Source organism: Diabrotica undecimpunctata, chromosome 5, assembly GCF_040954645.1.
Source record: "Diabrotica undecimpunctata isolate CICGRU chromosome 5, icDiaUnde3, whole genome shotgun sequence".
NCBI lineage: Eukaryota > Metazoa > Arthropoda > Insecta > Coleoptera > Chrysomelidae > Diabrotica > Diabrotica undecimpunctata.
In genome coordinates, this window is record NC_092807.1 from 143,916,848 (window position 1) to 144,205,205 (window position 288,358).

The 288,358-nt window shown below is 33.1% G+C and overlaps 2 protein-coding genes across 2 annotated transcripts; both read left to right on the top strand.

Moving 5' to 3' along the window:
- Positions 1-24,348: 24,348 nt before the first annotated feature.
- Positions 24,349-214,648, top strand: Ptx1 (pituitary homeobox homolog Ptx1). The gene is made up of 5 exons (XM_072532923.1): positions 24,349-24,698; positions 54,799-55,135; positions 122,768-122,884; positions 150,626-150,861; positions 202,850-214,648. Exons 2-5 carry the CDS (start codon positions 54,871-54,873, stop codon positions 203,447-203,449), a joined length of 1,218 nt encoding a protein of 405 aa, XP_072389024.1. The 5' UTR covers positions 24,349-24,698; positions 54,799-54,870; the 3' UTR covers positions 203,450-214,648.
- Positions 206,654-207,173, top strand: LOC140442502 (uncharacterized). The gene is made up of 2 exons (XM_072533569.1): positions 206,654-206,717; positions 206,788-207,173. The coding sequence occupies exons 1-2, from the start codon at positions 206,654-206,656 to the stop codon at positions 207,171-207,173; spliced, it is 450 nt and encodes a 149-aa protein (XP_072389670.1).
- Positions 214,649-288,358: the final 73,710 nt, after the last annotated feature.

Sequence of the window (288,358 nt, forward strand, 5' to 3'; positions counted from 1 at the left end):
GAGGTGTAGTGACGAAGTAGCGTGATTTTACCAACAGGCTCTCCTTAACAAATAGACGTCTTTAGTGGTTAGAAATCCCAAAATATCATCCGGCCAGGTCGGATGGTCTCTTTTGAAGTTTTTTCTCCTCCGCAATAAAAAACTTGTAAAAACGATTTTTAGTTCTCCTTAGATGTTCTCCAGCTAATTTTGCTTTCTTTATTTATCTAATAATGTATCTGCAGAGGTTAATGAGTTAAAAGAATTAATTTCAATTTTATTTCAACGGATGTTTGGTTTTTCATATTGTACTTTTTAGATGAACTGATGATGCTTTCTGATTAGAAATCGAAACGTCTTCAATAAATAGATGAAGTAGCCACCTTCTTTGTCTTTTTTCTCCACCTTTTGACCGAAAAACCCACCACTCTTCGAGTGATCCTTAATTTATATTGGATTGACGGTCGTACTTCTTTTCTCGATATATATATATATATATATATATATATATATATATATATATATATATATATATAAATATTAAATTATGTATAAATGTCCAGTTTCGTAAGCTTTTTCATATTTTTAACATCATTGACTGCTACATGTCTTTGTAAGGTAACACACTTTTATTGTAACTTCTCTATGGATGTTTGGTTTCATATTGTTCTTTTTAGATGAACTGATGATGCTTTCTGAGCAGAAAGCGAAACGTCTTCAATAAATAGATGAAGTAGCCACCTTCTTTGTCTTTTATTTCTCCACTTTGACCGAAAAACCCACCACTCTTCGAGTGTACCTTAGTTTATATATATATATATATATATATATATATATATATATATATATATATATATATATAATATATATATATATACACTCAGGTGCAAAAAAATTGATCCATTCTTTATTTCTTATTTATTTGAAGTTGTATAATTTTAGAGACATTAAATTACGTATGTAAATTTAGGTGTACCCTCGTATACGAGAAATAAAATAATATTTTTAATATTGCTTTTTATATTTCTTAAAACAAATTGGTATTTCAGGTTTTTGTCAAAAAGGGTCTGAAGCAAGTAGATATTTATTGAATGTTGTTTTTAATTCAACAACCATACTAGTGTAGTGATTTTATTTTCAAAACGTGTTATATTTTTATTTAATTATCTTTCCTAAATGTCTCTAACTCCGACAGATGCTGCAAGGGCGGTGACTTTAGTTCAAGATGGTCGTAGCCAATATTATGCAGCTGAAATGTTGGGTGTTAGTCGATCTTCGGTTCAAAGAGCAGTTCGGCATTTTAGCGACACCGGTAACTTCACAAGAAGACCAGGATTAGATCGTAGAAGGGTAACATTATAAAGAGATGATCGATTTCTGGTCTCATCATGTTTGAGAAATCGGCATCTAACTTCAGTTGAACTGGCAAATCGTCTGAGCGAAGTGAGAAATGTGGATGTAAGCAGATGGACAGTTCGTCGACGACTTGTAGAAGGTAATTTATTATCCAGAAGGCCAGCCCAATCTCCAATACTATCCATAGAACATCGCAGAGCTCGCCTTACTTTTGCAAGAGAACATGAAAACTGGAGTGATGCAGATTGGAGCAATGTATTGTTCTCAGATGAGTCCAGATTTTATCTAAGGTCACCAGACGGCCGAGAAAGGGTTTGGAGAAGACGTGGAGAGCGATATTTTCAATGTAATATTGCGGAAAGAATAAGTTATCGGGGGGGCTCCATTATGGTTTGGGCTGGTATCAGTTCAGAAGCCCATACTGATTTAGTTATTGTAGATAGAGGTTCTATGACTGCTGCAAGATACATAACAAGTATTTTAGATCAGCATGTGGTACCTTTTGCTCCTTTCATTGGACCTAATTTTATTTTTATGGACGACGACGCGCGTCCTTACCGTGTTATTGGTAAGGATATCTGTATATCAAATTGGATCAATTTGATATCCAGAGGTTAATTACCTCAATGCCTAGACGTGTACAGGCTGTTATAAGGGCCCGAGGGGGAAACACTAGATATTGATTTATTATCAATGTTTTTCTTAATTTCAGAAAGTTTTGAATATTCTTGTATTTTTGAGTTTTGGCGTATGTCTCTATAAATAAATGATTTTTTTGGATAATCTGTAAAAATTATTTTAATCTAACATATACTTTTACATATATACCTGATTTAAAACTAATACCTTCAAACGTTTTCTTTTTTCAGCAAATAATACCCATGGATCGTTTTTTTTTGCACCTGAGTGTATATTGCACATGGTTGTCTTTGAAAGTTTTTTTAATTTCTAAGATACAACCTCTTCATATTCTTAGCCCTTCTATTAGGTTTTTTTACATTCCATTGTGGGTGGTTAAGTGTAAATACCGAAGATGCATTTAAGGAAGCAATGACTAATAATGTAAAGAATTTTTACAATGACCTCTTACGTGTAGATCTCTTGGAACTGTATTTTCTCGCTATTTGGTTCATTTTGTCAACTCCACCCTTGGTTGCATTATATAATAGATTTATATCAGACTTATTCTTGGCATCGTAGCTTACTACGTCATGTGTAGATAACAAAATTAGTATTTTTGTGGGCTTTATCCTAGGGACATAGGAGAGTGGAGTTCTGTACTGGGAATCCGTAAAGACGAACCCATTTTTGAGTATAGTTTCCTATCTTGAGGTATTTTTACAACGTCAGTTATATTTTCGCGGTTTTGTTGCATTATACCAACCATACTGAGTCCGAAATATTCATATATGTAGTTCTTCTGCTAACTCTATGGAAGTGTAATAGCGATCTGTAGTAACGTTGCGACCGGTATTCTTTATTGGTTTAACTAGACGCTTTACAATTCCTTTTAGTCCTCTAGATTCTGGTGTCGTAGTTTCCACCTTTCCAGGTTAAACCTCCATTTTAGAACGTACCGTGATTTACAATCTGCTAACATACGAATGAGAATCCCATACTTTCCTGGTTTATTTTTCATGAAACTTTAAAAGGACACCTTCCTCTAAACAGGGACAACAGGGACATTTACTCTTGTATCTTAGGAATGTGTTGTTCAATAATTCAAAGATATTTCTAAGTGGTGCAAATTTATCTTGCGTTAGGCGTTCTTCCTTGTCTCTCTATCATCAAATCGCAGCAAAACTTTTAACAAATCTACAAATCTGTTTCTGCTCTTGTTACCAACATAAATAGCCCTGCCAAATACTTTTGACCACAAATGGCACTTAAGTTTATTTTGCGCATGTATACCCATCAAAATTAAAATACCAGTAACAGCCAGTAATTCAGATCTGTTCATTTTCTCCACATTCTTTCTTTGGCCTCCTTATTCGTGTGGCATATAATTACATAGATTATGTCATTCTAAAGGAACTTTAAAAGTGACTTTCTAATAGACGTAGCAATATCTTCGTTACAAGGACCTTTTCGTTCTCGAAAGATGTTCTGCTTCTATCGTCTAATCATTCTTGGAGGTTATGTATGGAGGGTTCAAGTATGCTCATGTTTTACTCACATACGGATGCACAGGAGTTCAATCGAGTTGTCATTCTGAGAATCCTTAATTATTTCAAAATCTTCGTTGTGGGGATCTGGTAAAATACAATCTTCTGTTTCGCTTACATCGGAATCATCGTCATACTCAATAATGTCTGAATTACTAGCACTATTCTGTATATTCTCTGTTTCTAATTTCAACCCACGTTCTGACAAATGCTCATTTTGAATCAATTGCGTTCACTACTTACTAGCACAACATATAAATAAGCACTAACAGCACCTACGCATTCCAATTCCTTTTGAAAAGGGACGCAACTTTAAACAAATTCCTGTAAACGAGAAATTATATAGTAACAAGGTTTACCAAGGGTGGACGTTTAGTACCCGCCCACGTTTAACTCAAGATATTACCTTTCATTTCAAAAATTTCGGTTGAACCAAATTAACTTTCGATAAAGGGCAGTCTTTTTAAAATTAAATAATTTTTTAAACAGTTTAAAACACGTAATAAATACATCTTTTATTTGTGGATCTCACAAAAGCATATGACACGATTCCTGTGAGAAAGCTGTGGCAGTCTCTTGAACGATCTTCATTAAATAGCACGATCATCGCCGCAGTCAAACAATTATACAATAAAGCATCATCAAAAATCAAACTAAACAACACATTATCAGAAGAATTTCCAGTAACAAAAGGCTTACGACAAGGATGCTGCCTCTCTCCAATACTATTTAAGATCTATTTAAATGAAGCACTAAAACACTGGAGAAGATCATGTTCAGGAATGGGGATCCAACTTGACGACGATACAACATTATACACTCTACATTTTGCGGACAACCAAGTAGAAGTGGCAGCAGACAAGGAAGATTTAGAATTCATGACGAGACGGTTGTTTAAAACATATGAAGAATGGCGCCTCTCTGTAAATAGAAACAAAACGCAATACGTATGCATCGGGAATGAAGTAGAAGATCTAATGGTCAACGAACATGAAACAATCAAGAACTATGAGGCATATATATATATATATATATATATATATATATATATATATATATATATTTGGGAACAACAATCAACAAGAGTGGGCGCACCGAAAAAGAGATAGAGCAAAGAATCGTGAAAGGAAAAAGGGTGATAGGATGCCTAAACCCGATGCTATGGTCAAAAGAACTATCAAATCAAAGAAAGCATCTCCTCTTTAACTCCATCTTTAAAAGTATAGTGCTCTATGGATGCGAAACATGGCAACTTACTAAATCCCTTGAGCAACGCCACTTGCATTGGAAATGGACTTCTGGAGAAGATCAGCTAGAAAATCAAGGCTTGATAGAATACAAAATGACCATATCAGAAATATAATGGGGGTCAAGTCAACCATCATTGACGAAATTCAAAGGAGACAACTGATCTGGTATGGTCATGTGAAAAGAATGGACGACGACAGGCTGCCAAACCAAATTTTAAAATGGACGCCAAGGGAAAGAAGAAAGAGAGGAAGGCCAAAACAATCCTGGCTGGGCGGCATTCAGAAGGCAATGTCGGAAAGAAACCTTCACCCTGGCGAATGGAATGACCGACGTAGTTGGAAACTGGGAACCGGAAGGCGGAGAACGCTATAAAAAACCGGGATAATAATAAAATAAATATGTTACAAGGGAATACGCATTAGGTGGACATTTTTTACCCACTCGTAGACGTTTAAGGGTTAATAATTCTTTTTAGACTTACTATTTTATTTATAGACCTTTTTTTGAAGCATCTTATTGAAATGTAAAAGAAAATAACCTTTTTTTACAAATTATATGTAAATATGTCGATCTTTAAAAATTTTCTTTGACAATTCTGTGATGTTTTCTGACGATTTTGTGTCCTTTATGACTCTCTGGTTAAGAGTTATTGGCTCCCTCTTTATTTTGCAGTTGAGCTGTATTCAGTGTTCCTTGTTTTTCTTTTGTCAAACTGTTATCTAATTATTATCTATCTATCGTTTATATATCTGTTATTTATATCTCTTTTACTTTTCTATTAATCAGATCCTTACCCACGCCCTAATTGAAACTCCGAATTGAGCAACGTGGTTCTAGTAAAGCTTTTGTGAACGAACAGCTTTTAATCATCTACTCTAGATACATTTTTCGTTACAATATTAATAGAGACAAAAATATAGAAATTAGACAATGGTGGTAATTAGAGATATCATGAATTAATGACATTAAAAGATTTATTTTAGTTTTTTTGTAAATCGCTGAGTATTAAAAATTATCATGCTATGACCATTGTCACCTCAATGGCTCAGCGGACACTTACTTCGATATGACTTCATGGTTGACTAGTTTAGTGGGTACATGGCTCAAACAGCACTAGCTAGAAAAGTAAAACTTTTAAAGCTTTCACTACAAAATCCAAAATGGAACTTCGACTTTGAATTGTAATTAGCAAGTGAATCAAGACAACCGATAGATGAATAGTTCGATAAGAGATAAGTACCTACTTTAGACTCAGTAAGGTTTATTCATTGATCTCAACTCGAAAACGATAACACTACTGCATTCAAACCATTCTCTTAAGTTCTTAAACCAGGATATTCTTCGTCTTCCTACATTTCGCTTTCCTCGAATTATGGTTTGCATAATAAACTGCAATAATGATTATATTTGCCCTCTCATAACATGGCCTAAGTGGGTACTTAAGTTTTCTTCTTTTATATATATAATAACGGATTTATTACGGCTGTCGCCGCTTCTCCGCCCCCAATTTCCATCTTTTTCTGTCATATGCAGTTGCCTCTTCTAAGTCTCTTGCCGCCATTGCTTCATCAATATCGTTGCGCCAACTTCTCCGTGGTCGTCCTCTCTTTCTTCTTTCAGGAGGGATCCATTCCAGTACTCTCCTAGGCCATCTGTACTCTGGCATTCTTTTAACATGTCCGAACCAGATTAATTGTTTTCTTTCTATGTCATCATTGATATTTCTCTCCATTTTCATTTCGTTTCTTATTTGTTCGTTTCTAACTCTCTCCAGTTTCGATCTACCGCAGCTTCGTCTCAGATAATCCATTTCTGTCGTCAAAAGTTTGTTTCTATTAGCTTTGGTGACGTCCCATACTTCCGAACCGTAAAGTGTAATACTTTGGACTATACTACCGTAAATGTGTTTTTTGGTTTCTCGTCGAATTGTTTTTTGCCAGAGAAGAGAGTTTAAGGCACGGGTCGCTGCTCTGCCCTTGTTTATTCTTTCCCTGATTTCATCTGCGCTATTTCCCTTCTTGTTGAAAATGACCCCCAAATATTTGCAGGATTGCACGCCTTTGATTTTGTCGTCTTCCAAGACTAGGTCACATATTTCATCTGTTCCCACTGAGAGATATTCACATTTTGTCATATTCATGTTTAGACCTGCCACCTCATATTCTTGCAGTTTTCTTACCATATAGCTAAGATCGTAGCTGTCTTCGGCAAGTTTTCTTCTTTTCATAGTCAATATTATTTCAGCTTCATTTCCTATTCTTCTAGTAACTTCTGCGTTTGACATAGCCATTTCCAAGCCATAAAGAAGAGTACGTAACATCAAAGCATTCTTAGGTGTAGTCCTAATCGTATATCCCGACGACAAAGAAACTTTTCAAGTTTAACGAATGATGCATGTGCTATTTCAATACATATATTAATGGTTTGGTCTACATTTAATGTTATGAATGTTCCTAACTATTTGTAGGTATCCATACTCTCAATTAGAGTATCCTTAACAATCAGTTGGATGTTTGGATCTGCTGATTTAGTCATGATCATACACTTAGTTTGTTTCAAATCCATTCTTAATCCGTATTCATGGCAGCATTCATTAAGTTGTTGGATTACGTTCTGTTAATCATTATTGTTATCCGCCATCTCTACTGTATCGTATTCAAAACTTCTCAACTGATAGATACATCTTGTATTGAATCTGAGAGCGTTTCTTTAAATACTGCTTTAGAACATTGTAGACATTGAAGAGTAGTGGTAACAGCACTCAACCCTGGCGCAACTCCTCTCTGCATTTTGATATCTCGGTTGTTCTGATTGTCAACATTTACCTGGGGAGTTTAATTCCAATATATATTAGATATAATTTTGATATCACGACTGTCAATATTTGTTGATCCCTATTAAATGCCTTTTCAAAATTTACAAAACTTTAGTAAATGTCCTGATTCATTTCCATGCATTTCTGGACATTCAAGCCTAACAAAGCATCTCTTGTGCCCATACCATTTCTAAAGCCAAATTGTGTGTCATTCATTTCATATTCAAGAGTTTTAACAATTTTGCTGTATATTATTTTCAAAAATATTATTATAAGTTTGTAACTTATTAAAGCTATTGTTCTGTGATCTGAGCAGTATATTGCACTTGACTTTTTGGGTATTGCCACAATGTTATTGTCTGATATATCAGATTAAAGAGTTCAACCATTACATCAATAATACCTACATAAATGAGTTTTAATAATTCGATGAGCACATCATCTGGTCCGGTAGCTTTGCCCTCTTTTATGTTTTTGAAGGCATAGATGAGTTCTTCCCGTAATATTGATGGTCCGGTATCCTCTGCGGTTTCTAATGATAGTTCTTCTCTTTCATCATTAAATAGATTTGTAATTGATCCAGTGAAACAATTTTTTCTTCTTATCAGTAATAATATCTCCTTTATCATTTTTAAAGATATTTGTTCTTATGCTTTTTCTAGAACCTGTCATTTCTATTGATTTTTTTGTGTAAATTAAAGCTGTTATACTTTTTATCCAGATCTTCTATGTCCTTGCATCTGTCGGAGAGCCACCTTTTTTAAGTCGTTAAAACAGAATGTTCTTGCTATTGTTATTTTTTATCGAAATTTGTTTATAGAAGAAAAGGTTTATAAAATCAATATTCTTTTAAGGTGTGTAAGATTATCTACAGTACATAATACAACATGTATACAATGCATGTGAAAGGTACGGACTGCAAATGAATCTCAAGGAAACGAAATGAATGATATTCTCAAAAAAACCACAAAATGTAGATAACCTGATCATCAATAATACAACGATCGAAAGAGTAACAACATATAAATATTTAGGAACGTGGCTAACCGGAGATGGAGATCAAACAAAAGAAATCAGATCTAGAATAGAAATGGCAAGAAACGCGTTCATAAAATTGAAGAACTTACTTTGCAACCGTAACCTTAATCTAGAGATCCACACAAGAATGCTACGTGGTTACGTTTTTTCTACTTTACTATACGGCATGGAAGCGTGGACAATAAAACAGTCTGAAATCAAAAAATTAAACTCCTTTGAGATGTGGTGCTACAGGAGAGTCCACAGAATATCGTGGACTGAAAAAGTAACTAATATAGAGGTGTTACAAAGAATGAGGAAAGAATGTGAAGTCATAAAAACTGTTAAAATTAGAAAGATTTAATATCTGGGTCATATAATGAGGGGCGAGAAGTACGTATTACTTAGATTAATTATGCAAGGAAAGATACAAGAGAAGAGAAACCCAGGACGACGCAAAATATCCTGGCTAAGAAATTTGAGAGAGTGGTTCGGTTGCAGCTCATTAGAATTATTCAGAAGCGCGGCCAATAAAATTAAGATAGCGATGATGATTTCCAACCTCCGATAGGAGAAGGAACCTGAAGAAGAAATCATGTTGAAATTCTGGATTGAACTTGGTTAATCCTTAACTTACTCATCGTGTTTCTCCTTAAAAGAATAAATTTATTAAGTAATTTTTTTATACAATAAAGTAATATAGTCTATAAGTAATATATGACAAGACATCACGTCAAAATTAAGTATCAAATTATAAAATTGAATAGAAAGGGTAGCCAATTTAGGATGTAGAGTCGAATTATTTTAGAAACTTTAATAAAATAAAAATGATTATAAATCCACAAAAAAAAACTAAAACAAACTGAAAATCTTAAATATAATCTGTTTAATTAATTTTTAAATGATAAAAACACAATTACTAATAATATTAGAAATTATAATACCCCAAATCTTCGCCCATGCTCTACATTTTCTCTTTTATTTCTCTACGTTTTGCTTCGAATATCTGTATCGAAATGCAAGTCTTCTGGAAATTGAAAAATTAAATTAAGTTTTCCTCGAGATGTGGATAATAAAATCCTAAAAGAGAAATAGAAAGATTGTTTGTGTCAACTTCATTGATGGGAGGAGACAATAGGTACCTACAATGAATGGTTGTTCTATAGCTCGGGGGCAAACTAAAAGATAGGAAAAATATAATAGTATTGGATATGGACAAAAAACTGATACTATATTAGTTTTATGAATAAAAAAATTATTTTTTGTTTTGTAGATAGCTGAATACTACAACAATTAACTATACTTTTTGCGACAAGTATCTACATTATTTTTCTTTTTCTATATTGGACTTGTAGAAACTTTGTTCATGTAGGTGATTATTATTCATAGGTATACTTAAGTTGTAGAGTCTATTCTTCGATCCCATTAATTTAACACTAGTTTATTACTCCTCCCCTTACCTAGGAAATTGGCCTACCTTCCACTACAATATTGTAATTATTTTGACTATAAACTTTTCATTACGAAATTGTTCAAAATTATGTCACCAAACTTTAGACGATAGGATGTATAAAATAGATACAGCCCATCTCTTCGTCGACTTCAAAGCAGTCTATGACAGTGTGAAAAGAACTGCATTATATAATGCAATGATAGACTTTGGGATCCCACCTAAGTTAGTTAAGATGACCCAACTAACAATGCAAAACGTAAGCTCATGCGTTAGAATTGAAGAAGAAAACTCTACGTTCTTTTACATTAATAATGGTCTAAGACTGGGGGACGCGCTAGCGTGTCTCCTCTTTAATATTGCCTCGGAAAAGGCAATCAGACAATTAAATATTAGAATGAATGGAACTATTTTTAATATATCGACGCAAATTCTCGCATTCGCTGACGATATAGTTATAGTGGGCAGAAATATGAGAGACACGGTGCAGTGTTTTACAAGGCTTGCGGACGCGGCAAGTGAATTAGGACTTGTGGTAAACGAGGAAAAAACCAATTATATGTTGGTTTCTAAAAACCCCGAAATATCTAACAGAGAATTTAAATTAACAACCATACCTTTGAGTAAGTCAAAGAATTCACATCTCTTGGATCGTTAGTAAACGCAACAAACACGACAAGCGACGAAATAAAAAGACGCATAGCAATAGCAAACAGAACTGTTCACGGTCTCCAGAAACATTTAAAAAATAAAAATATAAAACGTGCGGTAAAGCTCAACATATAAAAGACCTTAATAAGACCGGTTTTGATATATGGGGCTGAAACGTGGACCTTATCTCAAAATGATGAAATACTTCTTGGTATTTTTAGGAGAAAAATTCTTAGAAAGATTTTTGGGGCCGTAAATGAAAACGCTATAGCGGTGAAGATACAACTTTGAACTATATCAGTTATACCCCGATCCAGATATTGTGAAATTGGTTAAAGTGCAGAGACTTAGATGGGCTGGACACATTGCTAGGATATCAGATCACAAATACACGAGGAGATTAACATTTTTAAAACCAGAGGGCACAAGAAGTAGAGAACGACCACGAAGGAGATGGATGGATGATGTGGAAGAAGACCCACATATTCTAAGGGCCAGAAGATGGAGGGAGTTGCCAGGAATCGATAGGAGTGTCTTCTTTATGAGCAGCCAAGATCCATAGTGGATTGTCGAGCTACTTATAATGATAATGTATAAAATAGCAAACCAAGAACAATGCAAGCAAAATATTTTAATCAAAGTGTTTATTTTTCCTTCTTTTTCTTCCTCAGCTTTTCTCTTTAAAGGGTTTGCTGTTCCTTACTTTCCTTCGCCACTAATTTCTGTCCATCGTGTTTTCTTCATTTAAACTTTTCTCTCTTAAGTTATCTGTCACACAATTCTTTTATCTTCTCCTTGGTTTTCCTTTACTTTTCCTTCCCTTAACTTCTAACAGCTCTATCCTTCGTCCCACATAGTCATAATTTCTACGTCTGACCAAATCATTGCAGTCTTTATTTTTGAATCTTTTTGAGACTGTAGTCACCCCGGCCCTTTTCCTAATCGTGTCGTTCTTGACCTTGTCCCTTTTAGTCTTACCCAACATCTGTCGTAACAATTACCTTTCAGCTACCTTCATCTTCTTTTCTGAACCCTCTTTACAGGCCACAGTTCACCGCCTTACATTAACGCGGATTTCAATACACTCTTGTATATCTTTTCGGTAAGCCCTTCCCCGATTTTTCGATCACAGTGTACTTCGCTCATTTGTTTCCAGTTGAACCGACCAGAATGTATCCAGTGGGCACTTTCTTGATCTAGTGTCCCATTTTTCGTTGTGTAGGAGCCTTGGTATTTAAATTCTCCTACTCGTTCTAGTTTTTCCCAAAGCAATTCGATGTCCCAAATCATTCCTGTTCCTCCCAATAACATATACTCCGTTTTCGACCTACTAACCTTAAGTCCTTACTCTTCAATAGCCCTTTTCCAACACCTCAACTTTTCCTTCAACATTTTTTTGCTTTCATCCACTACATCACCACTTTGCTTCTCAGTCAGTACATCTATAACAAGATTAAACAGTTAGAGGTTCATAGAAAAACCTTGATGTAAACCAACCGTCACTGGAAAACTTTCGGTCAATCCAACACATGTTCTTACTTTGGCGCACTCTCCCTCATGCATATCCTTCACGAGCCTTACGTACTGCTCAGAAGCCCATTTCCCTGTCATACATCTTCATAACTCTTGGCTAGGAACTATGTCGTATTCCTTCTTAAGATCTATTAATCTATTAATACCGAATTTAGCTGTCTTTTCTTATCGCATAACGTATGATCAGATTGCATAAATATCTAATATTTACGCTGGAAATATACTTTGAAAGTTATTTAAACGAGACATTTGATAGAAAACTAGTTGAACTAATAGAAACATTAACAGTAATGGTGATCAAACTAACACACGACAAGGTTCCTCAAGCACTAAAACAATTAAGTCAAATAAAACATTTAAAAAAAATGATATTCTTGGCGAAGTGTGGACTTGATCAGTAGAAACAAATATCTTCTTCTTCATGTGCCATAGTAGATTTAGCCGACGTTGACGATCACCATTGAGAAGGCTTCTCGATCTTCTTTCACTCCTTTTTAAAGTTCCTTCTCATAACGGAGGTTGGAAATGATTATTGCGATTCTAACTTTATTCAGAGCTGTCCTAAATAATTTAGTGAAACTCCTATTAAACCACTCTTTTAAGTTTCTGAGCCAAGAAATTTTCCTTTTTCCAATACCGTTTGTCTCCAGAACGGAAAATTGGATACACATTTAATATAATTAAGATTAAGTTTTTGGTCAGTGTGGTTTTTATTTATAAACTTAGTTACTCTGTTTTCTTCGGCAATTATTGCCGAACCAGAAGATGATCTTCAGAGAAAGCTCTTTCAGTTCTTTCAAATAGATATGCTCACAGATAGTAAAATTAGAATCTACAAGACTTGCATACGACCGATCATGACATATGGCATAGAAGTGCGCGAAGATACTAACAAAACGAAACAGATGCTAAGGGTTGCCGAAATGAAAACCCTAAGAACAATAGTGGGCAAAACAAGAAGAGATAGGGTGAGAAATACAAATATAATACTATACAATAATATAATAATACAAATACAAATACAAGACCACCTCAAAGTTGGAGGGATAGTTGGCAATCTACCTCCCAGGAAATTAACCAGAGGCAGCTTCAGAATTAAACAGATCGAAAGATCTCCAAGAAGTAGAAGAAGAAGAAGAAGAGAAGTTACTTTGTTTACTGATAATAGTTCTTTTGAAATAAACATCCAAATGTAATGGAGCATATTCATGAAAATAAAACAAGCATTTTGTAGTCGGCATCTCAGTTTTGAACTGAAACTCAGTGTCAGAGGCAGTGTTGTACTATGGCATGGAATCATGGACAATAACAAACAAACAAATAAAGAATAAAAAAACGTAAAAGGAACAAATAAAGCAAAGGAAGTTGCCCTGATTATTCAAGAGTGGAAACTGCTCTACTTATCACGAATAAGTGAATAAGTGAACGAATATCTACAGGAAAAAGAAATTTACGAAACCACATACCTAGGAGTAAAGGAGAGAATGCATAACCAGATTGGAGTCCAGGAGTGTACTCCCAAGGTCTGATGCTGCAGAATCAGTCGTCCCCAACTCCCAAGCACACCAGCACCTCACACGCCATGCTTTTATTTAGACGTACCTATGGCAAGTCGTTGTCATCGTTTTGACTTCTGGAAAAATGGCAAATCTCTTTATTTAAGTATTCAAAACAATTAAAACAGACATATTTCAAAAATCTGTAATTTTATATATGGAATATATAAATGAAGATAATAGATAGTTAATTTTCTTTACAGACGGTGAATTATCTATGGTATAGAATAAATGAATGATCTCGGAAGTAACATCAGCTAAAATGAAAAAATATTCAGTGAGCAAAAATAGTAAAGTTTGTGTAATATTCTGGCTTAGGTTTAGTGTTGTTAGATTTTCATATCGCGCAAGCTCCCCTAATAGGTATGACTTAAGGGCCACTTACGTAGCCAGTCAAATTAGAAATTAAAAAATTTCTTGGTTTCAGTGCCAGGAAACGAACCATGAGCTTGGGCCGCCACTTCAGCGAGCAATATCTAAGAGGATTATTAAGAAAGAAAACTAATTAATTAATTAATGTTTAAATTTTGTCGTAAATTAGCAGGTATGGGGTATGTTGTATATTTGTAAAGGAGCATACCTGCTACCTGCTAATTTATTATATATTCTATAATTCTATAATATATACATTATATATTCTATATATATATATATATATATATATATATATATATATATATATATATATATATATATATACATAAAGCAGTACCTAGTTTCATGTTTAAATGCAATTAATTCCTAATTTTTAATGTCTTTAAAATTTGTCTTCTAGAAATGAGGAGAGAAAAAATAATTCAAAATCCTGGATAATCTATTACGACTAGTTAAAACCGAAGAATCCAAAAATCCTAAATTAAGAATCAAGGCATTACTATAAATAACCATAATCCTGTATCAATATACAAGAGATGAACTGTCCTGTATCGTGATTCTCTTGACTTAGCGCCTTTTAGTATCCGCCCCCTATCAATAAAACCGCCTGCGACGCCAAATTATTTGTCCTGTCTGCGGGAGTGAGACAAAACGCACAGAAACATGACATACTCACGCATGCTCCTTAATTTACTAGTAGGGGCGTGACTTCGTCTCGCACCAGATAGAAAATCAAGCAGCGTTGCCGAGTATATTTCATGCCACCCGACGTTGATAAACATCTGATTTTAAATCCGATAACGCCGATAAAGTCGCCAGTGTTCTTAGCAGTAGTAAAGGAAATCTTGTTAAGAATAAATAAGCTCTTCTAACTATTGTTAAAATTATCTGCATCTAACGATGGTTGAAATAAATGGAATAAAAACTTTCACATTTAGATATCAAAATGTTATTAAAAAATAAGCACGATTTTTACTAAGTAAATAAATAGTAAAGTAAATATTAGTTTAAAAAAAACAAAAAAGGTAAAGTTAAGATAAAGTAAATTAAAATAAAAGATGCATAGGTGCAATGTAATTAAAAATGGAAAAGCTCTTTAAGATTCCTCTTAGATTATAATCATGTTTGATATTAATCCACCCACATTAACAAATATTAATAAACAATAACTAATACTTGTAGCGAAAGTTACAAAACCTATTGATGTTCTTAATAAATAAAGGATCTTTATAAATAATAAATTATCATCGATTTATAGGTTTAAATGGGCAGGGGACCATTTCTCCAATGGTACCTGCTATACTCCGTTCTCGATACAGGGTCCTTAGCTATGGGCATGATTGTGACAACAGTTGTGTAAAACACATGCAGCTGTTATTGCTTTTACTGCTGTGTGAGGAGCAAGTGATATTGGAGATCAGAATACACGAAAACGGGCTGACGTGATTCCAAACGCATTTTCTACTACACGTCTCGCCCTAAAATGTTTATAATTGAATACTTTTTGGCCAACATTTAATCGGTTTCGTCGGAGGTATGGCTTCATTAAATATGGCTTGAGTGGAAATTATTCATCTCCTAATATAATAGTTCCGTCAGGTTGGTTCTATATATTTCCGTTAATGGCTTTTCGAAGAGTTGACTCGGCAAATATTCCACCATATGAACTGCTGCCTTAACTCCCTTTATCAAAATTAAAGTTATGATCCACTAGGTCAGCAGTACAATGCTAAACGTTCCTTTCTAGTTAAAGTATCGAGAACCGAAATTAGGAGGGCACCGAATCAAATCCATGCTTTCCATCAAGTTCTCCAATACACTTCTTTGCTTGAAAATTTTAGCGAGTTTCAAATCCATTTATCACTTCATTCAACTCATTTTCCCTTAAAGGGTACCTGAAAAATACAAACACGTTTGTTGAAAAAATTCTAACTACATATTTAAAAATATTATTTTATATATATTTTTATTACAGATCCTGCAAGATCAATTTTCTGCAGAATGTACATTGTACAGCCCACATCTACTGAAGAATTGGCGCAAGAGTCTAGGAAGAATGAAGAAACCTCTTCCGTCTATTCAGTTAAAATAATTCACAAATCGCAAAAGGTCTGCAAGTAAAGGAACAAAGAAGAGGGATGATTCTTTAGATAAGGCTGTAAAAGCTTTGAAACAAGTGGCATCTAAAAAATTGTCTATTTCCCCAATGAATTTGACATATTTAGTAAACATGTTCCTGCTCCACTCAAGCTTCTTTCATTAAAAGAAGCAATAATTCTACAGGCCGGTATCCAGAGATTAATAACCACTGTTCGGCTACGTCATTTGCAAGATCATGATTTAAAAAATACTGTATTTGACAATGAAGCAGATTAACAACACAATAGTGAACCGTCAACTTCTTCAGAGAGACGGATATATTATAGCTTGCAGACCATTCAGAAATCAAAGCCACACCTCGTAAATTATTTTTCAAATTAGACGGGAGATGATAATGCTGGTTTTGACTCTTAATAATAATAATATAGAACCATATTTAACATATTTTAAAATAGTCTGTTGCTTTTATTAAGCATCTCTTATTTTTTTTATGTTTTTATAATTTCTCTAACTAAAGACATTAAAATTATTGTGTGTTATTCATCATTACATACCACAATATAGTATTTCAGTACTTCGTCCTTGGTGTCAAAGACATCTGGTAGAAACTGGCATATCTTACACTTCGGCACTGCAAAAGATCATCTAATGCAAAATCGGGTAATAATACTGGAAGTAGAAAAACAACAGCTGAAACAGAAAAAGCGACTGACAGTAGTCTGAAAGGCTTCAAATTCACTAAAATAATAAACCACAAAAAGTACTACCATGGAGAAAAATATTCACTTTATAGTTTTATATCCATCTATGCTATAGCTCTAGAGCTCAATTCGAGCCCTGACCTCTCTCAACCAACCTCTCCATTCGTTACAGTTTGCAGCCATTCTTCTCCACAATCGCCTGCCAAGGAGATTGTCTGCATAGCTCACTAGCGGTCGAATTATGGTCTTGTAGATTCGTATCTTAGTTCCTTCGTGATTTAAATATCTAATATCTTCTGTTGAGCTCTGCATCGTCAATATTATTCTTTGTGATGTTGATTCCTAAACAGATAACGCTTTCTACAAGTTCTCAGTAAAATCAATCTGTCATCTCATGTTGTCTCTGTATCTGAGCCATTGTGTTCGTCATCGTCATTCGGATGAACCTATGGTGGCTTGCTATTTTTTTGCAGTTTGGTTGCTCTTTCAACCTCTTCTATCGTTGGCGGTCTTGTTATCTCATTATTTTAATTTTCTGCCTCTTCCAATAGCTCAAGTTCTGTGTGTTCTACATAATCATCGTGAAAGTGTTCGGTTAGCAGCTTTTCAAAATTTTCTGTTTCCTGTTTCTTTATGTTCTTTAGTGTTGCTGGTCATTTCGCCGCATATAGTTTTATACAGGTTTAATTTCCTTTATTCTCTATGACTTCTCATTCCTTCATTCATTTAATAATTTTTAATATTAATTTCCGTATTTACAATATTGGGTTTTCCTGTTTCGAAAACTGTGGAAAGAGTTTTAAACAATATTTTTTCAGGGTTTTTTAAGCAGATGTCCTCGATGCTTCATTTAATATACAAGTTTGGTTAGATAGACTAGAGCTGTCCAAACTTAATTTTAATTGATTAGGTATCATAATATATTGATAACATATTATTAATATACGATTAACAGTAAACTGTATTAGCAGGAATATAATAAAAGGAGCAATATAAATGAAGAAACACATACGGAGATTAAAGCAGATGAAAGTAGTGAATACTTCAACATTTTTACATTTAAAAACTATATTTCCTTCTACTAATACTATTAACTAACCTGCTTGACATTCCTTAATTTTTCTCGGCTTTCAGAGATTATTCTTGTATATTTTGAGGTTAGACTACATATTAGGCTATTGATTATGTGATTAGAAAGGAACTAAAACGTTTACGGGGTTTTCTTGTTTCATATTGTAAATGGACAACGAAAAATGAAAAAAATCGCCAAGTGCAACCATTTAAAGGGTGGGTAGGTAGGTAAAGCGTGTTTTTGACAAAGGGGTGAGTTAGTCCATATACACTAAGGTAAATTTAACTGAATTCTATGCACTTTTTGTACACATACATTTAGAGAAAAGTTGTTCAAAATTAAATTTTCCATCTAAATATTATCTTTCAGTCAACCTTTTTTTTGACAAAAATATATTTAAAAAACGAAGCAAAATAAAACACGAAAACACGCGTTATGTTTTACAACATTACTTTTTTCTACGAAGGTATAAGTATAGGCTTTGCTTTATAGAAAAAAACTTATATCCTTACTAATTCAAAATGATGTTTAGTAGAAGTCTTGTAGAAGTACGCAAAATTCATTAATTACTTACGAAATCTACACTCTCCCCTTTAAAACGCATTTTAATTTTTGTCTATAGGACTCTCTGATTAAAAGCTACCAAATTTTTACCGTCAAGTTGGTATAAATTTTTGATACAGAAAAAGTGCTAATAAACATTTTTGATCAATATTATCTCAGCTTCAAGCCTTGTTTGAAAAATTTGTTTTCTACTACGTACAGATTCTTGGTAAATCGATTTTTTCTGTTGCTCACTTTATACAAGAGGGGATTTAGGGGGAAGCCGGGAGTAGGACTATCAAATTTTTTTGTTTGTTTTTTTGGGTCTCAAAATTGACATTCTCAGTAAATTCAGCTATTTTAACCATTTTACTGGTAATTGATTTTTCTTTCTATTAAATATACCGCTGTATATACCTCAAATTGCGCAGAAAAAACTTATGGAACAATGTTTGTGAAAAAATATTGAAAATGGCCAAAAAATTGTGTGAGTGGGGACCTTTGAAAAATCCTATCTGGAAGGCTGTAAATCCTAAAGACTTCAACCAAATTTCATTGTGAATAATTTTTTTTTTCAATTAAGCAATGCCTATAACTATACCCTCGTGGAAAAAAGTAATGTGGCAAAAAAACATTCACGTGTGTTTTGCTTCGTTTTTTGAATATGTATATTTTTGTCAAAACAAAAATATTTTTGTCTTTAAAACATGAGATTTCGATAGGAAATTTAATTTTGAACAAATTTTCTGTAGATATATATGTACGAAAAGTACCTAAAATTCATCAAAATGCATAGGGTACGTAGGGACCATAAATGAATTTGACAAGTTCACCCCTTTCTCAAAAACGCACCGTTTTAAAAAGTAGCACTTCGCGGTTGTTTCATATTTGGAGGTCCATTGACCATATGAAAAATTAAAACCCGTTTACTTATATTAATATTATTAGATAATATATAATAATGTTTAATTAGATAATAATAATTCAATATAGATAATAATAATCAATAGTATATATGGTTACATGGTAATCAATATGTCTGTAGGAAAGATTTCATTGTACACATCGTACAAGAAATTCGTAATATTCAACTTGAAGTCGTATATATTCCGTTCACAAATTGTTGAGAGCACGAAATGTGCCTCAAAGTCATAAAACGGTAGTAAAATTTGTATCATCATAGGCGTTCCTGAGGTGTTTATTCATTAAATAACAATATAATGTTTTAATAGTGTTATATATAATATTAATAATGTTTTAATACTAATATATTTAGCAAAAAACAATTAAAACTTTCACGGCTAATGTTGGTTATTATATTATATTAATAAAAATAAGAATTTAACCATTAACAATTTTGTAAAGACGAATACCTTATCTATTTGGATATTTCAATACTAATCTTCTCGTTTAATCACTTTACTAGAAAATCTGGAATTCATATCCGAAGTTACTATTCGTTGCAAGATAATTAGGATGGAATTCCCCAGATTTTTAATAATATAATGTATATAAAGATACCGGCTTTGGCCACGTGCCTCGTCTGTTCAGTTTATATTCGAAACTTAACTTGAAAGGGTGAAGTTATTACGAACGAAAACAATTTTTTTGTTTAGTACGTTTTTGATCGCATGTAATTTACGGCTCGTCGGCGTTTCCGCGTATACGGCAGTAATTAGCGTCTCGAATATTTCTTTTGCGAATTATATGCAGTGCATGAGTGATTTTTTATTCCATATACCTACGAACATATACGTACCTTTCGCACGTGCTCGTTTTGTTGGATTGTTTGTGATGGCTTCATCATCAACATCATCAAGTTTTACACCGCTACTGTTGCGTACAGTCAGTAAGTCTGTCTATTCACCAAGATAGAAGACTATTGTCCTGAATCTTCACGATGCTCTGGTTTCTCAGAATCCCACAAACACTGTTCGCAACATAGTCGAAAGTTGTGCCAACATGACTGGCGTAGGGGAGTCAACTATATATAGGTTCCTATCAGAAAGAAAAAAATATATTAAGCTCCAGGCAAGCCTTTATGGAAGGTTGGTCTACTGGTATCTCCCCACCTTCTGGTAAAGGCAGTAGATTAATAATTTCTCACATTGGCAGCGAAAAAGGATTTGTCAAGCATAGTTTGTTGGAATTTCAGTCCAAAAGCACAAAAGACTATCACGAGGAGATGACAGCTAATGGTTTCGAAGAGTATTTTGAGCAGATGATTGAACACATACCACCAAATTTAATTATAGTATTAGATAATGCACCTTATCATTCACGACTAGTAGAAAGACTTCCAACTACTGCGTGGAAGAAACAGAATATTCTTGACTGGCTGCGGAATAAGTATCTGCCTTACGAAGATCGAATGGTAAAAGCAGAATTTTTAAAAATTGCCCGACAACACAAATCTAAGTTCAAGAAATACGTAGTTGACAAAATGGCGGAAAGGCGAAACATCACAGTCCTTAGACTTCCACCCTACCACTGCGAAATAAATCCAATTTAACTCATTTGGGCACAAATGAAAAGTTATGTGGCTAGAAAAATTACGTCATATAAAATACAAGCTGTACGTGAATTGTTAGACGAGTCTTTACAACATATTACAGAACAAAACTGGAAAGATGCAGTAAGACATGTAATAGAAGAAGAACAAAAAATGTGGGATCTTGATAGGTTATAGGTTTTATCGTAATTTTTGTTAAGAGTTTAACATTTCAATGTGTAGAGATCGGTTAAGCATTTAGTTATACAATTTTCTTATACAGTTTTTCGTAACTTCCCAAAATTTTAGTCAGCTTAGCGGTACAAAAAATTGAGAATACAACAAAAACAGTATAGATATGTCGTTTTGGTTACGGTTTTGAGAAATATAATTTTGACCTTCACACTAATACTTTTGTATTCTTTTTCGTTCCTTTCTGCTTCTCTTTTAGTTCGCGAAAATTGTTGTACCCTCTGAATATCTTGGATTGTAGAATTATTTTACAATTGGTCAACAAAAATGGTATTGTCTATTGTCTATAAGTCACCGTGCTTTCAATAAATATTCTAAAAATGCGTCTTTTTTGTTTTTGGATATACTGTTGGGCCACAGTACTGGATAAACTTCCCAAAATTTTAGTCAGCTTAGCGGTACAAAAAATTGAGAATACAACAAAAACAGTATAGATATGTCGTTTTGGTTACCGTTTTTGAGAAATATAATTTTGACCTTCACACTAATACTTTTGTATTCTTTTTCGTTCCTTTCTGCTTCTCTTTTAGTTCGCGAAAATTGTTGTACCCTCTGAATATCTTGGATTGTAGAATTATTTTACAATTGGTCAACAAAAATGGTATTGTCTATTGTCTATAAGTCACCGTGCTTTCAATAAATATTCCAAAAATGCGTCTTTTTTGTTTTTGGATATACTGTTGGGCCACAGTACTGGATAAACTGTCTAATCACTGTTTCTCTCTGGTTGTGTTCTTTTGAATGTCATTTTTATATCTTTCATCCGATGTAATTGTGACACTTAATTACCTTTTGAATTGTGTTTATTAATTTTGCTCCTTATCTAATTGTCCTGCTCTCGTCCTTTTATTGCCATACATTTCATTTTTTCCACGTTTATTTCTAGTCATTACTTTGTGTATCTAGTCTTCTGGGTACTAGTTTTCGAAACATGTAACTTATATCATCATAGTCTTTTGCTACCATTACTTGATCATTAACACAATACACTACTTGAACAGTCAAAGTGCTTGATACACTCTCGAACGAATTTCATCCAGAACAAGATGTCAGACAATGATGTATACTGTTTTTACAATTATTTAATATATATGGGGAGCATTCTATGAGAAGAGCGCTAGACGGGTTAAAAAAAAGGCATCTCAATAAATGGCCGAAAAATAAACAACCTACGTTTTGCAGACGACACAGGTCTTCTTGCAAATAGTCATGAAGAGTCAATTGGACTTATACGACTGATTGAAAACGAAAGTCAAATATTTGGTCTGCAGTTAAACATATCAAAGACAACGATCATGATAGTGGATAGACTACATAGCAATCATACACAACAATGAAACAAATGACTCGTTAACTACATTATTAAAGAACTTGGCAACAGAAATAGCAATAATTGATAAAATTGAAAAATGCATATAGATAATATATATACATAGTTAATATAAAAAACTTATGTAAATCAAAACTTAATAAAGAAAAATTAAATCACAATAGAAACACTTAAGAATTGCGTCTCAGAATCTTCGAAAAATAATTTAGTGTCTAGTAAAAGTAAATAATTCAATTGTTTATTTACATTGCCAGATGCATATACCGAGACAACTATTGTCTTCCTCTTAATTCGTTGTCTCTATTTTGTCCATAATAATTTTGATATGGAAAAATATAGCGCGCTACAGGATCACTACAGAAAAAAATAAAACGTAGATGTGATCTACCAAAAGTCACCGTAGGAAAGATGGCCAAGATATGGAAGGACTCTCAAATTCCACGAACTCTAAAAATGAGGTTGATCAACTTCTTAATATTCCCAATATTGACATACGGATATGAATCTTGGACTCTACGACAAGTGGAAAGAAGAGAGATAGACGCCACTGAAATGTTCTGTTGATGAAGAATGTTACGAATTTCGTGGACCGACCACAGGACAAATAATTCAATTTTAAATGAGCTAAAAGTCAGCAAACGGCTTTCCAGCCAAAAGTCCATCTCCAACAATTAATATACTTTCGACCAGTCATGAGAGCAGACACAGAAACCATAGAAAAAATTATTATCCAAGGGAAGGTAGAAGGCCGGAGATTACGAGGAAGATCCCTAACAAGATGGATCGATCAAATAGAGGAATAGGCAAAAGACCAATGCATGAGTTAAAGAAAAATGACCGGAGATAGAGATCTTTGGAGACGCACAATAAACGACATCACGATGATCGATGATCACTATACTCCCTCTGGAGGCCAGGATTGAAGAGAGACGTGATCATCCGCAATGTTACCCTAATATTTCTATTAAAAAATTAACAAGTTTGTAATTTATGGCAATGTGAGCCTATATGTACGGTAAACAACTTATTCTGATATCTATTATTTATGGATCTTGGTTATAATTTTGGTCCAGATAATCCAGGGGTCTTTCCTTGCATTATTACGGTATCTATAATCAGTAGATATCACCATTTTATAAAAAATTCACTCTGATATATAAATTACCGTGAATTGACAGTAAAACAGTTGTTGGTTAAAAACATTTAATTCAATAACTCTTATAACAAACAAACGAATGAAACACAAATGATCTTTAATATTTAATGCAATCAAATGTAATATATCAATTAAAATATTATGCAATATTAGAAGGCAACATAGAAGACACATTTTTATTATTATAATTAGTATATTAATTAATATACTATGACAAAAGGAAAGAAAAAAATGACTAGCTATGGATAAAGTTTCACAAATTCAACACGTAAATTCGTACATGCCAATTGCCAATAATCGAATCACTGACTAAACAATTCACTGATAAATTAATAAATTTTATATGCTATTTTTTACTCTTATATGTGTGATGCGCGTTTTTGTCCGAACTAAATACTAAAAATATTTGAACTCTTGCACTAGAAAACTAACTTGTATGAAACAATGAGATACTTAAACATTCAGTATAACCGGCAACGTCGCTGGCAATCGCGAGAGGAAGATGGATAGAAGCGAATGAAGCCGATCGCGCGCCTCACTCGGCTCTGCCTCTAAGGCTCCTATGATGATATATAGAGTAGACGACTTATAGTTAAACCGCGCTGGGAAGTGGCCCAGATTACTGAGACTTTACAGTATCAACTTCTAAACCGATATCCTGTACGGACGCTAAGCGCTTAAGACTTTTTAATACTTCCTGGGATTTTCGTGAAAACCGCGCAGTTTTGCGATTGACACTGATTTGTAAGATCATAGCTCTAGCTCTCTGCCGACGATTCAAGATTTTTTAAGAAATTAGGACTGTTTTGTTAGTTTAGCAGTGAGTGTAGTGCTAAGACTGTGATAAAGACTTGTGATTTTTGTTTATAGACCCATAGTGACAAGATCCACGAGGGAGGAGAAAGGTTTGTTCAATTATTTTGTATAAAGTGCAATATTAGCTTTTATGATTAGGTAAAATGTTCAACTATTTGACTTTGCACAAAAAGAAATTACTTACTGAATACTGCCTAAGATAAGACTTTTTCCTTAAATCTAAAAGCTAAATAGTTTTGATACATGAAGCTATAACTGAAATAAGTTTATCGACGGCAACTGATTGTGACATCTACAAACCAATTCTAAACTGGGAAAATTATTTCCCAATTAGAAAATTACATGAAGTCCTATAAGGACAAAAGAAGCAAAAAATATATATTTAAAAAAAAAATACCTAATTTACGTAGATACTTTGTGGTATTGTATTTATTGATTATACATACTAATTTCTTTAAGACAATGCCAACACAACTAAATGCTACAAAATAAATATTAAAAAACTAAACCATTGTTGTATAAAAAGAAAATAATCAAATTGCATAAAACGGAAATTTTTGTTTGGTTATTCAAAGCTGAATAATTGTCCGCAGTGGATATATCTGGACTCTTTTTCTATGTATTTTACTCTTGCATAAAGTTATGATTATACAAGAATATTAAATGACTATGGATTTTTAAAATATTTTTCAAACACTTTCGAGGAAGTTCAATAAATTTAGAATCTTCTACTGAAGATCTAGATTTGTTTTTCTGAAGAGCAAGGAATTAAATTTGTTTTTACAGCAAAAGTATTTAAAGTTTCAGCTAGATATTTTATGAACTCTCTTGCAAACATACATTAAATTTTAAATTTAGGATAAAATGGATAATAGTCTAAATACTTTGACTACACCAAAGGTAGACACCTAACTCTACTTAAACGTACTCTACATGGCATATCATATTGGATAGTAATAAGTATATTATACATATATGTGCGTTTCTGAGATGACTTTATTGAAAGCTAGTTCAATAGATTACATGAAATCAATTTTAACTTAAGAATACCCATCAGAAAAATCATAGCATGAGATTTGTTTTTAAAAAGACATCCACATGCGATGATGATAGCAAAATTCTCCTCTTAGTGATACCATAGTAAATCCTAACGTACTCTACATGGCATATCATATTTGATAGTAATAGGTATATTATACATATATTGTCAATACTTTTAAAGTGCGTTTCTGTAACGACTTTATTGGAGACTAGTTCAATAATTGATTATATGAAATCAACTTTAACTTGAGAATATCCGTCAGAAAAATCATAGCATGAGATTTGTATTTAAAAAGACAACCACATGCGATGATAACAGTAAAAGTCTCCTGTTAGTGATTCCATAGTAAATCATGAGGAAAACCAGGAAAAAAACTTATGATACTATCCCGGCATGTATTTGGTCCTATATTTAGTTTACTCTCGGTATTAATATCAAACTTTAATTTTACATGTTTAAGTAATTTTAAAATTGATTTGAAACTAAAATTTTGGTTAATTACCAGTAAAAATGTTAAATTTTATTAAGATGACAGGAGAAAATAGATTCAGAAGAATAAAAAGAATTCATAGATATATAATATGTATTAAATAAAATGCAAATGAACTTGTCGTAAAAACTCTCCTATCAATAATTTTAAATCGCCGTATATGAAGTTAATTCTGCTCTGTTCTATTTTCTTACACCTACTTGATTTATACTTGATTTTTTGTGGAAATAAATCTAATATTTCCATTGGCGAAAAAAATGAGCTTATTTTATTAAATTTATTAAATGCAAAAGGAGTCTCACACCCGACGGATAACAACTCATTTTTAACGTAGGTATAGGTAATCTGGTTATCTAATCTTTATCGTTTTGCTGCACCTAATAAGTTTCTTTTTGACGCAATATTAGGTTTGTTCAGTTTTTTCATTTAGGGGCTTGGTACAGACCCTGTTAAATGACATTTTCCGACGTAGCTCTTTGATTTCAAATTTAATTATTCCATCAAAGACATGTTAAAGTTACATTGATCAAAGTAAATAAATTCTTAAATCCCAGCAAATCACATATTATTTTGTAACTTTTGTAGAATAGTGTAGATACAATACAACATTAGAAGCAGGGTCGGCGAAAACAAGCCTGCAAGGGAAGGGTTTCAATTCCAGTCATACGCTAATATGTTTTTGTTATTTTTACAATCCTTCTTCTTCTTCTTTTTCTTTTTATATAGACATAGTCTTCCTATTGGGGAACCCTCTCTTGCCGTCTTTAATACTCTATTTGTTGTCATTCGGCTTATATGATTGTTCCGTCCTATTTTTCTATTTCTTACCCAGTTCTTGATGTTCTCCACCTTGCATTTACGTCGTATATTTGTACTTCTAGCTCTGTCCCATAGTGTCTTACCATCAATTTTTCCAACCCATACACGTAAAATATACAAAAATATACAACGCATAGAATTTCTACCCTATAATAATAGAATTTTTTAAATAAATGTAAATGTTAATGGTAGAAAACTGAGTCATTTGAGATACGCTGATGACATTGTAATATTCGCTACAAGTTTGGAAGAACTACAGACCATGATGACGCAGCTATTTCCTGCTTCGGAAAATGTAAGTTTTAAGATGGACTTGGAAAAAACAAAAATAATGACAAATACACTGAACATTAGAGGTGGGACAGATAATAAAAGCTAACAAAGAAAATTAAACTGTGGAAATTACTAGAAGAATAAGGTTAGCGTGGGCAAGATTTGGAAAACTTAGTTGGATCTTGAAATGCACTAAAATGGAACAATATTTGAAAACCAGAATTTACGATCAGTGTATCCTCCATATACTCACGTATGGTTCACAGACGTGGACACTCACCAACTCTAATTTGGATAAAATAGTAAAGGCATAAAGAGCGATGGAAAGATCAATGCTCGGGGTGAGACTTATAGACAAAAAAACAAACAAATGGATTAGAAACAAAACCAAAGTAAAAGACGCAGGAAAACATGCTGCCAAATTAAAATGGAGCTTCGCAGCCCACAATGCCCAACTGAAGGATAAAAGATGGAACCACGAAGTACAACAATGCAGACCAAGGTTAGGAAAGAGAAGCAGAGGAAGACCACAAATGAGATAGGCTGATGACATTAAGTAGAACGGAGGACACAAATGGAAACAAATGGCGCAAAATGGAAAACACTGGATTGATTTGGGAGAGGCGTATGTCCAAAGTTGGATTACTTAAGGATGAAGAAGAAGAAGAAGTAATAGAATTTATTGGTAAATATATTCTGTTTCAAAAAGCAAACAACTTTGCAGTTATTCTAAATGCTTTGTGTATTTTCTTCAGTTTATTTGCTTGTCAGTAGTTAGGAGCGTAGATGAATGATTTATAGTAAAATAAACATTTTACATGAAATTTAGTTTATCAGGAACTTTCTCAATTTAATATTCTATGTGTTTAGTAATACAGAATACTTTGTCAGCTTACTGTGCAGTTAAAAGAAACTATATAGGGTTGCCTAATTAAAAAAAAAAAACGAAGAGCGCCTACTCTAGTTTTGCAAGCGGGCACCTGATACCCTAGCACTGGGACTGATTAGATGATATTAACAAAACAGACTAAGCACATTTAAAATTACTTTTTAATGAACAGGTTTTTTATAATACTAAATATAATATTGCACTTATTGGACTTGTATAAAACAAGTATGAACGAATTAAAAAATATCCGTCATTGTTTATTATTATAACTACGCAACAAATGAGTATTTTGTTTATGTTTGTAGTTTTTATGGTAAAAAAGGCGATAAATGCAAACCTTTTGCTCTTTGCCTTTTTAGGTCTTAATTTGGAACCATATTAAAAATGACTATAATATAGTGCTATTTTGCCACTTGTAAATAGTGTTTAATTTATGAAGTACACTGCAAATGTAGTCGTCTATCCCCGTTGCATTCCAATGATCTTGGTAAAGTTTTTCCATGATTTTCACATCTTCGTAAAATCTTTCCCCATGCTACTCACTCACGTCTCCCAAATTTTCCTCAACAAATAAGTCTAAAAAATGTAATATGCGTAGCTAAAGACTTACTCATGTAAAATCGGTAAGATAGTTTCGAAACAAATTCAGATTTCTGCTTTAATCTGGAGCCTTCTAAAAATTGCATGGCATGGCCAGACGTTGATAAAGATGTTAATAGAGACATGGGGAATCTAAAATTTGCATTCCACGACATGTCTATTCATCTAAGCAGAAATCCTTAACGAATTTGTTTCTCGTACTCATACAGAGTAGATCCGAATAAAATGAAAAAGACAGAAAAAATTTTATTTCACGTTCAAAGCGTCTATGTATCTATTGATACGTATTTTGACTTAATAAGTCTCATCAGAATAGTTATTCATAGCCTCTGTCTTATTAGGAAGCAGCAATAACATGGCTTCGTTATGGACGCAATAGCGACATCATTGTTTCGAAACTATCTTACCGATTTTTCTATCAGATGTCGCTATTGCGTCCATAATGAAGCCATGTTATTGTTGCTTCCTAATAAGACAGAGGCTATGAATAACTATTCTGATGAGACTTATTAAGTCGAAATACGTATCAACAGATACATAGACGCTTTGAACGTGAAATCAAATCTTTTCTGTGTTTTTCAACTTACTCATGTATTAAAATATTTTAAATATATTATTTACTACTATTAAGTGCTATATTTGGTCTGTACTTTTGTATGGAGCAGAAGTATGGACACTAAAAGTATCAAGTATGTACAGAATTGAAATTGGAAATGTGGATTCATAGACGGATGCTAAAGATACGTTGGACAGCAAGAATCGATATCTTCTTTTTTGTGTGCCGTGCTTGTATTCAAGCGTTGGCTATCGTCATATTGACAAGCTGATGAAATGATTCTCGGTCAGCAGCTAGATGAAACAGTTCCTTGACCGTTCGATCTGTCCATTGTCTAATGTTACGCAGCCAGGACAGTTGTTTTCTTCCGACCCAATGTTTTCCTTCGATTTTGCCCTGAATGATTAACCGGAGTAAGCGATATTTAGGTCCTCTCATTATATGACCGAAGTATTGGACCTTTCTCATTTTGATGATGTTGATCAATTCTCGCTCTTTGTGCACGGTCTCTAGCACGCGTTCGTTAGATATGTGTGCTGTCCACGGGATTCTGAGCATGCGACGGTAACACCATAACTCAAACGCTTCTAATTTGTTGAGATTTTTAATTTTTGTTGTCCAGGTTTCACATCCATAGAACAAAGTGGACCAGACGTAGCATTTCAATACTCTTAGACGTGTGGTCAACGACAGACTTCTACTGCATAATAAATAACGCCAGTTAATAAAGTTTTTCCGTGCGAGTTCTATTCTGGTCGAAAATTCCTCGTCACTTTCAACCCTGCAGTCAATCCAGCTACCCAGATATCTAAAGTGTTCCACCCTTTCCAGGATTTTGTTATCTAATCTTAGTACTGAGTCTTCGATATTAATCTTTCCGACCACCATCCATTTTGTTTTTTTTGCGTTGATTGTTAAGCCTTTTTCAGTGCATTCGTTGTTTACAGCATTCAACAGGGTTTGAAGATCTTCTAGATTCTCCTCCATTATTGCGGTGTCATCGGCGTGTCTGATGTTGTTAATAATTTCACCACCGATCTTAACACCTTCGCGGCGATTATTTAACGCTATTTCAAAAAAAGGTTCAGTGTAGGCATTAAACAACATCGGTGACATAACACATCCCTGTCTGACACCACGCTTAATAGAAACTTTAGCTGAAACCTCTTGGTCCACCTTAACACAAGCGGTCTGATTGTATTAAAGATTTTTAAGCAATCTAATGTCATACGTGTCCAGACCAACTGAGTCTAAGCATTGAAATAATAATGTATGTGGTACTCTATCAAAGGCTTTTTCGAAATCTATAAAACATACGTAAATATTTTTCCTAAACTCAATGCTCTTTTGTAAGAGTATTCGCATGCAAAAAAGAGCTTCTCGAGTACCCATAACCGTTTCGGAAACCAAACTGCTCATCACCAGTTATCCCCTCACAAAGTTTATATATGCGACAATGCAATATTTTCATAAAAATTTTGAGCATGTGACTCATTAAACTGATAAGTCAATAGTCGCTACACTGTCTGGCATTCTTTTTCTTGGGAATAGTTATAAATATCGATTCTATATCGAAATCGATATAGGATATTCCAAATGATTCTTAAAGTCAAAATAGAAGGCCGTAGAGGTGTAGGAAGAAAACAGGTTTCTTGGTTAAAAAACATTCGTGAATGGACTGAGATATCAACTGCAGGACAATTATTCCATGTGGCAGAAGCTCGAGAAGTCTTCGCAATGGTGATCTCCAACGTCGGATAACTCTGATATAGTACGTGAAGAAGAAGAAGAAGATTTACTGCAATTAGCCCAATTATTAGAAGATTTACTGCTATTCTGTAATTAGCCCAACTTTTCTTTTGTCTCGAGTCGAACTTTTCGCCATATTCAGATAAGCTAGCATTTTTTCAATGAGAGAGCAAGTCTGCATCTTTGCGGTAGGTAGTTATTAAAACCGACTGAAATGTGGTGTTACCGCCGGATTCTAGGAATATCGTAGATCTCACGGATTTCCAATGAGAAGTGATGAGTTCTGAAATAAGGGACACCGAACATAGTAGAGAAGAAAAACGAAGTATTTTGAAGACATAATTAGAGGACCAAAATATAATTTACTTCCCCTTATATAGTGAAAAGTGGAAGGCAAAAGATGAATAGGGTCTAAAAAACTATCTCGGTTATGCAATATTAGACAATGGTGCGATCTGACAGCTAAAGAATTATTTCACGTAGCAGCTGATAGAGAAACATTCCAAGAACTTAAATATGGTGATAGCCAACATTTGATCACAGAAATTGCACTTAAAAGAAAAATAAAATAGATAAACAGGGACAAACATTTTTTTTCTGTTCAATCTGATGTGAAACTTCAGATTGTATATGGGAGGTTTTGTTCATAAACTTTTTGGCTATACCTAGGTATTTTGTATAGCAGTTGAATATATTGATAAAAATAACGGTAAATATATTAAAAACAATATCAGGTATGTAGACGATACCGTTCTAATAGCAGAAAAAAAGAGAAGAAAAGACTTACAAAATATACTAGACAGATTAGCAAAACCGATGAAAATTGTTGCATTGACCTAAATAAACCCCAATTAGAACAAGTTCACAAATTCAGATACTTAAGGTTAGTACTAAATGATAAGTTGGATCCAGATATAGAAATAAAAACCCAAATGGAACAGGCTAGGAACATGTACAATAAATGGAAGCAAATTATCTATAACTAAAAAGTAAGCTTAGATATGCGAATTGGAGTTATTAAATCCTAAGTTTGTTCAGTCCTTTTGTATGGAGTTGAAGCCTGGACATTGAAATTAAATACTATGCGACAGCTAGAAGCCTCTGAAATAAGGCTTTATCGTAGAATGCTTAGAATATCATGGAGACAATACATTACAAATCAAACAACAATAAATACCATAAATAGAGAGGTAGAACTTATAACAACGCTTAAGAAAAGACAGACCTCGTACCTAGGCCATATAATAAAAAATAAAAATATAACCTACTATGAATAACAATTGAAGGGAAGATAGAGGGTCGAGGAGAAATAGGCAGAAGAGCCACGTCATGGATTCACAATATCAGAACTTGGTTGGGTATGAATGTTCAACAATTACTAAGAGTGGCGCAGAATAGAGATTTTGATGTAGTGATCACAAACCTGCAGTAATGGAGTACACCAGAAGAAGAAGATGAAATAATACGATCTTAGTGGTTTCTGCAGAACTATCTAGAAACAATTTCCATTGCTTTGAACCATTTGTTTCCCGTTATTTTCTCACAAAAACTACTAATTATGTTGCGGAAGTATATCTTTCATATGATAATATTTGGAAAGGGCTGTATAACTAGCCGAGACGTTATCTTAGTAATTGAGTCTGCTCTTTGGACCGATTTGTACCCCTTATAATATCTTAAGAACATTTGATATATATCTATTTGTAGTAGAGATAAAATCCTAATATGTTTCATCACTATCTGCCATAACACTGCTGGTTTCGTTTGGCTTATAGATCATCTCCCCGTCAGCAGCTGTTGATAAAATTGAATTTTACTTCTTTAGGTAATACCTTTTTTGGCTTCTGTATCTTCAATCGCTTTGTAATTTTCACCCGAGATATTTAGATGCAATATTACTTATTGTCGTTCTTACGTTTATCTTTACTTCTTACTCATCTCTATTCTCTTATCTCGTGTTTTAGGATACCATTGATTCTAGTATTCTAAGCTAACAGAAATATTCAAACTTTCAAAGCATTATTTGCTTTTAATATCTTAATACAGAAATGTCTTAATACATGGAAGACATATAATATGTTCATTACAATAAGGTGTTTGGTCCAGTAAAATATAAACCATTGATGCAATTACTCAAAAGTAAAAGCATTCGCCTAAAAGATATCCAAATAACAAACAATCTTTACTACCACTTTAGAAAAGGGAGTACGAGTACGCCAAGGATGCATTTTATCTCCCTTATTATTTAATTAAACAGAGTTCATAATACGCAGAGTTTTGGATGGTTTGAAAGGAGGATTAAACCTGAGCGGTGTCAAGATAAACCTTTTACTCAAAATTGTCAATTAATTTGGATTTCCTATGGAGATTGGTACGAGGGAGGCATTATTTGGCCTCCAGATATTACTACAAAAATGTTGAGATCAACGAAAAGACGTGTTTCTCTTTTTTATCGACTACGAAAAAGGATTTGATCAACTAAAACACACAGAATTCATAGAAACCCTAACACAACATGGTATAGATCATAACACGGTGGCCCTTATTAAAAACCTATATTGGGATCAAATGGCGTCGATTAAAATGGGGACTGAGAGAGAACTCCTAAATATTGTAAAAACCAGCAAAATGAGTTATCTAGGACATATTTACAGAGGAGAAAAATACAACTTCCTACGACTGATAATGGAAGGGAAAGTGGAAGGAAGAAGAGGTCTAGGAAAAAGAAAATGCTCCTGGCTGAAAAATGTAAGAGACTGGACAGGTATGGACATACATTCGATACTAAGAACAGCTCAAGATAGAGAGCAATTTGCTGTAGTTATAACCAATCTTCAGTAATGGAGAGGGCACCTTAAGAAAGTGTCAAGATGTCTAACTTGCGTTTTGCAGATACCACTACACTTCTAGCCTTTAATCCAAAAGACATTATTAACTTATTAAAAAACTCAAAGTAGAAAGTGCTAAGTTTGGACTCATGGTTAACTACAACAAAACCAAAATCATGATTATTGATCGAAAACAACAGTTTCCTAAATCCCGAACTATTACGGAATGGGAGGTAGTCTTCTCTATATTATACCTTGGAGCTCTAGTTAACAACACAGGCAGTTGTGAACCTGAAATTCGAAGACGCATACAACTAGCAACAGCAAACATGACTGAACCAAACGAAGTATGACGTGATTGTCACATTTCTATGACCAAAAAGATGCGACTCGTTTGTTTCAACTCTGGTCTTTTCCATATTTAACTATGCATTTGGGACATAAACAGTCAAAGAATCAGATAGACGATGCGAAGATACTTTCTAATACTGTTTACTCTATAATTTTAAAGTTATTTGGTCATATTAATCGAAGCGATCACAAAATGGAGCGTTTGGTGTTCCAAGGAGGGCCTTCAGAGGAGCAGATCTCCACAGCGATGGGCAGACACTACGAAAACAGCTTTTCAACAAACAGTATACTGAGGCAGTGCATGTAGTTGCAGGCAATTAAACTATTTGAGTTGCTGAAGCTCAAGGATGAACCACAACGATGACTATGATGATGAATACTGTCAAGAAGCTTGAATCAGCATAAATAATTTCATATTAAATAAAATAAATGGAAAAAGGCGTGCCAGGCAGGACGATGTGTTGTAGCCAGTATTATTCAATCTCTATTTAGAAAATTATTATGACAGATTTTGACAATGAAACAAATTTTAAAAGTTTTATTGATCTCATTTGTAGTATCAGATACGCAGATGACCACGATATCAGATATGTAGAAAATGGGGTATCTAAAAGACCGCAACTCTAACGTAAAATCAAGTAAACATATTCTTCTTCTTATTACACAATCTCCTTTCAAAGGTTGGTGATATAAATGATAATTGTAGGTTTGGAAACTGCTGAACGAGAGATTTCTGTGGATGAGCAGTCAAACTATCTCCTCAGTCTTTCAGCCACGAGTTCTGGAGTCTTCCTACTGATCTTTTGCCCTATACTGTATATTCTAATATGATTCTGAGTAATTCATAAACACATTTGAGCGACAAAATTGAAGAAAACAGATACAAAATAACAGCAAACAATAGCGACAAAACTGAATGAGATTATAAATTGTAGATAAACTTTCATAACCTGGCCGTGGCTTAATAAACTTTCTTAATTTTGGACCGCTGACCTATTTTTTGTTAACGACATAGTACCTATAACTTCTTCAACTTCAAGAAAAGGAGTATTATAGAAATGTTGAAGATGCTTGATTATCGGGAGAGATCAAAAAACAATTAACAATTCAGTTTCATTTAACATGCAATAGACTGAAATATGAATCAGAAGCAGATACACGCCTATTAAACCTTATCTACCTGTCGTATTTAGCAACCGTTTAGCATTAGCGTTAATGAACTATCCAAGGATCGTCACAGCTAATGGATGTATATAAATTATGAAAGTAAACTATAAATCATTTCTTATCTAGGAGCCACATGTGTTATAAAATTTGGCCTACAAGTATTTTTTATAGTGTTTATTGACAAGTTATCTCATCTCTGATAATATTTACCGAACGATATTTCTCCTAAATGATACTATTTTTGCCTTATTGTGGTAATAATGAGTATAGTGAATAATGTAATAAACTTATTAAATAATACGAAGTTGAATTTAAAACGATGTAGATAATCCGGCATTTTTATACAAAAACATCTCTTTAAATATCTTTTTTACATTTGTGCTAAATACTCAAAACATACAGGTCTGCAGTCTAATTTTTGCTAAAAAAACTGAATTATAAATACCTACACTGCCTTATCCTTATTACCGTTGTATGAGTTAGCTGTTGCTATAATTATTAAACTAAGTCTCTCCCGAGAGCTGTAAGATCTTGTCCTGGTGGAGGTCCTTCGTACTCAACGTGCTCGCTGATTCTGTAAAGTGAGCACGATTGAGAAGAAGGATAACTAAATGTTTAATAAGCGAGTTTTATTAGCCTATTATCGACATTCTGGGTCCTCTCGGAGATGACCATCTGTTCCATAGATTTTTAAGGGACAAGGAATAAATCCGGCAATGAAGCTCAACCTCAACAACGGCCGAAAAAGTGAGAAACGTGAGAAAACGGCTTAAGTATTAGTTGAAGCTAGGTCTCAACCCAAAAGATGCCGATCAGCAGGCGCTATCGGCGCTATAGAGAAAGTCTTCAATTCCAAAGTAATCCTTTACAACTACAATATCCTTCAATTTTCTCCATCCTGTCTCGATCTTTCAGAATTTCCAAACTCATTTTTCACATTATCCTTAGCTACTGAAGAAGATCCTGGGAAAAGAAAAGTAAATAATACCGGAAAACGACATAATACACTATGGTTCAAGTATGAAGTCAAAAATTTCACAACAAAGAAAAGAAAATCATACCTGGAGTACAGAAGCAATAATGTAACATACGAGGACTACAAGGCAGTAAGAAATGAAGTAAATGTAAAAATTAAATCCATAAAAAGAAGCTACTGGGCAAAATTTTTGTAGAAACATGGAACAAGATCTCTACGAAGGACAAAAAAAGTATTGCTAGAAAAAATTATAAAGCTCGAAGTAGAAAAAATCGAAATATGTGCAGAACAACAGGGTTTTCGAACGAATCTGGCCAACGATCTATGCGATATTCATCGTCCGCCAGATAGTGGAAAAGACAATTTTAATTAACAAAACTATCACCGAAAAGGATTTTTTTTTCGTTCAGACCCCAATAAGTTCTCTTTGACTGCTACACTTACAAATTCCTGACGACAAAATTTTTCATGACTTCAACAATGCAATCGACTGCTTTCACAGCTGGTTCATCTAGTAGTGATATCATCCTCAAAAATCGTTCTCTTCTCCACATCAGCGGAAAAATTGTTGTTTATTTCCAGCGTTAATATCTAGGCGGAATCAATATCAAAAGAAAAAGCAACTTGTGTTATTATAAACAGACTAAAAATGTTTATATTATCAATCTCAGAGACGCAAAAAGATTAATTTATTATATTCGGGGTGAAACGAAAATACTACACTATGCGTAAATATTTCTAAATTCATGGCAGGTACTATGATTTTTCCTGTGATTGTGGTAATTGTGGCTAATTTACATTTAAATCTTTACAAAAAAGTGTGAGTATTTAATTCGATTGTATCTATAAATTAATATTTGACAGTCATTCATAATGAAAATATCAAATTCGATTTTATTTATTTATGCATTTAAATTATATATATATATATATATATATATATATATATATATATATATATATATATATATATATATATATATATATATATATATATATATATATATATATATATATATATATATATATATATATATATATATATATATATATATATAGGGCCTGCGTAGCGCAAGCGGTAGGATGGTTGCCTCGCAAGCCGGTGGTCCGGAGTTCGAACCCCACCGCCGGCAAGAACATCTAGACATTTTAAAAATGTCTATAGGCCCCAGGTCGACTCAGCCTGAATAAAAATGAGTACCTTGGGTAAAACCAGGGGTAATAATAGACGGTTGAAGCGTAGCACTGGCCATGTTACCTTCCTTGTATACCGTAGGTCCTAGATATAGCAGACTACCCTGCTATACTCCCAAAGCCGCGACAGCAGTATAAAACGGGAGACTATTATATATATATATATATATATATATATATATATATATATATATATATATATATATATATATATACCTGTAAACGCAACGCTTGAACGTTAATATTTTAATATTTGCACTATTGATGGTATCATTTGTTTTTACGTTATCTATAAAATTTAAAACGTTCAGCAGCAGTTATTGTCAGTGCATCTAAGATCTTTTTACGGTTCCTGTACAAAAAAGTATAAATAAAACATTTCAAAAAATAACAAATTATGGGCACTCCCTCGTTAGGTACATAAATGGAATTTTCCACTGTGGCTGTATAAAAACGAAAATTTTTAAAATATTTTACTTATAACTCTTTTTATCACACTTTAATACAATAGTCGAACTAATAATTGTAAAAATCCATCATTGTGTTTATATGAAATTATATTTATATGAAATTATAAAAATACAAATAAATATCATTTAATAGTAAATCTAATTATTATAACTAAATAAGATGTTTAAAAATAATAAGTTATATTAAATTAATTTAATTTAATTAATTATTATGTTTGCTCCTAACGCCACCTGGTAACGTATTAACAAAGCATACGTTGTTTACTTCTGGCTCACTTGTCAAATTCAAAGGAAATATTAAGTTAATAATAAAATAAGATGATTAAAAATAATAATTGTATTTATATAAAATTATTTTAAAATGAGAAATGTCATAAAAATTTAAATAGATAATTCAATATTATTATTAACTGGAAGACATTTATGACTTTTAAATTTTAATATTCGTTGCGAATCGAATCTTCTATTGACAGCTATTCTTTTAATTGTTCACTTCTCATTTAATACCTGTATTTTCTAAGTTATTTTCATGCAGTTTTTAATTTAATCCTGCTTAGAATAAATATATGATGAGATGATGAGTAGAAACGAATTAATCAAGAGTAGTGAATCGATCTGAAAGAACCGCTATTTTGTGACGCTACTCGTGACGACGCCATTTTGTGGCGCTAGTTTCGTGACGATTTCCTTAGTATTTTACTAAAGAGAAAAAAGTAATACAACGCCAGTATAGAAGCTTCGGTTTAGAATGGAAGAAGTGGGTAACTGGACACCCTAGAAGCATATGAAAAGAAGAAGTAACGTTAAGAGAACGAAGTAATAAAGAACATAATAATCAATCCATGCGTGTGAGAAGATTGTTTTATCATAGAATCAAGTCTGTTTTATAATTAAAATCATCAATTTTTATTATTGATATATTTATTATTTTTTTCCAACGCATTTTTTTTTCCAAACAATCAACGACCCCAATAGATAGGGTTGAAATAGAGCTTACACTTTATTTAACTGGTTCGGCAATTACAGTAACAGCCTCACTAAAAACTTTCACATTTAAAACAATGACGCTTGAAAATGGTAGTCGTTCACTTACAATCAACGATCGCCGCTTGGGCATCCAAAAACCTTGCTAATTTTTACAGTGGCGAATCAAGGAGTAATTTCAAAAAATATTCGTAGCTGTACGTTTACTTTACGAGTAAGGTTAAAAGATGAGAATAAAAATAAGAAAGCGAATATACGAAATATTATTAAAAAAAGCAATAATAAAAAAATTAAGAAAGCGAATAATGAAATTATATTAAAAAAAAGTAATAAAAAAATCAGTTTTTCGTCGTCATCACTATACTGTCGTTTTCTATCATCTGCGACTTTCGTCCAGTTTTTCCTGATTATTTTTAAAATAAAATCCACCCATCTGTGGGTGGTTATCCGATATCTCTATTTGCCAAACGTGATTTCTATTTTATTACATTGATTATCCATGCATCATACGTTCTGCCTGGCTACCTGTACCATCAATTTTCTTTGTAGTACATTAGTGGTCTTTGTCCTGTTTCTAATATCTATCTGAGTTTCTTATTTACTTTCAGATCGAAAGATCTCTAATTTACTTTCAGTTTCTCTGTTGACTCATACAGAGCCATAACTTTTAGTTCATATGTGTTTCTTACTAGTTACTTAGTTAGGCACTAGTTGTTTGTTCAAACCTCCTCGCAACTTCGGCATTTTGGTTCTTCTTCTCAAATTGAATGATGTGGTTATATGTAAATACCTACAGTGTTCGACATTTTCTATAGTTGTGTTTTCAATAATGAAGTTATTCGGAACTCTGTTTAATATTTGGTTCCATTTCATTCTTTTTCAGTTTAATCCCTTTTGATTATGTAAAATTCTTCTGGGTCAAAGCACACGCAGGAATAACAAACAATGAAATTGCAGATCAAATTGACAAAGAAAGCATAGTAATGGGGGAACAAATAAATTACGAATTAACCACAGATGAACAAATAATCATAGCAAAACAGAGAATGATGAAGAAATGGTCCTATTTATGGCAAGAATACAGCTTTACAAATCCAACACGTTACACCAGGCTTGAAACCAAATTAAGGAGAAAACCTTGGTACAATGAGTACGATTACAGTCGAAAAAGTATAACTACTATCAGCAGAATGAAGTTTGGTCACGCGTGTTATCCAGCACATTTATTTAAAATAAAAATACTTAAGAGTGATCTTTGTGAAGTCTGTGATAAAATCGGTGACCTGGACCATATTTTTTTTGATTGTTTAAAATATAGAGCTCAATCCAATGAGCTTTTCAGAAAACTTTTAAAATTAAACATTGAAAGCCCATATAATATACTGCATCTCCTTGCTTTAGACAGAAAAGAAATTTACGATTGTTTGCTGTCTTTCGTCAGAACAACGAATATACAAATATAACAACCACCTATGTTGATACCTGATGTCTTTCCTTAATGTATTAATACCTATCTGCCCGAGGCCTATCTTTTATCGTTTATAAAATGCCCTGATCGGCCCTTGGGCGAGAAGAGTGTAATCCTTGTGTAATTCTTGAATTGTTACCCTAAAGCCAACAAAAAAAATCCCTTTTGATATTTTACTTTGATGACACAAACAGTGTCATATGTAAACCATAAATAGTTTAAGTAGTAAAGTAAACTTTTTTTCCCTTCTTGTGGTTTAAAGATTTTCTAGAGCTAAAGTAAATTGAAGTCATTTGGTCACCATGTTTCACTAATCTTCCATATTCACCAAGTGACCTCTATCTGTTTTAAGGTATTTATTCTTTTTAGCAGAAAGGTAGTCAATATTAACAATACGAGTTAAATATATTGTATTTATCTTGATATCTTCACTGGCTGTGAGAAATCTCCCAGAATTTGTATTTATCAAAAGGTTTTTGATAATTCATGAAAGTCATATATATAGTTGATACTGGTATGTTTCACAGGAACTAACAGGTAACTCGACCAATTTTTATCGTATATTAATTCACTTTATAGTCATATTGAATTTACAATAGAAGCAGAACAAAATCAATCCATAAATGTTTTTTTAGATTTAAAAATTGTCAGACTTAAAAACAAACATGACTTCTCCACATTTCATAAACCTACCCATACTGACACGACTATACACAATTCATCATCATATCCCACACAACATAAACTGGCAGCCTATCATAGTACGTTACATAGATTAACAGAAATTCCGATGTCAAAATACAACTTTAAGACAGAATTAAATATCATTAAGCAATTAGCAGTAAACAATGGATACAACAAACAAACAATTAATAAAATTTTAAATAAAAAAATCTTTCAGAACAAATAACAACTTAGGCAAGTATATTAAAAACAACAAGTGCCAAAATAAAACGCACTTACACAGTGGTGTATACAAACTTAAATGTGGGGACTGCCCAAAAACTTACATCGGTCAAACTGGTAGACATTTTAATAAACGAATAGCAGAATATAAAAGGGCTTTCAATAATAGAAAAACAGATTCTACATACGCACTTCACCTCCTAGATCATAATTATTCTTTTAATGACAAATTTCAAATTCTTCACATTCAAAATAAAGGCCTTAAGCTATCCTTGTTAGAATCTATGGAAATCAACAAATTAAATAACATATATATATAATTCTGAATGACCAACTTGAGATAAACAGTTCTCCCCTCCTCAATCTATTTCATTAAAGACTATAAAGTGTAAACGCATGACAAAAATATATCACTTGAGAAAGGCAATCAGCCGAAACAGCTGTAGTGTTAAGATTTTATAATAAATCTTGTGGAAGTTCTGAAAACAAAATTTTCACTGTTTTATTGTTACATAATATATAGTTATTACCTGAAGATATCTTATACCGACCACATTATATTCAGGACGTTTCATAAAGAATACAAAAGGAAAAAGAGCTGTTAACCACAATAAAAATAGTCAAAATCGAATACCTCGGTCATATCATGAGGAACAGTGAAAGATTGCAATCAGATGCAATTAATTTTACAGGGAAAAGAGAAAAGAAAACGTCGACCAGAAAGGCGAAGGATTTTCTGGCGAAAAATCTACGTACGTGGTTCAATACAACAACCACAAATCTTTTCATAGCAGCAGTGTGCAAAATACAGATTGCCATAATGGTCGCCAACATTCGAAACGGATAGGCACAGAAGAAGATATATAGTGGGATGATTGATTATTATTTATGGTACCAATTTATACATATGCTTCAATCTATTTATGAGTACATAGTTCTTTATATTCCTCTAATACATATAGTGGTGAAGTTCATAGCTCAGTGACTATGTACTGGTTTACCACTGGTATTACCAAGCCGGGTTCTAGTTCCAGACCCGGGTTGTCTCCTGGAAAAGACCAGAAAATTTTCAATTTCTAATTTATTGAGCCGCCATTTAACACTAAAACCTGAGCCAGAAGGTTACATGAACAAAAGATGTATGAATAGTCCGATCGGTTATAACAACAAACGGATTTTGAGAAAAAATGAAAAAAACATACAGAGAAGATGTAAGTAAAGATGAATCATCATCATCAACAGCTCCTCTGGCCCCTTCCGTGACCAGCAATTTACCTCATTTATACATCTGGTTTGAGATCTGCCTTTAACTTTATTATGTACTCTTGGCAGATATTTAATAATTTACTTTGTCAATCAGTTGTCTTCTATTATTTCTATATTTTCAGTTGTTTAGTAAAGTTTTATTTTAACATATCATTTTTTTAAATCATTCATCTGTTATTTTTTCATATTTATTGGGTATAGAATCTTGTAGCTTGTTGTTGATCATTCTAGGTTAGATTGCATGTTAAGTTGCCTAAAATTTGTGGATTATGCTTTTATTGAAACCATGCAAACCTATGAAAGGTAAACCTATATAAGCGTTACCTATGATTCAATGTTTATAAGCATATCGTTAATTAGCTCTTCTTAGGCAAATATTTAAGGTTCAACTGGATGGCTCAGTTGGCTAGCAGATATACTTATGTCAGTGGTAGAGTCTATCACTACCTGATTAGTGGCATGATTTTGCCATAGCCGATGAGGTTCTGCTAGATCGAAATATGTAAACAAACTAAATTTCCTTTTTATAATATTAATAATACTCAATCTAATATTCTAGATAATATATTTTTGTTCTACTAAGTTTTATTTAAACCTTTTTCTTTAAGGACCTCGCTACTTGTTTTCGTAATACAATCTCATTCTTGCATGAAATTTGTCTCTCCAAGACCGGTGATTACATGGAATACCAGGTAGTGTTATTTTATCTTATATATTTATCTCAGTATTCCCAGACCAGAAAGTTTCTTTTGTGAATTAGCTAATTCCCTCCAGTTCAAATGGATCACGATAACTCGAGTAAAATATGTATAAACTAAACGGAACTAAAGATATATTGATACATGATCTTTATTCAAAACAGTAAGGAGTGATTACAGCAATAAGTAGAGTACAATTTTTATATGCAATATAAACTATTCGACAATAAATATTTATATCTACATTTTATTGCTTTTTGACATATATTCTAAACAAAAAAAAAATATAAACATAAAAAAATGAAAATAGGTAAATAGTTTGTAAAGATTTAATTTTTTAATTTTCCTTTCCTTATTTGATTCAAAATAATCTTGCCAAATATCCTAAAATCCATAAGTCCGTCGCTGATCTGTGTAAAATCTGAAAATCTGTGGCTATATGTAGAAAAGCTCGACTGTGAGTACAAAATCCAGGTCGATGTGTCGGACTAGAAGCAAAGCTGCAGACTTAGCTTAAACACTCCCGGACTTAGTTCGGTCTTTTGACGGTTTATAATAATAAAGTAATGAACTCGGTAGCTATTATACCGGATTAAAGTAAATTGATGATTTTGTATAGCTTGCGGAAAAAATCTAAATGAAAATTTAGTATAAAATTATTTTATTATATGTACAGGCCCGCTTGCTTGACAGTTCAGTGTACAGAGTAATTAATTCTCCAGCCCAAGATCGCTAATTACTAAGAAGACCTGGAGAGTATTGTAGTTCACAATCATCAAAATCTTTGAAAGTGATTGAGATTGTCGATGTTAATATTAGTTAAGTCTATATTTTTAACCAATATTTTTGCAAAATGAAAATACTAACGATGGCTTAAAAACTTACAACTAGGAAAACATTTAACATAAAACAGAATAACAAGGAGAAACACTTAAATCCCTTCTCCAATCCCAAATCCTATCTCCAATTTAATTAAGATTTAAACGTATGTAATATTTTTGTATGGCACTTTATACAAAGTGTCATTTGTTCCTCAGCCATATACAACGTGGAAAAACTCTAAAAAAAAAAGAAAATTATACAAAAAGTTGTTATTTTGTTTGTTTTAGACAAAATACAGTTACACTTTAATGAACGAAATTTTGAACAATATTTCTATATAATAATAAAATTTATAAGGTTTTTTGGCGTATCATTTTTGGGTTAAACATTTTTATAGTCCAACAATCAGTTAAAAATTGTGACTCATTAGCAAGAACGTATCTTGAAACTGCCAACTGTTGGGAAATTCCATAATTTGTTTGTATGTACCTTTGGCGATCTACAAATTTCTTACTTACTCAAGTCTTGTCTTACATCATCATAATTCTGGTATTACAACCTAGCGGGGGTCCCAGCCTTCTCAAGAATTTCTCTCCAGTCGTCCTTATCCATCGCCTTCCTCCGCCAAACACGTATTCCTATATTTCTCATGTCTATATCAATGTTAACAAGAAACTTTATTCTGGGTCTTCCTCTTCTTCTCTGGCCAATAGGTCTATCAAGGAGCGTTTTTCTAGCTGGTTAATTTTGTTCCATCCGCATTACGTGCGTATCCACCTCAGACGTCCTATCTTAATATGTTTTATGATATCTGGTTCCTGGTATATTCTATAAAGTTCGAAGTTGTATCGTCTTTTCCACGCTCCATTATCATTCACTTCTCCATAGATTCGCCTTAGTACTTTTCTTTCGAAACATCCTAACATGTCATTACTTTTTGTTAGAGTCCAGGTCTCTGAACCATATGTTAAAACTGGGCGTAATATGTATTGTTTTGCAGAATTTTATTTTGTATTTCTCGATATAATTGTGGATTTAAGGAGGAGATTGAGCCAAAAATAGCATCTGTTAGCCGTGCAAAATCGGCGGTTTATCTCTGTGGTAGTATTATTTTCAGTGTTACGGAGTCACTGCTTCGATGACGTAAAATTTGTTTCAGGGTTTTTTTTTTGTTTCAATGGCATAGGCAAGAAGTGCCATACAGCCAGTCACAACATGAAAATTTTCTACCCAGAAAGAATAAAAAGATAAGTTAAGATAAGAGTTTCAGGGTTACAATCTAATAAATTGTCGATTTACCACCTCTGAAACCAGTCTGGTATTTTCCTACTATCCGTTCTGCATATGGTGCCATAAGGTGACATAGTATTGTGGAAAATATTTTATACGCTGCATTTAAAAGTGTAATTCCTCTGTGGTTAGAGCATTTAAAGATATCTCCTTTTTTGTGTACGGTGCAAAGTTTTCTAATATTCCAATCATTGGGGAGGAATTTCTGTATCTTGTATCTCTATGTAAGTCTTGCCTTACTATTATAGTATTATAGGTAGAGGCAAAGATGAAAATATGGGCTATAAGTGGCAATATGGGTTATGGGTTACCCTATTATCTGGTAATCAAGCCAACGAATTCTAGCGGAGAACGCAGGAACTATAAGTAGTAATTTGTGTGAGAGTCACTAAGAAGCTATAACGCATTTATTTAAGCAGTAGTTGAGTGACTGACGTTTTTGTGTTTTTGCGAAATTGAAAACTTTGAAAGGTGAGGATGTATAGCTTATTACAAGTATTAATTGTGTGTATATTGTCGTAAACTTCCTATCTACGAACTTTACAATATATAGAAATTGTTTTAGTATTATTACATCGTAGTTAATGATAATTAGTTTTCAACTAATGGGGCCGAGTTTCTTTTCAAGATGGCGAAGGTGGTAATATGGGTAATCGCTGGTGGTTATATGGGCTACCGAATCTGTCTTGCTCCTACCAGATTTGTTTTTTTTTCTGTTACAGATGACTAGAAAAGTTGTAAATCCACGTAATGAGAAACACTATCACCAATGTTGGGACCAAGATAAAAGAAAAGTGGCAATTGAAGCTGTGTCAGAGAACAAGATGGACTTTTTAAAAGCTTCCCAAGAATTAAAGAAGAAGAAGTAAACCATCCATTTTCTGGTATTGTAATAGCTGGCAGAGCGTGGTTTGACCACTTTTTACACCGCCATAAGGATGTGTTGTCTATTCTAAAACTAACAGCTACATCATTTTCCAGAGCCAATAACTTCAATAAAAATGCTGTCAATGGGTTTTTCGATATCCTGGAGGCAGAGTTAAAAAGTGTAATTATTCTTCTGAGCGCATATTTAATGTGGATGAGACTAGTTTATCCATCGTACAGAGTAAGGTACCTAAAGTTGTGTGCCTTAAAGCTCAATGGCAAGTTGGTGTCTTAAGTGCTGCCAAAGGAGAGTCTCTTGTGACTGTTGTGTGTTGTATGAGCACTAGTGGCACATTTATTCCACCACTGATGATTTTTCATAGAAAAAATATGACAGCTTAAGAAAATATAAATTTAATTAGCTTACGACCTCATGCCTCTGTCAAAATGCAGCCACTAGACAAATCATTCATGTCTCCCTCAAACATCATTATAGTGAAATTGGATGGCAATGGATGCTTCATAATCATAAACCAATTGGACCGTAGCTGAGCTGTTTGGAAAGCATATCTAAGATGCCAAAGTAGTCAAATAGCAGTTTATGCTTTCAAAGTTTGTGGAATATATCCATGCAACCGAAACATTTTGTAGATGTGGACTTTAGTCCTTCTAATATGGAATAGTTGGACATAGATACTCTTCGGGCTCATAAGGGCAGAAAGAAATCCAAAAACACTTCAAGTCTTGCGCCTCAAGAGCACACAACAGCTTCAAAAAACTAGTGCAGTTCAGAGCAACACACTCTGTACTAAAAATCTAGCAGAAGCTGGTCCTTTGGGCATGTTACTCATGTCAATGAAAAGGGCAATCGTTTCACCAAGACACATTTCACCTGTTCCAAAAAAAAAACAAGAAAATATTGACAAATAAAGAACCCAAACCAGCAAAAGCAGCAGTGACGAGAAGACTTAAAGTAGTTGGTTTAAATCCAAAACAGCCTACCAGAGTTCCACGGCTTTTCCACGACACAAAACCCGTAATTTGCAAGAGCTCTTGTTAACTGGAACGGACATCAATGGGAAAGAGTTCTTTTCACAGATGAAGCAAGGATACAGTTATGGAAACCAGATGGACGTAGTCAAGTATCCAGAAGGTCTGGGGAACGTTTCGCAGAATGCAATCTTGTACAGAATGTTAGTATTGGTGGCGGTTCTATTATGCTATCGGGTGGAATTAGTTGTGAAAGTACACATGTCACAAGAACCGTCATACAATATCCTGAGGATGAGGTCTTAGACTGGAAACCAATGAGACCTGGTGCAAATCACATAAAACATGTATGAGAAATCCTAAAACGACGCATACGAGTAAGAAATCCAGCTCCAAACTCAATTGTAGAAGTAAGAATTGCTGCACAGGAGGAACGGAATCGACTTTCTTAAGGATTCACAACTATCCAAGCATGCAAAGCATGCCTAGAAGTATGCAGGCTATCACTAGAGCTAGAGGAGAAAATACTAAGTACTAAATTTTTACAATGTTGCCGTAAAAAAGTGTTCTATTGACATTATTGTTTCTCTTTCTAATTAAATGTATAAGCAAAATCAGACTATTTCATTAATTTCTCAATAAATTTGTTGTAGCTCTTCAATATACAAATTACTTGACAATAAATATACGTAGAATGGCCCAGCAAAACTTATTTAGCAATAAAAAGTACAAAACTTTTCAAAAATAAAAATAATTCAAAAATAGACTCAAGTTAAAATATGTAATATTTTTGTCTGTGTCTGTATTTTTTGTTACGTAGCCGATAGTCTCTTGTAACATACACTTACGTATGACAATATATATTTTAACAATATGTATTTGCCATTTACACCCCAAATATATGACTTACCTCCTTGATTAATTAATTAATTATTAAATAAATTATTTCACTATACCTATTTTTAATAAGTTGTTCAGAGGTATTATTTTCATCTCAAAAAATTATTAAGGAATACACCGTAATCCAAGAATCTTGTTAGTCGTTAGAAGTGTTGTTAAAATTAGCGAAAACAGGCGCATCAGTATCGTCGGGGGTACAGGAAAATTCGGGAGGGAAAACGCGGCGAGCTTAGTATCCGCAAAGCTCTCAGACCGACGTCGGCGTCGTTGGCGCCTTTCACCGCCGCGACGCGTTGCTGCTTGATCCGATCTAAACCTGGCCAAAGCTGTTTTTAAGCTCCGCAGCTTTTTTCGTGGACTTAAGCGATTTTTGGTCTTTGTTTCACGTCGCACCTGGATTTACTTACCGCCTTTTTAAGTGATCTCCAGATTTTTAGCTCTTGAGTGATTTTAGTTGTGTGATTTGTGAGATTCCACATTATTAGCCGAAGCGGATTTTTTACGGATCTTAAACGGATTGCAGCAATTGAAAAGGTAAAGATGACAGTATTTTTTTGCTGTTAGTTAAAATTAAGTTAGGTTTTAAATATACAAACCATTTTCTTTATAATACGGGGGTATACACCTATTTATTTTATTTATGTTTATTATTAATATTATTAATACTGTAAATAATTTAATAATTTTAGTAATATTTGAACAAGTCACTGAATTATTTTGTGCTGATTTTTTCCTTTAGGTTTAGTTAAAATATTATACGAATAAAAACAGTAAAAAACAATAAAGAAAAAAATTATATAAATAACTTTCATTTTACTAATTTCTTTATCCTTTCCTGAGTAGAATGGACCTTGGGTTACCATATTTTAGTGTTGCCCAAATGCAAGAACAAGACGAGACTTAGACAGTCTTGGTCTTGGTCTTGCGCCAATACACCTGGTCTTGGTCTTGGTCTTGGAGCAAGAGTCTTGCAAGTCTTGCAGTTACCCATTAATTAGCCTATTGCTATTTATTAAACGTTACTTTAGATCTTAGAACAACGTAACAGAGTAAGTACATTTTAAACTTGAATTAACATAGCCATAATAAAGACTAACCAAATTAATAAATGTCTAAACAACTGACACCGGGTGGGGTTTGAAGCGACGATCTAAGCGATCCGTGCCTATGCTCTAACTAACTCAGCTATCTACCAGGCCCCACGGAAGTCAATCTGTTTCTTAATAAATATTTGCATTTACTAAGCTTACATGTGCTAAAACATGGTTAAAACAAAAAAAAAACAAATTAATGACATAAGCATGCCTGTATTTTAAAGAACATTATCTGCCTAGAAAGGGATTGATGGACCTGATGGGCAAAAAATCCACATACATGTATCAAGGGTACAGATTTTTTAGGTGATAAGATAACAAACTATAATCCACTTATTAAAGCAAAATAAATGTTTTTACCAATCTTATCTCTACTTTTATATAAAAAACTAACTTGAAAAAATAAAGAATAGTTAAAAAACAAGGGTGATCAAAAGAAGTTATTTTAAATTAAGGAGATCCTACTTTTAAATACATTAATTTACCAAAATAAAGTCGTAGGTACATAATACATGTAATTGGTAATAAGGTAGTAACTATATTTTTTTACATGTCCACCTTTTCTAGAGGTTATTAAAAAGCTTGTGATATCTCCACCGAATTTTGCTTTTTCGGGACGAAATATTTGTAATTCCTTTTTGTGAAAAGATATTAGATGCTTCCTTAAATCTGACGTGTTTCTGTTGATCATTCTCAGTTGTTGATCTTCAACCTTTTTATGTAGGCACAATTTACACAAAGCAATTTGGGATGCATGAATTATTTCGAAAAACTCATCAAATTTGCTTTTAGGTCTTTTAGATCTATAACTCTAACGCTCACTACTCGGACTAGAACTATTTGAATGTTTGTCCCTCATGTCAAATTGTAAACTTGTCATTCCGGGAACAACAAAGATTAGATGAAAAACAATTACTACATTAGACTCAATGTCGAAAAAGTAACTACTATACTACTAGTTACTTTGTGTTCGTTACTATCCAATACCCTAAGTATCTAATAACAAACTGAGAATTATATATCGTTACTTCGTTATTCTAAATACTTCATTACTAACATTATCTGTTATTAATTTGTCTCGGTACTTTTGAATATTAGCCACGCTCTTTCAGCAAATTTTGTTTAACCGAATGATCGCACACTCAGCAGAAACAATTTATAGTCTTAGGCCGATAAGATTTGTTTATTTATATTCCTCCTGACCAAATTATAATGGGAAAAAAATTGAATTATTAAGTGGGTGTCCGTAACAATTATATTTTTTATTAGCTAGGGTGACATATTTAAAAAAATATCGATACGATATTACTGTCGGTGTCGCAATGCAAGAATATTATTTTTATGATTAGAGGGCGGCTATTCTCAAAATATGGACAATTAATTTCAGAGTGAAGAAGTCGTCTGGAAAAGAATGTACAAAATATTTTATTTTTACATTGTAATTATGACCTCTGAGCACGTGTCAAATGTGTTTTTTTAATGAATATTTTGATTGGGTATGTATGTTTATGGTATTGTTTGTAATGCGCATAAGTCCAGTTTTTTGAAATTTTTATTACATATTTTTTTGCGTCTCATAGTCTTTAAGCATATACCCGAACTACTATACTCGTTAAAACCACACTCAGTCCTAACTGCAAGACGCAAGAGTCTCGCAGGCTTAGTCTTGTTCTTGCTTAAATCTTGCACTGTCAGTCTTGGTCTTGGTCTTGCTAAAATTAGGCGGTCTTGGTCTTGCAAAAACGCAAGAACAAGAACAAGACCAAGACTGCAAGACCAAGACCGATTTTGGGCAACACTATCATATTTAAAAAAAGATGAAGTTTATAAAAAAATAGAAGCTTTAACAATATTAATATTATTGTCTTCATCAGACCTTCTGAGGTTTTCCTTCGGGGTTTTAGCCTCCTAAACCGTCAGATCTCTTCAGTACCCTTTTCACTACTCACTGCAGTAGTAAGTAGTCTGGTAAATACTAGACTATAAATACTTATTGTAGTAGTTTACCATGTGTGTAGAACTATGAATTAACTCATAGTCCAGGCAGTATCTGTTCTAAAAGCCCCTTATTTCGGTAAACCGTATATCATCCTATTTTTTTGTTCTAATTTTTTTGTTGCTAATTTTTTTCTTCTTTTCGTTGGTTATATCTCGGCAGCTATGCATGTTATAAAAATTTAATTGCAAAAAAGATAAATTGATTGCAAATTGAACAAATAATAAGTAAACCTCTTTAAAAAAAGGTGAAAATCAAGGATTTTTAATAATCTTGTTCAGGTATTTAAAAGTCGTATAGAACCTTCAAAATTTACCCAAAAAATGTTTTTAATATAAAAAACAACTACACATTCAGCACAGTCGATCCAGTAATTTTCACAAAATAATTTTGAAATTAATTTTCAAAATTACGCAAAGTCAACAAAAAAGATTTAAATACTTAAAAATTTTTTTACATGTAAAAGTGCATTCAAACTTTCAAATAAAATTTAAATCATTAAGATCCGTTGGATAGGAGAACCTAGTGAATTTTTTAAACAACTGGACAATTTTTATTATTTTTTACATTTAACCATAATAAAATTATATGAATATTTAATTTTTATTTATTCTACCACCAGCGAGACTGAAGTCGAGAATTCACTGCAAAAATGTTGAAAATCCCATTTTAGAATAAATACTTTAAAATGTATAATGACGTCTTTTTTCCTATAGATTAAGTATTTAATTGATTAAACATATTTTGAAAGCATTATCCGATCTAGAAGTAAAAAGTCAAATAAAAGGTTTAAAGCAAAATTCTGTTTTATTTCTAGCAACAACTTTAATAAAAATTTTACAAATACATTGAATCTAATGATCAAATACAATAAACCAGTGGCGGATCCAGAAATTTTTGTTAGGGGGGTCATGGGTCTTGAGGGTGATTTTGATACAGGATTTAAATTTTTGCACCTTTCAATGGCTGATCCCCAAATATTTAAGATTAAGATTGTTGTACCTTTACGATTGATATAATTTGTGCCTCATGTAAGGGAACCATTCTCTCAATAAATATTTTAAGCGATATATTAAACAAATGAAAAGTTATTAAAACCCAAATACCATACGAGTGCAAAGAAGGGTACAACATTAAGGGATCTTAAACTTAAACAAAAAATAATAATTTAAACCCACATACTCTATGACAGTAAAATCAAGTGTACAAGACTATTAAACCAAAGGAAAGTTATTAAAATATAAATACTGAAAAATCAAGGACTGTCAATTTAAACTAGTTATTTTAAAGACAATTTAAACCCACCTATCCTATGGATACAAAATCAAGAACGAACCAAGGATAAATAAGTATAAACCAAAGTTAAGTATTTTAAATGCAATAACTCAATGTAAGTGTAAACATTAATTAATATATTTAACATTTCTAATAAACTCTATCTTATCGTTGAATATCCGATATCAATTTGTAACAACATTCATTTATTCCTTATTGCTACACGAAGTGGAAACATGGACTCTCGGAATTACAAGTATGAGGCGCATAGAAGCCTTTGAAATGTATGTTTTTCGAAGAATGCTGAAGATTTCATGGACAGAGCACGTGACCAGTAACGAGGTGCTGAGAAGAATGAGGACCGAGAGAGAACTCCTAAATATTGTAAACAACAGAAAAACGAGTTATCTAGGACATATTCACAGAGAAGAAAAATGTAACCTTCTACGACTCATAATGGAAGGGAAAGTAGAAGGAAAAAAAAGTCCAGGAAGAAAAAAATGCTCCTGGCTGAAGAATGTAAGAGACTGGACAGGCATGGACACACATTCGATGCTAAGACCAGCACAAGATAGAGAGCAATTTGCTGTAGTTATAGCCACCCTTCCGTAATGAAGAAGAAACCTAAGAATAAGTGTAAACAGCATTTTATTAAAATTAATTTATTCAACAAAAAACATAATATAATTAAGGAATAGTTATTTCTATTATTTACGTATATAAGGCTATAAGTGCACAAATCGTCAGCAACAGCCGGCAACGAGTGGTAAATAAAAGTTTGGTGATTAAAAATACTATAAGAAAATTAAATATTATATAATTTTATAAAAATGTATTCTTTTCGCCTATCCGATTTAGCAAATCGCTCTATGATTGCATCAATATCTAGAGAAATTTCAGAATGCACATTAATGAGTGCTAAATCAGTTAACTTTCCACAGAAGTTCTATTTCTAAGCCAAGTCTTTGGAGGCTTAAGCGTAGAACGCTCTGTTGTTGCTGCACTGACTGGCAGTGTAATTAATATATGCAGAAATATTCTGATATTTGGATATATAGGTATACTGCTATGAATATCGCAGTTTTCTAATACTTCTAAAATACAATCAGGAAGTTTTACATTATTTTGCACGACTCTTTTCCGCTTTTGAATCCACAGTGAAAACTCTTGTTCTACTGTGGGATATGCAGTAAGTAGTTGGTCCAATAATAATATATGGAATGTGGAAGTTAAGATATTATCCAAAAGGGGTAAATAAATAGATCTTCGGAAATATTCTTTGCAAGAGTTGGCAGATTGGTTTTGACGACAGGTTTGAGGAGAAACTATACGAGGAATCTTCAATTCAATGTCTAGTTGTTCAGTTATTTGTTTACTTGCTTTACTTACTAATGCATTTAGTGTCCTCTATGGTCTCAGTAGCCTACTTAAAATCTAATTTTAGTGACTGAAGAAGACGACTAAGTGATACAGTTGTACTTAAAACATCACTAACACAAACTACTGTTTCACAGTTTCACAAATACCTTGGACAGCAGCCCCCAGTTCCTTTATTTGTATTCACTAACGTATCAGACAGAGCTAATGCAACAACAATATTCACTTTTATATTTATTATAGATAAATTATAAAATGTAGCACACAGTCTCAACAATTATAATACATATTCAAATTATAAACAACCAATTCGTAGACAAAACTGAAGATAAGAAATACCTAATAAAAATAAAACTGTGCTGATTTCGTGCGAAAAGTCATATCATGTACATTGAATGAGCAATAATGTGTGGGCGGTAATTCTATCTCATCGATAATTGAACGATTCTCTGGCACTTAAATGACGAATTGTCAAAATTTGAAAATCGCGTAAATCTGAATTCGCGGAAGTCAGGTTGTTAATCGAGGTGTTACTGTATTCTGAATACTGAATTGTTGATTTTTTTAAAGGGCAATTTAAAAAGGCTTCCGTATAATTCTACACTTACCCCTACAATAAATGAGTTTGAATCATTTCAACTCTTGACTTTCTGGTTATAGGGTTGATGGGTTTTAAATTATTTTTTTTTAGGATTATTTGATTGATATTTAATTTTGTTTTGGGGGTGGTCATGACCCCCGTGACCCCCAGCTTAGATCCGCCACTATTTTTAATGAAAGTCGTTATTTTTTATTTTTTTTCCATTCATATTATTTTATTTGGTTTATTTAATTTCTCTTTTTTACTTCCAGCAAAAGAGTATGGTAACACAACCAAACAACTAAGAAGCATTTCAAGTTACTTAAAACCTGTATAACCTTACCATGGAACGATTAGAAAATCTACAAGATCCCATGTGTCTACAAGATTTAGTAACAGGCGTAACAACGTCTTCCGCAAATTCAGATATTCATGGACACCATCTTCACGACACGACCGTTTCCGTAAGCTCGGCTATTTCCGGTATCATGAGCTGTACTTCTTCGTCGGTTCTAGGCCATCACGTGACTTCTCATGATTCACCTCATCATCCTGGAGTGGTCCCTCATACACCCTCTCTACACCATGAGCCGCTGGAGAAACTAAAACGTGGTGAGTTCGTTTCATGTTGGTAATTAACAAAAAGCCTTTTTCTATATTTGACTAAATACCTTTACGTAACCGAAAATTTACACAATTGTTAAGGTAATAATGTTTCTAATAATTATTATGTAAAATAATTTTAATTCCTACAAAAAGTTACAAAATAAGCTGCACTCTTTGTAAACCTATAGTATCGTATCTATCCACAATCTACATCTAATAAAATTACTTTTAATAACTTGTAATGCATTCAACTAACAATCAACTCTTTATTTACAATTTAATATTTTATTATCTATAAGTGTACTTGCTTGCACTACTCCATTAGAGTTTTTTAGCGTCCTAACGGCCTCATTATTTTCTGCATTAAGTGACATTTACATTAAGTAGGTTGGTAACAATCATACCCACTCTAACTTTCAGCAACTGCTCCAAAGAATTATTTTTACCTGCAACTATACCATTCTCTTAAGATTATCCAGCCAAGATATTCGTCTACTTCCGATACTTCTTTTATCTCCTGTTTTGCATTTTATTCTGAACCGTCAGATGCCGTATCTTTCTCTACGCATTGAATGTTTTCAAGAGCTCTCTTAAATATTAGCAATTAAAATATAAATATAACAAGAAACAGACCTTACCCAGACAACGACAAAGAATGCATCCAAAACCTGTAGAAAATCCAAAACAAGAAGAAAACAAAACAAGAACTTATAGCATGGTAGCAGCTGGTAAAAGTAACGAAGAAAACTGTAGTAGTCAACAAGATCTGAAAATAGAACAAACACTACAGAAAATATTAGAGAGATTAACTAACCTGGACGAGCGTATAACCAGAATAGAATATAGCACCAAAGGAGCTATACCTAAAAGACTTGGTAATGGCGAGTAGTTTATGAATAGTAGAATGGAATGCAAATGGCATCTTGAAACATCAGCAAGAACTACAAGCGATACTAGATATATAAAAAATAGACATATGCCTAATTTCTGAAACCCATTTTACGAATCAGTCATATATTAGATTTAGGGGTTATAAAACTTATCATACTGCTCATCCTGATGATGCAGCCAAAGGAGGTGGTGCAGTAATAATCAAAGAAAATGTTACGCACTATCAGGAAAATGGGATACAGAATTAAAGAATTTCAGGCCACATTAGTAAAAATTAAATGTAAAAACTATGGTAATCGTCACATCGGTTTACAATCCGCCAAGACATGCCATCAAGAAAAATCAATATGTAGATTTCCTGACCAGTCAAGGACATAGATTTATCCTTGGAGGAGACTTCAATGCAAAACATACGCATTGGGGGTCACGACTGACTACCACCAAAGGAAAAGAATTTTTAGAAGCAATGAAATATATAAAATGCGACGGAATATCAACGGGAAAACCAACATACTGGCCTACTGACACAAATAAAATCCCAGACCTTATCGACTTCTTTGTAGTCAGAAATATTTCAACAAATTACTTAGAGATAGAAGAGGCATTGGATATGAACTCGGACCATTCTCCAATTATTCTCACACTCAGTGACACTGTTATCAAAAAAGAAAGCCTTCCTAGACTTGTTAACAAAAATACTGACTTGAAAAGTTTCCAGATAGACCTTGAAGAGAAGATTAACCTTTCAGTTCCATTAAGAACTGTTGATCAACTAGTGGCATAAGTAGAATTACTCAATAAAAATGTACAATAAGCTGCTTGGAACAACAGCACGAACAGTGTCGAAAGAATAAAAGGAAATAACTACACGAAAGAAATCAGAGAAATGATAACCGAAAAAAGAAAACTGAGACGCAATTGGCATCAGTCTAGAGCACCAGTTGATAAAACTAGATTAAATAATGCCACACAAAAATTAAAAAGAGAAATTCAAAAAATTAAATACGAATCGGTTAGCATCTACCTAAGTGAACTATCAAATGATAGCGCCACTGATTACTCATTGTGGAAGGCTACCAATTGATTAAAAAGGCCAATCTTACAGAATCCACTAATTAGAAATAATAATGGTAGCTGGGCAAGAAGCAATATACAAAAGGACAACAGGTTTGCTGACCACTTAGAAAATACTTTTCAACCAAATGAAGAAAAAGAAATAATTAACTGGGAGCTCCCCGATCAAGATGCAATGGAGATTAGCCCTGTAACTCCAAAAAAGTATATTTGGAAATAAAAAAAAATATAAATCCAAAGAAAGCTCCTGGATTTGATCTAATTACTGGGGAAGTGTTGAAGTAACTTCCAATGAAAGCTATAATAAAATTAACACATCTTATAAATGCGTCCTTTAGACTGAGGTACGTACCAAAGTTATGGAAGGTGTCAGAAATTATAATGACACTAAAACCAGGAAAACCTCCACAAGAAGCTTCTTCACATAGGCCTATTTGACTGTTACCTGTCATGTCTAAATTATACGAAAAATTACTCTTGAAGAGACCAAAAATGATTATAGAGGAAAAAAATCTAATTCCTAATCATCAGTTTGGGTTTAGAGAAAGCCACTCAATGAAAGATCAGGTGCATAGAATAACAGATATAGTAGAAAAAGCTCTAGAAGAAGGAAAAGTCTGTTCCGCAATTTTCCTCGATGTAGCGCAGGCTTTTGACAAAGTGTGGCATGACGGATTGTATCATAAAATGAGATGCTACTTACCAAATTAATATTCTGAACTACTAGAATCATATATATATCCGACAGATACTTTCGAGTTAGAGCATATTCAGAATTAAGAGAAGTTAAAGCTGGAGTTCCACAAGGAAGTGTCCTGGGGCCAGTGCTATACCTGCTCTATACCAACGATATTCCATCATTAGAACCTAACACAATTGCGAAATTTGCAGACGACACATGCCTTTTAGCAGTCGAACATAACCACGAAGATATAACGACAACAATACCAATATACATATCACAAAGCAAGAGATCTTTTTAACTGAGTTAAAGTTATTTTTTAATATCACAATCACGATCATTTAATAGCCTCAAGTATCTATCCAATGGGTTGTGAATACCACAGGTTATTCTGTGGAAAGGAATATTGAAAACATTGTGGTACCGTAGAGCTCGATGGGGAACATTAAAGTTAATCTGGCTTAACAGGTTTGGACAATCAATAAATCCATGTATGATCTTATATATAAATATAGCTCCTGGCATGTCACGACGGTTCTTGAGTGAGGGTAAAGATAACTGTTGTTCGATACGGAAATAATCATGATTTTCAATAGTAGTGTGGACGTGGTAAGCACAATATCTCAAAAATTTATGCTGGACTCTTTCTATGGTATCAATATTGTTCTGAAAATAGGGTGACCAAATAACTGAACAGTATTCCAAAATCGGTTGTTTGTTTGTTTGTAAGTGACAAACAACCGTACACATTTCACAGTTATATGTGTAGACTTTAACGCCAAAATAGAAACAAAACTGGATCCAGCAGAAACTGCTCTTGGAAATTTTGGAAGTCAGAGACGGAACGACCGTGGCGACACTCTTTTAAACTTCTTACTAGAGAAAAACCTATTCCTAATGAACAGTTACTACTAGAAGAAACCTCACCGCAGATGGACGTGGAAAAGCCCAGATGGGAAGACGACAAACCAGATCGATTACTTTATCACTGATAAAAGATACATACTTACAGATGTGACAGTGCTAAATAAATTTGCGAAATCAAGCGACCATCGTATGGTGAGAGCCACCATTGTGTTAAATACCAACTATGAACGACACAATATGATAAAAAAGAAGCAAATAAACGTATGGACACATCCAAACAACGAACAAAATTTTGAAGATCATATCGGTAAATTCCTTCAAGAAAAATCTACAACAAATGATATTAACATCCTAAATGACACAATAGTAGAAGCAATAACAGAAGCTCAAAAGAAATGCTGCCCAAAAAGCGTGAAGGAAGAAAAAAATGGAACAAAGAAGAATACTGAGAAGCGACGAAAACTCTAGTAACGACGATATAAATAAAATGAACAAGGAAGTATCAAGAGAAATCAGAAAAGACCTAAGAAAATACAAATATGAGAAAATCATCAAAACCATTGAGGAAAATAAGAGTATGAAAATAATGAGACGCAAAATCACAAATGGAAATAAACAAATAGTCAAACTCAAGGATAGAAATGGCAACATCACATCAAACAGAGAACATTTGTTACAAATTGTGGAATCAGTATATGAGACATTATATAGCAACCAATCGACTCTAGATATAGTTGAATATCAACAGAGGAAGGTTCAAAATCAGGGTTCCGAAGATATCCCAGAAATCTCCTTGGACGAAATTTATAAGGCTCTAAAAAAGATGAAGAATAACAAAGCTCCGGGGGAGGACGGTGTCGTCACGGAAGCGATAAAGATAGGAGGCTCAGTACTGATAGCCAAAATTCAAAAGCTCTTTAATCTATGCCTATGGAATCAAAATATCCCAACAAAGTGGAATAATTCAATAACTGTACTCTTACACAAGAAGGGAGATATAGCAGACCTGGAAAGATACAGACCAATCAGTCTCCTTAACCATCTTTATAAATTATACACCCGAATAATAACGAACAGATTAGAGACAAAGCTGGATTTTTACCAACCTCGGGCACAAGCCGGTTTCCGCCCTAATTGCGGCACAAACGATCACCTGCAGTGCCTAAAAACCCTGATAGAAAAAACTCACGAATATAACCGCCCCTCGGCATTGATATTTGTAGACTTTAAAAAGGCGTTTGCATACAGTGGAACTACCGTCCATCTTAAGAGCACTACAAGATTGCAGGGTCGACCACAGATATTGTAATATAGTTAAAAATATATATATATGAAAATGCCACAACAACCATAAGTCTACATTCAGCAACTAATAAAATAAAGATAAAAAGGGGAGTCAGGCAAGGTGATACCATGTCAACAAAGCTGTTCATTACCGTTCTTGAGTCTGCATTTAAAAGACTAACATGGCAACAGAAAGAAATATCCATCGATGGAGAAAGATTAAACCATCTACGTTTTGCGGACGATATCGTGCTTCTGTCAGATAATCTGGGAGAGATCAAAGACATGCTCCAAGAACTGAATGACATACTACAAGAAACTGGGCTGAAGATAAATTTCAAGAAACCCAAAATGATGACCAATATGGTTCCCAGCGAAGAGATACAGATCAACCACAACAAGGTAAAATTAAACGATAAATATACATACTTGGGTCATGAAATTAGAATAACCAGAGACAACCAAATCTGCGAGCTAAATAGACGAATCACGTTGGGATGGGCGGCAAATACCCCAATTCACCTGAAAAGGAAGGCATTTAACCAATGCATCTTACCAGTCTTGACCTACGGAGCAGAGACCCAAACTTTAACGAAAGCTACTGCCGAAAAACTGAGGGTAACACAAAGGCGAATGGAGAGATCAATGCTGGGCCTGACCTTAAAAGATCGCGTGAGAAATGAGGAGATACGCCGACAAACTGGCGTAGACGATATTATACTGCGAATCAATAAACAAAAGTGGAGGTGGGCTGGACATGTTGCTAGAATGAAAGACGGAAGATGGACGAAGAGATTATTGGAGTGGAGACCAAGAGCCGACAAGCGAAGTCGAGGCAGACTACCGACCCGATGGACCGACGACCTAAGGAGAATAGAAACAAACTGGATTGCAGCAGCTAGAGATAGAGAGAACTGGAGACGTTTGGAGGAGGCCTATATCCAACAATGGATGTGAAAATGGGGGTGGATAATGATTCCAAAACAGTTCTAATTAAGCACCAATACACCAATCTTGTTGAATTAACTATAATCAATCATGGGAAAAAAAATGTAAGTGTCAATATGACATAATAATAACAGTCACCAAAGCCACCTCGTCGTATTACAAAATAACTCCAAAATAATCATTATTAAAAAAGTCCTAAATTGTGGGTAGCAAATTCATTTGGCTCTAAAAAATGAACCAAAACATTTTGACATGAAACAATACTTAGGAGATATGGTTGCAACCGAAAAATAAGGTTTTACGTAAATTCACAAACGGAATTATTCCACAGGGTGTTTAAGTTAGGATAATAAAACCACGTTTTAGTTAACCCCCCTCAAGTCAAATGTAAAATTTTATTAAAAAACTGACTATACCAAATTAAAATTTATAAAGCACGTGGTGTTCGTGTGTATTAAGGTATAAAAAAAAAAATTGCTTATTACAAGCTTAAATTTTTATTTTAAGAAGATCTTTTCGGAATTAAATCATTCCATCATCAGTTAAATAAAAAGTTGTTAAAAAACATTGTATGGCCACTTAAAAAAACTTTCGAAGGACATCCGTATTAAAATATAATCCTCATGGTTTTATCAAGGTAAATGCAATAGACTTAACTTATTGATTATTAAAACTGAAGATGGGGGCATCTTACATGACCCCCTGTAGCTGGTGAAGTTTTTTCGACTTACATTACCTCTGATCTGTTCTGGAGTCTTGGGCTAACTCTATGGAATCTTGGAGTTAGCCCAAGACTCCAGAACAGATCAGAGGTAATGTAAGTCGAAAAAACTTCACCAGCTACAGGGGGTCATGTAAGATGCCCCCATCTTCAGTTTTAATAATCAATAAGTTAAGTCTATTGCATTTACCTTGATAAAACCATGAGGATTATATTTTAATACGGATGTCCTTCGAAAGTTTTTTTTTTTTTAAGTGGCCATACAATGTTTTTTAACAACTTTTTATTTAACTGATGATGGAATGATTTAATTCCGAAAAGATCTTCTTAAAATAAAAATTTAAGCTTGTAATAAGCAATTTTTTTTTTATACCTTAATACACACGAACACCACGTGCTTTGTATTCAACAGGTATACTAGCCACTCCTGGATATTTCCACTTCATGGTTTGTTCCAGTTTCACTTTTAATTTTAAAATTTATAAATTTATACATAGTGTGCTAAAAAATCATCAGAATAAATAGGGCTAAAAATAAAAAAAAATGATATACTGTGAATTTGATCAAAATTTTCTCCGTTACGTTTTTTTTGCGTCTGAGTGTAGTTCGTTTGTTAATCAAATTCCTATATCACCATCTCACCATATCACCATCTTAGCAATGATGGACTTAAACAGACTTAAAAAGAAAGGAATTTTATTTCTTTTGGTGGCATCTTTATACACGACAACTAAAGAGAAGATTACGGATAAAGAAAACGAGAAATTCTGAAATGTACTCTATCAATTTCATAATTATATTTTTTAAACTTACTTTTATGATATTTTTATTTATTAGACACGTGTATTTAATTTCTCCTTTAATAGTGTAGATAAAGTCGATTATTGTGTCCGCTTTGTAACGTCGAAAATGTGTAAACTTTTAGTGTTCGTGACAATTTGTTAAAAAGTAAACAGCTGTAGAGATAAGCCTAATCAATACTATGATAATAGCAGACGTAGGTATGTGAAAAGATGTTTGTAGCCGATATCTATATTGTGGATATATGGGAAGATCTGTTTTCAATAAAATATATTTTATTTATATGTACACTTGAAGATAATCAATGCAGGAAATTGCAATTTATCATATTCCTATAGTGCATATTTTGATTATTGACTTTTTTATTACAAGAGCAACTAGGTACTTTTTTAATTTCGACACCATATTGCACCTTAAGACACCAAACGATACAAACACTTGCTTTCTAAGCTTTCTAAATATTCATAAAAGTTACTATTAAAGAAAACTATTTTGCAAATGAGGAGTTTTTTTGGTTGCTGTCTAAGAAGAGCTTGTCCTTAAGGAATGTAATGTCCAGATCATTGTGAAGTGTTTGGTTATAGTTTATTTTTATGAACGAGAGAGTAATTAGCATAATTTTAACTGGTAGCTCCGACCACTCCATGGGCGTGCTCAAGATTAATTGAAAAATTACTTTGAATAATTGTAAAAAATAAATGAATTATTTCAGTGTTATAAAGTGTTATGTGTATGTAAACAAAAGTGACCTCTTTTATCACACACTATATTAGAACTGACTGGCCTACATTAAAAAGGGTTTTAAAAAATTCACATTTTTTTTAATTTTTAAAAATTACAAAAGAGAAAAAGAGTTTTTAAAACCGTCTAAGGTATGTTAAATAGATGAATAAAAATATTAATATAAAACTTACAGCTACTTGTTACAAATCCAAATCAGATTCAGAAGATGAACTTTCAGAACCAAGATTTATAATAACTGGCTCGATTATTTTATCAGTAATATTGTCCAGCTTCCACATTTTTTCCTCTTCTTTAATAGTGTGATTTACTGCCTTTTCCCAGTTTTCAGGTTTTACATTATTTACGGCCTCCAAAAACAACTGTTTAACATCATGAATTTTAAAAGTGGTATTTTTTCTTGAAACTTCACTCTTTATCTGTGCCCATACCAGTTCAATCGGGTTTAATTCACAATGATATGGTGGGGATCTAAGTACTGTCATTCCACGATTTTTGGCAATTTCATCAATTTCGTATATTTTAAATTTTTCTTTATGAAGGGCACACAACGAATAAAGTTCCTTTCTTATAGATCCGGGATGGTACGTAATATTTTTTGAACTCAGCCAATTCTGCAAGTCTTTTTTTAACCACTTGGTTGTGGGCAGTCCTTCTATAAGTCTGGAGTGACAACTTGCATTATCCATTACTATTACACAGTTCTTAGGAAGAAGATCTATCATTTGTTCGAACCATTTTTGAAAGACATCAGCGTTCATGTCTTCATGGTAGTCACCGGTACGAGTTGATTCAAAAGTTAATAAACCACCTTCAACAAAACCGTCTGAACTGCCAATGTGTACTATTATCAGCCTGCGTCCCTTTCCTGATGGTGGGTTTAAACCAGCAGATAAGTTACTTACAAAAGCGTGCCTTTGACTTGTAACAGTTTCATCCTGCCAAAATTTATTTGGTGTATGACCCTCGTTGATCCATGTTTCATCAAGATAAAATATTTTTCTTTTTTGGTTTCTCATTTCCTTTATGGTTCTTAGAAAATGTCTTCTCCATATGACAATATTGCTTCTTTCTAATAAAATAGACTTTCTGGGATTCTTTTTCCAGCGGAAGCCTATTTCTTTTAAAAGTTTCTATAACGTACTTCGACTCATTTCTGGGTAATCCTTATCATCTCGAACTGAGACAAGAACTTTATCCAATGTTGGAAATTCTTGTCTAAAGAAGAATTCATGCACTTTCCGTCGAAGTCCTTCTTTAAAATGATATTCTATTTGAAATTTTGGTTTCCCTGGAGCATTACGTGGCATTTGAAATCTACTACATTTCTCTTCTTTAATAACTCTGTAAATCGTAGATTTCCCAACACCAAGTGTACTGCTAACTAACTCAACGGTCTCATCAACACTTTCACATAAACGTTTGTCTGTAAATGATTTAAAACAATTAAATATTAATGTTTTTTCATTAACTGTTAGAGGACCAATTTTTCGGCGTTTATACGGCACTTCCAAATTTTCCATAACACTAGTATACACAATAAACTGCACCTTGCAACTGAAGTACCTACTTTTAGTGAACTGTAGAATTTTGAATACGCCACTTGGACCTTCCTACAAAATGGAAAAACCCACTATCACATTTTCTGTGGAATAAGTTTAGAAGGTAATTATCTAGTCAATTACTGTCGTAGATTCCTGGAATTAAAGAATTAACTGTTTGATTGTTGAAACCCTTACTTCGTGGAATGCACTCATTTCAGATAAAATAAAACGTTTTATTTTATCTAAAGAATTAAACTTTATTTTGCAAATAGGTAGGTACTTATTAAACTTTTATTGGTTATATATAACCAATAAAAAAAACATCTTACATTTCTTGCAAATTCATTAGTACCTGTTAACCTCCATCACTCCGACACTGGCAACCTTATTTAGGGATTAGTAACCCTCACAACTATTGTATTCTATTCTGCTCCAACCTTTATACCTGGTGGTCATACTCAATTTAAAATTGTTTTCCTATATACTTCTGTAAACTTGTTGACAAATATCTGTTTTTCATTGAGTCACCCGTATCAACAGTTTAGGGATTTGCATACATAATTTATTGTTTTATTACTCTCTCATACATAAAAATACACTATAGATACATACCATGGAGCTTTACTTATCATACGGAGTATTTTGGATTGGAATGTTTGAAGTATGTTCGTATTTGAAGGTTTACTGTAGCCTTATAGTTCTATTTCATATACCCAAACTGGTGTGAGCGAATATTTTGAGACAAAAAAACGTACATGTCAGCATTGCCAAAAGGGCATTACATCGGGAGCGTATGATGGGTTAAATGAAAGTGGTGGATATAATGAATATTTTAAGAAGGGAAAGACAAACAAAGCGACTACCAAAAAGGCACTACACAGCATCTTCTTTATTAATGAACGTACAGCGACATACGAGATATTACATGACACTGTGTATAATAATAGACACGCTATAGGGTAAATTTGCGTTATTGATCTGAAGAAGACTATATATATATATATATATATATATATATATATATATATATATATATATATATACATTTCTCCAAGAAACAATTTGTCTAATCATAAGAATATGTTGAATTACAGGTGAAAAAAAAAATAAATAAAACGGAAAATTCTTAAAAAATTATGATAGGAAAAGTAAACTAAAATATGAAAAAAGTCATAATAACGAGTGTTAACCTCTACTACGTATAACAGCCTCACTCTCTCACACTTCCAGTAAGTTGTTTGGTTGGATCGGTGTCGCCTTTAATCGCCAACCAACAATATTCCAGAGATTTTCAATCGGATTTAAATCCGGACTATATGCTGGCCATTCCATAGTGTTAATTTCTACCTCTTCTAGATAATTTCTGACGATCTATGCAGCGTGAGGTCTGGTATTATCTTGCATTAGTAAGACATTTTCACCGATATAAGGAGCGAATGGTACTACATGTTGCTCCAGGATCTCCAATATGTACCTTTCAGCTGTAACAGTTCCATTTTGTATGACCAGTAGGTCCGTACGTGCGGTCAAAGAAATACCTCCCGACGCCGTAACGGATCCTCCACCAAAAAATGTGGTGTGTGAGAAGTTACACTGAGCATATCGTTCGTTGGGTCGTCGCAACACACGAACACGTCTGTCGTTATTGTACAAACAAAATCGGGATTCATCAGTAAATAGCACTCGTTCCCAGTCAGCCTCTAATCAATTAACGTGTTCTCTGGCAAAATGTAGTCTCCCCCTTCGATGCTTTGCAGTTAATTGAGGACCTCGGGCGGCAATCCTAGGTGTTAAGTTGTATTCCATAAGTCGCTGGCGAACAGTTTCAGTACTAATTTGTATAGCATGCACGTCTCGAAGCTGAATTTGTAGACTTCGATGTGTTACTAAGCGTTGTCGAAGAGCAGAAATTCTTAAAAATCGATCTTGAATAGGGGTAGGTACCCGGTTTCGTCCTTGCCCTGGTCTGCGAGTATGATCCCCTGTTTCGAGGAATCTTTCTAATACCCGTGACACGGATGTGTAGGACACATTAAACCGACGACCAATTCTTCGGCAACTCCAACCTTCTTCCGACAGTATCACTGTTTGGGCACATTCATCTCGTGATTGATGCTCCATAATAAACACAATTAACAATAATCAACAATTAAACAGTCGCCGAATAAAATTCGTGAACACTTGGAAATTAGTATATGTATAGAATTAGTACATTTTTTGCTTCTTTTTATTTTGTTGCAAAAAAAAACTATAGCGATAAAACACAGTCAATAAAAATATAGAGTGTACGAATACCATATACAAGGGGCTTGCAAAATATAACATTACAATGGAAATTTTTATTAACGCTAATAAAATATTTTAATATTTTAAAGTGGTGCGTTAATTTCTTGGAGAAGTATATATATATATATATATATATATATATATATATATATATACACATTATGTCAGATCAGAAAAACACCAGATTATTTTTTATATCAACTTGGCTTATATACAAGAATTTATATGTTAAAAAATTAATGAGTGAATGTAAATGGGAATTAATTGGATCCCCATCGCATTCAACGGGCAATACCACTAGTAATATATAGTAACAATACAATAACGCAAGAATCGATAACTAGTGAACTAATCCCGCTATTAAAAAATGGCGATAAAAAACAGCCAGTAAACTACAGAGATATTAATTTGTTAAGTAGAATGTTGTTATAGATTACAAATTATCAAAACGAATAAACTAAATGCAATATCCAAGAAAATAATCCACAATTAACTGAAAAAGAAATCTATTAAACTGCTCGAATTTCAATTTTTAAATTCCAATTAGCGTTCTTCTTCGGTTGGACCCTGTTTTATGTAACCTTTATGCGCAATTGGCGCAGTTAGGAATAAATTAGGACCGAATCGGACATCAACTGCGATAAAAGATGAACCTTTTAGTAAAATAAGAATAAATTACCATTTAATAGAATTTAATATCTATTAATCGTTAGATGTAGTTATCAATTTCGCGGTAAGACACCTTTTCGTGTAAAAGGGAGCCATAAAAATAAAAATCCATGTCGTTACTTTCCATCGTAAAATTTATCATCTGATAAAATATAATCCCGTAATTGATAACTTTTTATCGGCAATTAGAAACCATAAATTTCCAAGTTAACGATTGACGGCACTATTTAAAGTCTTTTTCCGCAAAAGGAACATTAAGACAGTATTGGTTTGGTTTATGTCATATCATGTGATAGATACTTTATACTTTATAGATTATTTTGTTATTTACCTTACATAAAATGTAAATTGTCGATTCCAAGTTTAAGTGGGTCTCTAAAAATCAATCTATGCCATTTGTTGCATTTTGCCCTAAAATGATTTTTATGTCTTCCTAGCACCTATTATATTTGACCTTTGATTAATTCAATTAGTATCGATGCTCTTTACATATTGAATCACCACGAAGTTATGTATATTATCTCCTAGTTACCTTTTTTTATATTTAGTGTCGCAGGTATGTCGTGACATATCGGAAAACGAATGAGTTTATAAGTTTATTAAATTGATCGACTTAACTTTCATCAAATTGCAAATGAAATTAGTAAAGAAGGCCCACAAAATCTCTTATTTTCTATTTAAATAAAGAATAAAAGTAATACAGTAATCTATAATGCGAAAAAAGTAATTAAAAATTATTTCGATGTCCACAACAGCATGAAAGTGAACAATATTATTAAATTTAATTTCAGTTAGGTATTGAATTGTCGAATTCAATGTGATACTGATTGATGGAACACAGTGATATAGTAAAAAATATGTAAAAAGTATAAAGAGAAATATGTTTAACATTTAATCCATTGACCGAAGTTAAAAGTACGTATTGGTGGCCTAGATAGTGTCTTCGGTTGCTAAATAATAACATTTAACCTGACATTGAAAAGACACAAGTATGTAGATATTTTTCTACTCTTACACTCTTACTAGTAAATTGTATATTACCTACTATTTGGATGTTAAGTAAATACATCAAAACAGATACTGACACGTAATGACTAGCACGTAATAAAAAAAATTACGCTTCAGTTCTATAAAAATGTGTAATATCACATAAGCCTTGTAAGTCACTTGGTCGAGTTACCATGGAAACGAATTAACAGACGTTATTTTGACAGATTAAAAATTATTATTCTGTCAGTGTAAATATAGTGGTAATTTAAATACAGATAAATAAAATGAGTTCATCGAATAGTGAGGATGAATTTAGTAGCACACCACACAATATTATGCAGTTAGCTGCGAACACTACCGAGAACCTATTACCAGAAAAATCTAGAGGAAGATATGAAAAGGTATATCAGCAATTTATGGATTGGCGTACAACAAATAATGTAAATTCATTTTCTGAAAACGTACTCTTGGCTTATTTTGGAGAAATCGGTAAGAAATTTAAACCGTTCTCATTATGAGCAATATATTCTATACTAAGAAGTGTTATAACTTATATAATGTTAAACATTATGTAAGACATACATGTTAAAAATAATGTTAATATTGAAAATTACCCGAAATGGCGAGCTTATCTAAAAAGACAATCAGAAGGTTTTAAAAACAAAAAATCTAAAATTTTACATCCTGATGAAATAAAACTTTTTTTTAAATGGAGCTACTGATGAACAGTACTTGTTAATAAAGGTATGTTACTTAAAAGTATAACATAAATGTGCTTACTTATAATACTTTTATTTTAAGGATATTGCAATTATTAGAATATGTGGAGCTTGTAGCAAAACAAGAGTTAAAAAATCTTAAAATTTGTGACATTGATGATTTAAGTACCATGTAATTGGTTAAAATTCCTGATACGAAAACCAAAATATGTAGATCTTTCGTTATTTCCTGAAATTTCTATAAAATCTGCAAACAATATATAGATTCGACTACAAATTAGCGATCCGTAAATAAATCAATTTTTTCTTAATTATCAAAGAGGTAAATGTACGAAACAGGTGGTAGCATTAAACAAAATAGGCGATGTTTCTAAACAAATAGCCGAATATTTAAAGTTACCAGATCCCAAAATGTACACAGATCACTGTTGAAGACGAACTTCTGCCACTATTTTGGTAGATGCCGGTGGTGATTTAATGGCTCTTAAACGACATGGCGGGTGGAAATCCTCAACAATCACCGAAGGATATATCGATGAGTCAATAAGTAATAAGACATCATTAACCAATAGAATTATAAATTCAATTAAAAGTAATTTACAGGCGTTTACATACACTAAAAATAATAATGTTCAAAAAGAACACACCGTACAGTTTACGTCATCTCACCATTCACCACGTATTATTGAACAACCGCCAAACTCGGGTATAGTTATAAATAATTGCCAAAATTTTACAATTAATTATTATAAATACATGTTTAATTTAAATTGTTCCTGTTCACATCCATATGTCAAGACGGGTAGTATGCATTGATCAAATACTCTCTTCTTGAGGTATAGTGGCATTTTGGACTTGAAGACTATGGAATTTCGTCCGAGTGCTGACCACGCTTGTTTTATTCGTCTGTTGATTTCCGGAAGTAGTAATCTCGATTTATGTATGAGCTGTCCCAGGTATATGTATTCGTCTACTACTTCTAGCGAGGTTTCATTAATTTTTATTTCCACGTTGGCGATCAGATCATTGCACATTATTTTAGTCTTTGCTAGGTTCATTTTTAGGCCTACCTCATTGCTGGCTGTATTAAGGTCATTCATTTGTAGTTGTAATTCTTCAGGACTTCTAGCAATTAGAATGATGTCATCAGCGAATCTAAGATGGTTTAGGTATTCTCCATCTATACATAGACCTTGGTTGTTCCAGTCTAATTTTCGGAAGATATTTTCCTAAGGTTGCAGTGAAGAGCTTAGGAGATATGGTGTCTCCTTGTCGGACTCCTTTCTGAGTGGGAAATTCTGGTAATATATATATATATATATATATATATATATATATATATATATATATATTTTTCAAATGATTTTTTCGACCGTACTGTTTTAAATATTGATTTAGAGTATCAGCAATCGGTCAGGAAATAAAACTCTATTTGTTCAGTCTCAATATTTCGTCACGATTTTGTGACTTCTTCAGGAGAAAACTGTAAATTTATTAGAATAATTAATGATTATATGTAAACAAAATGAATATTTTAATACTTACAACTATAAGAATGAAAATTTAAATTTTTCTGGCATATCTAAATAAATGACATATTTTTGTTTGATTTTATTAAGGAGTTATGGTAACCGCAATATGTTATAGAGTGAATTCCCGTTGTACAATTTTCAGCGAGTAGGTTAAAATAAACAATTACTATGACAGTATTATTCATTTTATAAAGTGGAAAGATGGAATTAATAAAACTGATTCTTTCTCAATTTTATTAATTCCATCTTTCCACTTTATAAAATGAATAATACTGTCATAGTAATTGTTTATTTTAACCTACTCGCTGAAAATTGTACAACGGGAATTCACTCTATAACATATTGCGGTTACCATAACTCCTTAATAAAATCAAACAAAAATATGTCATTTATTTAGATATGCCAGAAAAATTTAAATTTTCATTCTTATAGTTGTAAGTATTAAAATATTCATTTTGTTTACATATAATCAATAATTATTCTAATAAATTTACAGTTTTCTCCTGAAGAAGTCACAAAATCGTGACGAAATATTGAGACTGAACAAATAGAGTTTTATTTCCTGACCGATTGCTGATACTCTAAATCAATATATATATATATATATATATATATATATATATATATATATATATATATATATATATATATATATATATATATATATATATATGACAAACATTTCGCATTTGAATTGTTATCAATAGAGTGATGTAAATGTTATTGCAGTGTCCCCATATCTTCAGTCAACTCCGGCTGATACAAATTCAAACTCGGAAGTTTCAACTATGTCTCCAAAATAATTCTCACTTAAGTGAGTAGCGCACAGAAGTGCCTTCTACTTTGATGGCCAAAAAAAAAACGATTTATTAATACTGTTTTTTCTCCGTCTGCGCTATCGAAATGGGCAAAAGCAATACCTGAAAAAGGTTGAAAAAGCATTAAAAAGAAAATAATCCCTATTCATAAATTACAATGTTTAACACAGAATGTTCTTAATCGACACCAGTCATCAACAGTCATATGTTTCAATGAGGCGAAGTTCTTTTCCACTTCGGAAATCGAAACGTCAACATAGACGTATTAGTAATTGATACTGTGGTTCATCAACATTAAAGATAGTAAATAATAAATTAAATGTAATAAATTAAAACCTTTCTAACATTTCGGAAATTCAAAATCGTTTTATTTATTTAAGTTTATCTATTTAGTATGGTCCCTTTTCTGAACCGCCAAACTAAAGACTAAATCTCATCTACACGTATTATAAATGACTCTTGTAACCCTCTATTTGTACTGAAAGTCATTAATTTTGCTTTCTATACTCAAATAGATACTATTATAGTGTGGTCAACCCCTTTGCTGGATCCTTCCCTAAAAATAAGTCACATCTGTCGATACTATTTGGGTTTATCTCTTTGAAATTGGTTTGAAGTAAATATCATTTACCCTTGACACTTCATTCACAGAATAAAATATAGAAACACACTTGGTACCAAGACGCCACAGACAACATAAATATTGTAGGTCAGTGTGTATGTATATTTTGAATATTAAGATTAGGAGTTTACCATTAACCATTGCCATTACATTTTACCATCAAGTGTCTGTTAGTGCAAAACCTGGTAGCCACTTTTCGAAGAAATCGATTTTAGTTCTAAGTTAAGTTGAATAGGTCTAAAAATCTTTTTTCTGTTAATTAATGTAACAAAAATTCTTCCTGACAAAATCTACGTGGATTCTGGTAGTTGTCTGAGACATCTACGGGGCCATATACACAATACTTTTTTTTTTAAATATATAGTTTATTTATAGTCATTGAAAATATTATAATAAAGATAAGCCATGAAATATGCCTCTTTTGGTGAAATCCAAATGTATACAATGGTACGATTTCTTTAAAATACAACTGTAAAAAAATAAAGTATTCTAAAACACATTTAAGTTCTTTTTGTTACTTTTATAACATATACAGGGGATATATTTGTTAGGAATATAGTAAAACTCACAATCAAGGTCATTTAAAGTTATCTTTTTGTTACGGTGTTGCTCCTTTTAAAGTATTTAAAACTTCTTAGGCATATGAAAGTCAAGCAAAATGCGTTAACACAAGAAACTAAATTCTTTCGAATCAAAATTCCAATCATTCCAGAATCATAAGGTATGAACTAAATATAGTTTTTTTTTATCAATAGTAGTGAGTTACTGGTAAGGTATGGATAAAAACTAGTTTTTTGATACGAAATAATCTAATATTTACTATTTAATTTCTCATGAACAAATTTATATATGGTTCTTACAAAAATAATAATTAAATGGTTAAATTTGACATTTTAAAGGCTGTTTAGCCAATTTTTCAATATTTACAAATCTTCTAGATACAGATCCTGTTCATGTTTACTTTTGTAAATATACACTAGAAACGAACATAGACAAAAAATATAACACTAGAGTGTTACTTCCCTTTTACTTTATCTTAAGCAAACCATTTAAAATACCTATGCAGTTTATGTACAAATATCAATTTCCAATAATTGTTTACAGCGATTACATAAAATAAATTATGACATACTGATAATAATACTAAAATTATTGCAAGACTGTAATAACTTTAATGTTATTATAAAGAATTCTACCACTGTATAAAACATGTTGTTTAAAATTAACAGAAAAACATTTGATAACCAGAAGTTTCCAGAACCTGAGAAACTTCAAAACAACAAACTATTACAATATGGTGGATCCATACTCACTGCAATGGCCATGGCCTCACCCTAGAAACAAAAATAAGACTTTTTAAATGTTACGTCTACTCAGTGCTTCTGTACGGAGTAGAAACGTGAACATTGCAGGCGGAAACTCTATCAAAACTTCAGGCTTTTCATCTATGGTTATACAGAAGGAGTCTGAAGATACCATGGACAGAAAAAGTCACCAATGACGAAGTACTACGGAGGATGAACACAACCGAGGATTTGGTCAACATCGTGAACGGTCGTAAGCTGCAGTATTTGGGATATATAATGAGAAATCAAAGCAGATATGAGCTACTTCAATGCATTTTGCAAGGTTAAATTGAAGGAAAAAGGGCACCAGTACGAAGAAGAATATCCTGGCTTGCTAACCTGAGAGCATGGTATAGAAAGACCTCAACACAGCTCTTCCGTATAGCAACCAACAAAGTCATCGTAGCCAGAATGATCGCCAACGTTCGGAACGGACAGGCACCCTAAGAAGAAGAAGAAAAACCACAACCCACAACAACATGACAAAAAAAGGATCTCTGTATAAATAAATATAAAAAAGGATACAATACGTTGGGCATTAATAGGTTAAAAAGCAACAGACATAAAATGGAAATTTGCACATATATTTTTCAATAATTTTAATCAGTGGCCAAATAGGATGTGGCAGTATGTTCCGCTCATACAGCAAAGTGAGATATCTTTAAGTTATATGAGGTTCTATACATAAAGTAACAGTAGACTAGGACGTTATATTCCAATTATTTTTCCATAAATTTATGAATTCAAAAACGGCATCATTGTAGGATCTTGTAACGATTGCATCACCAGTTCTCTATACGTATGCACTCCTCCCGTCACCTACCATTACCATTCGATGCGTGCTGAAGATAAAACACCGGCAAAAGTATAAAACAGCGTAGATATTGACAAATAACCGAGTTTGGTGCAGAGTACTGACTATGGCCAAATTGTCCTACCAATCGACGACCAAGTATTGATTGGTCGCTTTCCGTTCCTCGTCCGTATCATGTAGTAATCAATTCGGCCACATCTAACCTGAACCAAGTATTGGTTACTCTTTTCCTGATGTTTTTAAGTTTATCTCTTCTGGTTCTACAACAATACATTAAAATTCTCTATATTGTTTAGAACCACGTTCTGAATGTAATGATCTGGGCTACCTTTAACTTTAATTTGATAGAAAATAGTTAAAACTATCACAGAAATATATCTTCTAAATATACAGTAACAAAATGTGACACCTGACCAAATTTCGTGGAAATTTTTCAACGTAATACAAAAAAGCAAACTGCACATATTTACCAAGACAATTGTTGGTATTGTTTAATCTTATCATTTTAATGGTATTAACAAATTTATTTGAGCAGTAAATTATACGACTTATAATAAACACATTCTATTGTACTACATTTTTGACAGCTTAAGGAAATCTGAGAACAAATAAAACATTTAAACAATACGAACTCAAAAAATATATAGCTACGTGAATTTTGCAATTCATAATTAAATTTCAAAAGCAAATTTTTGACAAATAAGCATACTTTTGTCTTTGAATATGTTGTGTTAAATTATACACATGGCAAACCTTGAGAAAAATAATTTTATTATTACGTGTATATTGCGCAAGAAATATTTTAAAAATCTCATTAAAATGACTTTGCATATAATTGAGAACCCGTACACCGAGAATATCTGACTTATTTGAGATACTCAGGCGACGGATTTATTTTTTTGCTCATTTAGGTACCTTGTTGACTTGCAATTTTTATCCAAACAGCGGACCATCACTAAACGGACATTCTTGTTATATACGTATAAGATTTTCTACTGGATTGGCCTTGGTTTTCAAGATTTATCCCGCAGTGCAGGTTTAATCTCAACCAAACGTATTAAGAACGTTATCTTCCTGTTCCTGCTATTAATTTGAAGCAAATCATTAATTGAAAATGTTTCTTCTCATTATTCATGCAAGAATAAGAAGTCACTGCGGAAGAGACCTAAATAAAACCAAGTTTGTATTTAGGAATGCGCTGGATACCCTTCAGGCACTTTTTGGCTTAAATGTACTCCAAAAATGCTGCGACCAATGTAAAGGTATCTATGTGGCTTAAATTGATTATAGAAAGGCTTTCGGTAGGATACAGCATGGAACGCTTTTGAATATGGTAAAAACCCAAGGCATTGGTGGTAGAGACCTACGTATCATAGAAATCCTGCATTAAAAGCTGTCGTAAAAGTAGATGGAGATTAATCGACAAATTTTATATTTAAAGAGGTGTTAGACAAGGATACATCCCCGCTGTTAGTTTTTAAAATTTACGCGGATATAATTTTGGAGCAGGCTTTGCACAATAAAGACTTTAGAGTGAAAAACAATGGTGGACTGATTAATAATCTTAGATACGCTGACAACACTGTTATCTTATGCGACAGTCTCCAGGGCCTTCAAGAGTTTTTGGATAGCATAAATACTACAGGAACCAAGTTTTAACCGGAAAGTATGAACTTGGAGAAAGGAACCAAACATACTAATACAGTTCTGCCAAAAAGAGAAATGTGTTACAGCAAATACTTTGTTTCAGCAACCTAAAACACTATATACACCTGGAGATCTCCAGCTGATCAAGAGGGAAAGATAATCAGAAATCTAATTGACTAAAACTGAAAAGCATAAAAGCTCCTCCGACAACACAGAAGAAACCTAATAATCGACTCCTAAGAAATGCCGTAATAGCAGATTGATATAAGTTTTGAAACCAGAAAAAGACCCAATAAAATAAGGATTGGATGACCGATAAAATACTAGATTTTATTCAACAAAGAAGACAGTGAAAAAATAAAGATGACTCAATGTAGAGAAATATATCGACAAATAAGATACAAAGTTAAGCGAACAAAAGAGACCTGGATCGAACAAAGATGCCATGAAATTAAAGAACTGCAAAGAAACATGTCAAGTTTAACATACACAAAAATCTTAAAGAAATTACCTTCACTCAGAGAAAAAGAACTCATTACTTTATGAAAAACTCCAAAGGTAAAATAATTCTCAACTTAAATGAAAAAAAGGAAGAATGAACTAATTAGATAAAGGAGTTTTTTATGGATACGAGGCCACCACTTAACACCGGAAAGTATACGAATGCTGGTCCGTATTTTAAAAACGGAAGTAAAGAAAGCCATCAAACAAAGTAAAAATGAGAAATATTCAGGCCCTGACCAAATACCATTAGACTGGCTCAAATTTCTAGATGACCACAATGTCCCAGAACTAAGAAACATTTATAACTACATATAAGAAACTGGAATAATGTCACAAATATAGTTATAGTCTACATTTATCTCGCTCCCAAAAAAATAATACATCATTATGTAAAGACTTTAGACTAATTAGTCTTATGAGCCACTCTCTGAAACTGCTTCTTAAGATAATTCTTAATAGAATTAAGCAGAAATGTGACGAAAACAATAGGAAATAAAAAATTTGGTTTTAGAGAAGGATTGGGAAAAATGAAAGCTTTGTTCTCAATGCTGACATTACTCCGATGATCATGGAAAGTATAGAAACCAATTTACGTCTGCTTTATAGATTTTGACAAGGTGCTTGATAGGGTCCAACATGATGGGCTGTTTGAGTATCTAAAAATAATTGGAATAGATGATAGAGATCTTAAAAATTGACAACATCTATATTGAAATCAATCAATTGGAATCTGGTAGACGGCAAAGAAAGAGACACAATTTCCATTCAAAGAAGTGTCAGACCAGGTTGTGTGTTATCCCCAACTTTGTTAAACGTGTACTCCGAAATAATATTTAACGAAGCCTTTGATGGGCAATATGTACTTCGAATTGGGGAAGAAACTATTAACAACATTAGATATCCAGGTGGCACGGCAAGGTTTGATCACTCATCCACAAAAATCTTTCATTTAATTAGCAATTTACAAAGCTACAATTGACATTTGGATCTCAAACTTTCGAAAGGAGACGGTGCAATAAGAAAAAAATATGCCTCCCTTAATGAGGAGAGCAAAAAATTCAATTCAATTTAAATGTAACTATTATGGACAAGGAAACGTAGATCTGAAGGCTAAAATGCGATAGCAGTACCTATTATGATTGATAGCTAATCATAGATGCAACAGAAACATGAAAATAAGTTTATAGTAATACCTAGTCATAAATATTAAAGTTAGAAACGATCAGAAATAGGCAAAAAAATAAAGGTGTTTGAAAAATATGCAAGATGATATTATAGCTTGGGATGGATACTGTTACCTAGATAGTTAAAGGTTCGAATGGATTGAACTATATTGCCCCTGTATACAGTAACCCCTAACAATCTAGAAGATAGATTCCCGAAAAAAAAAAAACAGTTTTTGCTAAAGTAAAAAATTCTTAATGTGTAATTCTTAATTTACCTACGTGTCAAAAAATAAAAGCCCAAGAAAGACTTTTATGGTAGTTATTCCTGTATTGGCTGCTAATAACTAATAAAGTCAATATCTCAAGATAATAACATTAATATTCCTTCAGTAAAACAGTCCACGAATGCACAGTGAACAGCTTCAGAAATAATCACTAAACATTTGGAACTCGGATTGCCCATTATTATCGAACTTTAAAATAACTCTAAAGCACCTGTCCGTTTGAACTCATTACTGCGTTACGACTGCAACAATAATTATCCTAAAATATATATTTTAATTGTGTATGAAAGCCAAAAATCTGAAAAAAGCCGACATAATGCCACCGTTAAGAAAATAATTCCTTTAAACTATGAGTTTATATCTCATAATCTGCATTTATGCCGCGATTACTAAGTCAAATCTTGAAAGCAGGAAAAATCTTCAAGTAAATAAAAGAGCGTAAAAATAAATTAGAAGTACTTTCTCAAAACATGCTGATCCAGGATAATCTTCGACGCGCTATCAAGTTTTATACCATAATTCCCAAGCATAATTTTAATGATCCCTCTAATCCATCGTATTACACTTGTAAGCTCAATCTAAGAGGAATTAGCGTCTGGCAAATTTCTTGTCATGTCTCAAAAGCAGGCTGCGTTTACACAAAAAGAATGGAGTCGCTGTTTGATCACTTTTTGAGGCATATTATATGTTTAAGTGAATATTAAATTTTTATTTCATTGTCAATTAAGTAGATTTCAGCTAAATTCTTATTTACATATCTTTATATATGGATAATAATTACACCATTAACTTTTTTCGTCTAGATTTTTCTTTTGTGTAGGTACATATAATTTATTTCTCAGACCAGATTCAAAATTTAACCACTTACATGATATTTTTATTTTAAGAACTGAAACCACTGTTCTTACTCTCATGTCAGGTTACTCTAAAAGATTTTTCGAATTTACTTATTGTTATTGTAGAAAAAGTTGGGAGATATACCAATCAAATTAGTAAAAAATAATAATTTTTTCGTCACAACTGTAAACACGGGTGTGACAGTTGAAATATGTAGTAAGAGATAATACAAAAATACTCTCATCTAGGGATTCATAGATTTTTTAATGAAAATATACAGGGTGTTTTAAAAAGGTATGTCATATATTAAATCACGCATTCCGGGGATAAAAATAAATTGATTGGATCCAACTTACCTTAGTACAAAAGTGTACACAAAAAAAGTCACAGCCCTTGGAACTTGGAACAAAATAAAAATTGTTTTTTTGCATTATCTCCTAAACTACTAGATATTTTGCAATAAAAATGGACACGTTACTTTCTTGTTCTGAAAGCAGTTTTCATACAAAAGAAAAACAAAATCTAAGCGCACAGGTAAATTTTAAGGGGGGTGTGCAGCCCTAAATCTCCCCAAACTTTTGAGTACGTTCAAATCAAATGAATTTTGTGGCATCATTAGTTTAACACATTATTTTTAAAACTTTTTTGCCTCATCACTTTTTTGAAAAACTAGTATTTCCTAGTTGGCCATAAAATTACAATTAGTTTCTACGAATACAATAACTACAAACAGTTCCATCAATAATAGTCAATAATTTGAAGCTATCATTTATTGTGTGAATTAAATAACGGCCTACACATTTCAGATAATGGCAAATATGCATTTACCTTTGGCTAAGTTGAATCAGATTAAATTAGGATTTCAATAAACTATCGGGAATATCGTAGGTGAATGTCAAGGAAATAGTGCAGCAGCCGCAAGGCGTTATGCAGTAAAATTCCCCAATCGAAATACACCCGATAGACGATTACTTCTGACCATTGATCGTCGTTTACGGGAAACGGGTACATTCCAATCGCAAGTTGCTGGCAATAGTGGTCGTCCAATAATGGATGCAACTGATGAAGACATTTTAGAAATCATTGTAGAAGTCCCTGGAACAAGTACAAGGGTAATAGCTGCTCAACTAAATGTTCCTCACGTCAGGGTTTGGAGGCATTTGAAGGATCAGCTGCTTAAACCCTATCACTTAACAACGGTTCAAGAGTTATTGGTTGAAGATTATCCTAAAAGGATTAGATTTTACGATTGGTTGTTAATAGAAAATAATCGAAATGTTAATTTTATTAGAAATATTTTGTTTACCGAAGAGGCTACCTTCAGTAGAAATGGAATAACAAACCATCATAACGAGCACATTTGGTCTGACGAAAATCCTCACGCCAAAAAAACGACTCATCACCAAAGGACTTTCAAAGTTAATTTTTGAGCAGGAATTGTGGATAACAATCTAATAGGCTCAGTATTTCTTCCCAATAATTTAAATGGTGATAATTATTTGCAATTCTTGGCAAACGATTTACAAGAGTATTTGGAAGAAGTGAATATTGCAATAAGGTAAAATATGTGGTTTCTACAAGATGGCGCTCCATCGCATTACAGTAATGAAGTCCGGGAATACCTTTGCAGACAGTATCCTCGTCGGAATGTAACGTGTGAATTCTGAACGAGTAATCACTATTTTTGTTGTAAGCCGTCGCTCATATGAGATATTTGTAAAACGGCGTCTACAACAACTTTGATGAATAACCGCATGTTGCCACTATGTCCAATTGTACCCATTCCTGTTTCAATTTCAACCTCAATCTGCTTTGCCTAAGAAGTCGTTTCAGAATACTTTTTTACAGTATGGAGATGAATTTGTTCGTGTGGCAGAGAGTGTAAGTCCAGTTAATAACCCCAGAAATTTTAGTGCAATCCAGGTAACTTTTGTGTTTGAGTTTTAAAGGAAAAATAAACATTTTTAATAATAGTTGCTTTCATGACAATTTAAATTGTAATAATTAAAATTATTTGTCTTAGGGCATGGCTTAGCTGTCATTTTAATTGTTCTCAGTTTTAAGCTTTGTGGTATCTTCAACTTGTAAACGAATGTTGTAAATGGATAGGACATAATAAATGTTTCTGTTTGTTATTTTTGTATTTACCTTTGTAACTATTAATATAATATTTTTGTTATTGTCTATATTTGTAACTGTTTGTGGTGAGCGAGTAATAAATATTTAATTTTTTCCCTAAACCATTTTGCATGAGAACTGCTTTCCTGGGTAAATGTTTTAGGATTCTTCCATCGATTAAATCGTATCCTGGGGCTTTGTGAGAGCTGGTACTCATTATTATTCTGCGAACCTCGAATGGGGAGAATGCTTTTATTGGAGGTGATAGTTGGCAGGGTGCATCTAGATATTCGCTAACTAATCATCATTTATGTTTTGACCTAAATTTGGAGTAAATGTATTTTCTAAATATTCTGCAAATACATTCGCTTTTTCATTGTCAGTCTACGCCCAACTTCTATCAGGTTTTCTTATTATTATTATTATATAGAGGAATTGGTAGTGTCGGTTTCTTGAAATTTTTAGTTGCTCTCCATATAGAGTGGTCATCTGGAGAGAGATTGTTAATATAAAAATTGAAGGTGTCATTACGGGCTTTATTTAGCGCTAACTCTAGCTGGTGTGTTAGCCTATTTAGCTGTGTCTTATCGAGTGGATTTCTAGACCTTTGGCAGTTTGCACGCGCTCTTCATTTTTCGGTTAGAATTTGTTTAATATGTAATGGCACATTGTTGTCTTCAGGATTACTTTGTTTACTTATAGAAGTAGATTAGAAAACAGCGTTTTGTATTACATCCGTTAGCTTTTAGACTGCAAAATCCATAGTCTTAATGACTGTTGATTGTATAATATAGTTGTGCTTATTGTTATTATTATGGTACTGTGGTCCAAACTTAGGTCAAAACTAGGCTCTATTTTTGAATGTGTGTTAGGTGAACCTTTAAATATTGCAAAATCTAGAAGATCTGGAATTTTGTTGTCATCTGCTGGGCAGTTGGTTGTCCTGTGGATAAGAAGAATGAATTGTTTTTCTGTAATTATCGATGTAGATTTCTACCTTTCGTTGTAGTTAATCGTGATCCCATAGAGTATTTTTGGAATTCCAATCGCCTGCTACAAGGAAGTGTGAGGCATGGGTTTTAAAAAAGCTGTCGTATTCTTCAACTAGGATATTATGTCTGGGAGGTAAATAAATAGCTGCGACCATCAATGGCCACGAAAACGTTTCTATTCTGATTGAAGTGCTCTGAATTTTAGATGCGATTTAGATATTTGACGTCAACATACAACTTTTTTAGAACAAAAAAGATACACAAAATGAAATATGCTAAATTAAAATCGGATAATAAACAAAAAAGTTATTGTTAAAAATGAACAATAAAATCGCTGTTTTTGAATATTGTTAATATATCTTTTATTATTTAATAAAATTTATTTAAATATACCTGAACTTGAGGATCTTATCATGTTTGAATTTTGTGCAAAAGATGTTCCAGATCTGTTGAATAGTTTTTGCGAAAGATTTTTTGAAAAATGAGCTATTTTCTAAGGTTGGTCCGGATAATTTAACTATATATATATATATATATATATATATATATATATATATATATATCTCAATAATCCGGGGCTTATTTTCTATATTAAAAGGTGTATTAACGAAATTATGGAAAACAATTTTTAAAAATTGGGAAGCCCTGTCGTTACTGTTGTTTCTTTCCCTGCCGAATCTTGGCATCCGAGAACCATGATTAGTAGGTTGTTGATTGTCATTTCTATAAGCCATGACGATTTCTACGGATACTCCATGAGTCTTTAATGCAGTGGTTTCCCGTTGTCTTCTGCATTCTTCTGCCGTTGACCAATTTATTGGTTCTTCCGCCTTTGGAGTCGATTTCTCAGCTCCAGAAAAAAAGAGTGTCCTACTACTTACCGACTTATCCGCCCGAAGCCGTTGGTCGGTAAGCAGGATATTACATATACCGGCAATCATTCGGTGAATTACCTATTGGTCCACGGAGGTTTTTTATTTCCCTCCTACCCACCGGTAAACCGGGTCGGGCATTCCCCTATCCGCCACCTGGGGACGCGCTCTCTTGGAGTTACAGGTTCTCCCGATAGAACCCGAGATTCATTTTTTGGAAACACACAAAACGTCAATCAAAAGGATTTTATAGTATTTCGCTGTACGTGGACATAATTTTATACCCGCCGACCGTATTTTTGAAAGAACAAAAAAGCAGTTTCGAAAAACCTATATTTTAATTTAATAGGAATACCATGACCTCTGCAGTGGTATAGGCAAGGTAAGAGCACTAGGAGAAGATTGGCCACATCTTAATAATAAGAAGCTAAGTGAATACTATAAGGACATCCAACCAATTAATGGACTGAAGAGAATTGAAATATGCTACTGGACACAAGAATAAATTGAACACCTCCTAAAAAAGGGAAAAGGAAAGTCTTACAAAAATATTGTGTGGTAAGAAGCTTCAAAAAGTACAATTAGGAAAGAAAAGAGTCTTTTATATCTTTGAGAAAGGAAGGGAAAAACAATCTTGGAGAAATGAGACTGGAAGAACTCCCACTTCCTCATGTGTTAACCAAAGAAGAGACAAAGATGTTCACAAACGTTTGAAAAAAATGTTTTTCTGATCCACGCCTTGGTTGGTACTAGAGTTTGATTTTTGACGAACCCACTACAGCAGCTGCTGCTGAGTCTCGAACTGTTTCGACGATTAGCGCTATGACTTCCATATTAAAAAAAATCTGTTTGTTACAATAACTACATACATATTATGACAATGTGTGTCACTTAGGTAAGGCCTATATTATTATTTTACAAAAATGGAAATTAATTCAGAAAACCATTGTTCCTTTACTTTATTGCTTTTTTACTTTATTTACATGCAAATCATCTTAAGTCCACAACATTTTACATACAAAACGACTTATTTCCACTTAGTTCGTGCATTGTGAAAAAGGTCTTATTGCCAAAACAAAATAAATTTTTTAAACTATTTTTTAGCTACCCTAACTGAAATAAGTGTTTTAATCTCATGTTTGGAACCAGGGGCGGATGGGCCCACCGGGATACCGGGAATTTTCCCGGTGGGCCGTCGTTTGTGGGCTGCCACGCGCGGACCTAAACCCTTAATTTTTCAACTGCATGAATTCTGGCATAGTCTTTACAGAAGATATGGTTAGAGCCGAATTATTAGCATTAGTAAAGGCCAATAAACCATTATTCTTTATTTTATTTTCTTCATTATTATGTACATAACATATTTTTATAAATTAATCGTTTATTTCAATTTTTGTCTGTAGAAAAACTTTTTATTTTATTTTTCTGGTACGCCAATGGTTTAAATCACAAAGTATGTAGGTGGTATTTATTATAGGGTTTGTTCCAGCCGACGAACCGTCAGAAACTCTCAGCGAAAGTCGATCAGCACGAGTAAAGAGGATAATACTGATGACTGTATTATTGTTCTCTCACTGACCAACTGTTTGCCACGAATTCTGACTGTTTCACTGAAGTTATTCCGGTTCCAAAAGACACGAATTATTATGTGACGTGCGCTTTTACTTCGGGATTAGTTGAATAGTGGCGTAGAAGGATAATAATAAACATTTACCTACTTCTAAATTAACCAATAACGTTATATATTACTTAAGCCGATTTATTAGAGTGGAAGTTTAAGGTAGGAAATAATTATTTAAAATAATTTTTACTATACAGGGTGTTTCAACACTATACACCGTGTCCAGAAAGTCGCGGATAAACAGTACAAGGTGTTATTCTGTACTAAAAGTTCGTATTTTTTTTAAATAAACACATTAATAAATTAGGCAGGTGCAAGCTTTCTGTTTAAATCATTCGATTAAAATAAATTCTCGTACATCCTGTTTCATCTTCTTTCTCAAACAAAAAATTTACTTACTTTTAGTGTTTTGTAGTATTGTTAAGTTCTGTAAAAAACTATAAAATTTTGTAAAAATCTATTGCTTTCAAGTGTTTTTTTACGTCTAATTCGCAAACAAATCGTTTTTGGGCGTTTGTTTATAAAGCAAGAATGTTGGTTGTGATGTCTCCTACCACGTTTAAAGGTTTGTAGGTATAGTTATGAAATACTCTGTATAAACATGCTCAAAAAGCGCCTATTCTAGCTGTTCAATAATTATGAAATTTGTTACGTTAGGACGAAAACTGCTTGTATGATAGCCGTCAGAACCAATATACTAAGTGAATAAAAAATCAAATACCAATGCCACCAAAACGAAAAGGAGGACAAGAAAAAAAACTAGAAAGGGAGAAGAAAAAAAGATGTGAAATAGCAAAAAAATGTCACTCTTTGGATAATTTGCTCAACAGTTATTCTGTTCCTTCAACTTCAGGGGTAGAAAGTGATATTAACACGGAAAAACAAGAGCAAGAGCAAAAATCCGAAGAAAATTTACCGGTTTCAGAAACTAAATTTGAAACTGAGTTAAAGCTGTCAGAGGACTCGGACGACGACATAGAGACAAGTGATGAAAGCGATAGTGAAGCTAATGTAAAAAAGGCACTTAAAGACGAAGAGGCGCTACTAAAGCTGGGACAGCCGGAAGAGACAGAATCTGGCAATTTCTTCGACCGTCCGGATCCCAATAAATTACAGCTATTTTTTGAATTCCATCCAAAGGTACCTGTCGCCCAAAAAGATATACCTTTCAATGTGGAAAAAGCGTTTACACGTAATAATAAAACAAAAAGGAAATGGTTGAGCTATAGTGAAGAAAGAAAGGCACTTTTCTGCACAATTTGTCTTGCTTATTCAGTTGAGAGTAATAAAGATCAAAGTTCTGCTTTTGCAAGGGGTATGTCTGATTGGAAACATGTATATCAGCGAATAAATGAGCATGAAAGTTCAATCAGTCATGGAAAAAACTGCGAAACATATTTCATGTATATTAAAAATCAAACAATTGAAAAAATACTTTTTGGAAACGTTGTTGAAATGAGAAATAAAAAAGTTGCAAGCAATCGGCACGTTTTGGATGTTATTATTGATGTTATAAAACTAATTGGCAAACGAGGACTTTCTTATCGGGGCACAGCAAATGAAGCTGCATACAATCTAGAAAATGAAAACCTAGATCATGGTAATTTTTTGGAAATAATCTTACTTTTATCGAAATTTGATGTTATTTTGAAGAAACATTTGGACGCCATTGTTAAAAAAAGCAAAAGTTATCACAATAGAAAAATCAAACGTCGAGCTGGAAATTTCTACACATTTTTGTCAAAAACTACTGTAAATTCAATCATTGTCATAATCACAGAAATTATTCAAAAGAAGATTTCTTCAGAGATACAGACTGCCACTATGTTCTCTATAGAAATAGACAGCACTCAAGATATTTCAGTAACAGACCAATGTTCAGTTGTAACAAGGTATGTTAAATTGTAAGTATAATAAAATCTTCACCTTTGCTTATTTTATTTTATTTCAGGTATGTTTACAACGGAACAATTCACGAACGCCTTCTTGCAGTTGTTCCTTGTCACAATTCAACAGGGAAGGGATTCCATACCATGATTCATGACATACTGGTAAAAAATGGTTTGGATGAAAAAAATTGTATTGCTGACTCTACTGATGGGGCGGCTAATATGCAAGGGAGATATTCGGGATTCTCCAGTTTCATGGTCCAGGAAAATTCAAATCATGTTCATGTTTGGTGTTATGCGCATATTTTAAATCTTGTTCTGACAGACATTTTTAAATCCCACATTAAGGCCGCATCATTTTTTTCATTACTGAATTGTATAGCAGCATTTTTTAAAGAATCTCATCAACGCATGGGTTACTGGTTGGACATTGGCAACAATGCTAGATCACAGAAACTTCAGTTGATAGGAGAAACTCGTTGGTGGTCAAAGGAAGCAGCGCTCAGTAAAATTTTTGGTAATTTTAATGAACCTAATAAAGCACTGTACGTTGATTTAATTGACATTCTTAATACAATTGAAAATTCACAAAAAATTAAGCCAGATGCAAGAGCGACTGCTGCAAATTACAAAGCACAATTACTGAAATACGAAAATATTTTAATTGGGCACATATTCTTAAAACTGTTCTCTATAACAGGCCCTTTATCAAGATATATTCAGACAACAGGGTTAGATTTATTAAAATGTAACTTTATGGTTAATGATTCTATACTGAGTTTAAAAAAAATGCAACGAAATTTTCCAGACATTGAAGCATCTGCAGATAAATTTGTAGGGTGGGCTAAACTCTCTTTTGAAAGGAGAGACTTCGAATTTTTTATTGAAGAACAATTGCCCGAGTTTCGATCAAAAAAGAAAAAGAAATTCTTTGATGAGAAAACTTCTGATGAAATCCCAGTAAGCCCAAAAGAAAATTTTAGAATTGTTTTTTTTAACGTTATTGCGGATACTGCAGTAGAATCAATCAGTAGAAGATTTGCAAACAACGCTGAATTATGTAGGGATCTGAGCATTTTAGATCCAAATAATTTTGAAGAAATCGCCAAAGGTGAGCTACCTGAGAATTCTCTAAAAATATTGTCAGAAAAATTAATACAGTTTGATTCTTCTGCAACTCCTGCAAAGTTGAAAGAAGAGTTAGCAAGCTTTGCAAGCAACTGGAAACATATTAAATTAACAATTGAAGATTCATATGAAGTAAATTATGCTAGACTTGATGTGGGGTTAGACGACTCTTCTTCTGCACAGTCAGATGTAGACGAAGATGACTGTATAACAAAACAGAGTACAAAATCAAGGGTGTGCATCGAATCTAACAAATGTCAGAACTGTGTCATTTGTTGCTACGGTTCAATTTTAAAATATAATTTGTTTAAGGGGGCTTATTCCACGCTGGTATTGGCTTATCAATATATACTTTCATTGCCCATCTCGCAAGTGGCATGTGAACGATCGTTTTCAACTTTAAAATTTATCAAAAATAGATTAAGAAACTCCTTGTCTGATAATAGACTCGAGTCGTTCATGCTGATGAATATTGAAAATGATATACTGAGCGATATCAACAATGATGAAATTATTAATCGTTTGGGTCAAACAACCAAATTAATGAAGGACGCTTTAATGTATTAATATAATAAATAATAGGTTACCATTTAGTGATAGCTATATATGTAAAACGATATTTCATTCACCTATAGCTTATAACACATTAATTTGTTATTTATATATCTTAAATATCTTAATATAGAATTTTCTAGAGCAAACTTTGTATTTTATATTCCAAGTTTCAAGTTTCTATAGTTTAAAAAAATCAAAAAAACTCCCATGTGTATATATTATATATATATATATATATATATATATATATATATATATATATATATATATATATATATATATATATATATATATATATATATATATATATATATATTTAAATTTTGGGCCGCCGTCGTTTATTCTCCCGGTAGAATTTTACTTGCCCATCCGCCCCTGTTTGGAACCGATATTGCATAGCAATGATTAGAACTCATTAAACTTTTTCAGAGCAAAGCTACAAATTTTTCGCCCTCCCTGAAAAATTTATTATTTGTGACTTAAACTTGTTGCATTTTACTTCCTTATTTTCAGTTTTTCATATTATAAACTTTAGTTCTGCTTTTGTTAAAATAAAGTGGGAATCAACTATTGCACAATATTTATTTATACTTCACTTGTTTTATTCTTCAGTCCAGTGGCGCACCCAGAATTTGTCTTAGGGGGGGGGGTTTGAAATTTTTTTATGCTACCTCCTCCATGTTGAGTCCTTACAATTTGGGTTTTAGTTTAATTTAAAGTACTAAAGATAGCAGTTCCAAAGATTCAGGTATTATTATCCTACCTACCAACTAAAACCACCCTCTCTTACTTATGCGCAGTTGACTGTCGCACGTACCGTACTCCGAAAGTGGGATGGCCACTGTAAGGCTGACGACATTTTTGGAACACTCCCTTCTCTTATCTAGATCTTATCTATTGTTCTGAAGCTATTTTCTTGTGGCATTTTAAAGTAATTACTATTTTGATGGGAATAAGCCAAAATTAAAGGTTAAAATAAGGTTATTGACGTTTGACATTAATCGAACTTGTAAATACAATACATTTTGAAGACGGCTATCGCCGTATTCCCGTTCTTCTCCGGGAATCCTCCCGGTGCAAGGCATGCTCCTCCTCCAAACCTGTCGATTCCATCGCTCTTCTAATTCCTTCATTTCAAGAGCGTCGAAGTCTACTCTTTTTTTTCTTCCAGGGGGCTTCGATTTGTGAAGTTTTTGGGGCCAAGACATTCTCAATTGATGTCCAAACCATTTTGAACCTCTTCTTTCTATTCTGTCAATGACCGTTTCTGTAGCATTCATGTTATTTCTTATAGATTCGTTAGTCTTCCTTTCCTGCCTTGATATTCTAGCACTTCTTCTCAAATAATCCATTTCAACTGTCAACAATCTTCTCTTCAGGTCTGCATTAATTGTCCATACTTCAGAGCCATAGAACAAAGAACTGATTCAACCATGGTTTGCCCTATTCTTCTTTTGTTCCTTTTGGAAATGTGGTGATCCCACCATAAGGAGTTCAGACATCCTACAATTTTACGTCCCTGATTACTTCGTGTTTAATTTCGGTTTCTCCCAAGCCGTTCTTAGCAATGAGTGGATCTAAATATTTAAATTTTTTCACTTGTTTGATTTCCACGTCCTCGTCTATCAACACTTCAAACCTTGCATCTGAACTGATAATTAAGTAAATATTCTGTTTTCTTCATGCTGACTTGTAACCCCCATTTTAAATATTCTCTCTATAGACACTTTATCATAAATTCTAGATCATAAGAATTTTGAGCTAGGATGACTTGGTCATCCGCAAAGTTTAGGGAGAACAGTACGTCATTTCCTATGGGGATTCCCATTCCCTGGCAGTGGTTTTTCCAATTTTGGAGGGCTGCCTCAATATATAAATTAAACAGTAAGGGTGACATACTGCATCCTTGATTTAGTCCTTTAGTTTCTTTTATTGGCTCTGATAGTCTATATCTGATTTTTAGGTAAGTAGTGTTATCCCTGTATACTTCTGTGATTATTCCTAAAAGGTATGGACTAATGTCGAGTTGTTGTTAAGCTTGCCACAATTTAAGTCTTGGAACTGTATTATACGCCTTTTCTAGGTCGATGAAGGCTAGATGTACTTCTATACCAACCGCTATTCTTTTTTATATTAATTGTTGGAGTATAAACAAGTTATCAGTGCAAGATCAAAGATCAAAAATTCAAACGTCAATAAACTTATTTTAACCTTCAATTGCGACTTATTCCCATTAAAATAGTAATTAGATCTTATCTCTGTCATTAGCCCGGTTGGTATTTCTCTTCTTCTTCTTTCTTTTTAATGACTGCTTGGATGTATTTGTGAACACTATTTCATCCCTCCGTATTTCCCGTCATCTTTACGATCATCTCTTACAGTCACAGGGTTCATACCTATTTCTTTATACATTCTGTTTCTCTCCACTGTACATCTATTACACTTCAGCATTGTGTGAGTAACAGTGTCGGAATATTCGCAGTAGAGGCATTTATCTGCATCTGTCTTTCTGAACCTATGAAGATACGCCCTAAAACAGACAATCTACCCAGTCCCTTAGGCTCGGGATCAGCATCTTTGTCCACTGAGCAACATCTTCCTTGTTGTTCCACTCTTCTTGCCATTTTTCCATTGATCTCTCCCTTTCTTTTTTTTATAGCTGTTGTCAAATGCTTTCTTCTCCCATAGAGATGTCTCTTTTCTTTTCTACTGCTCTAACACATGCAGAGGAACACAACCCGTGATAGTCCACAAGGCCGCCGCAGATACAGTCCTGTAGCCGCATGCTACTCGCAACAGACTCGTTCTGTCTAATTTTTTATAAGCCTAATATTAGGTATCTATATCTAAATATAATGAAAAATATTATTAATTATTGCGTATTTATACAATAATTATTGTGTTCTACATATTTAAAGTGGTAATTTAATTATTCAATCAGCGTTTTGGATTTTTTGTATTGTGTGTGAAAGACAAGTTACATTTTTCTACTATTCTTTATATATTGTTTACTTTATATGCCCTGGGGGGGGGGGGTTTAACCCCCAAACCCCCCCCCCCTGGGTGCGCCACAGCTTCAGTCCCTGCAAATAATAGCTGGGCTGCTGTCAGTTAATATAGTTTAATAACCTATGAAATTTTAAATGAAATCTGAATCTCTGACGCCGACACATTACAAAAATGTTTTTATTGCAAATTTCGTTTTTGTAATTAACTTTAATATAACAGACGTGAGTATTTTCTCAGTTGTTTGAGCATAATATAACTCTATTTTTAAATATCACAAATTAAAAAGTGGTATTTGCTAGAATTTTATAAAACTTTCATAATTTTAGCACATTTAAATGTTAGAGCTGAATTTATTGCCCCACTTCAAAAATGTCATGTTGACATATTGTTTCCACGCCTCCTCCAAATTCACACTGATCTGTACAAATTGAAACACGATATTTTTGATCGATTTAGTACCACCCGGTGCCAAATTTATTGATCGGCTAATATGTTTCGGAAAAGAAACAACAGCTATCATCTGAAAAATTAGAGAGATAGTATCGGGTTTCTTCTAGTGATGCGGAAAACATTCTTTTTCGGTTGGTTTGTGGTTTATTGTAAACAGTTGTATCTTTTAATCCCGTAGATATATTATATTGAGTTCCATTTGGTATATTATTCACAGCTGGTTTTATGTTGTACACTAGAACCGTTGAATAACTTAATTAAAGTATAAATATAATAAAAATACAATTTCTCTGTGAAACGAAAGTTTAATTTTTTGTTTTTATTTATTACATCGTTTACATTTATTTAGTTTCAAACTGTACTATTGTTTTATAGGTGTTTTACAAGCCTATATTGTAATTAGTATTTTCAGTTAAATTAACCTAATTTTTGAAGATTTTTTTAATTTATGGGTGGATACTATTTTTCTCAGTAAATCTATGAGCCTCTTGTTATAACTAAAATCTAATTACTTACAACGACGAATTTACATAGACACCTGATATGAATAACATTGTAACTCTACTTACAATGTTTTTCAACTATGGATTAAATAAAATCTATAAAGGATAACCTTTATTTTGGTCTAATTACTTTTATCCTATCTTACTAACTAAACGACGCACGTCCTGGTTGAAAAATTTAAAGCAGTAAAGTGGAAAAACATCAATAGAACTCTTCAAAATTGCTGCAGATAGAGTAAATATCGCCAATGTCCGTAAAGGACGAGGCACACATTGAAGAAAAAAATCGTTTTTCGATATCTATCTTTGTATAAGTTCAAACTTTGGGTTGATTAACTATTGACTTACCTTTATCCCATAGCACAAATAATTTAAATATAACACAAACATCAATGTTCTAAACACAATGTAAAATCTAGGTAAGAAGAGCTCTGCTCAAATTGAAATTAATAAAATATAAATCAATGATACCATTTGACCCAAACAAGATACCATAATGATAGATCCGCTCTGGCTCGGGCAGTCATAGATGATAAGCCCCTCTGGGGTAGCGATGAGCACCTCAATATTAACACGGTGAAACTAGTATTTTCTCCGCAAGTTCGCCAGATGACAATAAACCAATTTCTGATTCAAATGAGATGCTAGTGATCAGTGACGCGGTCACTGATCTTAGTCTTAAGCAGCAGCAGTAGTAAGCAGTAGCTAAGTCTTAAGCAGCATGTACTGATAGTATTAAGAGCTGCGCAAAGCGTGGAGATCTATTAGAAGTTGCTAGCTGACGCCCAATAGCTACGTATTGGGAGATAGTATAGGATAGTATACGATAGTAAGGTTGCTTAATCGTATACTAGGGAAGAGGCTTGCGGTACTGAACTTAAGCAGATCTATAACGTCCGATGAAATTAAATGAGGCATTCGTTCTTACAACATCATATTAATAGATCTTCGAAAAGTTTTCGACACGGACTTTCAATGATCCATTGAACGAGCTATCAATCGCTTCGGAGTTGATGCTTCTTCGTCTTGTAGTTCCTTCTCCTATCGGAGGTTGGCTATCATCACAGCTATCCGTACTTTATTGGCGGCTGCTCTAAAAATATCTACTGAGCTGCAACTATACCATTCTCTTGGGTTTCTCAGCCAGGAAATGCTTCGTCTTCCTATGGATCTTTTACCCTTGATTTTACCTTGCATTATGAGCCTTAATATCTCATATTTCGCACCTCTGGTAATGTGGCCTAAATATTCCAGCTTTCTTGTTTTGATGTGCTTTATGACCTCGCAATCCTTTTGTAGCCTTCTTAACACTTCTGCATTTGTAACTCGTAAGGTCCATGGCATTTTCTGAGTTGATGAGAAAACCAAAAACATCGAAATGAGTAGAGCCCTTCAACAAAGAGATCCCTGTTGCCCTAACTTTTCTATATGGTGGTCGATGCGCGATGTGCAAGCTTGAGGGAGACGGACCTGGCCTACCTTCCTACAGATGGCAGGAAGATTTCAGTGTTAGATTACATTGACAATTTAATCTCACTATTCGAATCTGCTAACGATGATACCAAACAACTCCGGAGAACTGTGGATTTTTTTGAGAACAGAGAAATGTTAATAACCGCTGGTAAAAGAGCAGCTAGTACGGTTAACGTTAACCGTGGTAGCAAGCTCTCTTACAACGTTACGCTTTCCCTTTTCTCCATCGGCAACAGCAACAGAATTCAGCAACTGATGCCGAGTAAGTTTGTTGGATGGCTAGATAAAAAAAAATGAACTCGGTTAGACCAGAGTAGACTTTAACGATCTATATAAATCTGGCTTAAACCATTGCAAAAATTGCTTGTACTGACTGCCTACTGCGGAGATATATTGACAAGTTACAGAGTACCATGTGCATAGCTTTGCGAAAAATTCTGTCACTCAAACGCTTGGGCTCCGATGCTTACATTCATACTTCAACAAAAGATGGTAGACTGGTGTGATGGCTATTGCCTTATAAGTCCCAGCCATAGACTGAAAAACTTTCAAGTCTCTAGGAGAAAATACTAAAATAGATATATACAACAGTTGGCAGTTCAACATCGATATCACGGAAGTTGAGCCAGAAGTTGGAAGCCAGCTATACCGGTAACGGTCTTACTCAGGGCATTTCACACAGCAAGAGATCAGTCTGAATCGACAATCCACCGTCCTACTGGTCAGAGAGAGATTACACCAGAGCAACTCATCTTAGAGGGAATTTAATCCCAACGAAAGGCATTCCTTCAAATTCACTACATGAGAAAAAGTGCTGAATGGGATGCGAGCGTATCGAGACCTAGGTTCTAGAGAAATGACCAGCGGCGCATTGACACAAAATAAAACGAAATGCGTGACAAATGTCACGCATTTGTGAAAAACAGCTGAGCACGGAGGATAGATAGTTGAGGTAGAGCTGGGAAGACGGTGCTCTAATACGCCGACTTTGCTGTCAGCTGGGAGTGTCCTGAACCCTTGACCATAGAATCAAAGATGTACAATATGCAAATTGGCTGCAGTACGACCTGTCGTAAGAACAAACGGCTTAAAAAAAAGACTAGAGATAAAAAGAAAATAGACTAGAGGACCTGTTATTTTAAATGCGCAATATTTTAATTATTAAAAAAATATAAGTACAACTAAAGTTTTCTAGGTTAGGTTATAATTATTATTACGCAGTGAATCCTATCCTGGACGGCTTCACGGGCGGATAGTTGTCGAATTTTCGCACGATTAGATTTGTTAGGGACTAATTACCAACCAAATAAAATATTTGTAGGTACATAAGTATGAAATTATAGAAATTATGTTTTTGGAAGACATAGGTATTTTTTAATTTTTATGCGGACATTGCGTCGTTCAATGTGCATCGTGCATCATACTAGATTTTATGTGCATCGTGCATCAATAAAAAGTCTGACATAGATAAACTGAGCAACATTTATTGTTACTTACTGAAAAAACATCCAAAATAAAATAAATATTTACCTGTAGATAAATTACACTTGCATGCATAACATGTTGCATACCATTAAGACAGGTTTAAAAATTAAAAAGTAAATCACCCAAAATGGGCCTCTAGTATTTCTTAAAAAGAAATATAATATAAGTACACCTAATTACTTTTTAATCATAGGGTTTTTACTTTCTGTTCTCTATGTGTCAGAGTTAAAACACACCAGTAAAAGATGCCATAAACTAAGTTTTACTATCTGTACCTAAATTTAAAAAATTTTAGAATGTATTTTGTCCATTATTTTATATTTTATATGTCTTATTAATGTTGAGTGTCAATGCTTTTACAAATAATCTCAACGACTAGTAAGTTGCTCTGAAGAATTGTGATATTTTATAAATATTTACATATTTTTCTTATTACAGTGTCTTGAAAAAGGAATAAAACCATTCCGAAAGCTAGACAAAAAGTCAAAAGAGTGTTTCATTAACATCCCGGCCAATTTTCTGATTGCAACCCTAATAAACTGTGTTGTTTGTTTATATCGACAGTCACTAATATCCAGTATTTCTTATATATATATATATATATATATATATATATATATATATATATATATATATATATATATATATATGTAGATATAAAATAGAGTATCGACCGAATCCATAATTCATCAATCTTTAAATGAATTACATAATTTTTTTGCCGATGTAGATATATATTATTCCCTGTTTTTGTTTTACAAAGATCACAACTGTAAATAATGTGGCGTTTATTAATAATATTAAGAAAATAATTAATTGCCAGGTGTCAACTTATTTCTAATGACCTAAAAACATCAAATATAAGTGTATATGTATCAAATTAATCTATAGATAATGAGCATGAAAGTTGGCACAATTGCAGTTGATTACCCAACTCCGACATCCAACATCGAACATAATAATTCACCCCTCCATGAATCTAAACAAAGCGTATTAATTTCTAATACGAACGTATTGATGATATCCGCAGCCCCTTTTGGCAGCTAATTCATGCGTACCACACACAAAACATTCAATACCCTGACGGCTCTTTTATGCGGCTTGACGATCAATCAAATATTCCACCTCGTTGCGATCTAAAAAGTGATGACGAATGATGCGATCTACTGTGGATCGGGGAGGACCTTTTGTAATAGCTTCAGCCAGTTGAAATAATTCGCTAATCTATCGCGAGGGGCGCTGCTATCATAACTGAAATACCGACACTTGTTCCAATTCTCAGGCGTTTTTTCGGTAATCTCAGTTATTTTTCATTCGACATGATTTTTAATGGAACGTTTTGTGTTTCGCTTTAATAGCTCGCTCAAAACTGTCAATACGTAACATTTTGTGATCTGGCACATATCTGTAGTAATAATGTATCTTTTGTTAATACATTCATTGTAAACGCTTTGAATAAGAATGAAGTATTATCGATGCGCTGAAAACACTGCATATTATTAATTTATCATTTTCAGGATTATTATTTTATTATTTATTTAATCGTACTTTGTAAATATAATTACTGGCGGAGTTGGAATTCATTCCCAAAATCTTAAATTAAAAGGGTAATATATCGTTTTAAATGATCGTTGTTTATCTTATCCATGACACTTCGTATTTTTATTTTGTGATGACCAATTCTAAAGAAATTAATTATTAAAATGTGAAATCCAAAAAATTTTAACATTTTAACTAATATAAATAATGATAGTTTTAGAGCTGCTCTAAATGCATTTATTGAACTATATTGTGATAGCTACGTGTCCCATACTTATGTATGTGAACCAGCGAGAAACTGGATCTATGGCAAAAAAAAATCGAACATCTAATAAGGAATGAAACCGTTGAGGTAGTTGTTCTGGGCCACATTACAATGGAACCTACTTTGATTGTAAGCAAATTGTAAGATATTATAATAGACAACCTTTCGAAGAAAATATTCTTCTTCTTCTTAAAGGTCCATCTCCTATCGGAGGTTGGATATCATAACGGCTATGGTCACTTTGTTGGCTGCTGTTCTGAAAAGTTGTAGTGAACTACAGTTAAACCATTCTCTAAGGTTCCTCAGCCAGGAGATGCGTCTTCTTCCTATGCTTCTTCTGCCTTGGATCCTTCCTTGCATAATAATTTTCAGCAGCTCATATTTTTCTCCTCTGGTTATGTGACCCAAATACTCTAGTTTTCTTCTTTTTATCATGTTCATAATTTCTAACTTCTTATTTAGACGTCGTAGTACCTCAGCATTGGTAATCCTTTGAACCCACTGAATTTTTAATATTCTTCTGTAACACCAAATTTCGAACGCTTCTATTTTTCTTATGTGTTGTTTCTTCAATGTCCAAGCTTCCATTCCGTATAGTAAGATAGAAAATATGTGACATCTTAGAGCCCTAAATCTGAGATGCAACTGAAGGTCTCTGTTGGTAAGCATTGTCTTCATTTTCACAAATGCTTGCTTTGCAGTTTCAATTCGGACTTTGATTTCTCTGCTTTGGTCATTTTTGTCATCAACCCAGGTTCCCAGATATTTGTATGTCTCTACTTTTTCTATTTGGGTTTGCTCTATCATTAATCTTTCATTTCCATGTTGCGTTTTTGAGACAATAATAAATTTAGTTTTTCTCTTATTTATTTTTAGTCCGTATCTGATGCAATAATCGTTAATTCTATTTACCAATTCTTGTAGCGATTCCAGGGTGTCTGCCATTATAACGGTGTTATCAGCGAATCTTATGTTATTTACTATTCTTCCGTTTACAGAGATTGCATCACCCAGATCCGCTATCGCTTCCTGGAATATGGCTTCACTGTACACGTTAAACAGTAATGGTGACAGAACACACCCCCAAGAAAATATTAAAACAACACAAACTTGATTCATATAAAATTAGTTTACTTCGCGGACGAAAAGATGACTCATTAGAGTTTAGGATTTTGCGAGATCATACCTGAACTAATTATTGGCAATCCTAATTATGTTTTTATCGTTTGTTTCTATTTGTCTGATAAGCTCTTTTATCTAAACGGTGAAGTAAACGTTTATTGGTCTTTATTGATCCTACAAAAATTTGAAAATATCATGAGGTACACACCCAATAGCCACAGAAACTCAACGTTTGAGCAAAGATTTGCGGGGATAATGTCATTAGGCATTACATGTTATTATATATTATAAAAATAAACACCAACAAAACGAAGTATATTAAAATAAGCACGCCACCACAAATGCCACGATCACTTGTTATAGAAAACGACGTCATCGAAGCAGTGGACGAATTTGTATACCTTGGAGAGCTTAACACTGCTTATATCCAAAAATACAAAAATAAAACTTTACAGAACAATAATACACCCAGTCCTAACATATGGTTCCAAGATCTGGACTCTAACAAAAATTAATGAAGTCTTGTTAGGATGTTTCGAAAGAAAAGTACTAAGGCGAATATATGGATCTATAGGAGGTATGAGGTGGATAGGGCATGTAATGGCGATGGAACAAAATGACCAAGCTAGGAAAATGCTCCTTGATAGACCCATTGGTCCTAGAAGAAGAGGAAAACCTAGAACAAGGTTCAATGGTAACATCGATTAAGACATGAGAAATACTGAGGCTTGAGGAGGCTAGAACCCACGCAGGGTTATAAAGCCAGAATAATGATGATAATGATGTTATTATGCCATTATTTTTACTTGGAACTTGGAAATGTTGAACTATATCCGGATTTGTTAAAAAATTCAATAAATCTGTTTTAATAATTGCCATAACTGAGCAAGACAACCGTCAGTACAAATACCTATAATGCGTCGTACTTGTGTGTAACAATATTACTCCCGAAATGCTCTACAATTATAGAGACTACTTTGAGCAATGTCTCTGTTACTGCATATATGTTGGTAGGAGGCATTTCAAATTTATAATTAAATAATTTAGCCAATAGGGTTGCAGTCAGAGGGAAAAATTCAAGTTTTTTCTTTTAAAAGAAGCGTCTTACCGAGTCTTTTCTAACGGCGTTTTCTGAATTTAATTTAAACAAATAGTTACCGAGATATCCTCTTTGTTTATAAGAAAAAAATTGTTTCTAATTTTAAAACATTCCTGTGGCCGACCGAGTAATCCGATTTAAATTCTGTATTCTGTAAGATTAGATACTAACCCTTACGAGATAAACGAACAATGGGAAACACTAAAAAACTGCCTCCTCGTTCCATGCAAAGAGATATTAAAAGAACCGACACGAAAGAAAGACAATTGGATGACCGACGAGATACTCGGCATGATGGAACAACGAAGACAAGCCAAGAACAAAGACAGTCACAATTACAAAATCATTAACAACGAAATCAGAAAAAAGATAAGAGAGACAAAACAAACTTACTATGAGGAAAAATGTAAAGAGATAGAGGATCTTCAGAACAAATACGACCTATTCAACTTACATAAAAAGGTTAAAGAAATGGCAGGACTGCAAAAAAGAAACCACAATACAACTCTTTTAGATAAAAATGGAAATACTATGATAACGACTGACGAAATACTAAAACGATGGGAAGAGTATATGGAAGAGCTCTTCGACGACGAAAGAGGAAACCCACAAGACTTGTCTTCCGAGGACAGAGAAACAAGTGCAGAAATTACAAAGGAAGAAATAATGTATGCACTAAAGAACACCAGAAACGGAAAAAGCCCGGGGCCAGATCAACTGCCTATTGATATTCTTAAAATAATAGAAAATGAGTACATTGATGTCCTCTTAAAGCTTTTTAATAAAATTTATCAATCGGGTGACATACCCAACGAATGGTTGACCTCAACATTCATTTGTCTCCCAAAAAAGAAAAATGCTAGAGAATGCACTGACCACCGTACCATAAGCCTGATGTCTCACACACTTAAATTGTTTTTAAGGATCATTCATAAACGCATCTACAAAACACTTGATATGGATATTGAAGAAACTCAATTTGGATTCCGTAATGGCGTATGTACCCGTGAAGCTCTATTTGCATTCAACGTACTAATCCAGAGATGCTTGGATGTAAACCAAGATATGTACGTCTGTTTCATAGACTACAACAAAGCTTTCGAGAAAGTCCGCCACAAAGAGCTAATGGACATCCTCAAAGCAAAACAAATACAACACAATGACCTTCGAATTATAACAAATCTATATTATAAACAGCAGGCACACGTACGCATTAATGAACACACATCAGAAGAGTTCGAAGTTAAAAGAGGAGTGCGACAGGGGTGTATTGTCACCACTACTATTCAATGCATACTCTGAAGAAATTATGAAAAGATCTCTTGAGGGAGAAACAGCAGGAATCAAGGTCAATGGAACACCAATTAACAACATTAGATATGCGGACGATACTATCATAATAACAGACAACCTCGGAGACCTCCAAAAGCTAATGAACAAGATAGTTGAGTATGGAGAGGAATATGGATTATCAATAAACACCAAGAAAACCAAATTTATGAGGATATCAAAAACCCAAAATAATGGTGAAAGCCTGACAATTAACGGTAGTGCTTTAGAACAAGTTGAAAACTACCACTATCTTGGCACAATAATTAATCACACAAACGATTACTCCAAAGAAATCAAAGTTCGAATAGAGAAAGCACGTACAAACTTCAATAAAATGAGAAAGGTACTTTGTGCAAGAGAACTAAAATTGGACTTGAGAGTTAGGCTGGCAAGGTGCTATATTTTCTCGACTCTGCTTTATGGGATAGAAGCATGGACACTTAACGCGTCGACTGCTAAAAAGTTGGAAGCATTTGAAATGTGGGTGTATAGAAGAATCCTGAAGATATCATGGACCGAGCATGTAACAAACAACGAAGTCATGAGAAGAATCAACAAAAGAATGGAAGTATTGGAAACCATCAAGACACGAAAGCTGCAATACCTGGGGCATGTTATGCGTAATGAGAGATACAACCTACTTCAATTGATTATACAAGGGAAAATCCAGGGCAAGAGAAGTGTAGGAAGAAGAAGAATCTCATGGTTGCGTAACTTGAGGGAATGGTACGGATGCACATCAATTGAACTATTCAGAGCAGCAGCATCTAAGATCAGAATAGCCATGATGATTGCCAACCTCCGTCGCGGAGATGGCACGTGAAGAAGAAGAAAGTACGTTGGATAGGGGGTGTGCCAACAAACTTTTTCTGCAAAAATCAGAATGTAGTCTCTCACATCCAAATTCACAGATCCGCCTTAGTCTACGCTGAAAATATGTAATAATCTTTTTCAGCTAAATAATTAAAAAAATGTCTAATATTCAAAATAAATATTATTTAAATCCATAAATAATATTTCTTATCTTTTAATTGAAATAAAACAAATGTTTTAAGTATATGTAAAAGGTTATGTTTTCAACAAAAGAAATAAATTTCAAGAAAAATCTTAAAAAACTAAATAACTGAATGTGCGATTCGCTCGTTGACGTATAATTTCTAATAGAGTTTTCTGTTTTTTTTTTCGACGATTTTCCGCAGAAAACTACAGTACGAAAGGGCAGAGGGAGGAATTGTCACAAGGAGGGTTGATTCTTGCCGTCAGGACCACGACACGTCCACTAAGCCCTTAATCTCGCCTTCCTTTAGGATTTTAGGAAGTCATTTATCAGTCACATATTAGATCGCCAGGTGGCGGGCCCATAAACTAACACTTTGAAACGGATTTCAAGGATTAACAAGGCAGATTATAAAGTGTTATCTACTTTGCGTTTGTCGGGTACGTGTACGAATACTTCAGAATGGATCATATTATTTCTAATTTTAAAAGGTAAAGGTTAGGGATAGGAAGTGAATGAGAAAGTTATACTATAAATAAATACGAAAAGGTTTATGACTCTTAAAGTATTAATAGGTTGTTTACAATTTCAATATTTAGTGTTTATACGATAAATTAGTAATTTATACATAGATACAAATCTCAATTAGATGCCCTGCCAATCCCTATTTTAATTTTACCAGTGTTTGTACTGTCGGTCGGTCGGTCGGATTCTTTAACTTGTTTTTCTTTTTCTCATGGTTATCCCCAAAGCTGTTCCTTCCATTATTCGCTGAGTTATTTGGAGTTTATGAACAATCGTGTGTATCGAACTTTGTAGTCTATGTAATTGAACTATTATGTTTTGTTCTACGAACATATTATAACATGTCTTTTATGTTTCGCAAATAACACTCGTCTGCAACCAAATTATTTCACAAATTTGCTCTAAATCTATCTCCGTTGATCGATTTTTTTATCTCGTCTAGATTTTCTGTCATTAATTTTTTTCCAAAATATTTAAAACTTATGGATTTTTGAATTAGATTTTTTCATAAACAATATACGTGGTATACTTTATTTCAGTTACGATGTGCCTAATAATTTTAATTTATTGTAAATAAATTATAATTATAATAATAATTTATAAAAGAAATGACAGGTAGACACAAAAAGAAACAAGCAACAATATTAAAAAATGATAATAACGAAATAATTATGGGTACAGAAGACAAACTAGAGGGATGGAAAGAATACATACAAACTATTTTTGACGACGATAGACCTTGTTCTCCACCATCCACAGACAATCGAATAAATGAAAAAGGCCCAGAAATAACCAAAGAAGAAGTGATTCATGCAATAAAATCTCAGAAAGATGGAAAAGCCACCGGTCCAGATAATATCAATGTCGAAATACTTAAACTAATTGCAGATAACGAAAGTAAAAGCCTATATTTAATAACAGCACTATTCAATAAGATATATGACACAGGTAAAATACCAACAGACTGGCTAAAATCAACATTCGTAGCATTACCAAAAAAATCGAATTCCTCACAATGCGATGATTATCGAATATTAAGCTTGATGTCTCATGTCCTTAAAACTTTTCTCAGAATTATCCATACACGAATTTACAAGAAGTGCGAGTTCCAGATGAGTGACACTCAATTCGGATTTCGAAACGGATTGGGAACACGAGAGGCTCTTTTTGTTTTAAATGTGTTAACGCAACGATGCAGAGACATGAATGTAGATGTATATGCATGTTTTATTGACTATCGAAAAGCATTTGACTGCGTTAACCATCAAAAGATGATCGAAATTCTGAGAACAACTGGAGTTGACGAACAAGACTTGCGAATTATCTCAGAACTATACTGGCACCAAACGGCAACAATTGAAATAGAGCACACAACATCCGAAGACATACAAATCCGACGAGGAGTGAGACAGGGTTGCGTCTTATCACCGCTACTCTTTAATTTGTATTCGGAGTCTATATTCAGAGAAGCATTAGACGAGGTCCAAGGCGTAATTAAGATTAACGAAATCAGCATAGACAACATCAGATATGCTGATGATACCGTCTTAATAGCAAGCAACGCACAAGAACTACAAAATATAATAAATGCGGTAGTTCACCACAGCGAAATGTTCGGTTTATATCTAAACGTTTTCGAAACTAAAACTTTAGTATTTTCAAAGACACCAATAAACGTACAGGTGTATGCCAAGGGTCAAATAATAGAACAGGTAAATTCCATAAAATATTTGGGAACAAATATCAATAGTCAGTGTAATCCAAAAAAAGAAATCCTATCAAGAATCGAACAAGCAAGGAAAACATTAATGAGCATTAAAACATTTTTTACAAGATCAGACCTTAGTCTACAGCTTAGAATCCGAATGATCAGATGTTACGTTTTTTCTATCTTACTGTATAGCTGTGAAAGTTGGACAATGGACTCTGAAATAGAAAAAATAATAGATGCCTTTGAGATGTATATATACAGACGAATGTTGAGGATTCCATGGGTACAAAGAGTTACTAATGTTGAGGTACTTCGTCGCATGTGTAAACAAAAAGAATTACTAAGAATAATCAAAGAGAGGAAAATGCAATACTTGGGTCATGTGATGAGAGGCGAAAGATATGAATTACTTCAAGTTATACTGGAAGGAAAAGTACAGGGCAAAAGATCAGTAGGAAGACGCCAGAACTCGTGGCTGAAAGACCTGAGGAGATGGTTCGACCGCTCATCCGCAGAGATCTTTCGCGCAGCAGTTTCCAAAACTACAATTGCCATTTGGATCGCCAACCTTCGAAAGAAGACGGCGCAATGAGAAGAAGAAGATTGTAAATATGTAATGAGGATTTTGTTTCACACACATTTTTTTATAGTCTGTCAAGTATCTATCTGTCTCTGAGAAAATTTAAAAAGAAAAATGAACATTGGAGATCATATACTGTAACTTTGGTTACTTTGATACAAATTTCGCTGCCTCCAAATCACTTTCGCTTTGGAATCTTTGAATATCTTTCCTTGACACATCTCTATCTTTGTAGCAAACTTCCACTTAGCATGAAAGAATTCCACTTAGCATGTTTGAGAAGGTGGAGGAATATTTTTTTGTAATATCTCTCTTTTCACGCTTCCTGGTAATCAGCAAAATGGGTAAAGGGTAATCAGCAAGATGTTGGTCGACTCTGTTAAACGACACCTATGTATTGTTGTAGTCTTGAACAATCCTAGGTTTTTTTATCTCCTTTCCTCGCCTCACTTCAATAAACATTTCGGCATTACACAGCGTTAACAGCACACAAACCTCTCGTTTATCCTTTCACTTCGCTACTATTACCTTTCCTTTTTGAAATTCGATACCTTGATTTTTCCTAAGTTTGTTCTTTATTTCTGGTGGTAAACCCTTTGTTTATATTCTAGTAGTACCGTACCTATCTGTGCAAACTGCTAAAAAAATGTCAGTTAGTTCAGGCGATTTATAAAAGTTTTCTGTAGTCAAACAGTGACCTTTCGACAGTAGAGGTTTCATTAGCGTCATAACAAACGTGTTGACACTGGAAGATCTTTATATTGTTCGTCAAACTTTGTATCCTTTCTCATATAAATTATATTATGCCAAATATATCCGGAGGAGGATTCACAAAGCATGTAGTTTTTTATACTAAATCTTGCCCTTTTGTTTGGAATGTATTGAATCCATCCGAGTCTGCCTTTGTAGAGAAGTAAGCTCTCGTCAATTGTTCCATTTCTTTCCAAATCATACAAAGAATTATATTTAGCATTTCGCTATTCATAAACTTCCCAGATCTTATACAGTTTCGGGTGAGTATCTTTGTCGAAGATTCATTATTAGAAAAATGCAGGTATTGCTCTATTTTGAGCTTTTTTTATATCACAATCTTATGGAAAAATTGCGTTTTAATTATAAGTTTTTTGGACAGATAAAGCCAGTGCATTGGTTTCTTTACCAAGCTCTGCAGTTAAATAAATGCAAAAAATACTCACATTTTATCCCTATCCCTTGGTGTTCATTTATTCTCTTTTATAACGCTGCGAGAGCCTGCTCGTCTTTTGTGATTAGCAAAACGATTTATTTCTTGAACAGTTTTGTCCATTAGTCCATCATAAAAGAACATATTGAAAAACTCAACCTTATTTTCAATATCCTGTATATCGAAATAACACTCCGATTTTTCAGTAAAAGGAAACCTTGGTGGAGCCGGGCCTGGTCGATCTATATCTACTCTAACCCATTGCCAGATTGCTTGAAGTAAAACGGTTGTACTGTCATCATCTTCATTGGAATTTGAGTCACTTGATAACATTTTACTTTCACTGTTACTTTCTGATGTCCCGGATACTTCTAGTTCAAGATTGTCATCTGAATCTTTACTATCCTCGCTAGAATTTCAAACTCGACCGTTTGACCTGTCCATTATCTAATATTAAGCAGTAAGGACTTGTAACAACTAGTCCGTCTAAATTCGTTCAAATTCTGAAAGCCTAACTCAAAAGAACGAAATAAATCGCTTAAATTCCCACTAAATAGTTCAAAATCAGGTATCTCGGGTTGATTATTTTACATACAACAAGTGTAAGACGAATTATCACGGAATAGTTTCTTAAGGGGTTAATGAAGCTGTCAGCCTCGGTCTTCCAGTCAAAAAAGTTAAAATCTTGGTCAGCTAACAAAACAGTAATCTTTCATTGCATTATAACATTTTCAATCAGCCCAAATATCCTATCGGGAGGGATAAATGAGTCCCCTAACAGGGAATAATAGCTCCATTGTCTTTATATTCACTAAAGCTCGCTTGCATAATCATGTCAAGCACATAGTAAGCACAATCCTATTCTTATTTTGACCGCCACATCCATCAAACAAGTCTCACAGTAGTTGAGACTTACAGGGGCTACATGATTGGAAGATTTCACGTATTGGTCCTCGGTTCGGCAATGGCTGAATGAGTTCTGAGGCCCAAGTGCAGCCTTTGAGTATTTCTGAACGACAATGAGATTATGTAAATAAAGCTGCCTGCTGTAATATGCCTGCTGGCCTGGTACTTTTGGTAAGGACAGGTTTTTCTGAAAGTCGAAGGAGAAATTGATTAGGTTGGTATTTTGTTCCTTCAGTGAATTATAGAATGCCCTGGCTCGTAGCTTATGGATTCTTTTTATTCTTTTTTGACATATTACATTAGCTTTCTTACCTCCTTCAGATCGTAAAATTTTTTCCTTTAGTGATAACCATGTGAAACAAATCTGTACGTGGTGTACAAAAGCTTAAATTGAGCTTCATTTGATGGATCACTTGAGTAAAAACGGTAGAGCTTAGTAATGCTTAAGTTTTCAGACATATATCCCGGTTTCGATTTGCCACGGCAATAATGTGACTTAATACATTTTAGCTTCATTATAAAAGCCATAACACTTTTTGGTTAAAAATTTTGGTGTCTTTCTGTCTCCACCCCTTCTTTTAGTAGGTACATTATTATCCTTTTTATAATTTTAAATGATTGTTATGACTCTTTGTCGTGTAATACGAAATATATTCAGAAATACCTTTAGGTAGACATTTAGAACTGTATTATCACTTCAATTAATAAGATATTTGCACGTCGTTGATTTCGCTGATCTCCTGGATCTCCCTTCTTGCAATTCTTGCTGCTTACGTCGTCTTTTTACATCCTGTATTTCAATATTATTTAATATAAATGCATCTTGTGCAATCTTTGTTGAATTGGAGTGGAATCGTTTGTTGCCTTCTGAAGTTCACTTAGTTTCAATTTTCTGCACTTAAAAGCTATTGATTTGTGCTGGCACTGCGGTTGTTTTGGTACTTTTCGTATGTATGTGAAATAGAAAGAAAACTATTTTCAGGTCTCTAAAAAATTGGTAAGTCAAAAACAAGAGACTTTAAATTCAAATAGAGGTTTAAGCCGTACTGTTACAAATGGTATACTTACCTGAACTTACCTGAGACGTTTCTTAACATTACATTTCCATTTTTCAGGTTGTCTAATTATTTTTCGGCATTTAGTTGGTGTTACTGGCACGGGTGAAATATCCATTTTTTTGTATTAACTTAAAAGTTCTTAAATTTTGATTAATGTGCTATTAAATGCTAAAAAATTATAAATAACCAAGCACTGATTAAAGTAAATCGGCCATGTTTCTTGTTTACGAGAAAGGAAGTCTTCTGATTGGCTCTCTTAAACATTGTTTGTTCTGATACGGAAATCTCCCAAAACATGTTACTTTGAAAAGGAAGGGAAACTTTGTAATGTTTTTTAGGCAAAATTTTGGGATAGGTGTTTGGTGATAGGTGATGAGACGGCGTTTTGGCGATTTTGATACTAGGCGACTCAGATATTCTCGAGTCGTGAGTTTTATAGTCATTAACATGTGTATGCGCTGTTTTGACTTGACAGCAGCTAAATAAAAACTTCCGTAGTAATTGTTTAGGTTTTGTATAGAATATCTTGGTAAGTTTTGCGCACAGTCCACACGTTTTGTAAGAATTAAAGTATTTTATTTGTACTTTATATATTTACCCAAGAACTGAGACAATCAATATATAATAGAAATATCAAAATTATTCTAAAATAAATTTTATTTATTTAAAAAAAAATTAAAAACATTTTCGGTGTCGTTCAAGTATTACGTAACGCAATTAGGGGGCTGGGGGGTCTTGTAAAACGTTACGGTGCGTTACAGGTGAAGAAGGGGGGTTTATAACAACGCGTTACGTAACATTGTTTTTTACTTAAATATTTATCTCCCAAATCTCCCGAGTTGGCAATCCTTTACGTTTATGTTTTATGGGGAATCCCTCAATTGTATTCTTATCTTGTTCCTTTTGTTTATGTTTTACGGGCAATCCTTTGACTGTATTGTACGTCCTCTCTATTTAATTTTCATGTCAATAATACACAGAAATACATTGCTGTAGTCAGCGTTTTTATAGTGAATTAAACTATATTGTCATGAAAAGTTGAAAAAAAAAACGTGAAAATTGACAAATACGATGTTTCGGCGGAATATAGAAATCTTGAAGATAGTTTGCAGGATCTAGCAAAACCTAACCTGGCATGGTATAGCACTAACATCCTTAAATCGCAATATTTCTTGCAAGTAATTCGTGATGCGCGGACGCATGCTACCGTTGTAGCTGGAAAAGTGCATTGAAATCTGTCTTTCCCGATTTCCTACATCAATCCTACTAAGTTCTTCAAATCACTAGTTATCTCGTGGTGCTAAGTCAGTAAGATAAAGGATCATGCAAGTTTTCACCACTTCTTGTGAGGTTGTCCGTTGATCTGTCGCCTCCACTGAAAGCATTTAAGCTGGTGCATTACGATTTCTTTTGTCCATAATACATATTTTTGAATATGTGCAACCAGTAGGATGTATTTCACATCACACAGCGACTTGCTGCCAAAAGGTCAAATGAGCTCCTATGCACTGCGCGTTACAATTAAACATCGTCTGGAGATACCGATTGGCATAACGAAGAGGAAGTTGATGCAAGTGGTTTAATACCAGTATTGAAAGAATCTGAGTGGCTGTCAAACCTATCGACAGAGGAATAGTAACTCCAATTGAATTGGAGTAAACATCAATCTTATATTAAAAATAGAGAATTTGATAGATCTCAAATATGTAAACATGCATGGAAAACTAAACATGAGTTCAATGGAACGATATTAAACAGAAACAAATCAAAGAAGCGGCTATAATTACCCATATTAAAATAAGAAGTCAATAAACGGAGTACCAATATTAGTAAGACAGTAACATATCGAGGTGTAAAATCAGAATTTGGTGTTTATTAATAGTAAACTAAATGTAAGACCAAATCCTTACCATGTCGGGATAGTATTATGAGGTTTTTTTTTGTTTTTTCCTCATGATTTGCTATGGAATCACTAACAGGAGAATTTTACTGGCATCATTGCATGTAGTTTTCTTTTTAAAGACGAATCACATACTATGATTTTTCTGACGGATATTCTCAAGTTAAAGTTGGTTGCATGTAATTGAAAAAACTATCTTACAATAAAGTTGACCTAGGAACACAATTCGGCAATATTGGCAATATACTTTTAAATTCGTCTACTTTAAAATGTATAATACATATCTGAATTGTCAATATAAATGAGTCAGATAAAATTAATTATTAGAAAAATATAAATATTTAGAATTTAAATTTAAAGTTAAATATTACATTTAAGATGAAACGCAAATACTAACGGAAAACAGATCTTTCTTTGCAATGCATCATCTAGTGAGGTCAAAACTTTCCTCAACAGGTGCAAAATTCCGGATATACAAAACCATAATACGACTAGCAGTCGCGTATGGACGCGAATAAAAAACGAAGTTAACAAATTGCTGGTGTGGGAACGTAAAATCCTTCGAGTAATATATGACCTTGCAGAGATAGCTCATCAAACGAATGGAGGCCCTAAAACAACAACGAGCTAGAGTCTCTCTTCGGAAAGGAAAATCTAATGAAAATCTCTTTACCCTAGAAGAAGGTAGAAAGAAGCAGTTAGAGAGGATCTAAAAAAAATTGGAGTGAGCCAATGCGAAATAGTGACACAGGACAGATAACAGTGGAAGTCAATAGTAAACGAGGCAAAGAGCTGTAACGTTATTGCTGATGATGATGATAAACATTAATATTTCTAAACTTCAAGTTTTTATACTACAAAGATTTAAAATGCGAATTACACGCGGATTTATCTAATCCAATCACGAGTCAGTAATCATATTTTTAATGATCTATTGATTTCAAATTGAACTTTCAATTAAACCGTTTGATAAAAAAATGACCAGACGTAGCATTTTGATAAACGTAGTCGAATTTCGAGTTTTATTCGAGAATCACAAAGCAGTTTTTTTTATTTTTTCGAAAGATTTTCTGGCCTGTTCTATTCTCGATCTTATTTCTAGATCATGATTTAGGCTGTTATCGATCCAACATCCCAGGTACTTAAATCTATTGACCTGTTCTAAAATGTGCCCATTTATTGTGCAAGGTTGAGGTACGTTTTGGTTTTTTCGGATTGACATCACTTTGGTTTTTTTAATGTTTATTTTCATACCAAATTGCTCACAGGTCGAGTTGGTCTTGTCGATGAGTCGTTGTAGACCTACGTCGGAATCCGCAATTAACACTGTATCATCGGCGTATCTGATACTGTTGATATTTACGCCATTCACCTTGACTCCATCCTTGGAATCCTCCAATGCTTCTTTAAATAGAAACTCGGAGTAAAGATTAAACAGCACAGGTGACAGAACACATCTTTGTCTAACTCCCCTCCTAATTTCTACTTCTGCGGATGTGGAACCTTCGATCCTAACTCTGGCGTTTTGGTTCCAGTACAAGTTTTTTAAGAATTTGATGTCCTTTCCATCTAAACCGACTTCTTGCAAACGTTCTAATAGTAGGTCGTGTCTTACTCTATCAACAAAAGCTACGAGACATAAAAACAACAGTTACAGGATGAAAGAATAAGTGTAACAACAGGAAAGACCAAACTATAATAAACAGTGCTCATCCAATGTGCGATAATTTAAGTGTTTCAACAGTGTCTAACATTGCTTAATCGAATGCCCTGCATATTCAAATGAGAGGAAAAAGTGTAACCTACCGACAACGCTACGCGAGTGTCTAGATGAAAACTGTGTCTATTCGTCAGTTTTAAGTTTTCTAAAATCAATAGGAATATACAACCAAATATAAATATCAGTTCGTGTACAAATAAATGTGTAATAAATGCTTTTATTAACCAATGTACTTAGTTCAACTCAGATTTATGTAGGTATGTAAAAATCTATGTATGTCAAAATCAGTATGTATTAAGTATCCAACAATGTAAAAAAATTATAATACCGAGCGGCGCTAATAAACCACATAGGTTGATGCGCCGTAATTGTAAATAAAAAAAAATATTTTTTCTCATCTACTATAATTTTTTCAAATTTACTTTAATTTTAAGGCCCAGTAAATCTCACTGTCCAGGGTTGGGAACAGCTCAACCTTAGTTGGGCGGCTGCCTGATCTGTTTCTTTCTATAAGTCTATACATGTATTTTGTATCTCTTGTTAAAAGTTTCTGCTATTCTTTATTATTTGTTTATTATATAATATATTTGTATAATATTAAATATGTAATATATTGATTAATTGAGAATATATTTCTTCTTTTGCCAAACCTATCAAGAAATAAATTTACTGTATTCGCAATCAGCGTAATTCTTATGGGTTTTTCCGTATTTAGCAGTTGGTAATATTTCGAAATATAATGATGCTTTAAAAGTAAAGTATATCTCTAGATAGGGACCTTGTTTTACAACAGTGTGCAATAAAACTATTATTTAAGTAACAATATTTGTGTAAGTAGACGTTAGTCGTTTACAATGTTTATTAAAAAGAACAAATAGTGTGTTTGAGGAAAACCTTGTTTCTCCCAAAATTTTTGTTTATTCAGATTTATTTTTTGAAGTAAACACAAAGCAACAATGCATCCTCGTGCCCTTAGTATACATAAACGAAGATAGCGATAAATAGTTTTTTGTCAACACATGTTTGTTTCTTACTTTTAAATATGTAATCAAGACTTATATATTCTTGTATTATACACTACACTAGTTATTTAAATAACTAGTGTAGTGCAATATGATTAAAACATGAAAAAATTTTTAATGTCTTTTTAATGAAAATAAAGTTTTGCGCAATATGTCCTTTGTGTCAAAAATATGTAAAACATATGAACGCAACATCGTAAGTTGTAAATATTGCTTAGGTTAAGAACTTATACAGGGTTGGCCATTCAAGAATGTAGCCTGATATTTAGCAATATCATTGGATTTTCGGAAAATGCTAAAACAGGTCGATATTTATCATGGATATCTGTCATTTGTCAAACCCCTTCCTTTCAGTACCACAAACCTTTATTTTTAAATAGTATATGTGGCACATTACTACACAGGTATTTCGCTAGAGAATTCAGACATCTATGGCAAGGAGCATTATCATTCTGAAAAATAAATTTTTCTTCGCCAAACAGGTCTTTTCCACTACGGAGCATCTTATTCTGTAGTACCTGAATGTATTTGGTAGTATTCATCATCCCAGAGACAACTTGTACGTCCAACTACTCGAGCGGTCATGCAACTCCATATCATAACGGAGGTTGGATGTTTAATTGTAAGAAGAACACATTTTGGAGAAAATTCTTTACCAGGAAATCTTTTGACGTAGGCATTTCCACCATGATTATAAATAGACTTCGGCAAATATGCAAATAAAAATGTAGAAAATATGCGCATAAATATGCACGTGTTTACCCGAAAATATGCAAATATTTTACAAAATATGCATACAAATAAATAAAAAAATCGTAAAATAGTAACAATTTTATTTAAAAAAAAAGTGTACATAACTAAATATTTCCTACTATTCATTAAGATTTACATTTATTTTAAGTAACTACATCATTTTTAAGTATGAATAAACTTATTTAGAATTATGGTAACAATAAATGACCAAGTGATGTTCAAAATTTTCTAACAAATACTTGTGGCTTCTGTCTGAGTACATATATTTATATATAGAAAAACTTCGTTCAACATCAACTGATGTAAGGGGAGCATTTTTCAAACTAACCAAAACATTTGGTTCTAAATTAATTGTTTCCGAAATATTTCCAGCTAGAACACTGACTACTTCAGAAAGAATATGGTAACCTTTATTTTTTTCCATAGTAGCTTCAAATTTTTTTAAAATATCTTTTCCAATATTACCTCTAACGTTCCGACAACATGACGCAAATTCTTTTATTAATGCTGTACTTTCGAACAATGACAGTTTTGGTGATTCTAACTGAGTAATTGTTTTTTGAACAAAACTAAAATTTGATTTTATAAATGAAAGTTCTTGTTGAAGCAAGTTACTCTGAAAAGTTTGTTTAGAATCCAAAAGAGATTGGGAACTTTCATCTGTTAACGTATCAATTATGTTCTTTAATGTTTTGCTAATGTTTCTTGTATAAAACGCGAAATTGTTAAAGCATTTGTTTTCTCAAGTTGCTGGCATGAAATAAGATGAGATTTTGGTAAGGTATCTTCTTTAAGAACACCAATCAATAAATGAGCAATATACTTTCCTGAGGAATCAGTGGTTTCGTCTACAGATATGTAAAAATAATTATCTGCAATTTCTTCCTTAATATTAATTAACACCGACGAGTATAGGCCGTTCACATTATTTCTTCTTAGAGACCGATCACTTGGAACATTAAGTTTGCAATATTTTTTTAGAAACGAACTAAAATTTACATTTGCTAATTTTGAAAGCGATATGTTTGCAGACACTAATGCGCGACACAAGTCTTCATTAAAAGTTTCTTGCTCATCTAATTTTTTTGAAGTAGATTGGAAACATTTAGCCATTGAAGTTTGATGTTTTCCTCCTATTTTTCCTTTTTTTTGCAATGTGTGAAGCAGTTCTCACATGTTGGTCTATCTGAAATTTCTTCTCACATGCTATCTATAAATAAAAATAAAAACCTTTATTTTAACCCAACCTTTAAAATATAAAAATATACAAGGTGTTTTTGGTTAATCAAATAACTGGTTTGGAAAAAAAAACACTCGCTAAGTGTTTTAAATGCAGTATTAATCCACAAATTAGTTTTTGTTACTAACCATTAGTACATCATATAACTTATTTTAAAATTCAACAAAAGTTTTTTTTTTTGTTAATTCAATTACAATAAAAATAATTGTGTTTTAGAATAGCTGACTTCATAAAAAAAAGTAAAGGTGAAAAATTTTTCTAAATACACACCATTGTATTGTACCATGGACAATTTTTTCTCACTAAAGGAAGCTATTTTTCATTTAAAAACAACCTAGGAGTACTAAATTTCAAGTAAATACGTTTATTGGTTTTAAAGTTATTGTTGTTATTAACTAAAAGAATTCAATTTTTTTTAATTTTAACACCCTGTATCTCGAAAAGTAAATAAGTTTGACCCCTCATTAACTATATCGTTTTGTTCAATTTTTCGAGAAGTATCTACAGTCAAACGTTGTAAGTGTCATTTGGAAACACCCTGTATGTATGAAATATTAGATATTTAATAAAAAATATTAGATACTTACAATTTTGCCACAGAATGAACAGTAGATTTTTCCCATATCCATAGACAGCTCTTTATAAGGTTTAATCCAAGTTGAAGCACTGGTTGTTTTAGGCATTATAAAATCACAATCTTCCTTTTTGTTACGCACAACGAGTGTTTACGCTTTTAATATCAAAACAAAAATGATTTACAAATCTGAGCATCAAATTAGAAATGTTTAGGTACCTAATTCAATAAACTGGGAGATTTTGGAAAATCCCTAAATTAGGAACAAAACTATTAGCCGTTTACCTGCTGTTAAGATACAATAAATTGTAGATAGATTTGAGGATTAGATCATAAAATGCAAATGAGCGAACCCTTAGCGATTATCCAATAACTGAATGCCTCAGTGACCGAGACTTTCTAAGAATGTTGAGGGCTACTTAAATTGATCTTCTTTGAAATTGTAAATGTTTTGTACCTGTAGAGATTACGTACTTAGATCATTTCTTGATTAAAATGACTACAAAATTTTATACAAGAATTGAAATAAATTGGTATGTTTAAAAATTTTCAAATACAGTATAAAAATCTGAACTTTTATGCACTTTATGCAAACTTTTATACAAATATGCCAAAATATGAAATATTTGCATAAAATATGCACAATATGCAAAATATGCAATAAGCATATTTGCCGAAGTCTACTTATAAATATTGAAATTGGATTCATCACTAAACAGTACACTCTGCCATTGCTCTGCGGTCCAGATTCGATGTTTCTTGGCCCATTTCAAACGGTGCAATCTTTGCTTTTCTGAAAGCAGTGGTTTCTTTTGTGCCTTAGATCCTCTAAGTCCAAAACTAAGCAGTATTTTTCTCACAGTAGAAGTGCATGCGCTTACACCTGTAGATTCAGACCACAGCTTCGTCAATTGGGTGGAATTAAGGCTTCTGTCTGCCAGACTTGTTCTTCTTCACGCAGCGTCATCCCGAACAGAAGTTATCTTTGGTCGGCCACTACGCGGTCTGTCGTCGATTTTTCCTTGTTCAGCATACTTCTTAATGACTCTTATTACAGTAGTTTGATTACAGTTTACTGCGGATGCTATTTTGCGACTAGATTTGTCGTTTTTATGGTGAAAAATAATTTCAAAACGCTTATCGTCCGATAATTTAGTTTGGTTGGCCTGGGATGACATTTTGACCTTTTTATCAAAAATCAAAGAGCGAATAAATGTGTTAGGGTAACTACAGTGTTTATGTAGTCTATATATATATATATATATATATATATATATATATATATATATATATATATATATATGGCAAATTTGTCATTAAAATTCAATTTAATAGTACTTTAACGACTTCACGATAATCACCTCATAATTTTCTCGGAATATGGGAAATCCCTTCAATCAGATTATTTTAATCTTTTCTGTAGAATTTTGAGCTAGTAATTAAAAAAACATTAGTAAGTATACCGATAATGCTAATTACAAGCACAAACTTAAAATGAATTAGCGAAAATATACAAAAAACTTGTGTTAAACCTCAAAAACTATAAGGCGCTTAGGTGATGCAGGACTTTTTAACACCACTGTATAGGTATGGTTTGTTTGTATTTTATTAAAATATTTATTATAAATTCATAAATATATAAGTCCATAGCCTCATAAATTAGTCATAAATTTAATCATCATGACACTTCCAACATGAGGTAGTTGTAGACCTCTCACTCTCCTTTTTCTTTGAGCACATGTTAACTTTAAAACCGTTTAGAAGAAATGACAAGGCAGTTAGCACCAATTAATGTGGGAGGAGGACAGTGAGTTATGAGCCTCACTAATTTCTGAACTTGTACAAACATTCCGTGGCTTTCGGGATAATAGTTGGAAGTCAGTGGCAATAAAGTAGGTGACTAAAAATATCTAGTCACGTCGAACGCAAAAAACGCTGCACTGGGTAAACAGTTTAAAAAGAAATGAGTATTTTTAAGTATACTATTAACATTTTATTGTTTTTGTTGGGAGACTTCGAACCTTTCTACGAAATTCCTAAAAATGTATTTAAAAATATTTAGAAATGCCGAAATATCTTGACGTCGAATGTTTTTTAGGAATGCCATTTCAAATTAGCAGAAATACAAAAAATCGGTTGCCTGTAAAGTCGGTTTTACGGGCGAAGATTTTACGTGACAACGTCTTTTTCTCGGTAGAATGTTTATTGATATGAATATTATTAAATTGCACAATAGGAACAAGGAATTGAATGAAAATAAGAATTGCACAAATTTTAACTATAGAAATATATTTTGTTTACTAAAACATTGTACATGTAAACTTAAACTTAACTAATTTCTATTTGAGTGATTTTGTTGAGGATAGGACGATGATAGGAGAAATATGAAATGAAAGGAAGTGTTTCTGCTGTAATGTGTAATCCAACGCCAAGAACGCTCGAGAAAGACAGAGACACAAGCACGGACCGATTCAACGCGCCTAATTCTCTAGTGCTGCGCGCGCAGCGGACCGATCATGTTTGAGTGGGAGAGAGACGCAAGGCATTCGCCGGTCCGGCGGGCCTCTCTCTCGTTCGGTGACTCATCGTAACAGACGTGAGCGGGCGTTACACTTTTTCATGAGTGACTCCGAGCCACAACCTAATTTAAGACGTTGTCACGTCAAAAAATATGAAGTTAAAATCTATCTATCTGTAAAGACAATTTAATCATAGGCGAAGAAACGAAGCACTAAACGTACCAATTTTGTGTATTGAATGAAATTAACATACTCCAAAAGACGAGGTCCTCCCTGGGCACCATATCATATTAGTATTCAGCGACCCCCCAAATAACAAAATTAGACTCATTCCTGTTGATATTTTCGAGTTACAATTTTTTAATTTTCTATAAACTTTAAAAATGTATTTTAGCCCAGTCTGGTTATGCAAAAATCATCGATTTCGCGGCAAAATTTTTTATCAGTTATTTGAAGCTTTTAATACATAGGTGGGGATTACTTAATGACGAATAGATGAAAAAGTACTCGTATTTTTACTTTGCGTTTTTTTAAACAATAATTTATGGTCAAAATCTGATTTTTTGTCTATAAGTTTTTTCCCTTATATTTTACATAAACAATATTTATATCATTTTTTTTTTATATCAAGAATATATTTTTTTCCCGTTTTTTAAATTAAAATTGATCAATAATTTCCGGAGATATTTGCAAAAAAGCAGTTTTTTGCACTAATTTATAAAAATTTTAAATTTTTTTATTAACAAAATAAAATGTTATTAATACATTTGAACATCGAGAAATTAACGTCTTTTAAATTTGTACGAAATTTCCCCCCGAACGGTCAAATACTTTAAAAGTTATTTAATTTATTTATCCCTGAGGCTAAATATTTAAACTATTGAACTTGCTCTGTTAATGATGCCAGACGCATTTAGCAAATTTTGTAGGATTTTTTAAGACTTAATCTATCTCAGAAGTTAAATGCACATTACGTTATCTTCGAAATTATTTACAAAATAAACGTTTGAAAAAGGGGTATGGTTTTTACTTATAAACAATTGTAATAACTTCTATATTTTTCAAGCTACAGACTTGTACGTACAACCATTGGATAGCTGGTAAAAAAACTCACATTAAAAAAAACCTTCTATGACCAATAGGAACGAAGTTATGGACTATTTAAAAAAAATCATATCTCCATTGTTTATAAACATTAAGAAGTAATATTTGCTCAAATTTTGAATAAAAATCAAAACTTTATATTAAAACTTATAGCTATAAAATTCATCCAATTTTTCGAAACTTACAGCTCTTCGAATCGACGGTACTTTCGAAAGATCGACATAGGAAAGTGGAGGGGATAACTGTTTCAGCTCCGCTTTTTTTCGAGATCGGAACTTTAAATTGAAACACGTAGGAAAAATTTACATTATGGCTTGCATTGCAATTAGAAGCCTCTTTTTTTACTCTAAGGTAGCTCGTCGAAATATGAACAACTACATGGCCGGGAAATATGGGAAACCTCGGAAAAATTGAGTCCATTTGAAATTCACCGTAAAAACTTATTTTTTTTTAAATTTGACTGGAATAGTCTGTCGCAGTATTAATAATGATGACATAATTTTCACCCCCAACTCCCCCCCAGAAATCTCGAAAAATCCCGGAAAATCAACATATATTTTTTTTCATCTTATATAAATGATGTAATAATACTTACATATTTTATAAATTCAATTTCAGGTAATTTTTACACATTATATTATTATATTCCTTATATTAATTATCATTATGTTGATTTTCCGGGATTTTCCCAGATTTCCGAGGGGGTGAAAATTATGTCATCATTATTAATACTGCGACAGACTATTCCAGCCAAATTAAAAAAAAGTAAGTTTTTACGGTGAATTTCAAATGGACTAAATTTTTCCGAGGTTTCCCATATTTTCCGGCCAGTGAAAACTATGTAGTTGTTTATATTTCGACGAGCTAGCCAGATTAAAAAAAAAGGATTCTAGCTGCAATGGAAGCCGAGATAATGTAAATTTTTTCTGCGTGTTTCAATTTGAAGTTCCGATCTCGAAAAAAAAAGGGAGCTGAAACATTTATTCTCCACTTTCCTATATCGACCTTTCGAAAGTACCTTCGTTTCGAAGGGCCTTCGTTCCTATTGATCATAGAAAGTTTTTTTATGTGAGTTTTTTTACCAGCTATCCAATGGTTGTAGGTAAAAGTCAGTAGCTTGAAAAATATAGAAGTTATTACAATTTTTTATAAGTAAAAAACGTACCCCTTTTTCAAACGTTTATTTTGTAAATAATTTCGATGAAAACGCAATATGCATTTAACGTTTAATAGTTTAAATATTTAGCCTCAGGGATAAATAAATTAAATAACTTTTAAACTATTTGACCTATCGGGCGGAAATTTCACACAAATTTAAAAGACGGTAATTCCTCGATGTTTAAATGTAATAATAACATTTTATTTTGTTAATAAGAAAAATTAATAATATTTTTAAATTAGTACAAAAAAACTGCTTTTTTGCAAATATCTTCGTAAATTATTTATCAATTTTAATTTAAAAAACAGGAAAATAAATATTCTTAATATAACAAATGACATAAATATTGTTTATATAAAATATAAGGGAAAAAACTTATAGATAAAAAATCAAATTGTGACCATAATATATTGTTTTAAAAAAACGCAAGGTAAAAATACGAGTATTTTTTCATCTATTCGTCATCTAGTAACCCCCACCTATGTCTTAAAAGTTTTAAATATCTGCAAAAAATTTTGCCGTGAAATCGATGATTTTTGCATAACCAAATTGGCTAAGTGCATAGAAAATTAAAAAATTGTAACTCAAAAATATCAACAGGAATAAGTCTAATTTTGTTACTTGGGGGGTCCCTGAATACTAATATGATAACGACGATTGTCCTAGAGCTACCTGGTGCCCAGGGTGAACCTCGTCTCCTGAAGTTTTAGGGTATTTTCATTCATAATCAGTCGAAAGTCATTACTCGGTGGACGGTTATCGACGTTGGACCTCTTTTCCTAGAGTTTTATGTTATTGTCATTCGAAATCAGTCGACAGTAATTATTCTAAGGTTTTCAAGGTTGTGATGAACATGAATATTATAACGATCGTATCAAGCTACGCGGTGCTCATATGGACCTCGTCTTCTGGAGTATGTTTCATTCTAAATTAGTCGACGGCCATTACTCGGGGAGTTTTCATGGTCGTTGAACATGAATATGATAATGACGATCTTCCTCGAGCTACCTGGTGCCCAGGGTGGATCTCGTCTCCTTCGAAATCAGTCAAAAGTAATTACTCTGAATCATTCATGATCTATTCGTTTATATTCAACTTTAATTAGATGTTAGAATATATGGATAGAACCGGTAAGATCAGCATTTAACAATTAGAATTATAGCTTTACAATACAATAAGAACAACAATCAATGAATTCAAGACAGCTCAGGTATAGTTCCTTTCGAAGAAAAGAACACTATTGAAAACTACACCAATCCATTTATCTAACCTACAGCTATCCGTAAAAAATTAACAGTTTTAAGTATGTCTATAAAAGTATCCAATTTGAGTTTATGCCATCGAAATTTGAAACTGTACCCTCTATTAACCAGGGATGTTAATTTAAGTATGCTGGAGGATGTTCTTTGCGGAACTTTAACATGTCTTATGTCAAGATTAGAGCCGCCGAGAGAAATAAGCGGGCCACGGTAACAACTAAAGAGCGGGCCCCGGTAAAAAGTGACAAGCGATCCTAGGTAAAACGTGAAGGGTAATCCCCGGAAAAAAGTAAAGAGTAAAAAAAAAGTAAAATATTTATAATAGTAAAAATATTTACAACAGAGGTGCTTTTCGAGTTTTCTGATTGGCAGAGATGGCTATAAAGAAAAATTTTCTTCATCAATTCTTCGCTGATGTTTTCTTTATAAAACTCGTGCAATATATCAACTTATTTCTTAATATTGTCGTCATCTTCATCTAGAAAAAGAAACGGGAAACATTAAGTCTTTGGTCGACATTGGGCCCCTTACATCGCCGGGCCCTGGTAAAATCTACCGGCTCTACCGTCCTCTTTACGGGTCTGGTCAAGATCATAGTACAATAAACACAAAGTATGATACATAATGTTCCAACATCGGTTCGCTTCGCGCATCACGTAGTAAAGATCTCTTATTCACGCAACGTTTGAATGTAGTTGTATAGGAAATACATTTAATTTAATTTGGCTAATACAATTAAAGTAATTATAATTCTTCTCATGTACAGGTGGTTGCATGAGACAGATAATAGAATAGAAACTGGTGCATCAAGAAGTATTATAAACTACATTTAAAGATAACTATTTATATCGCATGGGTATGGGTATTATATCATATGGGTAATAATATGGTCTTTCAGATAGATAGGCTTTTGTCATTTTACGGAACTTGGGAAAAGATGTTGCAGATTTAAGCTGTAAAGGAAAAGTTAGTTTTTTTGCCGAATATAAAATAGATTTCTTTACTAACTTAGTGGAAGGGATCGGTAAATAAACATTAAATGTTAAATTTCTGGTGGAATAGTCGTGGTTAGGTCTTGCTATAAAAACATGTAAGTGTTTACAAATTAAGCAGTTTCTAAAATATATAAAAAGAATAGCGTTAAGGTCCCGTGATTTTTTAAGTAGTTTTTGCAATGTGTTGTTCTTCTGAGGCCAAACATATCGTATTGCTCTTTTTTGTAATTTAAAAATAACATCAGATTGGGCAGCTGTAGTAGAACCCCAAAAATATCATATCGAAATTAAGACCCGAACAAAGAAAAATATGTTATTCTGGACGATGCCAAATTGATTTTTTGGATCTTCGAAACAGATCTTATTGCACTGCCGGCCGAGGCTAGTTTCTTACTTAACAAATCAATATGAAGGGACTATTTAAGGTAGCTGTCTTAAAAAATACGAAGAAATTTTACAGTAACATATTATATATTCATATGAGTTCTAAATCTTCGTTAATCTACAAAATGGAAGATATATATTGAAGTTATTTCTAGTTGAATAACTACGCATATCACCCAGTTTATCCAAAGGTTTTTTAAACCATCTATTTTGAACATATAACAAACATTCGAAAATGTAACAACACGGCAGGGTAAGATATACAACTAAACAACAAATGGTACTTTTCAAGACACTATTATGCTTTAACTGAAGGAAAAACGAGGTAAATTGCTTCAATGTCAAAAAAGTCGTTTAACTATCATTACAAATAATGGGTGCGAGGGATCTTGGCTACCTGGAAGCCTGGCTCAGCTGTCAAATGTCATGCGCAATATCATACCTTGTGTTCATTATACCATGGGCCAAGATCGTCAAAACGGAGATAAGTATCAAAGATCATGACAATGAGAAGATCACAATAATACTCTGCTATCTCTACTTCCAGAATTAGAAGTCAATAAAAGACTTAGAAATAATTGACAATCTGCTTGCTAGTCAGTTAATCATTAAAAAGATTGTAATCTATCTCGATAAACCTTAATATCTAGAGAAAAATGCTCATTTCAAACATATACAATAAAATAAAAAAATAATAATACCTGTATGACAACATTTTCTGTCCATAATTTTATCATAATACATTATGTAATTCAATTTAGGGTTTACGTTATTACAAACATTCTACAACGTAAACTTTTGTTACAGTTTGGGCAGAAACGGGGGATTTCCGAGACGCCCACAATGGAATGTCCGGGTCGACGATGGATCATCCCCAGTTGCCTTTTCCTGCTACCGTTAGGACTCGAACACGGGAAAGAAAAGGTCAGTTTAGTAAAATATGGTTTTTATTTATTTGCATTATGTGAAGTAACAAATAAATTGGGTATAATTGTGTTTTACCTAATGAGGGTAGTGAAAACCCTGTTAGTAGACCCTATAAATAAATTTACACTGAGATATTAATGTGTAGTAATATAGCGATACAAAAAATAAGGTTTTAGAGTTTTACTGGAATCGAATTTACCAACTTTGATTTTCGAGAAACATGCATTTTCAGAATTTGTACACATTGCTTAAAGTCAAAGAAGTGAATACAGAATAATTAGCATGCTATTAAAATGGGGACGGATTATTTATACCGTCGATTGTGACGAGGTTTGGGTGGAGGTTGGCGTGGGGGTTAGCGTGGTAATTGGCGCGGGGCTTGGCGCGAACATTTCTGACAGTAGGTTTTGATTGACGGGGGAAGCGAACGATATTTTCTTTATGAAAAGTCTCCATGTCGAAGGTAATCGTATGCCGTCATCTCTTTTATAAAGACAATTTGGCCTTTTTTCAATATCTGTGGATTCTTCATGAATTCTTAGTTTATAGAAGCGGATTTTTTTAAGCTTTCTCTCTATTCGGATTGCCGAATATAGACCTCTCCTAATTCTCGTCATTCATCTCTGTTGTTTGTAAGTCGTTTCCACAGTGGTCCTGCGGTTCTTTTAATATCGTTACTCAGTGCATTTGCGGTATTCCTCGTAGTCTTTTGGCTTCATATGGCCACCAATTTCCGATTTCTTTATTCCATCGGCAATCCTTAAGACGTTCGTTATGTCTAGCTCATTTCCATTTCACTTTAGCTGCCTGTTCGACAGCATCTTTTACTTTTGTTCTATTACGAATGTCTTCATTGGTTTTATGTTCTTTGAGTGAGATACTCAGCATCTGTCGTTGTTGTATTAGTGAATGTCCAGGTTTGAGCTTCATATGTAAGTAAAGGTAGAATGCAGGAATTAAACACTTTGGTTCGTAGTCTTTGAGGTACATTTTTATTACGTACGTACGAAAGTCTTCTAAATGCTGTCCATCCCATTTTTACACGTCTGCTTATTTCGGTAGTCTGATTTTCTTTGCTTACCTTGACATTTTGACCCAGACATGTATATTCATCTACGTGTTCTATCTCTGTCCCCTGAATGTTTATCATAGGTTTGTCATCTTTGTTTGACATTAGTTTGGTTTTGCTGAAATTAATTTTCAGTCCTTTTTTTAGGAATTCTGTGTGCAGCTCCCCAATCATCGTATTCAGTGCATTCCATGTGTCGGCTATTAGTACTACATTATCTGCATATCTAAGATGGTTCAAGTATCTTCCGTTAATAGCGATTCTCCTATTTTCCCAGTCTATTGGCTTAAAGATATCTTCTGGGGCAGTTTGGAGATATTGTGTCTCCTTGTCTTACGCCTCGGTTAATTTTTACTGGTCTTGTTTCGATTCCATTACCCAACGTCACTATCATTTCAGCTTGTTCGTAAATATTATGGATTAATATTTTGTACCTTGGAGTCAATTTAGTTGTTGACTAATGCTTTTTCTATTGCCCACAGTTCTACGCTATCAAAAGCTTTTTCATAATCTATAAAAGCCAGACATAATGGGAGACTGTAGCCTTTTTTAAATCCGGCTTGTTCTACTCGTTGATATCCGTCAAATTTAATTGGTAATCTGTTTGTAATAATCTTTGTAAAGGTTTTGTAAAGTTGTCAAAGAAGTAAAAATGGTCGATAATTTTTCAGGTCTGTGGTGTCTCCCTTTTTGTATATTAGTATTGTTTTAGCAGTATTCCATTGTTCGGGTATGTTGCCTTCGAATAGACATTTATTAACTAGTATTTTTAGATATGTGATGGCTTCTTCTCTGCCTTCCTTCAGCATTTTTGCTAGGATTCCATTGCTTCCAGGAGATTTAATCATAGAAGCGGATGGGGGCAGTTAATTGATATACCTTCTAATGTCTTTCTAAACATCTCTTTTTAACACATAATAAAAAGTAGGGAGGATAGTACACATCCTTGTCGTAGTCCTCGTCTTATAGGTATCTTCTTAGAATTTTGTTGGTCTACTCGTATTATGGCTTTCTGATATCAGTATAATTTTTTAATGATTCTCATATCTTGATCATCTATTTCTGTGCTCAATAATAAGTATGCAAGCCTTGTGCGTTGTATTTTGTTCAAGGCTTTCTCGAAATGTACTAGACATTTGAATACGTCACAGATATAACGATACAAAACAATAAGATATGATTCGACAACTCCTAGGTTATACAAATTTTAAAGATACCTGTGAATTTTCGGTAAACTATGGAAAAAACTTACTGACGAGAAAAATATAAAGATATAAATGGGAAGGGATATTTATTAAATAATAATATTAATAAGAATAATTACAATTCCTAATTAAATTACCTTATACTGAAGTTGCCTTTTGTTGTAAATCTCATAGTAAAAAATTATCAAAAAAGAAGTATTAAGTTTAGTCGGTATTCGTCGTATGCAACATATTGGTTCAAGCATACGAGCGTTAACTCCGCATACATGTGTTTCAATGATCTGGTTATTAATTTTCAAAAACACATCCTTATTTCCATATATTCGTTTTCTCTTCAATACGTCATACCGTCGATTAACCGTATAAACAGAGTATACCGCACAAATCCAAGCCGAAACAGGGCCGACCTAGTGGTTCAGTGCATTAACATTTCTCTCAATGTAGAATTTAGTATCTAATACTGATAGCTTTCAATATATACCTTCTGTAATATTAATATTTTATCAAACAACATTAAAAAAATGATAATATTTATAAGCATTTTTAATTATCGGAATATGTATTTTGAAGCTAGCTTGGCTTATAGTAATTACTTATTTATTGTTACATTCTATTGTGTACTTTTTATGGTAGTAAGGGAATAACAGGAATATATATCTTTAAATGACAGTAGTTTTTTATATTTGTAAATATCGACCTGGTCTGTGTAACGATTCCTCTTATTTCAACCTAGCTATTAAGGTCATTATTCAGCAAATGTGGAACATCTTTCTATCGATTAGCCTTGAGACATTCAATGATGTACATAGGCCTCCTCTTTGCTTCTACTGTTAATGTTGCTTCTACTGGTAATGGTTTCCTTTTTTCGCTTTATGTCCATGATCTTCAAAATATAATAATCCTTTTCCATCCTTACTTTTTCTTGAGTAGTATGGTCAGAGTATGATATTCAAAAGACACAAAAAAGTTAACACAGGCAGGAGCTAGGGGAAACAGACACAGTTGAATTAGAGGACCATATCGAAACGGTAGAAAGTTTCACATATTTAGGAGTTGCATTAAACACGGATGGAACAGAAGAATCAGAAATCCAAAGAAGAATAGTAAAGGGAAACAAAGCTTATTTTTCACTCGATCATGTGTTTCGCTCCAAAAACACACACTGGAGATCGAAAATCAAAGGGTCTACAAAACTATTATCAGACCAATAGTATGTTATGCATGCGAGACATGGGTGATGACAGAAGAGACAAAAAGAAAACTGGAAGTCTTCGAAAAAAAAGTCCTAAGAAAGATATTTGGACCTATTAACGAAAACGGAATATGGAGATCCAAGTGTAACCATGAACTCTACCAACTGTTCAAAGAGACACCGATCTCAGAATTCGTTAAACTTCAGAAACTTCGCTGGGCTGGTCATGCAGTAAGAATGGAGACAGAAAAATTGCCGAAAAGAGCCTTAGATAGTAAAATGCGGGGCGCAAAACCTAAAGGAAGGCCACGTAAAAGATGGGAGGATGAAGTGGTAGCGGACACGCAAAATTTGCTAGACGTGAGAACCTGGAGAAGATCGGCGGGGGACCCGACAAGGTTGGAGGCATAGTTTGGAGGAGGCCAATGCCAGATTTGGGGTGTAGCGCGAGAGAGAGAGAGAGTATGGTCAGAGAAACACTTCAGTTTTGCTATTTGGCTGATATCGTATCCAGATCTAATGGTATCTTAACCAGATATTCTTATTGGAAAGTACATGATCTGGGCAAGAAAGCCTTCTGTTTTACTTGTACTCCAATTATATTGCATAGTTCTTTGAAAAATATCTCCCTATATATTATTGTCAACTCTATGTATGTATCGTAATTTTGTATTTAGAAACTATTTTCATTTTTTTACTGTAGATGTGTTTATAAATAATACCATTATACAAATTTCTAAAATGCTAAAACTTGATCTAAAATAACATCTTTATTATATATCCCTTCCATTTCTTTAAACGTAACTATGATTTTCTAACAATGTTCAAAAACAAATATGTCAAATAAATATTAAGTCAAAATGTATTTCCACTATCACTCCAGTCGTCAGAGATGAAAATGTCACTGAACCTGTAAAAATTATACGAACAAGCTGAATTTTGCTGAGAATGTCATTTTTAGACCCCAAAAAAGATGCAAAAATGCTTACCACTTTAACCCCCCGGCTTCCCCCTAAAACGCCATTGGGTAGGGGGAAACTCGGAAAAAATCAATTTACCAAAAATGTGTATGCCGTAGAAAAAATGTTTTAAATAAAAAATGTAGCTGAGATAATATTGAACAAAAATCTCTATTAGCACTTTTTGTGTACAATAAACCGTTCTCTCAGAAACAACGTTTGAAGCGACCGGCGATTTTGAGTATCAGGTGTGCGAAAACTCAAAATGTGTTTTAAAGGTGAAGAGTCCAACTTTCGTATACAATTTTTGAATTTTGTCGCAAATGAAGTCAGTTTTTATAAAGGGATTAAATAAATAAAGGATGCGCGAAACAGTTTATTGTACACAAAAAGTGCTTATAAACATTTTTGTTTAGAATCTCAGCTACATATTTTATTTGAAATATTTTTTCTATAACTTACAAATTCTATCGATTTTTTCCGTTTTCCATCCCACGATGGGGCGTTTTAAGGGGAAGAAGGGGAATAACTACCGGATTTCGACCAAATTCTCAACTCATGGAAAATGACTCAAAATTTTATTGCATGTAAATAAAATAAGTAAAGTTTTGGAAAAAGTTTGTTTTTGTATGGCACGAAAATATGTATTTTCAAAGTATGTTATTTTAAAGTATTGTGAGATAGTATACTTTACTTAACCAGTTCATTCGGCGTAACGGCATAGGGTTAACAAAACTTATCTATATCGGCAAAGAAAAGGTAAAGAGATATCAAAACTCATATAATAAAAAATATTGTAATCAGTAATCGATCATAATGTTCTCACACTGATATTTACAGATAGAAGATGAACAATGCAGTTATCAGTTCACCATGCGTTTATTACTTTAAAATTTACAAATCAATAATGAAATATAAGACGGAAGAAAACTAATAAATAAAACAATAAATGATATATTTTTATTCGAAAAGAAACAAGAAAGGGCACCAGACCTGGACAAATAACTAATGAAATCTGCACATTATTTAAAGCAACGGGTTCACGAGAGAAGTTGTAAAATCGAAAAAAGTAATGTACCAGCAAAAGCCTTTTTGCAAGTTAATACTGATAGTGGTGGAACGTTTTGATATGAAGTAGTTTTTGTTTGAGAAGTCCAGTGAGTACTTGCTCCTTGCAGCTCGTGTTAAAGCTCTTCGTGATTCTTAGCACGTATCTTTTGGTTAGAAACAGGATGTTGGCAAATTGATGGGTGTATGCTAACTGGGAAATGTGAACGTTTGTTATACTCAGGTTTTTTCTTTCGGTAGCCATTAAGATGTTCATTTGGCGTTTATTGATTACCTCATAGACGTCTCATATTAGGCTCTTGGTTTTATGTATGTTTTATAGCTATGCAGGAGAGTGCGTGGGCGTGTTTCCCAGGTTACCACGTAAGGCGGTTAAAAAATTGGCTCTTTTCTTACCTTGTTTAGGGTGTTTTTAATGTCAATGTTTCAATTGAGTGTTTTTGTTAATTCTACGACAATTGTAACTTGTAATTCATCGACGATTTGAAGTTCTCATCCCCTAAGTGGCGGGTTGAGCTAGGGCATCTAAATAGTATTAACTGTGTTTTAGCAAAATTAAGTGTAACTCTCCATTTGTTACACTATTTGACAGTTTTCTTCAATTAGATTTATGCCTTATTGAATACAGACCGACCTCCCTCGGTACGATTGGCGGTACCTGCTTAAAAAAGTGCAGAGTCGTCAGCATATAGGAGGATGAAGTCGTTTCTAGTCGGAGAGAAACCAAGGCTAAGCCTTAGTGATAGTCTAGGTAATCATTTCACTCTCTTCTAAGTAGATATTTATGCTAGATAGATGTGCCCGCCAAAACTAATAAAGAGGAACTGCAGGGACATATCAATGAAAACTATTTCGGGTAGAAAGCCGGCATTAACCGTTCTGGAATCGAATCGAATTGACTCCAAAGTTTGGAACTGTATTCAGAATCTGACTCGGATCGGAGAAAGTAACAAAGTAAGTTTAGTTTGGGTGCCTAGACATATTGGTATTGAAGGAAACGAAAAATCGCACCTACTTGCCAGTGGAGGGACAAAAGAAACATTCATATGCTTTCCAAAGCTTTTATACCTTAAGGGTGAATTCATTAAAAAAATGGCATCTATAAACCATTTAAGGGCTTTAAAATTTAGCACAGTATCTTTTGTATATGAGGTGTCTAATCATAAAAGCACAAACTCGCAAAAATAATTCTATACATTGTTCTGTTTTTCGTTGATTTCAAGAATTTTAATTACTATTTCTATGCTTACCATCCGGTCCTGTAGTGTACCAGAAAATAAAGGCTAAAAAGGAAACAAAAAACAACCAGTGTGCAGTTTTCCATCTATATGTTGAATGAAAAGAAAGAAAAATAATTGCAAAATCTTCCAATCGGTTTTTGCGGCACTTTCCGAGGCTTAGCGCTAGAATTTTTAATCAGTTTCTCAAACACGGAGCGTTTTCAGACATTGTATGCTGGTAAAGCCACGTGCACGTGAAATTTCAAATTTTGAAGGGAATTACGAGAGACAACAGAATATTCAATGTGTTATGTATGTTGCTTTTTTATTTCGGAACGTTTATCATTTATGTTAATGGTTTCGAATATAACGAAATTTAAAAATAGTAAGTTTTGATGTGATCTTAACTATGTAACAAAATACTTGAAAAACCTTAGCACTCTAAATGTTTATAACATAACCAAACAGTAAAAGTAAAAAAATAGAGATCTTGCATTTAGTTTTTTACACTTATTAGATCTTCTAAGGTTCAGCCGCAATTAATTTCTATAGTTTTCTTGCCAACTGAGAAGTTCTTTCATCAACTGAGGAGATCGATAAATGATTATATAGATTGTATTTTGTGTGTGTGTCGAAGTATTACAAACGTACAATTTTATGTTTTTGTTAATGTTTTAGTCGATCCCATGTTAATTGGTATCTACGTTTATTTTGCTACAGCCCATGTGCAGTGTGTTGGAGGCATTCTTTACCATTGGGTTCTTTAAGCTTTTTTGTGTCTGCTGTAAGGATACTTTGATGTCTGGCGATAAGTGGGTTCTAATCTGAGGCTGCTTCGAGGCTATTCTATATCTGATTTATATCTACTTTCTCGAGTGTATCTGCGGGCGATCGCCATGTATATAGTCGCCTGTCTGGTAGCTTAAAAAAGTCTTTGTAATAATCCAGTTCTGCTATTGGAAAAATGGTAATAGACGGTGCCTTTTACCATTGCGATTTCCAGACTATAGTCTTCTATACACGTTCCAATATTTGCATTTAGATCTCCTAGAACTATCGTGATTTCCCTAGTATTCACTATTTTTAGTGCCTCTTCGATATTCCAGTAAAATACTTCGACTTACTTATTGTATTCATCGTAGGAGCATACAATTGGATCAAATTCGATTTGGCGTGAATAAATGATGAAGACCCTTTAAATAACTGTAAACTACGACAATAAAGAATTTAATAAAGTTAATAATATTAAACTTTTAAAAAGTTTAATATAAATCACATCTTTAACTACTACAAATTCTTATACAGAAAATAATAACTAAAATCCTTTTACCCTATGACGGCCGATATGCAATTAAGATATGATCAGTGGGCCTCAAACAGTGGGGTGTTAATATTTAATTCCGATCGCTTGAAAAGTAAAACTATTTAATTTCCTGTATTTTATGTTCAGTAATAATCTTTACGTAATTAATGTAATATATTTAATTGTAATTATTAATAATTTACAAGGCGTGTTAAAAGAAGTGGAACGGAATATTTCGAATACTCGAAAGTTTCTATTTTGCGTAGAGTGAAAATTATACGAATGGTTTTGCATGCAGTAAAATTAGAAAATACTTACCAAGTTGCTGGTATGTCCAAATTTGAATTAAAATACATCCAAGACTTTACTTTCTGCAGACACTGTATTAAATATAATTTTGAAACAAATTGGCACTAAATTACTTCCGAGTTTTCAGTAAAACAAAAGGTTTAAACACGTGTAATCCAGTAATTAATACCAAATCTGTTGAAAGTATGCAGTCCAGTAATTAGACCGATGGTACTTTATCGTTTAACTAAAACACACCGCACAGTCCGAATTGAATTCCCGAAACACTTTTTTGTTACTTCTTTTTAGCAAACGATATGTCCTATTCACTGTCTGATATTTTTTCACTATCAGAGTCGTCACTATCTGAATTATCTATCCGAATAATTAGAGGCCGGACCTTATCTACAACTCGTTAGGTTTGAAAAGACATAACGAATATGTCTTCCGTATGTCTAATACAATTTTGCCATTGTTCTGCCTTTATTTGTTCTAGCGATTCTTTCCATAAACTCTGTTACGTCATCTGTTATTTTGGATGCATGTTTATCATAAAAATTTTTGGCTATACTCCAAACTAACTCAATTGCATTATAGTGGCAATGGTAGGGCGGAAGTCGAAGAACTTCATGGCCATATTTAAGAGCCATTTGGTCAGTAACAAATTTCTTTTGAATTTTGTGCTCACCACACCTTTGAAGTAAATCGACTTTTAAAAATATGTCACTGTGATACATTTTCTTTTCTGTCAACCACAACTTTATTTCTTCTTTTGTCCAGCTGCTTGAAGGAAATCCCTCTTCTACTCTTGAGTGGTAGGATGCATTATCCAACACTATTATGGACGGTCGCTCCAATTTTTTTAACAAATTTTCTTCAAACCATTCTTCAAAAATATTTGCATCCATATTTCCATGGTAATCACCTGTATTCTTTGTGGATGAAAAAATTAAACAAGCGTCAGGAATAAAACCCTCATCATTTCCAGCATGAAGTATAATGTAGCGTTTACCATTACCGGAACGACTAGAAGAATAACATTTCGTGATGCTATCTTGCCAGGATGATTTTGACATATTTTCTTTAGCGAAAATCCAAGTTTCATCTAAAAATACAACTTGCCTCGGACTATCAGACGTTTTATTGTTCATGTATTTTATTAAAAAATTTCACCGTTTTGAAACAACATTAGAGAGTTCACACAATACTTGTCTATTATTTGTCTTTTTATATCGAAAACCTAAATGTCTCAACACTCCCCACAAACTTGTTAAACTAATATCACACAGTTCCTTGTCTTTTATTTTTTGTTTGTATTTTGAGAACGATTTCCGAAATGGAAATTGAAACGTCAATAAACGTATTTTAACCTTTAATTGTGGCTTATTCCCATTTAAATAGTAATTAATTTAAAATGCCACAAGAAAATAGCTTCAGAACAATATTAAATTTTATTAGTTTTTTTAATTGACTTTTATTAACGAATTTTTATGGAACAGTGAGACAACACAGCAGATGGAACAGTGAGACGCGTCTCACTGTTTCTTTACTGTCTCACTGGTGCGTTATAGTTATATAAGCCAGATCATTTGCAAAATAATTTCTCTTACAGAAAGAAAATGCCAAGAAAAAATAAAACAAATCCGAAAATAGAAAGATTCTCTGAAGATCTGATGAGACAGGCTATTGAATTAGTACAAGGTGGCACCTCTATACGGCAAGCAACACGAATGAAAGGACTATCTTTCCAAACAGTCCACAGATATGGAAAAAAACATCAACAAGACGAGAACGTCCGTTTATGTCCTAATTACAAAGTAAAACAAATTTTTACTATCGAACAGGAGAACGACTTGTGCGAATAAATAATTAAATGTTCTAAAATGTTTTATAAGATATCTGAAAACTGTCATATGAAGCCGCAGCCTAAAATAATATAGTGGTTCCAGCAAACTGGTATATATCTAAAATTGCTTCACTTGTCTGGATAAAAGGATTTCAGAAACGTCATTCCAATAATTTATCCCTCCGGACCCCAGAAGGTTGTAGTCTTTGCAAGGCCTTTGCAAGGTTTCAATAAATTTAACGTTGAAATGTTTTTCAAAACTTGAAACTATCTTAAAGCGCTTCCCGGTGTTTGAAAATGGTAGTCGCATCTATAATTTAGATGAGACAGGAACCGTTACCGTTCAAAAGTCCCTAAAAGTGTTTGCAGAAAGAGGTATACGACAGGTTAGTAAGACTACAATTGGCGAACGTGGTACGCTCGTAACAACATGCTGTATTGTTGGAGCGTCTGGAGCAGCTATTCCTCTTGCTCTGCTATTCCAGAGAGTAGACTTTAAAGATTTTATGATAAACGGGTCGTTCCCTAAAACTTTAGGACTAGCTTCAAAAACAGGTTGAATGAATGCAGAGTGCTTTGTGCAAGTTGTTAAGAATTTTATTAAGCACACTGGTAGTACCAGAAAAAACTTTTCTTTATTGCTAATGGATAATCATCAAAGTCATTTATCGATTGAGGCAATCGATTTATCTAAAAAAAAATAATGGCGTTAGAATCCTAACTATACTGCCACACTGTACGAACAGATTACAGCTGTTGGATGTAGGCTTATTAAAACCATTTCAAAGTTGCTATAATACCGCAGTAGATGCATGGATGATGTACCATCCCAGTCAGACATTTACAATTTACAACGTAGCAGCCTGTGTGGGCACAGCATATCCACATGCAATGACGCCAGTTAACATCACAAGCGCTTTTCGAAAAACCGGAATATTTCCATTTGATCGGCATATCTTCACTGAAGAAGACTTTTTGTCAAGTTTTGTGACAGACAGACCACTTGTTGCAGTTGATGCTGCTGCTGAAAATATAAATGAATCTTTAGATGTAGAAAATCCAGGCCCAAGTGTAATACTGATCTAAAACCTTTGTTAGCCCAACAGTTTTTAAAGGTTATCTTAAAGCTCCGACATGAAAATCTGTGGAAGGCAAAAAAAAACGCAAAGGAAAGACGATGATAGCTATGGATACCCCGGAAAAAATGGTGCTGATTAAATCTAAAGAGAAAACACCAAAACAGAAAAAAGTAACTAGGCGCGTATTTGAAGATAAGATGAAATTACAAGATTCCAGCGGAGGAGAGGATTTTATTGGTGAAGATCCCGAACCAATTAGTTTCGAAGATCTTGATCGCTGTCCCAATAATGGGAATTATGTGCTTGTTGAATTTAACTCTAAGCAAAAGACTTACTATGTAGGTAAAGTCTTTTCTCAAATAAAAGAAAATGATTTTGAAATATCGTTTTTAAGAAAAAGCGCTAAATGTGAAAACAGGTTCTTTTTTCCAGTTGTCCCAGATGTCTCAAATGTATTAAAAAGAGACATTAAAATGATTTTGCCGCCCCCTGTAATGTAAGGGTTAACTAAGCGCCAAAGTTCGCTTTTAAAATTTGAATTAAACCTTGACAGTCTTAACGTAAAATAATGTTAATTGTTGCGGCTCAGTGTTCCCACATTGAAAGGAACAGTGAGACATTTAGTAATTGTTAGTTTTAATGTTTTTGAGTTGTTAATACAATATAAGGTCAATACAATATGTTAGATGTACGATATAAGTATAAAGTAGCATTTAATAAAAAAGTAAGTAAACTAAGCCGCCGCATAGGACTCACTTGGGTGGCATTCGGCAAGCTAAGCTATGTTCTTAAATCAGAACTGCCTATGTGTCTTAAAAGAAAAGTCTTTAATCAGTGCGTGTTGCCAGTACTTACATATGGTGCAGAGACATTAACACAAACCAAGAAAGTAAGAAATAAAATTTGTGTTACCCAAAGAGCCATGGAACGATCGATGTTAGGCATTTCTCGTAGGGATCGGATCACGAACAAGGAAATAAGACGGAGAACAGGAGTGACAGATGCCATAGAAAGAATTATGACCCTTAAGTGGAACTGGGTGGGGCACATAGCTAGAATGTCGGATAACAGATGGACACAGCGAATAATACAGTGGAGATCGAGACAAGAAGCACATCGAAGTAGAGGTCGTCCATCAACAAGATGGTCTGATGACATAAAACGGATCGACAAAAATTGGATGCAAACAGCACAAAACAGAAATACATGGAAAATACTGAGGGAGACCTATATCCAGCAGTGGATAGATCCAGGTTAAATGATGAATAAAAAAGTTATTGTCATTGAAAGTTTTGCGTCTCAGTGTTCTTACCACTCTCTATTAGATAACTATTGGTAAGCTAGTGGCTTGTTTCTTTTACTTTTAAAAATAATATTTTTATTTTATATACTTATACTTATAAATAAAGTATATAACCTACACTCATTTTTAAAAGATGTTTTCTAAATTATAAGTTAACTTGATTTATTTATTCTTCATCTGTAAGAAAGTGTTTCTTTTAATTATCTATTACTAACATATCCAAACGTGTTCAAAAATAATCTTGGATAACTGAGTTGAATGAATTAAGTGACAAATAATTAACCATTAGCGTGCTCCAACCTGCAAGAAATCATTTCTATTGGTGTTGAAACAGCGTGTTCATTCCCCATAAAATTACAACTTAATACCCTAACTTGAAGGGTGATTAAGTTTTTATTTTTCAGCGAGAGCATCAAAAGCGCAAGAAAACATGTTTTTAAAGTCCTGGGTATATTTTTGTCCCATCAAAGTTAACACTTTTATTTACAGATACCAAAAAGACGTTTCATATCGAATTTATTTCAACGCCATCTGTCCCATCTATAAATTATATCGCGAGCAGCGTGCTTTTTGAGTATCAAAAATAATCTTTGTTTATCTTATGTTTATAAAACGGATTTAAGGATTTGTGGTCGGATAAAATTGGTTTACTTTAGTTCATTTTTAATTATTAAACATAAAACGAGCCAATTTAAAATGTATGACATTTCACAGCATGTTTATTTTTAAATTTTTGTTCCTAAATACACAGATAGACAGAAATATTCACAACAAAAATGTAAGTGGGAATTGATCTACAAAAACTCGGAAAAACCAATAAACGGTCCGGCCAATGTCTGTATAATGACTCAAAAAGATTATATATATATATATATATATATATATATATATATATATATATATATATATATATATATATATATACTCAAATAAAAATATAACAAGTATAAAAAGAATAAAAAAAAAACAATTATTAAAATAAGACAATTTTACAATTAATCAAAATCATATATCCTATGCTAATCCGTATAATGAAAATTATACATTCATTAAAATTTTTTTTCTTTCTTTCTTTCAAGACAAAGAATTTTCTTTCAAGAAATATTACTTCTTTTAATTTTTTTATATCTGAATTAAAAGATTATATTTGTTGTGAAATGAAATCACTGAATAAAATATTTAAAAAAAAATAAATTAATTATGATCTAATTATGATCATGGTTGGAAGTCTTTGTTGATTATATGGCAAATTAACCTTTTATTTTCAAAAATTCCCTACTGGCTCCTTTTCTTCTTACGACTGTATGCCCACCTTTTGCTCATACTCTCAGTTGCTCTACATACGTCTGCTATCTCCTCCGTTTGTCAACGTCTCTCGCACACACTATCGCCGCAACAGTCGCTCGAAAAGCTCCTGGACCAAACTCCTATCTCACAGGAACCCAATTTCTTTCTAGTCGAAAGAATTTTCACTTAATCGACTGGTACCAAATATACTATACACCTGTTTGTTGATTATAGGATGTACTTTCGTTGTCCACTGCCACCAATCCTCGGGGCTCATTCCACAGACACAACACATCTTTCACAATTATTATTTGACAAGAACTCTGCTAACTTGCACTGCAGAATATGAAACAAAAACAACTAGCTTCTTCCGGCGTTCAAATCATAGTAATCTGTCTTTTCCCGAGCAAATCATGACTTCCTTCACTTCAATCTCTCCTTCACCTTTTTACCAATCAGACACACACATGCGACGTACCACGCCATTCCTTTCGATCAATTAAATTCTGTGACTTGTCAAACACAAGCTCAATGCTATTATGATATCACATAAGCCTGATATTTCCAAATTTTACATAAATAAGGTCTTTTTAAGATCCTCAAGAAATAAGGTGTAACGCTCGAGCAGCACAACGTAGATACCCTGAAAAATTTCCCAATCCTGATCCCACGCACTCAATATTTACAGCTTTTTATCAACGATTATGAGAAATAGGTTCAGTGGTCCCAAAAAGTAATGAAAGAGGACGACATGATTATGTAACAGCAGCATAAGGAAAATCCAGAAATTATCGTTCAAAGACTATCTGCCATGTATGCTGTAACATTTTTTTAATTAATATATTAAATTCATTTTAATTCCTTTTACCTATGTCGATGATACGCTGATGGTCGTGTTTACGATCAGAAATTTTTATTGGAAAACTACCGGAATATGACTGAAGAATCTACCTAAGTATTTATTTAAAGACGCCGGTCTGGCGAATCCTTAGCTAATCCTCTTTTTCATAAAAGCGGTAATTGTCGTCGAACGCCCGTTATAATGTTTTTCGGGAAAAACCTAATCTAGGAGATTTGATATTCCATCACGTTTGTAGGTAGAAGTATACCGTTATGTTCAATGTTAATTAGAACCTTATTTTCTTAGAAATAGATACTAGCTGGCCTATCATTTTTGGGGGGAAGATACCCTCACCTTTTCTTGGGTAGCTTGGTAAAATTTTAGAGGAACCAAGTTTCTTATCGGTGGGCATTCGTCGAGTTAAGACGCTTAACTCACATTATCGTATCTGCTACCTTACCGTCTCTGTGCATTTTCTTTATAAGTGTGTATACACTTGTTTATTAGAGTTTTTTTCATCTTACACTATATTAGTTTAAGTATAGTTGTAAAGCACCTTTAAGGGTAATTAAATTCAGTGTTTAATACCAGTACAGTATTAACTTCAGTGACTTAATGCAGCAGTCGCCAGGAATTACTGTAAGTTAACATAACCTTAATATCTCCACCTATCTGGGCAAGTAACATGGTATGGAATCATATCATCTTCCATTATCTGGACGTATCTCAAATTCTTACATGTCTTCAAATGTAGTTGAGAGTAGCTACTGAATTTTGCAGTAAATTAAAGAACATTCTATATATTTTTTTGTTACGAACCAAATAATCGACTTAACCAAGTGCGGTTTGGTTAAATTTTTATGTTTTCATTTCTGTAATCTTTCTGTATTTTTGTAAATTTAGATTTTATTAATTTTTGTTATCTTTCGTTTTTGTTATAATTTTTTATTCAATTTTTTGCTGTAGGTAATATCTCGAGATACGCCAAAACTTTATTTGTGCATGATTGTGTTATACTTATATCTTTGTAAAGATATTTTCTAATTATATTTCTGCCTATTTTTATATGTATACCACCATTTTATAGTTGTTGGTGTATTTTTATTACTTGTGTTGCATTCAGCAGCGTCATAATTTTGTTGTTGTTTAATATATTGTTATTGTTTCATGTATGTATTTTATTTGTCGACTCCTAACAAAGTTCCCTGATATATTTGCTTTTTACCTTTAAATATAACTATACCTTTGACCAGTAGAAAGATCAGGCTGATTCAAGTTTCGTAGGTGAGTAAGTGTAATACCTTATATATTTATTTTTTGTTTATGTAGAGTGTTGACCAAATTTATTCAATAATTAACTGTGTTATCTTTTCTTGGGTTTGATCTCTGAACCTAAATATCTTTTCTTATCTCTTTTCTTTTCTAAGGTTTCTTAATTTTCTCCTTAAACCCCAAAAAAATTAAGTGGCGCCCTGTTCCCTATCTTATCTTATCTTTGGTAATTTTACCCATCTGTCTTTTTGTTTATTTCTGTATCTTTTTCTAATATCTCTTATCGTATCTTTTCTTATTTCGTCCGTTGGACCCATTCCTGGTTCCAAAAGCTAGTTTCGAACCCACGACTCGCTCTCCACCAACCATCTGGCTGCCGTCCGCAGTGTCTCCATTGGTGACCTTTCTAGCACCATCCAAAAAAGGTTTCCGAGGTTACAATGCCACAATTTTAAAAACTTAATATATTATATAACGAAAATTTATATTCTTTTCATTTTACAAAGCTACAAGTACTGCTACACGGAGATTTTCCTGCTAGAATTCGCTAGATGGTTAAAAAATCAGAAAAATCAAAATGATAATTTTTTTCAGGTATATTTTGTCTCCAGTCTTCGTTTGTCAGGAGAGTTTCTGGACACCCTGTATATCAGCATATCAATATATATATATATATATATATATATATATATATATATATATATATATATATATATATATATATATATATATATATATATAATTGTATAATTATATTTATTATATAATATATTTCTCAGAACTGATGCTTTTTCCTTGTTTGTACGATCTAAGGTATTTATATCTTTTTTTTTTCGTCTACTGTGATTTATTTTACTGTTGTATGTCCTGTTGTAAACTGTTGGTGTCTCCATGCCAATTTTCGTCTATTTTTTTGTCAATAAACTATCATAATACGCTTTCCAATCTTAAAGGTTTATTATTATTATTTGTAAATTGATTTTCTTCTGCTTCTGCCTCTTCTTAAATTACTGATAAGTTTCCAGGACTTAGCCATTTTGGTACCGCCCATTTGTGTGTCTACCCGTTCACATTTTATCTTCCACAACCGATTTTTCTTTTTTGTTACTTCTCTTTTGACTTCTATATTTAACCCAGCCTATTGGTTTCGACCTTCATCGTCTTACCTTCTGAGACAAATTTCAAACGCTCTTTTTCTAACTTCTTTTACTAACGCATTGAAATCATCGCCAAACCATTCTGAACGCATTATGTGAATGTGCGTAGAGAACCTATCCAAAACATTTAAATTTAAGAGCATACTCCAATAACGATTTTTCTCGATGGTTATAATGTAAATACCACATTTTTAAATGCATTTTACTTGATATATGTATACCATACAATTTCTTCTTATCAAAATATAAAATGTTTTTTATTTATTTATAAGACAAATATTTGCAATACATTAATTACATTGTAGCCTCAAAAAAATATAACAGAATAGCTTATCAGAGCGGCATGAAATGTAGAATAGCATCGAAATAATAAAAAAATATCAGTTATTATGGCATTTATCACCATATCAAAATCATTTCAAAACGTATTTCCAAACGAGCAGACAAACTTTCTTATCGATATATATCAAAAATTTGTTCAACTCTAAACAGTTCCACTATGTGTTTTGACAGGTAGGGATGTCGGCTGTCATTAAACATTTGATGGATGGAGGCGGTATTTATGAAAGAGTTGTTATCATCTAAGATATACTTTTACTTATCTGTTAATGGTGGCTTATAGATTATAAATATTTCCTATTTTGTAACCCAATGAATTTTTTGATGTAAGTTGTACAGCTTGGGGCGGGGTTTGGATAATAGCTGATTTCTATTTGGCTAAAATCGAAATTTTATCGGATTAGATAACCGTAGGTAATTTTGGATTCAAATATGGTTTTACATAATTTACTTTAATACCATATTGGTATTTTAATCATGTTTGAGGTATTTCCTTATCACGCTAACGTGACCAAGATTTAAAAAAAAATATTTTGAAAATTTCATATATGTCAATGTGTTTATTTATACATTAATTATTTCTGATTTGTGATTAATTCTGGCTTGACTGATATTATTGAAAACGATCAACAATCTGATGAAAATTATGCTTTATTTGTTCGTTAATATTTAGACCAAAATTTTCCACGGCATTGGATTGGGAGGAGAGGCAGCATCGAATGACCTCTTCGATCACCAGATTTGTCTTTCCTGGATTTTTTTTGTCGGAATACCTAAAAAGTAAAATCTATAGAACACCACCAGTATCTTTAGAAGGTTTACGTCAATGTATTATCAACGAATGCCTACGAAGCACTACGCAAATGCTTCGGAATGTGGAAGAAGGTTTTGAACAAATCTGTGTCATTGTATGGACTCCGGAAGTCATCAGTTTTAAATCAAATAAAGTACTGGACCGAATTTAAAATTCAAAGACTAATGTATAGGGAATTATAAGGGCTTTCAAACAAAATCTTGTTTGACACCTATTGTCAATATAAATGGTGGGTGATTTTTACCCTGACTTAGGGGCGAAAGTACAATATTTAAAAATACCAGAAAAATGTGCCCCCCTTTAAATGAAAATTTCCTGTCGCTGAGTTTTTCAAAAATATTGTCGTAGTTCCTGATAATGTCACTGTTTCATTTTCGTCTGGTTAAACTGTATACGTATTATACTTTTCTTAACTACGTTTTACAAAACATGGCCAGAAAAACTGATGGATATTCTTTAGAACTGAAAGAATTCTGATTCTGAAAACATAACATAAAAAACTGTACACGATAAAATTAAAAAGTTATAAAACAATCAAACAAATGGAATTCAAAAGAGGATAACTCATCTTGGTCAATATATAAAATGCTAAGAGATATCTAAGATATATGTAGAAAAAATACCTACAAGAGTGTCAAGCCATTGAAAATAAACTCGTAATTCTAGGATACACTAGATACACTCTAGGAGATAAACCACAGAATTTGCACGGCCAACAGATGCTATTTTTTGCTCAATCTTCACCTTAAATCCACAATTATATCGAGAAATTTAAAAATAAAACTCTACAAAGCAATAATACGCCCAATCCTAACATACGGTTCAGAGACCTGGACTCTAACAGAAATTAATGAAAACATGTTAGGATGTTTCGAAAGAAAAGTATACTAAGGCAAATTTATGGAGCAGTGAATGACAATGGAGTGTGGAGAAGACTATAAAACTTCAAACTTTATAGAATATATCAAGAACCAGATATTGTAAAATATATTAAGATAAGACGTCTGAGGTGGATAGGGCATGTAATGCGGATGGAACAAAATGACCCAGCTAGAAAAACGCTCCTTGATAGACCCATTGGTTAGAGAAGAAGAGGAAGATCCAGAACAGGGTTCCTTGATATCATCGAGGAAGACATGAGAAATGGGAACAAGTCCTTGACGGAGGAAAGCGATGGATAGGGATGACTGGAAAGTCTTGAGAAGGCTAGGACCCACACAAGGTTATAAAGCCAGAATTATGAATTTTAGAATACAACAAGTAGATAAAGCTCAATGGAAAGAAATATATCGACAAATCTGGTATGAGTTATAGGTTATAAGGGCAAAGGAGGCGTGAATGAATGAAAGATACTGAAAATAATATAGAAGTAGACGAACTAAAAAAACATTCAATATTCAAATCAAACAAATCATTCAAATCAAACAATTAATAATCAAAGTTCAATATAAACAAAAAACTTAAAAAATAACCTGCACTCCGGGAAAAAGAGAAAATAATACTTGATTTAAACGAGAAAAACAAGAGTAGCTTAAATACATAAAAAAAAATTTTTGTTGATGCGAAAACGCCACTTAACATAACCAAAAACACAAATACTGACCCTAGCAATCTAAAAAAAGTGAAAACCTATCAAAAAAGAGAAAACCTCAGACTCTAACCAATCACAATCAGACACGCTGAAATTCTAAATTGATGAAAATGTTTCAGAACTGAGATTAATCTATAATAAACTACATTTACGAAACTAGAATTATTTCACAAATACGAGTTTAGACTGAGTATACATTTTATCTTAGTACCTGAAAAAAAAATACATCATCATGTAAAACTTCAGGCTAGAAATTATATGCCAGATTTATAGATTTCAAAAACGCCTTTGGCCTCTGTTCTTCTGGAAAACATTTTTCAAAAAATCAAATTTTTCAAAAATATCACAAAAAAATTGAATTCTAACGGATCATAAATAACTATGCAAAATTGTCTATCACGGAAACATAGATTTAACTAAGACTTAACATACTTTAAGTAAAATACCGGAGTCGACACTTGAACCAGATGGCGCTTCTTCTTGTGGTGCTTATCGAGTACAAATGTTGGATACTAAGATGGCTATTTTGACTTTATCGACTGCTTCCTAAAAAGTCCGTTATTGGTCAATTTAAACCTTTTTTGTAGGTTGTGTAACCAGAATAACCTACCTTTTTCTCCTCCTTGTTCTTCCTGGACCTTTTTTTCCATGCACGTTCCCTTGAAGTATGGTCCGAAGTAGGTCGTATCGTTGTTTAATGAACACACATAATTACACATGATATGGCCTAATAATTACAGTTTACGACATATTATGGATATGACTAGTTCGCGCTCTTTACCCGTTCTGTGCAGAACTGGTTCATTGGTAACTTTGTCTATTCAGCACCACATTTCAAATGCCTCAAGTCTCTTAAGTGACGCTTCAGTTAAAGTCCACAACAAAAAAGTTCATTTCCTGTAGTCAGCTGAATATTATATCACATAATTTTTTAATAAAAAATTTCTTATAACAGGTATATTTATTTAAAAGAACCCTTACAGGCGAATTTACAAAACGTTTTTGGGTTTAATATTCTATATTCAGTGATGCTACCATAAATAAGTATAACGACATTAATTTAGAAAAACCTGAAAGTAGATTTACTTCATAACAACGTAAGCTCTCAACGAGGGTCACTGCTCAGGAACCCACTGTATAAATCAGTTTTTATCTCATTCCGCAATCAACAATATCTTAACATCTCATACATCAAATTTCTCATTTACCAAATGTTGATTTTAACATAATAGGGCCTTATTATTATCCAATTTTACCCTAAATCTACTTTTGCCTACCTTTAATTCTAATAATTTTTAATTTCATCCGACCACTACAATCTGTTTTACGATTTCTATTATTTACCTACAGGGCAGAACACATTTTACCCCAACCTTTTGATGTTTACTACTGGCGACGTTTTTTGTGTTCGCTGGAACTGCGTCCGGTACGATTTTTAAACATTAAAATTTTTTCACATTGCTTCCAATGTAAATCTTCGTTTGTCAAAACATTTTCATCACTTATTTTTTTTTCAGCGAAAACTATAGGGATATTCAAAATGTCAAGCAAGGACGTTTCTAATGAATTCTGTTGAAGGTCTTGTTTCATGTCAAATGAAGTTGAGGACGTCGTATAGGTATAATATTGTAACGAAGAATGTGAACTGTGTGCAACCATTAATCGTCCAGTTAGTAAAAAAAAGGGCACCCATGAAACAGTACAATGTTGGTAGTCCTATGGAAAGAGTAGTAATTGACATTGCAGGTTCATTTTCAGAAAGAATAATGGAAATAAATATATCCTGGTAGCCATGGATTATTCTACGAAATGGACTGAAAAGGGTGAAACGAGTCAAGCCTTTTCCAAAACGTTGTGTAAATTGATTAATGTCAATAAGATAAGAACGACACCCCTGCATCCTCAATCAGATGGAATAGTCGAGAGGATGAACCGAACGATGAGTAAACACATGTCCAAAGTTGTATCAGAACATCAAAGATATTAGGACCAGCACATTCATTTATTTTTATTGACCTACCACTCGGCTGTGAAGAAACTACAGGCCAGTCTCCAACCTGCCTGATGTTGAGTCGTGAAGTTCATTTGCCCTGCGACCTAGAGTTTGCCTGCAGACCTTCCGAAGAACATATTTCAAGCAAAGAATATGTCGACCGCCTGAAGTTAAGAATGAACAACATTCATGAACTTGCCCGATAACACATCCAGTTAGCCAGTGACAGACCAAGCTTTAATGAATTTATGTCAAATTACGCAGAGTGCTAGATTCGGCATGGCCACAGAAGTTCAGCAGGATCTTTTTAGTGTTCCGCATAACATCTCTCTAGCCCTCTGCGTTGCCAAAGACCTTGAGATGACTAAAGTAATCTCGTCTGTATTCTATAAAAGGTTCGATCACTTAGACGAGTTAAAAAATCAGCAGCTTAAATTGGGAAGAGTACTAAGATTAGAAGATGATCCTCGATCTTTGCTGTATATGGTGACCAGAAAGTCGTATACAGACAAGGCAAGCTACAAGGATATATGGCGTGCTCTGAATAATTTGAAGAAAATCGTGTGCAATTATCCCAAGATGCCATGCACTAGAAAATCTGGATTGAATAATTGTCAGAAGTATGCTTGAAGTGACCTTTCGAGAAACCGGTGTACGAATTACTGTGTGTTGCATTAATCCGAAGGGATCATGTTCTTCAAAGACAGTAGACTGTTATCCCTTTCTGAGGGTTTCATACAGAGCTGGAGAGTCCTGTAGATTCCGCCATCCTGGGCCTATGGTCAGATCTAAGAGGGTCAGATCTAACGACTGAGTTTATTTCGACGTACCCCATGTAACGGTTGCATCTCGAGACGATGATGTGTGAGAGTGTTTCTGATGTATCGACCGGGTGAGAGATTGAGGCGTCAATATAAGCGAAAATAGAGGTGGAATATTCCAGATTGTTCTAGTGCATGAAAACTTGTATATATAAGCAGCGCTCATATTAGTTTATTATCGTACTCGATATTATCATACTGTAAACTTATAAATAAATATATTTACATATATTAGAACCGCTCGTTTTATTGATAAAACGCTACAATATTCATTACTATTTTGATGATGGGTGGATTCTAAGTTACATTGCGTCTTCAAATTTGGTGTATTTGGGAAAATACTCGTAGAAAATACTCGCGAAATATTTTTCGCCAATTGGTCTTTTTTATTGTTTAATGCCATGGTGGCTATACGGTACCCCGTGAAAATGACATCTGGAAAAATTGGTTTTATCAAAACTGCCAATATATTCGTTTTAAATGGTTCCAACGAAATAAAATTTACAACGATTTCTCACACATTTAGGACAACAGTGAGTCATCTAACGGTCATACCGGTCATTTAATCTTATTGTTAGCGGCAAAACAAGCAAACGTAACAGACATCAATTATGGCGTTTACGATTATTTGTCGGTACATCTCATTTACGATATAAACAGCGCAAAGTGAGATTGAAATATGGTGGTTACGATAAAAATGAAATACAATTATTATGAGAAAAATAATTTTAAATCAGCAGCAATATTTCGCAAGCAATCATTGCAGTTAAAAGGGGTATTTTGGCAAAATTGGCGCTTACGATGTTTTATAACAAATCCGTCGATATTTAGTGGCTTTAAACATGTGTACCAACTATATCTCATGAAAAATGATAGTTTGAGTTTGACGGTCTCTGACTGAATTTCATCCAAACCACAAGCTTTTCCATCTTTATAAGATATTATTGGTGCTTCCACTTCGTCTAAAATGGTGTCTGGGCCTGTTATGGTGGTAATTATTTGTTGTTCTGTTCTTAGACCTGAGAACAATTTTTTATGTAATTTCTTCATGTTAATTTGGATTTTTCGTTAATTGAAATCTACAATTATTCTCTTTGGTGATTTTTAATTTTTTCTATTGGTTGCTCCTTAAATTTTCCTGTTATTTCCTTAACCTTCTTGTAAAGAAACTAAAACTAAAACATAAATAAAATGAGTGAGAAAAATTGTTAGCAGAGGCACAATTAAACCCATAGTAGGCTCGAAGGACTAAATTATTCTATTCTAAATGTCCTATTTCATGATTTATCATTAATGTAGGTATATAAATGCTGTATAAATTTCAAAAGGCATTACTAACAAAGGATAATATATAACTTTACTTTCTTGAAACTCCACCGTCTAAAGCCTACTACGTGTGTACGTCTTGAGACAGAAATGTAGCTAACATTTAAAAAGTTACACAGATGCTATAAAGTTAATCCCGCAATAAGTTGAATAAGAAGCGGGCTATTTTGGTTCTGCTTTTAAATAATTACTCTGACATGGAGGGATTACTCGACCAACTTTCCTAAAATTTAAATTAATTGGGAAATGAAAGTGCGAGTTTCGTGTCTCTCGTGTTTTGTCTTTGAGCAAACTTTGATGTGGGGACTACTAATTGGTTTTAGTCAAAGTGAAAGTTTGGAAAGTTTAACGAGGGACTAGTAACGATACACGTTAAACTAAAGGACTGTCAAAATTTTAAATATGTGTGATATTTATTCCAGTTTTAGAAATGTGTTAGGAGATTACTTTCTCCATTATATATTTTCCGTAATTTAACTTCTTCTTTCTCTTATTTTAAAATAATATCTTGTTTTTTTAAAGTTGAAATCTAAGTTGGGATTCCGATGTCGAAATTTCAAACAAACGTTTGAAATTTGGACTAATCTTCGGTTTTCCTTCCGGTGAAACCTTTGCAACTCTATTTACTTATTACATCAACGTGGTCTCTCCGTACTCTTTTTCATACTGTACGCCATTTTACAACTTTTTGGATGTTACACGGTCTTGGTATTATAGTTGCTTAGTACTGATTGGTTCTGCCTAAGTTTCTGTGGTTTAGGTCATAATAGGTCTTACACAGGTTTGGTACATCCGTGTTTTGCTTTTGATACTTATATATTTAATTCTTCATATTCTAGCTGATATTATCGCTTGTAGTTGTATTTTTTGTTATAAATGTTACGAATCATAGAAAATGAGTAATTATTTTGAGATAAATGATAATCACGACTCGAAAAAGAGGGGGGAGGAACAAAAATCGTTATTTGTCACATTTAAATGAGGTTATGTGCTTGAAATATGAAAAATTCAGAGTATGTTTCAACGTAAAAATGGCCAACATGGCCAAAAAGATGAAAAATCATTTTTAATTCACATGCAGTTGAGGTTATGTGCTAAAGACGCGAAAAATATATCAAAAAATGGAATTTTTTGTATTTTGGGCATATTCTGGTCTGAAAATGGTAAACCTGATTGCTCTATTAGAAATAACAGACAAATATATCAAAAAACATTTTTTATTATTAACATACAATGGAGATTATGTGCTAAAACCATAGGAAAACATAAAAAAGGTTGTTTTTTCCAATTTTGGGGATTTTCCAGAGCAAACATGGAAAATCTAACCCCGCCATTCAAAAGAACGGAAAAAATACAAGAAAAATAATTATTTAGAAGTTTGTCAAAAATTACCTACATAAACTAAAAATTCAAATATTTTTTCTAAGCTTAATTTTAATCAAAAAAATCAGAGTGTTTTTGGGCATGAAAATATTTAAATAATAATCACCACTCAAATAAAGGGGGAGAGAAAAAAAAACTTGGGAAAAAATATCAAAAAAGAGGATTTGTCGTATTTTGAGCATTTGAATTACCATTCAAAAGACCGAAAAAATACACAACAAATAATTATTTTGAAGTTTGCCAAAAATTACCAACATAACCTAAATTCTTTTTGAAAAATTCAAATATTTTTCCCGAGGTCAATTTTATTATAAAAAATTTGGAATAAGTCAGATGATTTGTGGGTATTAAAATGTATGTTCGTAAATTTTTTCAGATTTTTTAAAGGAAAGAATCATTCAGGAAACTCCAGCTCCCTGTTGGTAACCGCTAAGCTTCTTTCCATGAAGTCCTATCTCCTTTATCCCATGGCGTTGCTTAAAGCGAGTATTGGACCTGATATTGGGCTATCCATTCTACCAACAAGACGAGGTTCTCATTGTTTTTCTTTTTTCATGAAATATGTTCTCATTTCATGGCAGAAGAGCTTTCTGACATTGATACAAATGAAAGAAGTTGTCATTTTGTTTTAAAATGTCGCGCACTATCGACTCACCGATAGCGTACTGAAGGCACATAAGTTTACTGCCCTACTAAGAAAGAACCCCGCATCTCCAAAATTTGAAAAATTGGGATATTTGCACCATATGAATAATTATGATTTATATAACAATTTCACCTAGAAAAAAACCCGTATTTTACATTCCTAAATATTTTATGAAAGAAAATATTTTCCCCGTAAATGCCAAAAATGATTGTTATGCTTAGTATAAACCTGCATTTTCCGCTTCGTAGTAAAAACCTGGTATATGCTCAGCAGATACGGGTTTTTAACGTAGGATAAAACGATATGCGAGGTTTTTTCTAAGGAATAAAGCAACACCGCTAATATTTTCTACCACCAGTGTGGTGGTGAAAGAAATGGGGGTTTCCGATTTTCTTATCTGGAAAGACTTATCATCAAAGTCAAAATTAAAGAAAACAGAGTCACATATTTACCTATCACAAATTGTTAAAGTAATTGTGAAAAGAGAGAGCAAGATTTTACATGCTAAGATTGACGTTAGCGAGGAGCTGATAGAGATGGACTTTTTGCAGGCCATAGTGTTAAAATCTTTGATAAAGGACCCCACACCTGTGACGAAACCTTCTGGGATTGCTAAGAAGAGAAAAGAACAAATATTAAAAAACTCAGGTCAAATTATACCGGCAAACTGCCATCAATTTTGGGAAGAATTGCCAACTTCCGATTAATAATAATTTTCATTTTGTATTTTTAAATAAACATTTTTCGTAAATACTTATGTTTTATTCAACAAATGTTCAGAAAAAATATTATTACAGTATTTAAATGTTTTACCTTTCGAGGCAGTTATATAAATTTTATAATAATTACATAGTTAAAACCAAGTTTAAGACAAATTTGGATAATACGTGGTTTTAGCTAAGTAAACTTGACATAATGCTTTGCTTTGTTAGCCCGTATGTCGCATAACTAATGTCCATATGGTAATTTTGCAATTTTTTTTTTAGTTAACTACGATGCTACACACTCTACCCTAAATGATTTTGTGTTATTATTGTACTAAAAGCACAAGGGATTAAACAAAAATCTTTAATCGCGTTTTTCTCAAAACTCACTATAGTGGAGATACGGGGTTCATTCTTAATAGGGCAGTTTACAGGAAGCACCGTTTTCAATGTTATTTATGAATTCTTACTTTAGATTAATTGTCAACACAACTTTTTTTCTTTTCTCGGACATGGTAACAAAACAATAAAAAAATGCACTGTAGCTCAAAATAAAACACTACCTCACAACAACGATCAACTGAACGAACTGCGAACTCACACAAGCAAGTTAACAGCCCCATTCCGTCACTGGGTCTATAAGGTCTTTGTTTCACCACACAGCAAACAAACAAGTCTATCGTCTATTATAACAAAGAAACAATTTGTTACCCTTTTATAACCAAGAATAATTGAAATTAGTCAATCGACTTTGTTGGTTACTTTACACTGCAACAATAGAATATTATATTTTTGCTTATACATAATAATAAATTACTATGTTTATTGGGAACAAACTACAATTTTCTTTAAAATGATATATTTTTATTTATATTATATTTATAATAGCAATGATAATACATAGATCTAGTTTAGAAAATAGTAGGTTTTCATTAATATTAAAAAAAGCTTCTACAGATTTGCGGATAAACGGAAGTTGAAATTTAGCTTTTTGGTCCCGAAAGTCATGTTAAATATTATCTCTTGTTCCAGCTAGCAGATCATTATCAGACACAATAAAAACGGAGTCTGGGGTAGGAGTTGAATCATCAGAGCCAGATGATGGCAAAAACGACAAAAAGAACAAAAGACAAAGGCGGCAACGTACTCACTTTACTAGCCAACAATTACAAGAATTAGAAGCTACTTTTGCTAGAAATCGGTACCCAGATATGAGTACTAGAGAAGAAATAGCGATGTGGACGAATTTAACGGAAGCTAGGGTTAGGGTAAGTGGCAAATAATTGATTATTACTATATTCCGGATTCCTAGAGTCATTACCACTTTTCGGTAATAATGAATTACTGATTGTTTGCGAATGATTCTTTTATAAAGCCAAGCATCTATTCTATATTATCTTTAAGTATACAATATATATATATATATATTATATATATATATATATATATATATATATATATATATATATATATATATATTGTATATATCATCATTTTTAATAACGTTTATGTTTTGTCTGCAAAGACACCAAAAAATAATAGTTAATAAATAAATAAACAAATAATTTGTCAGTTTTTATTTTGGAGAAACAGAAATCAAAAATTGTTAAAACAAAAAAGCTTAAACAACATCTTAATCTAATTCGAATAAAAATGGATAGTATTAATTAAAAGTTACTCAGTACTGAGTTTTCTGCTATCTTCCTTGGGACACTAACGTCCCTGTTTCGTAGAGATCGGTATGTTCCCCTAAAGCAGTGGCCCACCCAGGGGGGTGTGGCGGTAAAACCTCCCCCCAGGGCAATCAGGGCATATAAAGTAAAAAATATATAAAGAATAATAGGAAAATGTAACTTGTCTTTCACACATAATACAAAAAATTCAAAACGTTAATTTAATAATTAAATTACCTGTAACGACCTGTACATGTGAAAGGTTATTTTCATCGCTGAAAGTACTAAGGACTTATTTTAAAAAAATTTATTAGCAAAGAGAGACTAAATGGTTTAGCTTTGATGTTTATTCATCAGGACATTCAAATAGACGAAGAGAGGTAACAAACCATATGGTTATAAAGCAACGCCGTTTAGACATATTATTATAAATTTAATTTGTTTACAAATTATTATTTAAAATAAAGTTTAGGATGTAAATTATTATTTTTCATTATATTTAGATATAGATACCTAATATTAGGCTTATGATAAGAGTAGACAGAACGAGTCTGTTGTGAGTAGCATGCGCCTACAGAACTGTATCTGAGGCGGCCTTGTGGACTATCACGGGTTGTGTTTCTCTGCAAGTGTTAGCAGTAGAAAGCAGACATCTCTATTAGAGAAGTGAGCATTTGACAATAGCCATAAAAAAAGAAGAGATTAAAAAGATGACAAGAAGAGTGGAACAACTCGGAAGATGTTGCCCAGTGGTCAAGATGCTGATCCCAAGCCTAAGGATTGTCATGTAGATTGTCTGTTTTAGGGAGTATCTTCATAAGGTCAGAAAGACAAATACAGATAAATGTCTATACTGCGAATATTCCGACAGTGTTACTCACACAATGCTGGAGAGCAATAGATGTACCTACAGCGGAGAGAAACAGAAATAGGTATGAACCCTGTGAGTGTAAGAGAGATAATCGTGAAGATGACGGGAAGTAAGGAGGGATGGAATAGTGTTCACAATAACATCCGGACAGTAATTAAAAAGAAACAAGAAGAAGAGAAACACCAACCGGACCATTGACAGAGATAAGACCTAGATAAGAGAATGGACTGTTGCAAAAATGTTTTTAGCCTTACAGCAGCCATCTCACTTTCGGAGTACGGTACATGCGACAGTCAACTACGCACAAGTAGGAGAGGGTGGTTTTAGTTGGTATTTTCTGTTATTTTGTTCCATTATAATTTTACAACAAATACAACATAGAACTCCACATCCTCTTAGTAGACTTCAGACAAGCCTTTGAGTGTATTGGAAGAAATAAATTATTTATTGAAATGAAAAATTAAGATATACCAGCAAAATTAATCAGATTAATAAAAATGACCATGGATGGAGCTCGAGCTAAAACAACAACAGAAGAAGGTAGCACAAAATCAATTGCAATAGAAACAGGAATGCTACAAGGCGATTCTTTGTCAACCACATTATTCAACATAGCAGTAGAAGGAACAGTCAAGGCCAGCAAAATTAAAGAAACTATAGCCCACTCCTCAACACAAATCTAGAGGTCTAGAAATTAACGAAGGAAAAACAAAATATCTACTCGGCTCTAGAAGAGAAGATAACAGGACGAGAGAAATCAAAATAGAAAACTACACTTTTAAAAGAGTCCAACAATTTAAATATTTGGGAGTAATAGTGAATGCCCAAGACAAGAGAAGTGAAGAAGTAACGGAACAAATACTAGCAGGCAACAAAACATACTGGAGATATCATAGGCTCATGAAGGACAAGAACTTATCCAGAAATACAAAACTGAAAATATACAGAGTTGCAATCAGACCAGTAGTTACGTACGCAGCTGAGACAATGTGCCTCACGGAAAAAGATGAAGAAAAATTGAGAATTTTCGAAAGGAAAATAAGATAAGAATGGACAACGAAGAAATGAGAAGAATAATGAATCATGAACTACGAGACATAATGAAGGGACAAGATATAGTTAGATTTATTAAAGCACAGAGGCTGAGATGGCTGGGACACATAGAGACTAGAAAAAACGACCTACTGATTAAGAAGATCACCAAATGAAAACCAGCAACTGAAAGACCAAGGGGAAGACCCAGAGAGAGATGAGAGGATCAGGTCATGAGAGATATTAAAATCTGGAAGTAAGAAACTGGAGGAAACTATGCACATATCTTAATGAGTGGAAGAAAACTGTGACGAAAGCTAAGTCATACAACAAACTTTGACAACATACAAGTGGAATGCGGAGTGATTCACCGCAATAAGCGAATCAGAGAGCTCTAAGTAAGAGTGGCAAACATTCCACCCGATATGAAAAGCCCTGATGATGATGATAATTTTACAAAATGCAATTCGTCTATCAAAATCATCTTCCATAAGTGCTTGTATTAAACTTACTTTGTAGGGGTGCCACTTTTCCTTCTTCAGCTTTGTAAGAATTATTGAATGGTTCATGACATTATCTGATGCTACTTGCCGTGAACTGGTATGGTCTTGAAAGGCTAACGGAACCTCTAGTTGTTTGTTTTCAGATAGGTTTTCTTCTACCTTAGGGAGGTCTTTAATATGATCTGTTTCTCTGAATTTCTTCTCAATTTTACTTACAGTGTATTGAAGTTGGTTCTCGGTTGGGGTATTTATTATTAAATAATGTACATACTTCTTTATACGTACATGTTTTATCTCGACAACCAACCATTATTGGAATTTCAATTCTTTGCGTTTCAGTCAGTTTCATGTTGATAGATACAAAGTCTGCTAAGACCGAAAACTGAAATTTTTTAATCTGTTTCATAATTTTTAATTTTTTATTAAATATATACCATTATACATAAGAATTTGTTAACTTCATTATGAGTCTTCACAAATATGCTTTCGGTGTTTTATTTGCAAATAGAAATATTTTTTCAGGCTTTCTGAGTATTTCAGTCTAAGCCCATACTCTTATATTTGAGTCCCACCTGCTGTTTTAGAGCTGTTTGATTTTTATAAACGTTTTACAGAGAATCAGGTTTAATGATTCCTTTATTGGTCATCGTATGTATGATCTTTATTCTCTCGATCTCCGTTAGGATGTTTAAAAGCGTGACATCAAGTATTACTTCCATGACAGCCGTAGGGCACCGTCTAGTTGCTACTGATTTGTATACACAAGCTAGTCTTTGAAACTTGGTTCTTGTATTGCTTAGACTGGCTCTAAATCCCCATACCATTATAAGTAAGTGATGATTGAACTTAATATTACCGTTAACCTCCAACTCTGTATTTTGAGAACACAAAGAATTTAGTAATAATAAACTTAGAACAAAAAAAATGTAATATATTTAGGGAGACTTATGTTAAGCAATAAATGGAGTCTATTCAATTTGATAAAAATAATATTAATTGGTGTGTAAATTGAAAATATTATTTTACTACTATCAACTAGGATCACCCATTAATATACAGTTAAAATAAAATCCAAATTTATAATATGCACATTGTAGGTATTATTTACCTAACTTTCCAATAAGCACATAGCTGACTGTACAGAGCAATTCGAATATGTTAATAGCCGTGAAACGTCAAAATGTTTAATCTAGCTATTTAGTTTTACGTCATCATAATTTACTCATATAAGAGATAAAGTTCCTTTTTGTTGTCACTTCCATAATGAAATAATTAAACTTGGTCTAAAGCGACCAATCAGCGGGCGGCTAGGCGCATCATAATAACTCATTTAGCATAAACACCATGTAGAAACGGCGCGTCACTATATCATACTACATTAATGAGATATGCATCCGAGCGAGCTGTGATATAGTGGCCCTAATTCCTTTGGGACAACTAGCCAGGTACATAGAGAGAGAGAGCGAATGCCGTGGCATAATCCCTGCATGATTAACACCATAAATCTGCCGTGGATTAACGCGATCGCCATCGCGGAATGCCATGTATACTTATATGAACTATTGCCTGCACGTTGCGTATGTCCGTTTGGCGAACAGGGGCTGGCTTTTCCCCTCACCATTTCTCTTCCTAAACAGAGTATTTCAGTATAAATTTATTAAATTTTTTTGAAAATAAATAGGTTTTTGAATAATGATGTCAAATCTAAATGATAAGGTGCTGTAGTGAAATTTTATGGCTTTGACTTTTAAATATTTTTACAGCTATAAAGTATCTTCAATGTTAGACATCAAGTAGTTAAGTCAAGTAAAGTCAATAATAGTTTAATACTTTAGAAACACAAATACGTGTCGAAACTGTAGATGGCTGTACAGGAATGAGCCTAAGTCAGCTGGAGGACGCATTCGCGAATTCCACCGTTTTCTCCCGCGGTCAGCGTGCGTTACCTAGCAACACGAACAGTTGGGCATAAGTCAGTCGCACGCTTCGTAGAATTAAAAAGATATCTCTTTGCACTATTACCGTTCTAATTCGCTGCAGGAGCTGAAAGCATAGGACTTCCGGCCGCGCATCGATTTCTGCTAGTGGTACCCAATCACAAGAGCAGCCGATCATTTTTTCGAGATATAAATCTTGTGAAGTGACAAGGCATAATTCAAGGTTAATGACAAAATTTTATTAGGCCAATGCCCAATATTCATCTTCACGAAATGATGGAAAAAGAAGTTAATTCTCCTGGAGTTATGGTTTGGACAGGAATTAATTATCGAGGGACCATTAACCCTTTTTTGTCGACGGGTCCGTTAATTCAGAAAGGTACTTGGAGCTTTTACAAGAATAACATGTAACTTGTAAATGAATCGGTGGTGGTGAAAACAAACCATGGCCTCCAAGGTCGCCAGATATTACTCCTATAGATTTCTCAACCTGGGGCATGTTTAAGAACAAAGTTTTTGCGCATATGATCGAAAACTTAGAAACATTGGATAATAATCTAGTTAGATATTATCAATGAAAATCTCGCATTAATAATTCGTTATTTCGTAAACCAATCGTAAATGCATTGCTAAAATTTGCTACTCGAGTATTAAGATGAGTGGTGAAGAACATTTTGAAAACTTATTATCAATACATATTTTTACGTTATAAGGAAATAAAACCAAGTTTCGTAAATGTGTTTTTCTTGCAAATTTGCTAGCTAATTATACCCACCACTGTATTGTTTATTTGCATCATGCAACCTTTATGTTTTTTATATCTTTCTTTTCCTCTTCCAGTGGCTCTACAGTCTGAATTGGGCCTTGGCCTCCTGTAATTGCTGCCACCAATATTGCAGGTCACGTGTCGATTGCCTCCAAGTTCTGATGTCTTTGAGATTTTTTATGTCCGCTATCATTGCACTATTTCATCTTAGCTGTGGCATCCTCTTTGGCCTTCTGTCGTTCATTCTATTGTCTAGGGCTCATCTTGGCCATTTCGTGATCAGCCGTTCCAAGTAAATGAAGCCTTCTGATAATATCATTCTGAAATCGGTGTTTTTTTTTAAGTAGATAAAGTTTATGTTTGTATACTGATTGTTGGTATACTATGGAGCAGAATATATAGGTCAGCGAGAACTTTGAGAAGTTTTTTGTCCTTTATTATCCTTTTTTTTTCTGCATCTTTTCATCACTCTGTAATTTATTCGAGTTCTTACAGCTTTAACACATTTCTATTTCTCCTTTTTTGTCGATGTTGATTTATGATATCTGTGTTGGTTTATTTTTTGTCGTTTAGCTCTTCATTTCTAGCTTAATCGCCTTGGCCACTCTTTTAAGTTGGTATATATTTTCGCCGCCACCTCGGCTCTTTGGAACATAATTATACTCCCATTGTCAAGTTATACTGATTTTTTTGTTAAAAAACTGACCCATGCGATATTCAGATGTTTTATAAAATATTCGAGAGATGGGTTTTAAAATTCGGGTCTGTCCATTGGCTTGTTTCAACCTTTTGACTATTTTAAAGCTGCCAGTAAGATCATTTTTTATACGGAGCATTGTTTTTGTTAAGTCCATGCACTACGAGTATTTTTGTGTTTTACATTAAACATTTTAAAAGTTACTTTGTTCCTTTCTCTTTACTGTCACTTCAGAGTTTATCGATCCATTTCTACCGGTAACTATACTGTTGTTTTAATCGCTAAGAACAACCATATAATACTAATAAGAAATAATCTTTCTGGTGATATCATTTGAAAGAAAATAGTCATATGCGAGAGACTTTAGGACAAATCAAGAGTGTAAGCATCCGACCATAGTTTCTCTATATGTAAGTGTTCTCTATATCCAATAATCTACTGATTGGGTTAATTGCAGTGGCACTTAAAGGAATTGGAAATAATAAGTTAATTTTTTAAATGGGTTAATAATTAGATTTTTTTCTTCTCTGAAAGCCAATGTGGAATTTTACACCGGTGGTACTGCAGTAAATTGGATTATTGTACTTCGTTCATTACTGGTCCTCGGAACTGTGACAGACTTGCTATATATAAGCTGTCCTGATAGACCATTTATGTGACACCGGTAGACGTAGGTGCTTTTATCAAGGCGACATTAAAACCTTCCGTAGCAACAGTAAGTTTGGTGTGCTTTACTTTGCTGTAGGTTCGTCCCTAATAAGGTCACTCTGTGTTCGTGTTCTTTGACTGTAAACTTAAAAGAGTTACTCATTTCTGAATCGCGGGTCCATTTTATTCTTTCGAGTCGGGACAAAATGCTGTCAATCATGACAGTATGTCCATACCAGGACTAGAATCCCCAATAGTTGGCCAAATCTCTGTGGCATCGCTAAGGCAACACTTTTCCACCTGTGCCATGCATTCCATGGTACGATGGTATTACACCTCGAGATTAGCAGAAAAAAATTTTGGCGATTGGCGATTCGCAACAAAAATGCAGTTGTCTGGTGATTTTTTGATTGAGCATACTGCCGCCTTGGCGAATTTAAACAATTGCCTTGGGGGGAACTTTCAACATGGGGGAGGAGGAACTTCTAATGAAATACCAAATAAAAGACAAAAAAGGTAAACCCAAACTGTATAAAAGACATAAATAATAAATTTTCTTTAATTTTGGACCTTGGGGGCGAATTTCCCTTTTTCACCCCCGTGTATCCGTTCTGACTGCGGCATGCGTTTATGTCTATTTTGCGTTTAAGTGTGTGTGTGTGTGTGTGTGTGTGTGTGTGTGTGTGTGTGTGTGTGTGTGTGTGTGTGTGTGTGTGTGTGTGTGTGTGTGTGCATTTAAGTACATAATGGAAGCCCCTATGTCATGTTATTAATTTATCTGTAGGTTTTTATTTGGTCATACCTTTTACACCTTATTTACACTTGTCCTATGCTCCTATTTGTCCATAGGACGTTCTTTATTGCCCATTAGGATGCGCCATGTTAGCCATTGAAATCATTGACTCGTCAAAAAGTATATTTCATCTAATTTACTTACCGTTGCACGTCATCCGCGTCATAGCCCGTGAGGTTATGATACCAACACGAAATATTTAGGCGGTAGGTATGTTCTTTTTTAGAATCACTTTGCCGAGTACACTGGCATTACAGCCACTAGACATATTTTATTATATACGCGTAGAAATAATATTTAAAGATTTCTATTAATGTTAACTTAAAGAAATACACAATAATATGTTGTATTTAATTTGTATAAATGCATTATAAAGCGTTTTTGTGAAGAACATTTGTTCGAAACACACTAGTAATCGAACGAAGGTGATATTTTGGCATAAATTGGTAACACTTATTTCACAGTTGCGGTGTTGACACTCTTTGTACTTTATTATTTTAAAATTTTAGAGTGAATACCTCTTGTTTTATATTTTTACCTATTTAATAAAATCTGTTCTTTTTAGAACAAAATTAGTGTGTTATATTTCAAAAATGTCATGTAAAAATTTAAATAGTCGTGGTAAAGAGATGGTAGCTTTATATATTCCACTTTTGCAATAATTATGTGACCTATTTGATTTAAAATGGATTCAGGATTTTTTTATACTTTGGCAACTATGTCAACTTCGATATCTGTCAATGATAATGACGTGCAACGGTAAGTAAATTAGATGGACTGTATGTCTAATGAAGCAGTTATTCGTGATAGTCGGGATTGAACAGTATATTTAGTACGACCGTTTGCTACACCTTCAGGATATCCGTAGAATACGATTATAGTATTGGATATATATTTCGATCGAACATACATGATATAGTTATTGCAAATAAGTAGATAAAAATGGTTCACTGCGATGCCAAATGAATCGATGTAGTAAGTGTCTTCCGTCGATGACATACATTGTATTACCAAAATTTATATTTCCCAAATGTTGCATAAATGTCTTATATGTACATAGAAGATTTAACGCATTTACACATGCCTTCGTCATTAAAAAGCGATTATGAAAATGAAGCAAGTTTGTATAGAAGAAAGTCCTCTTCAGATTTTTTTGCAGTACCCCTTCTAGAGAAATATACGAAAAAAACGTGGTGTTGTAGATCAATAATACTTTGTGGCGATGGTACGCTAAAACTATTGATTTTAGAGAAAAAATTGTAAATCTCTACATAAATCGTAGGAAATTTTCTTTAGTTTAATTTCATATCTGAATGTTTTCTTCGTAAAATGTATTGAAAAGAGATACTGTAAAAAAACTGTTATTAAACGTAATTTTTTCAATGAGGCCGTGCGTGACGCGTGCGAAGGAGATACAGGTTAAATATAGGATACCAATTTTCAAAACTCGCAGAAGAGACTTTCCAGATAACCCCCCTTTTTTTACCAAATTACTGAGCTGAGTTTAAAAATAAAATATATGACTTAGATGTCTTCAATTAAATTTTTTAGACTAAAAGGTAAATGTCTTTTTAAAAATTCTCTAATTAAATAAAACCAGAAGAAACGTATAAGTTTACAACCCGTGTCATATCTTAGAAATGTCTCAAAAAAATTATGCCTGTGTTTGTTCAGGTAGACACTCGACTTCTCTCGAATGAAGCAGCTAGCGGCACTGTCAAAGAAGAACTAAAGCACAGATGAACATGTGTAAACATGTGTTAACTAGATAACCGGTGGTTGTTACCCTCTTGGTGTGTTGATTTTCTTGTCATCCGATAAGGAAACACGCACTTACATTATATTCGAATCAAAAAATTACTGTTTTATTTGTTGGTTGACGTTTATTGAAGTTCGCCGAGGAAGCGATCAATCAATGAGTTTCGGTTTGAGTGCGACTTTGCTACTTTCTTGAAGACCGCTTAACGTTTCTTATTTAAGATGTACCGGGTGTTTTCAAATTAGATATTTTTAATATAGGTACATCATCTAAAAAAGAAAAATTAGTATAATTTATTAAGCAAAAATAAACTTTTCTATTTTTGTCCTTCTGTTAATTTCATGTGATCAAATGAACTCTCCTCTAATAAACTCACCTTAAAAACGAATCTGAAAAACATTAACTATGCGATTATAAAGTTTTCTTCTTCATCTCCATACTATCTCGAAAAAAACAAGCTAAATTTATTTTTCTTAGAATGTTAATATTGAGACTCTAAAAAAACCTAAAAAGTTTACCAGTTCTACCGTAAATGAGGTTATTTTGAACAAAAATGTTTATTAGCACTTTTTGTATAGAATGAGCCGTTCTTCTCTCATTATATATATACATATATATATATATATATATATATATATATATATATATATATATATATATATTTATATATATATATATATATATATATATATATATATATATATTTATATATATATATATATATATATTTATATATATATATATATATATATATTTATATATATATATATATATATATATATATATATATATATATATATATATATATATATATATATATACAAACAACACAGTTTATTAGGGCTGCAGTCAGTAGGTTTGGCCGGGATGTTATAGAAATACTCTTTTGACTTTTGGTCGAGCTTTCGGAATTCTTTTATTCCTTCTTCAAGACACTTTAATTAGAAGAAAGTGTAAATATTTACAACATATCTCAAATTGTCATTACAACTTACTAGTCGTTGAGATTATTTGTGTAAAGCTACGACACTCAACATTAAAAACACACATATAAAATATAACATGTAAAGTAATGGACAAAATTCATTTTAAAATTTAGTTGGAAAAGTTAAAATTTTGTTCGTGACATCTTTTAATGGTGTGTTTTGACTGATCCATAGAGAACAGAAAAAAAAACAAAAATAGTGTGGTTGAAAAGGTAATTAGGAGGTCTTGCTATTATATTAATGGAAATAATATTAAACCTGTCTTGATAGTATGCAACATGTTTTGTATACAGGTGTATTATGGTGTGTATATGTAAAAGTAAATCTTTATTTTATTTTTGATGTTTTGTAAGTAACAATAAATGTTGCTCAATTTATCTATGTCTGATTTTTTATTTATATAAGACGTATTAGATTTTATGAAACACATTTCCAAGAAAACACGTTTTGAATGGTTTTTTTCCTTAGCCAGAATACAGGAATCCTCGAAATTAAATTCATGTTTTAAAGTTAATGCATGTTCTGTGAGCGCACATGCGTTTATCTTTTTGGTTTTTATGTCGCTGCGATGTTATATTACTCTATTGTGAAAATTACGAGATGATTCTCCGATATACACGTCTTTACAGTTGACACACGGTATAGAATAAACAACATTCGATGACTCCTGTATTGTGAAAGGATCCTTTGTCTTTGTGCACAACTTTGATACCGTTTTCACATTCTTAGTTGCAATTTTTAAGCCACTAACATTTTTGAAAATGTTCAATAGCTTAGGTGTGAGAACTGGAATAAAGGGTAGGCAACCATACGTTATTTTAGATTGTGGTAGCTCTGATGTGTTCTGTGTCAATGTCTGTGTCAGTTGTCGGACTTCGTTCACCTCATTATTATGAAAATATGATTTTTTTTCTATGAGACAGTACGTTGTTCGACATTATACAACTTTAGCTACAAATTCCATCCAATACCGTCTTCGTGGGGACATTTCCTGAGACGTGCGATCATTTGTAATGTGAAACTCTAAAATCTGCGTTTTTTAGGCATATTTCAAATGCCTCATATTTGTTGCCAAAACTCAAAATCAAAATTTCATGTTACAAGTTTTAAGGAATGAGCTCGAAGAGTGGACATTCTCTTACAACCAGTCAATGGAAGTGATAAATTTTGTTAATCTCATGAAAATCATAAAACATGTCAAAAAATCGCACTACGTTTATTTATTGAACAGATTTATAGAAACTGACTTCATTTGCAGCAAAATACAAAAATTTTATACTAAAGCTGAACTCTCTGTTTTCAAAAACATTTTAAAAACTATATATTGATGGAAATTGCAGGAAGCTAGAAGTCAAAACCCTAATAAAACATTGTCAATTTTACAAACGTAGTAAATTAATCATATACATTGATTACAGAAGTAAAATGGCAGAAGAAAATAGAGTCAATCTCATAAAAAGGTTTAGGCAGCAGACATCACTTGTATTAAACAGTGTAGTTGAATTTGAAGAATTATGATTTCTGATTTGTTCTGATTTAGCTTTCATCGTTCCACTACATTCATGGTATTTTGTACAAAGATCGTATAAACTGTGCAGTTTCTAACTACAAACAGCTAAATAATACAACATTGTTAGTAAGATCTAATTTATATTTTTTATAGATTTTTAACATTTTTTTACAAACTTTATATTTTCTTTATCTACAAATCCAAGTTTTTAATAGTTCAAATAAATCTAAGCCAAAACTTCCTTTATTTCGCATTTCCAGGAACTAAACATATTCTTCTCAAAGCCATAAATCTAGTGACCACTGGATAAAGTTCAGTCTAGCGCAGAAAATGAGGGCCATTTCCTGCATTTAGAAGCTTTTCTAGATCTCACTAGGGCTTTTCTCTAAATCCTTCTATACATCTTTCAGGTGTTGATTCCTGTTGTATGTAAAGTAGTAAACGATATCTTATACAATGCAAATGTTATTCAGTATAGTGGTTTTAATAAAACGGCCTAGTGGATACTTAGACTTACATTGTTTGGTTTTTTAATGGGGTCAAATAAAATTAATAGCATCAAGTAAACATTATCCAGTAATTGTTTTATAGTTATGGTGAATATTAAAATTTCTTAACATTAAGTAGTTTAATTCGTTCCATTTGACCTTACTCTTAAAACATTTGAATAGTTTTCTTATGGTATCTTTTAAATTTTTTTCTAGGACAGATGATAGAAGATAATATATTGAATTAAATGTTTTCATGTCTTGTAATGAGGATAAAATTCATTTATATTTTATTGTAATGAATTGAATGTTATCTTGCCATATAATTTAAACCAATTTGTATATGAAACTAAATAGTTATGGTGAGAAAACTTAAGCTTACCTAACTATCTAAATCAGGGGTGGCCAACCTTTTTAAGTCGAGTGCCAATATGAGAACAAAAAAAATTTGGCGTGCCACTAAAATTTTTCGACATACTAACATTAATAATATACGGTACAATATGTATTTCTTATGTAAATTCCACATTTTTCCGTTTAGTCAAGATAGTGGAAGTTTAAAAAATAACGTAATAAGTAAAACATAACAACAAACTTACTTTATTGTTAATAAAAATAAAATAAAAACGTTAAACAAAAAAACTTAAATATTTTCTTATTATCTAAAATTCAAATTATTAAACAGTTACTTATTTAATGTGGTATTTGAACTTGTATTTTTTTAATTAATTCATCTATATTGGGATTAATTTCGGAACTAGCCAACAGAATTAGATTTTTTAAATGCATGTCAGTTAATCGTGACCGATATTTTGATTTTATTATGTTCATAATAGAGAACATTTGCTCACAAACGTACGTTGAACCAGATCTACAACAATATCTTAGAGCTAACTCGTGTAAATTAGGAAAATTGTTTGCTGGTACAAATTTCCAAAATTCAATATAATTGGGATCAGTAACAGTTGAAATAATTTCTCTATATTTGGTTTTTAGTATAGTGTGGTTCTGTAAATCAATAATTTCGATCTGTATTTCAGCTGAGTAACAATTGATATCTTGCAGAGAAATAGAAAAAGGATTTATGAAAAGGTCAACATTCATTTTGTCTTTTTGAAAATCTTCAAACCGGGTATTGAATGAACCTAGCAAAATAGATATAAGGTTTTTAAATTTGTCATAATTTGGAGTTCTACTGACCTTGTTGGCTAATTCCTGCATTAATGTGAAATGTGTCAATCTCTGTTCTCCAAAATCGTTACAAAAAAGCATAAGTTTATTCACAAAAGAAGATATATGACCAACTAGAGTAGGAAAAATACAATTTTTTCCCTGTAATCTTAAATTTAATAAATTTAAATGTCTCATAATATCAGTGAGAAAAGCTAAATCCCAAAGCCAATCTTTATCATTAAGTAACGAGCACTCACTGGGTAGTTTATTGTTTTCTTGCAAATATTTTAAGACGCACTCCTTCAAGTTCCAAAACCTTTCGAGTGCATTTCCTTTGGAGAGCCAGCGCACACTGCAATGGAGAAGTAACTCTCCATCTTGCTCCGTTTCTTCCGCGAACAGTTCTCGAAATTGTCGTCGATTCAATGCCCGAGCTCGTATTTTGTTAATGCAGCGTGTTACAGGGTCAACAACAGATGACATGTTTAGGTCCTTGGCACAAAGAGCTTCCTGGTGAATAATACAATGGTACTTAAAAACTTTTCTTCCCAAATAGTTTTCCAGTAATGTAACAAACCCTTTTAGTCTACCAACCATGCAAGGAGCTCCATCTGTACAAACACTATCTAATTTTGACCATTCAACTTTTTGATCATTTGATTTGATTTTCAACTATAATTTTGATCTTTACATCTCCCACATTTTTAGCAAATATTGCCAGACTATTTTTAATTATCTCCTCTCCATCAGAGTAGGCTTTTTTCTTCCGGGCTAACAGCAGAGAAAGTTCATATGATGTTTTAGTTTCCATAGTTTCCATTTCATCACTTCTCTTCTGAAACAGTGACTGTTGGCTGGCTAGGGTTTTCTTTTTTTTTCAATAAAGTCGGCTCGCAAATGTGAACCAATAGGATATTTGTTGCTGAAGTCATTATGCAGTTGTTTATAATGTCGTTCCAGGTTAAATTTTTTCGGAACTGCTACAGACAATCCACATATCAAACAAACAGGCTTTGAAGTATTACGATTAGTAAATAAAAATTGTTCTTCCCAAGCAGGTTGAAAATCGCGAATTGCAATATCATCTTCGTATTTTCGTTTTGAAGTCGAAGGCTTACTCGTGGACATATCGAACAAATACTTTTAAAATTTTAAAGAAACAATGCGCGATGACAAAATGTTTACATACAACGGGGCAGTTTAAAATAAACTAAGCTAAATGATGTATTGCTAGAATAAAAAAGCTCTCAATCTGTACTCTCAATATTACAAAGATTATGTGTTTACTAATTTGTTAATTTATTGGTATAAAAGAATATAGAGTTGACAATGTACCTATATGATATACATTATTGTTTTACTACAGCTTAAATATTTTAAAACGTTTTAAGCGGTTAATCTAAATCTTATTACCATAATCTGTGCCAATAATTATTGTTGAATTAAATGAGAAAATACGGTAAAACATATATGATCCATTGCAACCACTAAATCTGAATGTACTAGGCACCTAAACCTAAACCACATATTTGGATAAAACATCGGATATACCGTTGAATACAGTAAATCGAAAGATAAACAACGAATCCATGTATTATATGCTATCATTTGCAATTGCAGGTTTACGTAGAGTACAAACAATAATGTTGCGTGAGATTACGGTTGATATTTCCCATTGAAACAATGTCAATTTGTCCAATACGTTAACTTGGAAAACATCATTAAGCAAATTTAAAACTTTAATTAATTTAAGTGATTATCACTAATACTAATAAGATATATTTTTAGAGTGTAATCTTTTACCACACAATTTGTACTAATCGTCCGTTTTATTAACCATTTATGAAATGTTGCGAATAAATTATTATTTTATAGTTATTATGAAATTATTTAACGAAACCGTTGATATCACAAAATGTTGTTTTAATTGAAAATACAGTTTGGCCTTTTCACCTTATTTTTTGCTCTACATGTTTCTTTTCTAATGTTTTCTCAGTTATAAGGAGAATAGAAAAGTTGAGAAAAAAAGTGAAAAAAAAGTTAATACCCATTCTCCTTCTTAGAACGCGTCTCCCTACGGAGGTTGGCAATCATAATGGCTATTTTTATTTTTGAACTTGCTGCTCTAAACAAATCAATCAATCTGCATTGATACCAATCACGTAGATTCTTCAACCATGAGTTCTGCCTTCGGCCAAACAGATCTTCTTCCTTGAATCTTTCCCTGTATTATGAGTCTCAAAATTTCATATTTTGGTCCCCTCATCACGGGGCCTAGGTATTCCAGTTTTCTGATTTGTATAGTGGTGATTAGTTCTGTTTCTTTACCAACCCTCTCCAGTACTTCTTTATTTGTAATTTTATCAGTCCTTGATATTTTTAATACTCTGCGGTATAACCAGAATTCGAAAGCCTCGATTCTTTTTAAATTGCATTTTTTTAATGTCCAAGTCTCGCCTCCATATAATAATATTGAAAATATATAACAGCGAATAGTAGGTAGTCTGATCTCCAAATTTAGATTTTTGCACGTTAGGAGTGGCTTCATTCGTATAAATGCTGACATAGCAATCTCTATTCGTCTGTTTATTTCTGCAGTATGATCATTGGTTTCATTGGTCAAAGTTCCCAAGTATTGATATTTTTCTACTTGTTCTATCACTGTTCATTTTCAATAGGTGATGTATATTTTGTGGTCTTTTTGTAATTAGCATGTACTTCGTTTTTTTTTAGCGTTTATAGTAATTCCCATCTCAGCACTATTCATACTTAAGCTTTCGATAAGATTTTGTAGATCTTCTACACTCGTTGCTATGATCACAGTGTCGTCTGCATATCGTAAGTTGTTAATTAATTTTCCGTTAACGGTAACTTCCGCTTTGATATTATTGAGCGTGTTTTGGAAAATTTCTTTAGAATATAAGTTAAACAAAAGTGGCGATGAAACACATCCCTGTCTAACTCCTCTACAGATCTTCATTTCTTCTGAGTGTTGCTCATCAATTTGAACTATGGCACTTTGGTTTCAATATAATGTTTGCACTATATTTATGATTTTACTGTCAATGCGCTTGTTCATGAGTATTGATATTAGTTTTTCATGTCTTACTTTATCGAAAGCTTTTTCGTAGTCAACAAAGCACAAGTGTAGATCAACGTTTACATCCCGACATCGCTGAATCAATATGTTGATGGCAAATAGTCCTTCTCGATTACCCATTCCATTCCATAGCATACACATGCTAAGCAATAAATAAAATAACTAGCGGATCAACTCGACATCGAGTTTTTTAAATGAAATTTTTATTTTGCGAGAAAAATTAAGAGAACAATACAAACAATATAAGCAAGAATATACATAACATTCATCAATAATAATGCAAGTAAAAAAAAAGTGATTATGGAAGTCGACCTCAAAACCGGAATGCAATTTTTAGTTCATCAAATGTCGACATGGATATCATTTAGCAGTTAATTTTGCATGCTGATCACGAATCCGGTGTCAGATTTACTCTATCTTGACGTTTTAAGCGCGTTTCGGGTCACTTCCGGTGTCGGATCGCAACCGGAAGTACATATTTAGATTCGTCTCGACGAGACCTTTCGATCCGTATATACATTGTGGGGTCTAAAACTTAAAGTAAATTTTAACTTCCGGTCATCTCAAAACCGGAAGTGAATTTTTGTACCAAAAGTATATCTTGACAATTTCATACGTACCTAATACTAATAATATTCCGAAAAAATATTTTAATTATCTAATATGGTTTTTGAGTAAAGTGGTGGACAAGAAAAGGCCTTAGCGTTTTAGTATATAAGATTGTGTGAATATAACCGTCTGACACCAAATATTATTCTGAGTGACATCATCCTTCCTTCTCCCAAAAAATGCTTCTGATCCATTTGTTATAAACATCATATTTATTTTTGAACACAATCTGTAATTTTTAGATCTTTTATACCATATCAATCCTTAGACAAAGTATACGATAGATGTTCACGTCGTGACGTGAAAATAATTGCTGGGGACCTTAATGCAAAAATTGCCAAAAAGCAATTTTTTCAGCCAACTACTGGATGTGAGAGCTTGCATGAAGAGTCAATTGATAACGGGTTGAGACTAATAAACTTTGCAAGTAGCAAAAACATGATAGCAGGAGGAACAAGATTTCCCTATAAAATAATACACAAACGAACATGGAAATCACCGAGGTCCAAACATAAATAGTGTCTACTTTCTTGTAATTGCAAAAATCAAATGAAGAATTTCAAACATAAAGAAGGATAAACATATGAAACAAAACAGAATTAATGTTGATAATCCGTGCATTGAAACCGTTGCGAGAGAGTATAGGAGACAAATGAATGAGGAAATAAAGAGCCTGGAAGCGAAGGAAAATGTCGAGGAATTGTGGAAAAAATGTAAAAATATAATAACTGGGAAACCAAACCAGTTAGACAAAACGAATGGTTTAACAAGGAGTGCCAAGAAGCAACAGCAAACAAAAATAGAGCTCATCTAAAGACAAATTTAGCTAAAAAAGGGAAGAAAAAAGTTTACATAGAAAAAAAGGCAATTTGAAGAAAAGCAGTTAAAAAATATAGAATAGCTAAGAAATCAAAACGAAACTCGAAAGTTCTACACAAATGTAAACAAAAATGTTAAATAGTTTAAGCCAAGAATAGGGTGTAAGGATGATGAAAAAAATATCCTAAGTGATACGGCCTCAATCTTGAACCGATAGGCTGAATTTTTCGATGCAAAATTCAACAGCCAGTATATCGAAGAAGTAGATAACACCGTAGCAGATCCAATAATTGGAATCTATTCAACCCACACGAAAGGCCACTTACCATTGAAGAGGTTGCCAAAGCCGTTAAAAAGCTAAAAAATAATAAACTGATCAAATTTGTAGTTAGCTCTACAAGAACGGTGGCGAGGCCCTGCTACAATCACTGCATAAACTTTTACTTCTTGTCTAGCAAAATGATAAATATTATGCCGTGTGAGTGGTTTTTCTAGAGTAAAGGATTTGATGAACAGATAAGTGACTAATGTTGAAACATGCTAGATTGGTAATTTGATAAAAATAGTACCTTCTCTCCAATCCAAAATTTACTACATCTGAGGTCACCCTCAAATTTAATATCTACAGAGTATATGTTGTATAAAATTAAACAAAAAATTATGTATAGAATATTATTCTAATAACAAAGTTTAAATTTAAAATATCAGCTTGATTATTGCTTGTTAATTAATTTTTTCATAAGAATTATCTCATTGTAAATCAATTTAAAGATTTTCCCCTTTTATTAACTAGTCTCGATCATACTTTGAAGTAAAGCTTTAAAGAGTAGCAAGTGCCTGTAAAAAGATGTTTTCCATTTAAACAAAGTTTCGATTTTCCGTCGGAATAAAGGGAAAGATGCAATGCAACCCTCATTTTGCCGCCTCTCCCGTCCCCATTTGAGTCGTAACTTCACTTCGCACAAACGTCGTGGCCAATAGAGCGACTCGTCGATCTTCATTCCAGTCGCCGCAATTAGATGGGTCGTTGGCCATGTTTGGGGGCCGGGTGAGCGGCAGCCACCCCCTGCCGCCCCCGGTAGCCGCAGATGGAAGAGCGACGTAATGGAAGATGACGCCGAGAATGGACATTTTTTCGACGAGAAATGTATCTAGTTACAGTTTATGAAACGACAGCATGATTGGTTCATTTTTTTTATCAGCAGTTTTTATCTTTATACTCGTATATTATAAAGTTATATCAATATTGTAATCGGCACGTATTTGACAAATAATTTTTTTCAGTCTCAGTTCCTTTTTTGGGGAAATTAACATGTTAAATTTTCTGACAGTTGTATTAAATTGGTGCAGAATACGTTGTAAGTTATCTTCACTTTGAGAGAGTAATATTGCGTCGTCTGCATAGCAGATTATTTTAAGTTGTTTTTCTCCAATTTGATAATCTTTTTTAGTTCTTACTTTTAAATTTTTAGTTCATCCATAATCGGGTTGAACAATGGAAAACTCAGAGAATCTCCCTCTCTTATCCCATTGCCAGCTTCAACTGGGTTAGTAAGTTTTTCTTTTACTTTACTTTTATTGTGTTGTTCCGGTAGATATTTTCGATTCCTAGATGTCTTTCTTAAATACAATAAGTGGAGAACGTCCGTTAATTTGATCCTCTTTAATGCGTTCTTAAGGTCCACGAAACGTTAATATGCCGGTTTGTTGTATTGTAATGATTTCTCCTGCACTTGCCTCATTATAGATATAGCGTCGGTGCATGATCTTCCTGACTTAACATCTTGTTGTTCTTCTGGTTTAATTTTAATCCGTTTATTTCTTCTTGGTTTGGTTGTTAATTTTAAAGTTGTGTTTAGTAAATCAATTCCTCTGTAATTCAAAATGTAATGTAATGCAAAAAAAGAGCTGTTAATCATAATAAAAACAGCCAAAATTCAATACCTCGGCTACCTCATGAGTAACAGAGAAAGATATGGATTGCTGCAACTAATTTTACAGAAAAAATAGAAGCAAAATGAGACCAGGAACCCAAAGGATTTCTTGGCCGAAAAATCTATGTACGTGCTTCTACACAACAACCACAAATCTTTTCAATGCGGCAGTGTGCAAAGTACAGATTTATAGGCATATATATTATAGGTATAGGTATATATATAAACTTATAGGCACTACAAGAAGAAGATTGGTCGTAGTAACAAACTTCTTTCTATATTGCCATATCCATTGCGAACGTTACGAAACATATTTTATTAGCGACTAGCCTAAAAATCTCTATAAATGTCAAACCAAACTACTTGTATAGGTTTTGCTTCCATGTGTTTCTTATCCCCCCAGACTTTTTCTGTCATACATCGGTCCTTAAAAGACAAGTTGATGGAGGCGATATTTGTCATATCTTATCAGATGACAAAGACTTTTCAGTTTCTTTTTGAGAATAACTGTTATTTTTTTTGTCACTTGCCGATTCTTCGCGATAGTTTTGCATTAGTATCAAATGTGATGATCTCTTTAGGATATTCCGACATAATTCGTAGATATAACTACATTTCAAAGATGTCTATGATTTCACATCATACAATCAAACCGGAAATAATTAACATTTTAACAATCTGATTTTTATGGGTAATCAATAGAACCTGCTTTCAAATATGAGCTTTATGTTAATAAAAGTAGAGTTCGCCTCTTTAGCTCTAGAATTGATCTCGGTTGTCATGTTTTATTTATTGTAAACGACTACAATCAAGAAGTCATGAGCAACAAATATGTAATCAAAAAGGGTATAGAACTGGAAAAACAGCTAACAATAATAAAAGAAAATTTTAGGAGCAAATAAGTTCAAAAAATAGGAGCATCAAAAAGTTACACATTTTTTGGTAGAACAAATCAAAAATATAAATGCAAGAATTAAAAACAAAAGAACAAATCATACTAGTCTCAACAGCAGAATAGATAAAAAGAAATAATAATAAATAAAATATTAAAAAATAGAAATTAAATTATTGAAAAATAGGAGGAAAAAAGACAAAAGGACTTGCGTCACTTTTAATGTGTAACAATTTAAAATTTGCTTAAAGGGGATTGAAAGGAAGGCGGGGGACTGAACAATTACTGGGCTTGGGAATAGGATAAGCAAATATATTGAAACGTTTGCAAATGGCTACTCGTTATTGAGTTGGAGAGCTGAGTCGTGGATAAGGATTCCTTTATTTTATAAGAACTGAAAGGACTAACTACAAAGAAGAAATCAAAAAATACTTACAGAGATGTCCTGGGCAACAATACACAAGAATATTCATAAAATATTTAAAATAAGACGCCGTTTAAAAGAATCCTTTTGGTACTTTGAAAGAAAGAATTTTTTTTTTCATAAAAAATTTCAAGCATGAATATTTTTTAAAAGAAATCATTTTAAACTCCTGATTTAAAGAGAAACTTTACACATTTATTTTTATTTCACGTAAACAGTTATTACAAATAAAAAATATCTAAATTTATCAACAATCCTTACATTGAATTTGACTTTATAACAAAACAGAATTAAAACTGTTTGTCAACAAATGTTACATTGAACCTTCTAACAAGACATTAAAAATATGGTTATGTACCAAATGAAAGAGAAGGATATACTGTCTGTCATATGTCGAAATTAAATACCAAACTTTTCTGAATTATTAATTAATTATCAATGTTAGTTTTATTTAAAATAAAACTAAAATATGACAATTAGCTGCTCCATAAAACTTATATTTATTTATAAACCTTTCAACTGAAATGAAAGCAAATCTTAGTATATTAAAGATAAATGTTTATTTAGAAAAAATTTTAACAAAATTGCTTTGCTTCACTGGCTGATTATTTCTTTTTAAGTTATTAAGAAAGTTTGTTAACTTCAGGTTATCCTGGATGATAACAATTATCTGTGATCTATTGATCTATTAAGTGATTACCTCACTCTAAAAGACTCCTCCTACATAGCATTTCGAGATTAGTTCACCTCCTTCTAACCAAAACACATCGAATTAAGCAAAAATTTGCCGGTTTTTAAAACTATACGAGAGCGATGTTTTCCCGTTTAGACCCCAAGCTGTTCTCTGACTACTACACTATCAAACTCCCGATGTGACAAAATTCTTTATGACTTCAACAATGAAATCGACTGCTCTCGCTGCCGATCCATCGAGGAGTGATATCATTCTCAAAAATCAGCATAAACATAAGCGGAAAGTTTCCTGTTTATTTTTTGCGTAAATATCTAGGCCGAATCAAGATCAATCGAAAAAGCAATTATAATTATTATAAACAGACTCGAAAATGTTTACATTACTAATTTTAGAGACGCAAAAAGGTTAAGAATCTTTTTCGGTGTTTTATGATATATGGGGTGAAACAATATGCTACAAATAGAAAATATTTTAACTGTTTGCAAAGAACATATATACCTACACATAAATTTCACCGGGTTATAATTACCACACTGTAAATTCTTTCCTGAACAACTATACTTTCGACTTTGACATTATGCGTCTAAGATTAGACAGATAATTAGTGTTGCCCAAATGCAAGAACAAGACGAGACTTAGACAGTCTTGGTCTTGGTCTAGCGCCAATACACCTGGTCTTGGTCTTGGTCTTGGTATTGCACTCCCGGTCTTGGTCTTGGTCTTGGTCTTGCAGAAAGAGTCTTGCAGGTCTTGCAGTTACCCATTAGCCTATTGCTATTTATTAAACGTTACTAGAGGAGTTTGAAGCCACGATCTAAGCGATCCGTGCCTATGCTCTTACTAACCCAGCTATCTTCCATACCCCACGAAAGTCAATCAAACATGGTTAAAACACAAAAAAACCAAATTAATGACATAAACTGTATTTTAAAGAACATTTTCTGTCTAGAAAGGTATTAATGGACCTCCACCATATATGAAATGGAAATCTTAAAAAAGATTGGTGCGTGGCAAAAATTCACATACAGGTATCAAGGGCACATATTCTTTAGGTGATAAGATAACAAACTTCTTCTTCTTAACATGCCATACACCAAAGTGCGTAGGCGACTATCTCATTACTAGAATTCTGTTCTTGGCGGCGTGACACAGCTCGCCTGTATTGTGTATTCCTGTCCATTCTTTAATATTTCTTAACCAGGATAAATGTTTGCGGCCGGCTCCTCTCCTACCTTCGATCTTCCCTTGTAGGATTAACTGAGGTATTTCATATTTTGCTCCTCTCAATATGTGCCCAAGGTAACCAATCTTGCGTTTTTTAATTAATTTAAAGAGTTCTCTTTCCACGCCGGCAACAAACTATAATCCACTTATTAAAGCAACATAAATGTTATTAACAATCTTAGCTCTACTTTTATATAAAAAACTAACTTGAAAAAATAAAGAATAGGTAAGAAAACAATGATAATCAAAAAAAGTTAATTTAAATTAAGGAGATACCTACTTAATAAATACAGTAATTTACCAAAATAAAGTAGTAGGAACATTTTTTTAGGAACCAGAATTTTGGTTTTTCAGGAAGAAATATTTGTAATTATTTTTTGTGAAAAGATATTAGATGCTTCCTTAAACCTGAAGTGTTTCTGTTTTTCATTTTCATTTTAACCTTTCTATGTAGGCACAATTTAAACAAAGCAATTTGGGATGCATGAATTATTTCGAAAAACTCATCAAATTTGCTTTTAGGTCTTTTAGATCTATAATTCCAACGCTCACTACTCCGACTAAAACGATTTGAATCTTTGTCCCCCATGTCAAATTGTAAACTTGTCAAATGAAGTTTAGTGATGTCGAAAAAGTAACTACTACTATAAATGCCCGTTACTATTCAATACCGTAAGTATCTAATAACAAACCGAGAATTATATATCGTTACTTCGTTATTCTAAATATTTCGGTATTTTGTTCACACGGTAAACATTATCTGTTATTAATAAACTTTTGAATATTAGTCGCGCTCTTTCAGCAAATTTGGTTTAACCGAATAATCTCATCGCACACTCAGCAGAAACAATGTTTAGTCTTAGGCCGATAAGATTTGTTTATTTAGATTCCTCCTAACTAAATTATAATGGGAAAAAAATTTAATTATTAAGTGGGTGTCTGTAATAATAAGTGTTATATTTTTTATTAGCTAAGGTGACATATTTTTAAAAAATTTCGATACGATATTACTGTCGGCGTAGCAATGCAAGAATTTATTTTTACATTGTAATTATGACCTCTGAGCACGTGTCAAATGTGTTTTTTTTTTAATGAATATTTTGATAATGTATGTATGTTTATGGTATTGTTCGTAATGCGCATAAGTCCAGTTTTTCAAATTTTTATTACATATTTTTTTGCGTCTCATAGAGTCTTTAAACATATACCCGAACTACAATACTCGCTAAAACGACACTCAGACCTAACTGCAAGACGCAAGAGTCTCGCAGGCTTAGTCTTGTTCTTGCGTAAATCTTGCACGGTCAGTCTTGGTCTTGGTCTTGCTAGAATTAGGCGGTCTGGGTTTTGGTCTTGGTCTTGCGAAAACGCAAGAACAAGACCAAGACTGCAAGACCAAGACCGATTTTGGGCAACACTACAGATAATGTCAAAGTAGTCACTTATTGCTAAGAAGCATTAAGATATCGTTGGCTGATTCGAAGGTATGAGGAGTTAGTAATTCGAATAGACGCTAAATTTGAATGGTTAGGAACTGATGTATGTATTATAAATGTTAACCAATAAAATATCTTTACATAAATATGGTTTCTGACAATGTAATATATTTAGGTGATAATACAATATGTTGCTTTTCTTCGAAAAATAATCACTGGCTACTAAAAAAAGATCCTGAAAAAAACTATAAAAAGACATCCGGCTTAAATTCATGATTTTATATTCATATTTTTTTGTTGTATCTAATTGTTTAGTTACTTAATGGTGAAACTCTATAAAACTAAGAATATTAAAAAATTCATAAATAAAAATATTTTAGGATGGTGATAAAAAACCGTTCCTATAAAACCATTTACGGTTACTAAAAACTTATTAAGCGCTTGGTTGATGTATTAATTTCCAGTGGGCGGGAGTGTGTAGGTTAAATAACCGTCAAATGGCAAGGGTCGCATAATGAAACTTTTGACTGATTAACAAGTTATACGCGTATGCACACACGCGTCCCGACGGGGATTCTCGCTTATTGCGGCCTCCCGCGACGCCGAGCGTCCATCCGTCCATCGACGACAGCGCTAATGGCACCAATCCTGTCGAATGTACATTTATATACGACGTTTATTGAATAAGTACGGTTAACGTTTTAAGACGGGGTAACACTTATTTACGATGTCTAGGTAACGTCTGGTGCAATAAAGTCAATAAAGTATTGAACTTATAAAGGGATCCGGAAGTTCAGCTTCCGTTATTATATAGCTTTAACGTACATAACAGGTGCATTTTTTAAATAAGATGAGAAAATGCACTCTTTAGACCAAAGTTGGTTTTGAAGATATTTCTAGAAATTAACCATTGTTCTCATCGAATGCTAAAAGAAGAAGATCTAAATCGCAGCGCGTGATATACAATCAGCCCTCTAGAAATTAAATAGTTGATAAATCCCCAGACAGGACGAAATCCCAAATGTAATTCTAAAATAGGGAGGAGAGAATATAATACAACAAATGACACAATTAGATCACAATTAGATCAGAAAATCGTCTACCAACATAGAATTACAAATGAATGGCAAACTAGTACCAGCATACTCAAGATTAAAAAGGGAGAAAAGCAGCTTTCCCTGAATTACATATAGTGGAATATACTTACTAAGCCCATTTTTAAAACTTACGACAAAGATTATAACAAACAAGATTAATGACATATCCCTAGAGTACGAACACCAAGGATTCCAATTAGACAGATCTTGAATAGATGCCGCCATTGTCCTAAGACACATGACAGTGTAACAAAAATTAAACTTGGATGGGAAAAAAGGAGGTTTAAAAGTTGAATATTACTAAAAGTAACATAAAAATTAATCCAAGAGGAAGCTTAGTCTTAGAATATAACGTAGACGAAGAATTCCAGGTCTAAATACGTTCACTATCCGACGGTTTTCAGATGTTTTGAAGGACATAACGGCGAGCATTGGGAAGTAAGTCTACACATCTGTAATTAAGGGGGATAGTGAAGTCAAAAAGAAGGTAAAAAAGTAGATCCTACTAACCAAAAGAAAAGTAGATAATATAGAACTAAATAAAAAGGAAAAAATGGAGCCATGTTGTCGCTTCTTTGAATGACAAGGAAAACTCAAAGATCCTACATTTTAAAGGATTCTTAGAGAAATAAAATAAAAACATATGAACGCAATAGGACACATAGATTAGAGAAACAAAATAAAAACATATGAACGCAATAGGACACATAGATTAACTCTTTTTCTAAAATTTTCAAAAAAATTAACAAACACACATATCACGCACGGAAATAAATAGGCATAAATGAACAATCACGCCTATGAAAACGATAAAATTACTGACTAGCCGTGAAGCTGTGTTGCTCCTGTATAAGCGTAAGACAAAGAGACGGATAGACGTTTTATTCTCTTTTAAGGCAAAAATTTGAAGCGCCTTTACTACTACGAGGAGCGCAAAATAATTACTTCGGAGAGAATGAACTAAAACTTTGGAGAGAATATAAAAAATAGCTCTTTTATTTTAAATAAGTATTATGTCAAAAATTTATAAATCACAATTTTAAAATAAGTAATTTATAATAATAAATAATTTATTATTGTCCATTGCAAGAGGTTAGGTGGCGCCTACCTTGCCTACCCCGACGGGCCGCCCCTGCAGGATGGAAAAATAAAAATGCTGCAACAAAAAAATCAATAGAATAGAATACAGCAGGTCTGTCTATATGTTAAAAATCTCCTCTATGATATACAAATTCCACATAATTTAAATAAAACTAGAAAACATATATCAACAAAATCAAACTCAAGCTAAAGTAAAGGGAGAACTTACCAATCCAAAACCAGGGTGATTTACTAAGCAAGTTGCTCTTTAACATTACTATTGATGAGATCATAAATAAAGTGCATAAAATGAGAGGTTATAAGATGGAAGATGCATATATTGTGTTATGCAGATCGTTGGTTGGCGAAAACGAGGACGACCTGCCTACTCAGTTTAAATTCTTAGGCAATAGAATTAGGCAAACCAGGCTACGGCGACGTTGCAGCAGAAGTAAGAGAACAATCTACGAGAGCACCAAAAATAGCTGGCTGTCTAAATAATACAATATAGCGTATTGGTGTAATATAATAAAATAAATATAAATGTTGGCATAATATAATAAACATTGGCATTGGGGCCTAATCGAGTATAAAGAAAGCTGCTATAAGGCCTATAATAAGGTACACTGCAGCGACTATACCAAAAACAACAAAATCCAAAGATTGCTTCAAACAACAGGAGTCAATGTCTTTGTGGCATAGCTGGAAATATTCTTCTAGACAGGGAACGAGTGAAAAAAAAGAATAGAATGAATATACTATTAGAATGGAAGAAAGAGGAATAGTAAGAATCTATGAAATTTAACTGAAAAAGATGACAATCGGCGACAATCTAAACATTGATGCAAGTGAATGAATTTTAAACAATAGATTCGTCTAGATAAAAAGAAGGAAGAAGGATTTAGCATTCTTATATTAACTTAAAAAAAGTTTGAAGAAAATTCGTCACCACGTGATAAACTATCTCAATTTTTATTCTACAGTTTTTGAAATTATAACCTAAAGCTAAAATTATTTGCAGTTTGCGTAAATTGAGTTAATTTTTATATAAAATGGTATATATCTCTATAATATCATTTTGGTCACTGATTTCGTATAAAAGTATATAGTGTATAAAGGGCTAGTGCACATTTGATCGCATAGAATACCCTAAATCAGTTTACATGGTGATTTAGCAGTAAACATAAAGGGGGCGCAAAATGAACAACTTAAATCCTCTTAGACACGTGTCTGTTGGAATATTTGCTTTAATCAAACGGTATATTATTAGAGGGCGTCAAAATTAAACCGATAACCTAAATACAATCTACATATTCTTCGAGCTTCAATCTTTAATGCCATGGAGCTTTTAATATTTGTTTAATATCTATGATAGAATAGAATATTCTTTATTAATCCAATGAGATCACAATGTGATAGTGGACGAGCTATATAGTTACATAAAGCATAATCAACAAGTTATATAGAACAATTAAATAAAAGATACTCAACAAAATATAGATTAATATAAAAAAAGATACGCAATAAAGAGCGTCTCTGAACCCCGTCGGTCCACATTCCCTGTAGTCTTTTATTAAGTCAAAATAATCATTTAGGTTGTAAACGCATAATTGGATCAAGCATGATTGTAATTTATTTTTGAATTTTTGAATATTATTTTCATTTCTCATATTAAGTGGCAAACAATTGTAAAATTTAGATCCTGCAAAATCAGGACTAGTTTCAAAAAGAGTTGTGGAGTGTTTACACACACTTATCAACCTCCCGTGTCTTGTCAGGTAATTATGAAAGTCAGAGTTGAGGGTAAAATTTTGAAATTTATTTTTAACGTGAATAATACACTTATAAATATATAAAGCATGGAAAGTTAACAGTCTGTGTTCAATAAAATATTTACGACATGATTGTCTATTATCAATATTGAATATCAATCTAAGAATTCTCTTTTGAGGTATAAAAACTCTAGAAGAGTTCCTAGAGTTTCCCCACAAGACAACATTATAGGTCATATATGAATAAACCAATGCATAGTACACACTTATCAATTGATTGGTATTAGAGTTGTCAACTGAAGGATCGCATGATAACCCTTATTCATTATTTTGCAGACTTTAGTAACATTTTCATTCCATGTCATATTATTTTCTAGAATGCTACCAAGAAATAATGTTGAATCACTAAAAGGTATTTCCTCAAAACTAACTGTGATCTTATAATCATGGGATGGCTTACAGCGCGAGTAGAACTGCATACAAATAGTTTTCTTTGCATTTACCATTACAGAGTTCCTTTTACACCAAGTTGTACATTCCTGTGCTACCAAGTTCATTTTTGATATGAGTTCGACTTCAGTTGACTCGTCAACTACAATTGTTGAATCATCTGCATAGAGAACTGTATGATCTGCAGTTAAAAAATTTATCAAACTATTGACATATAAAAGAAATATTAAGGGTCCCAATACGGAGCCTTGTGGTACACCTTGGTCAAGATTAAAATTAGATGACTTCTTATTATCGACTTTTACTATCATCTCCGCGGCGGAGGTCGGCAATCATCATAACTATTCGCACTTTTGAGACGGCTGCTCTGAAAAGTTCATTTAATGTACATCCGTACCACTCTCTTAGGTTGCGCAGCTATAACATTCTACGCCTCCCTATACTTACTCTTTCCTTGGATCTTTCCCTGCATAATCAGTTGGAGCAAGGTGTATTTCTCTCCACGTGTAATATGTCCGAGATATTCCAATTTTCTTGTTTTAATTATATTTAAAATTTCTATTTCTTTATTCATCCTTCTCAGAACCTCTTTGTTTGTGACGTGCCTTGTCCACTATATTTTCAGAATTCTTCTATTCACCCACAGCTCGAATGATTCCAGTTTTTTCATTGATGTCGCATTCAAGGTCCAAGACTTCATTCCATAAAATAAAGTCGAAAAAACATAGCACCTCGCCAACCTAACTCTTAGTTCCAATTTTAAATAACTTGTACATAGCACTCTTCTCATTTTGTTGAAATTTGCTCTAGCCTTTTCTATTCTGATTTTGATCTCCCAAATGTAATCATTTGTGGAGTTAATCATTGTTCCCAGATATGCATATTTGTCCACTTGTTCGACGTTGGTTCCGTTTATTAGAAGATTCTCGTTATTTCTTTGAGTTTTCGATATTCTCATAAATTTCGTCTTCTTGACATTCATTGTTAGACCATAATCTTTTCCATACTCCGCTATTCTGGTCACCAGTCACTGAAGATCTTCAATTTTTTCGACTAAGATCACAGTTTCGTCCGCATATCTAATGTTGTTAATGGAAAATCCATTTACCTTTATTCCAGCTGTTTCACCTTCAAGAGCGTTTTTCAGGTTCTCTTCGGAGTAGGCATTAAAAAGAATTGGCGACAAGACGCATCCCTGAATCACTCCACATCTTATTTCAATTTCTTCTGACAGCTGTTCGTTAACACGTACTTTTGCTCGCTGTTTATAGTATAAATTTGATATGATCCTGAGGTCGTTGTAGTCAATCTTCTTTGATTTCAGGACATTCATTAATTGTTTATGTCGTACTTTATCGAATACTTTATTATAGTCAATAAAACATACGTATATATCTTGATTGACGTCCAGGCTTCTTTGTATCAGTATATTAAGTGAAAAAAGAGCTTCACAAACCAAATTGTGTATCATTAACGTCTATGTCCAGTTTGTGATATATTCGGTTATGGATGACTTTTAGTAGTAACTTTAGCACATGAGATAATGGTGCGGTAATCACTAATGGTAACCACTAATGGTGCGGTAATCGCTGCATTCTCTTGCGTTTTTCTTTTTGGGAAGACAAAAAAAATCGACGTTAACTACTCTTTGGGTAATACGCCTGAACTATAAATTTGGTTCAAGAGTGTCACTAAAACGTCAATATGCTTCTCATCTAGAATTTTTAGGATTTCTATAGGAAGCATGTCAGGTCCAGAGATTTTCCCACTCTTCATTGTTTTTGATGCGTGTAATATTTCTTCTTTTGTAATATATGGACCTATTTCTTCTGACGTAAGTTCTATGTGCTCCAGATCTCCTCTTTCATCATCGAAGAATTCGTCGATATATTCTGCCCATATTTGTACCTTCTCGTCCGTATGTGTTATAGTAGTCCCGTGTCTATCCAAAATTGCACGAGTTGGATTTTGTTTTCTTAGTCCTGCCATTTCTTTAACTTTCTTGTGTAAGTTAAACAGATCATATTTATTTTGAAAGTCTTCGATCTCTTTGCATTTCTCTTCAAAGTATTTTTCTTTTGCCTGCTTTATAATCTTCCTGATCTCGTGGTTTATCTCTCTGTATTTATTTTTGTCTTTGTTTTTAAATTGTCTCCGTTGTTCCATCATATTGAGTATCTCGTCATTCACCCATTCTTCTTTTCTCCTTGCGGAAGTCTTTAGTATTTCTTTACAGGGTTCCAGTAGACAATGTTTTAGTCGATCCCAGTACTCGTCAATATCATTGGTGTTTGTGTTCAATTTGCTGCAGTTCACATGCAGTTCATGTTGGAGGTTTACTTTAGCTTCTTTAAGTTTTCTTGTGTCTGGGAGGATTGTAGGGATTCTTTGATGTCTTTTAATATTTTGATCTGAGGTAGAAAAGACAGTAAAAAGTAGAAAAAAACTAAACGAGCAATAGAGTAAACTAAGGACATGAAAGTTTTGAGGAGTCTGCAAAATGGAAAAATACAAATTAACAAACTAAGAAATAGAGCTGGAGAAGAAACTGCGAACAGAGATAAAATGTTAACAATAGAATAGTTCTACACAAAGCTATACGTATCAAGAGAAAAAGATAACAATACGCAACCTCCAATTACAGTAAAAACTTGGTTACTAAACCAAGGATCAAATTTAATGCCCAATGTAGCAAAATCAGAAATCGAAGAGGTCCTGATGAAAATGAAAACTAATCGAACTCCAGACAAAGATGGAAGAGTGTCAGAAACATTAAAAATTGGAAGAGATCTATTGCTGGAAAAAATTAAACTACGTTTCAATATCTGCCGTCACAACGCCAATATTCCAACAGTCTGAAACAACGCTACTATGATTCTATAACATAAAGCAGGAGACAAAGCTAATTTAAAAATCAATTAGCCTTCTCAGTCATATATATATATATATATATATATATATATATATATATATATATATATATATATATATATGCTGTTTACGTGAATAATAGTTAGAAGAACGGAAAGAAAATTACAGACTATCAAGCAAGAGAACAGGCAGAAAAAGTTACAGAACTATAATTACCACCTACAAAGCATAAAAACCCTAATACAGAAAGTAGTGGAACACAATAAACCTCTAGTGCTAATATTTGTCGATTTTCACAAAGCTTTTGACACAGTTGGGCTAATCAAAATACTACAGGCGCTTAAAGAATGAAGACTAGATTATAGATATACAAAATTATTATACAATATATACCTACAGGCAACAACCACGGTCAAATTACATACTAAGAGTATGTAATCACATACAAATAGAAAAGGGAATAGGCAAGGACACCCAATGTCACCCAAACTTTTTAATACTGTGCTAGAACATGCTTTTAAAAATTTAGATTGGCTGACAAAGGGAATAAAAATAGATGGAGAATATCTAAATAACGTACGTTTCCCCGATAATATAGTCAAAATGGCTGAGGACTTAGGAATGGTAAGAGAGATGGTACAGGAACTCGTTGTGGCTACAAAAAATGTAGGTTTAAATATAAACATCTCAAAAACAAAAATTGTATTGTATTGGTGGGCGAGAAGTAGAACTTGTAGATAAATATAAATACCTAGGACATGAAATTATGAGTGGCAGGGATAATCAGACCCATAAACTGAAGAGAGGTCTTGGGTGGGCAGCATATCGAAAACGGAGAAAAACTTTTAAAAGTGAGCTGCCCATATGCCTGAAGAGAAAAGTATTGGATCAGTGCGTTGACATACAGAGCAAAAACATTTACTTTACCAAATGCCTCGGCTACCAAACTAAGAGTCACACAGAGAAGAATGTTAGGACATGTTAGAAATAACTCTGCGAGACAAAATAAAAAGCAGAGCGGTTATTGGAATGGAAACCAAGGAAGACAAGAGAACCGTCGGTCGACCACCTACACGATGGGCTGACGATTTAGGAAGACAAAATAAAAGCTGGATGAGAGTGGCGAAAGATAGACAGGGTTGGACACACTAGAAAGAGGCCTAAGTTCAGCAGTGGACTTTTGAGGCTAGATGATGATGATGGTGATGATGAATCTTGTTTAATTACTCTGGTACTTAATATTATTTGAAGAAATGGACAAAGATATGATCTCAAATTTGTAAAAGATCGCAGCAACAAATCGCATCTCAAAGTTTTTTAGATATAAACAAGATATATAAGGTTTAAAATTATACAACTTACAGTTAATGGTAGTTTGCCTCTTGAAAACTAACTAACTCTACACTTTTATAACAAATTTCGGCAGATTTATTGTATGATTTAAGAATAAATCTGTATTTAGCTTGAAAAAAGATATGATATTATACCACGATATACTATTTATGAAAAGAAATACACTAAGATGATTGCATTTAAAAAAACATCGACTTATGTCGTGAGAAGAGCAGGTCCAACCCCTAATAAAATCAAGCCAAATGTGATTTGCCTTGCTTCGGGAGATTCACAGCTCACCTAAGAAATACCAGTTACATATGCCAAACTTTCTCTAAAGCCGCGTTTACATGATGACAATTGGCGAGACAATTGTCATCACGTGGTTGCGGATTGTCGGAGTCTAGTCCAGTTGAACGAGAAGATATTTATACGGGGCCAACTATTGCCATGAGAGTAGACAGTTAAAACATGGCCGACTGCTCGTCATCTGTTGTGCCCGGTGAAGGAACTGGCACAAAACAAGACAGTACTACTGGTCTACACCGTTCACACGGCGCCAATTGTCGCAACAATTGAGATTTCGAGTGGTGGGGGAACTCACTGGGCGTAGCTTATTGTCCTCAGTCTACTCCCGGAGACAACTGAATTTTGGGCCAATTGTGAGGGCAGTTGGCAAGGTAATTGGCCTGAAGTGTTTAGACAAAGACAATAATTTCATGCCAGTCAGTTGTCTTCTGACAATTGTCTCGCCAATTGTCATCGTGTAAACGCGGCTTAATTCATAAAATTACTAGCTATCGAAAAAGCCGAAGCTATCTACTCATTGAGATATATTATTTACCGAAAAGGTTTTTGAAAAGAACGTTTTAGTGTGACTTATTTAGGGTCTGAACTTAGAAAATATAGTGTGACTTAAGGGTTTAAGTTACATAGAATTTCAATTCCTCAAAATACGACCACGTCATACTATCTCCAGTTAGTTTAATAATTGAAAACGCGTGAACTCAGTAGTAACAGTATGTTATGAAATTATATTTATAAAAATAATAGGAAGAAAGAATTAAAAAAAAAATATTACAGAAGTAATGCTCGTTCAAATTAAAAACAAAGAAGTACAATGATACCTCGAACACCTGACACCTACAGAAAAAACTGAATATAAGTCATTAGAAAATTAAAGTGACCACAAATAATGAATCAACCTATCAAAGACAGTCAAGAAATGATAAAGAAAAAGTGGAAGTATTTGAATCATCTACAAAGAGTTTTAAACCCTTCCCATCAAAAATTATAACAGAAAAAAAAGAAGACGAAATAAAATATTTTCTAGAATAATTAAATAAATTATTCATCACAAGTATTTTAGATATAGAATTAAATGAATTATTCATCACAAGATATATTTAGATACTTACTGATTTATTCCAAAGATACTAACGAATTTTTATTTAAGTATAGTATAATTTTTCTTAGTGCTACAAGATTATTCTCAGATATTTTTCTTTCCTGTACTTTATAAACTTACCAAGACATAGTAATGCTCTACATATAATAAATATAAACACGCCCTGGGCTGATTTGTAAAAGAGATAGACGAACATATTGCCAGATAAGATGAAAAAACGGTAGGCGTCGGTTTCGGAACAAAGCGTCGTCGAGCGCCGGGCGCAAGCACGACGCCGTCGTCGATGCTTCCAGCAGATCCGGGAAATCCCAGTAGATCCTTAGGGCCTCCGTTAACGGCCGAGGCGCTCTTCACCGGAATTTATTTTTAATGAAGTGCGGTCGAACGCCTTCTTGCTTATGCCGATGCTGTTCTGCACGAGGACTTTCTCCGTCCACACCACAATATAGCGAATTAGATAATAGTGGAGATTACTTTTATTAAATACCAGGTACTAAAAACCAAGAAGTAAGTAAGCCGATAATACCAATCATTTTAGTCAGATAGTTAATGACACTTGGAATAAATTATTTAATATTAGAAGACTCTAAGATTTAAACACAGTACTCAATATGAGTTGTTGGATATATTCTGAAAACCTTTTATTCAATGAGTAAAGATATTTTATATTAAAAAATATCCAATCTAGCCTAGAAAGCTAGGCTTTTGTGAAGATTTCTTAATTGTGTGTTTTTTGTAAGTTGCAACCTCTTCTTTCACAGTTTTTATTTGGAGAGCAGATATAACGAAAAAATTATGAATACCAAAGTTTTTTTAACATCAAGATTATTTACAATCTGTTTTACAATAAAAACAATAAGTAAAATTATTTGTCTTTACAATGTCGGAGAGATGAAAGGCCCAGTGACCAAAGCATCAGAACACAAATATTGGCTTGTTTACCGGTGGGATACGCACATATACAGATACGCGAACACGAATACTAAAAGCGGCAGAGATCATAATGGCTGGGCACTGTTAAAGGCGTAGCTTTCACTACTGTAGGCACTATCAGGAACGGTTTGGTAGGTCCAAGGGATCATATCGCTTCCATCTATTCGCTTGTTGGTTATGGAGAAGATTGTATGCCAGGGTGTTAGGAAGCACGCACAACCTGTTTTGATATTGTTCAGAAATTCTTTTGCACTCTTCAGAGACTGTTAGTACCTACTACTACTACTACTTGTCGGTTTATAACGTTCTCCGCCGTTTTCCGACTTCCAATCGCCACTTAGACCGGTTGTTCCATAGATCTTCTTCTATGGCCCTCTCTCTCAGTTCTTTATTTATTCCTTCGCTCCAACTTTTTCTCGGTCTACCTCGTTTTCTCTTTCCTTCTGGTTGCCACTTTAGTATTTCTTTTGGCATTCGTTGTTCGTCCATTCTTTGTAAGTGTCCGAACCAGATAAGTTGTTTTGTTGTTAGGTCATCTGTGATTGTTCGTTTGATTCCCATTATTTCTCTAATGCGTTCGTTGGTAATCCTTTCCCTTCTAGATCTTCCTGCGGCTCTTCTCCAAAAATCCATTTCCGTCGCTTTCAGCGTTGACAGTGTTCTTTCTTTCAGTGGCCATACCTCACAGCTGTATAAAGTGATACTTTTTACTATAGTCTCATATATCCTCTTTTTATTTTCTTTGCTGATGGATTGGTCCCATAAAATGGTGTTTAACATTGTGATGGCTTTTCTCCCTGACGTATTTCTCTCTCTTATGGCTTTGTCTAATGTTCCATCTTGTGAAATAGTGATACCTAGGTATTTGTAGTCACAGCAGTGCTTTTAGTACCTGCAGATCTCTATGTAAGGCGTCATTCTGGATATACCAAGGGGCATTAGCGATTATTCTTAGAGTTTTAGATTGAAATCTTTGTATTTTCATAACATTAGATTTGCTAGCTGATCCCCAGAGCTGCGAACCATATGACAAAACAGGTTTTATTGTAACTTTGTATATTGTCAGCTTATTGTCGATCGATAGGTGTGAGTTTTTTTATAGAATCCAGTAGAGTTTTATGTATAAAATTCCTAGCTGTAGTCTTTTCGTCCATATATGTTTGGTCTATGTTAATCGTTTGTCCAGATGAATGCCTAGATATTTTACGTCATCATTTTGAAGTAAAGAATGTCCATCGAGGTTAACTTGTGGGCATATGCCTCTTCTTAGAGTAAATGTAATATGTGTGGATTTTGAGAGATTAAATTTAATTCTTCATCACTAGTTTTGTTTAGATATAGTTGCAGTATCTCTGATGCTATTACTGGATTACTATGAGATGTTAGGAAGGCAGTATCATCTGCAAATGTTGCAAGCGTAAGGTTATTGCCTGTTGGTAAGTCAGCCTTATATATCAGGTACAAGATCGGTCCGAGCACAATACCCTGAGGTACACCAGATATGATGGAGTAGAGTTTTGTATAGGCTTCACTATACCTTACTAGATATCTTCTTTCTGTAAGATATGATTTAAGCAGTTTGAAGTAAGTGTAAGGTAGGTTTTTCTTTATCTTGTACAGAAGTTCTGTGTGCCACACTTGGTCAAAAGCTTGATAGGCATATAAAAAGGCTGCAGTACAGTATTGTTTGTTTTCGAGACTAGTTCTTATTGTTGTGTATAATCTGTGAATTTGTTCTATTGTAGCGTCAGATTTTCTAGACAAGTGGATCCTCTTATTTTTTTCTTCTTTTAGCAGATTTTTCGTACGCTGATCTCCATAGTTAGATTTCACAGATGGACAAGAATTTCTTTGATTAGTAAACGTTATACTTGCTTTAGTGACCCGCTCTTATTTTCTTTGTATTTTTGTATTTGGTCAAGGTTGGCTTGAAGCAGTATCTGAGTTTGAATGTGAAGCAAGAATTGCAGAATCGTCTACCTAGGAATGTTCTTGCTGTACTGATCTTATTGCACATGGAAAGATCAACTGCATAATTCAGTTAAAAAACAAATCTAGGTACGGTACCTTAAACCACTCTGGCTTTGACTGAATTTAGATTTGTGTACTGATCAGTATGTTACAAAGAAATGCTAGTCATTAAGATAGGGCTAGATAAGTAGTTTAGGGGAAGAATTTGTCTAACTTTGTAAAGCAAGCAAGTGTTCCAGACTCTATAGAATTAGAAATATGCAAAAGAAGCTGCCTAATAATATTTATTTTATTCTAAAGCTTCATTAATAAAATTACAGATGCTGTGATGACATGCTGCTGTCTAAATCCAAACTGGTAGTTCAGCATTATTTGGCGTTGAGAGGGAATTAGATTAGATGTAATATATCCAGCAGCAGATTTTCAAAATACTTTAACATAATTTGCAATAGGTAGTCTAATAGGTGGATAAGACTTCCGTAGGCTTGTCTGGCTTTGAATTTACGAATATTTGTGCAGTTTTTCACAATAGGGTATAGTTCTTAGAAGTGCGTTAAATATCTGGTTAAGTACTGTGTCTACTTTTTGGAGAGTTCTATAAGAATTTTGACAGTACTCAGATCATATTATGGTGCCGTTCAGGTTTAGGACAGTTTGTATTTTGTGATGAACTTTTTTAGCAGTGAATTTTTCTAAGGATACTTCAAGTTTATGTGGAGATTCTTAAAACAATTGGCTCACGGTGAAAATATCAAGCAGTCAAAATAATGTGCAAAACATATTCAAAATACCAAACAAAAATTACCTAAATATATAATTCCGTATCAAAGCAGATGTACTTGGTAGAATTAGTAGCGTGTTTAAGATTGTCTATAAACTACCTACTAAATTTGAAAGTTTAGTAGTTTTTCTTCTTCCAAAAACTAATATTAACCGAAGTAAATAAAGCCTATTTGATAAACAAATATACTCATCTTTCTAACTTAAGAAACACCCTGTAAGCTCCATATTGATCAAAGTACGATCATGACCACAAATAGCATGACAAATGTGTCAATTTATATTCCGTTACACACAGCTCATTGCCCAGCACGCTTGACCGTTCAATCACTGCGAACATCACCAAACGGCAAATAAACGACAGTCCACAGCCACCCTTGATCACGATTCATTCCTAGACGAAATAATTGCTTTTTCCACCGATTTCATCAGGGGAATTATTCATTGCCTTGCATGGCTTTACTTGTGTGTAACTTGGTAATTCTACAAATATATTTAGTTTTTGTTATACATTTATTTTTATTAAGTCTATTTTAAAATATTTAATAGATATATGTTTCATAGTAAGAGACGTTTAAGTTTTAACTATAAATAGTATACTATTTATTTTATATCCACAATATTATACAGTGCGTACATAAAGACTGGAAACGCTCCATTATAATGTCATCGATGAACGTCGTATATGTTTTGAAAATTAAAAGGGTACTTTTTTTCTATTATAAAATAAAAGATCATATTTTTTAACTAAACTACGTAGGTGTATCATTTAAATTTACGGTATCCATAAAAAACATAATTTATGTATAATTTTGATAATATATTTTGCATAAAAATAAAATAAATGCTGAAATTCGGTTAAAAAAACTAGAAGATGAGAGAGTTGACTATGGTATTTTTATCCAGATACACTACTTCGTCATATTTTTTTTTATTTCCGCCCTATATTGTGTACCTATATATTGAATACAGTGGGAGAAATACAGCAGGTCTGTATTACTCCCTTGTTCCGTTTTTTTTATCTCCTTTTTGTGTTTTTCCATAAGATCTAATTTTAATTTGGTCCCCATAGATAATCTTTAAATTGAATTTATCGGATATTTTGCAGTCCTTTTTTTTTTTCATAACCGTCCACTGATTATTTATGTTTAAAGGTGTAAATATTCCATCAATAGTCGATCGACTCTCTCAGAATACCACCTGTTCTTCTTTTATTATAATTTTTGCGATATTTCTGGCCCTATTACTTAAATTTTTTCTTCTTCTTCTTCTTCTTTTGATGTAGACATGACTCTGTATGTTTTTCAACGTGCCTTCAGTAAGTTGTCGTTCGATCGTTTTTTTGGTCTTCCTACTCGTCATCTTTCTATTGGGGAAACGTTTCCCGTTGTCTTTACTACTTTATTTTTTGTTATTCGGCTTATATGATGGTTTCTTTCTACTCTTTTATCTCTTACCCACTCCTTGATATTCTCCACCTTGCATCTATGTCGTATATCTGTACCTCTAGCTGTATACCATAGTGTCTTACCATACATTTTTCATCTCTGCTGATTCTAACATTCTTTTGTCGGCTCTGTTCCAGGTTATGTTTTTGCCGCGTATGTTATTATTGGTCTGATGGCTGGATTGTAAATTCTGCCTTCCATTTCATTTTCAAAATTTTTATTTCTTCATATTATTTGATTCAGGCAAGCTGCGGCTCTGTGTGCTCTATTCACTTGATCTGCCAATTCTGTTTCGAGCTTTCCATAGATAGATAGTATGATCCCTAGATATTTAAACTTAATCACTTGTATCTGACCTTTTAGCTCCAATTTATATGTTAGTAAATTTGCTGTTATAACCAAGCATTTTGTCTTTTTTGGGGAAAATAACATGTTTAATTTTCTGGAGGCTATATTAAATTGAAGGGCTTGCTGCAATAACCGTCACGTACACATTGTCTAGTTTTGAGAAGAATGAGAAAAACGTGTCATTTAGTCATAGTTAAAATTATGTGAATAAATTTTTTATTTAACATTTGTAATATAGCCGAAAACTCCAAGAATAACCAAAAAATATTTTCAAATAAAGTTCGACCATTTTGCGCACATTTAACTCTGCTGATAGATCTTTCTTTTTATTTTCATTCATTAATACATTCATAATAGTGTGATTAACGCATTGGAAAACTATTTATGTGCTCCTCAATCTGTTTCACAATATTTTCCTGCTTTTTGTTTGGTCGATTATGGTGTTTACCACGGGAATCCTTTTCAAGACCACACCAAAAGCTGTTGACTGTGCAATTTTCAATACTGTTGATTTGTGAACCGCATGTAATTTACAAAATGCTGAGCAAGACACTTTTACAGATTTTGTACCCATTTTAATACTATAGCGATAAGAATACTTCTTCGTTTCACGTACGCTGCTTTTTCTCCTTTTAGATACTTTTCTTACATCTATGAGAGACCCTAAATACCTATCTTGAATGTTTTTATCTCCCATTGCATAAAATGCTCAAAATCTTTCTCTATTTCCGTCACTGCCACTGGCTACGACACTCACACTTGGACCCTTGTTTGTTTGTTGCAATAGTTTTACCACTAATAGTTGTGTATTGTTGGGTAGTGCACTTGCGTTTCTTAGTATTTTCTTCTGGGCGTCTTTCTGCAGTTTCATCTACAATAAAACATATAAAAATGTATCAGTTATGCTGCTTGAGTTACCATTTGATTAGTTTGCAGTTACATGCTTTGGAATAAATCCCCGATTTAAACCTGAACCACTAGCTTTGTTCATATTATCTGCAATTACATTTTTACTACATAATTTGGGCCAGTATCACTATTATCGGAATCATGATATGGATCACTTTCAGCAGAAATCTCAGTAAAACTAGCCATTTTCGCGAATCGATATACACACTGCGCTTAACAAACAAAGAAAATGTAAGGTTACAACTTCCTCAGCCTGTGGCGCAAAAACCGGTCATGTGAATCAAATGGCCGGTTAATGCACTCAATATCATCGATCCTAAGAACTATGTTACCAAGATTTTTGGTGCAATAACCGTCCACCGTTATTTTTTACATTAAGTTTCTTACATAATACGTGTACGGGTTTCGTACACGATTTCAAATTTTTTTCGATCATCTGGATATGGTTTTTCCAATACGTACTAAATAGCTGTAATAACTGCTATTTACTGCAATATAAGGCCACCCGATTTCCACAACTCTGCATTTAAACTATCTAACCTGTTGTTTCTCTATTTTTTATTGCATGTGGAGCCATAGAAATGTAGATACGTTCCTGCGGAAACTAGGTTTGAGATGTTACCAATCACCTTGCCATACTCCGCATTCAATTTTAAATGTTGATATATATAAATGTGAACTGTCACACTTGCTTTGTGCTTTTATACTTTTAATTAAAGTTGCAATATGATTCAGACGCTTTCTCGCAGCTCACAAATATTAATACTAGTGGTTTATTTTATTCCAGTGTTTTTCTGTAAGTATTTTCATAATTAGTAAGTAATCATTTCTACCATAACATGATCTAAATCTATCGAATCTTTAACTAGAAATCTAATTTTGGAGTTAATCGACTTTTAGTGTCTTAATTAATAATTTGTACATCGTAAAAAAAAACTTTTCAGACCGTAGTTTTTAAGATCTGTGGCGCCCTTCTTATGCATGATCTCGCCCTTCTTATCTTAAGGTGGGGTTTTCTTCAGTTTGTAAACATCTATTTAATAAGACTAAGCGTAAAATAATTTTTTTCCTCCTGTAAATTTATTTTTACGCTTAATAACAATACTTTTGTAAAAAGAAGAGGAGAAGTTATTGACATAATAGTTATAATCCTTTGTTTTCTTTATCACGATCTTTATTGGCAGTTAGCTATTACCCGTGCTAAAGTACATCATCCTCCAAATATTTACGATCTCTCATTACCTGCACAATTAATATGAAATTTTCATTATATACCATACATTATTGGGTCATAAATTTGCGGCTTGTGACAAACTGGTGACAGAACAGTAGCAATGTTTTAAATATTAATGTACTTCGTAGGCAATAAATGATATTAACCGATGCTATAAACAAAATTTAATATTGGAATAAAGGACAACATATTTTTATGGTATTTGAAGAGGATCTATGTAATATCGGTTATATATTGAACATAATTTTACTACATGGTGTTATCCAAGGGGAAATCTTTTAACACATGGATAGATTATCTACAACACTCTATAAACAAAGTCTATCAAATACTAGTTTTTTTCAGGGGATTATGGCTTGACAAAAAAATGTGTCAGAAATGAAATAACTTACTTTGCCATTCATTATTAATATCCAGTCTAGAAAAAGATACACATAGGCGAAAAAAATAATATATAACAACTTGATAATAAGGCTAATGTGTGTCTATAATATATAAATTTCTTTTTTTTATAATATTATATTTATTTACAATCTACATCATTACAGAGTATTAAGTAAATTTTTTTTTTCACGCTTTGTGCGTGAAGAAGAGACATCCAATGATGTCTAACCTTATTCTATTCCGGTTTAGTTTTGAAGTAGGTCTTGGGGCCAGGTTCTATCTAGTCTTCTTGTGGCTGGACCATTGTTGAATAATTCTCTTACTAGCTCATTTTCATGGTGAATGGTACGTTCATTTTGTGGCTCCGTGGCTCGATGGATTTCTTCTCTTATGATAGAAATCTTTCTTCTTCTTAAAGTGCCTATCCGTTCCGGACGTTGGCGATCATCACGGCTATCTTCACTTTGCTTATTGCAGCGCGGAACAGTTCAGTGGTAGTCGTGTTATACCACTTTCGCAAATTTTGAAGCCAGGAAATGCGTCTTCTTCCCGGTCCTCTCTTACCATTTACTTTCCCTTGGAGAATCAGCTGGAGAAGGCCGTAACGTTCTTGATTTCTCATTACATGACCTAGATATTCCAACTTTTTAGTTTTGACGGTCATGAGAATTTCACATTCTTTCCCCATTCTACGCAGGACCTCCACATTAGTAACTCTGTCAACCCAGGATATACGTAAGATGCGCCTATAACACCACATTTCGAAAGCTTCGAGCCGATTCATAGATGCAACAGTCAGTGTCCATGCTTCCATTCCGTAGAGCAGAACTGTGAATATGTAGCAGTTCAATAGACGGCATTTTGTTTTTAATGATATGTCTCGACTGTTGAAAATAGTTCTCATTCTAACGAATGCTGCTTTTGCTTTTATTATTCGCTGTTTAATTTCTGTTGAGTGGTCCCATTGGCTATTTAAATTGGTGCCTAGATATGTATATTGCTCGACTCTTTCGATATTCTGTTGGTTGATTGTAAGTTGAGCGTTTAGTATTGGTTTTTTACTAATTGTCATAAATTTGGTTTTCTTTATGTTAAGAGCTAGTCCGTATCTGTTGCTGACTTCTGTTATGCGATTTGTTAATATCTGTAAGTCATTCAGATTATCGGCAAAAACTATAGTGTCATCTGCATATCTAATGTTATTTAACCATTCACCGTTTATTAGTATTCCTTTCGCACAACCGTCTAAAGCTTCCTTAAATACCCATTCAGAATAAATATTGAACAACAATGGAGACAAAATACAGCCCTGTCGTACTCCACGTTCTATTGCAATTTTATCAGTTAACTGGTCTTCTATTTTGATTTTGGCCGTTTGATTGTAGTAAATGTTTCTGATAATTCTAAGATCTTTGTTGTCAATTCCAATTTCTTGCATTAGAGTCATTAATTTGTCATGTTTTACTCTGTCAAATGCCTTCTGGTAATCTATAAAGCATACGTATATATCACAATTCACATCCCTGCATCTCTGAAATAGCACCTGTACAGCAAAAAGGGCCTCCCGTGTTCCCAGAGCATCACGAAATCCGAATTGTGTTCTTGTTAGTTGTTCCTCACATTTTGTATATATTCTTTTGTGGATGACCTTTAGAAATGTTTTAAGTAAATGGCTCATAAGGCTTATAATTCTATAGTCTTCGCACTTTCTCGCATTGGGTTTTTTTGGAAGATTTATAAAAGTTGACACTAACCACTCTTGGGGAACCACGCCCGTATCATATATACTGTTAAATATATTTGTCAACCATTTTATGCCATCATAGTCCATAAGTTTTAAGAATTCTGAGTGAAAATTATCAGGGCCTACTGCTTTACCATCTTTGGTGCTTTTGATGGCATATTTTACTTCTTCGACTGTAAATGGTGGTCCAGATTCGCAATTGGTGTTTGTTGTAATACCAGTGTTACTTCGTATATCTTCAAAAGTTTTTTCCACGTATTTGATCCAAATATCTCTTTTATGCTCTATTTCCAGTACTATGTTTCCCTGATTATCTGTCAGGAATCCAGTGTTCTTGTGTTTATATAAGCCTGCCGCTTCTTTAATCTTTTTATGGAGGTTAAATGAATCATGTTTTTGTTGTAATGACTCTATCTCTGTACACTTCGAGCTAAACCAATTTTCTTTTGCTATTTTAATAGCCCTTTTTATTTCGTTATTTATGTTGTTGTAGTAATTCTTATTATCTTTAGCGTTTCTTCTGTCTTCCATCATACATAGAATCTCCTCCGTCATCCATTCCTTTTTATTTGTTCTTTCAGGTTTTAAGTATTTTTCTGTTATTTCTTGACTTACTTTGTGCAAATTTTCTAGTTCTACATCTGTGTTATCTGTTTCTGTATGGGCCCATGGTTTTTCTGTACGAGCCCACGTTTTTTCTTTTAGGCGTTTTTGTACCTTTTCCTTTACTGTTTTATTTTTCAGTTGGTTAATATCGTACTTCATAATTTTTGGTCTTTGAACTTTCTTTAAACTAAGTTTCATTTTGGCGATAAGTGGATTGTGGTCCGAATTTATGTCGGATCCCGGGTACGCTTTAACAGATGTTATAGAGTTTCTAAATCGTTTGTTAATAAGAATATAGTCTATTTGATTTCGTACTGTGTGATCTGGAGTATCCTGGGGAGATTTCCACGTATATAGTCGTCTTGGAGAAAGATCATAAAAGGTGTTTGTCACTACGAGCTGTTCTTCAGTTGCAAATTCAATTAAACGGTCTCCGCGTTCATTACGTTCCCCTAGACCAAAGGATCCCACTAAATTTCCACTTTGTCCTTTGCCAACTTTGGCATTAAAGTCTCCCATTATTAGTATTATTTCGTTTTTCCGAATCCTTTTGACAATATTAGTAAGGTCATTGTAAAATTCTTCTACTACGACTTAAAGATTCTAGAAATCTTTAAGTCGTAGTAAAGTGTTTGATTACTTACGTATTATGGTGCATCCACTATTGATCTTAGCACTTTAGACTGGAATCTTTGGATGATATTCAGCGACGTTGTCTTTGCACAGTCCCATAGGTGTAGTCCGTAGAACCAGATAGGTTTGAGTATGACTTTGTATAGAAGAATTTTGTTTTGGATGTTAAGTTTTGATTTACGTCCAAGTAGTCAATACATTTTCCGGAATTTTAAGTCGAGCTGTCTTCTTTTGGTCTGGATATGTTTCTTTCAACTATATTTAGCGTCTGTTACTGTTGGTATTCTTACATTTTCTATTCTTACAGGTGGGCATGTGTTGTGACGGTTGGTAAATGTTATTTGAGTTGATTTTGTTTTATTTACTATTATTCTTCATTTCGTATACCAATCACTGAGTATGTTCAGATGATGCTACAGGTTTTGTGAGGTTTGTATGGGATCTTCATTTACAGCTAGTATTGTTGTCGTCAGTAAAGAAAATGATTGTAGTATTATTAGTCTCTGGTATATCGGCTGTGTAGAGTGAGAAAAGCAGCGGCCCTAGAACACTACCCTGCTTGACTCCGCAGTTGATAAAACAGAGGTTGGATTGTTGGTCTTTGAATTTTACAGAGAAATATCTATTTAATATGTAGGATTTAAGCAGGAGGAAACAGTTACTGGATAGTGCTATTTTTACTTTGTAAAACAGACCTCTATGCCAGACTTTGTCAAACGCTTGTAAGATGTCTAGAAATATAGCGTTGCAGTATTTCTTCTCTTCAAGACTTTTTGATATTTTATTTATCATTCGATGGACTTGTTGGGTAGTGGAGTGATTTTCCGAAAACCAAATTGATGTTTTGGTAGTAATGTTATGAATACATGATCTGCGTATATCCTTTGTAGCAGCAATCTTTCAAAAACTTTACTTGCAGTTGGAAGTAGGCAAATAGGTCGATAAAATGTTACTTCAATTGTTACTCAATGTTACTTGCTTGAGCAAGGATCATAATGATTTCAGCAAACTTCCATATTTTTGGTAGGTATGATAAGCTTAGAATGCGGTTAAATATCACTGTTAGTAAAGTAATGGTCTTGTGAGGAAATTGGTTTAGTACTTGTACCGAGATTAAATCATAACCTAGGGCCTTTCGTGAGTTGAGTAGGTTTATTTTTTTCTTGACTTCTCTAGGAGTAAAACTTTTAATTTGGAGGGACATTTGACATGCTGCGCTAATTAGTTCTTCCATTTCATCATCAGAGTCAGCTGGATCTGTTTGAAATACGTTTGTAAGATGTTCAACGAAGACCTCCGCTTTTTATTTATTGGAACAGGCCCATTTGCCATTTGGTTTGCGTGTGGGAGGGATAGTTGTGTATGGTTTCTTAAGCTTCTTAGTCGCCTGTCATAACGCCTGGTCATTTGCTGTAAGGTTTGTAATGTAATGTTCGAAGGTTTCATTGTTTGCGGCTTTGGTGGCTACTTCAAGTTGCCTACGTGGTCTATTGAATATATGTAGATCTATGTTGTTTCTCCTTGAACGACGTTTTTAAGCAATGAGTTGTCGAATGTGCAGGAAAACATTTGTGGTACTTATGTGTTGGCTTGCGTTCAGTTCGTGGTGTAGATTTCCATGTCGCTTTTTGCACAAGTGTGGTGAAGTATCGAGCTGCTGTATCTTTGTCATGTATAGATTTGATCCGCAGATTAAGGTTGGTGTATCTACAAGTTATTTAATAAGGAATAATGGATTATTGAATAATAAAACTAAAAATAAAACTAAACAAAGAAAATAATTTTACAAAAAATATCTTTAAACAAGCCGTTAAAAAGTGATGTTTTTTCCTAATAAACAATTAAAAGACCTTTGTAATTTTTTGTGGTTAATCTTTTTATTGGGAGGACCGAAAAATTGGTAAAAAATACATATTTAACGAAAAAACCAACCCAAGCCAAGTTAATATATTTTTAATCATATTTCTTTTGTTTATAAATATTAAAACTTAAAATTTTCGCAAATTATAAATAAATAAATATATTTTATAATGCAAAATAATAAGTATGCAATTTTAAATAAGTAATATACCTTTAAATTTAAGACTCTCGCGCGGACTTTGCCAAGGGTGAATGGTGGGGAAAGAAATTTGGAGCCCGTCAGATTTTGAGATTGGAACTTGCTGAAAAATTTGCTATATCTCCGGTTCTCAAAAACGTAGAAACTGATTAAACTTTATTTCCCCGAAAAACAGGAAAATGCTGAAAATTTCACAATTTATATAGTGATGTTTCATAAAGTTAGCCATTATATCTGTCATTATTGGTCACAAAACAATCCAAAAACATTTCGTGAGGTACACCCAACATCCAAAAAACACATTTTGTGTGGAACAATTTTCAGGGATTATATTGTTAATCATTTTTGTTACCTGGATCTTTAAATGGCAAAATATAGCTGATGGAGCAAGACGAAGGTTATATTGGAAAAAACTTAATTTATCAACGAAATATTCCTCCTCGGCATTTCGCGGTACCTGTGGGACAACTTTTAAACAAGACATTTGAGCGAAAGAAAGAGAACTACTGAATGACCTGTAAGTTTTGTGTGTTTTGTCTATATAGACAAAAAATCAAATTGTGACCATAAATTATTGTTTAAAAAAACGCAAGGTAAAAATACGAGTACTTTTTTATCTATTCGTCATTAAGTAACCCCCACCTATGTCTTAAAAGCTTCAGATATCCGCGAAAAATTTTTCGACCTTTTTTTTTCAACTAAACTGGGCTATAGGGCCAGTGTCACCCATGAGCTTGAAGAGCATTACCCTTATAGACCAGTCTGGTTAAAAAAAGGTTGAAAAATGTTTCGCATATATCTGAAACTTTTAAGACATAGGTGGGGGTTACTAGATGACGAATAGATAAAAAGGTACTCGTATTTTTACCTTGCGTTTTTTTAAACAATAATTTATGGTTTATATTAGTTTATATAAGTTTTTTCCCTTATATTTTAAATAAACAATATTTATATCATTTTTTTATATCAAGAATGTCTTTTTTATTTTCCCGTATTCTCAATTAAAATTGATAAATAATTTACGGAGATATTTGCAAAAAAGCAGTTTTTTTTTCACTAATTTATAAGTTTTATTAATTTTTTTATTAACAAAATAAAATTTTTTAATACATTTGAACATCGAGGAATTATTGTCTTTTAAATTTGTGCGAAATTTCCCCCAGATCGGTCAAACAGTTTAAAAGTTATTTAATTTATTTATCCCTGAGGCTAATTATTTAAACTATTGAACTTGCCCTATGAATGATGCTATAACAATGATGTTATTGACACATTTAGCAAATTTCATAGGATTCTTTGAGACGTAAACTATCTCAAAAGTTAAATGCATATTGCGTTTTCATCGAAATTATGTACAAAATAAACGTTTGAAAAAGGAGTATGTTTTTTACTTATAAACAATTGTAATAACTTTTATATTTTTCAAGATCGAGACTTGTACGTACAACCATTGGATAGCTGGTAAAGAAACTCACATTAAAAAGAACCTTCTATGAGCAATAGGAACGAAGTGTATTATTTTTTAAAAAATCTCCGTTGTTTATAAACATTAAGAAGTAAAATTTGCTCAAATTTTGAATAAAAATCTAACCTTTATATTGAAACTTATAGCTATAAAATTCATCCAATTTTTCGAAACTTACAGCCCTTCGGAGCGAAGGTACTTTCGAAAGATCGACATAGGAAAGTGGAGACGATAGCTGTTACAGCTCCGTTTTTTTTTTTCGACATTGGAACTTCAAAATACATAGTTTTCGCTGGCCGAAAAATATGGGAAACCTTGGAAAAATTGAGTCTATCCATTCATCGTAAAAACTTACTTTTTTTTAATTTGGCTGGAATAGTCTGTCGCAGTATTAATAATGATGACATAATTTTCAGCCCCCGGAAATCTCGGAAAATCCCGGAAAACCAACATATATTTTATTTCAATATATCAATGATGTAATAATACTTATATATTTTATAAATTAAATTTCAGGTAATTTTTTACACATTATTTTATTATATTCCTTATATTAATTATAATTGTTTGTATTTTTATAATTAACAATATTGATTTTTATTCTATTTTTCGTACAAATATGATATACAATATTAATCTAATCTACGTTACTGCTTTGATAAAATAAGTCGATTTTTTCATCACTTTGCAATGTTTATTGAACTTTATTTTTTTTTATTTTTTTTTACATACATTGGTTTAAAAGTTAAAATTTGGTTCATTCACTCGACTTCACTGTCAGCTCTGAACCTTTTTGTTGCAGGTTGTTTGTCTTCACTTATTAAATCAGTCTCTTAAATATGCATCTTCAGAATCACTCTCTTCGTCAAACGTAACTGTACCTAGGTTGCAGCATATTTTCTCCTCTACTTCTTCCTCAGTACAATTTATACACAAATTCAAACCACGTTTTCTGCTCCCACATCTAGTAGTTTTGCAACCGGTGGTGCATTTGCATGTAATGTGCTTTAATGTCTCTTCGGGAATTAAATTACCTAGAGTATAAATTGGTTCAAAACCAGTGGCACTTTGTCTCCAACCATAGGCATAAGCATCTAACTTATTACCTAACCACATTTGTAATTGACAGTAAACCCGAAGAACATGCTGTTTGGCTGCACCTTCAGTTGGTGGCAGAGTTTCTAGTTTAAAAGATGATATACCGATATTTCTGTTGAATTGTAAGTATCTTAAATCATTTAAAGAAAGTGTATAGTTGTGTTTTTTTTTATAATTATTTATTATAATTAATTATTCAGTCAATAGTTTTAAATATTACTTACAATTTTCAATCAAAAAGTAATTAAATATGTTTAGTTAAAACTTTTTTGTTCAAAATACATACAATATTTTACTCAAAGAAGTATAAGTATATTGCGTTCTAAAGCCACTACACTGAGACTGACGAAATTTTGGAGCGTGGTGCTGAAACAGTTTCCCCTCCACTTTCCTATGTCGATCTTTCAAAAATACCTTAGTTTCGGCTGTAACTTTCGAAAAATTGGATGAATTCATGTTATTTTATATAATTTATAAATTTTATGTATTATGTATGTAATTTATAAAAAACATATAAATTAGTGCAAAAAAAACTGCTTTTTTGCAAATATCTCCGTAAATTATTTATCAATTTTAATTGAAAAAACGGGAAAATAAAGACATTCTTGATATACAAAAATGATATAAATATTGTTTATTTAAAATATAAGAGAAAAAACTTTTGTTTAAAAAAAACTCAAGGTAAAAATACGACTACCTTTTCATCTATTCGTCATCTAGTAACCTCCACCTATGTCTTAAAAGCTTCAGATATCTGCGAAAAATTTTGTCGTGAAATCGATGATTTTTGCATAACCAGACTGGGCTATTAGTATTAACGACCGGTCGCAGTCCTCAGATTAATTTTTATTCTACCTCGACATTTTTGCTATGAAAACCTTATATAATTTAGTAACACACACTTTTGTAGTTATCTTGTTTAACATGCATTTTTTATTTTACTAGTTTATTTAGAAAATTCCAATTATAGTTTTATTACTCACCTTTTATATATAATTCCCGTTACTACTATGTAAAATTTTGACGTCTATAATTTACTACGTACAATTCTAATATTCCATGGGAAAAACAACACACCAAACTTTCGCAACTCCCATGAAATGATGACTCTATTCAGTAAGAAAAACATGCCGTAAAGTTTATAAAAAAACTTCCCAAATTACGTCTTAATATGCGCATCGACACGCGTGAGCATTGCCAACCCTCCTTCACAATTCGGAGCATGGTAATCGCGTTCGTAACGCCGCACATTCACACGCCTCATCTAATTCTGATTGTGCTACTTCCCTTACTAAACTCATTACTTAGTCTTATGGGCTCCACGTCAAGAAGTATTTCATTCCTCGCTAATACGAGAGCAAACAGATATTCAATGAAACGTTCGTGGATTTTTAATTCTATTTTTACAATCATGAAAAGTAATAAAAATTTAGAAATTTATACATGGAAAATCTTCTTCTTCTTTAAATTATTATATTTACTTGAAAATGTCAGTTCTTATTCTGATTTTTCAAAGTTTTGAATAGTAATTTGCTCTTAGTTTCTTTTAATTACCCTTGAAATCCCGACATTTATTTTTTAATACTATAGTACTAAAATACAATACAATCAAGTTCTATTTTAAAAATGTTACCTTATAGTATACTAACACCTGTTTTTGTTCCAGGTATGGTTTAAAAACCGCCGAGCAAAGTGGAGAAAGCGCGAACGAAATGCTATGAACGCAATGAATGCCGCAGCAGAATTCAAAACTGGTTTTGGCACTCAATTCAACGGTCTCATGCCGACAATCAGTGATGATAGCTTTTATTCATACTCAACGTACAATAATTGGGCTACAAAGGTGCCTAGTCCTTTAGGCACTAAACCCTTTTGGCCCGTAGTACCTTCCAACCATCACCAGAGTCCCGTAAATTGCTTTAATGCGGCCACGTCTGTCACGGGTGCAACGATGAGTGGTGCAGTCAGTAGTATGTTACCAGGTGCTATGGGAACCGTCATGACTTCAACAGCACCAGGAGCGGTTTCAGGGCAACCCTGCCCATATACTACCCCGGCTAATCCGTATTCTATGTATCATCACAGGAGTGCAGCTGAACCTTGCACAGCGATGTCGTCTAGTATAGCATCCTTAAGGTTAAAGGCCAAACAACACACGGGCTTTGTAGGGTATTCTAGTGTAAGTCCAGTTCGATCGTCTTCGACAGGATTATCAGCCTGTCAATATGCAGGTAGTGGTATAGGCGTTGGAGAACGACATGGCTGAGAGCACGAGGTGGCCCTCGTGGCCCATCTAAAACACGAAGACCAAGACGACTAAATGTTATAAAGTTGAAGTTGAAGGGTGTTTATTTGGGGTTACGATAAAACCCAACAGTTCCGTAACGTTTCTAGTAGTTTGTAGCTATTGTATTATATTTATTAATTGATTTAACTACATTATCTACAATAATTTCTTTCAGTCTTGGTCGAATGTGTAAATATGTAAATCATTTATAGATACTTAATGTAAAATGTAAGAAAAGGTGAGAAATTTTGAAATCTTGATAGACTTTGAAATTAGAGTTTTTAAATTTGGTCTTCCAGTTTACCAGTATTAGTAATACTTTTAAGTTTAATTTATAACAGTTTACTATTAGAATGGAAGAAATCATTATTTTAACAATTTTCCAATATCCAATAACCAATTTTTCCAATTTTCTTTCGAGAGATGTATTTTTTGTAGCAGATTTGGCATGTGTTCATAAAAATATCCAATAAACGTATAATATGGTAACTTACTTCAGACGCAACCGGTACGGTATAAAGTGTCAGCAATGTACAGTACATCCAACCAACTTACAGCTCTAAACGATTAATGGAATTTGCAGAAAACCTTTCTTTGTTGTAAAAGGATAAACTGCACTGGAGTTCTCCATGTTTTTAATTACTTACTTTGTTTAGAATATTTTTGACTGTATTATCAGTTAGAGTTAATTTGTATAAAATGAGGAGCAAAAATTCAAATGGAATTTTAAATATTATTGTTTATTTGGCTAATAATGAATGTATAAATATAATGGTAACCTGCTGTACAATTATTTTATAAATAACATTATAATAGTGTACTTACTGATTATTTACATTTATAAATCATCATCATCGTCAATAAATTCACTACCGCTATCATGTAAATCTATAATAACTGGATTAATTTCACTAATTTTATTTTCCCGGATCCACCGCTCTTCTATTTTTCACATTTATTTACAGTTGTGGCCCATATTTCTGGAGTTGCAGTTTTAAGAGCTTCTTGCCACATTTCCCTGACTGCATCATCACTGTATCCACTGCATCCAACGTGATGACGTGGTCATAATACGTTTTACATATACCCTAGATGTGTTCGATGGGATTAAACTGGCAGTGATATGGCGGTAACCATAGTACTTGATGTCCATAACTTCATACAATTTGGTCAACTATATAAACTGATGGTTTTTCATTACGTTTCGAAATTTCCAGTAAGTCTGATTTGTAGGCGTATTCCGGAAAATTGATATTATTTTTAATTAACCAATTTTTTATGCTCGGTACGTTCCAAGACTGTTTTGGTTGTTTCTTTAAAATCTCTAAATGGTAAGGTGCATTATCTAAAACTATAATTGATGGTTCACTCAGGCTAGGTAACAATTTCTTCTCAAGCCATTTAACAAACATATCCGCACTCATGTTTTCATAGTAATCAGCAGATTTTGATTTTGAAGAAAAATCAAATCTGTGTTTTCTATAAAGCCTTTGTAAGTTGTTGAATGTACTGTAGGTATAGTTATATTAGGGTTAGACAACACAGAGATGGAAAGACGTCAAGTGTGGTTTGCATCATAGGTGCGTTTGCACGGTGCGTTGTTAAATGCAGTAGTGTACGTAACATTGCGTGCATCAACAGACAAAAGAGGCACGTTGTTTGCAACTCGCCCCTCTCTATTTCTGTTTCTATTTCCCTTTACTGTTATATTTTTGTAATCCACGTGCGAAATTTTCCAAAGCCTATGTTTTCTATGCGATTCTGCAAAATTCAACTTGTTCTTAACTTTTTAATTCGTGAAATTAATTTATTTGACCTAATTTCTAAGATCTTCCTTTCAAAAGGTCCTTCTATACCTATTTTTTATCAAAAAAACTGTTTTGAAAATAGGAAAAAAAATTTTTTCTGTAAAATCGCTTTATTTGTTCTGTTTAAATTTTGTCCAACCCTCTTGCTTTTTCGTTTTCTTTTGTATCTTTTTAAGAATGTTTAAGTATTACGTTCATTCTGCATCGTCTATCTCTTCTATTGTTTCACCCTTTATGTGTATACTAACAACAATAAAATAAAAGCTAAATCCTAAAAGAAGTAACTTTTTTAAACATGATTTAATAATGACAATGTTATTATCTCAACGTTTTGTTACTGATAAAATAGGCAACATAACATTCTCAATGAAACTTCACAAATTTAATGTAGTCAAATTTTACCGAAAAACAATAATTGTTGTCTAGTATCAATATTGCTATACCAATCAATCATTGTTGAAACTGATGTCGGCAAAATAATTTCTAAGTCTTAAAAGTTATCTACTCAAGATTACAAATATTTCTTATCAAAGAATATTCAATGATAATCTATTTAAGAGGATTATTTTTAGGTCTTTGTTGTATTATTTTAATGATAATTTTCAATTAAAGACCAATTTAAAGTTTTTTGGTTGAATTAGAGAACATTTTCATAAATAAATAATTTTTTAATATATATATATACATATATATATATATATATATATATATATATATATATCGTGAGGTGAATTAAACACAAACAATGATCTATTATGAGATAATTAATAATAATTAAATTATTATCAACTATATTTCCTTCAATAGTCCTGGTGAGATGAATGAATTTTAACTCTTAGGTGCAGACAATAATCAAATTTTAAATGATTGCATTAAATAATCAAAACAATGTATAGGTTAAGGTAAAACTAGGTATGGACTTACTCGAAGTCCATATTGAAGTTACCATTGTTTACAATTTTACGAAACAACGAACAAAATGGAATTAATATGTGTGCATTGATCTACTATCGAGTTGCGTCTGTTTCATCTTATCGACGATCACGCTCTCGATTGCGAGATCAATTCTCCGATCGGTCGTAGGGTTACAGGGAGGACAAATGTATCGATTAATTTACACAACCATATTTGAATTTCAACATATCACTTGTATTGCCATCGGTAAATCAATCCTATGCTGAGACGAGTTTCTGGTTATATGAGCATTATTCTTTTTGACAAATAGTAGGGTGCTAACCTGTTCCTACAACCTTCCTCCTTTATGTGATGGACTTAGGACCGGCAATATGACCATTGAGCTACTTGATCCACTCAATGATCATGTAGGTGGAGTTCTACTAAACGTGTCCTACTAAAATATTAACCTACATTCTTTATGATCGACTATGGTGTGGATTCCGCAAAAAAACATCAACGATCCATTCATTTGGAAGAAACATGTGAGTATGGAATTGATACTCACCATCTGTTTGTAGATTTTAGGTGGGCTATGATAGTGTAATGGTTTAGATCAATGCTTGGACTCAGATGGTCTGGACACGTCTGGTATTAGATTGCTTAAAAATCTTAACTACAATGAGAACACCTGTATTAAGGTAGATCAAAAAGTTTCAGCTAAAGTTTCCATTAACCGTGGTATCAGACAGGGATGTGTTATGTCACCGATGTTGTTTAATGCCTACGTCGAACCAGTTTTTGTGATAGCGTTAAATCGCGAAGGTGTTAACATGGGTCGTGAAATTATTAATAACATTAGATACGCAGATAAACGCAATAATGGCAGAGATCTAAAAGACCGTCAAACCCTGTTGAACGCTATAAACAATGAATGCGCTGAAAAGGGCTTAATAATCAACACAAAAAAAAAACAAAATGAATGGTATCCGGAAAAATAAATATCACGATACTGGAAACACGATAGATATCTGGGTAGTTGAATTGACTGCAGGGTTAAAAGTGACGAAGAAATTTCGACCAGAATAGAAATTGTACAAAAAAGCTTTATTAACTGGCGTTGTGTGTTGTGCAGTAGAAGTCTGTCATTGAACACACGTCTAAGAGTATTGAAGTGCTACGTCTGGTCTGCTTTGTTCTATGGATGTGAAACCTGGACAACAAAAATTAAAATCCTAATAAATTAGAAGCGTTTGAGTTGTCGTGTTACCGTACTATGCTCAGAATTTCATGGACAGCACACATGTCTAACGAACGTGTGCTAGAGACCATGCATAAAGAGCGAAAATTGATCAACATCATCAAAATTAGAAAGGTCCTATACTTCGGCCATATAATGAGAGGACTTAAATATCGCTTACTTCGGTTGATCATTCAGGCCAAAGTCGAAGGATAACGCTAGATCGGATGAAAACAACTGTCCTTGCTGCATAACATTAGACAATAGGCAGGTCGCACCGTCGAGGAATTGTTTCATTTAGCTGCCTACCGAGAAACATTTCATCGGCTTGTTAATACAACGATAGCCAAAGATTGAAAATAAGCATGGCATACAAAGAAGATAATAATGTAGAAATAAATGCACTATTCAAAACCATGCTAGAATTCACTATCTCAGTACATTTAGTAAAATTAGTCAAAACAACCCTCTCAATAGTCGAACGAAGGAGTATCAAGAGTGAAGCAGAACGGAAAATCAGGAATTTTCAAATACAGGTAGGACTTGGACAAGAGTATAGGAGTAAGGACCAGGTGAAGAAAGACTTAAGAATGCTAAGAGTACGTAATTGGAAAACCAAGGCGAAGAATAGGAAGGAATGGAAGCTGATCCTGGAGCACGACAAGACCAACTATGTTTTATAGAACAAATGATGATGATGATCCTCGTTTCTATAGTTTCTTTCTACATTTATTGTAAAGTCACTCCTTCCAGTATTTCTTCTTATCGAGTTCCATAACAATTAATCATACAATCAAACTTACAGACAGATTATTGAACACAATGATTAAGTTTGTTTGTTGAATCATACATAAGATATAAAAAATATAAAATTCACAGTTTTTATTATTTTGTTTATAAAAATGGTCTCTAAAATACGCCCAAACCCGAAATATATCAGAACCTCTTAAAATACGCCATCGTACTATAGTATGTAGCCAACTTAGAATTATTTTTAATTTAGTTTATTTTTCATATTTTTAGAGTAATTTGCTCAAATATTTTTTTAAGTTAATGCAAAAAGTTTACAGTTTTTATAATTACTACTTATAATTATACTTATAATATACTTAAATTACAATGATAATTATCAACTTTAAAATACCACTGTTAAAGACTGTCAACATCTGTTTATATATATTTACTGACGTTCCACACTTCATTAGACATTTCAGGACTTTCTGTTGGCATCTTGAAAATTCTAGACTGCTTTATTACTTCTTTTTTTTTCGTCAAGGGACATTTTCTATATAAAATAAATCTCATGGAACTGTCTTAACACTCTTTTCTTCTTTATAGTTATTTGTCTCAAATAACAGGTCTATCAGGAACCGATTGAAGCCAACAGGGAGGATCAGTTCCCTGGTATAAAGCCAATCTCTCAATATGAACACACTTCTAGCTGAAAACTGGATGAGGTAGATTTGACCGTTTATTTTCTGCAGGACGGTGTATAGGCCTTTACAGTTTCGTTAAAGTTTCGGACAAAATCCTTACTTACATGTAGGATTGTATAACCATACTGGCTCACCTCTTCCGAAAGTTATACCTGTAGCATGCATGTCGAGCTTGGCCTTGGCTTTATCACTTTGAAGCTTTAAACTTTTACGAGCAAATTCGTAAACTTTTTTTTCTTTCAAATTTTCCATGTACGTCAGGGATAAAGTTCTTCATTACAAGGAGGAAACCTTCCGAAAATAAAATCGTGAAGAAGCTTCATTTCTCTTCCGGTGAGTATCATTGATTGAGAATAGCCGGTTGATTCATGTTTGAAACTATATAGTGCGAGTTTTCTTAATATTAAAGATTTTCATTAATTCTTGTCAAAATTCTGATTCCAAATTTCGTCCTTGATCATAATGTAACTGTAAAGGATAACATGTCTTAATACGACGTGTGTTACGAATACTTCTGCTACTGTAGTCACTTCTGGATAAGGAAAGGGTTTCAGGATATTTTAAAAAATAATTCATTGCGGCCATTAAGAACTGGAGAATATCCACTGCAAGTCATTCAAAAGGCTCTCTGGAAAAATATTGTGCCATTTTACCGCGACTTCTTGTTCTAGGGCCTTATATTGGTCCTCTGCCTACCACTGTCTGACAAAATCTACGCAGATGCAAACATGTCATATATTGGCAGAAGCAAAAATTTTTGACAAGGACTACGAGATATTCGTAACTTCTAGATATTTCAAATGTCATCTTTAAAAGTTTTAGAAAAATATACAACTTGATTAAAGTTATATAAAGACACACAATGACTATAAAACATATACATAAATGGGTTAGTTTAACAGACAAAAATCTACAAAATAAATTCTTCAATAAACTTTTTGCATTACCTTGACCTAGTACAAATATATAAATAACCATTGTTATCGTGCCAAATATTTTCGGATTTATCCAAAGATTTTATTTTTAATTGTTTTATTAGGTTTTTTGTTATATAGAATGGTGTCATGATATTTAATTTATCTAAACACACAAACCAAGGAATCCATGTAAGAAGCATCATGCAAATTTCATACTTTAAGGCCAATCATTTAAATGGAAAATAATAAAGAAACTTACTTTAAGTCCAGAAATGTTCTAGTGGAAATACCAATGTTTAATATGTGTAAGGATTCAAGATATTTTAATTCTGTTGACCTTATTCTGTACACATATGTACACCGTTTACTTTTAATACTGCATTGTATAATTAATGATTTTTCCTCTTCCAGGTTAAACCGCTTTGAGAGAAGTATACACCTATATTTAGAATCTTTAGTTCAAAGTGTACTCATTTTATTGTAGCCATCTACTACTACTATTTTCCGTAAATAGATATTGTCAAAACGTTTATAGATTTCTTTAAACCGGAATTCCAAGAAACAAAGGAAACATCTTCTTCTTTAAGTGCCATATTAGGTCTCCCTAACGTTGACAATTACATCGGCAAGTGGTTCAAGGTCTTTAGCTAATTTAAATAGTTGTTCAATACTGCATATTCGTGTCCAACCGCCAATGTTCTTGAGCCATGACATCTGCTTCCTCTGCGGCTCTCGATTTTATCCTTCTTGATAAGCTGAAAGATTCATTTAAACGATTTTCTTTTTGGAAAATGCGTATCTTGTTTGTCCGATTCTTTCTTTTATTACGTCAGTATAGTCGTTGTTGTCGTTAAAAGTAAACTTTTTACTCTTTATAAAAACACTTTATAAAAATTTTTGCCTTTCTTTTAAGTTTGTATGATGCTATATAACTATATTTTAAAAATATCAAATATTTTAAATAAATCATAGCATTTCGTGAGAATACATGTTTAAAGATATACCTTACTAAACCAATAATAGAGTATTCTTAGCACCATAATAATAATAATAAATCATTTTTTCCATGATATAACTATAACCATGTACCACTCGAAGATCTACTACCTACTTATGTGTTTTGATTTATGTAAACCATAGTGAAGTTGATCTATAAAAAGTAGATTAGCAAAGTTATCGTTTACTACCTGTACAGACTATTACTTGTTTAGTTATGAACAAAATTATTTAAGCATATTATATTCGGTTATATAATTAAACAACTATGGTATACAATTTAATTATTGTGGTACTACAAGGCTTGTTTTAAATTGATTTTCTATTTTTTTTTTTGTATTTTTAGGTAATTTTCTTTAATTTAGATGAGTTTCTTTTGGTTCAGTTTTTGACGGAGTTTAAAAATGATTTCCTGCACTTCTCTATTTCCTTGTTTTCTTTCATCAAAACTTAATGTGTGATAATATGGAGACAGATTACATCCTTGTCTGACTCCCTTTTTTGGATGAAATTTCTTGAAAAGTATGTCAAGGACTTTTAGTGATCGAGTAGTATATTTGTATAGTTCAGTTATAAGCGAAATCAGGTGTTGCTATACTCCTACTTCTTTTAGTATTCATCATAAGTGCTGCCATTTGACCCTGTCGACGCGTTTCTGGTATGTGAGATAAAAGAAAAGGGAAGACATTTAAGCAGTAGCGAAAGATAAAATAGGAACAAAAATTTGTGCCCGTAAAAATCATTGGTTTGACGATGAATATAAGAATGCAACAAAAGAAAAAAATGAAGCCTACAGAAAGATGCTTACCTGACGAACTAGAACAACTGTAGAGAATTACCAGACAAAGAGAAGAAAAAAAAAAGAAGATACACAAAAGAAAAAAACCAAACCACTTAAATAGGGAATTTAAATATATAGAAAACCTCAACAGACAGAAAGAATTCGGAGTATTCTATAAGAAAGTTAACATCAACAGAAAAGAATTCAAGGCAACCACAAGACAATGCAGAAGTCAGAATGGCGACCTAATAACCACAAGGAAAAATGTGTGCATAGATGGGTGGAATACTTTAACCATGCACTTAATATAGAGGAAGAAGACGAAAATCTGGAAGACGAAAGAAATGAGGTAAGAGGAACAGACAAGAGGGAAGAGAAACCATCAACGATTCTTGAAGTTAAAGATGCAGTTAAAAAACTAGTCAGAAACAAATCACCTGGAATTATAGCAGCTTATTAAGGGAATATGGACACAGAAATCCCTCCCCAATGATGGGAATATTGGAATACTTCTAAATGCAGCGTATTAAATATTTTCCACAGTACTATGTCACCGTATGGCACAGTATGCAGAACGTATAGTAAGAAAATACCAGGCTGGTTTCAGAGGTGGTGAATCGACATTTATCAGATTGCAACCCTGAAACAAATTTTAGAAAAAACACTGAAATATGGCATTGATACTCATCACATATTTATAGACTACAAATCAGCCTAAGACTCTGTCAATAGAAGAGAAATGTTCAAAGCAATGAAAGAGCTAGGAATACCAAATCAGTTGGTAAATTTAACAAAACTAACTCTTAAAAAAGTTGAATGTAGAGTACGAATTCAGGGGGAATTGTCTGAACCTATTAAAACAAATAACGGGCTGCGCCAGGGAGACCCTCTCTCCTGTACACTGTTCAATCTTACTCTGGAAAAAGTAATACGTATGTCACAAATCAAAACTACTGGTTTAATATAAAATAAATCAGTGCAAATCCTTGCCTATGCTGATGATATCAATATTGTTGGGAGAACGGAAAACGCTGTACGAGAGGCGTATGTAGCATTAAAAGAATCAGCTACAAAAATGGGTTTAACAATAAACACCAGCAAAACGAAGTATATGAAAATAAACACGCAACCACAAATCCTACAACCACTTATTATAGAAAACGACGCAATCGAAGCAGTGAACGAATTTGTATACCTGGGAGCGCTCTTTAACACTGAAAATAATACTACCGCAGAGACAAACTCTGTCGAAAGAAAAGAACTAAAGCGAATCTATGGAGCAGTGAATGACAATGGAGTGTGTAGAAGACGATGCAACTACGAACTTTATAGAATATACCAGGAACCTGTTATCGTAACACATATTAAGATAGGACATCTGAGGTAGATAGGGCATGTAATGTGGATGGAACAAAATGGCACAGCTATTAAAAGCTCCTTGATAGAACCGTTGGTCAGAGAAGAAGGGGAAGACCCAGAACAAGGTAACATCGATGAAGACATGAAATATATGGGAATACGTGTTTGGCGGAGAAAGGCGATATATAGAGCCAACTGGAGAGAAATTATTGAGGAGACTAGGACCCACGCAGGGTTGTAGAGCCAGAATGATGATGATGATAATGAGATAAAAGCAATAGTTCTTTAATTGTCACATTTATGGAAGCTACCTTTTTTATGGCATTTATATAATTATTTAACAATTACAATGGTATTCCGATTTCTGTTTTCTTGAGCATTTCTGTTGTTCAAATCATATTTGGACCTAGTGCTTTTTTGACATTAATTTACTGATCTCAATACTTACTTCATTTTCAAGTATATCAGGTTCTTCTTCTATTTCGTCATGGCTTTGGTGAACAACTTCCTGGTGTTAATGATCTTTATATAGATCCTGGCTGTATAATCCAAATATCTCTACTATATGTTCTCTGTTTGTTCACAAGGTTTCTGTGTGGCTGATCGTGGCTCTCAATGTCTTACGTATATATAGACCAACCTTTATATTGATAGACCAATATTATTTGAATAATACCTCATTATTGCCAAAAATTTATTGTAATACCTGCTATGTGTAGTTTCTCATTTTCTTGTATAATACAAGTAAGTTTTTTTAGCACATTATCGATGTTACATTATCGATGAACATTACATTAGACATTCTGTATTACAACAAGGTTGATTTTTTATTGCAGATTTTATCCGCTCTTAGTTATTTTTAGCCATCATTAAGTATTTTCAAGTCTGTTTACCGAAACGTTGCTTTACTAACATAAGAATAAGTTTAGCAGTTTCCAAAAAATGCAACTGGTCCTCTGGCGGTCGATAAAGATCGATGTGTGTGCGTGCTTACATTTGGTACCGTTAGCCTTGCAAGGACGGTAACGATCACGGCAGCCGTCCATGCAGTGACAGTGATCGAACTCCACACGGCATCGATACCGTGCCGTTTGGCGATCGATGCGTATGTACGGCTGTACGCTCACATTGTTTCTTCGCGCCATCAGAGGAATTTGTTCTATGGAACTTTTATAGTCCCTCCAAATTCGATGTGTGTGCGCATAGCTTAAGTATATTATTAAATTGAAAAAAAATGTATGAATCAAAATTTTAAACTTTTACTAGCATTGTTGTGAACAAGGATGAAATGAGTAAAAATTATGACTTATACTGTCTTCATATACTTTAGTCTAACGAAACATTGCTAATCTATAAATGAATAATAGTAGATAACGTGTCTTATGACAAGTTTTTATGTAAAATTTTTGACACACAAAAACTTTTCATTTATTATCATTTTTTTAATCATTCCTTTGGAACCGTATATTTTCCAGTGTATATAGCCATTCTGTATGAGTGCTGACGATTCCTGAGATTGTAGGGCCCTTTTTGCAGGCCCCTTGTACAAAGGCTGCAATGTGCAATGTAATTAAAATGTCGTAGATTTGTTGAATGAATGAAAAAAATTTGTTATTTGATTATTTATATAATGTAAAATAGAACGTATAGTGATTTCCAAAAAAATCTATCGTACCTTTTATTCGATTATACTCTGCATATCGTTTGTAATTGTTCAAACATTTTCAACCATCTAGTCACAATAAAATTATCCATATCAACAATGACTTTTCTTATAAATATATTACCTTTATTACCTCCCCATTCCTTACAATCCAACAACTTAGTGTCATTTAAAGACTAAGGTACCCATTTAAAAATATAACATAAGTATATATACATAAGTATATATGAGTCATAACTATTGGGACATAGACTAAGGACAGGTTATTTAGACCAAAATATGGCTATTGGGCCCAATATGCCTTAATAAAATGTTGCTGAGAAAAAAGATACAGGGTGTTAAGTTAATTTTTGTTTTTCGTTGTTTGCTAATAGTTTCCGTGTATATTTATAAATTGCTATCAAAATTGGCACAGAGGCAAGACAAGAAATAGTATTTTATTTACAATTTTACGATTTGTCATAGAGGGCGCCACGTGGATCATTCCTAATGATCAAATTGAGTCTAAACTTTTTCTGATGAAACTTTTTAGTAATTTTTATTAGAAATATCAATCAATAGAAGTATCATTTTTACGTAAAATTGGTACTCTTGTATAAACATGATAATTTCAACCGTTTTCGATAAAAACGCAGTCGAACTGCTTAGAGTCTTAAAAAAGGATTTCAAATATTATTTCATTTATGAAAAGTATGCTTTGGACTGTCAGATAATGGTTGTTGGTAAATGTCATTTGTTTAGAGTAAATTATTTTTGATGTGACAGTGTAGTGTAATGTTGCATTTTTTAAAAGTAATCATTACTTTTTTTTAATTGAAATACCTCGTCACAATCATTTATATATACGCACAAGAAAATGTTTGCGGTCGCTCGGCAGCCAGAAGGTATGGAATGTTATACGCAAACAGAAGGCAACCAAATCACAAAACTTTTGCAAGATTATATCGTAGTTTAGGTGAAACTGGGTCATTTCACACTAAAAATCGGGGTGGTCGACCGAAACAAATCAACCCTAATCAAGAAGATGAACTTTTGGTTCGAGTAGATGAAAGTCCTGAAATAAGTTCACGACATCTATCAGCAGCAACAGGAGTAAGTCAGTCGTCTATTGTTAGAATTCTAAAAAAAGAGAACCTCCATCCTTATCACTTCACTCCTGTTCAAAATTTACTTCCAACATATCTTCCACGACGGTTACAGTTTTGCCAACGTATTCTGAATAAACATCGCAATGACAGACACTTTATTAAGAATATTATGTTCGCCGACGAAGCAACTTTTACCAGACGAGGGGTTTTTAATTGGCGAAATAGTCATTATGGGGAAGAAGAAAACCCGCATGCTATTAAAGCTAGACATTTTCAGCATGATTTTAAATTCAATATTTGGTGTGGCATTATAAGCGACCAACTACTAGGGGCTTATGTTTTTTCTCCGAATTTAAATGGAGATTCTTATTTATTCTTTTTGGATAATACTCTTAGTGATATTTTAGATGATCTATCACTGGATGTAAGAAGAAAAATGTGGTTTATGCAGGATGGAGCGCCACCTCATTTTTCATTAGCTGTTAGAAATCATCTTAATGACGTATTTCCTCAACGATGGATTGACAGAGGCAGTGATTTTCAATGGCCACCAAGAAGTCCTGAGTACAACCCGCTAGATTTTTATTTTTGGGGACATATGAAGTCCTTAGTTTATGCCAATGAAATTAATACACGGGACGAACTTTGGAGATACATTCAAAATGCAGCTAATCTTATAAGGGGACAGAATAATATTTTTTTTAACGTCCGAAAATCCTTTATAAAAAGAATTAGAAAAGGCATAGAAATCGGAGGAGACCATGTAGAACGTTTAGTTTGAGTTTTTGTAAGTTCTTTTAAGTTAAAGTGTGTTTAGTTTTGATTTATCGTCAAAACGGAAACACGAAAAACAAAAATTAACTTTAACACCCTGTATCTTTTTTCTCAGCAACATTTTATTAAGGCATATTTGGCCGAATAGCCATATTTTGGTCCAAATAACCTGTCCTTAGTCTATGTCCCAATAGTTATTACTCACCCTGTATAGAATAAATGAGTCAAAAGAACAACTAAAAATTAAAAGAATGCCCACTATCACGAGTTTTATTGGTAACGCTCTAAAATTTTTTGAAAAAATTTGAAAATTAGTTTGTATGTAAAATATGACCTAATTATGATATAAAGATATATAGAAACTAAAAACTTTTTACCAGAAAATGACTTACTATTAGAATTAGTTGCCTATAGACAACATTGCTGTATAATACTGTTTACTCTGTAGCTTAAAAGCAACATCGATCTTTATGTCCTCCTTTTTTGTATATTTGAAAATATTACGTCTACAATATTGTTAATTAATTTTATTTAAAAAATGTTATTACAAAGTAATTATTAAATTAATATTATATACAATAAAAAAATATATTTTATGCAAAAAATTTAAACAATCTTTGTTTTGGGTAAACAAACATGTCATTTGCATTTACTTCAATAAATCGATATGTTACGAACAAAGCCCGAAATTCGACAATCCTAGCAGTGTAAGGAAATTATATTGTACACTTCTAGCATTATACCCCAAATTGTACAATGTCCGAAATGATCAAAATTAAAAATGATTATCGAAACGCTCATCGATTCGAATCGATTGCAATAGAAATTGTTCTGCAATTCGCGATTGAAAACAAAGTATCTGACCTATGGCGGAATAAATTTAAACTACTAAAAGTGGTATAAACAAACCAGACAGCTGTTGATTTGAATAGAATTATTAAATTTTTTTTGTAAATTTCAGCATTATGACTACGTCACAGTATATTGCCAAAGAATATTCTTTATAAAGCAATAGTATACTGTGACTACGTTAAAGTATTTTAAACCAAATCGATATTGTTCTGTTCCTCAATGCAATTCAAGATCGACAAAAGATATTTCCCTATTTCTCTTTCCTAAACTGGAAAACTTGAGGAAAAAGAGGAAATCAATAAAAAGAAAATACCCCTTAAGTCAATAACATACTGAGAATACATAATTTATTTTCTTGAATAACAGAAATACAAATACTTACCATGTTGGGATAGTATCATGAGGTTTTTTCCTCATGATTTATTATGGAATCTTTTAAAGACAAATCATGTGCTATGATCTTTTTTGACAGGTGACTCTCCAACTTAAGGTTGATTTCATGTAATCAAATGAACTATCTTACAATAAAGTCAAGTTCAAGTTATTTATTTATATTAATATACAATAAAGTAGTGACATATGTCAAAAAATAGCATAAAAAAATTAACATATTAAAAACATAAGGCATAATATAAAATAATGCATATATTAGTAACACGAACATTACACAGAACATTATACTCTGGGTTCCCAGGTATACACAAAATAGGATTCTGGATTCATCAATACACAAGCCAGTTCCAAACATTAAAGTTAAAATTTAAGAATTCATCACTTGAAATACTTGAAAACTGCTTCCCCTTTAACATTAGACTGTTATGTTTGTTTATACCCATGATACTATAACTAACAAGATAAGTCAACGCGCATGTTCTTGCATATCCCTCGCACACATGTGACGTAAGCCCGAGACAACTTTAATGATGCCAAGTTAAATGCTCTATCTGTTGCTATTCTGTGTGCTTCAAAACTTAATGAATGATATTTTTATTTATTCATTGATGTAGTAAAGACTTTGTATATTATATTGTTATATAAATTTTGTCGTGAAAACATTCAGTTTACTGTGTTAATATCACCTAATTTATTTATCGTACGCAACTTCCTCTCGACTACCTGTAGCTACTTTATAAAGAAGACTAATTATTTGGTTGCCATAATGTATTGTGGATTGGTGGGTTGTTTAAACAATTATAATAAAAAAAGTAAATCTTTTTCGAAGTGTCGTTTTTTTGTGTTTTCTAGAGACAAACAAATGCGTAAAGTATGGGTCTTCAAGTGTTTTCAGCGAGACAAATTTAATGTAGAAACCGCGAGAATATGATCAAAACATTTTACAGAAGCTAACTTTTGTTCAAAAGAAAAACTATAGTGGAATATTACTGCTAATAGTATAATTAATTATTATGAAATTGTTACTGAAGAGATCTTTTCCTCGCTAAACCTTTCTAGTGGTGATACAGAAATTAACCCTGAAAATTTAATTGACAGTCATCAGGATTTTATTAATTCGAATATAAAAGACCTGGAATGGGATTGATAGGAAAATTTAGCCGGTTTCGTTGCATTTAAGTTACAAAAAAAAAGAAATACTTGGATATATTCCGAACGCTAACGATAAATTGTTTAGTTGGGTAAACCACGAGGGTGGTTTACTCAAACCAACACTGGAATTTGTAACTAAATGTAGTGAACTGGAACATATTTTTCGTAGTTATAATTACAACAACAACAAATTAAAAATAACTAAAAGTTATTTAAAAAACCTAACAAAAGCTGCAAAATACGTATATGTTAGCAAAGATGTAAAATTACTTTTTTATATGTAAAATGTATTTAATACTAATTCTAAATAAAAATATTAAAGATAATTATTACAATATCCGCAAGAGAAAAATCACGAAGATTGTAAAATAATTGTCTAAATCATATTCATAAAGTCTGAAGGAGGACCTGCTTTTACTTATGTTTCAAATTCTTTACATTTTACCTGCCTTTTATATTTAATTTATGTTTTGTAGCAATATCTATTTTGTTTGTAATACGCACAATCAAATCGAAGATTCATATATTTCTTTAATTAATTTTACAAATTACTTAATAATTTTCAAACCACGTTTTCACAGAAAGTAACTAGTTAGGACTTCTTAGTGCACGATATGGCATCGAGGTATACTTACCGTTCATGGCGTCTTTAAACCTGCTATCAGCTGTCTTGAAACATCCACGTACTTGTATTGACATGTAAAGGACAGTTAAAGAATATGTGATTTAGATAAGCTATACTTATAGTCGTCAGAGACGAAAATATCACTGACCCTCTAAAAATCATACGAACAAGCTGAATTTCGCAAAGAATATTAATTTTGGGACCCTAAAAAAGGCTTACTACTTTTACCCTGAGGCTCCCCCCCTAAAACCGCCATCGTAAGCGGCTAAAAACGCAGAAAAATCAACTTACCAATAATCTGTACGCCGGTAGAAAAAATATTTTAAATAAAAAATGTATCTGAAATAATTCTAAACAAAAATGTTAAATTAGCACTTTTGCGAATAAACGAATGAACCGTTCTCCCACAAACAACGCTTGAAGCGACCGTCGATTCTAAACGTCAGTTACGCGCGCGAAATCAATGTTCAATAAAATTTGTATCAGCTCGGCGGTAAAAATTCGATATATTTTGATTCAAGTGTCCTATCGACAAAAATCAAGATGCATTTTAAAGGTAAAGAGTTCAACTTTCATATGCAATTTTTGTAGTTTGCCGCAGATAAACTCAGATTTTATAAAGATGTTAAATAAATAAACATGGCGCGATTTTTGCCATTTTTTATGATTCTTATGAGATCAATACAATCCATCTCGTTCATTGACTGGGTACTCTAAAGTTTCGATTATCAGAGCCTATTCTTTAAAACTTATAGCATGAACTTTTAGTTTTAAGTTTTGGCAACAAATGTGAGGCATTTAAAATATGCTTAAAAATCGCTGGAACTTTCACATAAAAAACGATCTTAAACGTTTCAAACTTTTTTTTAATTACCCTAGTACGTTTTTCAAAAGAAATTAAACTACTCCCAAAATCGTCTTCTTTGAGGCATTTCTGTGACATACGAACGTTTGTGATGTAAAGCATTAAATTCTGCATTTTTTATTCATATTTAAAATGCCTCATATTTGTTGCCACAACTTAAAATTGAAATTTCATGCCATGGGTTTTGAAGACTGATCTCTAAAAATAGAAATTTACTATGTGACGATAAGACCACCAAAGAGAATTGAAATACTATTATAAAAATAATACCTCAATCAACCATGGGAGCTTATCGTCTATGCTTCGCCTAGCTCAGTCTCTCATGTGTGAATCCGTCTTGTCTTAAACTAAGAATTAAACAATGAACATTTAGCTGGTAACAAATAAAACAATGATTTAACTAATCATATTTATTTAACACATAAAACAAAGCAAAAACAACCCTGCCTAATGCTTTACATTAAATAAAATTGAATGATACTTGTGGCATCGATAGGCTGCTTGCTTCTAAATATATGTGGCCTCCAGATTATGTGATTATGTAGGTCCTCCAGAGCATGTGGGTAGGCCTTACATATATCTGCAGTTATTCTTCTGCTGCATATTATTATTTCAGAAATTATCCAATGAAATATCCAATTGACCCAATAAATTCTTTAATAAAGCCAATAAATCCAAGAGAATTCTGCAGACGATAAAATGCACCTTATAATAATTCCTACCTTCATTTATTAATTTTAATTACAGACAAAAAAGAATATTCCCACTACGTTAGAGAAGGTGATTGACAAACAGTGGCAGTGGAGAGTGACTGCAATGAAGTTAGCACAGATGCCATAGGACGTACGCCTATGATGGAATTAGCTCTTCTGTCAAAATAGAAGAGAATACTTACTGTAATGTATTGGCCATGTAATTATAAACCCCACTTGCGACGCTCATGTATTGCTAATTATCGCATTATATTTCAGTTAGGTTACAGGTAAAAGAATAGACAGTTCTAGATAGATAGAATAGATACTTCCGTGATGTATTTTACTTTAAAGAACAAGTAATACAACGCCAGTATAGACGCTTCGCTTAAAAAACTGCATTTATTAGCATTTTGCTTATAAAGTTTATTTATATCAAACGTCCAGCGAGTACATGCAAAAAATGTTATCTCCTCGTTCAGCAACAAAATTAAAACACGTGTAATTGCTCAAGTACGTATTAAAGTGAGATACGATGTATTCCAATTCGATATCCACTACGTCATGTTCTTGCAATAAATCTGGTGCTGTCATTGTATCAGTATCGATTATTTGGCCCATTTGTTAGAGGCGATGCGGCAAGAAATAAATCTTTCACTTCTATTGACTAACCAAGACACAATTCGAGTGTTGCCTAATGGAAACTAATGTTTTCGTTGGGTACGTGGCCTGCACAGCGAAATCTTGATTTAAATTTACACCCTAAATGGAGTCGATTGCTACGTTAGAGAAATATAAAATTTTGTTCGTTACCGGACGGCATTTGGCATTGTTTTAAAAGAAATACATTACAATAAAGTAGTATAACATGAACTTCACAACTTCTGAAAAAACGCCAGGAAATATTATATATAACAATATATTAATATTTTTTCATAATTCGAGTAAAATTCATTTGTTTTTAAGTTAAGATTGATGAGTCATATATAAGGGATAAAATAGATATACAACGAGGAGTTCAATATGGTAACAATGTCTTTTAGATAATGTTAACTGTAGCTCTAAAAGCGTCTTTTTAACAGGAACATAAGGATAAAGGAATTAACATTGATAGCTACCAACAAAACCATATCCGCTGACGCATTATTATAATAGGCAGTCATCATCATCATCATCATCATCATTTAGCCTCAGAAGTCCACTGCTGAACATAGGCCTCTTCCTCGTGTTTTTAACCCAGTCTATCTTGCGCCACTCTCATCCAGTTTTTATTTTGTCTTCTTAAATCGCCAGCCGATCGTATAGCTGGTCGATCGACGCTTCTCTTATCTTCCCTTGGTCTCCATTCTAATAACGTCTTTGTCCATCGCTTATTGTTCGCTTTGTTCTCAATGCTTACATAAATATTGTTCTAAAGCTATTTTCTTGTAGCATCTTAAGGCAATTACTATTTTAATTGGGAATAAGCCGCCATTTAAGTTTAAAATAAGTTTATTATTCATAATGCTTATTCTTAATTAAAATGGTAAATGCTAACATTACTTCAAAGATCATATGAAGTACACAATTCAATTTAAGTCTGCTTTATAGATTTTGAAAAGGCGTTTGATAGTGTGCAACATGATAGGCTGTTTGAGTATCTAGAAATGATTGGAATAGATGATAGTAATCTGAGACTTTTACTACGTCTATATTGGAATCGAGAAGCTTCTATTCTGATAGACGGCAAAGAAATAGGCACAATTGTTGTTCACAGAGGTGACAGGGTTGTATGTTATCCCCAACTTTGTTTAATGTGTACTCGCAAATAAAATTTAACGATGCCTTAAAAGGGCAATGTGGAGTTCCAACAGCTATCATAGTGAAATTATCGAAGATCTTTTAATTCCTTAATTCCTTATATATCGACTCAAGAGAGAATGCTCCAATAACGGACTTGGAATAAATACATCAAAGATAAAGTTACTTACGGTTAGTAAACTAGACGTTGGCCCTATGTAACAATTAGCCGAGTACAAAAGTTAACCATTTTAAATTCATGCGATATTGGATAAACCAGACACTATGAAGAAATTAAAACTCGTTTAGAAATTGCAAGAGGCGCATTTATGAAACTTAGATCTATATTATGCAATTCTCAGCTGACCTTACAATTAAGAATTAAGTTCCTAAAATGTTATGTGTATCCTGTATTACTAAATGGACATGAAATCTGGATCATAAAGGTTAATATGATGAACAAATTAGAAGCCTTCGAGATGTGGTCATATGGTAAACCTTCGTCTACGCATTAGCTTATCAGCAGATAAATTATTACATGTCGCGCAAGATCGAGAACAATATCGGCACCCACGCCTAATTTGTTCACGATATTCAAAGATGATGTGCCTAATATACCTACCCGTCACAAATTAGCGCCCATGCGACAGTAAAATACTGCTTTAACCAGCAACGACATAGATACAGTAAGTGGTACGACGATAGGATAATTGACTGTCAAACAATTCCAAAACTGGGGAGAAATAACGCCTAATAAGCCTCCTACCATGCATCGGAAAGTTGTACGAGAGGATGCTGCGAGGACGGATAGACGACCCGATTAAGAGATCAGAAGGTCTATCCCCAAAGCAATTCGGATTCTGCAAAGGGAAGAGCACAATTGACGCAATTTTGAGTGTAATCGAGGTATTGCACAAAGTTGGGGACGAACAGCGCTGGGCGGCTCTGCTGCTCTCCGATGTTAGAAATGCATTCACTTTGCAGTGAAAAGAGGTGATGTGAACATTGGAAGAGAGTTAGTGTCCTAACTATCTGATGAAGTGATGGCGGAATATCTTTCCGAGAAAAAGATCATGGTTGAGAAGGGCACGATCGTTGACGTAACGGCTGGAGTTCCACAGGAGTCGATCTTGGGTCCAACGTTATAGATCCTGGCATATGACGGGGTCATGAACTGCGAATATGGAGAAGCTATAACTTCGTTCGCTTTTGCGGACGATCCCACTGTGTTGATAGTAGCACGGGACGAGCCGGATCTCCTATTTAGGGTAAGACATACTGGTAACGTTGTGAAGGACTAGATGACAGATCACGGACTAGAAATCGCAGCAGAGAAGACCAAAGCCATCATTCTAAAGTGTAAACGGAAAAAACAAGGGATGGAACTAAAATGTGGAGGCGTACAGCTAACCCAAACCCAAATCAGAAAGGAGGAGGGCCTTACACAGTGTTGTGCAGTAAATCATCCTTTACGCGGCACCTGTCTAGAGTGAGGCGGTAGAGGTACCGACCTACAAAGGGCTCATGATACGAGTAGACAGAGTCTGTTTCGAGTAGCATGAGCCTACAGGACTTTATCTGCGTTGGCCTTGTGGACTATCACGGGTTGTGTTCCTCTGCATGTGTTGGCAGTAGAAAGGAGACATCTCTATGAGAGAAGAGAGCATTTGTCAACAGTCATAAAAAAGGATAAAAAAAAAGAAGAAAAAGAAAGATTAACAGAAAGATGATAAGAACAGTGGAACAACACTTAAGATGTTGCCCAGTGGACCAAGATGCTGATCCTGAGTCTAAAGGACTGAGTGGACTGTGGTCACAGTCTAATGCAAGTGCTTACAAGACATGGGTGTTTTAGGGCATATATTCATAGGTTCGGATAAATACCTATACTGTAAATACTTTGACCCTGTTACTTACACAATGCTGAAGTGTAATAATTAGACAGTGGAAAGAAACAGAATGTATAGAGAAATAGGTATGAACCCTATTACTGTGAGAGAGATGATCGTGAAGATGACGAGTAAGGTGTGATGGTATATTGTACATAATTACATCCAAACAGTAATATTAAAAAAAAAGAAAAAGAGTCAACTGCCCACAAGAAGGAGAGGGTGGTTTTAGTTGGTAGGCAGAATACAGGAAGACTTCCGTTTGTAGGACCTTTTTTTCAAAGGGTAAATGGGCTCGGATGTATTTCCACCCTCAGAAAAAGAAAAATGAAAAAAAGATTGCTAAGGAACCGTCGAAGAATTAAAATCAATCATAAGAGACTTTTTCAACGATCGCGGAAAACTAACAGGAACTATCCCAAAACTTAAGCCTTCTAAAGAGTCTACACTCAATATACTAACCCAAGAAATTTCAGTCCTTACAAGACAATTACAACGCCTTAAAATAACAACATGCATTTGTTGCAGGAAGAGTTATTAAACCAAGTACAAAAGTGGAATACACACTTCGATAAAAAGCACTCGGATGCAGTAGACTTTATGGAAAGAATTAAGCCTGGCCTACGAGATAGATAAAACTAGATTTGTTAGACCATTATGGTAACGAAACAAAAATAATTTAAAATCGTGGACAGACTTCATAAGACATTTTTAAAAAGCTTTTTATCCCAGGGGATATTTGGTGCAACTAAAGGAGAAAATCAGAAACAAGCAAAGGCAAACATACCCATCTGTTAATGACTTTCGTTGCGCTAATTTGTGACGGATAGCTCTATTAGAGACTAGAATCAGTAAAACAAACGTTTAATTTAAATAAAAATATATTCAAATAAATAGAAAACAATATAAAATTTACTAAGGTACTAATTTACCGCCAATGTTAGACGTTGATGCCGATAAACAAAAAAAAAACATTAGCGGCGTTCAGATAGAGAGGACGAAGAACGACCATTAGTCAATACTCAAAGATAAAAGATAGTGGGAGCAACTTAATACTCGACCCAGGCAAAGTGTGGCAGTCGATCAATACTCGATCGCATCAAGAAAGGGAGGTGGGCTCTGATCAGTACTCAAAGACCAAGGTAGATCATGCCAGTAGTTCTTGCCAGATCAATACTCCGGATCAAACTTAAGTACTAAAGAAAAATAAGGAGGAAATAATCTCACAGGAACCAATTTCTTTCTAGTCGAAAAGATTTTTACTTAATTGACTAGTAACAAATATACTATATACCTGTTTATTTATTACAGAATGTACTTTCGTTGTCCACTGCCACAAATCTTTGATGCTTGTGGAGAGCTCTGCTTACTTTCACTGCGGGATATGAAACAAAAACAACTTACTTGTTCCGTCGTTCAAATTACAGTAATCTTCCTTTTCCCAGGCAAAACTTCATTTTTTTCACTTTAATCCCTCGTTCTCCTTTTCACCAATCAGACACACACACATCGTACATACCACGCCATCCCTTTCGACGAATCAAATTCTGTGTCAAACACAAGTTCAATGTTATTATGATATCACATAAACTTGAGATTTTCAAATTTTACATAAATAAGATATTTTCTTTGTTTAGAAGTTTCCAGAGATGATACAGCTAATATTACTTTGATTATTGTATACTTATCCCTGACCACGAATTTTCTAATTCTTTGTCCAATTTCTTTATAAACAAAAGGCTTAAGCCTTACATTCTAAAATTGCTACCTTTGGGTTATTAACATTAATCGTTTATGAGAATTCCTCTAATGTTTTTATACAGTGTGGAAACCACTTATGGAATAAAATTGTCTGTGTCCTTATTTTAGAAAATAATAGAAAACTTTAAAATAACTTAACTTTTAAATTTAAATGTGCGCATTTTAAACATAAATTTGAATGTACAGGGTGATCCACGCAAGTCTGGCATAGTCCATAATCTATTTTAAATGAAACACCCTGTATTTTTTATGTTTTTAAAAGTTCCTTAACAACCTGATCTCAACGAACTATATCATGTAGGGTCTATTATGAATAATACAACGTGAAATTTTGAAATTAAGTATAATTTTCTTCAAGCCAATTAATTTATAGAATACCCGAGATCATTGATTGGATTACATTAAACTAAATGCTCAAAATGTTCTCCACCTTGTTGTTGGCAATAACACAGTCTCCTATAAAACGTTCGTCCCGAACTTTGTTTAAAATTTCAGGTGAAATATTCCATATTTCTGTAGTTATCCTTTCTTTGAGGTCTTCAATGCTAGTTGGTTGTGTTGCATATACTTTGTTCTTGAGATAACCCCACAGAAAAACATCCAAAGGCGTAAGATCTGGAGACCTAGCTGGCCACTCAATAGTACCCCTTCGTCCAATCCATTTATCGAAGAAGATTTCATTCAAGTAATTTCTCACCATTAAAGCATAATGGGGTGTTGCACCGTCCTGCTGGAACCAGACAGTTTCATGCGGTAAAGTCGGATCTATTGGATTGGGATAAAAGTTAGCCAACTGAGGAAGAATCGTCTCTTAGCATGCTTAAATATTTTTCCGCTGTCAAATTACCATCTACAAATATAGGACCAATAATATGATCCCCTATAATACCTGCCCAAACATTCAACTTTTGAGGATACTGAGTGTGTGTCTCACACATACAATGAGGATTCTCCGCTGACCAATATCTACAGTTTTGTCGGTTTACCTCTCCGTTCAATGTAAATGTTGATTCATCAGAAAAAAGAATTGTGTCAAGAGCTACTTCATTTGTGTTAATTTTATCCATCATTCTTTCGCAGAAATCCATTCTACGATCTAGATCGTCTTCTGTTAGCTCCTGCACAAAAGTCAATGTATATGGATGAAGTTTTTCTTCATAGAGACACCTTAGGACAGTTGTGTGACTCACATTATTTTGACGTGAACTTGACGTTAGATTCTCTGCGACACTTAACAAAATATCCACTTTCACCTCATCTTCAATGAAGTTTGGTTTTCTTTTTAATGGTTTGACATGTCCAAGTTCTCTGAATTGTGCATAAATTTTAGACACAGTACCTTGTGCAATATTAGGCAACTGAGGATACCTCTGATTAAATAAGTTTGCTGCTTCAACTTGAGATTAAATAAGTTTGCTACTTCAACTTGACTTCTGCAATTCTCCCCGTAACCGATTATCATTAAAATCTGAATTCGGTGGGTCTCAGTTAAATATTTCATTTTTATTTCTGCAAGAAATTAGCTTTTAATTAGGAATTTAATATTTTAATGTAAAATGTCAACACACCAGCAACTGATTGATAACAATCCGCATTATTTACCGATTTAGTTTAATTAGCAGACTATCTAGACAGTTTTTACCTATTCATGACAAAAAATGTTAAGACGGTTACTAAACAGAAATTTTCCCCAATATACTGACACTTTAGAGTAAAAGTGTATTGTCTATATTTAGCTAATTTAAAATAATACCATAATTAATTTCAAAATTACATTTAAATTTATGTTTAAAAAGCGCACATTTGTCTGCTTTCTACTAAATTAGATTTAATTACTCATTCAAATATTTGAATCTCACAAATCTAATATTCCTATTTATAGGGTGAAACGACTTTACCGGTCGGTGAATTTAATTTTTTAGATTTTAATAAATTTAAACCATAACAGTATATATGTATAATTAATAGAAAATGCAATTTTGCCCTAGGTCTGTTGTGCCTTAAAATAATAGTTATTTATGTACCAAGGGTATTAAATATATATTTATGCCCAGAAGGCGACGATGTTACAAACCGGAGGGCTTCTGGCCCGAGGGTTTGTTAGTCGCCCAAATTTTAAAAAAAGCAGATCCTTTCAGATTTGCCAATTTTATGTGAATTCTAAATATTGTTTTGAAATGTTGTTAAATAAGTAATATATTAGAGTAAGATCCCAGAGCGATCAGACATAACTTATTTTCACACAGATGAAACCTTAGAGTCTCAGTAGCGTCTCGCGTGCTTTGAATACCTGCGTATTTATGAAACTTGCTGAGTGACACCTGTGCAGGTACCAGGTGAGAAAGGTAACTAAAAATAAGAGCTGTTTAACTTAAATTTACATAACTGATTTTTATACATGTTTTGTAGAATATTATTTTGAAAATACTGTAATAAGTGTCAGACACTTGTCATGTACCAGAACTTTTGTCAGACGCTTTAAAGCTCCACTAAAATTAAATGAACTTTACTTACTTTTACATGTCTGATTTTTAAATATGTTATTGATGGAGCTATAATAAAGTTATATTTAATCAGTCAGACAAATTAGAAGGACCAAATATCCCTCAAACACAAAAAATAGTTAACCAGAAGTATGAGCGCGAGAGTGCTGTGCTTGCATTTCAGAGTGAGTGAGACATTGCGATAATTATGTAACGATATATACATAATTTAAAAAACGATGATTCGAATGTATGTTTAAACGCAGGCACCGGAAATAATCAGAGATACATTAATTTGACAAAGGTTTACGAGTACTTGGGACCATCTTTATGTAGAAGTTTGCCAGGGTTTCACGCTCTAACTGGATGTGACTTTAATCCCGCCTTTTTTTAAAAAGGGTAAACAAAGACCATTCAATATATTATTGAAGAAACATGAATATCAGCGAGCTTTCATGCAGTTTGAAGAATCAGAGTTGTTTACCGATGAAGCCACCCAAAAAGATATTTTCAAAATAATCCAAAAATTTATCTGCGAAATTTATAGTTTTCCTGATACGTGCAACATTAATGCTGCCCGGCTTCAATTGTTTTTAAATAATTACAGCGTATCTAATATTAACGAAGAATTCGATCGCAAAAATTTAAAAAATTTTGATGCTAGCAGTTTACCACCATGCTAAAGTGAGTTATTCCCACAATTCCGCCGTGCTAATTACATTTTTAGCATATGGAATAATGCAAATGCAAAACAACCAACCATTTTAACACCTGAACACAATGGGTAGAGATTAGAAGAAAACCAATATCACTTTCATTGGTTTGATGGTGACCAATTACCAGAAAACGTTAGTGAATTCCTTCAAACTTCAGGTATTATACTTTGATTTCAGGTTTAGAATTTATTATGTTTGTGATTTTCTGCTTTTTAATTCTTTGAACTATTTTTTGCAGAACAACCAGCCAGCAACAACATAACTGATAATGATGAAGATGATGACTCGGATGAGCAGCATCATGATTGGTTGAATGATAAAAATTGTAATAATTGCGACAATGAATATGATGATTAAAATATAGAAAAATGTTTGTTTCAATCAATCCTAGTTGAAGATTTTTTACAAAAATTATTTTTTTTTAATTATCCTAACTAGTATCTTTTTTACAATAAAGTAAATATAATTTCTTGTGAAACCAAAGTGCTCCGAATTAATTAATTATCCCAAATATCAATACATTAATTTACTTTAATATTTATCTTAATGCTAGAGTTCATCATATTAAAATAGAGATGCAAAAATATTTAATCGGATCGAAAACAGTAAATATTCTTAATGAATTTGAATTGTTTACTCTGAGGCTCACGCGCACAGCACTCTCGCGTTCATACCGCTAGTCAACTAATTTTTGTGTTTGAGGGATGTTTGGTGATTCTAATTTGTCTGACTGATTAAATATAACTTTATTATATTACCATTAATAACATATTTAAAAATCAGACATGTAAAAATAAGTAAAGTTCATTTAATTTTAGTGCAGCTTTAAAGCGTCTGACAAAAGTTCTGGTCCATGACAAGTGTCTGACACTTATTACAGTATTTTCACAATAATATTCTACAAAATATGTATAAAAATTAGTTATGTAAATTTAAGTTAAATAGCTCTTATTTTTAGTTACCTTTCTCACCTGGTACCTGCCCAGGTGTCACTCAGCAAGTTTCATAAATGCGCAGGTATTCAAAGCACGCGAGACGCTATTGAGACTCTAAGGTTTCATCTGTGTGAAAATAAGTTATGTCTAATCGCTCTGGGATCTTGGACTATATGTGTTTCTAATAAGTTACCTTTTTGTTTGTATCTTTGCGCCCATGCGGGCCATAAAGTACACTTTTGCCCGCGCGGTCATAAAGAGTACACTATTACCATAGATAAATAATATAGTATACTATTACATAGTTGGTAACTAAGCAATAAAAACACAATATAAACTAGTATGACATAAAATAATAAATACTTTTTACATTATATCGATAAATATAATACGTAAAACAAAACCTCCCACTAAGCAGAACATATTCCAAATAAAAATATTCTGCAAATCGCTAACGTATTTTATAAAAATGTGCAAACGAGCTACCTGTAGATACCGTTAAATGTGGATTTTAAATATAGATATAATAGCATGTATCGAAAAGCGATTAAGCTAAATACGGTGCTAATTTAAGAGTGAGCTTTAAATGTGCGCAAAATTGAAATAAAAAGCTTCGAGCTTTAAAATACAAGCCGCGTAATGTGGCTTCAGATAATACGCTAAAGCTTCAAGAAGAATTATGGCGATTCGATGGATGGTTTGTTTCCTGACGAAACTCTAAATCGACATGGTACCATTAATTGAACCGAGGATGGGATTTGTGATGTAAAATTGTAAAATAGAGAATATATATGGAGGATTGCGTTACGGCTGGATGCTGTATCTGAATAAATTTTGTAGTTTTTTGTTATTTCGGTATAGTATGTTTATATGCAATGAAATTCCTGTTTGAACATAAAATACAACAGAGAAATTTAGTTTAATATTTATTATACATTAATAAAGACTGCGAAAATGCCGGAGAATATTAAAATTACATTACCTATTATATTTATTAGAAATAAACCACAATAATGATTAAAAATGTCGACAATCATTCTTAATATAACAATTAAACAAATGATTTTGTTTAATTAGATATGTATTAGGTTATTATTTTAACTTTAGCAGAAATAGTAACTGTTTCGAAAGCCTTTTTAAATTGCTCTTTAAAAAAATCAACAATTCTAAATACAGTAATACCTCGACTAAGACTTCCACGAATTCAGAGTTACGCGATTTTCAAATTTTGTCAATAATTCGTCATTTGAGTGCCAGAGAATCGTTCGATTATCGATGAGATAGAAGATAGAATTACCGCCCCCACATTATTGCTCATTCAATGTACATGACATGAATTTTCGCACGAAAACAACACATTTTTATTTTATATTAGGTATTTCTTATCTTCAGTTTTGTCTACGAATTGGTTGTTTGTAATTTGAATATGTATTATAATTGTTGAGACTGTGTGCTACATTTTATAATTGATCTATAATTCTTCTTAGAAGGCACAGATTAAAGCAGAAATCTGAATTTGGTTTCGACAATTAGAAATCTTCCTTCGTTACGTGATTTATCATCAGATGTCGCTATTGCATCCATATCGAAGCTATTTTAGTGCTGCTTCTATTATGACAGGAAAGATTGTTTTCACGTTCAGAGCGATTGTGAATAGCCGCTCCGAAGATTCCTTTTAGGATAAAATACGTATAAGCGGATACACAAACGCACTGTACGTGAAATCAAAGATTAACTGTCTTTCCTTTTATCTATAATAAATATCAAAGTGAATATTGTTGTTGCATTACCTCTTCTGATACATTAGTGAATACAAATAAAGGAACTGGGGGCTGCTGTCCAAGATATGTGTGAAACTGTGAAACATTAGTTAGTTTTAGTGATGTTTTAGGTACAACTGTATCACTTCTTTTCTTCAGTCACCAAAATTAGATTTTAAGTAAGCTACTGAGCCCATAGAGGACACTAAATCTTCTTCTTTGTCAACCATTTTCCATCCACTCCTGAATGTAGGTCTCTCCCAATTGCTTTCATCTTTCTCTATCTTGCGCCAATCTAATCCACTGTTTGCATGCCACTGTTCTTATGTCATCTACCCATCTTTTTTGAGGTCTTCCCATGCTTCTTGTTTTCGTCCTTGGTCTCCATTCTAGAATTCTTCGTGTCCACCTGTTATCATTATATCGGGCTACGTGACCTGCCCAGCGTCATTTCATTTTTGTAATTTCTTCCATAATATCCCTAATCTTCGTTCTACGTCTTATCTCGGTGTTTCTAATCTTGTCTCTTAGTGATATTCCAAGCATCATTCGTTCCATTGCTCTTTGCGTTGTTTCTAATTTTTTAGCAGATTTTTTGGTAAGGGCTACTGTCTCCAAGCCGTAAGTACAAACTGGTAGTACGCATGTGTTATACACCTTTTTTTTTAAGTTTACAGGAATGGAGGTGTTTTTCAAGATATATGCTAATTTGCCGAAAGCGCCCCATGTCAGTTGTGTTCTTTTAATTTTAGCATCTTGATTTGGTTTTCCTAGTTTGATAACATGACCTAGATATACATAATGTTCAACATTTTATGTGGTATGATTTTTTACTTATCTTATTCTTATAGTATTTTTAATCACTGAACTTTTATTTACTACTCGTTGCCGGCTGACAATTCGTGAGAAAAATTTCAATACCGAGTAAAAAAATATTTCACTCACTTATAGCCTAATATGCCTAATTATAGAAATAACTATTCCTTAATTATATTATGTTTTTTGTTGAATAAATTAATTTAAATAAAATACTGTTTACACTTATTCTTAAGGTTTCTTCTTCATTACGGAAGGGTGGCTATAACTACAGCTCTATCTTGATCTGTTCTTAGTATCGAATGTGTGTCCATGCCTGTCCAGTCTCTTATATTCTTCAGCGAGGAGCATTTTTTTCTTTTTGGACCTCTTTTTCCTTCTACTTTCCCTTCCATTACGAGTCGTAGAAAGTTATATTTTTCTTCTCTGTAAATATGTCCTAGATAACTGGTTTTTCTGTTGTTTACAATATTTAGGAGTTCTCTCTCAGTCCTCATTCTTCTCAGCATCTCGTTATTGGTCACGTGCTCTGTCCACGAAATCTTCAGCATTCTTCGAAAAACACACATTTTAAAGGCTTCTATACGCCTCATAATTGTAATTCCGAGAGTCCATGTTTCCACTCCGTATAGCAATAAGGAATAAATGAATGTTTTTACAAATTAATTTGTAAAAACATTTAAATTACTTAACTTCGGTTTATACTTATTTATCCTCGGTTTGTTCTTGATTTTGTAGCTATAGGATAGGTAGGTTTAAATTAGTTGTCTTTAAAATACCTAGTTTAAATTGACAGTCCTTGATTTTGCAGTATGTATATTTTAATAACTTTTCTTTGGTTTAATAGTCTTTGGTTTAGTACACTTGATTTTACTGTCACAGACTATGTGGGTTTAAATTTTTTTTTTGTTTAAGTTTAAGACCCCTTAATGTTGTACCTCTCTTTGCACCCGTAGTATATTTGGGTTCTAATACCCTCGAGACCCATCAGTCTCCTCCCGACAAAAAATTTCTGGCGATCAGCCACTGAAAGGCGTAAAAATCTAAATCCTGTATCAAAATCACCCTCATGATCCATGACCCCCCTGACAAAAATTTCTGGATCCGCCACTGAATGCGAATGAGAACAAGCTAATTTGTATCAACCTCGCATACCCATCAATAATTGACAGTTTAATAGTTTTCTCCGAATTAACATTGTAGAGCCACAATAATTATTATTATTTTTATTTAAGAACGACATTATCGCGGGATTCAGGAGGACTTATGAATATATGTAAGCAATTTGAAAAACAGGTTGCTTATTTAAAAATCTATTTTCAGATGCAGGCTGAGATATCTACTTTAGATGACACAACACCGCTTAAACCGAAACAACCAGAAATGCGCATAAATTACTTTTCTAAGTCCGAAAAAATACGTACCTCTGCGTGGGCGACATCCCAATGAAGTGAGCCAAGAGTATGTCGACAATATAATGTATAAACAGAAGGTTTTATACTCGTGATTCAGGATCAGGTTATACCAACCAAAAATTACCTGAAATATATCGTCAAAGACCATAGATCTTAGCCTCAGGTCCTCAGGTCCAAAACGAGAAATGTCAATATGGATATCAAGCCCAAGAAACCATCTAACAACGTACCAAGGTATGTCAGGCATTTGTTGCAAATGAATACTAGAAAGACATGATTCAGTAGGAAAGATTATTCACTAAGAGATCGCTAACTAAAACTTTTTCAAACCAACCTTCTCCCATAATATCAATACGTCCCACGAGTATGCTTAAGAATGACAACTATAGGCTATTATGGAACCGCACTGTGCTCACAGACCAACAAGTGGCAGGTAATAGACAAATAACACCAACTTGATGTGGCAATACCTAACAACAATAATCTGCATGTTAAATATAACGAATAAAACCTATTATTCTATCTACTATTGATATTATTGCGGTGGTGAGTGGATGTAGCGATACCTAATAATAATATTCTGCGTTGTAACTGCAAAGGATAAGATCGCCAAGAACAGAGATCTTAAGATACAAATAAAATGATAATTGGAGTACCCAAACGAGAACTATTAGTTTCTCTATCAGGTGATGTCCTTCCAAAGAACCAACCAGAGAAAATAAAACAACTGGGTCTCGGTGAACATCTCTAAATATGTCAAAGAGGTGGGTCCTCGTCATGCAATCAGCTACATCCCAATATCAAGAACTACAAGCGACCCAAATAATAACAAGAACTCCATTTGCTGAAGGTGTTGAGCTGGAATATCAGCACCAAAGCATAAAGTAGATTATAAATATTTTATCAGTAAATACAACGAAATTACAATGAAAAAACATTGTATAAAACAAGCACAAAACTTACAACATGAGGTTAATCTCTTAAATTTTGAACTTCATAAAACATTTTACTTAACTTATTAAAAGTATATATATGCAATTACAATGTTTTAATTTTGGTCAAAAACCTGTCAAAGTGTTTAGACGCATTTCAAAGTTTCTCTTAAAAATTTAAATATTTAAACGATTATTTCTTCAGTTCTGAACATGTAAATAGTGACTTATATTAAAATTAAAATCATGTTCGAGTCTAATCTAAAATAGCTCGCAAAGAAGTTAATTTTATAGTGGTTTAATAACTTAAGAAAAGTAATTAAGTATAAAAGTGAAAGTGATTTGTATACTGAATATTGGAATCGTGAGTAGATAAAATATACTTTTTTCATCTATTTGGATTTATATATTTAAGTAAACAACTGCAATCAGTTATAAGTATTATCCAATTTACATGAACTGGTATCACAACAAAAGCTGTAAAACAGCACCGGTTTTAGTCGGATTTTAAAATCCATTTAAAAGATGTCATCTTCCAATCAGCTACCACAAAATGCATCATACTCAAAAGCAGTTAGTCAACCACGTAGTATATTAATTCCAAGCAGAGATCAAGCTATTTTGTTTAACACTCTAGAGAATTGTACAATTAATGACTATCTTGAAGGATTGAGTCAGCATATAGAACCGAAAAGTATAATTTTCGCATCCCGTATATCAAACGGTAGAATATGCATATATCTATCATCCAAAAACCTAGTAGATAAATTCATAGCAGAAACAAAGAAAATAATAGTAAATGGAAATATACTAGAAGCGAGAAGATTAATAACTCCATCAGTCCGCTTAATTCTGTCCAATGTATGTCCAAGCATACCTTCTAACATAATAATGGACGAATCAATAAAACTAGGTTTAAATCCTCTCTCAGATATATCATATCTACGGATAGGAGCAACCAATCCTGCCTTTAGTCATATTCTAAGCTTCTGATGACAAATTTTCGTACAACTTTGTACTACCTGAATCTTTTATTATCGAGTTGGAACAAACATCATACCGCATATTTATAGCCCAAAACGAAAATTGTTTCAAATGCAAATTAACTGGACACCAGGCAGCTAATTGTCCAAATATTTCACCTTCTAACCATCCTCACAATGATAGTGCAATGCAAACAGAAATAAGACAAAATTCATCAATAAATCATACTCAACAAGATAATCTACAAAATACTCCCGCAATCTCAAATACCACTCCCTCCACACTTACTACGTCTTCTCAGACCACATTACAAAGAGTAACAATCCCAAATTTATCAATAAACCAAACCCAACAGTGCTCACTACAAAATACATCCATACATTTGACCACTTCTTCAGTTAACACTACAATCGCAACACCTACATCGTCTGAGTCATCCTCTAATACCCAAAAACATAAATCAACCTTACCCGAAACAAGTCAACACTTACCTCCAAATAAAAATACACATTTGAATTCTTACGAACCCCAAGTAACTTCGAACAAAGCAACCGGAAAAAGAACCCTAGAAGATGCAATCACGCCACCCTCCGAAGAAAACTTTTAAAAACCTAAGCTTCAATTAAAGAAAAAAACCAAAACTGATGACAAAAACTTAAGAAATGATATACCAAATCTCCAAACATTATTGGAACCAGTTAGAGAATATGTAGAAAGGGAAAAGCAATTGTTAAGCTTCGATCAAGTAGTGGATCTATTCGAAAATATACAAGGATCAAAAGACATAATCAGCGTAACAAAATTGTACTCAGAAGACTCTTATGTACTTATAAAGTTTCTAACGGAATTACATTCATACTACATCGACAAAAGAATGAAAACCATAAGCACCAAATTAATACGAAAACTTGGCAAACACATAGGTTTACTCTCTACAGTGAAAACTTCATTATCAGAAGAAAATTCCGACTCATCGGTAAATAATTCCTCTAAAGAATAATAATATCACTGTTGACTTCATGTCTGTTCCATCACAAGTCTTAGGAAAAAACATGAATATTAAAAAACACAATAAGTTACCTTAAAGACTCAGAACTGTATCAATTATTGTAATTGTTTCTACCTTTACCTGTATTATATTTTTTAGGTCGCTAATAACCCTTGTGGTTGCAGCGTAAATAAATAAAAAAAAATGTTTTAATTTTATTTATTAATGATAATAAATATTTTGATGTATGATTTATGTCAGAAAGACACTTGATCCTGTTTATTATATTTTTCCTTGTTGATAACTAGTTTTCGATTGTTATATGGCTGTGATTAATGATCCATTAGCACCAGAGCTGTATTTACCATGGCACCATGGAAAGTTTTGGCAATCTACTTGTAAACCAATCATGAAAATTATATTCTACAGCTCTTAATCAACCTACAAATAAATTTCCAAACAAAAAACAAACAATTCTACTTCACTCACTCCCAAACTCTAATATTGAAGTTTACCTTAATGCAGTATAAAGTGGATCCCAGAAAAATACATTATATTTCTAAAATTATAAACGATCGTATTTGTATCTTCTTTGCCAGTGAACAGACAGTCGATGAGTTTCTAGCAAACGACAATGGGATTGTAGTAATTAATTAAGAACGTATTCAAGCCCGAAGACTAAAAACTCGAAATGAACGATTGATTATTTCCAACGTATGTCCAAGTATTCCACACATCATTATAGAACAACTTTAAAACTTAGGTATACTTCTAAAAACTCCAATTGACTTTCTCAGGATAGGGACTTAAATCCAGCATTCAAGCATATCTTGAACTTCCGACGATACACTTTTATAGCGCCAACTAACTTAGACAAATTACCCGATTCTATGTTAATTAACCATGAGGAGAACTATCGAATTTTCTTTTCCATCGAAAAGCAATCTTGCTACTTATGCAAACAGCAAGGACATTTTGCAAGGACATTTTGCAATGTTACAATAAGAGATAACGAAAATGCCTTCGTTGAACTGAAGCTACAAAGCACAAAACCAAAAACTCAACACGAAAACAACAGAAACCTAGTAGAAGATCTTACCAAATGCACCAGTCAATTCTTCTAAGAAAACTCCAACAATGGATACTTAACACAAGAAGAACTTATTGACTTCTATGAAAATGCGCATGGTTCTTCAGATCCTCTTAGTGTCGCCAGAACTTACTTGGAGGATACCGAAGGATTGATAGACTTTCTAAAAAAAATACATTCTATGTTAAAATCCACAAGGAATCTACGTTCCTGTATTTGGCTGTATACCATATATTAAAAAAATTTATTAAAAATCCTTTGTAAAAGGTATATATTTTTAAAAACCCAAACGGGCTGATATAGACAAAACGTTTTCGGAATCCATTATTCCATCATCAGTGTCTAGGTGTACATGAATGTAGCCACTAAATACATGGGTAAAAACCCGTTAACAAAAATTTAGTTACATTTGTTTTACATTATATTATATAAATTGCTAGGATGCTAAAGTTACCGTTGGATTAGGTAACATGGCGACATATGACTCCACGTTGAAGTTGCAAGTCCTGAGACGGTGTGTCTACGAGGACTTAATGGAAGCAACTAAGTTACATAAACTCATCTACTCCTACTACAGATGTTTGGAAAATAGTCAACAGAATGTATGGAAATAAATCTTTCAATATTCACTACCTAGAACAAGATACTAAAACATACTCATCAAAAGAGGAGATAGCTGCAGTTCTAGCAAATACATACCAAAAACAATCGAGTGACGAAAACTTACCAATAAATTTTTATCATAAAAAGAACTTTGATGGGTCTAACATTGATTACGACGATCACACCAGGTCACCTTTAAATGTGGAATTTATAAAAGACGAGCTTCATGAATTTCTTAACCAATCAAAGAATTCAAGTTCCGGACCTGACAACATCCCAAACATATTTCTTAAAGCTTTACCTGTTGAAGGCAAGCAGTATCTACTAGACCTCTTCAATTTTATTTGGACAAAAAATGTCTTTCCTGTTGAAACAGAACACAGAAATTATAGTAATTATTAAAAAGTAATTTTTTAATTATTAATTAATGATAATCTGTACAACATACTTAATTAATTACATATCCAATAATTTTTATTCATTAAACAGATCGGTAAAGGTCTTTGTTATATCGGATCCTCTACTATTAAACAAGTAAAACAAAGGTAACTTTCGTAAACTATTTCACTAAATCGTTTAATAACTATGAATGCTTGAATATTTAAAATGAAACCTTCAATTAGAAATGGGACAGTACTGTTTTGTTTCTATATGATAAATTTAGACAGTCAATTTATTAAAATTTAGACAGTCGTACTCACTTCTAAGTGTATCTATGACACTTGATACAAGTAAAAAAAACATTAGTTTGACACCTACATAAATGAACATACGCCCTGTTTAACACACTTCCATTGGAAGGACCTTTATCCTTTGTTCCAATCCAACAACATTTCAATTATCTAAATCGAGAGTATATCTACGAGAACAAACTGTCTGTGGGTGAATGTTATTTCTTGATATTTCAATTATTACGCAAGATTTACTAATCGCATCATTCGGTTGCCTGGATACACGCGAATGGTGCTTGCTCCCTCTCGGATATGCCCTTTTAATGTCCTCATTCTATCTTGTTTTAGTTGCCTGACTCCCCTTTTGTTGCGTTATAGCGTATGAATGGTGTAGGTTATCGTAGGGAAGGATGCGTGTGATGTTGCAGGGACTAATTGTATTCTTTAAACTTAAAAAATATAAAAGAATTAGAGGTTCAGTTTTTTGACAATAAATAGTAAAAATGCTATAAAATAAAAAAAGAAAATTTCCATTCTATTTATTCATACTTGTAAATGTTAACCAGATTGCTTCCTCAGACGTTTACGTACAAAAACAAACAATTCGCTGTTGGGCGTGAAAAAGGGAACAAGTCAATGTAGCTAAATTTGTATGTTAAGTTGATTGTTCCAAAAGAGGCACTTACAAAATAGTACAGAAAATTTAGTGTAAAAAGGGATATGCAACGCTTAGTAAATAGATTACATCAAGTCAGTATAAAATATGGACTACAAATGAACGTTAAGAAAACCAAGTGCATGATTATTTCTAAGCAAAATACAATAGGAAGGTTAGATATCGAGGGAAAACAAGTAGAAAGAGTGAATAACTACAAATATCTGGGAACCTGGGTAAATGAAAACAATGACCAAGGTAGAAAAATAAGGACACGCATTAAAAATTGCAAGATACCATTTATAAAAATAAAAACAATGTTTGTTAATCGAGACCTTCTTCTGGAGCTGAGGATAAGAGCCTTAGATGCTACGTGTTGTCGACTTTGAGATTTGGTGATATAAAAGGATTTTGAAAATACCATGAACCTAACGAGTGACAAATGCAGTGTTAGGAAGGCTACAAAACGATTGCGAGGTCATAAAGCACATCAAAACAAGAAAGCTGGAATATTTAGGCCAATTACCAGAAGTGCGAAATATGAGATTTTAAGGCTCATAATGCAAGGTAAAATCAAGGGTAAAAGATCCATAGGAAGACGAAGAATTTCCTGGCTAAGAAACCTAAGAGAGTGGTATAGTTGCAGCTCAGTGGATCTTTTCACAGCAGCCGCCAATAACGTACGGATAGCTGTGATGATAGCCAACCTCTGATAGGAGAAGGTACTACAAGAAGAAGAATGCGTTTACACTTTATAGTCTTTTAACTGAATAAGTTGACAAGATGAAAATTGTTTGTCTCAAGTTGGTTATGTCTATATTTTTTAATTTCTTAATTTCCATAGATTCTAATAAATATATCTTTTGAATGTGAAAAATTTGAAATTCGTCATTAAAAGAATGAGAAGATTAAGTGATTACGTAGAATCAGTTTTTCTATTATCGAAAGCCCTTTTATGTTCTGCTATATGTTTGTTAAAAGTTCTACCAGGTTGACCGACATAAGTTTTTTGGCAGTCGCCACATTTAAGTTGATATTTACTACTGTGTAAGTGCTTTTTCTTTTTGTGACAGTTTTGAAAATAAAAGTTTTCAGTTGTTTTATTTTTATAAAAAATGAATTTCCATCAAGTAATAGTCTAATCCATTACATTTCTAAAAAGCAGTGTGGAATAATTCTTCTACATTTATGTTTGTCCACTTTCGAGCATTTTACAGCCATGACTTTTTGTTTCTACCTGTTTGTTTTTTGTTTTGGCATTTACCCTAACCTGAATAATGACCTGCCGTAGACTGTATTTTTCATTCTACATTATATGTCCAAAGTATGCTGCTTCCGTACTTGTATTGAAGAATTATAATGCTTTTGGATAAATTTTAAATATATTTTAATAAGATTTATAGTTTATTTCACGAAAAATGGTTGAGTGCTTAATGATTGCAATAAAACCCGAAAGCAAGTACCCCAGCTTAGTCAACATTAGTTGTTAGTTGAGCAGGTAAGTATTCAGGTAAAATTGAAGCTACTGTGGAGTGTCGTTGTCTTGTTTGTATAATAAATTCCTGGTAATATAAAAACGATCAAAAAATCGTATAAAATTATAAAAACGATTAGAATACATTTTATTTCATAAAGTTGTAAACATTTTAACAGTGAGTCTCACTATCAATGGTTGATCTTTTAATGACCACAATAAATTTGTTGATCGTTAAGTATTTCCTGGAATAATTATACAGGTTCCTTTATTCTGTATAATTTGTAAAAGTATATAAAACCGATGAGAAATTTTTAAATATACATTTTGTTTTATTTAGTTGAAAGTGTTACAAGTGTTACCAGTGTTATATCTATTTATACCTATAAAACAGCATTATGTGGAGTCCGTGGAAAAACATTGATGGTGCTTCTTCCAGTGTTCCAGCAAAGAAAAAGCATTTATCTGCTGACGCTAGAGTAATCGTAATTACAATATATAGTTCTTTACTTACAAGAGGACTTACTGCTAATACTGCTGCCAGTGAAATATCTGATTTAACAAAAATACCTCCAACCACAGTGAAAATAATTACATCAAATCCCATTGTCAAGAAGGAAGCGTAAGGATGCCGGTTCTACCAAATGTATTGACGAAAGTGATAAGGACGAAAAATAAGACGAAAAATTGACACAATGTACGAAGAGCAACGGATACCTACATTAGATGCTTTAAAACAACGGCTTAATCGGTGTAGTCGAATTAATAAGGAAATGTGTTGATGTTATCTCCCCAGAGAAAGTTGGAAAAATTCAGTACGCCATGTAATGAACGTAGAAAATTCATATGTTACTTTGAATCACATAATTAAACCAATTGTTATTAAACTTGAAGAGGATAGCGACAGCGAAACAGAATTAGGTATTTAGGAATTCATAAATATATTTTGGTTATTTTGGGTATTTTTTTTTGTAAATATTAACTTGTATATATTTTTCTACATTTTTTTTTCAATTCATCTATTTTTTGTACATTATGTATTCGTTTGTATGTATATACTGTAAATAGAACTATTATTACTGTACATTTTTAACGATATCCGATGAGGAAGAGCAAAAACTTTTAAACACGCCAGTTTTTTGCTGACAGTCCTAAGCCTGTAAAAAGTGTGAAGGAAAGTACCTTTCTGAATTTAGATCCATATACTACAATTATTCACGTAGAACAAAAAAACTATTTTCTTCATGTTAAAAATTGTTCAATTATCAAGTATATTCACTTGAACAACCTGAAAATACCATATGAAATGATTTAATAAATTTTTATAATCGTCTATTACACAGCTACCAATGAAATATATTAAATAACAAACTTTCTGAAGTGCGACCCTGTTTACTTCGGTAGTTTATTGAGAGACTCTTGTATACACAATAGGATCAACTCAGGTAACCATTAAGCAACATTTTTCGTGAAACAAACTATACCATTATACACCAGGTATCTTTACTTCTCTGTAAGTTTTTCAAACTAGAATATACAGCTAACTACTGGCATGCTTCTCTTTTACTTTGTAAATTTTAAATATTTTTTTTCAAACAGAAACACTATATAAAATATAAACATAAATTTACTATAATTTACTAAAGAAAAGAAACTGAAATCCAGTTAAATCTTTTAAGCACATTCCCTGAGCGGTATTGTAACAAACTATAATAGAAAATAGAGGACTTCCGGTTTTCGCAGCCAGAAGCTTTTGTAAAGCTTAAGGACTATTCCTGGATCTTTCTAGAGATTTCTATGAGGATATACTGCATCGTATGTCGTTTACTTGGCGGTAGATCAAAAGTGAATTTCATCTGAACATCTTAAATTCGAAATTATTCATTTATTTATTTTATGATTAAAAAACTGTTTGCATATATACAGCAAAAAATTAAATTCGTTTCATTATTTTTATCAAAATGGTATAAGAATACTTTTGTAGTTGCTCGTATGTAACTAACATCGTCTTTGCTATCTGCGTCAAATAAATATGGAGTCAGTGTCACTAAAATGTATAAATTCAAAAGTCAGTTAAAGGTCGTGGCATATTATCTGCTACGTGCGTTTCCAGCACGTAGCGTTTAGTTTCCAAAAAATATAATTTAAATGGTTTTAAATATGAACAACTCACACTGTCTAGAACGTATCGTATCAGACACCTAACGTTTCCGTTCAGTATATTCGAAAACAATATTTTACTGAATTAGATGTCCGTCGTTTTCCGCTCGTTGTTTATTTAGGTATTTGTTTGATTTTGATACAGAGTATTTAAAACATAATTTTCGAGGATATTTTATCATTTAGCATGTGTTTTAATTGCTTTGTAACAATTAATCACGGAAGTGATAAACAATTAGGACTTTTTACGGAAGTGATACCTCTTCTTTTTAAAAATACTTTTTGGTTTGATATGTATGGCTTCGTTAAATGTAGTATTTTGTTTTTTAACTGAAGGTGTAATTAAATTTAAAACATATTCAAACTGAATCCTATTCATTCTAAAATATCCATAATATTTTTCATCGTCATCAATTAATTCTTTGTATAAAGTCCAGAATTCACTTTCCTTCTTCCTTTCTCTTAGCATTGGATGTACTTCAAACCTTCTTTTTACTACAGTTTTTCTTGTTTCATCGTTAAGTAGAAGAGCAATTGCACATAATTTTTGTGGAGAAAAGCGAGATCATATTTTCACCTAACCAAACTGTATGTGTTCTATGTATGAAAATGTGAACGCGCAGTCCGATTGCTGGACTGGAAACGCTACGTGCCGGAAACTATACGTGCACAATAATATGCCTCGACCGTAAATGTGAAAACAAAGCCGGAATCAGGTTTATAGAAAAACATCCAAAAGTACATGAACACAACTTAAATAATGATTGAATCTGAAGCAGTGGCGAATCTAGACATTTGCCTTGGGAGGGGAACTTGGGGAAAGACATAAAAAAGATAAACCCAAACTACTTACTCAAAAGACATAAATAATAAGTTTTCTTTAATTTTGTACCATGTGTATGCACCTTGTGTATCCGCCCTTGATCTGAAGGTATAGAAATATGCTTTATTGTGTTTTACTGAAATTACATAAATCGTCAATATCACAAAATAAAAGAAAATAAAATAAACAATCCATTGCAAAATTTAAATAAAATGCAAATGGCATAATAAAATCTTAAAATAAAACCTAAAAACTTATAAGTTGAAGTTGCTGCATGTGATACCCAAATATATATATATATATATATATATATATATATATATATATATATATATATATATATATATATATAAAAGTACTTTAGTTACTGGTACATAAAGGTACTATTTCTTAGTTATTCGTTAAGAAACTCTTATACTCAATAATATGGTTTTCAGATAGATAGATAGGCTTTTGTAATTTTGGAGAACTTGTGGAAAGATGTTGCAGATTTAAATTGTAAAGGTAGATGATTGTATAGTTTTTTGCCGAATCTAATATAGGTTTTTTTATTAACCCAGTGGACGAGATTGGTAAATAAACATCAAACGTTAAATATCTGGTGGAGTAGTCATAATTAGGTCTTGCTGGAAAAACATGTAGGTGTTTACCAATTAAGCAAACAATGTCTAAAATATAAAAGAGGGTAGCGTTAAAAGTTAAAATTCCGTGATTTTTGAAGTAGCTTCTGCAATGTGTTGTTCTTCTAAGAATAAACAGATCCCGTATTGCCCTTTTTTGTAATTTATAAATAACTCCAAAAATAAAGACGATATCGAAGATGAGACTCGAATAAAGAAAAATATGTTATTTTGGAAGATGCTAAATTGATTTCCTTTAAAACAAATCTTCTTGCATAGCAGGCTGAGGCTAGTTTCTTACTTAACAAATCCATATAAAGGGTCCATTGAATGTTGCTGTCTATGAAAATACCTTTAATTTTTACAACCAGATACGAATCTGGCTATTATTGATCTGGTTGAAGAACTCCTTTATATGCTACTGTCTTATCCACGTTAAAAGAGAGTAAATTAAGAGAGAGTAAATAAAGAGAGAGTAAGGAGTCGGACCAGGTTTTTATTTTAAGTAAGTCACAAGTTAAAATTGCATGAACAGTTGCAATATTAGAGTTTCTCCATTTGATATTGGTATCATCAACAAAAAGAAAAAAATTTATATCGATTTTTAAATGAGTTAGTCATTTATAAAGACAAGGAAAAGTAGAAGAGCCAATACGAAACCTTACTCCATACTACCAATGATACTCCAATGATACTCCACTTACAATGCTTTTGTGACTAGAGTTAGAATAATTTCCTCTAACTAGTTGTTTCCTATTTTCCAAGTAAGATTAGAACCAATTTAAAGAAATACCTTGAATTCCCTAGAAATTTTTTTATCAAAATATCGTAATTTGCACTTACAAAAGCTTTTGGACACATTGTTTAGTGCTTGTAAAACCTCATGTAATATAGAAAACATAGCAGTACAAACATAGTATAATCACTAGTACATTTATTAGATAAAAAGAAGAACTGATTTGCTAATTAAATTTTGTTTTCAACAAGAAAGGACGTAAGTCGGGCTTTTATAAGTCTCTTAATAATTTTGGATAGTACCGGTAATATGGCATTAACTCTATAGTTTCAGTCATTCGATTTTTTACCACCATCATGATAATCCATCAGTGCTACAGGAAGATTTGTTTTTATTACTATTGGTTGTTTGGATTAGTTCAGATTTATCAACTTATCAACTTCTCTTATAAAGAGAATGAATTTAAAGCCTTTTTTGAATTGGGTAGGTAGAAAATGGGATCTTGTTGTGGCAAAATAGTTGATATTTTAATTTTACTTACATTAACGAAGTATTCATTTAGATTTTCAGGGTTTGGAAGAGAAAATGTTTGAGCTATGTTAGTTTTATTTCGAAGATCGTTTATTATGGACCAAGTTTCTTTTGCAACACTTTTAGAGCTTCCCAGACGATTTTGATAGTATGGTCGTTTTCTTAGCTGTTTTGATAAGTTTTAGGTAAGTTCTGTACTTGGTGATATATTCAGTGACAAAGACGTTGGTAGTAAATTTCTTGAGGTACAGTAGTGAACGCATATTCTTGGCTGATATGCAGATACCTTTGGTAGTTTAGAGTTTGTGATGTTTTGACTTAATTGTAATTAAAGAAAATGCCTTATTGTAAATACAGATCCTATCTGAAAAATCACTGAAATTACAGTCTACGTCCATAGAAGGATGTTTGTTTTTGCTATTTATTATTTGTTGGCAATATTGGTTAAACCATTCCTTATTTCTTTTGCTTGAGGTTTCGCCTAATGTTTCCCTTGCTGTATTGGTAATTGTCGTTTGGATGATATTCCATTAGTCTTCTATGTTATTCTCTTCTTCTCTTTTATTGTATATATATATATATATATATATATATATATATATATTATATATATATATATATATGTTATATGTAAGCTTTATTTTTTGCTGGTACTGATTCTTCTTTTTATAATTTTTAAACATACATGTGTTCCATTTTCTTTTTTGGCACCTTTATCTTTTCTTACCATTAATACTCTTTGTTTTATCTTCGATATGATCAAGAAATGATTCGTACTAACTATTCTGAGTTTATTTGCCATTTTCAACTGTGTCACTCTTATACCGTGATTGCTGGTAATATCATATAAGAAATGCTTACCAAAGGATATTAATTAATTGTGATATTATGAAATTTATCCCATATTCGTATTTAACATATTCTTTCATTGACTGGAGTGAAACCCAATATCGACCTACGGCATTTATCGTTTATGGTTTACCATAAAACCCACCACGAAGTCTTCTTGTATTTCTGCTCCACAGTAGTATAAACTGTGGTCTTTTTTATTAATGCATCCATGCCCTTTAATTTCTTGAAGAGAATTCTTGAAGAGCGGCTATGTCTACTTCGTATTTCTGGAGTTCCTAGGCAATACTTTGCATTTTGCCTGCCTGCCGCATCGTATAGACGATCCAGATTCCCATTCGCAATTCCATCATTAACATTTCATTCCATCCCTTCGTAGCTTTGGTCGTTTTCCGTTAGCCAGTCCGGTTTGTACGTTGTTCATAGCATTCGTGATAGCTGAGTTTAAGGTGAACAGGTTATTGACCTATTGCGCCCTAGTTCAATGCCAGGGCTGCTGGCTGTAGCTTCTGAACCAGCCTCGATTTACGGTTATAGTAGCTAGGTATTGACTTCAGGCCAATTTTGTTATGTTGTGTGTTAGTTTAGGGTTATACCTAGAGGATATTCTTCTTTGGTGCCTCGCGCCACAAACGGTGGGGATTAATATTAGTATAACTTAAGATAGAAATTTTCAAGAATGTATTTAGCCTTTTTCCGTACGCCAAGTCGGCATAGTGATAAATGCAAAGAGAATAATAACCTTGATGAGAGTCACAATTTTTTCTTAACATTTTCATTACACTCTATATTATTTTATCACTTGAATGTTAGCTGAAATTAATCGCATACTCTATATATGATACTTAAAAACTTCGTCGCCGTCTACTAACAACTTTCAAATAAGGCGTAGTATATTATTTCCTGAAATACACGACGTATTCAAAGGCTATTAATTTCAATAATCCAAACGACCCCATTCTCTTACACTAAACATCTGATTCCTCTAACCTATTTTCTTTATATTTTTATTCAAGGCTTGAGTTAAAAAACACTAAACGTGACTGTCTCATTTACTCATCCCAATTTTTTTCTCTTTCTCGAGGAAGAAGACATTTATCATTGTATCTTATTACTGCGATAAAACACAACCGTTGAACGATTATTCATTTTGACTAGAACAAACAGCGGTGATTTACGCTAGGATGCTCGCAGGATTTTAAATTCTCGAAGAAAATGGTCTGGATCTTTTGAAGGATTGACTGTACTTTCGTAGAACTGGCAGAAATTTGTTCTTTGCGTACCTGATTTGTACAATTTAAATTCTGATATGGAGAATTCCATTTTGCGTCCCATATTTTTAAACCACAAATTATACTTCATTTTAAATTAACAAACCAGGCATATAACAGCCAAATGAAGCTGAAATATAACTCACTCTTATTTAAAAAATTAATATTCAAGGATCTTTTAAATTCATTTAAAACCCCTAGAAATTGAAAAAAATGCAGTGGGGTGTCAATATTTTAGAGGATTGATTTATAATCAGTGCCGGCTTCTATTTTAATACAAAAGTTCTTTCCTACTTTTTTTGAACTAATACCTTTAGTTAAGGGATACAAAAACAATTAACATTAAAATTAGTCTTATAGACCAATCAAAGCATACCTTGATCAATTAAAAAGTTTAATATTTAAAACATTTTTAAAGTTTACCCTCTGTGTTCTATAACTGTATTGGCCGTTATAAAACTTTAAATATTCACTCTCACACATTGTTCTGCAATAAAACTATTATTGTAATACTACATTACATGAACTAGTTTGTACTTTTCAGTTTTCTTACACCACGCTGATTCAAGAAGCTGAAGTAGACATTCATGCGCATAATGAACGGCTTTATAATAAATCCGTTAAATAGTTTCGAACCACAATTCAGATTTCTGCCTTTAAGCCTCTTTCTGCCTCTGAGCCTTTCTCTAAAAATTGCAAGTCAAAGCAGACGTTGATAAAGATGTTAATAGAGACATGGGGAATCTAAAATTTACATTCCACGACATGTCTCCTCAACTAAGTAGAAATCATTAGCGAATTGGTTTCTTGTACTCATACAGAGTAGATTCGAATAAAATGAAAAAGACAGTCAAGATTTGATTTCACGTACAAAGCGTCTATGTATCTGTTTATACGTATTTCGCCTTAATAAGGCTCATCAGAACAGATATTCATAGGCGTTCTCAACGTGAAAAATAATCTTTCCTGTCTTTAAGAAGCAACACTAAAATGGCTTCAAAACGGACGCAATAGCGACATCTAATAATAAATTCGTAAAATAGTTTCGAAACACAATTCCGATTTCTGCCTTAATCTGAGCCTTCTAAAAATTGCAAGGCAAAGAAGACGTTGATAAAGATGTTAATAGTTGAGGAGACATGTCGTGGAATGCAAATTTTAGATTCCCCATGTCTCTATTAACATCTTTATCAACGTCTGCTTTGCCTTGCAATTTTTAGAAGTCTCAGATTAAGGCAGAAATCTGAATTGTGTTTCGAAACTATTTTACGGATTTATTATCAGATGTCGCTATTGCGTCCGTTTCGAAGCCATTTTAGTGTTGCTTCTTAAATACAGAAAAGATTTATTTTTCACGTTGAGAACGCCTATGAATATCTGTTCTGATGAGCCTTATTAAGGCTAAATACGTATAAACAGATACATAGACGCTTTGTACGTGAAATCAAATCTTGACTGCCTTTTTCATTTTTTTCATTTTGCTTTATAATACTTACTGCACTAAATTAAGTGATATGGTCCTTTTTAGTTTTTTTATTTGACGTTGGTTATTAAGATGCTGAAGTCTAATCTTCAGGTTTCATTTTTCATCAACCACAGGACCAGCCAAAGCAGTTGGTCCAGATGATATTCATGGTGAAATGTTAACAACTTTATGAGAGACTGGAACAAGTTGGCTAATAGGTTTATTTAATAGACGAACTTAGGAGCAGTGCATTAGTACCTGTTTATAAAAACCAGGAAGATATACTGCAATGCACAAACTACAGGGCCATAAAACAACTTAGTTATATCATGAAAATTTGTGAGAGAGTAATTGATACACAGTGAAGAAAATGAAATATCCGATAATCAGTTTGGTTTTATGCAAGGCATTGATCTTGAGAAAGCATATGATAGAGTTTCTTAAGAGATTCTGTCATATGCGCTTAATAAGAAAGGTGTTCACGATGAATATGTAAAGAGTATGAAATATTTTTATTTTCTCTCATACTGTCGTCCACAATGTAACTTTTAAATAATTTTAAACTATTTGTCCTTTGTCTAGTGTTAGTTTTGTGTTTGTATAATGTTTATAACATTCATTGATGTGCTGGATAGCCTACATTTCTGACGAAATGCCCCTGAACATGCTCTGAGAGCGAAAGTACTTGGGCAAGATTTAATAAAAAACTGTGCTCGATATCTGCCTTTTATTTCAGTACGGAATATGTAAAGATTGTGAGAGTAACAATACTCTTAAAATGGTAGTTCCTGGGAGTTGGGTGTATACCATATTAGTTAAACATCTTTAACATCGTAGAAGTAAAAACTTCTCTTGTAATTGGTATAATATTTCATTAAAAATTAAATTAAAAATCTAAATGGATTATAATAATAGTTCAGAACGTTTTCGTATTTATCAGTCCATATTCAGTGAACTTTACAGTACTTGCACAGTAAAACCAAACACTGGTTAAATTTAAATTGCAAGCTACATACTTAAAAGTATTAAATTAGACGGCATAATGCCGGTGAATAGTAATATAAATATCCGGGAATAGTATGGTACTAGTCAAAATAAGACTCACATCAGTCTTGGTCTGCAAGAGCCTGCCAACTGATACATTTGACATTCAATATATGTGAAATAAAATGACTCTACTGGTTAAAGCGGTTGATTATATATAGGGAACCTTGGTAAAAAGCAAAATAACCTTTCCAAAAACCTTAAATGCAAAAAACACTAAATGTTCGAACACAAATAGAAGAAATATATAAAACATACCTACTACAGAAACCCGGAATAAAATACTTATATCAAACAAGAATAATGCAATATTTACAACAAATCTATAAACAAAACCTACAAAGAAAGATGTAGAAGAGGAATGGAATCTGGAAAAAATTAAACATACAGATATTATTCCTACAATAAATAGATATCTGATATATCCCTAATGATGAAATTATAGATGACGACACGGGAACTCCTTGGAATGTTGACGATATGACAATATAAGAGTTAGACGACGCCCTGACACGAATGAAAGACTTCCCAACATCTTCCCAAAACATGTAATCAATGTTACAAGCTTATAGAGGCACACCGCTATAGTTGTTGATAATAGTTTTAACGAAGTAACAAAACCAATCCTAATAAATCAAGTAGTATAGCAAATATCTATCTCCAATACTTTTTATTAATATATTTAGATGACGTGATTAGAACATAAAAAGTGACAGCTATTCTCATCTCCTTTTTATGTAGACATGACTCTGTCTGTTTTTCAATGTGCTCCAGTAAATCGTCGTTCCATCGTTTTCGTGGTCTTCCCACTGATCGACTTCCTATTGGGGACCCGTCTCTTGCCGTCTTTACTGCTCTATTTGTTGTTATTCGGCTTATATGACCGTTCCTTTCAACGCTTCTATTTTTTACTCAGTCCTTGATGTTCTCCACCTTGCCTCTACGTTATATATCTGTGCTTCTAGCTCTGTCTCTTATTGTTTTACCATCAATTTTTCTAAGGTGTCAGGTCATGTTTCTGCAGCGTATTTCATTATTGGTCTGATGACTGTTTTGTGAATTCTGTTTTTCATATCTCTCCCGATATTTTTATTTCCCCATATTGGTTCATTTAGACAACCTGCTTCTCTATTTGATCTATTCACTTGATCTCCCACTTCTGTTTCGCGCTTTCCGTAGCTAGATAATATGATACATAAAATTGAAACTCCATCTCTCTCTCTCCCTCTCACCCTTGCTGGTCACGCGCCGATTGTCTCCAGGTTGTTTAAACTCCATCACTTCTTCTATTATCTGACCTTCCACCTCCAATTTACATCTTAGTAAATTTGCTGTTATAACCATTCACTTTGTCTTTTTTGGGGAAATTAACATTAAATTGGCTTAAATTTTCTGGAAGTTATATTGAATTGATTTAAGTTACGTTCCAAATCATCTTCACTTTGAGAGAGTAGTATTGCATCGTCTGCATAGCAGATTATTTTTTCTGTTTTTCTAAACTTGTTTTTCTCCCATTTGGTATCCACTTTTAATTCTTACTTTTCTTATTATTTCATCCATAATCTGGCTGAACAATAGAGAACTCATAGAATCTCCCTATCTTATCATATTGCCAGCTTCAATAGAGTCAGTTAGTTCTTCTTCTGCTTTTACTTTTATTGTGTTGTTTTGGTAGATATTTTCGATCATTTTGATAATTCCTAAAGTTATCTGTCTTGCATGCAATAAGTGAATAACGTCCTTTAATTTGAACCGGTGAAATGCCTTCTTAAGTTCCATGAAACATAGATATGCCGGTTTGTTGTATTCTAATGGTTTCTTTTGCACTTATAAATATAGCGTCGGTGCATGATCTTCCCGACCAACAACCTTGTTCTTCTCCTAGTGTTCTAATTTTATTCAGTTCATTTGCTATCACTTTGATTGTGTAATTTTCCGGGTAAGATTTGTCTCCCTACTTTAAGAGAGGTATTAGGATGCTTGATCTCCATTCTTGAGGAATGGAGATTTTATTTATTTTGTATATTAGTTTTCGTAGTTATTTGGTCAGATCTGGTTCTCCATACTTTATAAGTTCGTTGGGTATTCTGTCCTTTCCTGGTGATTTTCTGTCTTTTAATTTCCTTAATGCTTTCTTTACCTCTTCCTATTCAATATTTATTTCTTCGTTTGCCGTCACCTCTGGTGTTAGTGGTTCATTATCGTCACCTTTAACAAATAGGGATCGAAAGTAGTTTATCTATGTTTCCTTCTGAATGTGCTTTGTTTTTATTAGTTCGTTCATCTCTTTTCTTTGTCTTCCATATTTCATATTTCTTTCTGTGTTCTGTAGAAGTCTTGTTTCATCTGTTTTTAAAAGCTCTGAAAGTGACAAAAGCACAGTGAATCAATCTCCATTTAAGAACCCCAATTAACTTACTGATTTGAATTCTTGTAACAACCGAAGATGACCTGTAAAAAGCCATACACCTTGTATATCTTGATGCTAAAAAATACACATAATACACGTGACATATCATACGGATTTGAACGTGAGATAAAAAGTATCTAGCAACGGTCAATAGAATATGCACAAGAAGAAGAACGTTAGCTAGTAAATGCAGAAAAAAACCGAATTGAAGGTTTATAAGAGAATGGCCGTGAAAGACATATCACGAATCCAGGCAGCAGAAACGATACTTCCAAGAAGCATCAAGGCATGTACAAAATTAAATCAGCTAAAAAACACTGCTGGGATGGGACCACACATGAGATTTGTAGATGGCATAAAAAGAATAGCCGGAACATATTGGAATTATGCTGCCCAGGATAGAGATCGATGGAAGGACTTGGGAAAGGCTTATGTCCAAAAATAAACGATAGAATGCTAAGAAGTAGAAAAAACACTAAAACGTAACGACTGATACTTCCATGTAGATAGAATAAGTGAATACCTCAAACCAAGAAGAAGACGACGACGAAGATATTTTTACGCAATCCTTAATTTTAGATAATCATAGTTTATCAATCAAATTTGTTTTCAAATATTTTAAAATAATTTCTATGCTCTTTTCTCTATCTTCTAAAGTAGCTTCTTTAACGAAGTTTCTAAGATTCCTATTTTATTACTTCTGAAAACCCATTTTCTTTTTTAAAACTAAAAAAATCGATAAGTTTCAACTGAAATGTCTTAATGAACTCTTGTTGATTAAATAAAATGTGTAAACTAAATTTGACTCATAAGAGCGCACCTTAATTATGTTATTAAGTTAATTTTACGTCTATATGTGTTTATAAATAATAAATAAATATTAAATAAGAGAAATATTTCTTTATGATTTTTGGAGATAATAAAATTTTAAGGAACTCTCTGGTTAAATGTTTCTGGTTACAAGAATCCTATTTCTGATTTCCTAATAGTGCACCTGATTTTGGTTGAAGTGAGGGAAAAGCTATTTGAAATTCGGTACATGTTTCACATAAGGCAGTTGTCTGGTGGCCAAAATCGAAACGAAGCGGGGGGAACAACATTGGGGCGCGGGCGGCCGACAGGGCTAAAGTGGGATTAGCGAAACTCGAGCCAATCAAGACTGCCAGCGAAGGGCGAAGGGTCGTATGTTGTGCCTCCTTTGATTATTCTGAGAAAAATAGGCCAGTTTGAAAAATAACTATTAGTTATAAACATAACCGCTTTAATTTATAGCAGCTCAATGTAAAATATTATACGCCATAAAGTAAACAAAAAATATTTAGTTTTATTAAGTGTAACTTTATCTGAGATCACATTCTAATATAAAAGGTTAAAGCAATGAATAGATGAGTAAACAACAGAAAAATAATGTAGACTGGCGTATTGGAAGAGAAGAAAACGACACTGTAGACACAATTCAAAAACAACAGATTGGCATTCAATTGGAAAGTAAAAAAGTGACATTTCCACGATACGGCGATTCGAGAAGTTTACACACGACGTGGAACGTCCGCATTAGACATCTGGCACGAAAATATCAAGATATTTTAAAAAATAGCCAACAGTCACTATATTGACTCAGCTGACTCATCATCATCATTATAATTGGCTCGACAATCCTTTATGCATCTTGGCCTACACACAGAGAAGTCGACATTTCCGTCGATCCCTAGCTAGCAACTTCCTTGCATCGTTTCTTTTTTCTTCTACATCATCAAACCACTTCATCTCCCCTTTCGGTTTAAACATGTCAGCCTCATGCGTGTACTTATTATCTTACATCCTAGCAATACGTCCAACTCATATTAGCCTCTGCACTTTAAAATAATCTCACAATATCTGGATGTATGAGGAGCTGGTATAATCCAAAGTTATATCTTCGACGCCATAGCCCATTTTCATTTACGGCCCCAAAAGTTCAAAAACGATGAGAGACTACTTGCTTACGGCAAGTAAGCATGGTAAATGGTAAAATATTAAAAGTCGTGTATGGTACAGTGTATGTGATTAAAAAATCATTATCTAATAATTGATTAGGAAACACAAAGTATAACTTCGCATACTATACGATGGTCCCAAATGTTTTTCGGTATCCTCATAATGGGCACTCTAGAGATTATTTTTAGTTAAATTTTTGTTCTAATATTAGCTATATATTGGTTTTCTGTAGTTTACTAGAGAAGGGACCAGGAGATAATCCACATGACATGAAAAACCTTTTGTTGCACAATGATACCTGTCTTCAGGTAGGTAAGTTGAAAGGCGCAGCAACCCTACTACACGCATTTGCTAAAATCCAAGATAAATAATATTGAAAGACCGTAAACATTTTGAATAACACACCTCAGCTACAACAAACAATTTATCTGTAGACAGAGCTACTACCGAAGCATGCCCGTCAAAATTTAAGTTAGAATCATTGAAGAGGCAATTGTTAAAAAATATTCCAGGTTTCAACCCAATTTTATAGGAAATTTTCATCGAGAGGAGAAATGACTATTATACAAATATTTCGATTTCTTAAGGACAGGCCTACGAATATTCGGAGCACGAGAGTTGAACACCGAGAAAGACCACAACGAACTTTTGACGTTGTTATTTCTCCATTATGTTGTTCCTGGTATTGGTGGTGTTAGTAGTCTCTGACGTCTTTAATTATGGCGTCCATTGTACTAGATACGTTTAATTTAAATACAAACATTTTTAACCATGTAAAACAATATAAACACTGAAAAAGTAATATTTCTACGTCAATGCAAAAAACAAAACAAGCAGATTGTTATGACACAGAAGAGTAGATCATAACAACACGAAATAGTTGGAAGTTGAAGTCCGTTATACAACATATAAACATTTCATTTAATTATAAAACAAAACTATATATTATTAATAACCTTTTATTTATATCATATTACAATTACTAGTTTTATTGGGAATAAGCCAAAATTTAAGTTTATTAATCAATTAAACAAAATTTGTTTTTGTCACTTTTTTAAAAAATTCTTCTAATAATTTAATTTTATCTGACTCATTCATATTGATAATTTAGACATATGTTATACATTTTAAAGTAGACATCTTTAAAATCATATTGCCAATATTGCTGAGTTGCGTTCCTGGGACGATTTTATTGTAAAAGAGTTCATTCGATTACATGAAATCAACTTTAACTAGAGGATACCCGTCAGAAAAAAATCATAGCATGTGATTCGTCTTTAAAAAGACAACCACATGCAGTGATAACAGTAAAAGTCTCCTGTTAGTGATTCCATAGTAAATTATAAGGAAAAAAAACAGGAAAAAAACTTCATAATACCCTCCCGGCATGGTAAGTTTACATTTAGTTTACTCACAATAAACACCAAACTCAGATTTTGTATGTATGTTATTTAAAAACATAAATGATATACCCTCAAAATGTTATTGACTCACTAATAGTGGTATTTTTTTTATTAATTGGCTCTGTTAGAGATAGTTCAAACACTCCTGACCATGGAGCTGCGCGAAGGCGGAGTCAAATTTACGTAAAGGCAGAGAGGTTCTATTGTAAGTGGAATTATACAGTGCATAATACAATGCGTTTCGCATGGAAGTGGGGACTAAACCAAATTTCGTCTACTGCGCCATGGTCAGGAGTGCTTGCACTATCTCTAATATGGGTAACCAGATCCTACTGCATTCTGCAGAGGAATTTTCAACGCAATTGGTCTCATTTAGCATAATTAGAAAAGCTGAGAGATGCGACAATGGCAGAACGGTATTTGCAAAACATCACCAACAGGCTAAGGAACCAAATGTAAATGAAGAAGGCCAGACAGATATAGACTCCTACTGGACCAGAATAAAGGAAGACATTGAAGCAGCAGCGAAAGATGAAACAGGAACAGAAATTTGTGCCCGTAAAAATCATTGGGTTGACGATGAATGCAAGAATGCAACAAAAGAAGAATTGAAGCCAACAGAAAGATGCTTACCCGACGAACTAGAACAACTGTAGAGAATTATCAGACAAAGAGAAGAGAAGAAAACAGGATACACAAAAGAAAAAAATGAAACCACTTTAATAAGGAAATTAAATATATAGAAAACTTCAACAGAGAGAAAGAATTTAGAGCATTCTATAAGACAGTTAACATCAAAAGAAAAGAATTCAAGGCAACCACAAAACAATGCAGAAGTCGGAATGGCGACTTATTAATAACAAGGAAAGATGTATTAAATAGATGGGTAAAATACTTTAACCAAGCACTTAATATCGACAACGTATTCTTGAGTTAAGTAGCGTTCCCACAAATATGACAAAAAAAACTCAACCGCCCTCACAAAACATGAAAACGAAAAAAAACATAAATTTGATTTTGAGAAAACCAAGATCCTAAAAAGTGAACCCAACAGGAAGAAGAGAGAGCTTTTAGACTCTTCTTCTTCTTCCTATACCGTCCCCATTAACGGAGGTTGGCGACCACATTTTTAAAAGCTTCTCTGTCTTTTGCAACGTGGAATAATTCGTCTACAGTCATGTTTGTCCATTCTCGAATATTTCGCAGCCATGACTTCCTCTTTCTACCTATTCCCTTTTTGCCATCGACTCTACCCTGCATGATGACCTGCAGAAGACTATATTTATTATTTCTTAGTATGTGTCCAAGGTCCCATTCTAGAGTCTATATAAATAAAAAAAAATAATAATGCAATAAATGATAAAAAAGATGTCAAAAATTTGAACAAAATATATTTTAACTTAATTTAAAAACACATAAAAAGACAACCTCAGAACGCCTATGATGTTAAAATAACTGGTTGTTTAAACGATAAACTAACTTCAATAAACAACACATTAGATTTAAAATACATTTTACATGTAGTGACTTAGTGGGTATGTCCTATGTTTTTAATAATATTTTAATTGTGACGTCTACTTGTTAGTACCGAATTTTTACATGCTTGGTAAGTCAAAAGTTTAACTTTTAAACCGTATTATGTCTGTCATAAAATGTTTGTTTTTTTAGTCAATATTACTTTTTGAAAAAGGCATGGATTTCCTGCCGAAACGTCGAAAAAATATATGAAATTGTCTTAGTATCAAATCAAATTTTTTTATGAACCTAAGCCCAAGAAAATCCATTAAAAAAATATATATTAAGGTTCAAGAACTAAACTCAAACTCAAACTCAAACTCAAACTATATATATATATATATATATATATATATATATATATATATATATATATATATATATATATATATATATATATACTAAGGTACACTCGAAGAGTGGTGGGTTTTTCGGTCAAAGTGAAGAAATAAAAGACAAAGAAGGTGGCTACTTCATCTATTTATTTAAGACGTTTCGCTTTCTGCTCAGAAAGCATCATCAGTTCATCTAAAAAGAACAACATGAAACCAAACATCCATAGAAAAGTTAAAAAATGTGTTTTACCTTACAAAGACATGTAGCAGTCAATGATGTAAAAAATATGAAAAAGCTTACGAAACTGGACATTTAGAGTTAAAGTTGTATAAAACAATTAATTGAAACTAGGTATAGTTTGCAATTTAACAAAATTAGTATAGCAAAAGAACATGTGATAAACATACATGTATATAAAAAAGTTACGGCCTTGGGTGGGCAGCATTTGGAAAACTGAGGGAAACTTTTAAAAGTGAGCTGCCCACATGCCTAAAGAGAAAGGTATTTGATCAGTGCGTCCTCCCAGTCTTGACGTACGGAGCAGAAACACTTACCTTAACAAAAGCAGCAGCTACCAAACTGAGAGTCACGCAGAGAAGAATGGAGCGGTCCATGTTAGGAATAACTCTGCGAGACAGAATAACCAACGAAGACATCAGGAGAAGAACCGGAGTGACTGACATCATCGAGAAGATAGCCAGACTAAAATGGAGATGGGCAGGACACATAGCCAGAATGACAGATGGGCGATGGACAAAGAGGTTATTGGAATGGAGGCCAAGGGAAGACAAGAGAAGCGTCGGTCGACCACCTACAAGATGGACTGACGATTTAAGAAGACTCGATAAAAACTGGATGAGAGCGGCGCAAGATAGACGGGGTTGGAAACATAAGAAAGAGGCCTATGTTCAGCAGTGGACTCTTGAGGCTGGATGATGATGATATAAAAAAGTTATTATAAAAACTTAAGTAAAAAACATTAAGGTTTATTTTATTGTGTAAAGAACTAGAAAGATCATCAGAAAGCACTTCCAACAATTTCTTTATAATCAATTAGATTTTAATTTTAACTTTAGGTAACATTATTGAATTATTTAAGATTAATATAGTAATAAAGATAAAAATGAAGTTACCAGTCTTAAGCTTACTGAATCCCGCAGGTAAATGAATTTACAGGTTTAACACCCACGCAAACAAACACCACATCTTAAACAATTCAATAATGTTCTTCTTCTTCTTCTGGTTCCTATCCGTTTCGGATGTTGGAAATCATATTGGCAATCATGACCTTGCTCGCTGCGGCTCGAAACAGCTCCGTTGAGGTTTTCTTAAACCATGTTCTTAAATTCCGCAGCCATGATATTCTCCTTCTATCGGGTCCTCGCTTACCTTTGACTTTACCTTGCAATATAGACTGCAGCAGGGAGTAACGGTGCTGATTTCTCATAACGTGTCCCAGATATTGCAATTTTATGCGTTTTATCGTAAACACAATCTCTGGTTCCTTCTTCAATAATGTTACCTAAAGTTAAAATTAAAATCTAATTGATTATATCTTTCTAGTTCTTTACACAATAAAATAAACCTTAATGTTTTTTACTTAAGTTTTTATAATAACTTTTTTATATACATGTATGTTTATCACATGTTCTTTTGCTGTGCTAATTTTGTTAAATTGCAAACTATACCTAGTTTCAATTAATTGTTTTATACAACTTTAACTCTAAATGTCCAGTTTCGTAAGCTTTTTCATATTTTTTACATCATTGACTGCTACATGTCTTTGTAAGGTAACACACATTTTTTAACTTTTCTATGGATGTTTGGTTTCATGTTGTTCTTTTTAGATGAACTGATGATACTTTCTGAGCAGAAAGCGAAACGTCTTCAATAAATATATGAAGTAGCCACCTTCTGTGTCGTTTATTTCTCCACTTTGACTGGATTGACGATCGTACTCCTTTTCTCGATATATATATATATATATATATATATATATATATATATATATATATATATATATATATATATATATATATATATACTATAATATATAAAAAAAATCAAATATATCCTAATAAGCGATATTCACTCTTGTTATACCACCCTGTATAAAAGAGAAACGTTAGAGATAGATATTGACCTTTAATTTCTGCTTTTACAAAAATATCACCGAGCAATATTTTGGATATCACTGTCATAAATCAGTCATGCACGACTGATGTGTAACATGAAGGCCGCTATCAAAAATAAAGAAAATTATCAGTAAGGAAAAGGAGGATAAACACTTTTATCAGTGCTACAATAAGGTAATAAAACATTAAGACATTAATATTATGGATTAGGGATCATAAATTTTTGGAACATGGTAGATGCCAATTTATATTTACTTATGTTCTAATAAAGTGAATAATGATGAAAAACATTTTTTTTTATATGTAATTACTCTTATAGTCATGAAAAGTTATAATACACCTCTCCAAGAAATTAACGCACCACTTTGAAATATTAAAATATTTTATTAGCGTTAATAAAAATTTCCATTGGAATGTTATATTTTGCAAGCCGCTTGTATATGCTATTTGTACACTCTATATTTATTGACTGTGTTTAATCGCTATAGTTTTTTTTTTTCAACAAAATAAAAAGAAGTAAAAAATGTACTAATTCTATAAATATACTAATTTCCACGTGTTCACGAATTTTATTCGGCTACTGTTTAATTGTTGATTATTGTTAATTGTGTTTATTATGGAGCGTCAATCACGTAATTTAACCCGAGATGAATGTGTCCAAGCAGTGATACTGTCGGAATAAGGTTGGAGTTACCGAAGAATTGGTCTTCCGTTTAATGTGTCCCACACATCCGTCTCATGGGTGTTAGAAAGATTCCTCGAAACAGGGAATTATACTCGCAGACCAGGGCAAGGACGACACCGGGTAACTACCCCTATTCAAGATCGATTTTTAAGAATTTCTGCTCTTCGACAACGTTATTTAACACATCGAAGTCTACATATTTAGCTTCGAGACGTGCATGCTATACAAATTAGTACTGAAACTGTTCGCCAGCGACTTAGGGAATACAACTTAACACCTAGGATTGCCACTCGAGGTCCTCTATTAACTGCAGAGCATCGAAGGGGGAGACTACATTTTGCTAGAGAACACGTTAATTGGTTAGAGGCTGACTGGGAACGAGTGCTATTTACTGATTAATCCCGATTTTGTTTGTACAATAACGACAGACGTGTTCGTGTATTGCGACGACCCAACGAACGATATGCCCAGTGTAACTTCTCACACACCAAATTTTTTGGTGGAGGATCCATTATGGTGTGGGGTGGTATTTCTTTGACCGCACGTACGGAACTAGTGGTCATATAAAATGGAACTGTTACAGCTGAAAGGTACATATTGGAGATCCTGGAGCAACATGTAGTACCATTCGCTCCTTATATCGGTGAAAATTTTTTACTAATGCAAGATAATGCCAGACCTCACACTGTACAGATCGTCAGAAATTATCTACAAGAGGTAGAAATTAACACTATGGAATGGCCAGCACATAGTCCGGATTTAAATCCGATTGAAAATCTCTGGGATATCCTTGGTAAGCGAATAAGAGCGACGCCGATCCAACCAAACAACTTACAGGAAGTGGGAGAGAGGCTGATCCAGATTTGGAGAGAACTAGACCAAAATGAAATACGGCAGTTAATTTTAAGTATGGGCCAACGATGTGAGGCTGTTATACGTAGTAGTGGTGTAAACACTCGTTATTAAGACTTTTTTCATATTTTAGTTTACTTTTCTTATCATTATTTTTTTAGAATTCTCTGTTTAATTTTTTTTTTCTCCTGTACTTAAACATTTTCTGATAATTAGACAAATTGTTATAATTACTAATAAAATGTAGAATAAATCTGGTGAAGTTTTATTTTTTATTCTTTGCCTGTTTACAAATAAAATTGATTTATTAAAGTGGTGTGTTAATTTCTTGGAGAAGTGTATATATTAAACAAAGTTATAAAGAAATTTTATAGATTCTTGTAACTGGTTTGTGCTTTAAACATTGTAGATATAATGTTCGAAATGGAATGTTTGACAGTTAAAGTGGCGAAGATAGGAATGCTTAAATAAAAATAATTCTAGTAACGAAACAGGATAAAATTAAGAATAAGTAGATTAGGAAAGGTATTAGTACGAAAAGCAGACCATAATGGACATGTTCCATAGCAGTCTATTTTTTGCTGGAATCACTTCAGAATGTACCTTGTATCAATAATTACAATATGCACCAGTCGCAAACCTTGTGCTAAAAATAATTGAAAATATTTAATTTTTGTGCCCAAATTTTTGCATATAACTCGAGAGGTATTGCTCCTACAAAAAAATTATAGAAAGTTTTGTTTTTCAATTTTACATAATATTTGACTAGCGAGAAATTGAAAATTTAATGTTTATTGTTTAATAAATGGCAATAATTGGGAAAAAAATGCAAAAAATTGAGTTTTTTCTTTAATCTTTATCGACCCTTTAATTATATCCCCGAACTACTATTATGGGGTCAAATTTGACCCCAGGACTTGAAATTTCGTGCGCCACTGATAGACAGTTTGGCAAATGACCTTCTTATTCCATGTATTCTCCCAATTAAGTACGTAGTTTGACATGCTGCTTAGTAACAAACGATCAGTGAGATAGTGCACACATACTGCTGAGTTCCGGTCGGATTTGACCCCACCATGGTAGTTTCGTTATTGTTATTTAAGGTAATAGATTAAAATAGCTTTAAAAATTAGTGGTAACGGTGACAAGTGATAATGTTTTAATAAACTTTCTCGAATCCCTGGAGGAGCCAACCGAGAATAGTGACTTTAATAACAGTACTGACAGTGAAAAAGAACAGTCGGATCACGACACAGATACAGAAATTAACGTAAGTGACTTATCAAGTGACGAATGTAAAACAGCATCTAATGATGAAACAAATTTTTACTATGGACGGAACAGATATAAGTGGGCTAAAAATGATCCGGCACCATCACTCACCAAAACTCGCGTAAAGAACATTAATACACACCTTCCTGGTCTTCGTAGACCTGTCTTAGAAACAAAACCATCCAGTCCTGGTCACTTTTTATAACTAGTAACATGTTGGCTTCTATTCTAGAGTACACAAATGAAAAAATTACCGAGCTCTGTGTGAATGGGGACACCTACAGATTTGTCGATCATCTAAACGAAGGTGAACTTTTTTGGGTCTTTTATACCTTTCAGGTGTACTAAAGTCTAATCATGAGAATGTCGATTCATTATTTTCGAAAAGTGTTTTACGTAGGCCAATTTTTCGTGCTTCAATGTCAAAAGAACGCTTTTTATTTCTTCTCGCAGCATTAAGATTTGACAATCATGAAATAAAGGATCAAAAGAAGGCCAATGGAGCTCGAATTGTAGCAGTGTCCTGTTTATTTAACTGTTTTGTGTCTAACAGTATAGCAAACTACACCTGTTCCGAATATGTAACAGTGGACGAGATGCTGGTTGGGTTTAGAGGTAGATGCCCTTTCAGAATGTACATGAAAGCCAAATCAGTCAAGTACGGCATCAAGATCATGTGTTTATGTGACGCAAAAACACATTATTTGGTAAATGCTTCTATGTATACAGGTAAAACTCCTAATCTCCAAAAGCTAACCACACCTACAAGATCAGTACTTTCTTTAGTGGATCCAATTACCAATAGTAACCGAAATGTCTGAAAAAACTGAAAAAACTTCGACTTGTACGCACAGTGCTTAAAAATAAGAGAGAAATTCCTCCACAATTTCAACCAAATAAATATTACGAAGTGATAAGTGTTTATTTCGTTTTACACGAGACAGTACAATCGTATCATATGTTTTTAAAAAAATAAAAGTAAAATTATGTTGACCAGAAAAGTAGAAAACCTGATATAATGGCTTTCTACAATTCGTTTCATGTGGGCGCTGATGCACTTGATCAAAAATGTGCACTTTATCGTTCAGGTCGAAGATGCCATCGATGGCCTTTAGTAATTTGGTATTCCATAATGGATATTGCTATAGTAAACAGTCACATTATTTGTAATGCAGCTAATTCTGGGGTTAGAAAAAATCGATAGGATTTTATTTAAGAGATTAGAATTAGTCTTACAAATGAAGATTTAGAAGTAAAATTTTACAATGCCAAATTTGTCTAGAGAAGTACGCTCCATAATTTCCAAAGTATTAGGAAATAAAATTATTCATCAAGATTAGACTAGACCAGAAAGGCCAGTTGTAAGACGTATATGCTACTTGTGTCCTTGAGGTAAGTATAACAAGAAGTTGTTCAAATACTTTTGTCGCAATATTCTAACATTACGAAAAAAACATGACTGTTATTTTTTATATGGTTACTCTGGATACTTATATGGTTATTTATGATTTTCTTTTGCATTAGGTGTAGTTAAACTACTTTTCAAAAAATAAACTGTAAATTTCAATTTAAGATATTTTTTTATTATAATAATGAGTTATGTTTTTGATCGAAAAATTTTTTATGTCTTAATTTTTTTAAAATAAAATTTAAGTTTACAAAAAATCTCTTTTTTATATACACATGCATTTATCAAAAATACAAAAAAGAAATAATAAATATATTTTTTTGATATCTTGTTTGGAGGTTTTTAAAATTTGGATCATCTATGACCCCACGATAGTAGTTATGTGGGTGTAAATACACGACAGTAGTTCAGGGATATCCACCAGCCTTTATATTCCGCCTAGAAAAATTTTGTAGTACGACTGACACATGTACTAAATTTCGTTAGGATCGGTTTAATAGTTTTTGCATAAGAATTTCGCAATTCGCGGTTCGCAAAAAAAATTGGAAAATTTGCAAAATTATGCTGGGAAAAATATATACTTTAAATAGTCGATATTTTTTACATAAAAAAACTCTCAAGTTTTCAAACTCACAGGAACTGAAATCGGATGAGAATAGGTTGTTATCAATATGGTACAAAATTGTTTATATTTATTTCTTTATGTGACATTTAAAAATACGCACAGGCCTTAATTTCCTCCCTTCTATTACTAACACCTATATTTTTAATAGCCATATTAGTATCATTAGAGTTTGTTGCCATACTGGTTGATAAGGCTGGTTCATCCTAATCATTTTTCTTATTTTGGACAAAATTTATGATTTTCATTTTTTTTTTTTTTTTGATGTGGCGTTAAAAAATACATACAGCCCTTAATTTTTAGCCTTTCAACACCAACTATGTTTTTATTAGCCATATTAATGTCACAGATTTAGTTGCCATACTTCTCCGAAACTGCTTCACCGATTTTCATAAAATTTTATATGCACAGGTAGTTTTATATGTATATGTATTCGGTAGGTCTGAGAATCGATCGAAATCTGTTCATACTCCAAAGGGTAAGGATGGTTTATCATAATCATTTTTTTTATTTTTTAGACAAAATTTATGATTTTCATTTTTTTTATGATGTGGCGTTAAAAAATACATACAGCCCTTAATTTTCAGCCTTCTACAACCAACCCTGTTTTTATTACCCATATTAGTGTCACAGATTTAGTTGCCATACTCCTTCGAAACAACTTGACCGATTTTTATGAAATTTTATATGTATAATCGGTTGAATATACCACTTTGAATTTTCTTCCAGAAAATTGTTTTTGTTTAAATCAGTTGACACAGTTATAAATCAGGATGACTTAGTTTAATATCCTACAGAGTTTTTAAATTCTTGTAAGTGTCTGGACTCCCACCTAACAATTTACTAAAAGTAGGATCAGCTGTTATTAGGATGTGTAACATTAATCAACCTCGACTGTGCAATAAAACGAGACTGACTGTAAAAAAGCTTATGAATAATATTATTGAGGCAACGATCATCAAGGAAAAATACAAAGAAGAGGATGTAGTGCTTGAGGAAACTCCCGTAAATTCGGCTTTTGTAATGACAATAAACAAATCACAAAGCTAACCATTGGAAGTTTGCATTCGCATGTTGGAAAACCGTCATCGTTGTATATTCATGAAACGCAAACAAAGTAAAAATATTGTTTATCGAAAAGCATTAAATTGATTCAACATTTTTCATGCATAATATTTTTGAGTGTTTTTTTTTGTTTATATATATATATATATATATATATATATATATATATATATATATATATATATATATATATATATATATATTATATATATATATATATATTATATATAAATATATATATATATTATATATAAATATATATATATATTATTAGTTTACCGTGAGGTATAGTGGCTATAAAATATTATTTTATCAAATTAAACTCATATATGATAATTTTCATAGAACTATTTATTGCTTACAATACTTGTTTACACAGCTTAGTTTCGCTGGCTTCCAACTACAAAATACATTATAGCTAAAAAAATGTATAACAGAAGTCGCTAGTGGAGGGGAGGTCGTTTCCAAAAACTATAAAAACTATATATAACTATAACTTTTACCTTGGCCTATAGACGATAAAGTCTATATTGTTATATTGTTTATATATATATATATATATATATATATATATATATATATATATATATTCAATGTTATAGTATGGACTTTACACTAATTCTGATTTTTTGTTTCAGGGTCACCTACAAAAAAAATCATAAAAAACACAAAAAACCGGCTTCGGCCACCAAAAAAAAAATTAAAAAATACTAACAAAAACCGGCGTAAGCCACCAAAAAAAATTAACAAAAACCCCAAAACCCGGGCACGTAGGGCCCAACCCCTTGAGCACCAAGTCACCAAACTGAGCCTAGGCTCAGAGCGGAGACTTGAGGCCCAAGTAAGCAATTTTAGTTCGCGGATAAGCCACATCATGATAACAGGATCATAGCGACAATGCGCTGTCCTGAGTTTTGCAATCGGTTAGGAAACCATGTTGGGATTCTATTACCCAGGACCTCCACATAAAGAGCATTTGGCTGATAGTTGTGCCCCTATCGCGCATCAGAGTGCTATAGGGGGGAAAGGGATGGTCTAGAGCATTGGAGCGCGGTGGGGTGACTCCTGTATATACTCGAGTTAACACACCTCGCTCCAATGAATTGTTACACCCGAACGTAATTCTTAGGGGTGAACATGTCTCATAGGCTGGGTTTAATCAAATTGCTTACTTGCTACTTTTACCTTGGGGAAAAACGTAAATTACACAAAATCGTTCATATTGTCTTTCTCAGAAACAAGTAAATACGTAGCGAATAATAGCCGCTGGGTTTGGCTAACTGTAAATGTTAAGAGATTTCTGGAAACTAATTTACACAAACTTAAAGAATTACCGATATGAATCTAAAATAATAAATTAAAATCGAAAAACAAAATGAACGGAATGCATGAAATAGAATGAAACAAAATGAAAGGAGACGGAACATACCTGTTCAATCGAAAGTAAGGACTTTGAAATGTTTTAAACTGTTTGCAATGTGAAAGTTTAAATTCAACGTTTTTTTAAATCCTTCATATTTATTGCAAAAACTTAAAATCGAAATTTTATGCTTTGAAAATTAGGCTCTAACAATGCAAATTTTATAGTAACCGGTAAATGGAAGTAATAAATGTTTGCTGATCTCATGAGAATCGTAAAAAATGGCAAAAATCGCGCAACGTTTATTTATTTAACAGCTTTATTGAAACTGACTTTATTTACGATAAAACGCAAAAATTGTGTACTCTTCACCTTTAAAACTTATTTTAATTTTTGTCGATAGGACACTTTAATCAAAAGATATTGAATTTTTACCGTCGAGTTGATACAAAATTTTATTTAAAAACTGACATTAAAAATAGCCAGGCGCTTCAGGCATTGTTTCCGAGAGAACGGTTTATTCTACCGATGAAGTGCTTTTAAACATTTCTGTTTAAAATTAACTCAAATCCTTGGAAAATCGATGTTTTCCGCCTGACCCCCGTACGAGGAGATTTTTTAGTCTCCAAATTCACATTCAGATAAATTCAGCTTGTTCGTATGATCTCTATAGCTTCAGTGGCATTTTCGTCTCTGACGAAAAAGTCAACAATTTATAATGTTCTCGAAAAGCAGAGCTTTTTTTCTGTGATTAATAAAATTATATTTGGTTTACGATACTACGTTATTTCAACTTTCAACTTCGATCAATTTTGTTTTATGCGTTAACAAATTTTATTTTTTATTTACCTCATAAATTTGATTCACAACGACGTTTTCAGTATTTCGTATTTTCCCTGTATATAAAAACAGCAAGAAAAAGTTTTCTTTGAACCTGGTTAATCTGCTAGTTTTACATTTTGAAATTCACAACATCAACCAAACAGTAATTCATCAGAACACGTTTCATTCCAAACAAAATATGACAAAGCAAGGATAAAGACATCTTTATAGCTGCATTCCTCCAATTTTTATATCTGTTTTCATTCCAGTTTTATGTGTCTTATTTATCCACCCCAGCATACGTCACTTTCAGTATTTTACAATCTAATCATGGGGAACGCACTCGGATAATCCCCTGTTATTTCTCTCGGTGTGTTTCCAGCCACTCTTTAGACTTTTCCTCTGAAAGCGGCAAGGAAAATACACAGTTTTTCTCTCAGATATTTGGTCGACTGGAGTTGGAACTTCCATCCCGAACATTTGGATAGGAATATAAAATAAACTAACGCTACCCCCTATACATATTTTTCGTTTTGTTTTCCACCGGATCCACTCTTTCCGCAGCGTTGTTTCCGGTTTGTATCTTAGAATTCACGGAAATTGTATATACATTATCGACTTTTTAGATTCGTACTCATAATATATGAGAATATACTTTTCAAATGCAGCTGATTTATATGTTATCAGAACTTTAAAAATAATTGAGTTTTTTAAAAACGTTTTTAAAAATTCTGAACATTTTATCATCTAGATAAGATCAGTAAGTTTATTATAAAAAGTAACATTTTTCATTAGAATGATAAATTATGATTTGTTTATTTTTATTTTGTTTAGTTAATCAACAATGCAGCGAATCCTATAATTAACCAGCATCTTATATTTATGCTAATCTGATACTTTACTGTTCCCAATGGTTCACCTTAGAATGTAATAATTATTGTTGCGCATTTCACTGTTGTCTTTAGGTTATCTTTCCGAATTTACACTGACCACGGTTTTTTTCATTACTAGGTAGTTGCATTCTGTTGATTCTGTTGCATTCAGGGTTATGTGTTTGCTAATTTGGATGTGGTTTCATTATTCAGTAACGTTTATTTTGAAGCTTGTATAAGATCAGTTAGTAAACATTGGCCTGAAATTAGTAGACAGTGAGCAATAGATAAAAATATGTTTAGAAACTTATTTACTGTTCTATCCAAGATCACCTATTTTTCTTTTGATAATACATACTATAAACAAACTTTTGAAACACCAATGGGAGCAAAAATTAGCCACATTCTGGCTGCATATGTAATGGATGACCTTTTGGGCGTTATCATCCCAGTTTTGCCTTTCAACCTTTTTTTCATAAAGAAATATGAAGACAATATGATCTTAACTGTAACTAATGAAATGTTAGAAGACTTACTTTTTGTATTTAACAGCCATGATCCATACGAGAACATACAATTCACCATCGAAGTAGAAGATGAAAAACAATATATTCCTTTCTTAGATACTAGATTAGTTCGTTCAAATGATAACATTATTACAATAGATTGGTATATAAAATCAATGAGTTCAGGTAATTACACGTCCTATCATAAAATTCTACTAAAGTTAGGTTGGTAAAACAAAAGAAAAATAGGGTTCTAAAAATTGCAGATAAGTCATTTCACCAGAAAAATCTCCAAATACTGTATAATTTGTTTATAGATAATTCTTATCTACCACTTCTCTTAAAGGGACTTCTGTCTAATATACCATTGGAAACATTAACCACTCCAGTAAATTTAATACCTACTAACATAATCATTAATAGTAATGCTAATGCTTCTTCAAACCGACCATCTTCCTTATTATCAATACGTCCCTGACATAATGCTTGAAAATGACAACTACAAGCTATACTGAGACCGCACTGTGCTTACAGACCAACCAGTGACTAACCAGTGAATAATAGACCGGATCTCATACTAGTTAACAAATTTACTAGGCAAACAACACTTATTGATGTGGCGATACCCAACACCAATAATTTACGTGTTAAATACAACAAAAAGATCGCCAAGTACAGAGATCTAGAAATACAAATCAGGAGACAATCTAGAATCTAAAGTACCCAGACACTACCTTCTATTCTATGTACTACTGGTGCTATTCCCAAAAACCTCCTAGCGATCATAAAACAGCTGGGTCTAAATGAACATCTTTATAAGGCCATGCAGAAAACTGCACTCCTTGCGACGTCCAGATGTGTACGCAAATTTTTGGGAGATACTCCAGCAAACTAAGTCACCTAGGGCTCGATAATACGGAAAGAATCCCACCAGAGCTCAATCCTTTTGATACCGTAGGTATCTGGGATAAGTGAATTTTCCCCTTAGAGGGAGTGTGAGCCGTATGGCTAAATCTGGATAATGCTCATAATACTATGACTTACCAAACTCGTCCAAAATATTGTGTGTTGCCTTTCATTCAGGAACTACTAAGCTGACAAGGATTTTCAAATCTTATGATAACATCAAAATAGCCAATAAAACAGTTTTAACAGTCAATTCTATTTTTTTCAAAACTCAAAGATCGAACTCCTAAAGAAGAGATATCAGATGTGGTTTACAGCATTCCTTGCAATGATTGTAATAGTAAATATATTGGTCAAACTTCTAGAGGCCTCAAAGACCGTATCACTACTCATAAAAGTAACTGTAGGCTTTATCAAGGTAGGTGTTCATTAGCTAACGATGTTTACACCTAAAATCACAGAATGAATTTTGCAGATGTCAAAATCCTTGAAAAAGAAACATCCTATAAGAGAAGACTGTTTTTTAGAAATTACTCACATTACTACAACAAATAATGTGATTAACACAAAATCACATATACAATATTTATGCGAAATTTATTCCTTTCTACTAATGCTAAGAATTAAAAATAATCTAAAGTTAGTATATTAGATTCCTCTAAATAATACCATCTTGTCTTATTGCATTTTTCTAAACCATAAATAACAAAAAACAATAAAAACAATCAATAATAGTTTGTTCTCTATATAAAACAACCAACAACATAATAAGAATTTGTCTCAAAATAATTTTCATATTTCAAATATAACTTATTTACTCAACCGAAGTTGCTTTTCAGAGCAGCCGTCTCAAAAGTTCGAATAGCTATGATGATTGCCGACCTGCGCCGCGGAGATGGCACTTGAAGAAGAAGACTCAACCGAAAACTGTCATTGTTCTCTGATAGACACTACTGGATCTGACAACTAACAGGCCTCTCACCTTGAAGTATTTCGTTCATTGACCATGTGGCTTCAACAGTGACAACATTGACATAATGTGTTCGTCTTAATCATCATCATCCAGCCTCAAGAGTCCACTGCTGAACATAGGCCTCTTCCTCATGTTTCCAACCCCGTCTATCTTGCGCCGCTCTTATCCAGTTTTTATCGAGCCTTCTTAAATCGTCAGTCCATCTTGTAGGTGGTCGACCGACGCTTCTCTTGTCTTCCCTTGGCCTCCATTCCAATAACCTCTTTGTCCATCGCCCATCTGTCATTCTGGCTATGTGTCCTGCCCATCTCCATTTTAGTTTGGCTATCTTCTCGATGATGTCAGTCACTCCGGTTCTTCTCCTGATGTCTTCGTTGGTTATTCTGTCTCGAAGAGTTATTCCTAACATGGACCGCTCCATTCTTCTCTGCGTGACTCTCAGTTTGGTAGCTGCTGCTTTTGTTAGGGTAAGTGTTTCTGCTCCGTACGTCAAGACTGGGAGGACGCACTGATCAAATACCTTTCTCTTTAGGCATGTGGGCAGCTCACTTTTAAAAGTTTCTCTCAGTTTTCCAAATGCTGCCCACCCAAGGCCGATTCTTCTCTTCAGTTCATGAGTCTGGTTATCCCTGCCAATCATAACTTCATGTCCCAGGTATTTATATCTATCTACGAGTTCTATTTCTTTCCCACCAATACTGATGTTCTGGTTGGGTACCAAATTGGTCATGATTTATGTTTTCGAGATATTTATATTTAAACCTACACTTTCTGTAGCCACAACGAGTTCCTGTACCATCTCTCTTGCCATACCTAGATCTTCAGCTATTATAAGTATATCATCGGCGAAACGTAAGTTGTTTAGATATTCTCCATCTATTTTTATTCCCTTTGTCATCCAATCCAAATTCTTAAAAGCATGTTCTAGCACCGTATTAAAAAGTTTAGGTGACATTGGGTCTCCTTGTCTAACCCCCCGTTCTATTTTTATGCGATTACTGTTAGTATGTAATCTGACAGTGGTTGTTGCCTGCAGGTATATTCTGTATAATAATTTAGTATATCTATAATCTATCCTGCATTCTTTAAGCGCCTGTAATATTTTGCTTAGCTCAACTGTGTCAAAGGCTTTGTGAAAATCGATAAATATTAGAACTAGAGGTTTATTGTATTCCACTGCTTTCTCTATTAGGGTTTTTATACTTTGTAGATGGTCATTTGTTCCGTAACTTTTTCGGAATCCTGCCTGTTCCCTTGGTTGATAAGTCTCTAATTTTCCAATTTTCTTAAGAGAATGGAAGGAAAATTAGAAAATTAGAGTTCGTCTTAATATGTATGTGTATTTTAATAATTTTTTGTCTTTAAATATTTGTTAATTAAATGAATAATTTTTAAATTGCCATATGGCTAGTGTATAATTTTGAGGAACTTTTACAAAGGGTTTTGTACATTTTTTTCTATTCACTACAATAAACATGTCGACAACATGTCATTTATTTCCCAATTTTTGCTGTAACCTCACACAAGTGTTTTTACTTATTTTGTAAATTATACCATTTCACCGTTTTTTAACATTATTGTAGCTTTCATCTGAAGATATTCGAGAAATATAACGAAATCGTTGATTAGAGTACACTTTGGTTTTTACTATTCAGCTGCTAACCCAATGAACCACCTTTTCGACATTTATATGATTTAGACAGCTGTGATCATCCTATTGTTCTATGTTTAAGCAACCTGTATTGCCAACTATGGCATAGACGTGTGAGAGCTGTTCTGTTTACTCTCTCTTAGTATTTATTAAAACAAGCAACACAGTTTTGCTTACTAATGAAAAAGGCAAACACTAAATACAAAAAAAAACAATATTGATTTTCGTTGAACTTGGAAAAACTTTTCCCATCTTTTGTCTACTTTTTATGTGGCTTTTATGTAATGTTTCTTTTAATCAAGGTGTTCTGAATAAACAGAGAGTTAAACATTGCCACAAATTGGTCGCTTTGCTCCTGTAGTGATCCTTTCCCAAAACTTATCTGCACCGTACTGAAGACGACCAATAGTCAAAAATACGTATATACGGTTGCCTTCCATCGATATACCTATTTTGTTTTCCTGTTTTGCGAGACATGCCATTATATTTTACTTTTATTATTCACTCGCATTAACCTTTTCTATACAACATATATATTGAATCATATTATAACTTTAATTAATAAATTTGTTATATTTTGAAGACTAAGGCACTTTTTATAGTTTTTATGTTTTAGTGGCGATAAATTAAAGGCGGTCACCATATTTGTTGCTCGTCCACCATTTTATTGATAACATCACTATAACCGTAAAAAACTATCAACAGCTATTCTTTTTCCCCAACATTTTTTAATTTTGTATTTTATTATTTAAAAAGAATCATAAAATCAGGAGAAAAGACCTTAGACGTACACTGTAGTTAATGCTAAGGTAGTTAAAAAAAAATTATTATAATGCTCTTATTCTACTTACTATTAAGAGGTAAATTAGATTGTGAGGACGCAATAGAACTGTTTGCTATAAGTTTGAACTTCATAAATCGTTATATGGTGTATTTGTGTATAAATAAAATATTTTTAAAAATTATATACCGAAGAATGTAAACCTGCGCAAAATATTGGCGATAAACAAAATGAATTTAGAAATGCACTGCGAACTATGGAAACCCTATTGTACAAGGGTGCATCGATGGTGGTCAGATAGTGTACGTGAGTTTTTTGAATTACAACAAAGCCTTCAATAAGGTCAGATGATTGTCTTATCAAATTACTTGAAAAGAAAAGTTTAGACATAATTAGTGCTCTCTTTTGTAATCATATAGCTGTTGGTAAAGAAGAACAATGGTTTTTCAAAAGAAATACAGTTGGAAAGAGGTATCAGATAGGGATGTATTCTGTCTCCTACCCTGTTCAATGTATACTCAAAGAAAATATTCCAGGAAGCACTAAAAGTGCTTCTACTTCTAGTTCTTCTAGAACTAACTACGGGAATAAAAGTAAATGGAGGACCGAATAATATATGATTTGTAGACGACATTGTTCTAATAGCGAAATGACTTGAGGATTTACAATAAATGGCTGACAACTTGATAGAATTCAATGAAGAAAATAATTGGTTCCTAAACACAGAAAAAACATAATATCTGGTAAGTATAAAAGCCCAACAGCAACTCAAAACATAACAATACCTGGGATTAAACATTAATGAAAAAAATAAGTACACAGAATAGATTAAAGCAAGAATAGGACAAGCAAAAAACGACTTCAACAAACTAGAAAAAGTAATCTGTAGCGGAGATATTACAATTCCTTTAAAGATAAGACTTATGAAATTACGTTTTCATTATATTATTTTATGGGTTGAAGCAGATATGCAGACGACACGGTACTTATTGCCTCCAATGAAGAAGACTTGCAACGACTTATAAATAGGGTAACCGAAGAATGTAATGAATATGGGCTAAAACTTAATACTTCTAAGACAAAACTTATGGTTGTCAGCAAAACGGAGTTACAACCAACGAACATCAGAGCGTATGGATTAGAGTTAGAAAGAGTCCGCAATATTATCTACTTGGATACAAACGTTAACGATAACTGGGATATAAATAAAGAAATAAGAATACGTATTGAAAAAGCCAGAGCCGCCTTCTATAAATTAAAGAAAATTCTAATTAATAGAGATATTACGTTAAACCTTAAAGTCAGATTAATACGCTGCTACATATTCTCCACATTGCTGTATGGTATGAAGAGCTGGACCCTTACAGAGACATTAATGAAAAAATTAGAGGCCTTTGAGATGTGGATTTATCGACGAGTATTGCGGATAAGTTGATTTGATCGAATTAGAAATGAAATAGTTTTACATCGAATGAAAAAGAGCACAGAAATAACAAAAACGATAAAAATTCGAAAGTTACAATATTTTGGTCATGTAATGAGACGTCCAGAGAGGTATAATCTTCTACACCTCATAATACAGGGTAAGATCGCCGGAAGGAGAGGCCCAGGCCGACGAAGAACATCCTGTCTCCGAAATCTCCGAGAATAGTATCAAGAGACCACCGCCAATTTATTTAGAGCCGCCATAAACAAAGTTATTATTGCCAATATGATCGCTAACGTTCGATAATCGGACAGGGTACTGAAAGAAGAAAGAAGAGGATGGGTTGAAGGCTTGGATATTAAAGAAAGACGTTTTAGACAGATTGAAACCCTTTGAATTATGGACATATAGAAGAATATTACAAATAAGTTGAGTGAATAAAGTCACGAATGTCGAGATGTTGAGAAATACTTATATCAATAGAGAAATACATTTTAAATACATTACTTTTAAAATTAGAAAATTGCAATATATGGACTATATCATCAGGGGCGAGCGTTAAACTAAAGCTGCAATTATTAATACAAGGAAAAATACATGGTAGAAGAAGTAGTGGAAGAAGAATGTTTGTTTAAACAATTTACAAGCTTGGTTTAACTGATCTCTTCAGAGCAGCGATATTGGAAGTGCAAATTGCCATGATGATTGCCCACCTGTTTAAAGGGATGGTATATGAAGAAGAAGAAATATAAACATATTTTTATATGAAATGAAAAAGACAGCAAAGATTTGATTTCACGTACAAAGCGTCTATGTATCTGTTGATGCGTATTTCGACTTAATAAGTCTCATCAGAACAGTTATTCATAGCCGTTCTTAACGTGAAAAATGATCTTCTCTGTCTTTTAGGAAGCAACAATAAAATGGCTTCGTTATGGACGCAATAGCGATATCTGATAGAAAAATCGGTAAGATAGTTTCGAAACAAATTCAGATTTCTGCTTTAATCTGATCCTTCTATAAATGCAAGGTATAACAGACGTTGATAAAGATGTTAATAGAGACATGGCGAATCTAAAATTTGCATTCCACGACATGTCTATCAACTAAGCAGAAATCTTTAACGAATTTGCTGAATTTCTGCTTAGTTGATAAACATGTCATGGAATGCAAATTTTAGATTCCTCATGTCTCTATTAACATCTTTATCAACGTCTGTTATACCTTGCATTTATAGAAGGTTCAGATTAAAGCAGAAATCTGAATTTGTTTCGAAACTATCTTACCGATATTTTTATGTCTCTGTGTATAATGAATAAGTTTACTGTCAGTGTTTAAAAGTCAGTGTCACATCAGTAGTTATTTACCCATTAATGTACATTTATAAATTAAGATGTTCGAGGCAAATAAATATATAAAAAGAAAGAGATGTCGCCAAACTACACATTTTCTTGAAGGATCAAATAATTCGTAACTAAAGCCCTGCGACTTAGTCAGTATTACATCCACAGACTTTCCATCTCCCGTTTACTTCATTTTCTACAATTTTGCTTCCTATATTCAATTTTCCAATACCTTTAAGGTGGTGTTAGAGTTGGGGATAATGTTTTTCTAGCTAAACTGGTTGTTTCGGATTTTTGAAATATGAGTATATTTTGTTAATATAAGTTGATAGAAATAATTATTTATATTTTAACTTAATAGTGATTTCCTGTTGGCTTTTGGATGCCTGGCAACTTAACAATCGTGATAAAATTTTGAAAATGTCAGATTGAATTAAAGTATCAGCACTGAGGCTGCAATTACCTAGCAAACTTGTGATATGTAACGTGTTGTCATAGTCCAAATGAAAGTGGGTGGTTTGTGTTAGATAGGTCTAAATCCAACAACAACTTGGCGGTTATACATTTCCACAGAATTTTTAAAATAATCTTTTTTTGAAGACGATTTCCATAGTGGAAATCAAAACGTCAAATATTAATTATAAAATGTAATTTTCAGTATAATCAATTGTGGCTTAATCCTGTATAAACATATTTAACTTTGACATGTGTGTCAAAACTTTGTCTGTATTTAACTTTGAGTGTTAACAGTTGTTGTGTATCGTATCGTGGGTTCATCCAGCATTGGTGTTAAGAGAAGCTAGTGTGGATAGTTGTTTTTCCCAAAACTCATGAATTTGTTCTTGGCTTGGGTAAGACTTATTGACACTTTCTACATTGGAATTGAGTTTCCGAGAGAACGCCTCCTCAGTACTCAAAAAGTGCATTGCCGCATTTTCGGTTGTTACTAACTTTGTACCTCCTTAGTCGTCCTAAATAAATAGAGAGTTTTTGTCTGAATTTATCCAGGCACTGTTGGGCTATGTTCTTCTCTGGAACTAAGAATAAACAACACATTTTTTGACCAACACAAATATACATTTAATAACACCCGTGGACAAAGATCTATGATAAATTATGTTAGAACCAACAGAGATACACATCCATCGAAAATAATCGACGTACGACGCCTCAACTCAGCAGATGTAGGTAGCGACCATAGCCTAATATTATGTAAAATAAGAATCATCCTGAAATACTTCCTACCCAAGAGAGCGGCGCTAACACAAACAAAAATCAAAGTCGAAGGACTAAATACGGAATACTTATACAGGAAAAGAATATCAGAGAAGATCGCTGGGAATAAAATATTAGAAAACGATAACATCGAGGAAAGCTGGGAAAAACAAAACTCAAAAACAACATAAGTAACGCAGCAACAGAATCACTTGGAGAAAGGAAAGTAACGAACACTAACATATCAAAAAAGAAAACACCATAGTTTAGAAAGGAAGTGAAGACAAAATGCGAAGAAAAGAAAAAAGCCTTTTTACAATACAGAACACAACATATACAACAGGCATACAACCATTATAAACGAATCAGAACTGAAACGAATACTTTAGTTAGACAAATAAAATGGAAACACTGGCACAGCTTCTCGAAACAGTTCCTTCACCTCTGCCTCCTTAATATTTATTTCTTTGTTTGTCATCACCTCTGGTGTTGGTGGTTCATTACCGTCATCTTTACAAAATAGAAATCGAAAGTAGTCTACCCATGTTTTCTTTTGAATGTGTTTCGTTTTTATTAGTTCGTTCAAATATTTTCTTTGTCCTCTGATCATTCTTTTTGTGTTCCGTAGAAATCGTGTTCCATCTGTTTCGAGGAGCTGTGCCAGTGTTTCCATTTTATTTGTCTAACTAAATTATTCGTTTCAGTTCTGATTCGTTTATAATGGTTGTATGCCTGTTGTGTATGTTGTGTTCTGTATTGTAAAAAGGCTTTCTTCTTTTCTTCGCATTTTGTCTTCACTTCCTTTCTAAACTATGATGTTTTCTTTTTTGATATGTTAGTGTTCGTTACTTTCCTTTCTCCAAGTGATTCTGTTGCTGCGTTACTTATGTTGTTTTTGAGTTTTGTTTTTCCCAGCTTTCCTCGATGTTATCGTTTTCTAATATTTTATTCCCAGCGATCTTCTCTGATATTCTTTTCCTGTATAAGTATTCCGTATTTAGTCCTTCGACTTTGATTTTTGTTTGTGTTGGCGCCGCTCTCTTGGATAGGAAGTATTTCAGTATGATTCTTATTTTACATAATATTAGGCTATGGTCGCTACCTACATCTGCTGAGTTGAGGCATCTTACGTCGATTATTTTCGATGGATGTATATCTCTGTTGGTTCTAACATAATTTATCATAGATCTTTGTCCACGGGTGTTATTAAATGTATATTTGTGTTGGTCTTTGTGGTCAAAAAATGTGTTGTTTATTCTTAGTTTGTTGTTCTTGCAGAAGTCTATCATCAGTTCTCCATTTTCGTATTTGACATCCTCGTTAGGTTTTTGCTTAATTCCAGATATTATTTGATTGCCTATTCAAACGTTAAAATCACCAATATGTTCATCTTCCTTCTGACTTGATCTATTACTTGTTGTAATTGGTCATAAAACGCTTCCCTTGTTGTTTGAGGCTTGTTATTTTCTAGGCCGTATACTCCAATGATGTTCAGGTCTTCCTTCTCCATTCTTATATTTACTGTTACTATTCTTTCTGATACCAATATCTCTCTACGCAATAAATCAATCTTCCTTAGCATCCGTTTCTCCCAGAGTTTAACTCTGTTATCTGTCCTTAAAACATTAGTACCTCATTGTGTTCTAGTCTAAATTCCCATTACATTAACAGTGGCTGGAACTATACAGTAAACAAGCATGTGTAAATATTCCAGCGTATGGGTTTCTACGACATAATTGGACAGGACTCCAGTATTCACAATTTTTAACAGATCAAATAGTTTTCTAGAAAAGTTTATTTTGGTAGAGGTGGTCCGCTCAGTGGGTTTATTCCATTAAACTCTTGTACAGCACGTGACATTTTGTTTACCATGCGCAACTCGTTGTCCTGCTGTGTATTATCAGGTTGAGTTTCTTGTATAGTAAGTTTAGGAATCTGCTAATGTATTTCATTAGGGAGCTGATTCACACTTTCCTCTTATCGCGTCTAGTCTCCGGGATTAGATTTTTACTTATAATTACCCGGTATTGATCTGCTACTCGTTGTTCAGATACTTGAATTTCTGGGTAATTTCCGCAAAATTCGGCATACAGATTTTGTCCATAGTTTATTATTTCTTGACTGAGGTTTGTCACCTTGTAACAGAAGCGCCAAATATTTTCATTCACAGTCTATTTCATGGGCTGCCTCTGTCATCCCACTTAAGTCAGAGCCGGCTGATGTTCCAGCGCAGCACCTTTAGGTTTTTGGGCTGTGGCTGATTGTATAACATGTGCCTTCTTAGCACACTATCATCAACGTCCTACATTCTATCACGTTCAGCGCCGACTCTGTGCAGTTTATACCTACTGCCAGGTATCAGTTTTTGTTACACGGCAGGTACATCTACTATCATCTGAATATTGGCGCTACAAAAAAAAGCAGGGAGCATCTATCATTCACAGGAGGTCGCGTCAAATATAACTGACAAAAACTCCCATACATTATTATTTTATTATTATTATCCAGATTTAGCTATACGGCTCACACTCCCTCTAAGGGGAAAATTCACTCATCCCAGATACCTACGGTATCAAAAGGATTGAGCTCCGGTGGGACTCTTTCCGTGTTATCGAGCCCTAGGTGACTTGATACGCTGGAGTATCTCCCAAAAATTTTCGTACATATCTGGACGTTGAGAGTAGTACAGCTTTCTGCATGGTCTTGTAGAGATGTTCATTCAGACCTAGCTTTCTTAGGTTTTCTAGGAGGTTCTTCGGAATGACTCCAGTAGTAGAGAGAATAATAGGTATTGTTTGGGTACTTTCCATTCTCCACTGTCTTCGTATTTGAATTTCCAGATCCCAGTACTTGGCGATCTTTTCGTTTTGTTTAACACGAAGATTATTATTGTTGAGTATCGCCACATCAAATAGTGTTGTTTGTCTCTTAAGTTTATTAACTAGTATGAAATCTGGTCTATTATGTGCCACTGTTTGGTCTGTGAGCACAGTGCGGTCCCAGTATAGCTTGTAGTTGTCATTCTCAAGTATTCTTTCAGGAACGTATTGATAATATGGGAAATGGTTTGTTTGGAGAAGTCCCAGTTTGATGGCTATCTCTTGATGAAGAATCTTTTCTACTAAGTTGTGCTGTTCCTTATATTTAGTTGCAGCAAATTCCTGACAGCCCCTGCTAAGATGTTGGATGGTTTTTTTCAGCTTGACATCCATATCGGCAATTGTCATTTTGGACCTGAGAGTCTTTGGCGATATATTTCAGGTAATTTTTGGTTGGTATAACCTGATCCGGAATGGCGAGTAACGAACCTTCTCTTTCAGCGAACATCTTTCCTGACATCAGCCAATATTGTCGACATGGTCTTGACTGACCTCATTGGAATGTCGCCCGTGTAGATGTTTACCCATCCAGGTGCGCATTTTTTCGTCCATAGTAAGATGGTTTATTCGCATTTCTAGTTCCCTCAGTTTGATCGGTGTTGTATCATCTACTACACAAATCGCAAGTAGATGTCTTAGCTTGCACCTTAAAATAACTTCTTAAATTAGTAATCTGTTTTTCTAGTTGCTCACTTATATCCATAAGTCCTCATCCTCATAAATATCGCGTTAATGTCGTTCTTTCTACTGTACTTTGAGGATGGTGTTTTTGTGCCCTTGTGAGGTGTGTTCGTACTTTGCTGAAGATTTTCTAAATCCGTTTTTGTCCACTTAACAATACCAAATGAGTAGCTAAGCGCGAAACATGCGTAGGTGTTTAGTGCCTTAAACAAGTTTTTACTATTAAGGTGTGAACGAAGCAGCCGTTTTACCCTTTGTATAAACTCAGTAGTTATCTTAGTTTTCATTTGCTTATGCTCAATCTTTCGCGCTTGCTTTAATCCGAGGTATTTATACATATCATTTTCACCCATGGCCTCGATGTTTTGGCCATTTTGGCCTAGAGATACATATACAATAGGTGATAGGTGAAGCTTTGCCACAACAGTCGTGTTACTTTTAATGCTAAAACCTGCGTCACTTGAGTTCAGTAGCTGGGATAGGGGGTTCATAGACAAAACCACAGTGGGCTCAATGGATCTCCTTGAAATAGGTCACGGTTAATTGCAATATTTTCAGTTTCAATATTATTTTCATCTGGTATTTGGAGGTGAATTTTTGTCTTCCAATCTGACATTATATGTTTTAAATGGTCACTGTGTTATCATCGACTTTATATATTTTTATATCAACTTATATTGGATGTTACATGGAACCCTGAACGCATCCTTTCTATTAAGGCTCTATGATACGGTTTAGAGTACAGTGTTGGTAGATACGCCGGGCTACACAGGATGTGACCAATTTATACAGAGTTGGAAGACAGGTAATTGAACGATACTTATTATTATCCAGATTTAGCCATACGGCTAAATTACTATTATTATTATTATTACCCAGATTTAGCCATATGGCTCACACTTCCTATAAAAAAAAACTCATCTCAGATACCTAGGGTATCAAAAGTACTTAGCTCTGGTGTGGTGGTGTTATCGAGCCCTAGGTAACTTGGTACGTTGAAGTATCTCCCAAAAACTTAGGCATCTGTTAGTAGCACAGCTTTCTGCATGGTCTTATACAGATGTTCACTTAAACCCAGCTGTTTTATGTTTTCTATGAGGTTTTTCGGAATAACAACAGTAGTATATAGAATAATAGGTGCTGTCTGTGTACTTTTTATTCTCTATTGCCTTCCGATTTATATTTCCAGATCTGTATACTTGGCCATTTTTTTGATTGTATTTAACCTGTTGTTAGGTATCTCCACATCTATTAGTGTTGTTTGTCTAATGAGTTTCTTAACTAGTATAAGATCCGATCTATTGTGTGCCACTGGTTGGTCTATGAGTACAGTGCGATCACAGTATAGCTTGTAGTCGCTTTCAAGCATTCTGTCAGGGCTGTATTGATAAGGGAGATGATTGGTTTAGCTCTTTCAGACTGGATCATGGCGTTCTTTATAATCAGTACCGACAAACGCCTGGTAGTCACCGGTAATATGTTGGATGGTTTCTTGGGCTTGACATCCACATCGGCATTTTTCGCTTTGGACTTGAGGGTCTTTGACAATATATTTCAGGTAATTTTTGCTTAAAATTACCTAATCCTAAAAGGCAAGTAGGAAACCCTCTGTCTTGGGAAACACCTTTCCTAATGTCAAGCAACAGTTCGACGCTGTATTTTCGACAAATTTTTAGAAAGCGTTCTTGTTTTTCGCTGAAGACTTTCTATATCCCTATTTGACCACTTTATAATACCAAATCAGTAGATAAGCGAGGAACAGGCGTAAGTATCTAAAATCTAGCAGGTAAAACGTGTGTTGGGCAGTTCAGAATGTTACAAGTGCGTATATTATGAACCAATTTATCTCGTTGTTAATTCTTGTGTTGGAACAAATAATATTTTTTACAATGTAATGTATAAATCTATTTCCAGATTTAGATATCAGAAGAGTGGAAATAATATTGAAAATAAAATACATATTTATTTACTATTTATACTTTGGTTAAGAGTCTTAAAATTTGATATTTTGGTTAAGAGTCTTAAAATTTTATATATTCTATAATATTATTACGTTTTCATAATTTTATTTATACATATATTGGATATAAACAAATATTTGGTGCACACAAAAAAAGAAAAAACCGCATCCTGACAAAATCCCATCTCTAATCACTGTAATAAACTAACTTGATTCTTACGGATTTATGCAGTGTCGGATGCTCGTAGGTACACCTCGTCAGCAATTGATTTAAAGGAAACGTAAAAGAACGGGCAAATTAAAGTTGGATTAATTCCATGTCGATAGGATGAATGTCATGGCTTGTAGTTTCAATCCCAAGGATTTTCGGCTTTTCTTGGTATACTTTGGAAGATCATTGAAACAAGAAGATTTCTCTGTATAATAAAAAAACATGGATTTGATTAACAACTACTGTATTTGCAATTTTTTTAGACGAACTAAACCTACACAAAGTTATATTAAAATGGTTGTTAATGAAAGGCAGTCTATTAAATAAAATACGTTTTTTGTCAAAGAGTACCACCAATTATATATTATTTAAGAAAAAAGAAAATTTGATTGAAATTAGTAGATACGATAGCTCAACGGACTAGCATTCTTACTTCGATATAAGTAATACACTTAGTTTATATTTCAAGTCACACCTCGATAAAAAAATTTCAAACGCAGCAATAAACTCCAGTAAAAATTTTTCATTTTAAGCATTTTTTTGAGCATGTTCTTCTGCGTCTTTTCCTTTGGTTTTGCTTCCAATCCATTTGTTTGTTTTTTTGTCTATAAGTCTCACCCCGAGCATTGATCTTTCCATCGCTCTTTGTGCTTTTACTATTTTATCCATATTAGACTTGGTGAGTGTCCACGCCTGTGAACCATACGTGAGTATAGGGAGGATACACTGATCGTAATTTCTGGTTTTCAAATATTGTTTTATTTTAGTGCTTTTCAAGATCCAACTCAGTTTTCCAAATCCTGCCCATGCTAACCTTATTCTTCTGGTAATTTCGGCAGTTTGATTTTCTTTGTTAACTTTCATTATCGGTCCCAGGTAGATGTATTCGCTTACTGTTTTTAAATTTATGTCGTTCAACGTTATTTCTCTAATGTTCGGTGTATTTGTTCATCTTAAGACCTACTTTTTCCGAAGATTGAAATAGTTGCGTCATCATGGTCTGTAGTTCTTCGAAACTTGTAGCGAATATTACAATTTCATCAGCGTATCTCAAATGACTCAGTTTTCTTCCATTAACATTTATTCCTTTATCTACCCAGTTAATGTCTTTGAACATGTCTTCCAGTCCAAGTGTAAATAGCTTTGGTGAGATAACATCTCCCTGGCGAACTCCTCTGTTGATTGGTATAGCTTTGGTTTTCGCATCTATTTATATTTTCATTATAGCTTTCTTGTAAATATTATGTATGGGCATTCTATATCGGGAGTCTATCCTGCAGTTGATCATAGCTCTCTCTATTGCCCAAAGTTCTATTCGTTGAGTCGAATGCCTTTTCATAATCAACCAAAATTAATGTGCTTGGTAAAATTCAGCTTGTTCGTATGATTTTTAGAGGTTCAGTGGCATTTTCGTCTCTGACGACTGGAGGACTTGCATATTGTCTTCGTTTAACAACTTATATAAGATAAGGCATCTCGTCTAGACCAGGAGTCCTTCCATTTTTCATATTTTTAAGCGCATATAGAACCTCATTTATTGAATACATTTATTATTGACATATGAGTAATTTTTTTTTATTTAATTAATGGCTTTGGTTAACTTAATCCATTCAGCCACGATAATGTATTTGACTACTTGAATTTATTAATGATGTATTGACCTATTGCATTTGTTAACAAAATAGTACTTCGCATAGAGGTAGATTAAAAATATAATGTAAACGTCAGTATCACAAGAATCAGTAGATTGATAAAAAACCATACATTCATTCGTTTCATTCAATGCCCTAACCAACTTAAAGTGAATATTTAGAACCAACAAGGGATTACATAATGTAGGGATACTTTTCACGCTAAGGTGCCTTTCATAGCGACTTTATTACAACACAAGACAGGCAAAGGCTAGGAGGTAACTATATAACATAAGGATAGACAGAGGGAACAAAGCTAGATTTATACATTCACATTACACATTCCATCCTAAATTTTTCTTTTAGTCCTTTTTAAATATTCCCAAAAAATTTGGTTAAACCTAATATTATGACGAAAGATATATAAAATGGAAAATTGACACCGAGGAAGAGGTATTTGTTCTTTTATCAGATTTTCCAATAGATACTTAATAGCAGCATCATTATATATGCACCCGAACATTCAATGATTGATATCATCAGTGTTACCATTACAATCACAAAGTTCGGTTTCACTTAAATTAAATCTATGAAGAAAGGCTTTCACAGTAGCATGATTAACAAGGCATCTAACAAACATTGAATATACTCTTCTACTGGAATTACTTCTTGCAGCAAAAGGCACAGTAGGTAAAACAGGGTGAATTTTTGTATAAAGGTTGTTACTTCTGTTACAAAAAGCATTCCATTCAATTTCCCAGTTTTCTTTTAATTCTTGTTTACGCAGCGAAACTAAATCACTTCTATTGAGCCAGCTAATTTCTAATCCTTTTGAAGCCGCTTCTTTGCAAAATAATCTGCTTTGGTGTTACCCGAGATACCAGCATGTCCTTTTACCCAAATGAAAGAGACTGAATTATTTCTTTCAAGTAGCTTTAGTTGATTTTCTAAAATTTTGACGATAATACTGTTTTTGTATAAATGCTTATGCGAATTATCTAAAGCAGACAACGCAGATTTTGAATCCGACATGATTACTATTTGTTGATCAGACATTTTTTTCTCAATAGTCCATTCCAGAGCTTGATATATTGCAACATATGAGTAATGATTATCATTGGTCCGCTGTCTATTTCTTATGATATTATTGGCAGTAGATTTTCATCTTGAAAACACCCGTATATATACTTTCCATATTCGTATTCTTATTTCGTTGTTTGCTGCTATGTGTTCGTTGCCGTCAATTAGTGTATTTCCGTATCTACCTGTGTAGCTTCCGGCGAGTTATTACAGTTGCTAGGAACAGCAAGAGTTATTGTTACAAGTTATTGTTGCTAGGAACGCATATTCTTCTGTTTAAAAACAATAGCTTAGCTAGTTATTTTTATTCGTTCCACTGAGCTTAATGTACCCTGTATAAATCAAAGTATCCTTTGTTGTGCCTTGGTCCAAAAGTCATTTCAATTCTATTACAAAACCTTCTAGTGTCAATTAAAGAAGCTCTCTTTTATTACATTTTTCATTACCATTTATTTTAAAATCCGTAAAAGTGGACGACTTGATTGACTGGAGGGTACATTCTTAAGTGAAAAAGGAAGTGATTCGCGCTCCTTACTTGGCATCCTTATGTTGATTGCTTGGATGTAAAAGGAAAGTCCGGTTGGTTTATTTAACATTTTGTGAGTATTTATTATTGTAAAATTGTGTACTTTATATAACTTTTATTCGTTTTCCGTATCTTTGTAGTGGCCAAGTTGCATGTACTACCTTCGGAAAAAAGTATGGAATTCTAAGCTATACGAGAATTATTCTTTCTCCCTTGTTTAATCTGGTTATTTTCCATGTCCGAATTCCTGGAAACTTTTATTTTCCATATAATCTATTCTATTCTTTGCTCATGCTCATTATGTTATACAAGGAATGACCAATTCTTTTAGTGCGAAGCTAAAAAAACCTCCTCTACTTCTGTACGCTTTGTGTTTCATACGACATTCCACTCTCTTGTC

What these genes read in the sequence shown, in the direction of transcription:
- Ptx1 (XM_072532923.1), top strand. Translation starts at nt 54,871, where the DNA reads ATGGAACGATTAGAAAATCTACAAGATCCCATGTGTCTACAAGATTTA. An exon ending in GCCGCTGGAGAAACTAAAAC is followed by an intron (nt 55,136 to 122,767) that starts GTGGTGAGTTCG and finishes CTTTTGTTACAG; the next exon opens with TTTGGGCAGAAACGGGGGAT. An exon ending in TCGAACACGGGAAAGAAAAG is followed by an intron (nt 122,885 to 150,625) that starts GTCAGTTTAGTA and finishes CTCTTGTTCCAG; the next exon opens with CTAGCAGATCATTATCAGAC.
- LOC140442502 (XM_072533569.1), top strand. Translation starts at nt 206,654, where the DNA reads ATGATCGACTATGGTGTGGATTCCGCAAAAAAACATCAACGATCCATT. An exon ending in CATTCATTTGGAAGAAACAT is followed by an intron (nt 206,718 to 206,787) that starts GTGAGTATGGAA and finishes GTAATGGTTTAG; the next exon opens with ATCAATGCTTGGACTCAGAT.